Here is a 260,902-nt window from a genome sequence, read left to right as displayed (position 1 = left end):
CTTATATATTACTCATTTTATTCGATTTTATTGAATATGAGACTTTTTTATTTTATTTTAAAATTTATATTACATAAAACTAATTAATTTATATATTTTACTTAATTTTATTAAGATATGAGACTCTCTTTCTTTTTATTTGAGTCTCTAATATTTTCGTTCAAGTGTAACCACCATAAATTGTTAAACTTGGTCGTTTAGCTTAGCCAGTTTTTAACAATATACGCTATTAGACTCGCCATTTAACTTAATTGGTTTTTAGCTAGGTGTGTTGTCACTTGTATCTAAAAACACTTTAGGTTGTTAGGTCAGTCGTTTGACTCGGTTTTGGTTAAGTGTTTTGATATCATATCAAAAATATATTAAATTTATAAGTATAAAAATCGAAACCCAAATGACATAAAACTAATTAACTTGTATTAAAGTCTAATCCGTACATTTATATACCACTTAGTTTATTCAATTTTATTATATGAGAAACTCTCTTTCTTTTTATTTGAATCTTCAATAAATTTGAATTTGAGCTTTTTTTTTGTTTAATTCGACATAAATTCAATCATAATTATTATCATATTAGATTTTAACCAATATATTCAAAATTAGATTGGATGTTTTAATATAAAAATAAATTTAATTTGATAATATATATGATTAAAATTGATAATTTGACTCAATCTTTTAACTGTATGATTTAATCCAATCTTATATGGTATAATTTCAAAATTATGCTTTTTAACTTTGCACGGTGATTGAGTGATAAATTAGGAATTGAGTATAATTACGACTTTCTTTGGGCAATGATGGGCGAAGATCATGCACAATAATCAATCAAAGTTGATGGTAACAAGTAACCATAGTTGTCACTAATCACAATCATTGTCATAATGGTGAAAATCACAAGAGATGGATACAGGGCTAAAAAGGGAAATTGGGTAACGAAAGTGATGGAGGCTGGTAAGTTGGAAAGCTTAGGCTAGAGGTCGTAGTCAGTTGGTAAAGTGAAGGGTGGAGAATGCGTATTGTTTGGGTAAATAGCTTTGGAAGGACGTTCCTTAGACCTTACCGTTAAGATAAAGAATCCCAAGTCCCTGAAAAACTAACAAAAATAAAAGTGACAGGTGGTGGGTGGCTGTCTATCTAACGGCTATCTGTGTGTCAAATTGAACGGACCCATCACCTCATCTCACCTCACTTGACGTGGTCCATTTCTTCTTAGCTCAAATGGGCTGCGCCCACTGGGCCTTCCTCTTGTTCTACAAGTCAGGCCCACCTAAGCAATTATTCCACTCTGTATATTCAAATCAAAGCGATGCTGTCATAATTTTTTTTTTTTAACGTAAAATTTGTGTTTAATGCTTTTAGTTGAAAATAAATCACATCGCCCCAATATTTTTAGAACTGCATCATAAATCAATTATGTAAGAGAGTGGTTAGGTCTAACCGATAGTTAGACTAGTTAATATTTAAATAAATAATAAAAATAATTTTATATAATTAACTGTTAACGAACCATTTTTGATTCATTCTTCTACCGGTTGATGGTTCGGCTCGGGTTTTTAAGACCGTGCCTTAAACAGCTGCAATGTAGCTGGATTACAATGATCACTGTAAAAATTAATCATAGGAAATGTACACATTATTTGCCGTGTTCATAAATGTCTCACAACAACCGTACATAACGAATGGCTGAGTACTTGAAACGCCGAAGCAATTGTTTGCAAATTGCGACCGGCACTTGGGCCCTTGGAGTTTTATTAGAGACAGATTTCAATCCATCTGTCACTTCACATGCATGATAGTTATGGAGAATCCTGAAACCGCCAATGAATTCGCCCAAGTTGGGGTTCTGGAGATAAACTGAGCTCGAAGATATTATAAAACAGTGATGGAAGCTATGCCTCGAAAAGCTTTTAAATGGTCCAGATGAAATGCCGACACATTGACTTTACCCTTGTAAAGCCAAATAATTTAAAAGTTTCACCTTAGTCTGTCTGCCATTTCCAGCATTTGCATTATAATGCCAGCAGCAATTGCATTATAAAACTTTTGATGGTGTAATATTAATTGTAATTGTATTAGTTTTAAGTTTAAAAAAGTTAAAATTTATCCCTAAAAATTGTTTTAAGCTTAAAAAAGTTAAAATTTATCTTTAATAATTATTTTAATTCAAGTCTAATCTTAATTGATTCTATAATGAAGGATGTATTAGATAATATTGATAATAAAATTATTTTATAATACTTTTAAAAAATAAAATTATATTGATGATAATTATAAATATATTAATTAATGAATTTTTATTAAAACAAATATTTGTTTTTATTTTTATTATCTTAATATTTGACCATCAAAATTTTATTTCTGCGTGTGTTACTGCCTATATATCATTGATGGATTCGTTCTATCTAACTCAGACGCATAGCAGTGGTGACTGGTGACTGGTGACTGATATCATGGAGTTAACTCATGTTGCAATCTTGCCGAGCCCTGGTTTGGGCCACCTCATTCCTCTATTCGAGCTGGCTAAGCGTCTTGTTGTTCATCACAGCATCCATGTCAGCTTCCTCGTTATCAAAACCAACGAAGCAACAGCAGCCCAGGAGCAGCTTCTCCGGCTGCCCACTCTCCCTTCTGGTCTTGACGTTGTTGATCTCCCGCTTGTTGACGTCTCAGCCATCACTAGCGACGACATCACTATCCTCGCTCGCCTCAGTGTCATTGTAGAGGAGAGTCTCAAATCCTTGAAGTCAGTTTTAACTGGGTTAGCGTTCGGCAAACCCAGTGCTCTTGTTATTGATTTGTTTTGTACTCAGGCTTTCCAAATATGCAATGACCTCTCAATTCCAACCTACTCTTTATTTACTCCATCAGTTACTTTCCTCGCCTTCTCGTTGTATCTTCCTACACTTGATCGTGAGGTAGAAGGTGAATTTATTGATCTTCCTGAATCGATTTTGATCCCCGGTTGCTCGTCTGTACGACCCGAAGATCTTTTAGACCAGGTACGAAACAGGAAGATTGATGAATACAAATGGTTTTTCTTTCACATTAGCCGATTGCCTCTAGCAGCTGGTATCTTTCTCAACTCGTGGGAGGATCTTGAGCCAGTCTCGTTTAAAGCAATAAGAGAACATCAGTTCTACTTGCAAATACCAACACCGCCAATTTACCCTATTGGTCCACTGGTCAAGCAAGACGAACCGTTGACTGTTTCAGATGAAGAATATTTGACTTGGCTAGACAAACAACCCTCTGATTCAGTTCTGTTCGTGGCGCTTGGTAGTGGTGGCACTTTGAGCGCTGAACAGCTCGCTGAGATGGCATGGGGTCTAGAACTGAGTAAGCAAAGGTTTATATGGGTTGTACGCAAGCCAAGCGATGCTACTGCAGCTACATTCTTCAACGTGGGCAGCGATATTAACGATCCAAAAGCGTATTTACCAGAAGGGTTTTTGGAGAGGACGCAAGGAGTGGGGATAGTGGTATCATCGTGGGCTCAGCAAGTGACAGTGCTACGACATAAATCAACAGGTGGGTTTTTATCTCACTGTGGGTGGAACTCTTCGTTGGACAGCATATGTAACGGCGTGCCAATCATCGCATGGCCCATGTATGCAGAACAAAAAATGAATGCTTCATTGCTCACGGAGGAGATAGGGGTGGCCGTAAAACCAGTAATAGAAACTGGGAAGAAGGTGATCGGACAGGAAGAAATAAGCAGGGTTGTGAGGTTGGTAATGGAGAGTGAAGAAGGAAAGGTAATGAGACATAAGGTTAAGCAGCTGAGTCAAAGCGCTTCCAAAGTACTGGAAATTGGTGGATCTTCATTTGACATGCTTGCTCGCGTGGCCAAGAAATGGAAGGATGACAGCAAATCTATATGCTCATAAGATTAATCATTAAAATTATCTTATCCTTAAGAAGAAAATGGATGAAAGTCAAAGAAACAGACTGAGTTTGCAGAAAGGGGCGTAAATTACTTAATTGGCGATGAGGGAAGACTGGGGAAAAAGAAAACGGATATCATTCCATAAAAGTTTTACATTATTAAAATCTCTTTATAGCTTCCTTCTTAAGAAATAATAGACGTTTGTTACATGGTTTCTGTCAACTCAGCTGCATACTCTTTTGGCAAATCAAATGGGGCAGGACAATCTGCACTGTTGTATTTTTCATTATCCTTGATTTTACTTTTGGAAATATTTTGGGTTTGATTTATGAGAATAAATGGCGACATCTTTGGAACGTGACCATATATGACCAGGTACATGTGTAGAAATTCCTGCCATGCTTAGAAAAGTGATGAAAAATTATGAGATATAATGGGCAGAAGTCCAGGTGCATGCTTCTTCATTATTACGATCAACAATATTCAATGAGTCAAACTATGTGTTGTTGAGATTAATGTGTTGTTTTTTAAATATTTAGTTAGATATTTAAAATTAAATATTTATATATAAAAAAATTGATAAAATATTAAAATTACAAATTTAAATTTAAATTTGTATTATATTTGTGAAATTTTAAATTATTTAATATAATAATTATGAATATGATGATTATATTTTGAATTTACTCATAATATATATATATATATATATATATATATATATATATATATATATTACTCTTACTATAAAAATATATTATAGAGTTTTTTAATCTCACATAGATTTAGAATTAAATCTTTTAAATTAGAATATAACATACGCATATTTTTTATAGTACTTTTTATAATAATAAAATTATTTAAATATATTTTTAATATATAATTAGATATATATATATATTTATATATGATTTATTATTATTTAATTAAATAATTTTAAATAAATAATTAGATATACAGATGATTTACCACGTAATTTTGAATTAAAGATAAAATAATAATTATCTTAACCAAATGAATAGTGTCTTATTGTGCTATTCTTTGAAGAGTAATAATACATTTATAAATAAATTTTATTAAATTATCTACACAATTTAATACTATAATATTTGATTACATATTTTATTTTAAAGTAACCAAGTTTATACTTGCATAAATAATTTAATAAATTTTGCTTGTGCCCTTACCTTTTTTTAATGGCCAAAAGACTTATTCCCACGCAAAGTATAATGAAACTCTAAAGTTATATTCTCTAACTTTCAAAAATCTAAATATTCACTCATTAAACAATTTTTGATAAAAATCTTGGTTAAGGATAGAAGTAAAATCGTCATTTAATAAAAAAATTTAAAAAAACTAAATTTTTATCATATTTCCGCCTCTCAATTTGAAAATCTCACAATTTTTTCCTCAAAATTTTTTTCAAAGTTTGAAAAGTGTCAATTTTCTCCAAAAGTCTTTTTCTCTTTTATTTGGTGATGATCCGCCATCTCTAGCCATCAATTGTCTCTCCTATTTTATCTCTCTCTTTTCTCTCTAGCCACCAATTGATAGAAATCATCTAAAAATTCAGACGGTTAGTTTAGATGTATCATCCAAACAAAAATCTTCTAGATTTTCAAGCGATTTTTGTCTAGATTTTTATATGATTTTCATCAATCAATGGCTAGAAAAAAGAGGGAGAGACATCAAAAGAAAAATATAAGACAAGATAAAAGACAATGAATTATCTCCAGAGAAAAGGAAAAAAACCTTAAGAAATTTTTATTTTTTTAAACTTTAGATAGAAGTAAATTGTAAAATTTTTAAATCTAAGATAGAAAAATATAATAAAATTTTAATTTTTTAATAAATAGTAATGTTATTTTTATTTTTAACTAAAGTTTTTAACAAAAATTATTTCATAATTTAGAGTTTTGAAAATAGGAGGAGAAGTCCTTGGATTTTCACTTGACTTGGGTGGCGAAAAGTCTTTTTGGTCTTTTTAAATCTTCACAAGGAGGCTCTGCAGACTCTGGGCACCAACCAAATTGTAGGACAATCACATCCACCATCCACTTGTTAAACAGTGTTCTTTATCGTCTCCAACTGACTAATCTCCTAGTGGGTTATATAATACCATACCTAACCCAACCAGTTACACTTTCCTAATGGCATCTGAGACCATGAAATTACCTCATGTTGCAGTCACAGCAAGCCCAGGCCTCGGCCACGTTATTCCTTTACTAGAGTTCTCTAAGCGCCTGGTCATTGAACATGGCGTCCACGTCAGCTTTCTCGTTATGAACACCAACGAGCAGCCCTCTGCAGCACAAGCCCAGCTCCTCCAGTCGCCAAACCTCCCTCCTGGTCTCCAAGTCGTTGATCTCCCACCCGTTGATGTATCAGCTGTTGCTAGCGTGCGCTTCACCCGTTTATGTACCATCGCAGAAGAGAGTCTCAAGTCCTTAAGATCGGTTTTAATGGAGATAGGTAAGCCACAAGCTCTTATCATCGATTTATTTGCTTCTCAAGCCTTCGACATATTTAGTGAACTCTCAATTCCTATATACTCTTTTTTTACTACATCCGTTGCGTTTTTCACCTTCGCGTTGTATCTTCCTACCCTTGATCGTGAGGTGGAAGGCGAGTTTATTGATCTCCCTGAACCGATTGGGATTCCGGGTTGCTCGTCCGTCCGACCGGAAGATCTTTTAGACCACGTACGTAACAGGAAGAATGATGATTACAAATGGTTTTCGTTTCACATGAGGCGATTGCCTCTAGCAGCTGGTATCTTCCTCAATTCGTGGGAGGATCTTGAGCCAGTCTCTCTCAAAGCAATAAGAGAACATCGGTTCTACCTCCAAATACCAACACCACCTATTTACCCTATTGGTCCACTCATCAAGCAAGACGAACCATTGATTGTTTCAGATGAAGAGTATTTAGCTTGGCTAGACAAGCAACCCTCTGATTCAGTTCTCTTTGTGGCGCTTGGCAGTGGTGGCACTTTGAGTGCTGAACAGCTCGCTGAGATGGCGTGGGGTCTAGAGCTGAGTAAGCAAAGGTTTATATGGGTTGTACGCAAGCCTAGCGATGCAACTGCAGCTACATACTTCAACGTGGGAAGTGATGTTAACGATCCAAAAACATATTTACCAGAAGGATTTCTGGATAGGACTCAAGGTGTGGGCGTGGTGATACGATCGTGGGCTAAGCAAGCGGCAGTGCTGCGACATCCATCGACAGGGGGATTTTTATCGCACTGTGGGTGGAACTCTTCGTTGGAGAGCATTTACCACGGCGTGCCAATGATAGCGTGGCCACTTTATTCAGAACAAAGGATGAATGCGGCGTTGCTAACAGAGGAGATTGGGGTGGCCGTTAAGCCAGTGTTGGAGCATGGAAAGAAAGTAATCGAGCGGGAAGAGATTAAAAGGGTGGTGAGGTTGTTAATGGAGAGTGAAGAGGGGAAGGTTATAAGACACAGGGTTAAGAAGTTAAAAGAAAGTGGTGTGAGAGCATTGGGCAAAGGGGGGTCTTCCTATGAGTCGTTTGCTTGTGTTGTCGAGAAATGGAAGGAAGATGAAGCTACTAAGTAAAAGAAATGATCAGATTAATAAGGCCCATGGCCAAGGCGCAGTGATGTAAAAACATTGCCATAAGGTGGCGTCTCCTAGTCTTCTTGTGTTTTGCTTCTCGTAAGATCAAGAGGAAGAGAAGGCTTCCAACTTTAATTAACAATGAAATAATGTCATAATGTAAAACTCTCTTCATTAGAGCTTGCACATATGACTCTTGATGAGTGACAATCAGCAAATAGTTAGAGCAAAAAAGCTTTTTGATGAGTGTGTTTGTTCTTGTGGCTGCCTGTGGGTGCAGCTTAATGCATTCCTGTGGAAGAGTTTTGGTATTGGTTCCTGTTGGATGTTGCTTTCTCCTGTTAATTTGTGCTGTTGCCTGGCTATGATTGTGCTTAACCTGGATTTGTGCTTTGGAGATTTGAAATTTCATTTGATTTGGGACAGTTAAAAGTTTGGGCATGTCATTGAGTTGCATTCTTATATCTTAAAGTTTTCGTTATCCTCCTTAAAAAGAAATTGCCCAAAAGACGTATTCTTAATTAAAATATATTATTTTTTTGAATTTTTTATTGATAACCTTAAAAATTCTATTTATCTATTTATGATTATTTAAATATGTTAATTTTAAATATAAAATTATTATTTTATTAATAATATTAAAATAAATTTAAATTTCACTTCATTTTCATTCTAAACTTTAAAAATTAATAATTTTTTCAAACTTAAGTTTTTGAAAATTATATTATTTCTTTTAAATCTTAAAAATTATTAATATAACTCAGTTAATATTAACTGTTTATGTGTGGGTGAATAAAATTTTTAAAATTAATTAGAACAACTTTAGAAATCAGCGTTTTGGGGGGGGGGGGGGGGGGGGGCGGGGGTGCGGCGGTGGGGTGGTGGTGTGTTGCGGAGAATAAGTCCATTGGTCAAAGAAATAATGAAATATCAAGTATCAACCTTTCCAATGTCAGGCTCGCTGTCGCAGCTTGTCAAGATTGATAGTGGCACGCAAAAGAATGACCTTCAGGTTTTCTGTAAAAGCCAAAACGTCACCGCCTTTCTAAACAATCTTAGAACGGCCGTGACAAACTGTTAAAAGTCAAACTCCTATTGTAAAACGCTGCGTTTCATTGACAATGACGCTGAATGACTCATAGAAGTTTGTAATGACCTTGTCCTTCACCCACGGAAATCAGAATCTTTCGCTCTGCAAACTGCAATTCCATGGAATCTAAAGATCTAACAGCTCCCGCTACCACAGCTTCGCAAACCTCCAAAAGCCCAATTGAACCGAAATCTAATAACAGAGACTTCCTGAACCATCTAGAAGCGTACCTGGCAAAACGCGATGGTGTGGACAAGCTTCTCAAAATCTCCAGATATGCAAGCAAGATCATTTTAGCCTCTTCAGTGCTCCCTGAAACTCTTACTTTGACAGGAAGACTCAAGAGCTTCGAGGCCAGTGTGGGACTGAGTCGTAAAGCCTTTCGACTGGGTAAATTCATTCAAGATGTAAACGCTTTGCGGAATTCCCATATAGATTCCAGAGAAGACCTTTTTCTCTCTATTATTGCTTATGGAGGCGAAGGTTTGTATTATTTTGTTGAACAGTTCATTTGGTTGGCTAAGTCGGGATTAATCGATGCTAAACACTCGCGTAATTTACAAAAGATTAGCGCTTGGGCTGAATTTATTGGTTATATTGGTAGTGTTAGCATAAAATTCAAGGATTTGAAGAAGATTATAAATGAAGAAGCGTGTTTGGCATCGACTATAGAGATTGCGATTACGAGAGGAAATGGATATAGAGAAGAAGAGCAGAAGATGAAGAAATTGAGAGAAAAGAAGTTGATGAAGAAACTTTCAATTGTTCAAGATTTGGCTGATGGGTTGATGGCTGTAGCTGATATTCGTGATGGGAAGGGAATCCTTTCGGCTCCGCTTTTTGTGGCCTCTGCGGGTCTTTTATCGGCCATCATTAGTACTCATAAGAATTGGGTATCTTGCTGAGTTTCACAAGGTACGGTTGTTTCAGAATTTGGAATTTGTTTCTTTTGTTGAATTATGAACTTTATAAGCGATAATTTCATAATGCAGTTATTCGATTATAGCTGCCTTTGTGACAGTGATCAAGAGTGAGAGGATTCTTGTACTGTTAGTGTAGGATTATAAAATGTGATGTGAACCCATGTAAATTTTTGGGTTCTCTTTATGTCGTTTCATTTCTCTGGAATAAAACTACAGTTGCGCTGGGATCCATCTTAAGTTTGTTCAATATACCTTACAAGAACCAAAAAAAACCAGAGAACAGTTCAATAACCATTTATTTTGTTATATTTTATTTTCTTTTTAAAGGAAATCTTATGAGCTGGGTGCACTTTGCACTTGCTTTTAACAAAATCTACCCTGCTGAATGTCTACTTTGAATGAAAACAATAGTTTTCCTCTCTGTCATCGCCTATGCTGGTGAGGGTCTGTATTACTTTGTTAAACAGTTTATTTGGGTTTGCTCAATCCCAAACGCTGGCAAAACTTTGGGAAGTTTAGTGCTGAGGCTGAGTTTATTGGGTGTTTTGTAGTATTAGCCTTACAAATAGGGATGTCTGGAGAATAAAGGAGATAGCCACATATGAAATCAAGTATAAGAACAGCAATCTCAAGTGGAAATGGCATAAGGATGAAGAGGGGTGAAAGGGAAAGTTGATGAACACTATAACATTTTTAAACATCTGACTGACAGATTAATGGCATTGACAGATATTCAAGATGGAAAAGGCTATTGTTGCTGCTATTGGTGGCCTTTGCAGGAATTTTATCTGCAATTATTAGTTCTCGAAGGACTTGAATTTCTTGCTGATTGTGTGTCCATTAAGGCATGATTCTTTTGTGCACTAATCATTGGTGGTTCAGCTCTAGTTTAGGTTTTATGATGGTGAGAGAACTTTTTAACCATCACTGTGGGATACACTCGTACACAGAGTGAATTCATTGAAGGTTTTTGGGTTCATTTTTGTCAGAATTTTCCTTTAGGGCTTGTGCTCCAATGGCTGATGATTAGTTACTGGTGTTTAAATTTGGAGTTAGAACTTAAAAATAGTGCACAATCATGAATTTAACCTTTAGCTCTGCTTTCAGGATGTCAATTTTTTTCCTGAAATGTTGGTTAACATATGATGCATCCTTCATCTCAAGTTTTCTGTAGCATTGTGTAATTTAAACAATATTAGGTGAAAAAAAGATTAAAATGGCTGCTATCATCCGATCATCTCAAATTGATTAAATGAAAATGAATTAGTAGATTTCAAGTTATTTTCAGATATTCATAGCCTACTGATGACAGAAATGATATGAGTACAAGCAATTTGAATGGTTCTACTTCAAACAGAAAGACAATATGCCAGAGTTCTCTTTGGAGCTTGTTTTTGGTTCTTCATACTGGCTTTATTTTTACTCACAAGTTTTACACTACTGTGGGTCTGTAATATCAAAATTTGAGTACTCGGTTGCAGAGCAACTGTGGGAGTCAAATATTCTTAGAGATATAAATGCTTGCGTTGGTACTTCTTTCCTTGATTTTTAGTTCATTTTGATGCAATGTTTTTGACTCATGAAGGATCTTAATCCTTTGAGCTGTTAAATTTGTGGCACGGTATCTTTGTTACCACTCAAATTCCCAGCAATTCTTGCCATCTATTCCCCCATCGCTGCTTCCCCTAGTTTGGGTTTTGGCAACAATAAAAATCATGTTAATGATGTTTTGGCAACAATAAAAATCATGTTTATTATTTATAAGACTCTGTTGTATCTTCCTTGGAAAATCCTTGATGACCGTCGTGCTGTCATCACCCACCCACCATCACTTGTTATGTGAATAAGAAGAGTTATGGATCTGGCCATTGCACTAAGAAGGTGAAGAGGACTGTATCTTGTTGCCAAGCAAAAAAGGCGAAGAGGGTTGGATCTCATCGTCGTTTAAAACAGACGAAAAGGGATGGATCTCATTGTGTGTGAAAAATGTAAGGATTGAATCTTGCCTTCATGGGAGGAAGGTGAAAAGGTCACCTTAGCCACCATCGCACAATGATCGCTTTGAGCACTTGGCAACCACCAAATTCTTATTGAACTCTTACCTTTTGATTAAATGCAGTTTTCTTAAATTTTTATTTTTGAAGATATTTCATTGACATTTTTATTTTAATATTTTTATTATTACTATTAATCTATCATAATAATTATTGATAAACGTAATAATTTAATGATGGTAAATTTTTTTTTTCCTGTTAACCTTAAATGCATATTTTGGAATCTAATTCCCCCACCAGACTCTTCTTCAACAGAAATTCAAATAAGAAATTAACCTCTTGTGTTGCATTAAGGGATACTGCAGTTTGTCTTCAATTAATGTTTTACATAGATTGCTTTCTATTTAACCAACCAAGGTAAATAAAATGGTAAAAATAAGCTAGGCAGTTGTAATAGGCCCACTCAAATTTCATTATATTTTCAAATTGGTATATTTTAATTATTAAAAATTTAAATATTTATTCATAAATTATTAAAATTAACAAAATTAATTGAGTTTTCTGAGTAAAATTATTATTTAATATTAAAAATAATAAAATTTTATTCATTTATTTTTTAAGTTTAAAAAATTAATAATTTTTTTAAGATTTAATTTTAAAATATTATATTTTTTTATAGAGTTTGTATTTTTCTCTCTTTCTTTTTTCGACATCATCACTAGTCCATTCCCTCACCCTCTCTTTTTTTTATGTTCAATGAAGAAAATGAGAAAAAAACATCAAAAAAAAAAATGAGGGTAAAAGAAAACTGACCAATAACTACCCAGAACAAGGGAAAATAAAAAAAACTTTCGAAAAAAAAGAAATTTAAAATTTAATAAAAAAATTATTAATTTTTTAAATTAATTACTTATTAATTTATGTTTAGGTTTTTAATATTTAATAAATATTAATTGCAGGATACAACAAACTTTAAGTACCAATGAGTCGAATTTTAACAAGGCGGTCCAAGAAAGGGATAGGGTAGGATTTCGATTGGGTTTGTTTCAGAGATATTCCATGATTCCATCCATCCAACGGCTGTTGTGTAATCGCAGTTTAATCTGGTGGTGAAATTAGCAAGTTGCCAAGTGGCGTATTTTAATGGGTTTTTCACGCGCAGCCTTACCCGCAACCTCCACGAGAGATGCACAGAAGGAGATGACACTTTTCTCTATCTTAGATCTAAAATACAAGCTTTTCTCTTCTCTGCTCAAAACTTGGATAAAATAATAATGTCTAACGACAAAACTCTAAACCAAATAATTTCTCAATTATTTTGAAAAAAGAATAATTCTAGCAATGGAGTCTGAGATGAAAGACATGAATTCGAAGCCAGCTCACTCGACAACAGCCCTCGCTGATGGCTCAACCACAGACGACAGTCCTCTTCTTAAGGCTGAGTCCACTGAGAACATCGAGGAATTGGAGAAGAAATTTGCAGCTTTTGTGCGCAGAGACGTGTACGGCACTATGGGACGTGGCGAACTGCCGTTTACGGAGAAGGTTTTACTTGGTATCGCCCTGGTCACGCTAGTTCCAATACGAGTAATATTGGCGATGAGCGTATTGATATTGTATTATCTGATTTGTCGGATTTGTACGCTTTTCTCGGTTCCGAATCGGGACAAGGAGCAAGAAGATTACGCACACATGGGCGGGTGGAGAAGGAGCGCTATTGTGTGGAGTGGTAGATTCTTGTCTAGAGTTATCCTTTTTGTGCTTGGGTTTTATTGGATTAAGGAGACTTACAGGATTTCTGATACTCAAGATGAGTCATCATCATCTTCTCAGGTACTATACATATGTTTTTATGCAAATAATTTATTCCTTCATTATTCATTAACTAGTTAGAGACTGTAGTGACATTTAATTATTCTTCTCTCCGATTCATTAATTTTTGACAGAGTGGGGTCAATAATGAAGTTGAAGAACCTGAAAGACCCGGTGCCATTATATCTAATCATGTATCATATTTGGATATTTTGTATCATATGTCTTCTTCTTTCCCGAGTTTCGTCGCCAAGGTTTGTTAATTACTTATGTTGGCTTTTATTGGCGTTTCGTCACCTTTTGGTGTTGTCACTGACTTGTTTCTTTTCCCTATTTTGTCAAATTTGATTTTGTTGGTGAAGAGATCAGTCGCTAAACTTCCTCTAGTTGGTATCATCAGGTTAGTTCACTTCATACTAACATCCTTCAAATTTAGCTCTAGTCTGTCAATAAAACAAAATATGTGATAAAGTTTGGCTATTGTTTCTCAGAATTTTTCAGATCAAATCTATTTGTTACAGAAAGTATCTAATTCTGTTACTTATTCCAACTGATTGAAAATGCATATATTTGCATTTTCATGAGGAGTGAGATGGGGTGTTCTTAAGGATTACCTGTCTTTTCTTAAAATTGTTCAATTTAAGAAAAAACTTCTGTTGGTAGTTATCTTGCATTGTGCTGCTTTACCTATATTACTAGTTGCGCTTGTATGTTGTATTTTAAAAAAAAAAAAAAACTCGAGGAATAGTGTGTATTGGGTAAGAATTTCAATTCTAATAACTTGTTATTGACAGCAAGTGCCTCGGTTGTGTCTATGTTCAGCGGGAGTCTAAGTCATCTGATTTTAAGGGTGTTTCAGGTAAACATAAATCATTGGTGTTTATGTGTTTTTCGCATTATTTTTACTTTTTTTATTGTCAAATTGCATTTATTTTGAGATTTAACTAATTTTGTGCTGGGAAGGTTTTGGAAGCTTAATTACCTCATTTCATACAATGTTGCCATATCAGCACTCTAACAGTACCGTACTGTAGCAAAAACTTGTGTTTTATGATACACCCTGAATAGATAATAATTAAAAATTACAATACAGAAGTTAGATGTTTGTCATGTTGTATTTGCAGCAAGGTTTTAAGACCTGGACTTAAACGGTCAGTCAGATGGGTGGTGTCAGCATTACATAATAAAAATTTAAAATTTTAATAAATTTGCAAAATAATTCCATAGTGATTGAGCCATGTTTGGGACCGGATCCTAGTCGAATCAGTTGGTTCCTATCTGGGTTTTAAAACAATGATTTGCAACACCTTGGCAATATAACCACAAGTCAAGGGTTCCCAATTCGTCAATATAACATATGGCCCTCCTTCACGTATGTTTGTTATATGGCTCATTAGGCTAGGATCTTGTTGCCTTGGCTATTAAGAGTTGATTGGCTCCCCTGCTGTAGGGAGGAGACAAAGTCATCATATGACTTCTACTTTTGTTTGAAGTTCAACTGCTAAATCACTCACCTTTTCTGGCAGATGTTGTGACTAAAAGAGTTCAAGAAGCTCATCAAGATAAGTCTGCTCCAATGATGATGCTATTTCCGGGTAGGGTTCTAGGATCTTGTTTATACATTTTTCTCTGTTATTTCTCTTTAGTGTATGCTGCATATTACATTAATTGCTTTGGTATCATTTGATATTCTCTGCTTTCTTATTTTCCAAAGCACTCTATTGAAATCTTGGAGAAAATCCAGGTGATAAATAAATGAATAAATCATAATGAATAAGCATAAGGATTTTTTCTGTGGAACTGAGTATGTTTCCTATATCTATACAGTCAACCATGACACTAGTCGTCGTAACACTGACATATAGTTCAACACTTAATAATCTACTTTTTAGGTACTCATGACCTAATTGATAAAATTCATGAGTATTTGCACTTGACTTTCACGTATTTGCCTAGCTTCCTATCAGTTACTGGTGTTATCATCAATTTAACTGCAGAAGGTACTACTACAAATGGTGACTTTCTACTTCCTTTCAAGACTGGTGCATTTTTAGCTGGAGTTCCTGTGCTTCCTGTGATTCTCAGGTATCCTTACCAGAGATTCAGTCCTGCCTGGGATTCAATATCTGGGGTACGTGTTTTTCATCCAACTTGTACATTTATGGGCTACCACAATCTCAAATAATGAAAACTGATTTGTTCCCTGATTTCCAAATAGTGAGATAAAATAAATAGTGCCATATGTTTTTTGTAACCCTTTACAGACCCACGGTCTAAAGATTCTTAGGTTTTGGTCATTAAATGGTGACTTGGCATAAGATGAATCTTATATATCTAGTTGTTTGGATACTGACAATGAAATTCCTAGTTGCAGATATGATTGTAAATTTCACTTGAGTTTTATAAGTTTATTACAGCTAAGGAGACCCAATGCTTGCAGTTTAGAGTTTGACCAGTACCTCAAAATACTAAATGTTACATGATTTGTCTTGCGTTCAGCTAAAAAGGGGCAACTTGTTGGATCTGCAGATCATTGCAAGATTTAGAACAAAGGATGACTACTCTGTGTTGCTTAACTAACTCTTCTTTCCTTTGTCGACAAAGGCTTTGAGTAAAATATTCTCTCCAGAGCCTATATCTGTCTAATTGCTTATTATCACCGTTGGAATCTCCTTTTACTATATCCTATGTATTAATAAATATCAGTTGTGATATACTTTCTCAGTTTTTAAATTTTTTTTATTAATGCAAATGTGTGTTTCTATCTGTAGGTGCGTCATGTCCTTTTTCTTCTCTGCCAATTTGTAAATCATATAGAGGTGACCAGGTTACCTGTCTACTATCCCTCACAGCAAGAGAAGGATGATCCAAAATTCTATGCTGAAAACGTTCGAAGGATGATGGCTAGCAAGGTATGCATTTCCTTCAATTTTAACTATTAGAAGTTTGAAAATTTAAAGTATCATTATTTCAACTAGTATTCTTCACACCCTGAATAACATCACTTTTGACTTGAAACATATCTCAGGAGGCCATTAAGTATTAGTATAGCTTATAAGCCTGATGAAACTCTGATGGCCCGTCACGATACTACACTTGGAAGGCTAATGTATCAATGCTAATAGTCTTGATGTTTTGTAAAGCTTTAACCTTGATGCTATAGCATTATTTTGGGGAGTTAGGACCTCAGGTATGGTATAGGGAGTTAGTTATCCATTAAATAAAAATGTAAATTTACTTAAATAAGAGAAGATCAATAATATTTCTTGTAAAATTCACAAGATCATTAACATTCTTGTGAAAATCCAAAATGTATTAGAAAGAGGAACCGAATTTGAGCTTTGACAGGACAATTATAGATGGTAAAGCCATAACAACCGTGTGGTAGAAAGAATATAACTGAAGAGATGTTGGAGAATGTCTTTCTTAAGTGTTGCCTTCCATTGGATTTTGTATTCCAAAGCACTGGAATTCGTCTAAAGTTGCTTGTATTTTGGTCTGTACTGTGGTGTTGACTTTTTGTTTGAAACAGTGGTCTTTATGGTTATTAATACCAGCGCTGCTTGAATTGTCATTTGTGTCAACATGAATTTGTTTATGTTTCTGCTTTCCTTGCAGGGTAATTTGATAATGTCAGATATAGGACTTGCTGAGAAGCGAATATATCACGCTGCTCTCAATGGTAATAATAGCCTGCCTAGTGTTTTGCATCAGAAAGACGATTGATACGCTCCCAAATGTTATCTAGTATCAGTTGAGCTTCTTAGTTTCTATTGGCATTTTCTCATGGGTGCACAACTAAAATGGCAGTGGTTGCCTCTCCTCTTTTCACTCAAAAGAGAAACTGGTGTGGTATTATTGTCTTGTAATTTCTTATATGGAAAATGTGGTCATTGAATACCGTTTTAATTGTGGTGGTTGAATTCAACTTCTGAGATTTGGTTATATGTCCAATGTGGATTCTTGCTAACTCTTTGATGTCCTCAGACCCTTTAATCAGATGTATGCCCCTGTAAATCTGAATCATCTCTTTCATGTTCCTGCAGGTTTATTTTCACCAAGCTAATTCGGATTCGCCATCTGTAAATTCTTTGTATGATTCTATTATTTGTGCAAAAATATTAGAATTGATATTCAAAATCGGTGCCGAACAATTGTTTTAATTGTCATTTGTGATCAGTTGACAAACAAATTACCTCAATGTTGAAGTATAGTCGTGGAGCTAAACTAGCGTTTTCAAAGAAGGCCATCCAGGAAGTTGATGTGTTCGTTGTTGTGGCTTTAGGCCTTGTGATTGTTGCTCCTTGGTCTTCAGTGTCTGAGTTCAGTTCATAGAAACAGAGGCTGCCTTTGTATTGCCGTGACGCATTTCTTATGGTGGGCTCACATCCATTGGTTTTTTGAGCAAATGTTTGCTGCTAAGTGTCGGTATTTAACCTTGTAATCAGTGGGAGGGAGGCTCGGCATCTGCAATTTTGCTTGAATTTCCAAATTTTGACCTCTTAATAACTGCCACCACTCAAGGTCCTAAGCTTAGATATATTAGGGTTCAAATGTTATGTAATGTCGGTCCTTCAATTGTAATAAAATTATATTTATCTATTTTTTTAAATATAATCAAGTTTTTTAGAAAATATATTATCATGTAATTAAGATTCGATCACATCATCTGGTGTTTTGATATATTTTTGTTGAAAAAAAGATTAAAATCAATTCTTAGTATCAAATGATACAAATTTAAGAAAACATATTTATCATTATCAATAATTTCAATATATATTTACAGCTGAAACAACTGAATGCCAAAATCTATATTTGTAAGACTGATGTGTATAAAATTTAACAAAGTCATAAATTTTTTTCTGCACTAAGTTGTTAGTGTGAACCGTCACCTGTGTAAATTGTTTATCAACAAATTTTATGGTGAAATGATAATTGATGGCGAGAGTAGAAATTAAAAAGAAAAATTAAAGATTTTGGATTTTAAAAGAAGAGACACTCGTCTAACCACCATTTATATATCGATTTCTATATTTTATATAAAACGATATTATTTTGTATTTTATAAACAACGTTATTGTAAAAAATAATAATAATAATGACATATAAATTTGTTTGGTATGTTTTTGGTTCAAAAATACAACGAAAACACATATAATTAGTGTATAAAACAAGTATTTACTAAATAGGTGCGAACCCATAAAGAGAGCTCTGAAGCCTGTGAACAAGGCCAGTGCTCACAGGTCAGGTCTAGATAACAGGCGTTTAACTTGACAGTAATTACAAATTGATGAAAATAAATGACATGAAAAATAACACTTGAGTTATGAGCAATGTACATTTCAAAGATGGCAATGCCATTGATCCATCGAGATTCTTCGTTGATCTTGCCATCTTAATGATTTCTAACAGAGGCCAGACAAAGACAACCAACAATGGCGAAAACTTGCAAAACCAGAAGAATATAAGCTATGGCAGACTTCCCATGTTGGCATATATGTAAACAAATTTCTGTCATCAAGCTTAGGGATCTTGATCACCAATCATCATGAATGCTAATGAAACATCTTCAAGCAGTTATATCTCAACTCTCCTTCAGTGAACCATTTTTTGACCTTCTCAATTCCCATGTTGGTAGGCAGCCCTTTAAGGGTGATTGTAGAAACAATGAAGATGTTGACAGCTGCTTCTGCCGCATTGAGATTGAAGACAGACAACTAAACGCACCTCTCAGCCTCCTTTTGTCACTATCAAATTGTTGGTAATCAGGGTCATGCCGCACAGCGGAAACCTTAAGGGCTTCAGGAAGTATGCAATTGCAGATTGAACCTACCACCACAAATTAAAAAATAGAAATAGTCTACATTTAAAGTAGGCATATCTGATACAAATAACTACCACAATTTATTCAATGTGTTTGGCATAGCAATTTATCTCATAAACTTTTTTGATGGGCGGAATTCAGCTCATGAACTTAAAGGATAAACTATTATAGGATTCTACTATTATTTGGTACTGCCTCTTCTGACAGCTATTCACTTGTTCATGAAAATTGTAAACCTCAAGGAAAATATTCTTCAGCATTAGTTTATATTGCTGAAAGGCATGACCTGTCCTTACGGCCACTTATAACAGCTCAACCACAGGACGCTTAACAAAAAGACTGGTTCTTGTATTTAATGAGCTACTAACTTGATGTGGAAAAATGATGGAAGGAGAGAATACCTATGTTTGCTAGTCGATTTACCCATTTTGGAACTGGTTTCCCAGTCAGCTTAGAACAAATGTCCTTGCAGAAATGATTGCAGTTCTTAACAATCAAGTGATATGTATCGCCATTGTAGCTTGCAGACTGTCTCTCCATGAACTCTCTAACCTGAACAGGGTCCAAGCATGTGGTCCCAATGAATATTGACTTCCTGAACTTGAAGCCTGGGCACTGCCGTGGTTCAACCTCAAAAACACCACTTGTTGGATAGTCATGAGCTCCAAAAGCATATTCAACACCATGGACTGCACAAAGGAGATGCAGATGATCAGATATTACATAGATGGAGGAGATATAATAAGGAGCAGTTTTAATATTCTACTTCCTGTATAATTGATCCACCAGTCTCCTAACATGGTCAAGGAGTGTCTCAAATAAATCTAGCTTCCATGTCCCACCTGTTCATGGGAATCAGGTTTCATTGTTATTTACATATATGCTCATTTTAGTTATAGAAGCTGTAGTGGCACCCCAAAAATTAAGCTCTTTTCTCACATATTACTCAGTACAAGTAAATGAAAAAGAATGTGGCCTCTCCAACTCGCTCTCTCTCTCTCTCTCTCCATATACACCATTATGTATATTCCTTGAGAGGATAATATCTCCAATCTTTTTGCCCTCCCTCATCCATTCCCAACCACAGTTGCCTTATCATTAAAATCCCTAAATAACTATCGTTAATGCATTAGATTTGAAATAGCCAAATAGGCCAAACTAGATTAGAACAGCACAGATCAAATTTCATAGTTCTGAAATAGTTGCACCTCAACTAGAGACCAGAAAGAGATTGCATCCAAGGATTGTATTATAGCTCACCTTCTACACCAGAGTGATAGATACCAAGACCTGCCCAGTAGACATAGCCATTCATTGGTGTCAAGTCGTAAACATTTAGATAAACAGGTGCTCGACCTGGTCCATAGCTAGTTGGCTTCATCTTCATAAACAAAGAAAAACGTGTCGCTGATTTGCCTTTCAAGCGTAGAGGAACTATTGCTTTCCATCCTTTCTTGATTCCGAATTTCATGCTTGCTTATAATTTAAGAATTGAGTCAATGCTCATCTGTAACCTGTGGATACTTTCAAATGTAAAATATTATTCACTTTAAAAATAGATTTTCTATCGTTCATAACAGTAACAACCTTTCCATAGCATCATAAAAGTTCTTATAATTTAACTGTACTATCATTTTAATAGGCACATAAATCCATTAGTCTTTGTGTATTTAAAACTACAAACTGTGGTTCAACCACAATAATAAAAGCAGCATATGAAGAATCATCAAAGTAGTTAAGTTAGTGCAATATTAAAGTACTCTTTCGACCACCACCTGACCTGCATGGTTATGAATGAACATACCAATGCAATGAAAACCATCATGGTTATTATTCTAGTACAGATACATGGAGGGAAGTACAGCATAGGACAGCACAAACAAGCTGAATTCTGAGAATAACTAACGATTATAAGGATATCTAATCCCCCAATCCAATGACGTTCTCAAAGTGGAATGTGGAATACTTTCAACTAATTTGTCATAATAAAAAGATAACAAGGGAACAGAAGATGAAGTGGCAGACTCCACAAAAGCTAACAGGAGGAAAGGCATGCTATTTTATTCTCATTTTAAAATGTTCTCCATATTATCCCCCACAAAGTTGACTTTCAAGTCATATATCTAGTCAAATAAACAAGCAGATGCCATGCCGGCCAAGACTGCCTAAAGTCTTTATAAGGTATCGTTATATTAAGATGATTAACATCTTCTGAGATAAGATGAACATGCAGCACATAATTAGCATTCTCATTTATTTTTATATATTACTCAGGCCTACAATTTAGTCTCTACTATTGCTAAAATTCAAGCATGATAAGAAGTGAATTTCCACAGCTTCAACATTTGGCCAAGATAATGAACTAGTAGAAAATACAGCTGGATTTGACATGATTTTCAAGCTTTCTAGAATTGCTAGAACAGATCTTAACACCTCTATAGACTAAACTAATATTTCCACCTTGATATCTATTTGTTACAAAACTGGCGAAATTAAACTTCTCATAGCATCAGTTTCTTTTCCCTGATAAAATAATAAACAAACTCCAAAGACCATCAATTATCAGCCATTAAATCTCTCATGACCCTAGAGCTTTCTTAGCTGGTGTTTTGTCGGGAGGTATCCCTAGCAATGTAAGATATGTTTACTTGTAACCCCAAGTCAAAAAATTTTCATCATTTAATAAAAGGATATTCATCTATAAAGGAATTAAAAAAGATAATGATAATTATCTGTGGACTTGTCAACATGTTAGAGAACTATCTGCATCAGATGTTGACAAAAAATGGAAAATAAGTTTAATAAGGGGAAAAAAAAGGTGCAGCTAGGTGAGAATAGAAGTAAGAGTCAACTGCAAATCTCAGCAAACTTTTATATCCAACAACTTAGGGTGAGCTAGTAATACTTAATCCATAATATATACAAGAAAATTTTCTTTGAAAACTTACATTTTACCAGAAACTAAATAAATAAATAAATAAATATATATATATATATATATATATAAGAAGAACATACTAGGAATTCTAGTGAACATGAACTGAAGCATGAACATAAAGCAACTGCAGACAATCATGATCTAATCTTGAAACAACTTGGAAGTTTTACAGAAGAAACCAATATAGTCCTTAAAAGCTAGATAAAGTAGACTAATTGTAGTAATCTTCACCTCAAACTAGCAAATTGGCAGCAAAGACTCTACCTAATTTCATCATCAAATATCAGATGAAATAAAATTGCAGCATTCCCTCAGAACATGAAGAGAAAATGCCAAATGGGTGCTCAACTCAAAAGGACCACCTTTAAATTTTAGAGAAGAAGCCCTACATCAGATCTAGTTGACATCATATATGACACAAATAAAAAGGAAAATGTTAACAATGAAAGTTAGAAAGTAAAAAAATCGAAACCTTCTCCACATGCTAACATTGTATAAAAGGAAACTGAACTGTATCACCGAATTAATAGAAAAGGATAATGTATAAGCGTTGCTTGGGAAAATATAGGTCATACCATGCAAAATAACAGTTGTAATAAGTAAATCAGGAAAGTAAACACAATACAACTTTTTAAAAAAAAAAAAAATCCATATTTTCATTCTTATCCAGAAATTTACAGGCGACTATTCAAGCCAAGAAGAAAAAGAATCAAGCGAAAACACAAACTGGTAACATATTAACATCTATGCAAGCACAAATTCATAACACCAAAACTAGAGAAAATTAAGCGTAGAAAAGAACTCACAGATTTGGAAGGGATGGACATTGATTTAAAAGCGAGACAAACCAGAAGATTAAGGTAAAGAGAAGAGTCAACAAAGACGCTCTCTTCTCTTCTTGAACCACCCAAATCACATCACAGCCACAGGCAACCTTGGTTTTAACCTGATTTAGTTCTTTCTTTCTTTGTCATACAGAAGTAAAAACTATGAATTTATGAGTCAATGTCTCGGTGAGCACGTGCCAAGCTATTTTTATATAGTTTCTTTTAACCCCTTTCTTTCTCTGTCTCTCTCTTATCAGTCAATAGTAAGACCCTTCATTGAATCCGTGAGTATTAAAACAGTGAAAACAGAAACAAACTGGTCTGTCATAATGTGAGAGAGGATGAGGGGGGGGTGGTGTGCTCACTCACCTAATTTCAACTTGTACTTCAATTCAACTCACACGCCTTTTGTTCTAATCATCTTTGCTCATAATCAACCACATTTCACGTTGTTTAAAAATTAATTCTCTGAAATCGTTGGAGGTTCAGAAGGGGGTCTGACGTCGTTTTCTTTAGATTTTATACATGAAAACAAGCATTGCCATTTAGAAGTATTGAGAAATATGTGCATGAAACTTGCACGTTTCAATCTATGTTTAAAGGCAAGGCAATTGAACGGTGACCTGATCACAATACCAAGTTCATGTCAACCGCCTTCATCAATATCTTGTGTTATCACTTATTATCTTTTCTCTCCTACAATCACCACCTCTCATAATTTTGGTCAAACAGTATCAGAAAGAAACTCTTCAATACAAGGAAAAAAAAAAAAAAGAGTTGGGTTCTATTAATTTGTAAAATTTATATATATCCCCAAATGTGTTATAAGAAACGAATCGGGAATGTTCACATCCTTCCATTTAAATGATTGTCGAAGAAAATTAAACCTCGAATTCAAATATTAGGGCAACTTTTGGTGCGGGCTTTGGCCAAATTTGGGCGGCATCGGAATGTTAACAGTACTACGCAGCTCAGATGACCGGTACAGTTTTACCTCAAGAAAACGACAATAAAGCGTGTTATACGCATAAAGCTGCTGCCTGCCATGGTGGTTCAGCTGTTCTTCTGACTTCCACCCACGCGCTCTTTCATCCTCTTACAGCCATTGATCACATGGAGCCAAAAAACTTTTGCATGGGACCCTTTGTCTCTTCAGATTGATTGATATGTTTTTGGTTTTACTTGCTTTGATTTTACAGTCAAAAAAGCTTTTACATTCCTGTGGGCAGGCAGACCATAATCGCACCTAAAATTTTCTGCATGGTTTAGATACAAATGTCCTCTCTTTTTGAATGTGTGAGCAGCTTGAATATGAAATCCTGAAACTTGTACTCTGTTATCTTATTGAGAAAAGAGACACAGGGATAGTTTATCTGTTGTTTAATAGTAAACCAGCTCTAGTTTTAAGGATATTTTGAACAGTAACAAGAGCAAAGTTTCGATTTTTTTTGCTATAATTTTTATAAAATCGATCCTTAAACATGAATTTTCACTTATTTGATGATGTCGGGAGCACATATGAATTGTGAAACACAGGACAATTTCATTTCAAAATTAGAGAGAGAGGGAAATATTTTCAAGATTGAAATTTGAAACAGTATGTTCTGAAGTACAGTAGAGAAAGGCCCTTTCTTCAAACTTTTCATCATTATACAGGCTTGTAATTTGTGAACACATAAACATTGATCGCGAAAACAAACAAAAATTACTCGAATTTCATTCACCTTTATATTCTTTTGAGGTGACAAATTTAAATAACCAAAGCCAACAGGCATCTGGTATTTACCTGGTCGCTTAAGACCTTTTCATGTTAAATCGTCTTTTACTGGGCCGATTAAAGCCGGAGCTTGATACTGGGGCAAGAGCAGCCCATAAATTCATTTTCATTTCCACGTGTCATGATTGCTTGTTCATGGGTTAAGGCTGAACCTTGATATTAGGCCCGAACAAGTGAGACTTAAGCTAAAACTTCAGTTTAATAATTTAGATTTGCTCATTTGTCTTCCCAACAATACTAATTATCTATCTAATAATACTATTTATTCATCAGTAATACTGTTTATCTTGTCATGGGCAATATCATTCACCTTGTCAAGAACCATTTAGTGATATTATACACTAACTCGAACTGGATTATGACGTATAGATGCTGTGAAAGAAATGTACCTGAATATTTAACATCATACCCCCAAGCAATCCATGATTAATGCTATAAAGGTAAAAAATAAAAGAATGAATCAAATAGGCAGTGTGGCAACATAGTCCAGTTCGGATTAAAAAACAAAAAGCAACAGCAAACGGATAAAATGGTAACTTTATGTAAACAAAGGATTGTTGCATTGCATCTCACAATGCATATTAGAATAGTTTCATTGAAAAAAGGAGATGTGAAGGGACTAGAAGCCAGATCAGCTCATCCTGATTAATTTCTTTATAACTTATGTTAGGACGCTGGCTCCTGCAGTTCCAAACCTCCCAGTCCCAGATGATATGTACTAGTAGATTATCTTACAACTGCAGAAAATTAGAACTAACCAGTGCTTGAGCTATCCTTTAGTTGGGAAGAACCATTAGACATACGGTCGGTGTTCTTTATGGAAGAATGTTGTTTAACTGTTGGAGATATTCATCAGCCCGAATGATGAGAAGTAACCTTGACGCTGGTAAATTATTTGAAGTTTACCAGAATAGGTGCATCAGGCATTGATTTCTTCGTGTGCCCAATAGGCCTGTAAATTTTCTGATCTGCTCAAGTCTTGCTAAAAGTCACTTACCTCTCTGCTTTGGTTGTTCCTATCTCTTTCCATCTAGAGCTCTGACTGGGAGATTCCACAGTAGCTTCTGGTTTAGCTCATGATTCCTGGTTGAAAATTTAAATAAACTCTTTAACCTTTCCCTTAACTCTGATTTTGCCAGGACCCTCTGAGTTGCTCGTTGAAGCTTGCAAGCCGGCCTCACCAACTTCTGCATTGTCTAATGTAGGCTTCTTTCCGTCTCGCTCTTTCATGATTTTACTAGAATCAAAACGACAGGTGATCTTTTAGTAATTTTCATAGTGCTTTCTTTATTATTAGCCTTTTCTGATAACTCCTCATTGCCTGCATAGAACAGAAAAAAAACGAAGTGTTTTTATTTTTTAAGAAGATGAATGGAAATGAGTGAAAACTTATCACCACTAATACTCATGAAATGGAGCAAGACGCAGTTTGTTCAAAATCATTATCATAAAACAGAGAACACAGAAGTTTCAAACCAGGCTTGTGACCGTCTTCAGCAACCACAGATTTTTTTTTAAATTTAATTTATCAGACAAACCTAACCCAGATTGAGAATAGGACTGGGTTTCTTCACCTGCTTCTCGATGAAGCATAGGTAAAGCTAAGGGTACTCCCTCGCTAGCCCATTTGTATATTTACAAGTGAAACTGACTCTTATTTGTCAGAACTTCTGAACTATTTGATTCCTTTAATAAACCACTTCCTGTGTCTGTTTCATCATATTTGGTTAAATATGGTGACCGTTTGCTGATAAGAGATAACTCCCTGCATCGAAGACTTCGACGATGAAAAGATATAGCATAATGTTTTCCTCCTGATCCCTGTTTAGGCTTGATGATCTTGAAAGAGGAGATGGATATAAATTCATGCCATTTGAACCTCCATCCTTTGCTTTTATACGGGCAATGATGACAGGAACCATATGTTGGATGATCCATTCCTTTCGACAATTTAGCAGGGAGGCTGCAAATAAAAATGCAGTTGGAATTTGCCAAGAGGATCAGAAAGTAGAACACAGACCCGAATTTATACCCAGCACTCATATTAAAAAGTAAATAGGCGTTAATATGTATGTTGAATTGGAGATCAAGGGAAACCAGGGAACTCAGCGAAGCCTTAATTTGTTAATTAGTGACACTGTTCAGTACAATAAACAGTATCAGAAATCCCGGAACTCTTTTATGTGAAGCTATATGATTTGACCCTTACAACTTCAGCAGTTATTGAATCAGGAAAGAATGAGAAAGAAGAAACAAAACGTTAATAAAATCGAGAACCAGAGATAAGCAAGGCTCAAGAAGAAGACAATTAAATGTTTATCCACGCATCATTATTTTGTTTTAAATGAAGCCTAAATGTAAAGCCAGAACCTGAATTTTGCAGGAAGCGAAAAATATCAAGAAGGAAGTTCTCACTCTGATGCCGCCTCCAATTCACACCGTCTTCCCCCAAACACCGGCTTCTTACTGAGAGCATTCCATGAATTACGAGAACCAACTGTTTCATCGTGTCCTGTGGACGACGCAGAGTTATCTGTAGCTTAACTGAAACTGTCCCGCATCTCATGAACAAAAGCCCGTCTAGGTGGCCCACCAAACACATCGTTTAAATCAATATCTGAGTTTCTGTAAGGTGAACTGGGAGAAGAGGCGTCATCAATGAATGAACTTCCAGGACTAGAACACTTTCTTTCTGAAAATCTCTCCATTTCTAAACAAGGCAGATCTATCACATAAAATTAATCGAGCTCTTGAAGCATCTTGAAATTAAATTGGCGGGAAATGATATAAGCTGGAGCAACGCTTACAGAATATTGGATTAAATCAGAGAGCCTATGAAACTGAAGAATAATGTAGGTGATGAGGAAAATATTTTGATAGAGAAAACAAAGAAGATGATGAAGAAGAAGGCTTGAAGTTTAAAGGGTTTGGAGAATTTTGAAGCCACACAAGCATGGGAATGAAGCTCTTTATGTGTAAAAGTGCAGAAAAATACAAATGATAAGGGAAGGTAATAGTCCATTTTGTCATCCACTTCAATTATTTCTCCTCGAGTAAAGTGCCAATGATAATGCAATTTCTGCATGAAAAAACTACACCCTTGAATGCGCAAATCAGTGACTTTGTTTACCTGATGGCATCCAGAAACTTTGCAAAAGAACAGGCCTCCCTGTTGCTACTAAACTAGATTCAAATCAAGTTTATTCGAATTTGAAAACAAACTTAGTTAAAATAAACTTAAGCTGAAATCTAAGTATTCAATATTTTCAAGTTCAAACTCGAGATTTTGGAAATGTCTGGCTCACCAAACCTGTAAGTCTGAAATTTTTTTATACAAATCGTTAAAAAGCTTATAAACAAGACAATCATTCTAGAAAAGAGTTAGTCATTGTCAAAATATGGGAACAAAGAGCAAATAAATCATTTTAGAAACGAGTTGATGAGGCAAATAATGCCTCGGTTTACGGATAGGAACAAGTGCAAATAGCACCCTCTTCATGATGAAAGACAACAACATCCTCAATTAGAGAAAATAACCCAAGTCGAATACAAAAGAAAACTTCAGAGGAACAACCAGGGAAAGTGACCAAGAAAATATCTCAGATTGCTTACAGAAGTAAAATAAATTTGAACTAGCAGTATAATTCTTTAGCTGACAATAGCTGGATCTTAGCTCTAATTCTATCATTCAGAACCATCTGGAAAAGCGTCTAGTGCATCTTGCTTGCCATTCACATAGTATTCTACAATTGCTTGCATTCTTGGCAATTTATCAGGATGGTAATTTACATGAATGATTACTGGCTTCAACTTTTTCAGTTTATCATCTCTCCTCACTGTCTTGAAGAGGACCTTGCTATTCATGAATAGATAGTAATCCATAGTTCTCTTCGAAGCATGAAGCCCAGTATAACCGGGATGTGAAGGGAAAAAAAGCTCTTCATTAAAAACTGCTTGGTCCCATGCCTTTCCCTTAGACAGTCGTTCAGCTACACGATCCAAAAGCTCAATTGAAGGTATTGTAGGTCTTATATAAAAGAAACCAGAGTTGTAGACCCATATCCTCATTGTATGAGCATATCGTGCCCACCCCATGGATGGTTCATCAAAGACATCATTATAGCCATATGCTGTCATATTATTGTGACCATCAGACATAGACTCCACATCTGAGTCCCGATAAAGATAATCAAAAGGGTTCTGCAAGTAAACTATATCAACATCAGAGAGAAGAACACTGTAACCAAGCTGCAGAAACTCCCTCAAGATACGGAACTTCAGTCCAGAGACAGCATGGTTACCTCCTGTCCTAGCAACTGAATCAATACCCTCATCTGGATCTCTCTTATACACTGGAACGTCATTTGTTTTGCAGAATTCTGCAATATGCTCATCTAATGCTACAACTAGGTAATTAATAATACCTGCTTTCTTAATGTTGCTGAACCAGACTTCTAACATAGTCTTCACATTTGAATTTGCAAGTGCAACTATAAGTTCTTTTCCAACAGCAACTTCCTCCAAGATCTTTGTCAATCTTGGATTCACAGATTCATCAGGAATAACAGTCGGATTAGTTCTCAAAGCCCTAACTGTTCCAAAAGGCCCAGCTTTGTGTTGTTCACCCAATACCATTACCTGCTTTTGTGCATGATCTTTACCTTGTTCAGCCAACCGTAGCTTTTCAGTAAGCACCCTGACCTGCTTCTTCAACTCAACATTCCTATCAGTTAGTGATGCTATATCTGACTTCAGCATGTTAACCCGCTCTGGTGACTCACAAGAAGATCCGCTCTAGCAAACAACAGCAGAACTAGTAAGACGATGTAACTATTCTCTATCAAGCCACATTAGAATTAGTGGAATCCATAAATCCTTAACACCAAATAATATTTAGCAGTATAAAAGACAATACCAAACCATATACATTGAAAGATTAATAGTAAAATCACAGCCAGCTATCCAAGCCAACAACACCACAAGTACAACAAAAGCAATCTACTGATTAAGCCACATAAAGTAATTGGTATTAAGATCAGAGATCATGTAGCTGAAACTCCACTTAACTCAATACAACTATTCGGATTCCCATCAAAATAAAGCTAGCTAATAATCTCTTACGCACTCAGTTAATCTTCTAAGGCAAAATTTTTCAGTCAACGCCCTAGAAATTTTAGAAATTCGAAGAAAGTATATATAATAATAAATCAATTAAATCTACGTCAACAAATGATTGACGTTAGCAATCAACACTAACTAAAAAACGTAAGCAGTCAGAAAGACAAACAAATGAATTTTTGAAACCTGTAAATTGGATTTGACTGTTCGATGATTTTGGATGGGTGGATGGGAGCTGAAGAAACCTTGAGGAAACAAGAAAGCGAAGACGCATCCGAAAAGAACTCCGATCAAAATGGCTACGGCTATTCGAGATCCGCGAATTGATGGGACTTTATCTCTACGACCTGCCATTTCTTTACAAATCTCAGTTAATAGTTTTTACGAAAAAAACTTTCCCGTTCTTGGCATGAAATGAATGAATGAATGAAGGGTTTTGATAGATCTTTGAATTGAGCTCAACAGAAATATTTGGGGAGAATTAAGTGAACCAGTAGCTAAAACTCTAGTTTCTTATTTCTGCTTATGGCATTGGATGCAACAGAGATTTCTGAACCAAGAAAAGAGAGAGGAGCGGTGATTGCAGAGCAACTATTAAAGCATCATAAAAGAACTTTGAATTAGGTGGAATAATTGTGTGTACATAAATCGCTTGACTGACCCCTTCAGCGGAAATAAAATGTAAACCTTTAGATTATTAGACTTCTGTTGCTATTTGATAGAAGAAGGGATCTACGGTTGATGTCCGCCATTGACCCCTTAGATCATACAGTTAATGTAAGAGTAGGATTATATCCACAAAAATCAGCACAGATGTGAATAAAAATAATTATAAATAATTATATAATTAATTATTAATTTAAAATCATTTAATAATATATCATTTTATATATAAATTTGTGATAGTTTTATTGTCTATTAATAAGAGTAATATTATGTATATAATTTTATGTACAAAATAAGATATTATATCAAAGTTCTTAAGTTAAATTTCAAAATAAGATAATTAATTAATCTCAAACCCAATTAGACTTAAGTTAAATTTCAATTAGATCAAGTTTGGAGGCCCGCCAGTGTCATTATATCAAAGTTCTTCTATTTTTTTTTAATGGTTCTTTTTCTTTTTGATACCATTGTTCATCAAACTTGAATTGACAACTCCAAATTTGAATGAAACTCAAACTACTTAAATCCCTTCCCAATGTCAACGCATTTTAGGAGAGGAAAATTGAAAAAGAATTTAATCAGTTTTTCTTCCAGTATCATGCGTTGTAAACATGAAAAAGAGTTATGATCGTAGTTCGTAAAGACTCATGCATCGCCCTCGTGAAACAAAAGGTTCATATTTTCTTTCAATCCAAGGCTCATCACCAAACCACAGAAGAGTACCTTTTCGGTAAACACAATATCAACACTGTTGATAAAACACATTAAGTCAATTTGTATATAAATTACACTTTTATATTTACAAACATATCAAATAAAACAGTATAATTTCATTATTTTCTTCAGAAACACCTGTCCGTAATCTGGGCTATATCCTTCCCCGCTTCAAAATTTCGAAACATGTAAAGCAAATTATACACTAAAATTAAACTATTTACAAAAGGTTTGATCCTGAAAATCACCCAGATCACCGACCTCGCAGTTATATATCACCTAAATCAACATATTAACAAAAAGAGGCGGCTCCAATGAATCAAGAAGATGGGGAACTCAGATGTCCAAACAACGTTAACAACTACAAAACAATTGAGCTTTCCAAGAAAATGGTATGGCTGTCTAATCAACAAACCTGTTAATAAGGTTCGTCATGTCCTTATCACATGCTTAAGAGGAAGATCCGTTTTCCTGCATAACAAGGATAAACAAACATTAGAATCTTGTTGAAATGGTAGCTATTCACTTTATGTATGGTTATTCTGTGTCAAGACAACCTAAAACTAAACTCTTTGTACATCAGCGCCAAGAGGTTAATTGGTTAGAGTTTGATTTGCCAATGTAACAAAAAGAATGCAAAAGAATAATAATGTGAGATACACATACGTCGTTGGAACTGGTAATGTATGAGACAACAACAGTGATATCATCCAGCTTCCCACCATAATAGCGAAACCCAGCATCTTGAGCAGCAGTGGAAAAAGGTGTCTGTCTGTCTTTATCCTGAGCTCGTTGCCGAGCCAAGGCTGCTATCTTTTGAGCTGTCACCTGAGGCCCTAACCCGGCTCTCACAGCATGAACTACCACTGCAGTAATCTCATTGTTGTACAAGTTATCAAACAGTCCATCCGTCCCAGCAATTATAACATCTCCAGGAGCAACAGGAATTGTAAAAACCTGAATCAAATGGCATAGTTTGTGAAAGTGTTCACTTTCAATAGGCTAATAATAAAAATTGTTGACAGAGAAAAATGGCGCATTCTTCTGATTTAATGTCCCTGCTTTTTCTAGAACTAGATTACATGAAGTCCAAAAAAAATCGCAACCTTTCCCATCAAAGAGATTCCATTCAACATATATCAAACCATAACAGATATATAATATGGATAACCATTGGGTAAATATCATGTAGAGTACAGCAAAAAGAAATTAAGGATGCAATTGAAAAAGGGAAAGAAACCCAAAAAAAAAAAAAGATCAAGTGTGTTCGATTTATGCATTTGGCAAATAATGAACCCAGATTGATTAATTTATGTACCCTAAAATTATTAAGTCATAAGAAAGTGCTGCAACTACTTTATGAATGTCCGCTGAGGAAAATATTTAAGCCCTCCCTTTAAACATATTCAGAAGGACACCCCGTTATATTCAAAATCCTTAAAGATATCAATGCCTAAGCTAACATGAACAAATTAAAATGTAATGCCATGTATGCCAAAATCTACCGTCACAACCGTACATGTATATATTTCCATTGGTCAAAATAATATCCAATCATAAATTTCTATTAATAGATATAAGATAGATGGATGAGTTTTGCAAGAGGAGAGCATAAAAGGAACATGCTCGAACCAACCTGACCAGAGCTAGGTAAATCACCATTACTTCCACACTCGAGTTGATAGGTGAAGTTGAAATCATGCTGCTGTGCAGGAGATCGGAAGACAGTGCATCCATCTCGAACCACCATAAATCCACTGTCTCCTAAATTGATAGCACGAAGACCCTGTGATAAACAAAATCGCCAGAAAGTCAGAATAAAAAAAATAATACTTTCCCCTTCAAACAGGATGAAGCAGCACAAGCATCATATACAAGATCTGTCACAATGAGAAAATTATTCAATTCCAGCAAATCTCAGACAAAGTAGCAAGTACATTAAAAGATTTATAACTTGAACTCTCATTTCAATGCCAACCGAATTTAAAGCTGCTACTATAGCTGCTCAAAAGTAAGTGTAATATATATAATCAGAGCCACAAAATGCAGTATGGTAACATTTCAAAACAGCAAACCTGGTCCGTGAGTGCTATGATGCATGCTGTTGAGGACCCTTTTGCTTTTGTGCTAGAATGTGCTTTCTCCAAGACTCTAGCTGGGTCAATTGAACCATTAGGCTCCTCTTGAATTGCAGAAACAGAATGTAACATGAGTTCCCGGGAATACTGTCCTGCATCAACACCATGACTGGCCCAGCCACCCACCCCATCTGCTACACCCACTGCTTGTTCATCAGAAATAAAGTGAGCATCTTCCCCACCAGTTTCTTCTTTATCAGGATGAGGCAGGCAGCATGATCCAGAAAGTAGCTTCATGGATTTTCCAGCTGAAATCTTCCTGTAGCCAATAAGCAACACAAAGATTATAAATGCTAGTAAGTAAAATGCATAGCCAGCAATTAATAAACATGAAAAAATATTCTTCAAATTGTGTTAGTGACATGTTATGACTAGCAAATTATTCCTCAAACATAATGAGAAAATTTAAATAAATTAAACAAAATTGTATAACATACTGTTCTGAAGATGCAGAAGAACTTGCTAGCTGTTCCACACGGGAAGAATTATCAAAGGAAACGTTTGGAGCTATCCCAGCTGAGGAGCATGTAGCTGATGAGCTATGGAAGCCTCTTAGTCCTGCCTCTATGTTTGGACAAAAGTGGCACCATTGTTTGGCAACATTGTACAGGAAATATCCATGAATTGAATTATTGTTTGACTGCTCATTCTTTTTCAAACTCATGCTAGCCCTTCGGTAACTGTCAACACTCTTAATGCTATAAGATATGCCAGCATTATTAGGTGACAATGGCAGGTGCTTACATTTTGAAGTTAAAAAATCTACAAGAAGTTCACCAGATATTGCTTTGGAAGCAGAAGAAGCCATTGAATTGTTTCGACAGTTACTACTGACAGACAAATGATCAGGGTCAGAAAGTGCCAGATCAATGTGATATCCACAAACCTGAAATGAAGGGCCTGATACAGATGGAACAGAAAATGAGCGAGAAATTGCTCCAACAACAGAGAGATTCCTTTTACGGTTTGCTAACAGCAAATCAGATCTTGCAGCAAAAATTGTGCCGGGTTGGAGAAGTACATATAGGTCTGCAAGTGATGAAAATCGAAATGAATGAAACAACCTATAATTACACAACTGAAACTTCCCCTGCCCAATCAAAACCTCAGAACATAGACCACCTTCCTGGCCAATTATTGATCTCTGAACCCCATGTTGGACCACAGTTCTCAGTCTCGTTAAATAACCGGAAGACATTTTATCCTCCTAAATCAAACAGTCTTGCTTGAAACTCTTTACTATGGGGAAGAAGAATGCCACCACTGGGCATAAAAGAATATCTCATAATTCTCAATACATCTATCTCTACTATAAATTTGCTAAAACAATAATTTCACTGCTGCCTTCGGTATGTTAATACAGGAAACCTGGGAAAAAAAAAAAAAGTGTAACTCATAACATCATATAAAGATATTCAAGGCCATAGCAAAAATCACCTTATAAAATCAATTTAAATTTTAAACCAAAAAAAAAACCTAGCGTCAAGCTATCTAATCAATTAATCTAAACTCTGACAATAACGAAATCAATAGTAGAATAGAATAATCAAATCGGGTCAAGCAGAGTTTTCTCCCTATGAACTGAACAACATGAAAACAGACACAGCCGGATGATCTTCCTATTGATACTTCCAACATATAAGCATCGAATTGTAATATACGTTAAACGAGCAGATGCCATCAATTTCAAACAAAAAAAGGAATCATAACAATAAATACAGAAAATGAAGTCATCTACAAGAAGCGAAATCATGGCCTGTTTTCTGACCACTTACCTCGAGGATTAGAAGGCAGAACTAAATCAAATCCCAAGATTATCTTCTGTTTATAAAAACTGCAAGGCTATAACGGACAAATCTTGGAATTGTAGGTGCGACACACGAGCCCTCCGCCTAACCCCTTCGAGGATGTAGCGATGGCTTGAACGGACGAGAAAATAAAACAAAATCCAGTCGTTCTTTTTCAATGAAACCCTAAAGCTACAGAAAGTGACTCATTAGTTAAGGTTCAAAGGATTTTACTTTGGATGGTCACAAATTATTCACAGAAGTCATTTTGCATCCGTAGACTTTTTTGACATTGGAATTATCCAGCATTTTAAGTAGTTTTGGAGTCAACCGAGGGTACTTTGGTAACTGCGATTCCGTTACCACTAACGAGATGTTGTTGGGGACGGTCAGCTTTCCCTCTTTCGGTTACATGCTTCATCCAACTTTGTAGGAAAAATCACTTCATCTTCTAAATGCTCCAATCTACCCTGAATGTTTGGGTGTACGACAGTAATCCCCAAAGCTTTTTTAAATAATTGATAAACCCCACTATTATTAATTCAAACATATGGTACAAATATGAAATATCCAATAATAGAGAACTCGGGACGAAAGATAATTTAGACCATTATAATCATATTGCAGTTAGAAGTTAGTATAGGATTGGATTTAATTTGAATTATTTAAATTTAAATTTGAATTTAGATTCATTAAATTGAGTTCGAATCAATGTTTGATTTCGATTCGAATATTTAAATTTAAACAAGTTTAGATTGAATCAAAAAATAAAACTTTAAATCATTGATCTTAAGTAAATTTTAAATTGACCTTTTTATATTTAATTCAATCTGAAATTGGATTTTATTCAAAACTTGATTCAAATCGAATATAATCTTAGTTAATTGGATGAAGTGAAATTGTTGAATTTATCTTCTTACCTAGAAAAATTAATGCAAAACAAATCATTTTAAAAGGTGCCATTGGTAATTTCATTGTTTTGGAATAATTCATTAAAAGTGAGTAGTCTATATTATTGAACAAAAGAGAAAACTGGATTTTAAAAGGTGCATATTAAAATTTATTAAATTAGCGAGGCTGCTGGGAACAATATATTGTTTGTGGCGGGGCACTTTCAGATGCTACGAATATTTATTTTATCAATAAAATTATATATATTTATTTTAAATATATTTAAATATATTATTATATAATTAAATAATTTTAAATTAAAAATAAAATAATATTTAATTATATAATAATATATATATTTAAATACTTAAAATATATATATATAATCTCCTACCAAATATGTTCATTGGACTTATAAGCTTTCCTCGTCTTCTAAAAAAAGCACTGTTCCGTATGGACCGGACAAATTCAGGTTCATGCTTCTAAAATTCCCATTAAAAGCATGACCAATTAAGCAAGTTGGTGTGTCTGTCGGGTACAAAAATACACTAAAGTTATTTATATAATTTTTATATACAACTAATAATATATTATCATATAATTAAATAATTAAAATTTAAAAAATATTCAATTATATTATAATATATTATTATTTATATGTAAAATCATACATAAAAATTATATACATAATTTTGTTCAAAAAAATTACAACGACAATAACTATTTTCCACTTGAATCATGTTTTAAAGGGACGTTTGGTTTAGATAATGTTTTATTACCAAAATAAGAAGTTCTCTTAAAGATAGATTACTTAGAAGATTACTGGGTATAAATGATTATTATATTTGATAAATTTTAATAAATATAAATAATTATTGTGTTTGATTAAAGGTAATAAAAGAATATTAATAAATTATTTTACTTAAATGTCTTTCAATATAATTATTTTTAAATATTTTTATATTATTCATTATATTAATTAAAAAATTTATTTTTCTCAAAAAATTAATGAATTATAATATAACTATAATAAAATTACTATTATCTTGGTAATTTTTTAATGCCTAAAGTAAAAGTGATAATTAAATTACTTTTTATATTACATATAATGTCAGCATTGATAATAAAAGATTACAGTAATTTTTTATTATTGACAAACTAAATAAAGTAATGTAAGTAATAAAAGATAAATTATCAAGATAATCTTTAAATCTCTGAAACCAAACGACCTCTAAGGATATGTTAATTTCCAACCTTCGGTTAAAAATTCATTTTTTATACCATCCATCTTGGTTAGCAAAATTAGTCAATCTTTCTAATAAATATTAAAATAACAAAATTATTATGTATAAATTTTAATATTTATTAAAAATAAATAACATTTTGCCCAAATCTTTTTAAATACATTTCAATTTATTTTAAATTAAAATGTAAAACAGTTGTTGACAATAATTAAACTTGCACCCCGAAATAATGTTATTGCAACCAAAACAATATTAAAAGAGTACGATCCAACCAAAGTTGTAGTATCAATTCCAGGTGCAGCCACACCATTTTTGGTGGGCTGCATCAATTTAGTGTCATTTTGATAAAATTTTGATGGAATCGCATCAATTGGATGTGTTTCAAGCCTTAATTACGAATTTGAGATTAATCAAAGTTAGAATTAGGGTTTTGATTTTTTTTCAATTGGAGATAGGGGTTTAAATGATAATTTTTTAAGTTGACAGGAAAAAGGTAATTTGTTTGTACTTTAAGAGTATAAGTGATATTACTTATATAATAATTATATATTTTATATGATTAATGTTATGTGGACAAGTTTTACCTATTTTATTATATACTTAAATGGTATATTATTATATAATTATATATATTAATTTATTTTTAATTTAAATTTTAAAATTTATACTGATGAAATTATCCGCTATTAAAATCTATGTTTAACTTTTGTTCAAATATAAGAAAACATTATTAAAGTTAACTAAATTCGTTAGTTTTAAAATTTTATTTTATTTTTCCTTTATAAATATTAAAAAGTAACAATTTCTCCCTAGACCAAGGTTTAAAAAACAATATTTCTCCCCTTAGGGCTTACTCTTTCATCTCTAACTGCTCATCTAGTGGTTTCTCCTTCCTGACGCTTTCTCTCCTTTTGGCGATCTCTCTTTCTTTATCTCTCCCTTTTTTGGTCAGTGATTTAAGTTGGGAAGAGAAAACTCTTCATTTTTCTAGAAAAAGACAAGGAAGACCCTCGTTTTCATCTTTTTGACAAAGTTTTTTATCTTTCTGACTTAAATCATTGATAGAAGGAGAAAGAGTGAAAAACTGCCGGAGGGAGAGACCGTCAGTGATGATGCTAGAGGAGCTTTTGGAGATGAAAGAATAAACCCTAAGGGAAAAATATTATTTTTTAAATCTTGACCTAAGAAAAATTATTACTTTTTAAGATTTAAAAAGAGAAAGAAGATAAAATTTTAGTTTATTTTTAACATTATAAATAAAATAACGATTTTACTTTTAAAATTAATAAACTTAATATCTTATAAGTAAGTAAAAAGGTTATTCAAAATTAAATGATGAAAACTTGATAACAGAGCAATCTTTAGGAGGGAATATGTCCTTTGGCCTTCTAATAAAGGTGCTACAAACAATGACTATCTATTATGAACCAAAATGATCAAGACAAATGCTGGCTATAACACTGAAAGAAAATCCTCAGCATACCCCTTAAGTGGGCCGGGTCGAACAAATTTGGATCCATATGCTAAAATTACACCAAGTTTTATTCAGACATTACAACGGAGACAAATACTTATATTTCACTCATTAAAGAGTTCATTTGTTCTTCCAAGCCAAAAACATAGAAGTTTTCCCCGAAAACTTATCAATTTGGAAGCCTGCTAAAGATGATCGGTGCACCATATTGAGGCTGTGTGCTTACAAGCACCATTGGAGCGTGAACATAAGTCGGTGACAGCCTGAAAGTGTAACGCTTGATGATCATGGCTAGCATAAGTTTAGCCTCCGCCATTGCTAAGTTCTGACCAACGCAGATTCTGGGGCCTAAACCCCATGGGAAAAACGCAGCTATATGCTTTCTGGCTTCACTGAATCTCAGTGGGTTGAACTCATTAACATCTTCTCCCCATATATCAGGGTCATGGTGAATTGCAGTTAAGTTCAAATACACTTGCATCCCTTCAGGTATGTCCAAGTTCCCCAGCTTACATCTTTTAATTGCTTTCCTAATCAACATCACAGCAGGAGGGTAAAGTCGAAGTGTTTCATTCAGAATCATGTGTACCTGTTGACACAAACAGAGATTCATTTCCCATTGCAGTGTTTCAGAAATTAACAGTGAATAGAGATTCCTTTCGGTTGAAAGGATATCTCCCTCTACTTCAAGACCTGGTAACAGTGAATAAAATTTAGTGCGTTCTCAAAATCATACCTGCGAGATTTGAAAAACCAGAAATCTCTCCTATAGGCGAACTTCTATTAAAAGAGATAAAAGTAAAATTGTTATTTCATTAATAATATTAAAAAATATAGATTAATTATGTTTCCCTCTTATAGTTTTAAAAACTATCAACTTCACCTCTGTCTAAAGTTTTTTAACTTTCAAAAGTAACATTTTTTCGCTCAAAACCTGTGGATTATTTTTCAAACGTTTTCTTGCAACCGATGACAATGTTTTGACCCACTATCTTGTTGGCCACCAGATCTTCACTTTCTAATGCAAGAAAAGGTGACGAAGATGCATAGATTAGTTTGAATCGACGAAAATGAATCTTCGTCGATTCTTCTAAAATTGATAAAGGTACGTCTTCGGTGCATCATCTAGAAGTTTCAAAGAGATAAAGGGGTGGTCGGTGAGATGGTAGGTTGAAGCGCTTTTGTCGGTGGTCGGAGAGCCTTTGAAAAATAAATCATAGGTTTTTGGAGAAAAAATATTACTTTTGAAAACTGAAAAACTTTAGACAATGGTGAATTTGTTAGTTTTAAAAACTGTGGAGGGAAACATAATAAATTTTATTTTTTAATATTATTATTAAAATGACGATTTTATTTTTATCTATTTTAATAGAAGTTTTAAACCTTACGGATATGACTTTAAGAATATACTAAAACTTGGGGGAGGGGAGAATAGTCCTTTGGCTAAAATTTAAATTGGTCAGCCAAGCTCAAAGATCTATTTTGTAAAAGACCAAAAGACTTATTCCTACCCAAGGTCAAGCCAAACCCAAAACTCATATTTTTCAATTTATAAAATCTCGAATTTTCATTTATAAGTAAAATTTTAATTAATATTAATATTTAAATTATTATCTAATAAAATAATTTTAAAACTAAATTTTATTATATTTTGTTATAGTGTTTCAGAAATTAACTTGATCTTAGTGAAGAATTGAATGGTTACTTACAAGCTTAAGGTCACTTAAGTTGTCTGCAATTTGCTGCTCATTGTCTCCACAGACACGAAGAACTTCTTCTCGTGCCTTGATTTGCCATTCTTGATGCAAAGCGAGAAGCAAAAGGGTCCAAGATAAAAGATTGGCAGTTGTTTCCTTTCCTGCAAAGTAGAAGGTTTTGCATTCATCTATAATCTCGTCAACTCCTAGTCTCTCTTCTTGACCATCTTGGTTTTTATAAGATGACATCAAAAGACTCAGCAGATTTCTGGAGTTCTCTGTAACTTTCCCATTACTTTTTATCAGGGTCCTTATTGATTTACGAACTTCTGACTCCAGTGTCCACCTCTCGATATTTTTCTTCGTTGGCAAGAACCTGTATATAAATAGAACATTAATTGTTTATCCTTGTATTGTATGAATCCAAAACAAGAATAATAAAAGTTACCTGAATCCTGGAATATAGACGCTTCTCACAGCATGAGAAAAGAGGTACACTTGTTTCTCTTGCAGCATAAAAATACGCTTTCCTTCTTCAAAACTACTTCCAAAAGCCGTCCGGGATATGTTATCAGCTGAGAGATCATGAAGGTCTTTATGCACATCAACCTCAAATTCATCTTTTCCCTTTCCAGTTTCCTCCCATTTCTCAATCATTTTCAAGGTACTCGCCACAATTTCCGGCATCCAAGCCTGCTTGAAAAAATTTCATCAGATGACCCATCATTAAACATTATTATCAAGATCTATAATACATTACACAGTATGTAAGAAGCGACCGTGATCACCTTAATTCGTTCCATTTTGAAGGCCTGATTGGCGATCCTCCGGTGAACAGCCCATATGTCACCGGTGAGTCCAAAAAGTCCCTGCCCAAACAGCTGCTTCGACGAGGGGTTAAACTCGAACTTTTCATAAGACGAACCGGTGTTCGTAAGGACCTCCTTGATCATATCAGGGTTGGTTATTGAAAGCCTGGGCACTGTGCCGAACCAGTAAAGGAAATTCTTCCCGTATATGCGCGACCACTTGTGATAGAAAGGCGCTGTACGGTGAAGTATATCGTGGTTAAATGGAGAAATCGTCTTTGATCGAGATTCTGTGAACACACGACGCATCTCGGCTGTGTTACCAACTATCGGGCGGTAGCCGGGGCCAGTTATCCCTTGTTTTTTGAAGTGGTTTTGGATCCGATAGGGAACCCATATGACTGAGTGAACAAATTTCAGAAGGATCAGTAGCACAGCAATGAGAAGAAGAAGATGCATGGTGAAATGTATGGAGGAAGAGGGAGAAGAGAAACTGTAACAATTACTCAGAGAGCTCAGTTTACTTCTAAATCTATATATTAAATTGAAGGTGGCTTCAAAAGATGAATCCTTCTGGATTTATTGACCACCCAGTCATTTAGTCCATTGTGGCGTCTCTAAATATAATCTGATTAAGATGCTGAAATATGAAACGTGGCAGTTTTGATTTGGGTTACTATATACCGTCAATGTGGCCGGCTGGCCTAATTTTCAATGTATCACTAAACTTCCGCATTATAAAAGTTTCGAAAACGTAAATATTTGTGTATTTATTAAATTTTATGGTTAATATCAGTCTATTAAAAATAAAAATAGTATTTATTGATTTTATTTAATAAAAAAATTTCATCCCATTATTTTATTTTAGTTTTAAAATTTAATAATTTTTTCTTAATTTAATTTTAAAATAAAATAAAATTATTAATTATTAAATTTAAGATTAAAAAAAAGCTCTCCCTTCTTTAAATAAAATAAATAAATAACAAATTTGCCCAAATACTAATTGTCATGGATGTGTCTCACAAGCATCACATCACAACAAAGTGGCATGGCATCACAGTTGCAGCTTTATTATTAAATTATCACTTTGCCATGCCTTTAACGTAGTCAAATTATCGACTAATACGCCACCAGCTGAACATCATGATGCCATTCTTGACTGCTAAACTAATTAATAGTATAATTAGAATTCATATAAAGACAAAGACCACATGCATTTGTCGTATTTCTCCGCCTCTCCTGACTCTATATATAAATATATAAATATATATATATATATATATATATATATATATATATATATATATATACATCTTTATAATAAATATATAAATTAAGATATATTATATATTTATTCTTATATATTTAATAATTTTAAATTAAAAATAAAATAATAATTAATTATACAATAATATACATACACATTTATTTATATATTTAAAATAAATATATATAATTATTTTTATATATATTTCTTTATACTTTGACTGTTGATCAGTTTGAAGGATTTCAAAGTGAGTTAAGGCGACTATTCTCCAAGGTAAATCTTGACATACTGCCCGACTGACTGAAGTTTGACTAACATTAAATTTTTAGGTTAATATTTTGAAAAATCTTCCTTGCTTTGAATCTTGACCAATTTTGAGAAAAATTGCAGCATTACTTGTTTAGAATTTTGTAAATTTTTTTTTTTCTTATAAATAAGTTATTTTATTTCAAATGATAAGGAATACTGATGGAATATTGAAAGACTATTAAAAAGGTTTGGGATTTAATATTCAACACTAGTTTTGTTATTTGTCTCTTCTTAAAACTCATCCAGTTTTCTCTTTCAATTGAAGGGGTATCTCTCTGTACTTGAAGAACTGGTAATAGTGAATAGAAGTCTCTTTCGATTGAAAGGATATCTCTCTATACTTCAAGACCTGGTAACAGTGAATACAAATTTAAATTGGTCACTCATGCTCAAAGATCTATTTTGTAGAAGGCCAAAAGACTTACTCCTACGCAAGATTAAGTATAATCCAAAACTCATACCTTCTAATTTTTAAAAACTCAAACTTTCATTCATAAGTAAAATTCTATTAAAAATCTTAGTTGATATTAAAAGTAAAATTATTATTTAATAAAATAATTTAAAAAAATAAAGTTTTATTGCATTTTTTCTTCACTTAAAAATTAAAAATCTAACAATTTCTTTCCACCTAAAGCTTGAAAAGTGATAATTTTTTCTCTAAGATTTTGAAACCCTCGCCAGAGATGACAAAGTTTGTCGTCTCCGACCGTATTGGCTTTTCATCTTAGCTTATCTCTTTCTATTGACTTGTTCTCACCCACCAATGATAATTATTTCCTCTAACAAAGATAAAAATGTCTTCATCGGAGTGTCTTGGTCTTGGATGAAGACCATTTTGTCTTCGTCTGAGATGAAGATGGTCTTAGACAAAGATGTCATCTTCGTTTAGAGTCTTAGATGAAGATGACATCTTCGTTTGAGATCGTCTTACTATCGGAAGAAGACAAAATCATCTTCGTCCAAGACGAAAACAATTTCATCTTCGTTAAAAGTAATTGTTTTAATCGGAGACATGAAAAAAATTTATTAGATTTTTAAACTGGGGGGTGGGGGGAGGAGAGAAAAATGTGATAAAACTTTATTTTTAAAAATTTTTTTGTTAAATGATATTTTACTATTAATTTTAACATATAATTATAAAAGAATTATATTTATATGTAAGACTTTGAGTTTTTTAAAGTTGAATGATAGAAGTTTAAGATTACAAGTAAGAAATCTTTTGGTCTTTGTAGAATTTCTTATATACCCAAAAATTAGGGCCAAAAGACTTTGCCTATCCAACGGGTTTTTTAATATTATGTTATTAGGATCTCAAGTGTAAAATATAAGATTTAAATTTTACATTGAAAAGTATAGACCTCTAATATAGAGTTTAATAGTTAGTTTTTAAGATATAGTTTTCTCAAAATTAACATCATTTGGTATCAGAATTAATATCATGTTTTCAATCATAATTATACTGCACGAGTGATGACATTGGTATTATAGTTTTTGCTCAACGTTAATAAAGAGTTAACATATAATTAATCCACATAGATATTTGGGCTACGAAATGTAATAATAAATTAAGATTTGATATTTAACCATTCAAAAATAAAGTTATATTTTATCTTATAAATTATTTGATATCATATTATACGATAAAAAATTGATGCATATCACATCGGAGGTAAACTAATATTATACGATGTAAATTTACTTAACCAGGACAAAACTTACGGAGAATCATACTTACAAAAGAGTAAAATCTTTAGAGATGTCAATAATAATTTTATAATTTTTGAGATGCATGCAGAATCAAGACAAAATTAAGGGAGATAAAAAAAAAAAACCATTAATAAGATATAGACGTAAATTATATTTATGACAGCAAATAGATTAATGATTTTTCCTTCTTACTTAATTATTGTCAATAATTACTCTTTGAAAGTAAAATCTCATGAAACATGTGTTTACTCAAAACAAGTGCTATATACAATGTATTTATGAAAAATAAAATTAGGTATATTTTTTTAATATATAAATAAATAAATATTATTATATAATTAAATAATTTTAAATTAAAAATAAAATAATATTTATTTTATATAATAATATATATATTTATATATGTATTTAAAAATAAATACATATATTATTATTTATTTATAAAAGTGGTATGAAACCGTTTTATAATTTTCAAATACTTTTGTAAAATAAAAATAATCGAAAAGACCTTAAAATGTAATTTAAATGATAAAAAATAAGATTTAATGTATTAAAAATATAAATTTATATTTTTTATAATATATTAAAATTAAACTCTTAATTTATTTTATTAAATAATTATATAATAAATTATTAAACCCAAAATTTATATTATTTAGTATAATTAGTTTTGATGGAATATAATAATTTGGCTTAGACAGATTTTTTAAAAATTTAAAAAAAAAAAAGCACATAAAAAAATGAAGTTCTATTTTACATTAGTGCACCATTTGTGAAAGTGACAGGAGAGAATGCAGATTTCACACCTGTTTTACATTAGTGCACTATCTTTGTGAAAGTGACAAATGAATGGGCTAAAAGATGGGATTTTCATCTTTCAACTCCAATTGATATGGTTAGAAGCCTAAGTAAAAAGAGAGATAAGAAGTATTAGGAGAAAGATGTTATCGATGATGATATCAGAGTTTAAAAATTAAACTCTAAGAAAAAAATATTATTTTTTAAAATTAATTTATAAATAAAATAATTAATTTTTAATAAAAAATAAAATTAATTTTTATTTTTAATATTATATATAAAATAATAATTTTATTTTTAAAACTAATAGATTTAATTGTTTAGAAGTAAATAAATGAGATTTTGAAAGTTAAAATGTGAGAATTTAGAAAAAAAAAAACTTTGGGTGGGACTAAGTCCTTTTGCATTTTTAAAAACTTTGTAGACATGAATGCGAATGAACTAAACTTTGGGTGGCAACAAATTCTTGGCCCCTAAAAATTATTGTGCTAATAATTGTTTCTATCTGAGAGAATGCGATGGGTAAGGCTACAAGAGTAGCATTCATGATTGAATTGAGCACTCAGAGGGACAATTCAAGGAATTGATTAGCGGTAAATAATCTTTTTTTAGAAGGCCAAAGGACTGTTCCCACCCAAATTACCCCCTAATATTAAATTTTTATTTTTTTTCCTCTAAACCCTAAAAATTAATAATTTTTTTTATAAATCAAAATTTTAAAAATAACAATTTTCTTTTTAGAGTTCAGTTTTCAAATTCCAACATCATCTCTGGTGCTTCTCCGACAACATCTTTTTTCTTTTCCTCCGATGGTCACTCTCTCACCATCTTCTCCTTTGACTAACAGTTTTAAACCTAGCAAAAGATGATATTTCATGAGAAAAAACGAAACATCATTTCTCTGACAAAGACGAGATCTCTTGTCTTTCCCAAATATTGTCTTCATCTTCCTTGATAGATGAAATTTCTCATCTTCGTCGGAGAAGACAAAGTCAGTTTTGTCTTTTCGACAAAACTAAATTATTTTTTATGTCAATCAAGACTGTTCAAGTTTTTAAAAAAGAGAAGCTCAACTGTCGAAATGAGAGAAGGAGAGGAGGATTGAGAGATATTTGTCATTGATAATAGTATTAAATTTGATATCAGAGATCTGAAAATTAAACCCTAAAAAAAACTTATCATTTTTTTAAATTTAGGTTAAAGAGAAATTTTTAGTTTTTAAAATTTAAAGAAGAAAAAAGAGATTAAAATTTAATTTAATTTTAATATTAACTATTTATGAATGGATGTTTACATTTTTTAAGTTGAGGGTATTTTGGCCTTTATCAAAATATTGTATTTATATGGATCTCCATACCGTACGCCAGCATGTACATCATATCGCTAGAAATGACATATTTCTATTTAAGGGTAAATGACCATTCTCATCAAACTTTAAAAAATAATCTTTTTATTTTTTAAGTTTAAAAAATCCAATTTTTTAATCGTCCATTCAAGTTATACGTGTGTGTGGATATTATAAATAAATTATATTTTTATTAGGATAAATAGATAAAACTTATAAGAAGATTTAAGTTTACTTGATATTTTACTTATATACTATGATTTTTTTATTTTAAAATTTAATATTTTTAAAATTAAATTAATGATCAAACTAATTATTTTATTGATTCATAGTTTAACCGATTCAATTAATTCTCAAATTATTATTTATTTTCAGAATATTATCAAATATTTATAATATTTTTTAAACATAAATCATAACTCCTCTTAGAACATTTGTATAGCTAATTTACTTGTTTCAACCTATTAAAATCAATTCAATTTAATTATTATCTCTCTAATTAATATTTATTTACTTTAAATAACAGTTATTCTCTCTAATTAATATTTATTTATACAACTATATAACTTCCAATCTACTATTCAGTCAGTAATTTTTTTAATATTATTCACCACCACCACTTTGGTCTTCATGTCTTAATAAAAACACATGTACAAAATAAACAAATCAATTTTTATATGTAAATTGGATATCATAAACCAATTCATGATTAAACTAGTTGAATCGATCGATCAAATTTAATTTAAATAATACTGTAAAAATTTAATAAATAAGAATAAAATCATAATTAAATTAAATTTATTAGATAATATTTTAAAATCTTAAAATGGATCTGATAATCAGTTTCTAATGTCAATAATCTAATAATAAAAGACATCAATCCGTGCATGTGCACTGAGCGCCTCCAAATCCTCGACTCTTATCATGTTCACCCCCAAACGGCATTGAAACAAAGCCCAAAAATAGCGATCTCTGTCTCCAAGTCAATCTATTGAAGCGCAGAAAAGTCCTACGAGCAGACAAATTGTTTTATGCATAGCCAATGCAAGAGCTTAGTGATTGGTTAGAAAATACAAATCCACCTTCCCGTATTTAAGTGTGGCACAGCTTAAGGGTGCAATCAAGTCCAGAAAAATTTTATCTTGAATTCGAGTTTAAATTTACCGAAATCAAAAAGATTTTGACTCGAACTTAAAGTCAAAATAAAAATAACTGATTTAATTCAACCCAAATTATATTTAACCTTTTATTTTTTCAAATTATGTTTCAATTTGATAATTTATATATTTATAATTATATTTAAAAATTATTAATATTTCACTTCGAACGGTACGTTTGCAAAACTCGAGAAATAGGGCAAGTCAAGCCGCAAACTGTTCAACTCGTTTTCTGTGCTTGATGAGAAGAACAACGGCTCGACAAGGAGGGAGCCAGGGACCATGGGACCATTGGCCATAACCCTGCACAGCACAAAGCGAACTGACTCGCCAGTGTGCTGCCAACTCACAGTATTAATTACATTTGCAGTTTGACCCAACGTTCAGATTTGACCAGTGACCCACTTGACATCCATTCACAAAATTAAATTTCTCAGGAGGAGCTTTCAAATCATACACTTCAAGTCCCATATTGATGAAACTGAGTTTCAACTTCTTCCGAGTGCCTGGCCTTAATTTGGCATATTGCAAGTCAGAATTCTTGGAAAACTATTCCTATTACCAAACCCATTAACGCCAAGTTTTCAGATCGACCAAATATTTGTAAGCAATTAAACTACCAAACCGGCATCATATTCTGTGCTACAACTTGCTTCCTAGTGACCACTGAAAGTTCCTGTGAGAGCGCACAGCTCTTTTTCTAATTCATATGTATCTCACAGAATAATAAAAATTATCATTCAAAAAGAAAGAGCAGCTGACCCAAAATATGACTGCAACTACAAATGGGAAGCGAAATAGTCTTAACTGTGTGACCCTTCCTCCTCTGAGTTCTAGCTGTTTGTATTGTACAAAACCATGGTTGAATTTAGAAAATAAAAATACCAGCTGGGATGTGAAGTTCTATGGCAGTGCTGGTCCACTGGGCTTTCTCTCAGATGCGCCCTCCCATGGTTCGCTTGGTGAACTTGAACTGCCTCTTCCACCTCCATATGACGCAGTTGCTGCTCCAACATTATAGCCACCTCCAAACGAAGTGAGCAGAGCAGAGAGCCCACTCGTGGAAGCTCTGCCAGCATCTATGCCCAGTCCGAGAAGATCAAGTGTGGTAGGTTTGCTCCCGAACAAAGATGAAGGATCCATCATAACATCGGACAAACCAGAACTCAGCCCTAGCCCAAGTCCAGTTGCCGCAGAGTTGTTATCTTGCTTACCATGGGCATCTTTAACTGAGGAAGACGACGACATTGATAAACCAAAACCACGAAGCAGGGATTGATTTGAAGATGTTGCACCCATTTGAGCCGCTTTTTGAAGCAAGGCAGTCGCGGACATGGTGGGTTGTGAAGATTGAGCATAGTGGAGATGGCCTTGCTCAGGTTTGGAGAAGAGGGAACAGCTGTTGTTGGAGAGATATAGAGATGAAGAGAGGGACAGGGATGTGGGCTCTATGCCAGAGGCTGATGGGCAATCAGAGTGAGGCAAGGCAGAGATTTGATTGGAGAATGAAGAAGGTGGTGTTCGGGAAGTTTGCGAGACTGCTGAGGATGAAAATACACTTGCAAAGACACAAGCCGTATGAGTGGAAGTCGAGCTCGGGGTTGCAGCCACTGGTCTTGGCGGGGAAACACTCACGGGATTTTCAGGCATTTCTGTAAGCATATGAACAAAAAAGATTAATTAGAATCGAAAAAATAAACAAAAGAAGATGAAAACTTTAAAAAGATATGATGCTGCAATCAAAAACGCACGCAAGCACGCACAGAAAAGAAATTAAAAAGAGAAAACTTTTCTTTCAGTTAACTTTTCCAAGCCATGGCCACATTATTTAAAGCAGTAACAACGTGAACTGGAAAGGTCCTCCAGAAGTAAAAGCAAGAGCAATAATGGCAACCTTTCTCTCAAACTTCTATTTTTTATTTCGATCTTTGAGCTCTCGTAGTGCAACCATTTCACTATGTTTCAACTAATTAAGGACCTCACTTTCATCTACCACAATTACTTTCTCAAAGTTCTGATGATTACCCACAAGAGGACAACAAAAATGCGACAAAACAAGGTTAAAAAACAAAAGAAGTCGATTACATTAATAGTGATTTTCGTCTTTCTTCAACCACAAAGAAAACGATAAAAAAAGTCCCCGTTTTTAAAGATTCCATCGCTCTCCACTACCACTTCCTACGTATAAATCAAAACACAATAATATAACACTACATCATTACCTGAACTTTGAATTGACAGACCAGGAGAAACCACGCCAGTTGAGGGAGTGTGAGGAGGAGGAGGCGGAGAAGCAACAAGGGTCTTCGCATTCTGATTTCCTTCTTCTTCTGCACTTGCAACCTCTTTGGGTTTAGTCCTCGCACTCTCCTCCGCCAACGCGTCACAGAATGCTCTGTGCGTTATAAAACTATCCCTCCTTCACCAACAAAAACATCCGTCACCACCAGAACAAAATGTAAAAATAGGAAAAAGAATTTTGATTTTCGAGATGTCTATAAAGTGAACCTGGAAAAGACTGTGCCGCAATCGCATTTATACTCTTTGGTTCCACAAGTCTTCATATGGGCTTTCCAATCAGACCGTACGGCATATTTCTTAGAACACCTTTCACACTTGTATTTCTTCTCTCCATGTTTTCGACTGAAATGTTTCTTGATACCGGTGAGATCACCGAGAGCTCTAGCTGGGTTGTGGTGCACGCACGTGGGCTCCGGGCACACATAGACTTTCTTGCGGTTTTCTTTGGTGGTTCGCTGTTTGAGCTTCCACGGTAAATTGTGTCCTCGTCGGTGAAGCTGCAGGTTCTGGTCACGCTGAAACCCTTTGTTGCAGATCTCGCACAGGAATCGGTTCGTGGCTAGTAAAGTTGTGGGTGATAAAGCGATAACAATTGAATCTGGATCTGAATATCCAAAAAGATGAACACTTTAGTATCATTATCAAGTATAAAAAACTAGTAACTTTATATTAGATATTGGGTTTCAATAAAGTTACCTGGCATTCCTGGGAGATTACGCTTTTTCTTCTGTTGCTGTTGTTGTTCTTGTGGTTCTGGTAATGGAATCATTTGAATCTGATTAACAGGAGATGATATGCTATCTTCTGCCGGAGCTGTATTATCTGATTCAAATTCGGTCATCGTATTTCTTTCAAGCATCTAAAAGACTTGAATTTTCAAGTCTTGGCATACTTTCTGAGCTCGTATGTCTGATGAGTGAAAATCTAGTAACACTTGTCTGCCTGTTAAGCTTTCAAGTCTCAAGCTACCCAACAAAATCTATTGAAAGCTTCCTAGAACTCAAACGCAAATCTAAAATTTGTGAAATAAATGGTTAAATGCTATGGATTTTCAAAATTCTGTGGCTAATTTTTCGGTTCTCCGTTTCAGTGAAGCGAACTGAACCACCAAGTGGACTCAGTGGCTAGCCAAGACCGGAACACCACGGACTCATTCGGCGGCCGTTTCTTCTCAGGAGAGAGAAACAGTGAGTTAAAGACGATCGAAGAAGACAGACAAGAGAAAGTGAGAGATTTGAATTGTAGTGTAAAAAGTATTAAAAAAAGGTTAAAGCGGCGCCACTTAACCCTGGTTTGTAGTTTTAACTATGGTTAGAGATATAGCTGACTCATAAACCTTTCCACCTGCAGGCTGCGTATCCTAATCAGACCGTACACGTGTCAAAACAAGTGAGTTGCTGACATTTGTCGGAAGAAGTCACTGGGCGGTGCTTGTCGTTTAGCCTAAAATGCTTTCAGTATTTTTATCCACTATGTATATATTTTTCCGTGTTCTTACTTAACACGACGACCAAAAGACAAATATACCCTTCACACTCTAACAGGTAAAAACCTGGATGGTTTACTTCTAGATTTCGGCATGTGCCACAACCTACGAATATTCAATAAAGCTATGTAAGCATAAAATAACATTTAGGCCAAATGCAAGCTATCACCAAGTTTTAGTTATCTCAAAAGACTCCCATAAGAATTAAAAAACTTACACATCCATCTATGGTTCAACTGCAATTAAATCTTTTTGTTAAAAGTAATGTAAAATCGTCATTTTATTATTAATATAAAAATATATAATTTATTATATTTTTTTTTTCGATTTTAAAAACTAACAATTTTACTCGTATATAAAGTTTTCAAACTTTAAAAAGTAATATTTTTTTTTTCAAACCTAGGGATTCCATTTTTTTTTCCAATTTTAGCCACCCCTAAAACTTTCAAAAATAACAGTTTTCACCCCACTCTTGAACTTCACTTTCTAACGTCTTTTTTGACCTCCTCCTTCGCTTGAACAGATGTTAAATGTTAGTGCAATAAAGAAACAGAGATCTTTTCATTGCAAATTTCTTTGTTGCATGATGCAACAAAGAGATCTCTATCTCTTATCATATCATCTTTTCCCATTAACTCAAGTGATGGGAGACGCTGGAGAGGAAGTTGGAAGGGATGCCAAAAGCTAAAGTATAAGAGTGGAGGTGAAATTGTTGTTTTTGAAAGTTAAAAAAGATAGCTGCAATTTGAAAATGATGGAAACTCTAGGTTTGGGAGGATGTTACCTTTCAAAATTTGAAAACTTTAAGTTAAGGTGAAATTGTTAGTTTTTAAAATCAAAGAGGAAAAATATAATGAAATTTATATTTTTTAAATATTAACAATAAAATGACTATTATGCGCTTACCTTTGATAAAAAAATTTAACAATAGTTGGATCATAAGTAGGTATTTAAGTTTTTCAATTGTTACGAATATATTTTTTAAGATTAAGGTGAAACTTGGGTAGGAAATAATCATTTGTCCTAATATTTAATTATATAATAATATATTATTATTTGATATAAAATTATATTTATTATTTATGCATATTGTTACTTATGGGTATTTTTCTCCCTATCTATTTTACGGTCATGTATTTTGTTTTTATTATCATATTTTATATGTTAATAACTAATCATGTCAGCTAAGGTAGATTTAAATCAACCAAATCCAGATTTGAATTTATATTCAACTCAAGTGAATTAAATTTAAATTTAAATTTGATAATTTAATTCAAGTTTAAAAATTTATCGAAAATTCTTTATTAAAGCTCTTTTCTTTATCAAATCTTGAAAGTTTGAACCTAGTTTATATATTCTCCTACTTAGCTATGTCAGATCAAATTCAATGTGACTTGTTTTGTTTACAAGTCTTGTTGTGTTTACAAATCGTATCGTATCAAGGCACATCAAGCAGTGGACTTGCAAGTGTGCAAGCTTGTGACATGACAAGACCTTGGACACTGCTTAAACCTTAGGTCATGCCTCGTATGCCTTTGACATGCTAATTTATCATATTCTTAATTATTTAAAATTTTTATTTTCTTTATGTAGCGTTGTAGGCTCTTATATAGTTCATAGGTTTGACATGATCTACAAAATTATGAATCATATCCTTGTCTACCCTTATCTATCCATTGTTATAGAATAACTGATAAACAAAATACTTGAATTAGAACTAAAACTATAAGATACTTGGATTTCGGTTTTAGGTAGGAATCGAAATTGACCTACTTTGTGGATTCCAGTTCTAATTTTTTGGAATAGATAGGTTTTTGTTTCGATTCCAATTTCAATTCCAAGCACTTAAGAACCAAAACTGGAGATATGAACCAAGTCTAAAGCATAATAGCTCTTCCTTTATCATCAATCCTGACCTGTGCTTGTCTAGCTTATTAAGCCACAATAGGCTTATCTTATCTAACTCATTGAGCTACAACAAAGCCTCCCTTCTTCGTCCAAAATCTAAAAATAAAAAAATTAGAAGAAGCAGATAAAGGCTACAAGAAGCAGCACCATGACAAGACTGACCCTGATGTCGGGCCTCTATTTTTTTTAATAAAATACCCACCGCCGCTCACCCCTATAAACAAGGGAAGGCACAATTCAATTAAAAAAAATCTTGCTAAACATCAGTGTTACGATTGTAATTTTACTTAATTCCTTGTCTAATCTTCTTAGTGCTGTTACGTCTATTCTTCTTTTTTTTGGCATGTCCCTTTCCCCCCTCGTCAAACAAATAATTATACCTTTATGTTCTGTTTTCTTTTAATAATATTATGCACTCTATTGTCGATAAATTATATATAACATGGTAAGCTTCGTGTGCAAGTAACTTGAGAAGAGAAACATGATCAGCTCAGTGGCAATCTCGTGAATAAAATGGGTAAGGTGGGCCATTTCTAAAATGAGTGTTGACTGTCTTGATTTGGGCTGTACGTTGCAGTTCTCTACATTTGACAAATGGCCTTGGAGCATTACAATGCGTGCAGAGCTTTAAATTAGTATGTGATAGTTCATTACTGTTGGTGTGGTCGCGGCTTCAGTAACCGTTCACTTTTCTGAGAGATGATTTCTACCGTTGGATAAGTCAGTTGCAGTTTAAGATTCCACGTCATGCTTACGTCAAACATTTATAATTTAATTTTTAATTCCCATAAGGCAAACACACTCTTATCTTTTTTATGTGGATGCCCCCTCCCTCAGGCTACCCAAAGGTCAAAGCCTATAATTTTTTTCTTGGCCGAAAAGGCCATCTTTATTAATTTAATAATAAATTATTAATCTATCTTTATTAATATCTATGTGTGCATTCATGAAAAACCAAAATTTAACGGATGAAGATATTATTAAAAAAAGAGAAGATATTTTCCCCCGTCTTAGGGTTTATTATATTTCATATTTTTATTTTTAGTGGCCCTTTCATCTCCCGTTGCTTGATCTTGTTGACTAATAAAACCAACAACAAAGAAAGCTAGTGTTGCTGGTTAAAAATTGAGCAAAGGAATAATTGAAAAATGGAATAACCGAAACATTGAGCAATTGTCAATGTTCTTGAGCATGAATTAAAAAAGAAGAGGGTCTAGGAATTAGCCCTCTCCACCCTCCTTTGACGTGGTATCGTAGACATAACAGAAATGAGTAAGAGATCTAGATCTCTCATTTGTTTTTTTGTCAAAAAAATGATATAAGCATAAAAAAATACCATCGATGAGGGAAAAGGTGTCGACAAGATGATTATCAATGGGTTGAAGTGCATCATTTAAAAAAAAAAATGTATTTTGTGGGGTTATTATTGCAATTTTCTAAAATTTGAGAGAGATAACTATTATTAGAAAAATATGAAAACCTAAAATGAAGGAAAAAAATAATTTTTTAAAACTTAATTTTAAAAGAATTTATTAATTTTATAGCTAATGAGAAAAATATGATCAAATTTTATTATTTATAATTAAATAATAATTTCACCTTTATAACTAATTAATTGTGTTAATTTTAATACTTTACAAATAAGATTATGTTAAATTATCTAATACCAATTTAGAGATTATAGTTTTAATGTTTTAAAAATGATAACCAGTCACAGGGGTGTTTTTGACTGTTTACAGGTAATCAATGCCAAATTGTACTACTGGCCTCCACCATCTGCTCCTGACCGGACCGTCCACTGCTGTTGGACTTAAGGGCTGATGTGGACGGCCCAGATGAATTCTGCTCGATTATTATCAAAAAAATTTTACTTAGAAGATAATAATCCACAAATCATTACGAGCATTGCGTGTACACAAATAATTGCAAGTACGAAGTAGAACACAATCTCCCATAATATATCAGTTATAAAGCCTTCATAACTGAAAAGTCATATTTTTTTTTATATATTTACAATTTTACGTACATAATTTTTTGGATTGACTCGTAAAGAAAGAGCTTATGATGGACCCATTTTCACATGAGCTTTTATTATTATTTACGTGGGCAAGGAAAAAAAAGGCGGAGGAGGATGGAGAATTAGGTAGGTGAAAACACGAGAATGATAAAACAAATATATTTAGGCCCATGTAGATTCTAGACATGGCCTGGTCAAGTTACGGGAAATTCAATTGTGGCTTTATTATGTTCAAAGAAAGTCGGTTGTAAAATGGGAAAGTGACCTGGCATGAGGAAAATAATGTGTTGTTCAACAGGAACATTTCTGTTGGCCAATCAGAAATTTTTATTATCATTATACATACATGGGATGGGATCACTTGGGAGTTCATTGGATTGGATAACGTATGGTTTGTATCCAAGTTTTTGGAACATGACCAGATGCTAATTTAAAATTCAAATTGATAATTTAAAATTTGACTTGTTTGGATAAACTTGAGCCAAGCGAAGCCCGACTTGGTTAGCAAAATTTAGCCCCCTGAAAATAAGCTTTTTCCTATTCAAACTCGATTTAGTTTGGTTCGAATCTAACTTTAAGTTTGAGCAATTGAATCAAACCTAAATTTTTATCCAATCAACCATTTAAACAATTCAATTCAATTTAGTCTAACTTTCAAAACAATTTTCCAATAAACTATACCCATTTTTCTTAATAGATGACGAACCAATTGGTCTGATCAATTGATCCCCTTTTTTAAAGCCATGGTTTGTATTTTGTTTCTAATATTAAATTTTTCCTATTTTCAAGAGCTTTATGGATGCTTAAATTTCGGATTTCTTTCAATTAAATTTTGTTCTGACGCTGTAATGGATTGTGCTAAAACTAATATAAGTAGCCATCGAGCTTGATCAACTCGGCAGCAAACTAATTTTGACGATTTTGAAAGCAAAGAAATTTAATTTCAATTTCACACTCATGAGTCATGTCCAATTCTTGTGATGTTAAGTTGTTCTAATCTGCCGGTGCAGGCTAATGAGAAATGCTCAATAATGTCAAAAAGAATAAAAAGAGCGATAGGCATCAATGTAATGATAAGCAATTTGATATACATGTTGTAGCTGGCTTTTCCTTATCTGATCCCAATAACCAAAAAAGTCCACCATTGAATCTTGACAGGTACTTAACATACATGCATTCATCTGCCCATTTATATTTATTTCCCCTTCAACAACAGTATTCATTGAAGCCAAGCCAACCAATTGAATCCTGGAAAGTCCCACTATATTCTCTTCTCCATTTGTCACAGGATTGCAATGTCAACGTTATCGCCTACATCGCACCATTGCAAGTGAGAACCAATCAAGGGTCAGCAATCAGGAAAATTACCTCTGCACTAGGGACTGTTGCCTTCTCATAAAAGTTAGCACCCCAATATAAAGAATCCTGTTCCACCTTCTTTCCACACTCGCCACATTTAAGCACGCTGCTGGGTTCCTCGCATCCCAAGGTGCCAATTTGGATGAGGATCAGATGGTCCCATGCATATGTCCACCATTCCTGCATAAACAAAATGTTAGTTCCCTGAAGCTTAACCTTCAATATTTCTCATAAACCTCTACACATCAAGCATGCAGCTTTTCCAACAGATCAAATTAACAACATGCATCAATCTGTTACAGATAATACAGTAAATTAAAGAGAAACTCCTGAAACATGGAATTTAAATCAGATAAAGATTTAAAAAAAAAAAAAAGATGGTCAAAATAACAAAGTAGGTTTCAGAAATATAAAGGCACATGATGATCAAAGAGAGCAGATTTGGCACTTCGACCACAAATCCGAAAAGCTTATGGACACTGAAAATCTACTAAATTTTTCCATAGCAATGGCCAAAAGTCCTCAGTAAAGATTACCTCACCATTCTCGGGCTGCAATTCTGCAAGAATGTCCTTTACCAAATCCTTGCGGCAACCAAATACCCACTCACCGCAAAACAAAACAATCCATCTTTTAAAACACAATTCAACATAAGAGTTATGCCATCTATTTATAACACACTTCTGGCACTTGGCTCAAATAAATGCATGCAATTAAAGAAAAGTCAATTTAGAAATATAGAGTTGTTAACAAGAAAAAAGCTCAATTCTGCATCCTTATACTCAGTCAAATAAATTGTTGGAGAATAATAATTGAGGGGAATCCTAGGATGGGATGATAGTCATTCTGGCAAGGCTCATATAAAAATGACTCGAAGACTTCACAAATGTGACACAAGTCAGAATATCTTCCCAGACCAAAGACCCTTGTGATTCTATGAATTTGCAAACTTTCTAAATTTATAGCTAAGGTAGGAATATTCCTCTTCTTAGATGAATATGAACCAATTGGAGTTGAGAACCTGCAATGTTATCCTATACTCAGTCAAATAAATTTTATTTGAATGATTTTCTTGCACAAAAAAGTAATAATGCTACTGCTGCAAATAAAATTAGACTCTTTTTCCGATTGAAACTCAATGTAACACCATCCAAACAGAGAAGACAATCTCAGGCCTGAAATTTGCAGTTATGGACTAATTTATGAGCAATACCTTGTACAATAAATTTGAGTATGAGGCCTTAGAAACCTTGGAACCTTTATAAAAGACTCAAATGGTGTAGGTGCAAGAGGTGCATCACTTGGCCCAAAATAAAAGAAAACTGCGATTAATAGCATCAAACATCGAAACAAAGGTAAAACAATGGCGCAGAACAGTAACATATAACCCTCAAAAAGTAATTTGTAAAAACAACAATGTGTTGTGGCAACCAGAGAAGGACAACTTGCAAGCAAGAAAGAAAAATTATATCATATTAATAATTAAAACAACCTCTATAGCTACTCCCAAGTGATAACGAAAGGCCAAAGGATGAATCACTCAAATGAAGTGTACTGCAAAAACATGTAAAGAGGAATAAAAACATCTTATTGTAGCATCTTAGAGAATTGAAGTAATAAATCACACCACAATACTAAGTGGTTAAAACATGAGCACCAGAAGCATAAGCATGAATTTCACTGACCATAATTCGAACAGAATTATAGTGTTCCATGTTCAATGGCTGTGATTAAGTAACACATACACATATATATTAGAAAGATCATAACAAAATACATTGCACTAAGAGCCCTTTGCAGATGATGAAAATTGAGGGCAAAATATAACAACTTATGGTATACATTGCAGAAATAAAAAAGATAAAGAGAAAATTACATATAAGAGAGACCAAACCCGATAATTTTTTTTTTTTTTTTAAAAGCAAGTATCATCTCAAAATGCTGAATCCAGTTAACATGGATTACAGAAGTTCATTTTCTTGCCAATTGACTGTTGTTCATACCTCATCCCACAAGCGAAAATAAGGTTTCTTCCAGTGAGCTTTTGTCCTCAAGATCTCAACTTCTTTCTGCAAGTAACCTTTCGCTCCACTGTTACCATTTCACATTCACAAACCAGAAAAAACTTGAGCAGGTTTAACTGTTAATATACCTTACAGCAGTGAGAATGGACAGCCAAATCTATACCTAGAAATTGCTTTGTATGGTACAGCATATGCTGCTAGTCGTGAGTCTGAGAAGTATTTGTCAGATTTCGGATGATCAGCTGCAAAAATAATAGAGAAAACATTAAAGAAAATGAGGAAGACAAAGCAATTGGTCAACTTGTAAAAGTAGATTAGAACACTGCATTAAGCAGAACTGATCAGATTACCTGGCTATGGGCTTGTGTATGTCAAAACAGACATACTATCACCCCATCTGCAAAAATAAGGGCTGATTCTGTATTGAAGCAGCCACTTGAAATGCCGATCTGGTGCCTCATGCCACTCATCACTTCCATGTTGAACACCAAAATGATCCTCAATTACAGTATCGGATACCTGTTATATAGTTAATGTGGAGAGACAAAAAAAAGGTGCCTGTTATATGTCATCTAGCACACAATATGACTAACAGCAGAAGATATTGCAAAAGATTAGCACTAGAGGTTTTATAGCAAATATTGGGTAAAGCAGACTTTAAGTGACAGTCTCAATCACATGGCAGCAAGCATGCCATCTCAGTTTTCATTCTTTTCAAAGGTAATTACTCAAAAATTATACATGCTTTCAGCCACTTCCTGTAACTGCTGAAAACCACAAATGTACTTGTATAAATTGAAAGGTGTGCACCAAATCATAAGATAAAATGCTTTAGCCTTTGATTTTATATGTCCTCAATGCACGTGTCTCTTATTTAATATTTTGGTTTATTATATAACTACACCGTTTGAAGTACCTTTGCTTTTCTTTTCAGAGCCAGTAGCACTAGTATATTCACTTCGCAACATCTTTAGCTTCAGATTTTCAGTCTTCTCATTGATAGCTAGTCTGGACTATATTTTACCATACATATTCTTCATGACAAACATTAAGATAAAAGTGACAATCGGTCACCTAGATATATTAGAAATTTCAGAAATCACATAAATTAGACAAAATTTGAATACACCAAATACAGCAGGGAGTGATGAACTTGCAGGAAGAATGAAGTCTCAAACTGTCAAGCCTAACTTCACACGTATTGAAAGATTGGATATAGCATCTTCATCCATCATATCAACTGAAACATTATCTGAATTGAAGTTAGAAAATAGTGGAGACAGAAGAATTCTTCTTAAAGATGTAGTTGCAGACTTTACTCTTTCTACCAAAAAATTAATGGCTAGTATAAGACCACAGTAACAAATTCAAGCAAGCCCCAAAAGAGAGAGAGAGATAGAGAGGGAAGAAACGGGAGAGAAAAACAAAATAGATTCAGAAATTCACCACCTCGTCGAAATGCTTTCCCTCAACGGGCTCCACGATGTCAAGACAGTTCCTAATCTCCATAAATACTTGATGCTTCTCGTCTTTGCTCGAGCACTGTGATGAGGATCTGCAAGGTGGAATGAATTACTATTTTGCAGGTATAAAATAACAGAACTGTAATTTACGATTCTCAGTTTACACCAATAAAGACTCCTGATAGTGACAGTTCTAAAACTGAAATATGCGACTCAGAAATATAGTTAAAGATGTGTAAAGAGCAAAGAATGTACTCTGCATCAGTCATAGAAGTAATTATGATCTCTCCTTCATATAGACTGGGGGCCCTGTGCACTTGGAACATCTATAGAAACCCAAAATGTCAGCTCAATTTCGCCCAATAAGAAACCATCAAAGTTTTCTTCACACTGTAATGACATAAGCACTATCAAATCAATGAATGGACAGTACCCAGGACATAAGTTTATCTGACTAATTGGAAGGTCAAGGGGTACTGGATCATCGGGGACACCGAACATTGACACAACGCACCGTAACGATAGTGATTGGCCAACAACCAACCTGCCAGGAGCCAATATCAGCAAGATTATAAACCAGAGGAGTAATTCATCAAGCTGCATCAACAAGAATATGCTTTCAGGCAACTAATTGATCGCCAGATGTGGAGCATAAATCATTACACTGAATCTGCACAACCCCAGCAATACCAGAACCGCTCCAAGAAACTTTTGGACGAATAGCAATTTGAGCACTTTCTCTCTCATCTTTAGCCGCCAGAAGATTTATCATAAAGATAAGAAAAAAAATTTAGATTCATGAAAGCAAAAGGCCACTCCACATAGCCATTGCAGATAGAATTAAAACATATAAAAAATATGATTAAACATCTCCATTCTGAGTGAAAATGATGGCAGGGTACATACAATCATAAATCAAGGTTCCTTACGGTAAGTTCTTGACTTTATAGCTCACTTGCAAAAATATGGCTAGAAAACATATCCATTTTAGAAAGCCTAGACACCCCAACCTATGCAGGACTTACCAACTCTCTTATAAATTACACGGTCTGAAAGTTATTTCATAAGAAAGAGAAACAAGTCGGGTCACGCAGGCGTCAACGCATGTATATGATGTCCATTTAGGAAATCATGTTCTCATATGCTAAGTAGCACCATTAGCTATTAATCAACCAGATAACCACATTGCCTAAAAAGCATAACATCATCAAATTATTCAAAGAGAAAGGAAGGAAAATCAAACCATTCAAATAAAAAGGAAAGGAGATATAAATTCTGAGAAGAAAAATATTACTTTTTAAAATTTAAAATAGAAAAGATTATTAATTTTTTAAATTAAAAAAGAAATTTTTTTTAACTTTTTTATATATTTTTATAAATAACAATTTTATCTTTAATCTTATCTTAAAATAGGTATTTAAGTTTTGAAAAGTTTGTGGATGGGAACAAAATTAGACCAAAGTTTGGGTGGGATATGATCTTTGGCCTAGTGCATTTATAACAAGTGTACCTGAGACTCACCAGGATCACTGTTCAATCCACGGGAAGGCAAATTCTCGGTGTTGTGAGCAGCTCGGAGTTGCAACGTGCATCGAAAAACTAGGGTTAACGATTACAGACAAAGGTCAACAGAGAAGAATAGAAAAAATATGGAGAAAGCATTATTGACGGCCTCTGTGATCACAGACCAGAGGCAAAAGATCAAACAGTACAAGCACATTCTCTCTTCTGTAATTTCCGCAAATGACATCGTGCAGGCCAAGAAATTCATCGATCATAGTAACTCCTAACCTAGGGTTTTTGAAATTCTGCGGAATTTTTGGTTTACTTAGCCGATTATCGTTAGGATTGATTTTCTTTTTTTGTTACTTTGTTTTGGCAGTGTTGTCAGATGATGTACCGTTGGTGGTTTCGCGTCAGCTTTTGCAAACTCTTGCTCGAGAGTTAGGGAGATTACAGGCGGAAACGCAAAAGGAGATTGCCAATTATACCCTCGCTCAGATTCAGCCTCGTGTTGTCTCCTTTGAAGAACAGGTTCCTTTTGAACTTATAGGTTTGGCATTGTTCTGTTCGTTATTTGACTAGTGGTATTTTTTGCCGGATCTCAAAATTTCTGATTTTGTTTATTTCAATATTAGCATAACCGGAAGAAGTTGCCTGTCACACTACCTTTAATGGACTTTCCTTAATTTTCTGTATGGTTAACTTGCAACTGTTTATATCTTTGCAACTTAACCAGCAATAAGATTGCGTTAGCAATGAAGGTTGAAAGTTTTAGAAATAAATGGTTTTTAGCATTGCATCTTCTGAAGTTGTCATGCTATTTTTGTTTTAAGTTAAACTACCTTACACCACTTGTTGTTTCCCTTTTCCTTTTGGTTTCTTTATTTTTTTCTTTCCATGGTGGGGTTGTCTATTGATCTTGTACAGATGATAAGATAGCTGGTATATAACAAATTCATCAATTCGTGCATTTTTTTTTTCAGTTGTGGAAACTGCTTTCTTTTGTGTGAATGTAGGTGTTAATCATTAGGGAGAAACTTGCTGATTTATATGAGTCCGAGCAGCAGTGGTCAAAAGCAGCTCAGATGCTTGGTGGCATTGATCTGGACTCTGGAATGAGGTATTAGGTTAAGGTTCATTGCTCTTATTGCTTATAATATCGGGTATTTTTACGCTTTTTTCTGATATATTCTTTTGTGATACACATCAGAGTCATTGATGATACATTCAGGTTGTCAAAGTGTGTCCAAATTGCTCGCCTATACCTTGAGGTATTGATTACGTAGTGCAAGTGTAGTTTTATGCTGAAAACTTTTCATCTTTTGAAGTCAACATGTATGAGTCATGTTATGGAATTTGTTACAGCCCTGTTGTCATCTATGGTAAGTGTTGAATGCTAAGGCACAGCTCAATGTATACTTGTGTGTTCACGTGTGCATTTGCTCTTCCTTATTTTGGCTGGGATAATATTTCTGGTATATGTATAAAGTAACAGCAATAATATAGAAGAGGATGCATGTGTTGGCTGGTAATTGTTATTGGGTGCTTGCTTATCTATAGGTAATTATAGTCAACGAAGGTGAACCTTCAAGTTTAGTGGACATATTGTAATGCCCTGAAGTGTTTTTGTCTAACACTAATTACATCCTTTTCTAAAAAATTTAAGGGTAATGCTCTATCTCTGGTTTTTTTAATTAATGTCTTTAATTGGGATCTCATTGAAGGGTGATGTATCTTCAAATTGCCTTATTATGTATCTCTGCAGGATGATGATGCTGTTAACGCAGAAGCTTCATTAATAAAGCTTCGTTCTTGGTTAGCTGCAGTCAGCATGAAGTCCTGAATTTACAATACAAGGTCTGCATTTTTTGACATTAGGGATGATTGTTTCCTGAAAAAAGCTTGTATTTTCTGAAAAAAATGCATTTTCTTTTATTTTTTTCTTATTAGGTTTGTTATGCCCGGATTTTGGATTTAAAAAGGAAGTTCTTGGAAGCTGCATTACGGTATTATGACATTTCTCAAATTGAGAAGCGGCAAATAGGAGATGAGTATGTAAACTTATATATTGTTGACCATTGTAGCAATATTTTCCAGAGTAACTAGGTTTTCAGAAACATATTGGTGGTCGGCATGCATTGCATGCCATGAGTGTTACATTCTTCCTTAAAATTTTTTGATCAATGTGACTTCCTTAAAATCTCTAAATCATGCTTTATATTCAGTATCTTTTTCTTTAGTATTTACATAAAATACTCAGAATTGTGTGATAAATCTGAAAATTTATCCGAGTTTTAAGATTTTTTCTATTTGCTCATTCAGTATGATTCTGTCCTTGGTACCTTGATGATTAATGAAAAGATATTATCTCATTACATACTTTGCATACTTAGATCATTGACTTCTGTATGTCTTTCTCCTTATGAAAGATATTAACTTGTGACATACCTGATATACTTACCTAAAACTGCTATTGTTTAGAACAATTGATGAGGAAGCTCTGGAGCAAGCTCTATCTGCTGCTGTGACATGTACTATTTTGGCTGCAGCAGGTCCACAACGTTCTCGTGTTCTTGCCACTTTGTACAAGGTAGACTTTTTTTTTTATATAAGACACATTTGATAATTTAGTTTGCATTTTTTTGTTTATACTGTGCTGATGTATTCAGATAATATTTCAGGATGAACGGTGCTCAAAATTGAAAATTTATCCAATACTGCAAAAGGTTCTATTTCTATTTGTGTGTCTGTGTTTGGTGATGAATTCAATTGAATCTCAAATTTCCTCTATACTACTTTCAACATTAGTTTGCTCTTAATGGAGTCTTTCTTTGGAATTTACCAGGTGTATTTGGAGAGAATATTGAGAAAGCCTGAAATTGATGCATTTTCCGAAGAACTAAAGCCTCAGCAGGTTATTAATACTCTTGCTACTTCAAAATGTAGGATCTACAACATTTACTTGCTGTAAGCTGTATTGGCAATTCTCACTTTCCATTAAATTGTACAGAAAGCGCTTCTGCCTGACAACTTTACTGTGCTGGATCGTGCCATGATTGAGCATAATCTCTTGAGTGCAAGCAAGCTTTACACTAACATAAGTTTTGAGGAGTTGGGAACTTTACTAGGTATTGCTCCTCACAAGGTATGATAGCAACTTCTACATACCCTTTTCTAAACTGTTTTATTCTCTTCTCAAGTTATGATATTGTTAATTTCAGCAGGTGATAAGTATGCATCACTGCTTCCACCCAGTCATAGTTGCTGTTTTCATGTTTCAATTTAGGTGGAGTGCATTTATATAAGAAACAAAGTAATTATTATATTTCTATCAAAATATTCTAAAAACCCTCTCCTGCTTTTGAATTGCTGAAACGAGAACTTTATGCGAGAGTTGAAGCTCCAGTCTGTGGTAAGTGATTTACTAGTAGGGGATCAAAACATCTGTGTATTTCATATTCTATACATGTACCAGCCCTCAAAATTAGTAAATTACTCTAATACATCATTGCTGCCCTTTTAAGTTTTGGTGCATGTTAATTCTGCTGTTTCTTATATATGTTTTTATTTGATCTTAATATTTGGATTTCTATGTTGATTCTCTTGCTATGGAAAGCATTCGATTTTCTTTTACATTTATACTTCCGTGTGAAGAGTTTAATATGCCATTGATTCTTCTTTACAGGCTGAGAAGATAGCATCAAGAATGATTTATGAGGACAGAATGAGAGGATCCATCGATCAGGTTTGGCATACTAGCACACAACTTTCTTCCTAATCTAAACTGACACCAATAATGAATGGGAATGCAGAAATTTCTGTTCTTTGTATCTGATAAAATTTCTCACTGAGGCCATTTAAAGCAGAGTTGCCTTGTTTATATATTTTGTTTATTTTTGGTGGATTGTTTTATTATTTCACATGATATTTTTAATAGAGAAAGTTGACCGATTAATTGCCCAAGCAAATAGGTTCATATTCTTTGTTCACTGGTATATGATTAAATGCACAGGTGGAAGCTGTCATACATTTTGAGGATGTTACTGAAGAGCTGCAACAATGGGATCAACAGGTATTTCAGATCTTGATCGATATCATGTGCTTTCTATCTAAATTCAATTTTGTGGTTTGGATTGGGTCCATCTGTTCATGAGGCAGGATTATTTTTCTTTTGTGGTTTGTTGGTTGGATTTCGCAGATAGTTGGCTTGTGTCAAGCCCTCAATGATGTACTTGATAGCATGGCAAAGAAGGGATTGCCAATTCCTGTCTGAGCTGCTAATATGATTATGACCGTAACTGATTTTAATTATTCTTCACCTCTGTATGCATAAAGACCAAAATAGTTCAGCCTTTTGACCTAATTTGTTCAATTTTGTAGATGTCGCTCATCTTATAATTTTTCATTTTTGCATATCCGTTGGGCTCACTCTTAACAACCCTCAATCGCTTTCGCTCAAGCTTAAACAAGCTCATTTTTAGTTCAGTCAGACTGAACTATTGATCAAATTTGAGTTAATTTAACGCAAATCTACTCCTACTTTTGATGAGACACTCTGGCATTTCTTCATGGAAGTTTACATCTTTTTTTAATCTTTTATTTGCAAATTTTATTACAGATACTGTGTGTTTGCGCAATGGTCAGTGAATGAGACGCAAGTTCTGAGACCTGTATAAGATTATTAGTAATGAAATTTACATAAGTGACTAAAGAGCTCAGAGAAAAAAGTGCCCTATAAATATTGGACTTCTTCCTGAGCTATCCCACTCTCTCTCACAAAGGCACTAACGTATGTTTGGCTGCATCGTACAAAACTATGACCTAGATCCCGGCACCTTTGGAGAGCCCTTTGCTGAATCCTTCCCGTTTTGTATGAGGACGTCATGGTTAATGGCAGCCAACTGCGACAAATTCTGCAAACACAACTTTCATTCACTAAACTGAAACAATTTGTACTACAACCAAAATGCTTGCTTGGTATTATTCACCAGTGTTTCAAAAGCACTAGAATAGCAAATTATGATATCTGATGGTATGAATTCATAATGATTGTAACTGATTTGATTATCAACATTCCAATTTAACAATAGTTGGGAATTGGATGCAACATTTTTTTCTCTGGTGAAACACAATCCTGTGTATACTTATAAATTTATTATTTAATTCAATTCACAAACATGGCAGGCTAGAATCCGGATTTTTTCTCTGAAAATTTTAATATTCTATCAGTTTTGTTAACTTTTAATATTCTTGTATTTAGTGTGTTGTTCTTCACTAAAGCATTTCTTATTTAATGTATTTAGCATACTGTTAGATTTTATTATTATCAAGCTTACCTTGAAAGAGAAATTTATTAATGATAAATCCAGAGAGGAATCGAAGTCCGCCAGGTCAGCACATTCATCCATCTGAATAGAAGGAGAAACAGAATGTCAGATTTCAAGAACTTTCAGAACTTATATGAAATGGGTACAAATTCTTCACATCACTCTTGCTAATAAAAGTAAAAAAAAAAAAAAAAAGAGAACAAAATGTACAAGGAATAGAAGTCTAGCATATAAAAAATAAAAACCAGGTTTATATTAAGATCTACAACTTTTGACTCTGTATTCATAAAAGAAATTCAAGTTCATGAAGATCCTGTCTTACAAGTTACAATAAGCTAGAAAACCAGCTTCATTGCCAAATGCACGATCATATGCATTAGCTGATTAGCATACAAGTCAATTTGAAAGAGCATTCCTTATTTTGATATGCGTGTGATACAAAATTCAGAGAACTATTACAACAGGAAACTCGCTAATCAGGACAACGAAATGTAATTCGCTCAAAGACAAGCATAATTATGTACACCTCACATTCATGTCATTCGTGCAATCAAACATAGAACATCAATTCAAAACAGTCATCCCAGCCAAACAACATATACATATATGCGCACACGTGTGCATGTATTATATATATACACATCTTGCATTTTCTAACATATGGAACATAAGTAAGATCAATCACTGGCTTCACAAAATCCAAAAACAAAACCAGGAAAAAGGTCATTCATCTTTGGTCTGCATGTTGAAAACTTCAAGACGTCGACAACAAAGAATTTTCATACATACACACATTTTTGTGAAGCCAAAAAACTTGTTTTTATTGGAATCGTAAACATGTTTGTTGGGAGGTCAAATATCGCTTACCTCAATTCCAGAATTTGAGGAAAAGCCATCAGTGTCAATGTCAGAATTGCTACTATTCTGATCATCCGGAAATCCACTGGAAATTTGACCAAACCGTGATAAAAAATAGCTTGTGTCATCTATACTTTCAGGCTGTGGTACAAAGGCCGCCTGCAAACAGAAACGAATTGAGGCAGAGTTAACACTTATATAAAATTCCATTGATGAGGTGAAGTATTGGTATTTGCACAAAAATGCATCAGAATTCCGGTCTCTGTCAATACATACACAGATTCTTACACACAAATGAGAAGATCCACATAGTAGTATGCATACATGAAATAGATTTAAACTTATTTTCGTAAGAGCTCAGGAAAGAACTTATATCTTGAAAAGTGAAAGCATGCATGGTGTGCTAGGGTTTTGGTGTTTACTTACCGGAACAAGGGTAAAATGTGTTAGTCATATAATGAAAGCACAAATGAATCAATAGAATATAAGTAGTTATTTTTGGATATCTGAGTAGGGAAATTGTCATTAAGTGATACATTAGTTGGAGAATTGCAATTAACTCATTTGTAATTAGAAACAGAGTCATTAAGTATAAAATAGCATGAAATCATGTCCTATCAAAAATTCAAGATGTAGAATCACTGATAGGCACTTTCTTTCCTGGAAAGCCAGCATTTACATACCCATAAAAGGTATGCTATGCACCTTAAGTGATTACCAAAAATGAACATATATGCTTGTTGTGTATTGTTTTATTCACTTCTCCCAATTAATTCATAATTTCTCTACAATATGTTTTCATGGTTTTTAGGCATTGGGAGTCATTAAAATCTTAACATACTGAGGATTATCTAAGCAATAAGTAACTGAAACAAAACGTGTTCCAACATGATTTGAATTATTCAAGAATGCCAGAACAAAAATAATAAGCATCTAAAAGAACCAAGAGGGAATTCATTCGTACCTTTTGCAACGCAAGACTGTCCCAATTAACTCCATTGAAAAATGAATGAGCTTTTACCTATAACAAAATCCAAGTCATTTAAAGAAACCGATCTGAAATTACAGTAATCTTATCAAGTTTCTTAATGAATGTTTATAAAGTGAAAATAGCACCTCTGCTGCCCCATTTGCTCCTATGCGCTGGTTTGGATCATGAATAAGAAACCTAATAGAAAAGATTGTGACTCAATAAATTATTCTTCTAGAGAGAAAAGCCCCACTCTAGACCAAAAAATATCAAATATAATTATAAAATGGTTGATTTTAAAGTTAAACAGTCTAAATTGAACATGGTAATTATACAAATTTTATGATCTCATTGCTATTGCGGACTATGTTCCTTTTTCTTTTCCTCGTTATTTTACTCTTTTAGTGTTCACATTGTACCTCAGTCAAGAGTATGTTATGAGAAAAATTGTAAACTCAAGGTAAATTTCTTTACCATTGTTGAGTTTGACTGAAAAGTAAACCATAATTTATGTGAAATTAACTTTTAGTGCCCACATTATGTTTGAAAAAAGAGAATGTATAGAGAAGATCTGCAATAAAATTATAAATATCATCACTTGACCGAAATACAAACATGAACATTTGATGTCAAAATGTGTCACCAATCTTCTCTATTTGAAAATAAGTATAAACCTGGCTCTAAGATTTGCCAAAAGACTCCCTTAAGATCCATATAGTGCAACTAGGGTTGAATACGAGAAGAGCCAAGCGAGTTTGAGCTCCTAAGCTCTAACTCCACTTGATTTGAGAGGAACGAAGATCAATCTCTAACTACCGAGTATGTCTCAAAGTTGTTCAAGTTCAGCTCGAGTTCAAGCTGGAATTGAGTTTTAAGCTTAACTTGGTATTAAAACGACGTCCTTTTAATGTATATTGATCAAAACAACGTTGTTTTAATCGATTCATATCGAATTTTTTAGGCTTGTGAACTTAATGAGTCGAACTTGAAAATATTTAACTTTCATACTTGAACTCAAGTTCGAACGAGCTTGACTTAAATCTAGCCCTAAATGTAGTTAAAACCTTACTTACATGGTAGGTGATAAAAAAAATGCTAAACAATAGAATCCATGTATTTTTAGCCAAAACTCATCAAAAGTTTAAATTACCATGGAAAAAGAATACTGCATGTTTTATGACTTATGTTATCATGCATTGTAACATGATATTTCAAATACAAACAATTTCTAGTTCTTTCTAAAGCATAAAGGTTTATTTTCAATTCTTTTCTTGTCATTAACAATAATAAAAGGAAATCTGAAAGTTAGGAATGACAGAAAACAATATAAAGTCAAGCATATTCAAAATTCATTAACACCGTCTGACTCAATGTCAAATTCAAACCTGTTAATCAGATCTTGGGCCTCAAACGACATGTCGTCAGGAACATGAGGCCAAGGGATTTTTCTGTTAAGAATATTGTCGAATATGATCTGCAGGACCAAGATGAAAGAAAAAGAATTAATTTATAGAAAGGCACCTGGATCAAGAATGCTCATTTCTATAACTAAAGCTCAAAAGATATGACTCACAAAACTAGGAGTGATCCATGGATGAATGATGAAAAAGTTGAGATTATAAATGTAAAGAAAGAAAGTTCCAAAAGATAATGAGACTTTTATTGGGAAGAGAGAATACTCCAACATATAGTAGTCATCTTCAAATATCATAAATAGCGGTTATAAGCATGCAAGACATTATGTCATGTTCAGAAATAATTATATATCTTGAAAATACAGATAAGGAAATAACATTGCACAATTAAAATGGCAAAATTTATTCAACCCATTATTATCATTCACTTGAGTGGAACCATCAATTATACTAACAGAAAACAAGATGAACAAAATGCATCATTAAGTGAAGCCATTGCATGTACAGACCAACACCAACAATCAAAAAATGAAATAATATTCAAGCAGTGAGTTGTTCAACTGACAACTATAATCTCAATATACAATAATCTAAGGCATCCAATATGGTTTATTGAAACAATAATTCATACGATCAAAGTCTTCATTTCTTGTTTGTTAAGAAACAAGAAGAAGTTTTACTAAAACTATATATGAAAGAGGTTCACAAGGATCAACCAGAAGTCCAGCCCCAAGAAACAGAACTATCTATTAAATCTTATTACCAAAACACATGATTATGAAAAAAGCTAAAGCAAAATGAAACTGGAGTTCAGGGAAATGATTATCTCAATACCTAAATCATGATTAAATTTCAGTTCTTCAGCAATCACCATAGATCAAGAAAAGTAAAAGATACATGCCTCTGGACGTTCAGCAGTGAAAGGTGGAATTCCAGTTATAAATTCAAATAAGATTATTCCCACTGACCACCAATCGGCAGCATACCCTGCATCATGCCCGAAGTAATTTCAGCTGCCTGGTAAACTAAAAAGAAACTAACCTAAGGTTTGATTCAAACCATGCTCAGTTCCAAGAAGAATTTCAGGGGCTAGGTAGTCAGGTGTCCCAACAGCTGAGTGTTGATTCCTATCCTCTGTTTGTTGACCATCTGGATTATTAGAATCTAATGGCATGGTTCCATCTGTTTCAGGTCCGGATAAATCAATTGTGTTGTTTATAAGGCCAATTTTTGACAACCCAAAGTCTGTAAGCTGGTAAAAAAAAAAAAGCAAAGATTAACATATCACTGCTAACATAACAAAATGCTGATGCATGTCTAAGGCACAAAAACGCTTTGTCCACATGTGTGTCAATATACATCAAGAATCTAATTTAAAATGAATTACATATGCAGCTGGAGTTTGTCAAATCAGAAGCTACATGATGCATCATTTGTTTTGATCACTAAATTGCTATTCATATGGGCATCTGCCTGGTATACCTTTACCAACTACATCTACTTGTATATATAAAATCATCTGGATAGTTTTTTTTTTGTTTATACTCCAGACCTTAATGTGGCCATCATGTGCAATTAGAATGTTGTCCGGCTTCAAATCACGATGCACAATTCCAAGAGAATGAAGGTATTCCAGAGCAAGGACCTGAAATAACTTATGATTGGTCAGAATGGGAACAGCATGAATTTACAAACAAAGGTAAAATTCTTTAACAAACCAGTTCTGCAATATATATACGGGCCACATCCTCCTCGAGGCAACCGACTTTTCTGAGCAATGAGTATAGATCACCTCCATTGAGATATTCCATAACCAAATAGAGGTTATCTCTACTGGAGAATGAATAAAAAAACCGAACCTGCAGAAACAATACAACATTCATTTACAGTACATATAAAAACACAGCTTCAATTTTGTAGTGTTAAACCATAAACATTTTTCAAAAGAGAAATTAAAAAAATTCAGCAATTGAGAACTCAATTGCAAGCTATTAGTGCACAAAACTAAACATGCATAGAAGAAGTCAAAGCAAAAGGGTTTGTAGCTCTAAGAACTTTATGATTAGAATTACCACAAAAGGATTTCGAACTGTTATTAGTATATTTCGCTCTGCTAATATGCGCTCAATATCATTTTTCCGTATCATATCTAACTTCTTGAGTACCTGCATGAACAACATATTGTATTGAATTAAATCAAGAATCACAACAAACTAATATTTTGCTTTTATTTTTTTTTTTCTAAAATGCATATATTGATAAGAAAGAAGAAATTACGACTGTGGACCACATATACACCTACAGAAAAAAAGGCCTCCACCAAAGCCAGTTTCAATCTCAGAAAAATTAACATTTCTTTAATATATAGTTGTTAACAAGCACATATAGGAAAAAAAAGGCTTAAGTTATTACAGCTAAAAACTTGATACAAAGTGGTGTTAGTGGATACAAAATGACAAAGAAGAGTTCTTAAATCAACCCAACCAAAAAATTGTCAAAATATTCATGGAATTAGAAAAGAAACAAATTTATCCACAAATTTATATGTTTTCTATACAAACTTGGCTGGTACAGCAAAATCTCCTCCATGATATGTATTAAAGCAAATTTAAAACTTTGGTTCAGCAAACCTACAGGTTAATTTTCTTGTGATTGAATCATTTCTGTCATGCCTGATTAGAAATAATGAACATATAATTTTACCTTTATTGCAAATAAGTCCCCTGTTGTCCGTTTGCGTGCAAGGAAGACTTTACCAAAGGCGCCTCTGCTAATTGGTTTGATGATCTCAAAGTCATCAATGCTTGTCCGCTCCTTGTGTGATGAATGCAAAGGAGTAGAAGTGCTACTTTGAGATGCATTGTCCAACAGAAGTCTAGAATTTTCTTTATGTTTGTTAAAACTTGTAGGACTCTTTGTATCCACAATTTCACAAGCAAGTATATATTTTTCCCTGCATGTGTATTTGTAAAATGGCATTGATTTGGTCAGCTTTAAGAAGATTCAACACTGCAAATTAGTTAAATATATCAAAATTACCGCAGAAGTTTCTCTATTCGGCTTCCGAAAGTGTCTACCGCAAGAGCTTTGAGCTTGCTACGCTGTAAAACATCCCGCAAGTCTTGCATGCAAGCGCACAAAAACTCAATGGACCATTCTTTAGAAGGATCTGTATCCGCCACGCAGCGAGCAATGTCGGCAAGTTCAATCATCTGCCAGAAAATAAGGTAAACAATTATAGGCATAGGATAGAAAGGTTTATAAGAGATGTATAGCCAACGAGAAAACATACAAGACAACAAGGTTGAGCCAAGCAAGTGATAAATGACCCATCATGAAACATTGGGAGAATTCACATTGTAAATCTAGCCTCAAACAGTATGCAATCGACCTTAAATTCATGCAAGCAGTATAGAAAAAGAAAGACCATTTTGACAATAGGCAACAAGGTTATAATTGTTTGCAACCTCACCCTCATATATCTACCACTTCAACTTATGATTTTTATTTAATTGGAATATTATCTTGCATTTTCATCAAAGGACTAGTTCTTCACATTGAATTGATGATGCCAAATTGTCAGACCATTTTCCAATTGTCCAAAATTGATTATTCAAATGACTAATTGCATCTAACAACCTACCAAATTCGAAGATGACCCCAAAAATCAACTGAATGCTAAAGTAGATTTTTTAATTAAAAACTTGTTTTTCTAGGAAGTACTACTATCACAGTAGCAGATTATGGAGGGTATATTTATAACACAACCAGCTGGAAAACGTAGATTCTACCTAAGGACTAATTTGCCACAAAAGTAAACAAACCTGCTGCACATTTTCTATCTCAGAAGGATTGTTTTGCTCCAACCAAAAAGAGTTAAAATGACCTGTTCTGGGGGTATTCGTAGAGGACACAGATGTAATGCTTCCTGTTGAGGAGGATGCACCATAGTGGCTAAGCTTCATACCGACGTGGCACTTCATGTTTACAGAGCTTAGATGAGAATCATCAATAAAGGCTGTGTCCATCCCATGTATATCCTCAAACATTCCTTCAAAGCCCTTATTTCGCCACTCACTTATCTTGGGAGAATAACCTTCAAATTGGATTTCGGAATTTGTAGCTTGTACTTTCTCCGGGCTGCCAATTGTTGGATTAGCACTTGAACTACATGACTCTATAATCTGTTCCAGTTTCTCTGCTAGTTTTAACAGGTGATCATCAACATCAAAACAATTTAATTCGCACTTATCTGCATATGCGCATATATAAGAGTGGGACTCCAGGTGAGAAATAGGAACAATTTCCTCACATATCCGACAGATTACTGAATCACTTCCATCTACACTTTGTTCCTGCTCATAAAGTGAACCATAACTAGAAATATTTGCTGACTTTTCAGGAAATCTGTCATCAACTTGATTAAACCGCTGCTCTTGTGAAATAGAGTAAATTTGGGATTTCTGTGATGACAACTTGGGTTCAATAACCACAGGAATCTGATCTAGGGGCTCTAAAGAACTGTGCTGACCGGCCTCAGGAACTGCAGATACTTTATTTTGATCTGTTAGTTTGTGTTCAGTATCACCCTCTTGATACAAAGCATAACCTGAAGAGGCAGCAGTTGGCACCCAGCTTGTTTCAACAGTGGGAATACTTTCTAAACATTTCTTAAATTTATGAATAGATTTCTCAGCAATTGGCTCGCTCTCTTTCTGGAACAGTAACAGCCTGGTATATCGTGTTAATATAAAGAGCATACGGGTGAATAACCACTTAACTAGTCCTGCTTGACACTGCTGTCTTTTTTCAGTCAACTCTCGGACAATTGTTTCACACTTAATACGGAACAGAGAAGATGTCATCTCAATACACTGTTGAGCAAGAATAAGAAGATCATTCGCCATTCCCTGGCCTTCTGAAAATGTGGAGTCCATTTTCTCAAGCACATTCCTAACATCTGTGGCAAAAGTAGCTAGCTCCGTATTCACCACTTCTTTGGCCTCATCAAATTTTGAATGCAGTGTAATCAAAAGTTCCTGCAATTCAAACACAAAAATGAAAATAAAAAATGAAGAACAGGAAATTAGCCTATCAGGCATATATATAAAGGTAAAAAAGGAACATTTTTTTTTTAACTAAAATTTCCCTATGATCTTTTGATATAACAGTGTCTGATTAGTCATCAAAGGCAAATAAAACTATAGGCCATGTTTATATCTGACATCTGAATTCTGATTATTGCCTAGAATTGAGGAGTCAAACATGCCATCTTCATCAACTTCAACAATCCGTAACCTCCAAAAACATAAGATTTTGATCAAATATAAAGAAGCAAAAGTTATCAAATTAACAATCACCAAGTGCACAAAAAAGGCTAGTAATCTTTAGTGGATATGAAATATTTCAAAAACTACCATTCTCCAAAAATCAATTGAATGATACCTTCAAATCATTGTAGCTGTGGGCTCGAGGAGGAGTAGAAGGGATGCCACCCGTTGGCCCTAGCTCATGTGAAAAGCTTTTTAAACCTTTTGATACTTTACTGCTTACACGCTCAGCTGAAAATTGATTTTCACTCAAATGGTTTTCCTCGGGCAGTAATTTAGTTCTTGTAGTTGTAAATACTTCTTTGTCACTACCTCTAGCTTCTGAGTAATAGACCTGTCAGAATGTTAATACTAGTTTTAGAGCAATCCAAAGCAAAATCAATCCTCAGATGAATAACATACATAATATAACATGCTAAGCCAAACCTCACCTCAGTATTCTGAGAATCACGGTTTAACTTGGGCATATGTGATGAGAACCACCGAGCTATCTTCTTTCCTTTAGGGACTTCTGATACATATATGAAACAAAAAAACACGTCACGTTTCTTTCAAAGGAAAATCATTTAAAACACATTTCTCAGCAAGCAAACAAACCTGGTTTGGAATAATTAGAAAATTTTCCGTGTCCTTGAGCTTGGGCCACATTCTTCTGCTTCTGGTCTGGCTTTTGAGGAGGCCTAGAAACTCCATAACTCCTTGACTCTGTGAACTCGATAGGTTTTGAACTCGGTTGATGATCCTTTGAAAAACCTCTTTCCCGATTTTTTCGAGTTTTGATCCGATTTAATCCCGAAGGTATTCCAGTTCCATTTTCAGCTTCGCTCATTATATAAAGTTGTATTCGAATCAAAGCCCAGCAACAGAATCCTGTTTATCTGGTTTTCAGATTTTCATACCACAAAACATAATAAGAGCTGCCGAGATTATTAAAGACACAGTCAATATCAAATATAAAATAATTATAAAACATAGAAAATCAATTGGAAGGTGGAGTGAAAGTTACTACAGAGGTAGGTGCTGAGTTCGGCAGTTTACGCTAGAATGAGTCTCTCCTGTTTATGCTTGTCCCTGCCCAGGCCGTTGCGTTTTGAACTGGGAAGGAGCGCTACGCGGCACAGAATATTATAATATATATCTATAATGACAATTTCACACCCAAGTTTTACTTTAATCTCAAAATCATACTCATAACGGATGAAAAATTTAGACACTCATTCATTGATGAATTACTATTTAAATTTTCAGTTAGAAATATAGATAAAATTATTATTTTACTATCAACTTGAAACCTTAAAATTTAAATCATTTCCTACTTTAGTTTAGAAAACTAATATTTATCTTTATTATTAAACTTTAAAAAATTCACTTTTTATCTTTTTTAGGTTCATCTCCAATAGCTTAGGGTTGGTCGATGATTAGGAAGAAGTGACGATCTTCTCCAATAAAGGATAATTTTTCATCATCCAGATCGAGAAGAAATGACGAAGGATAATGTTATTGTCGTGGGTGATTGTCCTTTATGGTCAAATCTAGAAGATTGATGGAAAACATCAACTGAAATAGTAGTAATCGAAGAAGAAAAATAAACTCTAAGGTGAAATATAAATTTTTTAAACTTTGAAAGTAAAAGTAAAGTATTAGTATTTAAAACTTAAGAAAAATGATTTAAATTTTAAGGTTTTAAAGTTTACGGGTAAAAGAAAGTTTACATCTAACTAAAAATTTATATAACAGTTATCTATGGGTGAATGTGTAAATTTTTTACCTGTTCAGGTATAATTTTGATATTAGAGCAAAATTTGTAAAATATGCAATGACTTGCAGGATGGTCATGCTGATGCTGGCTGCGCAAGCCCAACTTGATTAGTCAAAATACACTATAAAAAGAGATTTAATTTGCTGGTAAACAATGGTGGATAATAAGTAACAACACACTTCTGTAGACTAGTCAAGGGGGCGGCGGCTCACATATTTTGTTCCCTCATATTGGTGACGACTCCACAGAGTTGTGGTTAAACCAATAAATTATTTAAATAAATATTAAAATTAATCTTATATTTAATTATTAAATATATATCCCCGTATACGTAAGAAAGAAGCATTTTTTAAAATCATCTCTCAAGTTTTGACACCCTCTCTTTCTCTCACTTTCCCATGATTTCATTTCTTTTTTTTCTTTTAAGGGTTTATGATGATGGATTTCATTCTGGATTATGTATGAGAATTTTCAAATTTAGTTGATGGAATGAAGTGTTTGTGCTTGTATAGTTATTATTTTGATCTGGGTTTTTTATTATAGCAATATTTGTGGGTATTTAATGTTTTAATTCGGATTCTTTAAGACATTTTTGTCTTTTATGGTTAAGAAAATTAAAAGGAAGCGAAGAGACATTCAAGTGAATAAAAGATTTGCTCATTTTAAGTTAGGTTGGTGGATTTCCTTTTCATCGAATATAATATATTAAGATCAATTGAATCAATGTCATTAGTTGTAGATTCAAACTTTTTGATTTTTTTTCTTTTTGTTTGTTCGAGTGATATGATGTTACGAACATTTGCTTCATTGGTTCGAATAATGGCAGCTGCGAAATCTGTTATTCCAAGGGATTAAATAAAATTTATAAACAATAGCATTCAAGATTAAATTAAAGGTAGGTGGGTAAATGAATGTGGTTTTAACAGTGTGATAAAGTAAACAAGTCAAAATAAGAGAGAGTGACATTGACAAGCTTATCGCAAAAAGAAAGTGCCATCGGTAGGTCAAGTTTTGGTAAGGAAGGACAGAATCTAGTATACATTAAAACATACAGTAATTTTGATTGAAAAATATAGTAATTTATTCATTAAACAAGTGGAAAATGTTTTCAAACCAAACCTAGAGTGGGAAAACCAATTCACTCCTTTTGTTTATTAATTTAATTTGGACCACAAAATGTGTCGAAATTCTCTGGATAATGCTTAGGCCACCGGCGACTTGGGCAACCGAATGTCAACAATTTTGTCTCAAACAAATAGGGCCAAAAGACTGTTTCGCACCCAAGTATAGTGAAATCACAACTTCTACCCTCTAACTTTTAAACATCTAAACACCAACCATAATCAAATTTCTATTAAAAATTTCAGTTAAAATTAGAAATAAAATCGTTATTTACTAAAAAATTAAAGTTTTATCATATTTTTCCCTCTCATATTTAAAAACTTATATTTCCCCCAATTCAAAGTTTGAAAAGTGACAAAAAACCCCCCTAAAGTTTGTTTCTCTTCTTCGTCGCCAATTTCTCCTTCCATGACTGTTGACCGTCCTCCCTTCTCTCTTTATCTCTCCTCCAGTCTCTCCCCCTGCCTCTTCGGTCGTCTTCAGTCAGAGACAAAGACAACCATTTGTCTTAGCTTGAGAGACGAAGATTTTGTCCTCGTCTCTAATCAAAGATGGACAAAGAGGCAGAAGAGAGAGATCGGAGAAGAGATAAAGGGGTAAGGGTGGACGGTCGATATTCAGGGAAGGAGAAATCGACATTGGAGAAAAGGGAACAAATTTTAGGAGGGTTTTGTTATTTTTCAAACTTTGGATTGGAGAAAAAATATAAGTTTTTAAATATGAGGGAGAAAAATATGATAAAACTTTAATTTTTTAGTAAGTAATGGTTTTACCCCTAATTTTAACTGAAATTTTTAATGGAAATTTGGTTATAGGTGGGTGTTTGAATTTTTAAAAGTTAAAGGGTGATAATTGAGATTTCACTATACCTTGGGTGGGAAAGAGTCTTTTGGTTGAGAAAAAATAATTAAGCCATTGCACCATAACTCGCCTGCCCGGTTCCGCTTACGCAAATTCATTCGTAAGCTTCTTAATTACATATGGAGACAATTTAAATGTGGGTCAGGCCATGATAACATGTATATTTATCTTTGATCGATATTAAATATCTAGACATCTCATTCATTCAATCAATGACTATAAATTTGGATCACAAATTTGTGGTACAATGCTTTAAATTTGGGATCCATTCGGTCCATATCAAACTCAAAAAAGAATTTAAGTCAAAATTAATTCAAATCCAATAGAGTTAGCTTGGAACTAACTTGAAAATGATAAGTTGACACTCAAACTCGACTCAAAATGAATCCGAATCAACTCAAATCGGAATATTCAAACCAACTTAAAACTGTTTTACGGGAAAGGTTTCCAATCCTTAAATTTTACCCCATCTAATGTTTTGGTAATCCAAGTGATAAAATGGACAGGCCGCTGCAGAAGTTTAAGCCTTAGTAGCCATGTAGAAGAAGCCCACTCCTCAACTGAATCAAACGCCACCTCAACTCTATTGTGGCCTAACAAAAATGCTATTCCAGATTAGTTTCAGACAAAGAGGTTGGGGCCTTGAGCCAGGGGTTGGTAAAGGTGTCCCATCTCCGGGTATTAGTAGTGCAAAAACAAACAGCAAAAGATTTTTCATATAACGGTCTGCTGATTCAAAATGCAATTTACAGTCACAAGCCATGACACAATTCAATTGTATCAAAGGAAAGAATGGTGATTAAGTGATTTGATTTTCACTAATGAAAAAAGAGGATAGGGAAGGAAAAGATGGATCCAATGGTTTCCAAGTAATCGAGGCGAATTTCGTCGATGAAACAATATGATGTTCTCATTGATTCGTATAATCTATTGCTGGAGGAAAATAGCAAAGAATGCAAAGGATATACTAGTAAAATTTTTCATTATTCCCTTTGAACTAGAAACTTAAGTTACAACATTGCAGTTCAAGAGGTTCAAAATGCCAAATGAACAATTTAAGAAAATCTAAAATGTACTCTTGATACATGCGGGTAAAAGTTAGAGAAATCTTACCCAAAAAAGGTTCAAAGCAATTTCACCAGTCATCAATTACTATCATTCACACCTTGATTGTTTACATATAGAGTCTCTCTTCTTTTAGGAAACCCTGCAGGTTCCAGTGTTGAGCCCCTGAACTTTAGATCTGAACCTGATCTATAAGTGGGATCGACAGGAGGCCTAGGGTTGGGATCAGCAGAATTCGGCCTATAGGAACTTGTTGATCCACCAGGATATCGTGACGGAGAGGGGTATCTCCTTGATGGCCCCCTCAGACTACCAGTCCTCAAATCCATTATATCAGCACTTCTTGAAGAAGAATCTACAAATGATCTGTCTCCAGAGCTTGAGCCTATTGAAGCTCCAGCTGTGGCAGACGCAGAGGTAAAAGGGTCATCTGGTCCCCATGAAGAAGTAAGCACTTCTTTCTTCTTAGCAAAAAAGTGCCATGCTCCAAACAAGAAAAGTATAAAGAATAACACAGGACTCGTCCACTGCATTGCATTGGATTCTCCTTTGAAAACTGGAAGTTTAGAGCGATAAACTCCCACATACCCTCCTCCAAGGCCGAGAACAAGAAGCTTCTCACGGTCACTAGCTATTAAGGGTATCACCCTTCTTTTCTCAGCATCCACATCCACATCCATTGATTGATAATTCAGAAATGATGATCTGATCTCATCCAAACCAGCTGAGAAAAGCAGTCGAGGCCCACCACTCCTCACATAATGCTGAGTTGAAACATTATACACAAAAACTTTTTCTTTATTAACAATAAGTAAATAACCCTTAATTGCTTGAAAAGCAACTGGCTCATCCATGTTAAACTTTCTCTTGGATCTAACCCTGCATTTGAAGTTCATCAGATCCCCCAAAAGCAATACATGAATCATATCCCCCTCTGATGTAAATCCATAAGCTTTTGACCTCTCTGTTGCATCAAAAACATAATTGCGTGCAAGAGAATGATTTGATCCTTCACATTCAGATTCCCTAACTTTCATGGATCTCAAATCCAAAGATCCTGCACCACTCTGTGTCAGAAATAGAAGTCTTTGCTTCAAGAACACAAGTGGCTTACTTGTTGGCATTGCAGAACCATGAATCATTCCATTTTCTTTGAAGACCACAATCTTTCCACCAAAATCTGTGGACAGTATATACCTCATTCTCCCAACATGATGCACTTCCAATATGGTTATAGACGAACGTTCCCCACCATTATCAGCCACCAAAAATTTACCAACATTTTCCATTACAAGTGAACTCCAATCTTCTCCATTTGACCTCTCATAAACCCTATGGATCAGGATCACACCATTTTGATGCCCTGTGACTACGACACTCTCATTCTTATAAACAGATAAATACGAGACCATGGCAGTAATGGGTGAATCACACATGGTATAAAACTCAACTGATATATCCCCATTTCTCAAAAACACATAAACCCTCCCTTTATGATCACCAACAGCTATATATTTGCTATGACCTTCGTAATCACGAAATGGCAAGATGTTAATACAAGTGGGATCAGATTCCAATTTCACAGCTGAAACAAACTGAAACCTCTCAGACCAAAATGGGCTATACTTTGTAACTGAAACCGCTTTGGCCCTACCTCCACCTCGAATCTTATCCTCTTCATTAACATCTTCATACGATCTTAGATTATCGTATTTTCTTTGATTAATAACATCTTTTTCTTGAAGAGCACATCGTAAATTCTCGAGACGCTGCTTCTCATCAAGAGATGAAACTTTAGAAGACTCCAATAGTTTAGATTCTAATTTAGCAACTATTTCACTAAGGTCTCTCACTACCTCTTCAAGTCTATGTAATAACAAATCTTGTTGACTTAAATTAAGTTCAGTTTGACTTGCAGTATTCTGGGGTTCATTTTGGTGTTGAATTGAGCTGACAAGAATTTTATTACAACGTGGAGAAGCGAAAATAAAGAGAAAACAGAGCAAAAACAACTTGCCTTTATCAGGAATTGCCATTTGAAAAAGAAGCTTCAGGAATTTGGATTCAGTGTTGCTCCATTGTGAGTTGTAGATCTTAGCAAATTATGGATCTGGATAAGGAATTTTAAGCTGGAATCTATGTTAGATTTGAAGAATCGGAGCAGAACTGTGAGGTTTTGACTCGGGTCTGTACGTTGAATTAGGGCAAGAGCCTCTGGTTTTTCGAGCGAAACTACTATTAAGTTATCAACAGTGTGCTTTTGGAAAGGGGAAACCATTTAGACAGTAGATTAATCACTGATTTATAACCAAGCCCATATTTAAGCGACACGTGGAGTTTTTGATAAATATTTCAAAAGTCAGCAAAATATTTCCGTCTTAACCAGCAACAAAACCTAAAATACTGAAATTGTTGCATCTGGCATATTATATTGGAAATTTAATTTTTTATACAATTTATTAAAAATAATATTAATAAAACAATACAAAATTATAGTTATTGCATTATTATTTTTAAAAAATCACAAATATCAATTCAAATAACTATTCAAAAGCAATATAATGGATTTTATAAATTTTTTGTTTTTTTAAAGGAAGAGGAAGATTCAACATAGTTTTAAACAGTTCAGCAGACGCATTACTTGACTATAAGATATCTAAATTAAACATAATATGAACACTTTTATGGGCAAAGAACCTTAAAGAGTTCTTATAGACAAATTAGGCTCTTTCTTTATCGGCTTCTGCAATCTGAACGTAGCCAATACTGATTCAGTGTGAGTAGCCACACTGTGCCGAGTGCACTGGCTGGACTGCAATGAAGAACGTTTCAATATCTCAAATAATGCAGTGCCTGAACTTGTTTGTTCTGCAGCATTTGTTTTTCGAGTACTAGATTTAATTTGTGAATTATAAAGTCTAGTTGCGGCAGTTTTTGTAGGTTGATTCCCCCCCTGAGTCTGCATTTCAGAAACCAAACAAATGATATTTAGACAAGGACATTTAGCATTTCAGCATTAAAACGTTTCTAAGTCAACACAACTACAACTGGAAGTAGAATAAAAGAAACTAGAAAATTTGTCAGCTTCCTGTGCTTTTTAACAGAGCCTACCGTTTCTGAAGAACCTTCTGAGACTGTAGTCTTGCTATTGCTATCATCTCGTTCAAAGATAAAAGAGCGCACCATGCTTGAGCCATGCTTCTTAGGTAATGGACAAGAATGTCTTGCTCCTCGACCCAGGAAAGATGGCTGAAACAATTTCCAATGGCAAAATTACTGTTAGTGGCATCAAATAACTCTAAATCCTTTGTTTCAAATGGCAGTGATATGACTCGAAAAAATTCCAATATTATAATGGTTTATATAGAGAAATGTATATTAAAAGAACCATGCGAGTAGGTCTTACCATATGATTAAACAGAATAAAGGCTTATTAATTTCTACTAAATGGGCAGTTAGCAAATGAAGGACAGCAAAGACAATAAGGAATTCAACTTGATGCCAACTGATAACTGTGTAACATAAAACAAAAGATTTCCACTGGACACAAAATTTGTATTATGGGGCTTATTGGAACAGGAAGATGATAAGGAACGAGCACACTATCATGGACGGGACAAACATGGAGAGTGCAAAGTGCTTGATGCACCTTGAGGCTAAAACCAGTTAAAAATGGTGTTATTTGAAAATTTGCACTCAACATACTGAGTCTTATTATAACTTTATTTGAGCCTAATAGTAGAAAGTAACCAAATTTTGTATGCTGCATCCATCTATTCAAACTAGTTACCTTTGACGACACTGCCTTGTGTCCTATAAGCCGCATATCAGAAAGGGCTGCAGGAAAATGAATAACAATGATTCAGAGAGCCATATGTTCTACAAAACAACTGAACTTGATGACATAAAGGTAACCAGTATGACTAAAAATGAGGTAAGGATATTACTGCTACTACCTGATGTTTTTACCCTTCTCCTTGAGTCAGGGACAACATTCAGCCTTTTTATGAGACCAAAAACTTCTTTGGAGTCTTTATCCTCTGCTGGTGACAAAAATGGAGCCTGCTCTCCCTGTTAGATATCATTCCAGTCAGATAGTCTTGTAAATGTAACATTCAAGTTGAGAATAAAAGCTTAAATTGTATTTAGTCATGTAAAAATATGGACAGCAGTATATTCAATTCAGTAAACAAAATATTCAAAAATAAAAATTAAAAAAAATAAAATTTCACAAATTGCTGAAAACTCACCAACTTCTCGGAGAGGGCCAGCTTAACTGCGCTTTTTTCAGTTTCTTCATCATCAGATATGTATAAATCATCCTTGTCTGTAAACATTTGAGGAATCATTTCCTTTATTTTTCTTAGATTCATTCGCACAACATTTGATGGAGTCACATCTTCACTACCTTCATCACCAAACTCCTCATTGTCTTCTTCACTTTCCTCTTCTTCTTCCACCAAAGATGTTTCAATTTCTTTTGAACCACATTTAAATCTCTGCAAAAGTTTTTCCGTTCCAGCTTCATCCCGTTGCTCAAGCCACTTTTGATGGAGTTCACTACGCCTTTCAGTGTCAATTGGTTTTTCTCTATATTCAGTTGCTATCATATCCTCAAGTTCTTCAACATCATCAATATCCTCATCTTCTTCATTATCTTCAAAACGCAATAGGTCATTGTCACTGTCATCTTCTTCCTCAGCTTCATCATCAACAAATGCTTTAACAGGGTCACCATTTGGAGACAAAGATAAATCATCCAATTTTTCTAGAGAAGGATCAATGTTCTCTTTGTAATTATCCTCTTCATCAGAACTGCAGAAGATAGTGAATCAGCTATGCCATTAATGATATCTAATAGTTCAAATTTCAGAATGGAACATTTGACTTCTTGAAGATACCAAGTAAATGTTTAAATGATTACATATTTCAACTAGATGAACATGAGATAACAGCATGTACCTCAATCCATGACCAACAATATCCTATTAGTGCTCAGATCTAACAATTTAAACTAGCCCCAAAATATGCCTACTTTCGTTCTCAAGGCTAAGAGTTGATAGTTGCAAGAAAAGATATTAGTTCTAGATACAAATAAAAATATACAGTTAAGGAAAATATTTTGATCATAACAGCTGTTGGTTCCAGAGAAACACAGTTATATCTGCAGAAGCACAAAACAATCAAGGTCCCACAAAGATATTCTATCAAAGATGGTGTAACAATTCTATAAATCATGAATCCACATAAAGTCAATGATGTTGCTTTGTGTAACTGCAAAAGCAATATAAAATTAAAGAAAAATTCAAGAACACTTACACGTCATCAGGGAGAACAGAATCAAGCTTCAAGTTCATAGCAAGTGACGATGGTGCCAGAACTTCTTCAAGAGGACTGTCAGGTTTCTCATCTGGGAGCTCATCTTTGGAGTTGCTTGTTTGGGAATCAGCAAAGAGGTGCTTCATTGTGCAATAAACAAGAAACTATATTTGACAAACAGTCCGGTGGAGGACTGGGAAGTCCCAAAATTAGGCATAAATTAATTATAGAAAAGAGATAAAGAAAATAAACCTGAGTATCATCGATAGGAGCTCGAAATGCTTGATTTGGTTCCTCATCTGCAGCCTGCAGTAAATGAATAACAGTAAATCTCAAGAATGGATTTTGTTTGACATTGAAATAAAAATAAAATGTAGCTATGGTGCCTAATTTAAGGGAGTTTGTGATTTATAATAGATATAGCATTTTTCCAGTTGCCAAAATGCTGCTAATTGACTTCCATAACAAAGTAAACAAGTATCACTAGTTTTATAACCCATAAGAACAAAGGGGTTATTATGGCCTTATGGGTGAGGCAACAGCATTTCTGAAGTACCAAAAGCCTTTAGCTTACACGGTCATCACAATATACTGCCCAGAATTCAATCCTCGCCAAGGTTGAAATGTAAATTGAGAAATTATCATCATATATATTTAGAATCTTCAGTAAAAGAGGAATCAAGACTACATGACAAAACGGAACTCACCATCTGAGTGGGGATAACTTCATGACTTGATGGATGTACAGTATTTTTAGATGCATCAGTAGAGAAGACACCTAAGCCACTCTCTACATCAGCAGGACAGCGAATAGCTGTCTTACTCGCAGCTCTTGGGACCCCATCTCCTCTACCATCTTTGTGAGCAATTTCAGAGCCAGCCTCAACCACAACCTCTCTTAAAATATCCTCATCATCATATATATCATCAATAAAAGAAGTTTTGCTGGATTTGACACATCTGCCACCAGAAATATAGCGGAAGAAAAGATCAATGCTTAATGTCAATAAACATCAAACAGAGAAATCCAAGTAAAAGCTACATTGACAGATCACTCACTTTTTTGAAACCTCTAACTTCCTTTGCCGAATTTTTTCTAACACTGAAGATATAGGCTTTTGAACAAGGGGAACAGATTTAAAAGCTGCATCCCTGGTTTCTAAACAGAAAGGACACAATTTTTTTATTGTGTAAGTTAAACCTTTCAAATAACTAAAACCGCTAATTAGTGAGTTCCGATGCTACCTCGCAACAGTCTCTGAGACTCGGCTCGGAGTTCCTTTAGCTGTTCTTTTCTCTTCTATCAAATTATAACAACCAAAAATTGAATCTCCAAGGCATATTTAGAAAAAAAAAAAAAATCAGTAAAAATAAAAATAAAATTACCTTAACAGTTCTTTTTGAGAAAACAGCTGACTTAGGTTTTCCATCATCATCAACAGTCTTGACTCTCTTTTTTTTATCCTTCTTGTTCCCAAAAGCATCCGAATGTAGCCGTTTCTTCTCCAAATCCTCCACCTTCAGATCCTCACTTTCCTTATCCTTTTCCATTTCCATGACATCAAATTGATCTTGACGTCTTCCATCATATTCCTCAGACACAGAATCAAAATCTAAAGTTCTCTTAGCACCAGATACGTCTTCCTGAATACCCAGACTATCAGCATCAGAATCCAAGCCATTCTCCTTTTCAAAACTCTCCGATCCGGAGTGAGAACCAGAATTGGATTCCTCCAAATCTTGGCTAGTTGACTTCTCATAATCTAGGGTTTCATGTTCCTCTTCCTGGACATCTTGGATAGTTGATTTCTTGGAATCTAAGGTTTCGATTGACTTCCCAAAATCTAGGGTTTCAAGTTTCTCTTGCTCGAAATCTAGGGTATTTGATCCATCGGGATCCAGGGTTTCAAACTTGGGTGAATTATGTAAGAGGGTCTTAGCTTTCTTCAGTCTTTTCAGCTTTCTCTCAGGGACGGGAGAGGAAGGAGCTTCGAGGGGCGGAAAACATTCAAAATCGTCGCTGTTCTCCATCACTGTTGTTGCTATTTGCCGATGCATAAATGAGTATGAATTTTACCGGATGCTGAGGTTTTAAGGATGGGGATCTTATTGTAGAAAATGGAATTTAGCGGCAAATCTTTTGAAAATTTTGTGGGAGGCCTATCGCTATTTGTTTTAGAAATGAAGATTCCCGCCATACTTTGATGTTTTGGTGGGGACCACTGAAGTTGTGATACATTAGTCACGGTTAACTAACAAAGGGAGTAAATTACATTTATCCTATTCAAAGTTAGGCCCAGAACACGTTGTGGCACACAAAATATTTTTTTGGGAAAAGGACTATTTCTCACTCAATTTTTAAGTCATTCTCAAACTTATACCCATGAGAGATGAAAAACCCTTTTTCTCATCCGCAAGCAAACTATCATCCAAATTTTCAGTTAGAGACAGGGGTAAAATCATCATTTTACCTATAAACTTTAAAACTTTAAAATTTCACCATTTCTCTCATTTAGGTTTTAAAAACTAATACCTCAACCCATTTTCAAAGTTTGAAAGGCTTAGATGTTACCCCTAGGGTTTGCTTCTTCTCCGACCACCACCGAGGGCCAACGTATTCCACCAGTCTACCATCTTCGACTACAAAAGACGACCCTTCATCGCCTAAATCTTGACAACAAAGTGTTGTTCAGATCTGAAAGAACAAATTAAGGACGACGCTTCATCGTCACGTCTAGATAACGCAACGAGCGATGAAGTGTCATCTTTCATCGTCTAGGTGGAACGACGAATAAAGACCTCTTTGTCGCACCGTACGACGAGGAGATGAAAATCTCTTCATTACACCACCGTTGTCACACTAGGAGAAGAAAGAGGCCGGAGACGACATTGAAAGATGTAGTTGAAGAATGGGGGTGAAATTGCTATTTTTGAAATATATAAAGGGCGACTGAGTTTTAAAAAATGTGAAAACCCTAGGTTTAGAGGTGAAAATGTTACTTTTCGAAATTTAAAAACTTTAAGTAAATGTGAAATGTTAATTTCTAAAACCTGGGGGACGGAGAGTAATAAACTCTATAATTTTTTAATATAAACAGTAAAATAATTATTTTACCCCTTCCTTTAACAGAAAAAATTAACAGAAGTTTGTCTATGAGTGGGAAAAATGGGTTTTTCATCTCCCGTGGGTATAGGTTTGAGAATGACCTAAAAATTGGATGGGAAATAGTCGTTCCCCCTATTTTTTTTAAGGCCAAATGATTTAATCCCACCCAAGATATAGTGAAAACATAAAGTAATTCTTATTAACTTTTAAAAATCTAAATATTTATTTATCTATTAGTTTTGACTGTTACAATTAAAAATAAAATTGTCATTTAGAATTTTTATATAAATAAAGAAAAAAATATTTTTTTCGCTTTAGTTTTAAAAACTTATCATTTTTCCCTAGCTTAATTTTAAAAAATTAATTTTTCACCTTCACCATATATGAATTTTAGGGTTTTATATTTTAGAATTAACAATCACCCCCTCAGACTTACAACCGAAAAACTTCATTCCATCTTTTCGACAATTGTTCTTCTTGATGGCATCTCCCCCTCTCCCTGGTGGTTTTCTGATGCGGGATCCATTGGAAATCTTGTCAAAATAGCCAGATTTTGTGTACAAATTTGTGTATCAATGAACATACAGATCAGTTTGATGATGTCGCACAAACGTAGCCGACGTTTGTGCGACACAGTTCAATTGGTCTATGTGTCTGCCAATGCATAGATTATCACGGATCTATGCAATTTTTTCACATATCTGTGCACAAAAATTCAGTTATTTTAATATGATTTTTGGTGGTTTCCACATTGGAAAACCACCAAAGAGGGGGGAGATGCCACCAAAGAGGAATGTCGGTAAGAATGATCATTAAAAAGATGAAACGAAGTTTTTGGGTGTAAATACAATGTTTTGAAGTTTGAGGGGTGATTGTATTTTAAAATATAAAACCCTAAAATTCATATATGGTGGGGGATTAATTTTTTAAAAATTACGCTAAGGGGGGAAAATTGTTAGTTTTTAAAACTAAGGGGCAAAAAAAGAAATAACATTTTCATTGTTCAAGTAAAAATTATAAATGACAATTTTACCCCTAACTATAATAACCAAAACTAACAGAAAATTAGCGGGAGTCACTTTGGGTTTTCATTATATCTTAGGTGGGAATAAGTATTTTAAAATAATTATTATTTTAAAATCAAATCTAATTAATAAAAGAATAATAAAAAAGAGTTTATCTTTTAAAATAATAATAAAATTATTTTAAATAAGATAAAATAATATTTAATTATATGATAACATATTAATATATATATATATATATATATATATATATATATATATATATATATATATATATATATATATATATATATTAAAAAAATAAACATATATAAAATTGCTAAAAAAAATGAAAGTGATAATGAAGGTGAAGTCCAGATTTGTGATCATTTTTGGAGGGAGAAAAAAAAGTGGAAGGCGAAGTGGAGATCACGACACAGACCAACAATGAGGATAACAGGGATTAGTGGGAAAATTTATAACATTGTTTGGAATGTGGTGGCTATCGTATAGTGGTTTTTTATTAAGAAAAAAGATTGGAAGAGAAAAGATGTCGACCAACCAAAGACGCAATTCCGGCCAGCAAAGGTATATGGGTTGATTTTGGTAATAGGGTGAAAACATTGCAATGGTTAAGTGATTCCATAAATTCTTGAAAAATAAAATAATTAAGAGTAATATGGTAATTACAATTCTTAAACATCTTTAAGATATCTTGTTAATTTGATTTTTGGTAAATAAGTATGATTTATATCATAAGACCATCAACCTGGAAAAAACAGCTGAGGCCTGAGGCTCATGACAATACAGTTCCTTTAAATTGGTTTCGCCACCGATTGAGTATAAGACAATCTGCAGCAGATGAAAATAAATAAAGTCACAATTGGCTTTGGCAGTATGTCCTGCTTTTGAGGGAGAGAAATCCCTGTTCAACTGGTGACCAAAGTTCACAATTAGCTTGGTCCACACCAAGAGTTCTAACCTCAAACCTTCAAGAGTTTTTAATGGTCTTTTTCCCAAGGTTCAAGTTCAGAAGATCAGAGGGGAGGCTTTGAAGGAAGGAGGTAACAAGAACAAAAACTAACCTAAGCTGAGTACAGTTTAAGATTGGAGGTTGACATAATCACACACAAATTCTTGACTTAAAAGATGACTCAGATTACATAAATCAGGCATTTCCAATCCTTTATATCCTTTACTGTCAGAAAAATCAAGAGAATAATTAATGAATCTATCTCCATACAGATTGTATACAATTGAAAATCAGCACTGCCAAGAAGTAATATTTGTATTTTGCAACAGAAGACTGCATTTATGATTCAAAACCAAGAAGCAGCCATTCAAGAATGGGTTCCATAAAGCTATCCCTATCAGGGTAGGCAGCTCAAACATAACTAGAGGATGTAATATCGTATAAAATCTCCAGGGGTAAATGAAACAATGGAGATTACTAAAGAATAGATTACATCTCAAAATTCCATGTACTCTGCTTAATTTTGGGATTTGTAATTCCTCAGCCAGATTGAGGGCTGCAGTTATCTGGAAGAAATATAAATCAAAGTCAGACAATACTTTATTGTAAATAATCGGTCAGGGAAATCAATCTTAGAACATACCAGGCCTCTAAACAACTGAAAGTAAAGTAGTGATAGCTCAATAGAGACACTAAAATGCAGTTTAGAAACATATATTTAGATTTAAGGCATGTGAATATTATAGTTCTTCATATCTGAGATTAATATTTACCACTTGAATTGCAAGTGGACTCAGAGGTGCTAAACATTTGATCAAACCCTACTCATCTCCAAGGATCCAACAGTCCAATCAGCCATGGCTAAACAACCTCCCTTTAATACCACAACTGACTGTTCCAACTAAATACCACCACCCAAAATGCCACCATGGCCTGTTGTCTTGCCACCAATTGTAACCTTGTCAAAATTCTGTACCACCAGTCCTCAGTGAAGGCACTGTCACTAGGCATCACTGACGTAATCAATATCATAAAAAATCCAGCGTACCAATTTCCAAAATTAGTCTAAGTAATGGCATCCCCCAACAGGATCCAAATCTAGTGCCTAATACAATTTTCATAAATCTACGTGTAATGCAAGAATAACAGTCTCCTTATCCCCAATGCTTCCTGATGTCCTCTGGAACATCGAAATTTGAACAGTACAGGAAGACCTTATTAAAACATTAACTCCCACACAAAAATAGGTGAAAGTACAAGTCATTTGCTTCAATGACATCAACTTTTATTACACATTAAAATGAAGTCAACTTAAACTCTACAATCAAGCTAATCTTCCATGGTAATAATATGCCCCCATGCAATGTGCCAAAGGAAATCTTATTACATGGGAAAGCTACCCAAACCAAATACCCTAAACCCTAAGTATGCAATAAATCATTAACCATGCAAGCATTGCACGCCAGAAACAAAATATGACCTATACTCTAAGCCAAGTGACATATTCATGCAATGCAGAATTGATTGTCATGTCAAATCCCAAAACTCAGTATATTCACCTGGTCAAATTAAGACTGGAATGTTTGATGTGAAAAATATATTTCAAAAGGTTCACCTCACTTGAAAAGGTTCACCTCACAATACATAAACACTCAATTTCCAATTAAAAACGCAAAAAGAATGACCCAAAAGACAGTTGGAGAAGCAGTAAAACAACGATGCATTTACCTTAAAATTTCCATTCAACTTTGAATTCCTTGACCACTCCAACGCCAAAGCCTTGCTTGATGTCTGATAAGAAGCTCTAAACACATCATCGTCAAAAACCTTTCGTGACAGAGCAAAATCCCACGAATTCTTTGCCAAATCATAACATGGCTCAAACGTAGTCACTCCTCCATGAACATAACTATACTTCAACTTGCAATTCCTTGAACCAAGCATGTGATTAGCTGATACCTTGTTGGCTGAATCAAACAGAAGAGATCCATCTACAATTGTCCGGTTGTCCCCTCTACTATGAATATAAGTGAGATTCAAGGGTTTGTCCGCAAGCTTAACTGTGTTCATAAACTGAAATCTAAAATCCTGCTCCACTCCACAATATGAAAAATTGATAATATTAAGAACATTGCTTTCCTCTAGTGAGTAAATAAACAGAAAATCCAACCGCAACTAGAACAGTCTGAAACATTTCAAAGTTTCATTTAATCTTTCTGCAATAAGTTGACTATCAAACAAAAGTATAACAGATTAAACTTAACATAAATTGTTGCCACGAAACCCTAAAGTTCCCCATAGTTACAGAGAAAATAATTAGAGAAATACTTGCACTCCTGCAGCAACCTATTCAAGTATATTGTAATTAAAAAATAAAGTAAAATCATTTTGCTACCAGTTCTAAGCAACCAAACTACCCGTCGCTACTTAAGTTTTCTTGTTATGGGTACCTTTTTGGGGACGTTGTAATCAATGATGAAGAAGCCAGGTTTTTCAACAGCTAAAACCAAGCCGTTAAAGCTTGGGCCTTTGACAACGGTGGCATCAGTCATAGAGGCTCGGAGCTTGATATCGCCGGCGTTAAGAGCAAGAGTAGCAGCGGCGCTGCTCTTGTCTGTTTCGTACCTGCCCTTCAAAGAGGCCTTCATTTTCGAGGGAAACTAAGAAAGACAGCGGCAGAGATTATAGGATAGTTGAAGCATATGTGTTTATGTGTGCGGGGTTGGCATGCTATGTTTTAAGCTGACTTTGCTTTCGGCTACCCGCTTTGCTGTTGAAAGGTCGTAGCGTGGCTGTAGAGCACGCTTTCGTTTTAATGGACCAGACCTCTGAACTTTGTGGGCTATGCTGCGCCTTGCAGGCCTATCAAACAATAGAAATAAACTTTTTACAAGGCCACAAGGCTGATTCCCATTTTTAAATTTTACTTCATTGTCAAACTCTTATTTTGGTGAGTTTTAAAAAATTTAAACATTTATTGATTTTTAAATTTTTATTAAATATAAAAATAAAATTATTATTTTAATAATATTATTAAAAATATATAATTTTATCTTTTTTTTTAAATTTTGAAAATTGATAATATCTTTTTTAGATTCATATTTTTCCGATTTTAAAAAATGACTCCCTCCTCTAGGGTTCATACAATTCAAAATCTCATTTTCATTTATCTCCCAAATTTTGCAAAAATTCTCCAACCCCCCATACATTTTTGGCTTGCTGTTTTTTTTTTTCTAGTGTCATATCTCTTCATCTCTGGTCACATTTTTCTCAAAATCTGAACCACCATCAATTTCTCTCTCTTCGGTGGTTTCTAGAGTGAAAACCATATCGAAATTGGTCAAAATTGACCAAAATCAAGCAAGAGATTCGGATTGATTTCTATAGATTTTGCATTATTGTTTATCTCTTTTTTGGTGGTTGTGATGGTGCAACCCTTTCCTCCCTCTGATTTGTCAACTAGAAGTAAGAGAGAGCATGAATCAAAGATGAATTGTGCAAACCAAACCCTAATCGTGTGCCACCCATCTCTGGGCCGAAAACCTTGACCCACATCGGCTTGGTCTTGGGCTAAACATTCAGCCAAAAACAAAGAAGACGACTGATCAACCAAATACGAAGAAGAAGGTCGATCCAGACTCTCCAAATTGTGAAGTATAAAAGGTGAAATGTACAATTCAAAACTTAAGGGGGTGACTACAAAGATAAAATATACAAAAAATGCAAACCCTAGGGTAGGGGTGAAATTATGAATTTTTAAATCTAAAAAATATGAGTTTAAGGGAAAATTATCAATTTTTAAAATATTAAAAAAAGATAAAATTATATATTTTTTAATATTATTATTAAAATTATGTGTTCACCCTTATATTTACTTAAAATTTTTAATAAAAATAAATAAATATTTAAGTTTTCAAAATAAAATATATTAAAATATGTGGTTGAACTAAAACTTAGGTGGGAATAAGACTTTTGGCATTTTATAATTACGTTTGTCATTTTTTCTTACTATCAACAGATTCAACACAGTGCTGGCAGTTGGCCGTGTTGGACTGGGTGCAGCATGGTCTGTTATCTTCAGAAGTCATGTCATATCATAACCCACTTACTGGTAGGGTTTGCAAGTCGTGTGGTCCGTAAACACGATAAAACCATGGCATGGTTCGAAAGACTTGTAACTGGTTTGTTCACTATATTATATCAAGTCGACCGTAAGACCCCTAACACTGTCCATAAAGTCCATGGATCTGACACGTTCTACAATTTTGTGAGTCCACCAGACTGAATAATTTATCCACAATAATTAGGGCCTGAAAAGGTGATTAGGCTTTTAAAGCCCATTAGGTATCTGTTAGCGAAAAATAAGATACATCCAGTGCCACTGGCGTCTACTTCGAACTTCAGCCTAATTGGCGCAGTGTGAATCCAACGAATCAGATTAGCTGAGGTCACTTCAAGATCAACGACAACGATGCGTTGACAAGTTTAGACACGTACATATGAATATCACTCAAAACTTTCCATTTACGATTTATAATTTATTCGGGCAACGCGAGAGTTCCCGCCAAATCCATTTGGCGCGGTCTTTACATTCCACTGCCTCTTATTTCACAGGCGAACCCTACTCTCTCTATATCCATTGATTGCTGAAGCTTCGAGTTGAAGCGCCAACTCCACATCTTCTTCTCTCTCTCTCTGTGGATCTAGCCCTCAATTCCAGGTACGTTTGAGTCAGCTATAATCAATTTTATTTACAATGATATACATTTAATTTCAAGAGTAGATCCATGTTGAATTTCATAGATTTTGTCTTCAGTTCAGATCTCAAGCAATGGGTTTAATTTTAATCTTACTTCGATATATGGGGTCTAGGGTTTTGCGGTGGAGATCTCAATATGAAGTGATTTTTTCTAATTTTGTCATCCGCTGCTTTCCTACCGTGGCACACTGCATTTGTAATTTTACTAGAATAATAATGTCCGTGAATTTATAAGTCCACGCCTTGAAATTAGATAGACAGTTAATAGCAACAGTTAAATATAAAATCTAGGTGTCGGGGTGTGTTGATTATTATATCCCTGATTTCTTATTCAATGTTTGATTCTTTGAAAGGCCGATTGGTCCTCTTAGCAACATTTTCTAAATTGAAAAGATTATGTTAGTGATGTCACGCTGAGATGTTACTTGAAATTTGGATGATATGGCACTTATAAGCCCTGTCCCTTGATACAATGCATTTGTGAATTTGCAACTTCTGACAGTGGTCAATTCAGTATCCGAGATGGTTTTATCTATTTTTCAAAATTTTATTAGTAGGTTTGAACATCCCTATCATCACATATATTTTCCTTTTTTCTTTCTTATCTTCTGATTTATTTTTTCACATATATGGAATCCTGAATGACTTGTTTATTTATTTTGAGTCTGCATTATTAATGTCACGGAAATTCATTTATGCTGTGATCAGTTCTTCACAAGTATTTTTTATTTACAGAAAAAAGCATTGCAATTCTGTATGCATTGACAAGGGCAAAAGTTTCACATTCATCTAATGGAGTTACGGAGTTACAGTCATTTGCATCTTATCCAGGCCATTAAAGGTGGTCAAGTGATAAAAACCTTGAATGTTAGGCCTGGGAGGCCTGCACTCACCTTTAAGGAAGTCAAAGAAATATACCAAACTGAAGTTGCTAAACATCATGATTCAATTCCACAAGAAGATGTATCTGAATGTTCTCAAGTCAACCCTAACATGGTCAAGTCTGAAAGTCCATGCCTACTTAGGTCAGAGAGAAGAACAATCAGAGTAGATGCTTCTGAGTTTAATCACAGCAGTGCCGATGAAGAAAGTGAAACTGACTTGGATGATCTTAGCTTTGTTAACATGACACTGAAAGAGTTTAAGGAGAGCTGCAAATCAAGGAAGAGGAAAGGTCCTAAACATGTAGATATAAGTGAAGGATTTTTTGAGAATTCTTTCCCTCTAAAACAAGAAGACACCAATGTCAATCTTGAAACTGATGAAGATGACCTCAAGGAGCTTCTCAGTAGTTGGAAATGTAAAGTTACAAAGAACAAGAAGCGAAAGAAGAAGCACATTGAAAGCCATATATTGACTTCATCTCAAAGTGCCATAGTTATAGTAAAACCCCAGAAGGTTCTCACTGATGGAAATTTCTGGCAGCCAAGTGGCTATAAATCTGTGCCTATTGACATTAAGATGGAGGTTGATGAGTCTGATAACTTAAATTGCCAAACCATGATCTGTGGTGCTGCTGATTCTTCTCACAATTGTAACAAGCAAGTGGATTATTGTGGAGTGGTAATCGATGAATTACATGAAACACCTGGTGAGTGTGTTCTTGAGACTAATGAGTCAACATCTTTAAGAAATGAACAGCCTTGTGTTTTAAATGAAGAATCCAATGAATATATAGAGTTCACTAATCCCACACCTTTTTCTGACATAAGGGTCTCTGGTTGGGAGATCATGGCTGTGGATATTCCACAAATAATCAGTTACCAGTGTCCAGGTTTTCCAGTGACAGAAAATGTGAATGAAGGATATATTATCCACTCACCTCTTGACAATGTCTCTCCAGAACCAATCTTGATGTTCAATGATCACAACTTCGATATATATCATGACTCTGAAAGTCATTCTTCAATCCATGCGCTATCATGGCCAAGTAGCAGTGATAGGCAGGTTCAAGTGCTTGATATGGCAATTGATAATAGACTTCAGTGTATGGAAAGCATTGATGTTGATGGTGCATTACTTTTTGAGGATTGTAGAAGAGATGGTTTGCCTTCTGACTTTGAAGCAAGCACTATTAGCCCTTCTAGTGACTGTACCTCATCTTGGAGTTCCAATTCATGTGTGGATCTTAGTAGCTGTTCGGTTCCTGTTGCTGATGATTCACCTTTGGAAGAGAGGAAGCAACTCTCTTTGTCTGCCTGTGATGTTGCAGCAAGAAATTGCTCCGGAGCACTACATCCCTTTGGTGCTTCTGATGAGCTTACAACACCATCAGGTTTAGGGGATTATCATCATCCAAAAGTGCATTGTCCTCCTGAAAGGCTCCTTTCAAACAGAAAGGTCTGTAACAATATACTGAATACTTGATTACTTTTGAGTTATGTGGAAATGGTTTCTTATTTAAGTGCTTTGACTTTCAGGCTATTTCTCCTACCTCTCAGGAGAGGCTATGCAAGGCTATGAATTCCATTGATTTAGAGGACGACAAACATTCTGGTAAGTACATAAACTCATTTATTTAAACTGGAACTCATTGCTTCACCCTATAGATGGCCTGCCTATGAAGTGGTTTGGATGAGATGACCTCGCTGTTTCTTAAAATTAAGCCCATTAGCAGGATAAAAAGGATTGACATAAATTGTTTATTCTGACATTTTCCTGTTTATATTGAATATTTCTTAAGCATTCATATATTCTGAATTCAGGATGATCTGTTCATCTTTTTTGACTTCAGACCCATAAGTTTTCTCATTCTCTATCCGATTTATATTCATTTGGTGGTGATAGTTTCAGAATGCAGAGGGAAATTGCTGTTTGAGAAGCAAGCTGATAATAATGTCATTAGAACTGAAGGATGCAATAAGACAACAAATGCTGGAATCACTATCAACACGAAGCAAGTCCGTAGAAAACCTAAATATGATAAGAAAGGGTCCCATCCTAAGGGCATTCTCAAAAGTCCTCATCTTTCTAATGCTGCATCTAGTTTTAGCACTGGCTGCACTTCCAAACAGAGTTTATCACAGAGTGCCATTGCATTCTCCCAGCGGCAGATGCAGGATATTGAATCTCTTGCAACTAAATTGATGTCAGAGTTGAGCTACATGCAGGATGTTGTGAAAGAAATATTGTCTTCTGAACCTTCTCCAGCTATGCCACTGAAATATAAAATGGATAAGGTACATCAATATATAAACCTTCTGGCATTTTAGCGAGTCTCTTTTCTTTGTAGAGATCCAGAAGGATCTAGGTTGATTTCTAAATTTAATTAGATATTCTGGGCCTTGGCAGGTGACAATGGCTGTTAAGAGTGCTAATAAAACTGAAGAAACAGCTAGAAGATGGCTTTCCATAATGAGCAGGGACTGCACTCGGTTCTGTAAAATCATGGTTAGTTTCCGATTTTCTCTTTATGAAAAACAAAGTGTTGGTTTACTTGGGTGATAATTTCTAACACTCTTCTGTTTATTTTAATTGATGAATGGCAGAAACTGAGCGAGGCAGGAAGTTGTGCTTCTGGAAATATAGTCAACAAGGAGAGGAAGATTACTTTTGCTGATGAGGCAGGTGGAAAGCTTTGCCATGTCAAGGTGTTTAAGGATGACATGACTTCTGAGATGGAGCATACTGATACAGAGAAATAGCTGCCTAATTGGATATTGACTCACTACTTGTACATAACTTCTTTCTATGACTTATGCCTCAGTTTGATGTGCTTACTACAAGTCGGGAAGTTGCTGAAGTCATGGAGGTATAACTTCTACAGTTTTAAACTTCTTCCCTGACTTGCAGACTGCAGAGAAGAACACAAAGTTCCTAAACCACATACCAACGGATTCCCGAGGTATTGCAATTATTTGTTATTGATCCTGCCACTATTTCCTCAATAAACTCAACTCGTTGGTTGGATGAAATTCGAGGCACCTTGTATTCTTTCTTCATCATAGTCAATGTCATTCTTTCAGCTTTTTGTTATTGTTTTGCCTCAGACGACCGAATCTAGTTAAGAAATGTAATTGTTTGTCTTATATCCCTATATTTTTGTGGACAATAGTAAAATTCTGTTAAAAGATGCAGTTAAGTTTACTAAGCAATAGTTGATGGATAAGATGCAAATAAGTTTACAAAGCAATAGTTGATGGATAAAGTCCACTAGATTGATTGAAGAGGTAGGATGATGGACATGAGTAAATTCAATAAAGGATGAGTTTGAAAAAAGTTTAATTTAGTTGAAGTTCGAATTCGATTTCAAAATAATTTTATTTTAGGTATTATTTTTATTTCATGTATTGGAGACGTTTAGGAATTTAATTAGCTTTCTGTTCCCTTTACCGTCCCCTCCATCAATCAACCGTATTCAATCTTTTTTTTTTTTTTCTAAAAAAAACATATGCTCACTTGACCATACAATATACAACACAAAATAATTATACAGTAGCTTTATTTTACAGTTTTATGTTGCTGAAAAAACAAGCACATATCATCTAATCCTACCCAACCTCAAGAAAAAAAATAAAATTAATTAATTAATAAAATCTCATTCACTTTCTTGATTAAGCTTTAAACCAGCTTGCTGACTCACTCGCCCTGCATAGAACAATCACTGAACAAAACCTCCCAAATTTCGGAAAATGCATCCACAATTGTTCCGTGATACTGCCTCGAATTCAAAGACAGAAAACACTGCAAAAGTTGCTCTAATTCATGAACCTCAAACATCTCCTTCTCCCATATCATTTCCAACATCGACCTCTTAAAATCTTCATACGGGTCCTGCGATTTCTTCACCACTGCCACGCTCTCTCTCACCTTCCCTTCCGCCGGCCACGGTATCATCCGCTTCAAAATCGATGACTTCTCCGGCGACAACGATCCTTTATAATGACTCTTTGAAGCGTAACGTCGCAGTCTTCGAATCTTCTTCATATTTGTATTTACTTTCTTCTTTGTACGTCTGGTAGTTTTTTCACTGTTGTAAAAATCATACGTTGTGCTCTCCAGAGAATTATCCCATTCAAAGGAATTCTCATTGGAAAAGCTTTTTGAAGTAAAAATAAGGGTGTCGGCTTGTTTATAATCCTCTTCTTCTTGGCTACTAAAAAAGCCACTATCACGAGATGAAACGCTTGGTTTTGCCTTTTTCTCTTTGTTTCTTTGTTTCTTCTTGTACTTTTCGTTCACCCAAACCGGAGACACGCCGCTGTCGCGTGACGCATAGTATATATTTGCAGGATGTTTTGGTTCATAGTGTTTAGAGTATGCGTTTAGATCCGGGGTGCCTGGGCCTGAAAGGCAGCCGCAACCGAGTGAAACGACCCTGGGTGACCGGTGGCGCTTGACGAAAGCGTGCTCCGGTGTTGGTGGCGGTGGTGCGGGGAGGTTTGGGTAAGCGATATCGACGGCTTTGGGGTTGAACGGAGATAGCCGGTACTGTGCGGGAGATGGAGCTTGCGCAGAAGTTGAAGGGCCTTTGGAACGACAGAATTGAAGTGCAGGAATGACTCGAGAAAGTTTTAGCTTGAGGCGTTTCGCCATTGATTTGTCTGCAACAACGCCCAGAAAGTGCAGTAAGGTTGTAAAGGTTCAAAGTTTGATTAATAAATATAAGAGAGGAGGGTTGGCCGGCCATGGCAAGGGTCCACACCGCTTAAAAACTGACCAAATCCAAGTGATGAAAGCGGTCATATTCCTGAAACAGACAGGTACAGGAAATTCCTTTGTGCGTGTTGCCTTCGAAAATGTCCAGCAGGTAGGTGATTGGGATTGAGTAAGTTGCTTTCAAGTGACATTTTCCTCCTTTAGACCCGATATTAATTGAAAACAAGGCGTACGAATGTTCATTAATTTGCCAATTTGTTTATCTTATCTGCATAATAAATTTGAAGATTATTAAAAGAAATCCTCCTCTGATGCAAATCTCGGGTAATCAAACATATTAATCTCCTTGTCGAGATAGAAAAACTCAAATCCATATAAAACTCACATCCAAATCTTACATATTTTGACATAAAATTTATGTCTGATGTCTTACACTTAAAATAATTATTCATACCGAATTAAGAAAAAATTACATTTATCACCTTATATTATTATATTATTTTTTCGACGTTGTTATAACTAATATACAAAAATATTCAATATTTTTTAACCCAATTTAATGTCAATCTAGTAGAGGAGACAGTTAATCTAATTGATAGGTAAATTATTCGATTAATGATAATTCTAGTTAACAATTTAAAAAATAATATTTAAAATAATTTTATATAATTTATTATTAAACATATTATTCAAATTATTTTAATATCAAAATAAATTTAATTTTGTTATATATGCTCAAAATTAATAGATAGAGTGTTGAATTTAAGTTACAATAATGATTTTTCTCCAATTTTTTACTTTATCCAACCATTTAAATCATTCAATTTAATTTGATCCAATCATGTTAAACCCTAAAAATGATTTTCAAACTGATTAAAACTATTTTTATTAATGGATAATTGTTCAATCAGTCAAACGACTAATCCAATTCTGTATTTAAAACCATGGAAGCGTCATCTCCAGGTTGAACTTCCCTTCCTCAAAAAAACTGTAACTGTCGCTCAGTGATACTCATCAATATTCAATCTATCATAGTTACCAGATCAAGAAAGCCGCCTAAGACCTAATCAAAATCTTGGATACAAGTACGGAAAAACGATCAATATATAAAAGGGGAAAAAAAAAAAAAGAAATCCGGAAATGCCGTTAGAAGCATAATTCTTTCTTACACAAAATAATAGAAAGAAGGTTGTCTCCAGACATGCATAGACCAATTCCACGCAAGTTCACAACTTTGTCGATGAACTAAACATTTTTCATTTTTCCTCCTAAATCTTAATATGATATATATATATATATCGTTTTCAATGAAGCTCTCAGGTGAAAAAAGAAGACAAATTCAGGTCAGAATCTAGCACTAGAAACATGACACGTGGACTAAACAACAATCACTTAAAAACGGAAGATTGAATTCTGTATGAACAAGCAAGCATTTGACTTTGACTAACAGCATCCTCATAGCTGGAATTTTGAGGTAACTTACCTATTGGACTTCAGGGCTTGCTTGATCTGTGGATAATGTTATAGTAAAATTATGATTAGAATAATCAATGACATTATATATATTTATTTTTGGTACATAAATAAAAATATATTTGATATATATTATTATATAATTAGATAATTTTAAATTAAAAAGAGGGAGTATTTCCCACCCAAGTGTTAATATAAAGACAAACACATACTTGCAGAGTTTCAAAAACTCAAACATCCACTCATAGATAAACTTTTGTTAGAATTTTCTGTTAGAGATAAGAGTAAAATTGTCATTTATCACTAAATCTCAAAACTCTAAAAATTTATATAATTTTTCCCCATTGATTTGGAAAACTAACAATTTTCCTTTAGGATTAAATTTTGAAAAATTTTATTTCTCCCATAGGGGTTTTTCAAATCTCTCAGGCAGATTTTTAACAAATGACGATTGCTTTCTCTCCCTCCTAGCAAAGTCTCCCTTTTTGGCACGTTCTCTCTCTCCAATGAAAGACAAAGAATTCATCGTTGAATCCAAAAAACCCTTTGAATCGTCATTCGTTTTGATGCGAGTCATCATCGTGCCAATGCATATAATTGACAACGCAGAACTCTTTGATGATGGGTATTTTGGATTCGTCAAATTAGAAAGTTAGGGTTTTTTGGATTCGATGATGAATTCTTCATTGTCTGTAAGAGGGAGAGAAAGGGCCAAAGTGAGAGACTTCCCTAGAAGGAAGAGAAAGCGGTCATCGTTTGTCAAAAATCTACCGGAGAGATTTAAAACCTTAGGAGGGAAATATAATTTTTCAAAATTTAATTTTGGGAGAAAATTGTTAGTTTTTCAAATCAATGAGGGAAAATGATATAAATTTTGAGGGTTTAGTGATAAAATGACGATTTTACCTTTGTCTCTAATAGAAATTAATGTATAGATGAGTATTTGAGTTTTTGAAATTTCGTAGGTGTGTGTTTGTTTTTACATTGAAACTTGGGTGGGAAATAGTCCTTTGACCTTTTAAATTAAGGATAAAGTAATACCTAATCACATAATAACACATATAAATATATATTTATTTGTATACTTAAAATTAATGCACATAATATTATTCTAGTATAAATTTGGGTATTCAGTAATAATGTGATTTTTTGAGTTTAGAATAAAAATAAAATAGCATTTAATCATATAGTGATATATTATTATCGGTATACATAATCTTAACCTTATTAACTTATAACTTCCCTAGAAAATAGGCTACCAATCTAATGCAATGGGTATAAGTTTTGTATCTTTCCAAATATGTACATTATTATGTGAGATACTATATATATTTATAACAGTTATAAATTTGGATATCAATGATAATATGTCACTATATAATTAGGTATTATTTAATCTTTAGATCAAAATTACTTTATATGATGACATTTTATTATTATCTTTAAATTAATACTCATTATTAGTGTATATAATTTTATTACATTATTTAATAGAAAAATTATTCCACTCTTGAGCACTTGATTTGTCATTAGTTTTACAAGAGAAGTGAACCCCGCAAAAGCATAAAATAATTAGGGTTCAATTGCCATAAACAAGGTCATTCTAATTGACCTTATAGGTGTTTTAGTAGTGGTAAATTTGAATAAAGTCAAAATAAAAAGTAGCTCAAGCTCAACGCAAATTCAAAATAACTGGTTTGAGTTCAATCTCTGACTCCTTTGGGCTAATCATTCAATGATGCCATTGAAAACAAAAGACGTCGAAGAAAAAAAAAATTTCAAAAAGGATAAATCATCAGCAAGATAATATGGAATGCGAAGACATTTTAGGCTTTTGATTCGTGATTCATCCATATAATTGTGAGGTCCAACGTTTCAGACATCAATTGGGCCAATTTGGGCTTTCTCCTGGGATAATGATCTTTGAGCCCACTTCATTGCCACTTAAAAAGATATGTGTAATAAAATATAATTCAATAAAATTATTTATATATATATATAAATAAAATTTAGATATATAAATAATATATTATTATATAATTAGATAATTTTAAATAACTAAAATTTTTATTTATGCTTAACGATAAGGACATAAGGTCTATTATCTTCATCACTCTATTTTTTAATAAATTAAATTTATTATTTTCGTCAATTTCGTTTAAATAAGTCTATCTGAGATCGTAATCGTTCACACAAACACAAAATATTAACATCATTCAATTAAAAAAATTGATACAAAGATAATAATATCAATATTCATAGAAATTTTAACATAATAAACTCAATTTAATTTTTTGATCCATGAATTATTTGAATTACAAGAATTCATATTTTTATATGCTTATTTTTATACATAACTTTTCATGGATCAGACTGACTTAGAAAGTAAAATAAAATTACTCTTTTAACCTTATTAGACTAAAAGGGATGAGGATTTAAAGCATAAACATATAATTTTTTAAGTGAAAATTCATGGCCGGCCAAAACTAGATTGAGTGGATAAGGATAAAAAGATAATTAGAAAAGAGCACAATAATCTTGACGGAAATTGGTTGGCAGTCAATCCAAAGTCCAAAAACCAAAGCACCTGTAATGTTTACTCCAATTGTAGTTTGCCACGTCGACGAAAGGAACTCAATGTCTAATTCTAAACAAAATATGACATGACGTGTCCTGCCACAATTGGCTACAGGTAAAACTAGAGATTATCGGAGGAGGCTGTGTTCTGAAATTAAGCTGATAAAATTATACCGCTAAAAAATCGTGCCCTCACGACACCTCCTCCACCTAAACCTACGCGCAAGGAGCGCCTCTGGAGACAAAAATCATCAGCTTTCCGTCGCATTGCCAATGCAGCATTGCCTCACAAAATCGTCACCGATTTACAGAAAGAGGAAGGTTTCCACTTTCTTTCCTGGAATCCGTTCCTCTTTTGCCTTTGTTTTTCTTTCATTGTTTTAAGCTTTCTTCGTTTGTTTTCAATCTATGAGGACGCTTTGTCCCAATTATGACAGGGAAGATGGACTCGAAACAGTCCTTGAGGTCCCTATACCGGAAGAAATGTTCGTCAAAATGGGCAGCACAGCCACTTTACGGTGGGCGAATTTGCGGAATTTGATGAAAGCTCAATCCCATTCTTCGGATAGGTCATCTTACCTCCAGGCTAAATCAAATAACGAGTTCATGGCATTACTCAAACTTGTTGGCTCTCCTCTCATCTCTTTTCAGGTTCAATTGGATAGCCCCTTCAGCCGCCCCATTAAAGATGCTAGCATCGTAAGTTTCCTTCTTTATCTTCCTCTCAAGAATTAAAGCATAAAGATAACAAAACTTGTCATTACACGCATAAACAGGAGGCTTCAACGGCGAAATATATTGTACAGCAATATGTAGCGGCAACAGGAGGACATGCAGCATATAACACGGTGAGTAGCATGTATGCGGTGGGGCAGGTGAAGATGCAAGGTTCAGAAATGCATCAGGGTGATGATAGTGTCCACGCAAGAGGCAATTGTGAGGCTGGCGGGTTCGTGCTGTGGCAAAAAAACCCTGACCTGTGGTGCCTTGAGCTTGTTGTTGCTGGTTTTAAGGTAAGTGCGGGAAGTAATGGCAAGGTTGCTTGGAACCAATCTTCTTCTCAACCAAATCACGCCCATCGAGGCCCTGCTCGACCTCTCCGTCGCTTCTTTCAGGTAACCCATCACCTATGTAGCGTGAAATCGGAAATGCATAAAAAGAATTTTTTTAAAAACATAAGAAATGGAAATACGAGACAACATATGAATATGAAAAATATAAATTTTTTTTATAAATATCAAATTTTATAAACAACAACCTGTATTTAATTAATTATCAAAGAGAAAAAGGGGACAAAACTAGAATTAGAGTTCGGAAAAATTAAAAAAAATGAAATATAAAATTGATATTTAATTGATTAAAAAATAAAGAAAAGAAATGCATATTCTTTTTCTTAAAATGCATTTTGAATTTTTTTATATTTCCAAAACACCCCAAAACATTTCTTACCAGTTTCGGAAAAGGCTCTGTGCTTCCTAGACCACCACTTATTTTACACTTTTTAGGATCAATTTCAAGGCTTAAAGCGTTGAAAATCATGTTGCGTTTAAACTAAATACCTTTTTATGTTCAGGGATTGGATCCCAGATGCACAGCCCACTTATTCTTAGATGCGGTCTGCATTGGCGAGGAGATGATCGACAATGAAGCTTGTTTCGTGCTCAAAATTGAGTCACCTGCGCACGTTCTCAAAGCGCAAAATTCAGCCAACACTGAGATTGTTCACCACACAGTTTGGGGTTACTTCAGCCAAAGAACTGGGCTGCTAATCAAATTCGAGGACACAAAGTTAGTGAGAATGAAGACTGTCAAAGGAAATGATCATGTATTCTGGGAGACGAGCATGGCATCCACCATTGATGATTACAGGTATGTTGAGTCTCTCAATATAGCACATGCGGGAAAGACTGTCACCACGCTTTACAGGTATGGAGGGGCACATAATCATAAGAGGAAGATTGAAGAGAGTTGGAAGATTGAAGATATGGATTTCAATATATGGGGATTGACCTCTGAAACCTTTCTTCCTCCTGCTGAAGTCAAAAGAGAACAACAGGCTGCCGAGCATTCTGTGACCTGAGTTTCTTCTTTCCTTATTTTTTTCTGTTAAAAAAAAAAAAAAAAACAATGATTAATATGTGTATATATAGGAATTACCCTGAAATTGTTTTAGCTTAATATTGGACTAATCTTTTTCCGGATGATAAATAAATCATTTATCCATTTGTCCAATAAATTTTTTTTATTATTTTATTTGTTTGTGGTTTATATGATATATAATCAATCTCATAAATATAAATATATATATATATATATATATATATATATATATATATATATATATATATATATATATATATATATATATATATATATATCCACCTTCACAAATAATTAATTATTTATATTAAAAGATATTAGAATATATTTCGAATATATATTTTCTTATATTAAAATATATCTTAAGTGTATAATTTTCAAGGTTAGCGGATATTTTAAATATTATTTCCCTTTTTACATTATTGTTTCTTATATAAAATCTATGATAGATATAAATTTTCGTACCATTCAAATAATTAAATATACTAGAAATATAAAGTTGTTCCTATTCTTTTATGGTATTAGAGTTAAATATTCCTATTTGTATTCATTAGTTTAGGTATACCAACGCTTTCATATATGTGAAATTGGAAAGATTAGTTTATCGTACACAATTATGTCATCACTTATTTGGAAAATGAAAAGATGAGTTTATCAGTTTGGTTCACTTATGTTTTCCCCTACTTGAAAAGTTTATTAGTTTGGTTTACCCATATCTTCACTTATTTGGAAAATAGAAAGATAAGTTTATCAGTTTGTCCTACTCACGTCTTTACTTATATGAAAAGTGGAAATATGAGTTTATTAGTTGCTCTGCTCACGCGTTCACTTATTTGGAAAGTGGAAAGATGAATTTTTAGTTTGACATGCTCACACTTTCACCTATTTAGAAAGTGGAAAGAGTTTTTAGTTTAACATGCTTATGCTTTCATCTCTCTGGAAAGATGAGTTCATCTCTCTGGAAAGATGAGTTTTTTGTTTAGCCTACTCACCCTTCACTTATTTAGAAAGTGAAAAGATGAGTTTTTAGTTTGATATACATTGTCATTTTGTCATTGGCACCATCACCTTTTGACCTGTATAATAAACTCGATTCGAATTTATATTTCAATTTTATTCCTACTTGAATTAGAAGAGATATTAGAATATATTTCAAATATATATTTTTCGAGGTTGTCAAATATTTTAAATATGTTTTCCCTATTTACATTATTGTTCTTTATATATGATCTATGATAGGTATAGATTCATATATCATTCAGATAATTAAATATACCAAAAATATAATTCATTCATATTTTAACAGTTTATTTTATTTATAATTCAAAATAATTTAATCGAAGTGCATATAAACCGAGTTGAGTATTACTTAACTCGAGCTTAGTTCGATTACATACATAAAAAACTTGAGATTGTTGAGCTAGTAAGATCAAATAACTGACTTGAGTTCAGTTTGAGTTTGGTTCAAAATATACATTTTGATCCTCTAATTTAAAAAAAAAATTTGAATCTTGTAACGTTTATATTTATCAATTAATTTAAAATTTAAGTGTAAGATTTAAAATCTTTAAGATTTTATTAGTATTTTATTCAAATCAATTTAGTTCAAGAGTCGAACTCGCACTTACTTAACTTCCGACTTGTTTCCTATCCAAACTTGAATAAAACGACAATTTTTCAACTTTTGAGTTTGAAAAATCTAAAATTTTACTTATTATTTACTTCTGTCAGTAAAAACTATCTTTCTAAAAAAATCATTTTGCTCTTTATATTTTTTCTTTTTACCCTTTTACTTTTTCTATTTTCTTTTTTCCTTTTTCTTTTTTCTTGTTTGACCTTTCTCTCTTCTTCTTCAACAACTTAAACACATTTGTATATATAAATATATCTATCATCTAACTAACTTGTTTTATTTACTTTCCCTCCGATAAGCTTCCACCATCTTCAGTCTTGCCCACTCCTTTCTACTTTTGCCTCTGCAAACTCGAACTTTATACAAAAAACCTACAAGTTCACCAAACAGTAGTCTAACAATGTCATTTGAACTCACAAACTCACTAAATCACAAAAACTTTTTCAAATACCACTCTTTTCTCCTTTCTCTAATGGTATTGTTTTACAAAATACACTCACCCACAAAAATCGCAATTGCTTTATCTAGCCTCTAGCACATAAACTCAGTCACGACAGGTCCTTCTCCTTCTTCTCACATGATTGTGTCTCATTTCCCTCATTTGCCAATGTTTCTTCATTGTCGTGACTATGCTCTCTCACTCAACTCCAACTCCTCCAACTTTGTTGATGAAGACCTTCTTCCTGTCCATGTGTAAACATAATTTGTATAAAATAATAGTTATACTTATGAAATTGTGTTGGAAATAAGTAGTCCTAAAAGGAGACTATTAAGATGGTGATATGTTGTTCAATAACAAATAAATATATATTAATAATTTATATTTGCATTAAATGTACAAATCTGATTTATAATTTTATTAAAAGGATAAAATAGTAATTTATAGCAAAATCAAATGGTTTTTGTCAACGAAAATAGATAATGGGTAAAACATTAGACTTTTAAAACTTAAAGGTGAAAAATGTTATTTCATCAGAGTTGGAGTGTGAAACGGAATCGGCCTATTCTTATTGCCCACTTCTTTTCCGGGCCCAGTTTTATTTTTAATGGGCTTAATGGCCCATGGTTAAGCATCAGCAACTTGACGGTATTGAGTTTTGAGCATCTAAAACCCTAATTCAGAAAACCCTATTTAATAGCCATCACAGCACTGATTCTCTACTCAACTTGTCGCCTCCTAGGGTTCTCAACTTCTGCTTAATTTAGTTTTCTTCCTTCTGTTGTTGTATGTATGATTGTTTACAGATCAAGTTTTTCTGATTTCGATGCAACAAAAGAGAAAGAGGAGATCTTTGCATCTGTTTACCCTCTCCTGTTTAGGCAAATCTCAATGCTATAGGGGATAAAACTGATGCAGATACTTAAAGGTTGGCTTACCAGCTCATTGCATATTTCTTAGTTGCTTTGGTGTCAAATGGACCTGCCGATATTCATTTAATTATTTTTTTAGCATACAATTATTTTTTTTTCTTCAGAAATATGGCAAGTGATGAGGATTTTTGATCGTATACTGATGAACCCTGTAGACTTACAACTCCGCTTATTATCTGATGCCATTTTTTTCCCACTTTTTTGTAAAATTTTTACCTTGATTTTCGTCTTGGAAGAAAAGTCTTCATCTCTGTAAGAGTGGAAGGCGAATGATGTGAATAAAAAAATCACTTATACTACACACTGATTTCAGTGTGAAGACAATAATTCTCTCAAATAATCTGATGCCTTCTTTATCTTAATCTTTATCTCAAATTATCTTGAATTTAATTTATTGTTGGTCAATGATGAGAATCAAGCAGACGGGCGGTCTGACACTGATGCCGTGTTGAATGTCTGCAATTTCCCACTTGTGGAATATCTCTGAGTCTGAATGTTTACAACAAATAGTAGTTTTCGAGTTATTTATTCTTATTGTTTTGTGCTATGATGAAGTTGCTTATATATGTCTGGACATATGAAACCTCATTTAATGATATGTTATGCATCTTCTGAGCAGAATTTTATGTGTATTTTCCTCTTTTCAACTTTTGTTTTGTGCAATATTAGCTAAGAGGACCTGACACTGGGCTTGTTGCCTGTTTACTGAACGCTTTGTATGTGGGGATGAGTCAAAAGGGCTTAGATTAGTAACTTTTCTTGTTTTCTTTGGATTTAGTTAATTGTTCTATGGTCTTCGTAGCAATTGGGAAATCTAGATACTATGTTTTGCAGTATATTGCTAATAATTTCCGTGCTCAAGGAATTCTTTTGGTGCATTGTGGTTTTGTGATTTCCTGGACATTGGCTTACAGAGCTCAGCTCATACTAACATATGTTTGTACAATGATTTTATCTGACTTTAATTGTTATCAGAAACTGAAAATATTTAGTGTAGGTTTTTGCCCTTTAGAATTACTATTCTAAACTAATTTCAAGGTCTTTAATGTCTAATGTTTGATGGTTTTAATTTGATTATTGTCAAGTTATTTCTTAGTGCTAATTTTTGTGTGTTAAGCCCTCCGGTAAGAAGACTTGAAAGGGCAGTTGCAAATTTTCGTTCTAGTTTCCAAGCTCAAAGGGAGATTAGGGCTGAGTCTGTTTCAACAAAACTCATCTCCGGCCTATGGTTGCCTTCGTTAGAATTTGGATACCAATAATGTATTATGCTTCATTAATTTTTAATCGATGGTATATAGTTTTTTATAAATAATTTAATTTTTTTATTTGATAGAGTATGATTCTATTTGACTTGCAATAGCCTCATTGGGTTTTAATGTAAATAAACTCAAATGTTAATAATTTGAATAGTGTAATTGTTTTCACTAAATCTATTGTTAAGAATGCACCTGAAATTGTTCAAAACAGGTACTCAACCGATGTGTTATTGACAAAGTTTTAAGACTGCGTATTGATATTGTTTGGGATCCGTGATAATTTGGTGAAGACTTGCGATAAATAAAGATTAGAATAAAATATAATCAATCAGAGGTCTTAAATTTAAAGAAGATACATTGGAACAATTTTCAGGGTAAGTATAGTGTATATTCTTTTTCAGAGTTAGTAGGCACATATATATGACCGTGTCCAGTTTTAATTTCGCCGGGTTTTGGGTTGAAGTCTCAGCAATTGTAGGACATAATCAAATATTGTTCAAATTTTCATTTAATACGTTTTATTTAATGGCTCTAGTATTGAATCTCGATCAATCTGATTGAACTGTGAACCAACTGGTTTAAATTTAAGAACATGGGGCTAAATTCGTACACAAATGTAGGAAAGAAACTCATATGCGTGGTAGAAGAGGTGATTACAGGGCGCATCCAGGTTTTCGTTTAAGGTTAACATTGCATGTTCGTTCGGAGATGATCGTTCGAGGCCATTATTTTCTGAGATTTATTTTGAGTTTGCCAAAAATGCGAGTTGATTGAATTTTCCTTGATTTATATGGCAAAACAGAGTTTAAGACAAACAGGAAATGGTGGGAAGGTAGCTGATGAAATCCAAGCCAATATGTGATTTCTGTAGCAAGAAACACGAACCGTAGTGGAAACCTCTACTTTTTTTACAACTTGAAGATGGTAGAGCCGTCAATTTTATGGTAATATCACAATACCATCAAAGAAGCTTATTGTAAGAACGTCAATTTGTAGATTTTGCTTTACAACTCAAAGAGGTTAAAAAATGTAATAGAAGATGCATTCTAAACGTCAAGTGATGGCTCAAACTCAATTCAAATCTTAAAGAAATCCCATAGAGCTCATGATGTAGATAGATCATAAAAAAGCCATCGAAAGAGCCTAAGAATACAGTAGAGCTCGTGATGTAGATAGATCATAATAAATCATGAAGAACATAAATCTACCGCTGCCTTTCATTCAAACTAGGGCTACTGCAGTTTAGTTCAGCCCATTTAAAGCCGAATACCGAGCCAAGACCAAGCCAACCCAGATCCAGACTTACTCATATCATTGGATATAAAATCTCACATAAAGATAAAGTCAATCAAAATTATTACAGTACAAAGGAGAACAACAGATTTACAGGAAAAAATAAAAAAAGACATTAAATTCAAGATGGCCCCACAACCTCAAGGCAGTTTCGAATTAAGCATATTAAGCACGGAATTAGAAAATCCCAAGTAGGATAGGAATAAATAAAGCTAAAAAAAAGTTCTGTTAATTTCATAGATATAAAACTCGCATGGTAGTTCTATGACCAAAATAACAGAGAACTATGCTGCGAGAATATAACTTAACAAAATTGCTTGAGCAGATCGATTTAGTCCTGCTGCTGCTCCGTAAGAAATAAAAAAACTACTAAATTGAAAAAAAATTTACAAAACAGTTAAGCCAAATGTATTTACATACCCTAATCCTCCACCGTCTGAATCTCCCCCATCATGATACGGTTACTGACAACATTGAATCCCAGAACTGATGGACTAACCTTCTTTCCTTTCTTCGCCTTTTTCTTTCCTCCTCCCTTGGATGAGCCATCAGGGCCACCTGTATTATCTCGATTATAGTCTCCAACACCAGCATTGTCTGAACTCATATCTCTGGCACCAAACCCGGTGACATTCCGATCAATCTGACTTTGAAAGGCAATTTCAAGCACATCCGCAGGTAACAGCTCCTTGTAGTTAAGAAACTTGTCAATGAATTCATGATCTGGATCAAATGATCCAAGGTTCTCTATCAGAAGCATCTCAGCCTCTGATCTGGACTGCTTCAAACAAAATTCCAAGAAATTTGTGTCTAGCAGGACAAAAAAATGACATTCATTAGGAACACAAAGACCCAAAAAAAAAAAAAACCAATTCGCTACTGAAACATCTAAAGCTCATGCACAACAATTTTAGATTTTCAAACTCAGCTTTTGAACCTTAAACTATATCCAAACAGCTGGAGGAACAAATATGCAGTATTTTTAAGGTCCTGAAACAAAACACCTAAGAAAACCTCCTATTTTACTCAGTTTCAACCTTCTGGCCTGTCAAAAATCCTAAACTTTATTTAATGGTAGTTCATTTATGAGGAAAATGTCAGAAATAGGCAACTGCAAAACACAACATAATCCCTCATATGTTGCTGCCTACACAATTTGTACTAAATCCACTAGCAATTGAATTTACGACAACCCAGAAAGAAGAAACATGATACCTTTTGTCCCAATAAGCCTAACACACTCACTCTCACACCAATCTCTGAAGCCTGTAGCCTCTGCAAAGCATTAAATCAACAGGAAATGTTAATTCATATCCTTGTTCAGCAAAAAAGATCCTCAGTGTCAACAATACATTTACCTGAATACTTGGCCATGCTATCTTTTCTCTCTTTAAGGGAAGACTGAGTAGAGGCAGGTGAAATGGAAAGAGTGCGCTCAGCAGCTCTGACACCAACAGACTTTTGTCGGATCAAGGACCCACCTGGAGTTGATTTTACAGGAGTGTTTTTGTTCCCCCAACTGCCCTGATTTGAAAGCATAGGAAAATCTACCCTGTTTACAAGAAGAGAAAAACAATTAGTTTTAATATCACTGTATACAATTGATTAACGTATGTCAATTATGACACTGCCAGTTTCAGTGCAAGAAAATAAATCAAAACAAAAACTAGTAATCATCTTGGTGTTAAAAGCATCATATAACCGTATTTTGGTTAGTTGAGGTTAAGGTTTCAAACCTTGACTGTGTAAAACCTCTGCCAATGTTATTAGTTTTATCCCCAAGGGAAACAGCATAACTAGTTAGATCTCTTGCAAAGGGACAAGAGGTCAAGTCTAAGGATCAAATCTTGTCATGTGAGATAGGTGAAATCTATAGTAAGGAAAAACAAAAGCACCAGAAAAATAATGTAGGTGAAGACAAAAATCATACTGTTTAGTTTCTTTTTTAGATTGTTCAATTGGACCCCAGAATAGATCATCATCTCCTTTATATTTTGACAGAGAGGAAGAATGAGAATTTATCTGGATCGGAGAAGCACCCCTAGATGGAGAAGCAGAGAGCGACCACGTCAGATTAACGCTATCAGCAGCCTGAGTTGGCTGAGATTTTTGAGGGGTTGACATTTGATTCTGGGACTGGAAAGAAGAAATCTTCTTCTCCTGCTCTTTTAGAATGTCCCGCAATGATGTGGGTTTAGGAATCTTCTTGGAGTCGGTAGACCAAGCAGGAGCAGAGGAAGGATTTGCAGACTCCCCCTTCCATAGAACGAAATCTCCCAAAGATGGTCCCATTGGTATGGCAGGCAATACTTCCTTCTCCGGCTGTACATAACGAGAGTTCTTACTTTTCTCAATAGGACTCATACCAGCAGGAACATCAGTAGGCGCTGCGACCTTAGCTCCAGCACCCTTGGCTTTGGCAGACTTTTTACGACTCTTCTTAGTTTCTTTAGCCTCAATAAAATTACCATCATCTACAGAGTCACTTTCTATTGCAGAATCCTGCAAGCTTGGCAAACTAGATTTATTGTCAGTAGGAGCATCCACAACTCCTTTGTTAGACTTTGCCAAAACTTCTTCGGCCAACAGATCATGTAACTGGCTCTTCTTACTCTTTGTATTTGGAGAAATTTCAGGATTCTCCACACTTAACACAGTAGTGCCTACATCTTTTTGAGTTTCCACAGAACCTTTTGGGTCTGAATTGGCAACAACTCCAGCCCATGGAGATGACAAATTGATAGAGTTGACAGAAGTAGTGATCTCAGACACCACCAATTCTGCCTGCGCTTTCCTCTGTTCTTCTTGTTGAATTTCTAATAATGACTTAGGCTTGAAACCAGGAGCAGGTTTCCAAGCCCTTTGCCCAGAATGTAATTGGCTGTTCTGCACCGAGACAGCCCGATTGGTTTCCACAATTTCAACATCATCCTTGAAAATCCTCTCAGGTAGTAAGGCCTCGGCATTTTGGGAATCCAGAATTTCTGCAGTAGGCAACCCAGGGTTGCTCTCTCTTGTCTTTTGTAGAGATGCTCCATACTGCATTTCTCTGGTGCCTTTATTCATTTCAAACTTTGTGTCAGAAAAAATAGTTCCCTCTATTTCAGATTGCTTAGGTTGCTGCAAAGATGAAGTTTTGGATACTCCCTTTGATTGGTCAGAAGAGTGTGACCTATTAGACTTCTGCTTTCTCGACTTCTTCTCAGAAGATTTCTTGACCTCACGAACTTCAACATTCTTTGATTCTGACACCATCAAGGGTCTGTCACTGCTTCTTTTGCTTTCAACCTGCAGTCCTTCAGGAGCAATATCTCCTGGAGCTTTAACATCTTTGGCATGCTCAGGCATGGATCGTTCACTGTTGCTGGTATCAATAGATGGTATATTAACAGACATTTCAGGGCCCTCTGAAGGTGAAGAGTGCACAGCTACCTCCGATGTAGCAACACTGACAGGTTCATCAGTCTTCCAAGTGTCTTCTGATGCCTTCTCAAGGGTAACAGGAGCATCGCATTTTGAAGCAAGAACAGGTTTCTTCACTACAGATGACTCCTGCAGGGACTTGTCCATGGCCTCTAATGAGGAAAAGCCTTCAGTGACTGTTGAAACTGCCAATGGTTCCTTCTGATGGATATCATCTATTTGTTCTGGAAGAGTTGCACTCCAGTTTTGATGATTAAACATCAGATGTGGCAAAGGTAAGACAGAGGCTTCGGACTCACCGGAGTGACTTACACCCTGTGAGACTTGTGGAGGAGAATTCGGGAAGTCTGTGGTACGGTCATCAGGGGTCTTCAGAACTGGTATCTGCAAAGCACTCTGAAATTGTGATGGTTGAAGTTGAGAAGAATCAACGGATGTATTTCCTGTTGCTACACCAGCCTGTAACTCTGCATATGACTGCTCACCATGAACTTGATGAGAATGATGCTCTGACAGAACCTGAGAGAGCAACTGTTGTTGCTGCAGTAATTGTTGCTGCTCTTCCTGTTTCTGTTGCTGCTTAAGAAATAATAACTTATCCAATAACAGCAGCTCCTGTGCTGGAACAGATGTCTGGGATTGTGCCTGCATCAAGTACTGCTGCCGCAACATACTTAATAGTTGAGGATCTTGTGATAAACCAGAGGAAAAAACATTTTCAGGTGCAGAGATGCCAGCAGGATTCTCCATAGTTTGACCTAATAAATTTATTAAGGGGGTTGGGTTCTGTGTTGGTTGCCTCTGTTTTTGGATAACAAAAGGGGATTGAGGAGGCAAGCTTTGAGCATTATGCAAATCAATTTTATTCTTAAGTTGATCCACACTACCTTGGACAGAAAAATTTGACCAACAAGGAACACCATTGCTTATGCTAGAGCCAGACCTGTCTGACAATCCTTGAAGGATGGACATCAACTCATTACTTTGAGAATATGGCTGGCGAGAACTATCAGTTACTGAAGATAAGAGTTTTACAGGAGTTGGTGATTCAGAAACCAGATCTGACTTCGAAACCATAGATGTAGCATCTCTCCCTGGCCAATACGGATAGTGACTGGGTAAAGATCTCTGCCGCTCAAGGGTCATTCTCTTGGCCAAGAGGTATGGGTCATTCAAACTATCTAATCCAGATGGGGGAACAACGCTGGAACTACTATTTCCAATGTAACCTTGAAAATCTACAAAACAATCATGACCATTAGTCATTCATATGAACTAGAACTTATTATCGTCAGATAAAGGGAAATTGATTTACTTTTCCAATATTTAAATTCAAAAAGATAAATAATTCCATTGTGAACAACAAGGTTATAAACCTTTTCACAAGAAAAGGACCTACCTTGAGGCAAATGGCTGACATTACCTCCCATCAGTGACTCGAGGAACCTATTTTCAGCTTCTGTAGTCAAACCATCTTTATGCTTTGTCCCATTTCTCATCACATCAAAGCCACTGTAGTTTGGTCTAATTGATGCATCTGTGATCTCATTCTGTTTTGGCACATTAAATCCAGGTGGTGGTCTGGCCTTAGCTCGTAAATGGGGCATAACATCACCCAGTAATAAAAAAGGTGAATCCTTTGATGCACTTGCAACACGAACTGGCAAATCTATACCAAAATACCCAGCTTCAAACCATCCAATAACATCAATCCCACTAAAAGGTCCTTGAATCTCACCCTGAGGATCTTTATAATACAGTATAAGTTCTTCCGGAGAGGGCTGTGGGAGTTTCCTGGCTTCATGGTCCCTGTCCATAACTATTGATGCCTGCCTTTTGATAACAGAATCTTCACTTGTCTGCCATTTAGCCAAATCACCATCCCAATGGCTAGTGGTATCCTTCTGTGGCTGAGACCAGGCCAAGTCAGAGGTTATTGACTTAACATCACTTGGAATTTCCTTTCGAACATGAGAAGCCATATGCGAATGATCTTCAAGTGATGAGGCTTTCCATACAGTACCAGAAGGGACAGAACTATTTTCATGCACGCTTGATTCCCTATTGATGGCATCAGCCACTCTGAAAGGACCACTGTCTTCTCTAAAAGCTGCACAGGAAAACATAAAATTTAAAATCATGTTGAAAAGTAAAATGCTAAATGCAAAGCACTTTGCTGTACCATCATAAAACTCTACACAGCAGAGGCAGGACACACCATCAACAAACGCCCAAACAGAAAATATAATATTTTTCTCTTTTCCATAAAGATTCAAACCTCAAGACAGGCTAGTCCCATAAAATAATCTGATAACAGTAAATTTTGACCTCCATGCAAAATGATATAACAAGGACAGCCCAGCATGAAATAAAATGACAGTATACAAAATCTATTTTCTAAGTCACTATACCTTCAGCTCTAAACTTACTATCAGGGTAAACCTCCCGATCTTGGATGGTTTCCATCTTTGAGTTGGAGCCATAATTGTGTGTCTGCTTGTCCTGTGATGAGCCATCTGAGTAATTCGCATAAACACCCTTTGAATTGTCAAAACTTTCATCTTTATAATCATCAACAGCAAGTGGTAAATCTTCTTTACTCTCTGCTCAGACAAACCATTTACAATGCATATTAACACCTAAATAGATACATATAAATACAGTAATATATCTTTCACAAAAGTGACTACCATGCTTTGTTCGCCTAGATGGAGTAAAATCAATTGAGCTTCGCCCAACAGATCCATCCTTAGATACCTGAGGTGCACCACTACTTATGATGTCCCCTTTGTCAATTCCTTTCAATATAACCTATTAACAAATTTGAGCAAGTCAAAACAACTTGAAAAAGTGTCAAATACTATTTACCAAACAAATTTGCAAACAAAAGTTACCACTTCTTCAGGATTTGGCGCACAGAACGCAAGAGGCTCTACTGGATCTTCCTGTGTGAGAGAAGGCACCTGAGCAAGCCGTTCTAAGAGTTTCTGATAGGATCTCATATCAGTCACTCTATACACATCAAGCAATTTTGTTCTACCATATCTTAATGTACGAAATTCTCCAAAGCTACTTTCACCCTTGTCAGGGAGGATTCCCAGAGGCTGAGAATGCGTAGAAACACTACTCGTATAGTTCCCACTGGAATTCAGCTTTCCACGACTAGAAGAAAAAATAGGAGTGCTTTCCCCACGTCCCCGGCTGTAAGAAAATGCAGGAACCTGTTTGTTAGGTGTTGGAGTATGGTGATGAACAGGGTCTCCCCTTCCTCGATTTTGTAATGAGCTAGATCTCCATGGTCGATTTCTATCTCCCTCCCTCTCATCCTTTCCATGACTAAAAGCATGAGACAATCCTTTATCAACAGGCATGTCACCATCTTTACCAGTGTCAATCCATCTGGCACGCAAACCATCTGTCTCTTTATCATCAGGCCCCCAGCGTGTGTTCCATTTGCTCTCACGCCGTTGGTCATAATTGGTGTCCCTGTTCCCTAAGTCAGTCCACCTTTCAGTGAGAGCCCGACGCACTTCACCATAGTGACGTATGGAAGAATTTTCTGTCCATCGATCCATCCTGCGGGCCTCACCATGCTCTTTATCTCCATCCCTCCAGCGATCTTTGCGCATTGAGGAATGAGTATCTCTTTCTTCATCACGCCAACGGTCGCGGCGACTGGTTTCCATATCAAGCAAGGAAGGCCGGAAGACATCCTTTTTTTTCTGAGTATCATTCAACTCTTCTCCGACTCCTGATAACTTTGCAATGTCCAAGCGATTGCCATGAGATGGATACTGGCTAAAGTGGCTTTCCTGCATATGGCCAAAAAACAGTAGCTCTGAAGAAATATCATGTAACATATCATTTCAGTACAATGAAAGAATCCTGAAAACTAAAAATTCCCCTAAAAAAAAAAAAAAAAATGATACATGAGATCATAGCAAGATGCTGTAAACATTCCAAAAGCACCAAAATAAATTTCGCAAGTGTTCAATAGCAAACAGGCTCTCAATAAAGAAAATTTATAACACACCCCAGTTCCTGTTCCAGGTTTACTCTCTCCTGGCTTTGGCAAAAGCCACTGTGGTGAAAGCGGAATAGGATTGTCAGCACCTTGAACATCTGCATTAATTAAACAGAGGCATCAACTAAATTTCTTTGATGACACCAAGAGTTGGAAATGATAGTCTTGGTATTAAATAAGTGATGATGCACAATCAGCACTTCCAATAATCTAAGCATTCAAGAAATAAGCACTGATTTGACGTAGACAAACATGAATAACAAAGAGCTAAATTTCAGCAAATCTGAAACAACTATAAAATTGTTCATAAAATCAAATAGGCAAACAAAGGAACTAAAACTGAACATGAACCATACTCCTTAATGTAGTATTCATACCAAAAATCAATCTAAACGCGTTCCCCATTTGCTTAGTCAACGGAAACTTTAAGTCACTAGATGCAGGATAACAACATCATTTAAGGTCCTCCTACAGAACTGCAGCCAACTCCCAAGGCAGAAAATATAACCCATCATTCATTTGAGATACTTTGCACCACTTTAAATATTTATCCTTTTTTCACTTCAGAGGCACTGAGAGCTATTTAACATAATTATCCCCAAAAGTTTTCTACCAACCAAATCTACATTAAACCCACAAATAAGAGCAAACCTAGCATACAAAATTTGGAGACTAAATTTTTCATGCAAAACTTAACTGTGATTCATACATTCTGTATCTGAATCGGTTATTTTCAGCTGGTTTATTATTCCTGAAAAGTTAATTCTTTTGGCAGTGGGTAATAACTTAGGAAAATGTAAATGAATCAAGCCACGAAATATAACAGTAAAACCATAACAATATTTAGTAAGTATTATGTTTCACTTCATTTCCACTTAGATTGACTACTATATGCAATAAAATCATAAGGAGAATGGCCCTCCCACATTTACTTTACATATCTATCTATGCACAAATATAGCTTCTCTGGTGACAACCCTACTCTCAAATACTGTAATTTTATTTCTGGCTCCTCTCCTGCATATTGATAGCAGGATGCTGTATTACGAAAACCATAAATTTAAAGAGCAGCAATTGGGCCAGATGATAAGACGGTAAAACTATTTTTAAATCACTCACATTTTGACTCAATCTGCAATTTTATAAGCTCACGTCAACCATTCAACAGTGCACCACTGAAGAAAGCTTTCCTTTGTTTTACTCAGCAAACTAATTTGAAAACACAATCTAACAATATCAAATTCCCAGTTTGCCTCAGCAAGTCTTCCCACTTGTAACTAGATTGTAAATAAAAAAAGTTCAAAAAGCATAAAAAAAGTTACATTGTAAAACTTATCAGAAGAAAGAATGACAAACAGCACGTAACTGATGCAACCAGTAAAAGCTATCAGACGAAGCAATGGCAAATTGTAATACTCATGCAGTCCAAGTATACAGTAAGAATTATAACCACATAATAAAATATTAAAAAAACAGAGAAATGACTAAAAACTGTCCCATCACAATCTATGACGCAGATAAAAGTTATTTTACTATGAAAATGGTACGAAAACACAAAATGCAAACTAATTTCAAAAGTCCAACCAAATCGAAAAATGCCGCCTATCCTAATCCCAAAACCACTAGCGGACACACAAAAAAAAAATATATGGTGGACAGGAAAGGAAACCAGAACCCTAGCCATTAAATTTACTAAAATCTCCGGAAGTCACAGTCATGCAAAAAAAAAAAGCTAAATTCAAAGAAATGGCGTTAAAACTATAAGGAGATAAGGTTTTGAAAGAGAGAAAGACGACGTAATTCATACGCAAAGAATGGATGAAAAAAAAAAGCAATTAAAAGGCGAAAAACCTTTGGAGATCTGGTGTAGAGGCGCCAGAGAGAGGCGGTGGCGAGTGTCGGAGCTGGAGGTATTGGCCATGGATGATCGGTGACAGTTACACAGAAAACCCTTGTTTGTAAGTGTTTTGGTTTTGCCTTTTGTGAGCGAGGCGAGAGTAAGCACAGGGGGTTATTTAGGTTAATGGGAAGACAATTACACGAAAGAAGGTGAGTAGGTTAAAATAATTTCACCACCCGGCTTACGTTAGCATAATTACTGATTTATTTTTGCAATCTATTTATATATATAGATTTTTTTAAGTGCTATTTTTGCAATCTTTATTACTTTTAGACGGGTTCCTATGATTACCCTAGATATATATTCACGCTCCAACAATGGCGCGTCCGTTATGTACTGCTCCGAAAGTTTTGAAGTTTCCTTTGTGTGTAGTGCACGTAACTTGGTTGTCGTGGGAGAAGTTGAAGGAGTAGGATCATTATCTGCTTTTCTTTCGGTTATTTTAAGGGTGCGCAGTGCGCCGCTATCTGCGCAGGTTTAAGTAAATTTCACTATACGACTTGAGAAGAAGACGTTTTAGGAATTGAGGACTGAACTAGAGGTGTAGCCACTTTGCGTGGGCTGAATCGGACAGCTTGAAGCCCGTTCGATTGATGACGTATCCAGTATGATAGTGCAACGTCATGCTCCGTTCTATGCTCCTCAATTGTAAGTACAGTTGTCTCCGGTAAATTGCCAATGGTAAAAGAAAGGGAAATTTTAAAAATTAGGCAAAATTAAAGGGGTCTAAGCGAAATTGCCCAAAAAATTAAGGTTTAAGCAAAAATACCCAGGTTTTGTGAAATGACGAAAATGCCCCCATATATAAACACAGCAATTTTTCACTGTGCAATTCAAAGAAAATTCGAATTTTTAACGCATCCCACGGGAATCCCACGGGGAACGTCATTTTCGCCGATTTGCTTGCTTTCCGGCAACCGAAAATGGAAAATAATGTTATCACATCTCCCGTAATCTTGTTTGGATCAAGTTATTGCTCATATTATTGAGATTTGATTGAGATTTTTAGGTTTGAAATTTTAGGGTTTACGGTTTGAACAATGCTTAAAATGTTTTGATTCTTGGTTGTTTTTGTTGAATTAATTGAGGGGTTTTGTGTTATACAACGTGTAGATTCGATTTATGTGAAAATCGGTGGCTAAAACGACCAAAATTTGGCCGGAAAAGACTGCAGAAGAGATCGGCAGTCCGACGTGGAAACAGTGTTTCCCACGTTAAAATCAATAAGCCCACGTTCAGCCTAATTTCGGGGGGGAAACATAGCTTTTTGAAACAATTGGGGTGACGTGGGAAATTCTTATCCCACGTGGGGTTTTTTTGAAATTTATCACGTCAACGCGAGTTTTGCAAAATTACGAAAATGTCCATATATATTACACAGAAAAAATTGCTATTTCCCACGTTAATATTACGAAATTACCCTAAAATTTCTCTCAAATTTCACGTACCCACGTTCATCCCACGGGCGATCCGATTTCCGTCGATTTCCGTCAATTTTCTTGATTTCCGGCACCCACAAATGGCAAAGAAGGTTAGTATATCTCCCTTAATCTTGTTTGGATCAAATTATTGCTCATATTATTGAGATTTGATTGAGATTTTTCGGTTTGAAATTTTAGGGTTTACGGTTTGAATAATGCTTAAAATGTTTTGATTCTTGGTTGTTTTTGTTAAATTGATTGAGGGGTTTTGTGTTAGACAAGGTGTAGATTTGATTTATGTGAAAATCGGAGGCTGAAACGACCAAAATTTGGCCGAAAATGACTGCCGAAGAGATCGGCAGTCCGACGTGGGAACAGTGTTTCCCACGTCAAAATCGTCCAGTCCACGTGCAGCCAAGATTGGCTGTTTTTGGGGGGAAAAGTAGCTTTTTTAAAATATTGGGAAGCTGGGGAAATTCCTTAGATTTTCAGTGGACCTTTAGATTTTCAGTTTTCATGAGGGGGTAAATTGAGATTTTTCTTATCTAGGGTTTTGATTGTGTACTTTTCGAATTTTATATCCGTTTTTTCTGTTCTAGGGTTTTTCAACTTTTAGAATTCGAATTTCAATTCCGTTTTTTCGAATTTCATCGTTTTACGCGATATGGACTCGTATTTTTAAGATTTCCGAAGGATTTTTTGATTGTTCCCATTCTAGGATTTTTCAACTTTTAGAATTCGAATTTCAATTCCGTTTTTTCGGATTTCATCGTTTTACGAGATATGGACTCGTATTTTTCAGATTTCCGAAGAATTTTTTGATTGTTTCCATTCTAGGGTTTTTCAACTTTTAGAATTCGAATTTTAATTCCGTTTTTTCGAATTTTATCGTTTTACGAGATATGGACTCGTATTTTTCAGATTTCCGAAGGATTTTTCGATTGTTTCCATTCTAGGGTTTTTCTATTTTTAGAATTCGAATTTCAATTCCGTTTTTTCGGATTTCATCGTTTTACGAGATATGGACTCGTATTTTTAAGATTTTCGAAGGATTTTTCGATTGTTCCCATTCTAGGGTTTTTCAACTTTTAGAATTCGAATTTCAATTCCGTTTTTCGGATTTCATCGTTTTACGCGATATGGACTCGTATTTTTCAGATTTCCGAAGGATTTTTTTATTGTTTCCATTCTAGGGTTTTTCAACTTTTAGAATTCGAATTTCAATTCCGTTTTTTCGTATTTCATCGTTTTACGAGATATGGACTCGTATTTTTAAGATTTCCGAAGGATTTTTCGATTGTTCCCGTTCTAGGATTTTTCAACTTTTAGAATTCGAATTTCAATTCCGTTTTTTCGGATTTCATCGTTTTACGAGATATGGACTCGTATTTTTCAGATTTTCGAAGGATTTTTTGATTGTTTCCATTCTAGGGTTTTTCAACTTTTAGAATTCGAATTTTAATTCCGTTTTTTCGTATTTCATCGTTTTACGAGATATGGACTCGTATTTTTAAGATTTCCGAAGGATTTTTCGATTGTTCCCGTTCTAGGATTTTTCAACTTTTAGAATTCAAATTTCAATTCCGTTTTTTCGGATTTCATCGTTTTACGAGATATGGACTCGTATTTTTCAGATTTCCGAAGGATTTTTCGATTGTTCCCATTCTAGGGTTTTTCAACTTTTAGAATTCGAATTTCAATTCCGTTTTTTCGTATTTCATCGTTTCACGAGATATGGACTCGTATTTTTCAGATTTCCGAAGGATTTTTCGATTGTTCCCATTCTAGGGTTTTTCAACTTTTAGAATTCGAATTTCAATTCCGTTTTTTCGTATTTCATCGTTTTACGAGATATGGACTCGTATTTTTAAGATTTTCGAAGGATTTTCGATTGTTCCCGTTCTAGGATTTTTCAACTTTTAGAATTCGAATTTCAATTCCGTTTTTTCGGATTTCATCGTTTTACGAGATATGGACTCGTATTTTTAAGATTTCCGAAGGATTTTCGATTGTTCCCGTTCTAGGATTTTTCAACTTTTAGAATTCGAATTTCAATTCCGTTTTTTCAAATTTCATCGTTTTACGTGATATAGACTCGTATTTTTCAGATTTCCGAAGGATTTTTTGAATGTTCCCATTCTAGGATTTTTCATATTTTTATGTTTTTTCCACGTATACATTTGTTTACATATTTGTTTTTACTCATGTCTAACGAATTTTTTACATTGTCTCAGGATATTTCTCGCAAAAGAAGACGGGTTGACAGCGAGCTGCGAATCCCTGACGAGACCAGACACTTCCGGGCAGAGGCGATATGTCGTGCACAGCGTGCCGCATTATCTCGGATTACTGCTACATTGACCCCAGATCAGCTACGACTATTTGAGAGGACATGTTTCGGGTATCTCCTTCGTTTACCCGAAACCAAATTCTCCGGGATGTTGGTTCATGCGTTTCTACTCCGACAGTTACATCGACCATCTACCAGAGACGAGTTTTGGTTCAGGGTTAGTGGGGTTGATGTCAGATTTAGTCCGTTCGAGTTTGCACTAGTCACAGGTCTATCGTTTAGTCGACGGACTGATGTCTCTTCATATATGCCTCGCTCTTCCGGACATCGGATCAGAGATACTTACTTTCGAGGTTTTTTGACGGTGCAGTATCATGACTTAGAGCGTATTTTCTTGTCGAGGCCATGGGGGGCTGACGATATTGACGCTGTCAAGATGGCCTTGTTGTATATTCTTCACATTGTTTTGTTGGGGAATGATCGACGAAAGAAGGTGTCCACGGATTACTTCCAGTTAGTTGATCATTTGGACGGGTTTAATTCCTACCCGTGGGGCGTTGTTGTGTGGCAGATGACATACGATTCTATGTCACAGGCGAGTGAGAGAGTCTGTTCTGGACGGATGCCGGAAATCCGTAAATACGACCTTTACGGATTTCCGTTCGCATTTCAGGTAAGTTTTATATTATCATTTATATATATTAATTGACAAAAATATAAATTGATTTATTTACATCGTAAATGATTATATTACAGTTTTGGATATACGAGACTCTAGAGACGTTACACGATTGGATTGACCTTGTCGATCTCTATTCGTCCCCCCGGATGTTGAGGTGGCGTACGCGAGACGTCCCTAGTTGGACTCATATAGGGCGTATTTTCAGTGGTGATCCGGTATGTACTAGTTAATTAATAAGTTGATTAATTCATTATATGTTACAATTATTTTGACTTATATATCTTCATCATTAGGAGGATGTTACATTCCCTCTTGAGCCATCATCGATCGAGGAGGGTTTACCGTGGTACGCTGAGATTCGTGAGTACACCGGTTTACCCGATGCTGATTCTTCCTCATCTTCTTCGGTTCCGATCGCTGCTACAGACGGGGCTTCTCCATCCTCAGGCCCTTCAGATGTACCCGTGGAGACTTCCGAGACACATGAGGAGCCCATTCAGCATCCTGTTCAGAGTCCACAGACAGACCATCCTGCAGTGGAGGACCACCCTGGACTACACGACGATTCCACCCATCATGCCACCGAGCAATGTCCCCCATTCGCATCACCCAGTTTTGCTACATTAGATGCTACATTAGCACACTGGAGTGCTACGATTTTACGTGAGATATCCAGTTTTCGTGACGATATCTCTTCCCAGATGACTCGATTAGAGGATCGTATGACTCGTTTGGAGGACATCATCACGCGTTCATATCCAGCCTCCGTCGCTCAGGTTGTAAAACCACTTTTAATTTATTACTTACATAAAATGTCTACAGTGTTATTATTCTGACAACTATTATTACATTCGCACAGGAGAGAGACGAGGATATCCCACCGACATCCCCTGTTGATACCGCAATACCATCCCGTCACCCACACGAGGTCCGTATGATATTTCAAATTTATATTTATTGTTAAATGTCATTATTATATTATGGTATTGTTATATATGAAATGTCACTAATTAAGTTATTATTACTAATATCTTAGGGTAGTGGCCCGAAGGACGCACCGGTTAGTCCTTCTGTTGCATCGATCGAGGGTTCTCCCCGAACACCTTCCCCGGAAGTTCAGGTTAACTTTATTTTTAAATTGTCATTGATTGATCTGTCTTTTCAATTATATTATTTATTTAATGATGTTTTGACTGTTTTTCAGGACGAGCGATTATGGTTACTTGCTGATATCCCGAGCTCGACAAAAAAAATTGTGGATATTGGTTCACAGGAGGAGGACTTCCAGGAGGACGATTTTGAGGCCATCCCTATTGAGGTATATCAATTATACTTAGTATATAAATAGTTGTATATACTGGTCATTGAGATGTTCAAAATTTGTATTTTCTAGTCTGCCGAGGGAGCACGCGTGGTGGACTTGACCGTGTTTCAAGATTCTCCAGCTAAACCTCCTCCCGCATACGTGGAGAAGGTAAGATAAATCGATTAATGTTAATTGTTGCGTAATATGAATGATGAATTAATTATTTTTTTGGGATCATGCAGATGATTCGTACAGCACGTGGCCGGATCGTCCGGAAGGGTCCGCTGGTTCGCACCCCGTATACGAATCCACTCAAAGGGAGGGCGAAACGGCAACGACCTACGGCCATTCCATCCTCTGCCTCTGAGCGTGAGGAATCTTTCCTCACGTGGTACACCAGCGCCGCGGCTTCCGACTCACATGATGTCTACTTCATCGGGTCGAAGTCAAAGGACAGCTTCTGGAGGCTTGTTGTAGAGTTGCGCGAATGGTTGACCGACGATGTGAGTTGTCTATACTATATAATTTGATAAAAAGCTAGATATATTTATTAATAACTAACACGCGAACTTGTTTATACCATTGTAGCATGTGGATTCCTTTTTGGCTTTATTACGTCGGCAGCAGGATGATCACCAGTCGACTATCTCACAGCGTTGGACGACTGCCCACACATTCTTCGGAGGCCATATTGAGATGGCCTGGAAGAGTTGGCAGACCACACCGATTGGAGAGTTTGAGTTTTCGGGGCTCTTCACGAGGATGGTTGATGCATCGTACACCCCGGGATTGATGTACAAACCATGGGGGATGGTCGATCAGGTAGAGTTTATATATATTTCTGTTATATTCAATTGGTTAACGACAACGATAAGTAACTAAAATGTCTCATTGTTTATAAGTTTTCATCCCTATAAACTTCGAGAACGCACATTGGGTCGCCGGAGTTATAGATTTCCGTGAGTGGTCGATTACGGTGTACGATTCAGATGTTTCATATTCGGGGAATATAGGGACTCTGGAGCAGCGCATGCGACCGTACATGACCTTTATTCCCGCGTTATTAGAGGCGACGACTTTTTGGACAGCTTCTAGGAGGACTCCACGACGTGATCCCCTCACTTTACATCGAGCGTCGGATGTCCCTCAGCAGGGTTTGGGCTCCGGTGACTGTGGCGTCTTTATGTTGCGATTTTTTGAGTGTTTGGCGTTGGCACGGAGCTACGTTTTTCCCCGAGAGTCGTCTACCTCTATGCGTCGACGATTAGCGACACAGTTATATTTTTATTGTATCGAGTAGCTCACGGATGTATATTTATCGTTATTCCTATGTTTAGATGTATATATTTATTGTATGTTCATATGTATATGATATACTTTATTTGTGGTTATATATGGATGTGTATCGTATTTGAGTTCATTTTTTAAATAATCTTGTCATAAAAAAACAATAAAAACGTATAATTACTCAAACATTTACACACTTGAAACAAATTAGAGAAAATATAGTAATAATGAAATAAATTAACACCAAATCCAACAATCCTTCGAAAATCTGGAAAATACAAGTCCATATCTCGTAAAATGATGAAATTCAAAAAAATAAAATTGAAATTCGAATTGTAAAAGTTGAAAAACCCTAGAATGGCAACAATCGAAAAATCCTTCAGAAATCTGAAAAATACGCGTCGATATATCGTAAAACGGTGAAATTCGAAAAAACGGAACTGAAATTTGAATTCTAAAAGTTGAAAAACCCTAGAATGGAAACAATCGAAAAATTCTTCAAAAATCTAAAAAATACGAGTCGATATCTCGTAAAACGGTGAAATCTGAAAAAACGGAACTGAAATTCCAATTCTAAAAGTTGAAAAACCCTAGAATGGAAACAATCGAAAAATTCTTCAGAAATCTGAAAAATACGAGTCGATATCTCGTAAAACGGTGAAATCTGAAAAAATGGAACTGAAATTCCAATTCTAAAAGTTGAAAAACCTTAGAATGGAAACAATCGAAAAATTCTTCAGAAATCTGAAAAATACGAGTCGATATCTTGTAAAACGGTGAAATCCGAAAAAACGGAACTAAAATTCAAATTCTAAAAGTTGAAAAACCCTAGAATGGCAACAATCGAAAAATCCTTCAGAAATCTGAAAATACGAGTCGATATCTCGTCGATCGGTGAAATTCGAAAAAACGGAACTGAAATTCTAATTCTAAAAATTGAAAAACCCTAGAATGGCAACAATCGAAAAATCCTTCAGAAATCTGAAAAATACGAGTCGATATCTCGTAAAACGGTGAAATCCGAAAAAATGAAACTGAAATTCGAATTCTAAAAGTTGAAAAACCCTAGAATGGCAACAAACGAAAAATCCTTCGGAAATCTGAAAAATATGAGTCCATATCTCGTCAAACAGTGAAATTCGAAAAAACTGAACTAAAATTCGAATTCTAAAAGTTGAAAAACCCTAGAATGGCAACAATCGAAAAATCCTTCAGAAATCTGAAAAATACGAGTCGATATCTCGTAAAACGGTGAAATCGGAAAAAACGAAACTGAAATTCGAATTCTAAAAGTTGAAAAACCCTAGAATGGCAACAAACGAAAAATTCTTCGGAAATCTGAAAAATATGAGTCGATATCTCGTAAAACGATGAAATCCGAAAAAACGGAACTGAAATTCGAATTGTAAAAGTTGAAAAACCCTAGAATGACAACAAACGGAAAATCCTTCAGAAATCTGAAAAATACGAATCGATATATCGTAAAACGGTGAAATTCCAAAAAACGGAACTGAAATTCGAATTCTAAAAATTGAAAAATTAAAATGCCTTTATAATGTAAAATATCCAAAAACCCCTCATATTTATCTAAAATTATTTTAACCCTATAATGAGTGAGGGGAGTTATATAAATGAAGGGAAGGGTAATTTTGGTATTTTAGAAAAAGTTTGAAATAAATAAATAAATATCAAAATGCCTTTATAATGTAAAATATCCAAAAACCCCTCATATTTATCTAAAATTACATTAAAACCCTATAGTAAGTGGGAGAGTTATATAAATATAAGGGAAAGGGTAGTTTTGGTATTAAAAAAAGGCATAGGCATTTTTTTTTTTTGGAACAGTGATTTTGGGCATTTTGGCTTGAAAATAGTGATCTTGGGTATTTTTGCTTAATGGGAGGGCATTTTGGCCATTTTTTAAAATTTCCCTAAAAGAAAAGTTTATGCAGAGAAGATACAAGTGCAAATCTCTTTAAATGGGATTTTAAAATTAAAATTTTAATTTAACTAATATAATAATTATGAGTTACTCATTATACATAAAATTTAATTACAAAAAAGTAATTAGTTTTGAAAATATTTTATTACTAAAATAAAAAAAATTATCTTGAAGATAAATAATCTGAAAAATTACTTTATGTTTGATAAAATTAGATAAATATAAATAATTATTGTATTTAATTATATTTTTTTATTTAAATACTTTTAATCATAATTATTCTAAAATATTTTTTAAAGTTATTTATTATATTAGTTAAAAATATTATTTTTTAAAAAAAATTAATAAATAAAAATATAATTATAATAAAATCAAGTATATCTTAATAATTTGTTAAATCTTAAGATAGAGGTTTCTTATATAACCTATCTTTATTTTCCCTTCCCAAACAGACCTAACTTATTAATGCTTATAGACATTTTTATTGTTACCTTTATATCAAAATTGCCTTATATTTTAGGTTGAGTTAGCTTTCCTGCCGCAGATTTAGTCCATGAAATTTCTAATCTTTGATTTCGAAAATTGTAAATTCTTCTAGAGAAATTATATTTAATGGTTTTTTATTCCATAAAATGAAATGAACAGAAATGATTTCATTAAAGGTTAAGTTTTATCAATTTTTAAATCATTTCATTCCCCGGTTAAATTTGCAGGAACAATACGGTTGCTCGTACTCCATCAGGGTCTTTCTTGTATAAGTTATTTGCAGTCCAAAATTTATTGCCAGCGGCTGTGCAAGGTGCGTACTGTAGTGTGTTCAGCGCACATAGAGGAGAAATGGCGGGAAGGTTTGGCGCCTTCAGTTTTGGAAAATCACGAGTCCGGGGTTTTTCTCTATATAATTATCCGCCGAGGTCCCTTTTCTCTCATTATCCAAATCCTTTGCGATCGCCAAAATTTGTTTTCAAGATGGCTCAACCAGAGGTACAAAACGGCAGTCCAGAAGTCAAAGAGCCATCTCAAAAGATCCCGAAACTCGATCAAAACGGTGTTCACGAAGCTTCGCAAAGCGGTGGTTCTCTTTTGAGGGTGAAAAAACTCTCCGAAAAGGCTGTTTTGCCTTCAAGAGGTTCTCCCCTCGCCGCAGGCTACGATCTTTCTAGGTAAGTACAAAAACCTTCTGATACTTTCTTTCGGTAAATATCTAGAATGATTAACTATTGAATTATGGATTTGTTTCATTTCCGTTTCTGCCTATAGCGCGACGGAGACGAAGGTGCCAGCCAGAGGAAAAGCTCTTGTACCAACAGATCTGAGCATCGCAATCCCGGAGGGAACCTACGCCCGTATTGGTATTTATCATGCTATAAATCCCGTTTACTTGTTTCTTTTTCTTCTTTAATAAACAATGACGGGATTGGGTTTTTTGTAGCGCCAAGATCGGGGCTAGCGTGGAAGCATTCGATAGACGTGGGAGCAGGAGTCATAGATGCGGATTACAGGGGTCCAGTTGGGGTGATTTTGTTTAATCATTCGGATGTTGATTTCGAAGTGAAAGTAGGCGATCGAATTGCCCAGCTGATTATTGAGGAAATCTTGACCCCTAATGTTCTAGAGGTTGAAGATTTGGACTCCACTGTCAGAGGTGAAGGGGGTTTTGGATCTACCGGCGTCTGAACATCTTTGTTGGTGGACAGCCATGTTAGACTTCTACGGTATCATAAACTCAATGTTTTGTGGTTGTTTTAATGAAGAGGTGGTGTGCAACCAAATGACTTGTTTTGCAATCTTCAGTTGTACGAAATAGAGGTTGATACTGCCCTTTAAATGCTTTTTTCTTCTGTAAAAGGCAGAGCCATCCATTGTTTAGGGTGGATTCGAGGAGTTGAACCACGATAAGTTTGGCATGAGCTTAGTTTAAGTCTATAATACCCACATCAAATTTAAACTTATTTGAATTGATGGACAGTATTGTCAAAGGTTTGTTGTGAAAGAAAACAAAAATTCACTGAATCCAGCCCTACTTAAGCTTCTACAAATTGAGAAATTTCGTTCTCAACTTGCAGTAACCAGGCTAACGGATTTGTGCACAATCAAACTTTCAAGATTTTGAATAGTTTTCCAACTGCTACGATACAAGCCATATAAAGAACACCACAAAGAACGTTGCATTTAGCTCTTCATATAGAAATCAAACACTGACATAACTTTACTAAAGTAGATGCATTGCATCTCTTATTTGAAAATTATGATTGTTTATGATCTTTTAGCATTGGGGCAATTGCATACGTTAAGTATCAGTAAAAACTTTGTTATGTCTATGAGATATGAATCCAGAACCATCAGTTCTTACAACATCTCCGAGCTATTTTTAGCAAAAGCCACTTATATCCGCGGCAGAAGAGTAGGCGGATCTGCTGGGATATCCTTACTTGCCTGTAAAGTAAAAGCAGAGGTTTGGACACCGTAGATAGAAAGACAAAGAAACTCATTCAAAAGGTGGATGCATCTAAAAAGCACTAAGAATAACAAGTCAAGATAACTTTTGTACTGGTAGACACTTCATACTGACACTATTCGATACTGTACCTCTAGGTATCTTGTTAGCAGTGTTTTGGTACTGAAATTAAAGCCCTCAACTGGTTCGCCTTCAGTACGAGAGGCATGAAGTTGCTTTCTGACTTGAGTAGCCAGCGACTGCATTCACAAATAAGAAGTGGGTATTTTAAGCTACACTTGTAACTACGGGAGAATGAGGCAAAGGGCAAAAGTGATAGCATGAAAACACTGAAAAGTGACACAAGTAGAAACAGGCAATACAGTCTTCATCTTAGAAAGTAAACAATCCGCATCATACAATTATTTTGTAGGGGACACATACCTTCCCTAGCTCAACTCCCCACTGATCAAAAGAATTAATGCCCCATATGAAACCTTCCACAGCAATTCTGTGTTCATAGATCGCCAACAACTGGAGAAAACAGATGGCAATTGTATTGCTCAGCAGATAGTTAGTTTACATTGACACTATAGGAAGGAAAAGGAACATGCACATATTTGTAGGATCTAGCATGCAACACTTTGGCTATAGTAAACAAAAATATATCCACTTTTGAAGTGACCATCACAGATGTCAACACATGTAGAATGTCAGTTCAGTTCATTGCAACAATCACACATACATATCAGGTTAGTAATATTGTAATTTCGAAAATCAACATATTAGCAAACTGGTAAAGATGTTTGTTGATCTACTAAAAAGCCAAAATTTAGAGAATTCAAACATATTTTTCTCAACTCAAAATACTAAAAAACACAAGAAGCACATGGATAAGAGTAATATATTTCAAATGATTTGAAGAATCCAACGAGTTAAAAGGATTAGAGACACAAATCAGCCTCAAAAAAGGAGTAAGAAACTATGCACCTGTCCAATATTGTAAGCACTTAATGTTGGAAGCAGAAGGCTGAGAGAAGGCCGATTGCCAGAGAAAGTCTATGATTTATGACACAATAGTTAGGACTTTCATTTAGTTCTAAACCAGAGCTCTTGTACAGAAGCAGAAAATTACCTTGTGAGGAATTAGATGTGGTGGAACATTCTCTTTTTGCAACTGTTCTGGTGTCTGCAAGAGAAAGATGTTTAATTAGATTCTGCACTTACAGGCAAGTGTCTCATATGTCTCATAAAGAATCACACGCAAGAGTTAAAAAAAAAAAATTACAGGGCATGATCATTTCTTAACTTACTGGGAATGGTAAAACACTACAACAAAGTACAAATTAAAACCAGATCAATGCAAACTAAAGAATACATAGCGAACCACAGGAATGTACAATAAGTGCGACCATGAGACAGAAATAAAATTTACCTTCCCATAAGCTAGAGCATCTGGCTGTGCAAAAAAGTTAGACATGAGTTCATCATGGTTACTAACCACTTCCCCTACAACAAGAATGCAGACTTATGTTCAATGACACTAAACAAATAGCCAAAGTATACCCCATCCAAACTGCCATCAACAATAAAATTCACTCAGAAGATCAAATAAAAACTTATAACCACCTTTCAGGTAAACAGGTTGCTGGCTCTTTACAACACCAATAAAATCACAAGGAATTACACGCCCCTGAATGTTTCAGGAAGATGAGTTAGTTTAAAATCTCACAAAGTTCTTTATTTCCTTAAAGATGACAAAACATTTGGATGCTATAACACATTATCAGCATCAAAATTATTAACTTAAGCTACGAGGATTCAGCTCATTAGACAGGGGTCACATGTTGATAAAAGAAAGCCAGATTAACAACAAAGAATATTAAAAGGTAGGGAACCTTTTCTTGCATGCACTTTCAGAATTTAAGGATTCATTTTAACTAATGATGAATATTTATACGTACAAATTTAAAGTTGTTAACATTGTTATTATTAACAATTCTTTTAGATGCATACCTGGTGAATTAGTTGATAAAAGCTGTGCTGACCGTTTGTTCCAGGTTCACCAAAATCAATTTCACCAGCTTCAAAGGGAAGAAGCACACCATCAATTGAAACCCCCTTGCCGTTACTCTCCATGCTAACCTAAATTCAAGCAAATTAGAAAGGTATAATCATCTTTTAAAGACAATCTGTTTTGTCTTTTCTGAAGAAAAGAGAGAGAAAAAAGAAGCTAGGGTAAACGTGCCTGTTGAATGTGTGGAGCCAACTTTTCCAGGGCTTGGGTGTAAGGCAAGATAGCCTGGAGAATTAACAGTGTGTTAGGAGATGAATATTTGACAAAAAGACTAGATAGTGCCCAAGAAGTGGCACTGGCAAGTCAAATTCATCTGAAGCAGAATATACTCACCCTGGCAGGATATCCGAGAAATGAAACATTCCATATGCTCAATAAACCCAGCAGTACCTGAACCACTGACAGAATATCACTAAACAGTCTATGCAGAATCTCTGAAGAGACCTATCAACAGCATTTTATGACCACCAAAGTCTTACCAGAGATAACCTCTATGGTTAGATTATTTATGTCTATTGGTTATGTATGTCGAGCTTAAAAACAAAATTCATGGCATTGAGCAATTAAGGCACTTACAGGTATATTTTTATCAAAAGGCGCTGAATAGAAATGTTGATCAATGCTTGAAGCTCCCTTCAAGAACCTTAAACAGAAAAATAGAATATCTTACCGAAGTATACACCAGCATCATATCAAAATTTAAAAAAAAAAGAGAGAGAGAGGAAAAAGTGTCAAAGAATCTATTTAAATTGAGGATGGGTTAAAACCTAGAACTTTATATTTAAAGGAACAAAGCAAATCACCTAGTTAAGGGGAAAAACAGAAAGGCTAATGTAGAAACACAAGTCTGAAAGACTGAAAAAAATTGGTAGCTTCATTTATTTTTCATGTAATCTTTTATGTGAAAAATTCTAATTCAATAGTCATCAAAGCTACTTTTTAAGATATAGTACTGACATTATGGTAATACAACTGAAAAGCAAGGGCAAAGGAAACAAATGGCATTTCTATAATTTATTTCTACTTTTTATAAAGTTACATTTGAAGCAGTATATATTTCCCTTCAAAATCAAGACTACTTTGGGAATTCCACTAAAAATTCACATAGCATGCAGTATAACAAGTCAGTGGTGGAACACATATCATATAGGAAACCCAGACTACTCAAATTAAATCAAAAGAGGTGGCATACTTCTCCACAACTGAGAAACCGTATTGAAGAGATAGAGGCAACATCCCAACAGCACTGCAAACTGCAACCAGCAATTCAATTAGCAATCAACCATTAATTAGCAAAAATTCCCAATAAAAGAAGTGAGAAAACAAACTTACCACTATACCGTCCACCAACCCAATCCCAGAATGCAAATGCATTATTAGGATCAATGCCAAACTTTTCTACAAGCTGCAATGTAAACAAGAATATATTGTCAACAAGGTATGTTTAATTAAATAATGGTTGGCACAGATTAGATTCATGTTACACCAGGCTGCATTATCACCAAAATGCAGAAAGGAAGAAAGAGTTTACCATAAGATTAGTGCTGACTGCTACCATGTGCTTTGCAACGGCAGAAGGCCTATAAACACATTCATTATCACATGAAATTCAAAAGTTAAACCAGAAAGATACAGAGAGTAATAACACATCAGAAATCAATTACTACAAAATATCTAACATTCCAAAATCTGAAGTATTTTTGATAAAGAGGAAAAATAATCTTTTGCATTTCATAAATTTCAGATTTCAAATAAAATCATAGCCAACATTATTTGAAGACTCAACATGAAAGAATTTTAGCCAGCATTATTCAGATTTTAGAGTACAACGTTTTGTCACTTCCAAATTTACGTGGCATAATTTATTTAAATTTTATTTCAGAATTTTCTAGATTAATACAAATCATTACACTAACTAATTCCAAAACCTGAAATGAACAAGACAGCCATATTATTGAAGAAAAGTAATATGATCACTGTACTAACCCAAGAGCAACTGAAATCCATTCCCTCAGGGTTCGAGCATTCAACATGGTTTCAGCTGTTGTAAAAGTCTTTGAAACCACTACAACTGCACAAATACATGAACCCCAACACAAAGGATCCCAGTGAGATAAGGCACTTAAAGTACCATAAATACAATATACAATTTGAGAAAAGAATAGGATAGAAAACAATACCAAGGGTAGTTTCAGGGTTTAGTCCCGCTATACTTTTAGCAACATCAACAGGATCAACATTTGCAAGACTGTGGCAGGTGCAAAAAAGAAGTTATGACAAATTTGGAAAAATGTATAGCATCTACTTCAAGACCTATTTGATACAGAAGACTCCATTAATAAACTAAAGGTGACATAAAACGACTCACAATCGTAATTGGCGTCCTCTAGAAGTTTGGACAGCCTCAGGATCTGCAAGTTGACATCACTCAGTATTCACTAATTTTGTCTTGGTTCAATGGTAATGAATTATGAATCTCAAATTTTTGTAAGGAAAAGGAAAACAACTGCATAGGAAAATTATAATGTGTCTAGCAATACCTGTCTGGAGAGCTGTGTGCACAAAGAGAGGACCTAAGAAACTGCCACCAATACCAACGGCTATAACATCCTTCAGTGATTTTCCAGTGGCTCCAACCTACCAAACAGTTTCCCATGACTGTATAATTCAGGCATTTGTAACTCAACTTTTTTTAATTTCAAAAAAGAAAATATATTACCCAGGAACCACTGCGGACTTTCTCAGAGAACTCTTGGATCTTGTCCAGAACCTTCCAAACCTCTGGAACAACATTCTTTCCATCACTGTTTATGACAGCATCTCTTGCAGCTCGTAAAGCTACATGAAGAACTGATCTATTCTCTGTGCTGTTTATCTGAAGGCATAAATGAAACGAAATGCAAAATCTTATGTGATCATAATATCCTTTTTTATGCCTAATCATAACATTAAACATGCTTACAAATAAAAGATAAAATCACCCATTGTAATGCAATTTTACAATAGATTAATAAATAAAAACCTACAAAGATAAACCTCGACTTACATGCTCTCCACTGTACATGCGGTTAATCTTCTCTTTGAGACGAGCAGCCTGGAACGAGAAAAAGTAGTACCATTAGAAAAACATGTTTATCTTATCCACAATTCAATTCCTGAAAATATAAATTTCTCAAATTCACCTCTGCCAATTGATAAAGTTTATTCAAGGTCTCAACAGTGGCATTTTGTCGTGAGTAATCCAACAACATCCCATCAAACTCCCTGCATACATAACGAAGACATCATAAAACCACTCATCTTTAAGTTACAACATAATCCTATATTCAGACTTATACATACACCATCATTGACTTGCACCGCTCTGTGTCGATCATCAAACCGCGTAGATGAGTCTTTTTGATTTCCTCAACATGATTCTGTAAATTGAAATAAACTCCACATCAAATTCATAAATATTACCACACTAACTCTTCACTTTCTTAAAAGTTGTGAGCTAAGAGTTACCTTCAACTCCTTCCATGGTTCAGTGTCACAGATTAGAGTTGGTAAAGCCATTTGAAATAACCTTTAAGCAAACAATTACAGTATCAGAAATAAAATCCAAATCCATTCAGAAGTTTTCTTACTTTTGCGGCATTGATGATCAAAGAGAATCTCGTCAAAAACAAATTTGAAATCTCTGGTTCTTTGATTTTATAGTTTTTTTTAAACAAAGTCAAACTTAGCTGAAGAAATAAGAAATAATGCGACATTAAATTTGATTTTATCACTGAACTCTCCGTCCAAATTCAAAAAAAGTAAAATCAAATGAAACCAAAAAAAAAATTATATCAAGACTAAAGTAAGAATTATAACGAACTTCAAAAATCAACATAAAAGGGAAGGAGACAGAAATGAAAAGCGTGATTAATTACCTGAACGAAGCAAAGATGAAGAGAAGAGAGAGGTTTATAGATGAAATGGATAGACAAGTATGATTAAAGTGGAGACTGGAGAGCTGATGAAGCTTGGCCAAAAAAGGGGAGGACTAAAGTTGTTGTCACGTGGCTAGTGCTGTAGGGCCAAGGAGCCCTAAGAAGATGGCATCTCGCACGTCTGATGCGGATCAGGTGCTTCATGGTTTCGGTTCGGTGGGCCTTTTACAGGTTATGTATTTGATGGATTGAGAATTTTGAGGGTGGCTTCAAAGTCTGTGGGTTATGTGGGGCGCAAGTGGTATCACTGGGATTGGAGTAATCTTAAGGCCGAGGACTATTTCCCACCTAAACTATACTGAATTCTCAAAAGTCCTATAGTTAATTTTGAAAATCTCATTTATTCACTCATAACTGTTTAAATTTATTAATTTTAAGGATAAAATCATTATTTTATATTTAATATTAAAAATAACCTTAAATATGATTTCATTTCTCTTTTTAAATTTAAAAAACTAACTTTTCTCTCTTAAATAAAGTTTAAAAAGATCACATTTCTCTCCCTTATGGTTTAGTTTCAAAACCCGTTCACTTTCTCTGGAGCTATCATCTACCGTCTCTCCCTCCCGATTGTTTTCCTTCCTCCGACGGCCTACCTCAACTCCATCCCAACCCACTGACTCAAGAGACATCGTTTGAAAAGAGAAATCGTCTTCCCAAACGATGTCTAGACGACTCGTCTCTCTCTGGGAAGACGAGTCGTCTTCATATTTTATTAGGTTTTAAACTTTTAGGGAGAAAAATGAGATTAAATTTTCAGAGGTTAGAATTATGTTAAATTTAACCTATCACATGTGGGTAAATGATATTTTCAAAATTAACCGAAAGAACTTTGAAAATTTAGCGTAGTTTAGATGGGAAATAGTCCATTGGCCTAATTTTAACGCTACTGCTAAGCTTGGATTCTTAATTTATTACAAAAAATTGTTATTTTTTTTTTTTATAAATTTGCCAAAAGACGAACATGTCCTTTATTTTAAATGCAGTTAAATGACAGTTTACGATTAAATTTTATAAATTTGGGGCGACTGATTGTTTGTGCATACGGCGGTGTGACTCGCCATCAGGCTATAGGGGCGGTGAGCTTTTAGGGCAACTCAAATCTCTAGTAGTCCTATTCTTCAATTTCACATGAACACTAAATCCTTCATTCTCTCGATTACACTGTGACGGTAGAACAGAGTCCCAATTATTGACCATTTTGATGTGGTGTTCCGTCAAGTCGTCTTGCCTGTTTTCCAGCAACCAATAAATGTGAAAGAATAATAAAAGGAAAAAAAAAAAAAAAAGGAAAGGAAAAATTTTAAGATGTCAGTATAAAATAAAGATGTGTCACCTAGTAGGAAATTGAAATTTGTTTCATTAGAGTTCCTGTGGAAAATGACCATTTAACCTTTGTAAAAATAGATAATCTAAATCAATAATGGAGAGACTGTGTCACTTAGTAGGAAATTTCCTAAATATATTCAACAATGACTTTAACCTATTGTCAAAAAGGAAGCTCGAACAGTCGTACAGAAAATTGAAGTGTGCCATCATAGCTTGTATGCAATATTGGTACTGTTACAAGTTGAAAAGTTACAATCTATTAAAAAAAAAAGCTTTGGCGCTGTTATCGTCTCTTATGCACACAGAGTAAGTGGAGTATTAAAAGGAATTAAACTGCCAAAGTACTATTTTATATCCAATTTTAATGTAAAGATATATATATATATATATATATATATATATATATATATATATATAATATTAAAAACTCAAATATTCTATTAAATTTAAAAATAAAATTTTCATTTTATCACTAATTCTTAAAACTTTATAAATTTATAAAACTAATAACTTTCTCTCATAATTAAATTTTAAAAAACTGTATTTATCCTCCAGATTTTTTCTTTCTTCTCCAACAATCGGATATCGTTCCCATCATCGATCGGCTTTTCTACTATTTTCTTCTTCTACCATTGACTTTCTCGCCAAACCAATTTCATTGGATGAAGATGAAGACGATTTGCTGTCTTTATCTTTTCAACTGAACGAAGATGATCAATTTCATCTAACAGATGAATCGACATCAAACAAATCTTCTGATGTCAATCTGCCTAGACCTGGATCATTCTCCAATCATGAACATGATAAAGATAGTGGGAAGGAACATGTTTGTGGCTAGAGAATGGTGGTTGCATTTTAATCCAAGATGCGAGAGAGAGTACTAACAGATGGGAGGTTTGTTGGAGAACGTCATTGAAAAAGGAAGGGAAATAATGAAACTTTAAAGAGAAAAATATAACTTTTCAAATTTTAGACGAGAGAAAATTATCAATTTTTTAAACTATAAAGGATGAATGAGATAAAATTTTAGTTTTTTAATATTATTGGTTAAATAATGGTTTTACTTTTATAATTAAAAACAAATTTTAATAAAAATAATATAACAGATAAATATTTGAGTTTTTAAAATTTTATAGATGTATATTTACTTTTATATTAAAACTTGAACAGGAAATAGTCCTTTGATGGAATTAAAATATGAGCAATATTATGTGTACCTATTTTAAGTATACAAATGTATACATACTCATATGTGTCATCATATGATTGGTTATTGTTTTATTTTTAATTTAAAATCATCCAATCACATGATGACAAATATAAATATGTACATATTTATGTATCCAAAGTGGGTACACATAGTTTTATTGTTATAATATATAATATATAAACAACTCATATATCAAACAACGGATTTGAGAAATAAGAGTGTATAAGAAATTGTAAAAATTTATTTGACCGAATTAAAATACATAATATATAAACAAATCACGTATCAAACAACGGATTTTAGAAATTGAGAGTCTAAGAAATTATAAAATTTTAAAAAATTCCGTTGCCGGGAATCGAACCCGGGTCTCCTGGGTGAAAGCCAGATATCCTAACCGCTGGACGACAACGGATCTGATTGTTATCCTATTATTTTAATTATTTATTTTCTTATCACCTATGGTTATGAACTTATGTTGCTTCCAGGATAGAAGTCACAGCGTCTCACCATTTTCTGATACGACAAAAAATTTTATAAACAGTAAAGGTTATAAAATTTTGGTGGTCGAACCAGACCCAAGGTCTCAGCACGACTTGTACAACCCGCAAGTTTGGCCCTGCCAACAAAATTATGGGCCAGCCCAGCGTGTTGGACATGTCTAATTGTTCCGAGCTGCGAGAATGTCACCAAAATGAGACAGCCGAGTACTGTAACATATGCAGCGTTGTTGAGACATATTTTTACCTTTTTAATAAAAAGAATCTAATTACTTTATTATATATTATCTATTGGACAATAAGCTGCAGAGTCTGGATACACAAACAGGCTAAACGGGCGATGGTATAAACCTACTACTGGTTTCGCTCTTATGCCATTGCTTGTTTATGTCTATGGCTTTATGCTCATAAATCGAGTATGGACTCGACCAAAACTCACACTTGCATATGCATAAAATCAATATTACTTCAGAGAGAAATTGGAAAATTTTAAAATCACCCATGACAATTTTCAGTTTACTTTACAAACGGCAATGCAAAACCAAACTATTTTCCCTGTTCTTCATCACATCAAAACACTGGAATTTGGAACTGTAAAAGATCTCTGGTAATTTCATCCACGAGTCCACTAAGAACAAATCTCTCCACGTCCCTTATAACATCGTCTTTTTCAATGAATGCAAACATCATGTCTTTCCAATTCAGATCCCACATACAATTAACGTCTGGGTCCTTGTCATACAAATCATTCTCAAGCAATTTAGGCAGAAGCTCTTCCAAGATGACTTCACCATTCACTTTCCCACAATGTAATTTTAACTTCTCAATGTCTTCATTTAACTGTCTGACCAAATCATCCAAGGATCTTATCTTCACCGCAGAGATGGATACTTTGACAAAAGGATGAACGCTTAGCTCTTGCCTTCTCCCTTTTCTTTTCATTAATTCATAGCCGCAGTCTAATATGAGCTTGCTGTCCTCATCTTGACAGTCAGGGCCACCAACATCTAGAATGCCAAAAGGGATGTTGAGTTTGAAGAGAGCTTCTGCAGTGTTAAGAAATATCTGGCTTTTAATCACTATCCGCTTCAGATGATTTTCATTTTCTTTGAGTGGTCTTGCTGTTTCTGTTCTAGAATCTTTCTGGTACACCAATTGCGAAGGATAAGCCATATCAGTTCTCCCTGCAAAATTTAAAACAATGAGCTTCGACTGTCAAAAGTTTTCGATTCCACACTTGTAATGCCGTTTCTGTTGTTTCATGAGATGACATTTCGTCCGGAAAGATAGACTACATGTCGTCTTATGACGAAACACATTCAACACTGACCTTCAAGGTTGTGTTGTACTTACCCTTTGGTGGATTGGATTCAGTAATGTTAGACTTCTGTTGTACACCACCATCAGGCAAAGGTTCTCCACCTTGCTGGTCACTCTTAACCATAGAGTCTATCTTCTGGCACTGCACATCAAATTAGAATTTGGAGACATAAGAAAATGATAAACTTCTCAAATGGTTTAAAGATGGACTCACATTGTCATTCCAAACTAGAGTCTGTGCTTCTTTTGGGCTTTGGCTTCCATTTTCAGCAGGAGTGTACAAAATGGGAGCCTCCAGAGCTTCTCTCTCCCGTTGTTGCGCAACAGCCATTGGTTCTACGATAGCAGCTGATTTCTTTTTAATGATGCTTAATTCAGGTTCTTTGGACTTGCCAATGCTTGTTAGATTTGCTTCTCTGGGGGCACCGAGTTTGTCGTTCTTTCTCTGTTTCACTTGTTGCAAAACGGAAATCTTATGTTTCTGTGCCCTGGCAGAGTTCTGCAGCGCATCTCCTCTTCTGACCATCACTTCGTTAATCATTCGAGGAGTCTCTCTTCTATGCACCTTAATACTTTCAGTGTTCCATGTGTCTGGATCATGAACAGGTTTCGTTTCCATAGTTGGTGGAACAGCAGCTTTCGTCTTGGCTAGTTTAGATTCCTGATCTCTTGAAGATGAATCCTGATTTAAATTCCCGCTCGCTGAACCTCTTATGTTGACATTTAAGCTAGCAGAACTCTTGTTACCATCTGAAAACCTTTCTGACTGCATTGTATCAGGAGCTTCTGTGAAACTTCTCTTACTAACTGCGGCATGATCTATATGTGACTGCTTCTTTTGCAAATTAATCTCAGCATCCGTGGATTTTGATAAAGCAGGGAACATTGATTGGCTTCCCTTTCGTTTCCTTGCTGGAAATTTCTGTTTTACACTCAGTTGCCCCCTCTCTCCGGCTAGCCCTTTTTCTTCTAGAGGCTCTGATTTCCGGAGAATGTGTGATTGTTGGTATTCAAGAATGGTTTGAGACTTCTGGCGAGTGCCCACTGCAAGCTTGTCTGTGTAAACGTTTTCTCTTCGAAGCGCACCTTCCTTCAACCCTGTCTTGTCTTGGGACGGGACTGTCGCTTCTGATCTTCTATGTGCTTGATGTGGTATTCCCTGCATCTCATCCTGGAAAACTGGTTCCTTCATTTTGCTCTTTTCTGCACCTTTAAATTCTCTTTGCTTTCCATGATCATCCTTTTGTTGGTTTCCAATGTTATTGTTCAACGGGGTGATATTTCCTTGCAGATTGTCTTTGTTACTGGCCCTTTTTAAGCCTCTCACCGGTTTTGTACCTTCAAAGTCCTTCCAGGGTGACTTTCCGCCATGAATAACCGCCTGTGCAGCCAGTTGAAATTCTGCTTGTGATGCAAGACTGTTCTGAACTGCTGGAATGTTGTTAGTTTCTATCATCTTTTTCTTTGACGGCAAGTGTGTCAGATTCTCAGCATCTTCTGTCCTCTTCTTAGTAATCTTGGTGCTTCCCTGCACAGTTTTCTTCAAAGGGTTTGACTCTTTCTGTATAGGGTTCTGTGAGTCTTCTTTTTCTGGCAGTTCTTCAAGCCCCATTAATTTAGCAATTACATTTGGAATTCTCGCCTTTTCCACTTTGGATTGAGAAGAGCTCGAATGGCTCTTCTGTTCTGAAAAACCAGCTTGAGTTTTGACACTGGAACTACTCTTAACTGATTGCTTGCGAGGTGCTGATTGTTTTTCATAGATGAAATTTATACCTCCGGAAGGGTAAGCAAGAGCTGCCAGCCTCAACTTGACATCATTCCTTGCAACATCTTGGGTGCCATGGCAGTTTCTTGAGGGCCTGTCAAATGAAAATTTTGGCCGAGCCAGCTGCTTCTGCTCAGCTAAATTGACAGCACTATCATCTTCATCTTCATCCTCCTCAAGCAAAGTGATCCGACTTTTTCTTTTGGGGGTGCCCATGTATTCCGAAGCACCCTGCAGGTTTATCAGCATCCGCAAAGATTCTTCCAAATCTATGGCCCCTTTCAGTAGTTCATTTCCAATTTCTATTGAACATCTATCAAAGTTCAGGCCATTGGAGCATGCTGTGAGGATCTGGTTCAACTTTTGAGCCCCCCTGGATATCTCTTTGAGGTGGAGATGGGAAAGAGTAGGGAAGTGGCTGGTCGAAGACTGATGCCTATCTATGCTATTTCTTCTTCCCATCTTCTGGTAGTCCACTGGTCTCCCACCAATTTGATTTAGGAATGCCAGAATTGAATTATTGCCTGAGGAATCCATCATGCTGAGTTTTCCTCCTTGCTCAAGGGCAAAAGCCAGAGTCAAAGACAAATCTCCAACTTTTCCTGTGCTCTGGCCTCTCCCAAAAGGAACAACCGCTTTTGAAGCTTCGCCGCTGCCGAATTTATTGCCTCCTTTATACCTGTTCTGCGGGGTCCCAGGCCTTAAACCAGTCTGTTGGAAACAATAAATTGTAACTTAACCAAGTTAATACCATCTTTTATTTCAGTCTCATATACATAAATTAACAAATTACACCACTCTCAGCTTTGAAAACTTACAGTATCAGTTGTTTTGAAATCTCTAGACCCTCTGTAGTTTTTCTTTGCATATGAATATGCATCTGATACACACAGCAGAACAAAATCAACATTTAATTTATACATTCAATAAAACTATGTAAACATAGTTTTGAGTATACAATTAAACACTCCGATGATGATGCTGCATAGTTTTTCTTTGCATAAAAATATGCATCTGTTACACGCAGCAGAACAATCCAACACTTAATTTATACATTCAATAAAACCATGTAAACATAGTTTTAATTTCATAATTAAGTATTTCGATGATGTATCATCATATGATTTAGTGATTTTGAATTAAAGATAAAATAAAAGTCAATTACATAATATCAAATCGTTTGAAAACCCAATTATATACTCAATTATGTGTGCATATAGGATTGCTCGCATACATTTACCTTTTTACTCTCACTTGCCAACCAAAAGTTGGCCTAGTTATCGAAAGAGTACTAATTGGTATAAACAACAAATTCTCATACTCACTCACTGACTCTGCATGTTGTATTGAAAACCGGTTTCGGGGTTTAATCAACAAATTCTCATAGCCACATTTGCAGTCTATTCTTTCTCTCGATTTTCATTTGTTAATTTGTTGGTAAACTAAAACACAATCTGAAATTTTGTTGCTTGACTAGTTAGCCTGATCTTTTGTTCAGTTAAAAGAAAAATAAATGTCGAAATGTAATTAAGAACTTGACTGATTGTTCTCGTTTCATGTTACATTTCTGACCCTCTGTCGAGACTGATAGTTTGAATGCAAAATGCAAAGAATTGCTTTCGCTTTTGAATTTCAATACGATCCGCTTAAACTACTAAAAGGGAAATGGTGCCGTCTACTTTTATACTTTGCTTGAAGCCATGAAAAAAGGATCATAATCCTGAGAAAAGCCAAGTTTAGATTCTTGTTCTATGTGGGACTTCAAAACGAAGTCGTCCTATGGATGCAAAGATTTGCAGAATTATTACTTACCTGCAACTGCTGTGTTATTAGGTGAGTTCGAACTCTGAGTTGTAGCCAGGCGTTCTTTTCTCAGGCGGAGATCATCTAACAGCTTCTGTGCAAAGTCTGATCTCTTCGCCATCTCGTACTCGGACCCGAAAGGCGAACTCAACTCAGTTCCAGCAAACTGTGTTTTAATGACATTGTTTTAGGGACATGACTTGTGCAGAGAATTGAAGAGGATGAGATTGTTTGAAATTCCTTTCGTAGTTGGGAGGGTTCTTTCAAAGTTGGGTGCGGTGGGAAGTCGAGTCCAAAGTGATAATAAAATGATGTTTGAAATTTTAACTTGGTAGAAGATTGACGTGAACGTCAGTTTAGGTCTATCTGTAAGTGGGGGTTTCTTTGTTACAGTTCTTCCACTGTCCTGACTTTGCCTAGAATCCAAGCAAGCAATTACTGATGTTCCAAAGAGCTTCCTCTTCAAGCCTGCATATTTCTTTTATCTCCTTGTTCCATTCCTTCTCTTTATATTTCCTTGATGATTCAGGTCGAATATATTGACGGCTAATGCACATGCAATAAAGGAGAGTATCTTTCTATTTGCCCCTCTGGGAAGCTTGTGAAGCAAAAATAGGGACACCATGCTAAAAGTTTGAAATTCTTTTCTTAAAAAAATCTCCAAAAACATTATCGAATTAAGAATGGATCTAATTTGAACTAGTTTAACTTAAATTGTTTGACTCATTACAAATAGTTTTATTGTTTGTTCATTATCCATCCAATGACATTGTAATATCTCATCTCCAGATTATACTTCTAAAAGTAATTTACCAAGATAACATGTTATATATACAATAACAATTCTAAAATATATTAAAAGAAAATAATTTCATGAAATACTTCGATAATTTATTAAATTAAAATATGAAATTCATAGTTTCTTGAAATTATATTATAAATAATAAAAGTAATGATCCCAAAACAGTTTAATTCAAAAATTAAAATAGAAAGTCTTCATTGGTGGTTGCACTGTCACTAAGCTAATCCACCAGCCTCTCCGTCTGCCTCGTTTTCATGTCTACCTGCAAGCCAAAGCAAAACACAAGTGATAATTCACCCAATAGGCACATACAATCACTAAGCATTACTAGAAATTCCTTGGATAATCTGACTATCCATTTATCCATATCATACAACATCCCAAACGTATATCAAGTGGACATCTCAAACACCTCTTACACCTTCCTGAGAATCGGGTTAGATGTCCCAAACGCCTCATGTATCAATGAGACGAACATCTCAGACTCCTCTTACATCCCTTAATCATCAAATAGAGGGCAAAACATATTTTCCCTAACCCTCAGTATGAGATCCCTCTGTATTTTTTTTTTAATCGTGAGAAACGGGCATCCTCTCTTTTATGAGGGATGACCATCCTAGAACAGGAAAGGACGATCATTCTCCTTTGACCTCACTCCTACATGCCAAATTATCAATTTACCCTTATGCATCATCTCCTACCTCATGATGGGACGATCGTCCCTCTCTTGTTAAGATCAATGTCCCCAACCTTTGCAACTTTCAAAAAAATGCATCGATTTTGATGATGATTTAGTAACCTAACCACCCAGACTCATTATAACACTTTGTTACTTTTCCCACTAATCAGACCATCCCTCAATAATCATCATCAAACGAAAATCATATGAAGTCAAAGAATAAGTATATAACTCATCAACCTAATCATCACATTTTCAAGATTCTATGCCATTATACTACATTACGCATATTCACATGCAACAACAAGACAAATCTACATATACAGAGTATATATATAAAAAACCGTAAACATGCCAAAAATAACAAGGGAAAAGGGAAAGTGCGCCTAACTCTCCTGGTGCTTAGTCTTTGAGTGGCAAGAATCTGACGGCGTTCCTCTAAGCCAACGACTCTCCAAGACTCTCAATCCTTAGTGTTCCCTTTGTGAAACATGAGTTTAGGGTTAGAACGTATAACCCTAAATGCGATACAAGGAGAAGTTTTATAACAATTGGAAAACGAACCTGGGAAGAGTGTCCCCCAAGACGTGCATCTCAAAAATCGCATGAGCACGACTTGAAATTGTCGACTCATAGGGATAGACATCTCAAAGATAGGGACGAACATCCCATAGGTTTTACTTTTGCATTGGCTTTGAAAATTCAATGTTATCGAACCTTCCGAAAAATAGGGATCATGCCAAAAGTCCAACCTACCCCTGAATATACTTGAGGTTGGTATATTGACCTTGTCAATGACTTTATTCATTTTGTTGATAGTATTCTAATGATACAATAGATTAACTCAAATAAGTCCGAACTCAAACTGAAAGCGGATATTTTGGATTTGATCCGAATTTGAACTAGTCTCATACTTGATTTGGATCGAATTCACATCTAAATCAAATCATGATATATGGTGTGCACACACACAAAAACAGTAACCTAAATTAGAATCACTTTTATAGAGTAAGATAGTTTGGTATAAGGTCGGATAAAATTAAGGTTAAAAAAAAGGTGTTCAATACTTGGCAAGTAGGTGGGATGAGTTGGACTGAATGCCTTACAAAGAACAAAATCAATTGAAATGGAGTAAAGAGTTTGTCTGCCTCCACAGCCACACACAAACAGATGGAATCTATAGTATGAAGCAAGCAACCATCAAGTTTTCACGGGCTTTCTCAGCATGAAACAACAGGGAAGCAGAGCCTCGCAGCCCAAGACAAAAGCAGTGGGTGAAGAGGCTGTATCAAGAAATCAAATCAATCAAAATATGGATAAGACCATAAAACAACATTAGCAAATACCATTTTTGTCCTCCTCCACCTAAATCTTATCTAAATCAACTCTTATTTTCTTAATAAAAACCAAAGTTGCGTGGCTATTGTGTCAAATATTCATGTTTTCTACTAAATATTTCAAAAATTTTTTATAAAATTTTGAATAAAAAAGTGTTTATGAGAGCTTTTAAGATTAGTGAAGAATAAAACATATATTAAATTGAGATTTTGACTATTTTATATCATTTATAAATTATTAACTAATATTATTTAATTTTAATAAAATTAGTTTATTTTAATTAAGAAGCCCCAAATTCTGTAAACCTACCTTAAATACCTTAAAACATGTATGGATTACACAAGGCCAAGTAGCCAAACGAGGTGTTAGCTTTGAATTTTCGTCGAATTGACCACCATCGTAATTGACGTGCCAAATAAAAAAATCACTTTCATCGCGAACCTTCCTCGAAATCATAGCCGTCCAGACCTTGTCCATTACAGCACGCTACTGACAACCAGATAACTACTAATATCACCCAAAAATCCAACCGTCCACCTCAAAGCTGGTCAAATCATCAAAGCCGTTGGATCATCTAGGGTTCCCCTTTAAGTCGGTTTTCATGTCTTTAAAGCCACAACAACCATGATTGTTGTCATTGAGGTGTTGGGGCGCGCCTTCTAATTCTCAGATCTGTTTCGTTTGCTTTTGCTTCTCTTTAATCTCTTTATGGATCTAAATAGATCGTTTTACGATCTATACGTTGGTCAGGGCTTTTCTGGGATCTGTGCGATCCTCTCGGTACTTGAGTACAGGCTCTATATACCGCCTACGGCAGAGTTTGCGAGGTCATGATAATGGATAGATCTATCTCCAGTCGAGTAAATCGAGGTATTTAGGCTATTCTAGTTTATATCTATTCAGCAATTTTGAATTGAATTTGGTTTTTTCCATTGCTTGTAAGTATTCGATCGATTTATACATCATTCAAGCGATTAACTTATTTTTTTGTTTTGAATAGGTTCGGGTTTCTGCTGTTTTTGGGACGGTCGTTGGATCTGGAATAAGGATGGACGGAAGTTTGTGTTTGCTTTACTTAATTCTTATAGATCGGTTCTGCTGGAGCTGGCTTATTGGAGGATATCCAGACCGCTGCGGTGTCAGAGATCATAGAAGCTGTTGATAGTTGGCAGAAATTACAGTAAGCTGGATAAAGGTTTTCGTTATACTGAGTAATTTGTTCACAGGTTGTTTTATTATTCTTGTATCGTTTGAAGAAGGTCTATCTTGTGAGGAAGAAAAATTGTGAGTTTGAAAAAATTGTTGTGAAAAAAAATTATGTTTGAGAGAACAAAAGATGAGAGGTAAGATTTGTAAGGTGAAGATTTTAGAGATGGATTATGCTGTGTGTTCGTGTTCGACCTTTGCCATGACAGGTGCGCTTGCATGGCAGGTCAAAAACCCTAATAAAATTATTATTTTTTGTTTTCGGGGGAGATGGTACGGGGATTCGTTTTTTCTTAAATCCCTGGCTCTCCTCCTGGCTGGTGTGTCTGCCTTTTTTTTCCCTCTCTTCAGTCTCTTGCTGGTTGAGTGAATTGTTTGGTTTGATGCCAAACCCGCAACAACCATCTGTAAAGGCAATATATATTTCCGCGCACAGTTTGAAATTCATCAGCACACCGTGCAGGCTACCCAATTGCTAATGGTCTACGCGATGGAACACAGGTACAAATAAGTGAAGCACACAAGTTTAATTCATTTACTCTTTATTGGACTTATTTTACGACATAAATATACTATATAAACAGCCATAGCAGGTACCAGGTAGTATGACAACCTTTCAATTTATCTATCCTGTATAACAACATTAATCACTTGCATGTTCATTTTAATGATCTTTAAATGTTTCTTTAACATAGCTTTTTCTGCTATGGATATACTATTAAATTTCATATATTTAAGATTTTCGAGAATATTATTATCATTTTAAACTAACCTGGTAATCTACTTATGAAATAATTCTAAAAAAGCTTTTTCAAGTTGACTCAGTCTATATTATTTACAAGGGATCATTTCATATGTTATATACAGAGTTATTCTATAGAAGATAGATAGTGGTTGATACTTGAACTTGCAATTTCTTGTCTTAAAAGTAATGTTTGCCAAATTTTAGTCCTTTAAGTTATTTATACATCCAATTTTTATCAATCAAATTGAATATACCAAATTATATATGCTTAAAAAAACTATTGTATATTTACTTATAATTAACCATTGTTGTGATATTGGATAATAAGTGGCTAAATAATGTACAACTATCTGCATTATTTGTGGTCTTTAAAGTGTGTCCGCATTATTATTTCAGTACTAATTCATTGCTGCTGTTAAATATGTTGCCTTTTTATTCTGTAAGATTTGGTCCTGTTATTTGTTGTTGGACCATTTTTGAGTTTGGCTGTCAGTTGATTGGTGGGGGTTACCACTGTTGTAAATTTGAAGGTATTGTATCTTTGTATCATATTGTAAGGGGGAGAAGCTTGTGTACGAAGCATTTGGGTTCTTTATTTTGTGAAGATTCTTTTTTGTTGTGGAATGTTACCAGCTGAATCAGCATGGATGAAGAATATTGTTCCTTGTGATGCTTGTCAAGGCCTTCTCTTGGAGCTGCTTTCGGACATGGTTGAAGGGATTTTTTAAATTAGGTAAATTTTATGAATGTTATGTCAGGTTTTTGAGACTAATTAATTATTTATGCATAATATTTTGTTTGATAATTTTTGTTTTTTTTGCAGGAATATGAGGTTAAATATTCCCATGTGATCGCGGGGTTTTGGCATTTTTGTCACCGTAGTAACCGTCATCCTGTCATTGTGAACTGTGTTGCTTTCAAAGAAATTAGTTTTGCTGTCATTGGAGATTCTATTGCTTTCATCAGGCTTGCGTTCAATTTCTGGAGTTTTGTGGCTTGTTAAGTCGAGCTGCCCTGACTATGGTATTTTTGGCTTGCTCAACCTCTCGGTCCCCATTGAAGATGGTGGAGTTTAACTTGTGACATGTCTCTTATTTCCTTGTTAAGGGCTTGCGTTTCCTCCTCGTGCTGGTAGCTCAGTTTAATTATCCTCTCGTTTAGTATATATTGCTGATTATTTAATCTATTGCTTGAGTACAGAGTTGTTCAAGGCAATTTTAATATTTTATCTTCAATCTGTTTCTTATTTTTGGATCTTGTTTATTTACCTATAGCTCTTTATTTGTAACCAGGCTGATTTTGTCTGATGTATTCATTGGAAGTTACTTTCAGAAATGTGCTTTTTATTAGGTAGTAGCGGCTCTATTTTTGTTTGTGTCTCTGGATGACGCAAACTGAGGTTTTGGTTGCTGATTTTTGTGATGAACTGCTGAGGTTTGTCAACCCGTGTTAAGGCTATCAGATGTCTCTTTTTTAAATTAAACCTGTAAGGTAACTATTCGTTTGATATTCATTTGTCTACAATTTATTCAACTGTTAAAATGATGGGCCTTATTAGTTTATCACTGAAATGTGCTTTTGGATCACGTTTTTAGCTCGTCGGCAAATATGTTGTTTGTCTACAGCGTTGTTGGGTTTTATGTCAAAATACGGCTGACCCAACTAATTCTATTTTGAAGTTTCCCAGCAGGTAAATAATTTACCGCATTGGAGTTCGCGGTTATGGAATTTGAATGAATTTCAGTTTTGAGTGTTATTAAATTCATCATATAAAAAGGTCGACTATAATTCATTGTTCTGCATGCCTTATTAATTCAACAACTAAGTCGAATTTGTTTACACGTCATTTTTTGTGCTTTGAAAATTGAATTAATAAACAGTGGAACATCTGAGACAGCCTGGCAAAAAATTGAGTAAATATGGCTGTCGTTGTAGCGAAAATAGGAAGATAACTTAGCGGGGAAAAAAAAAGTAAAGAAAACATTGGAAGATAAATTTGCAGAGTCGTCGTGGTATTTTCGACTGGATAGGCCCATAAGCTCAAATAGGGTAGAGCGCTCAAACTTCGTTTGGGAGGATGGTGGTTCGAATCCACCTGGGTCTTTGTTGTAAATGTTCGTTGTGTCTCTGTGAAGTTACTTGATTATTTTGCTCTTTGAAGGCTGAAAGCCAAGATAGAAGACTTTTGTACTGTCGCATAATGTTGGAAACATAATGGGACCCTGTAATTTCTAGAATCAATGAACGGGAGTCATTTCGATTTTATTATTAGCATCCTGTTTTGAGAACGGTGATATGTTATTTTTTATTTGTGGTAGAATGGTTTAGGATTAAAAATAAATTATAATTAAATAAATTATTTAAGTATTTAATTAAATATTTAAAATTTGGGGTATTTCATTTTATAACAGGGCTGGGTTAATCTGGTTCAGATGGATTCCGCCATTTATGCCTTGTTTATTTTAAATTTTAAATTAATAAATAATATTTATTATTGATGTAAATTATATTTATTTTTTATTATTTAATTTATTAATAATAAAAAGTTATAAAAAATTTTTTATTACCAATATTATATAATAAGTAATATAAATAATAATATAATTATTATTTTTATTTTAAATATTATCAAAGTAATTTTAATTTTATTATAATTATATTATTTTTTAATTTTTTTTTGTAAAATTAAATTTATTTTTAATTAATATTATAAATAAAACAAAAAATATTTAAAAATAATTATATTATATATATTGAGATAAAATAATTTATTACTTTTAATTAAATATTAAATTGTATTAAATATAATATTTATTTATATTTAATAATTTTTTAATTAATTTATTTTTAAAATAATTTTTTTTATTTTTTAATAATAAAACATTATCAAAAGTAAATGAAATAATAAAGAAAATGTCATTTTGTTTTTACCACTGAAACATATTTACCTCTCTATTTAAAAATAATTATATTATATATATTGAGATAAAATAATTTATTACTTTTAATTAAATATTAAATTGTATTAAATATAATATTTATTTATATTTAATAATTTTTTAATTAATTTATTTTTAAAATAATTTTTTTTATTTTTTAATAATAAAACATTATCAAAAGTAAATGAAATAATAAAGAAAATGTCATTTTGTTTTTACCACTGAAACATATTTACCTCTCTTTTTATATTTTTGGTAGCTTGTTGGAGTTGTTAAATGATCTACTGTTGCTATTTAGTTTTATGTTCATTATCTCAGTCTGACGTGATGCATGTGTCATTAATTCATGTTGGTCTTTCAGGATGTGGTGTTATTCTTTTCAGACTTTTTATCGTATAAGAAAAACAAAATTTTATCCAAATTATTGTCAAATTGATCAAATTTGAGTATAAAATATAAAATATTTTAAAATCGAGAATGTTTAAATAAATATTAATATAAACAAAATAACAAAGATTATTATGTAACACTCCCTCCCTGGCGGTAAGTAGAAACTGAGCCTTTATCTGGTGTAAAGTTTTATCCCGAGGGTAGAAAAATAATTTCTCCTCAGGAGAGCGTTAATTTTGTTTAAAATCTTTTAAATATTTAGAATGTTTTAAATTAATTCTGTTTGACATAAGGAGAAAAAGCTGATGAACATGCCTAGGTATTGAACGGAATTTTCATGTTGGCCACGCTAATTGTGTGACCAGAAAATTTCCACGTTTAAAGGATTTGGTACGTTCGATTTCAACGGTAATAACGTGACAATCCATAAGTCACACATCGTCTGAACTTGTCACATTCTCAGACATCATCTATCCATCTCTTTACGCTCTTCTTGATGTTATTAAAGCAGAGTTTTGAAGCTTTATATCGGAGACGTGCTCACATCATAATATATTCTCCACCATCTACCACCTTTACATTAAAGCAGAGTTATGCCCCCTGTTCCTTTCAGTGGGATTTGATTCTCTTTCTTGTTGATGCTGCTACCTTTACATTATGAGCTTGTTTTGCTTATTTATTTATCATCCCTGTAGCTCCAATTTTATTTGTTAAAAAAACTATAAAGATTTGCATAAATTACTGGGAATTGAATGAGGTCACAATCAATAACAAAAATCTGATAATTCTTTTTATCAGTTAAGAGAGTTCTCAATATTTTTGAAAATAGATTCGAGATTGATTTATTACTGTTTAAAAATTATAAAAAAATATATATTTAATTATTAATACAACTTTTACAATCAGACGTAGGTTTTACGAGTTTGTAATTATGTTATTCAGATTAACTAATTCTCTTATAATATATTTATAGATATAATGAATCGGGTATTTTAAAATTATTTAAACAAATTCTTTAGTATATATTAGAAATTGAAAATAGTATAAAGAGTATTCACGGTTTATCTTTTAAAAATTAATAGTATAGGGAGTATTTACAGTTTGTTCTTTAAAAAGTGAGAAAAGACAACTTTCTACAAACGTTAGCTCTAATTGAATTGAATTGCTATTTATAGGACATGTTGCATCTTCTTGCAGTTCTCACAAAGAAAATACTTTGTTTCAATGTACCGACTCCTTATGAGAGAGTTTTGAGGAGCTTTAAATCTCTCTTAACCATTGTTAAAAGTCATGAAGGCATCATCGTCACTCTGGATGAGATCAAATTATTTGGCATGAGAAGGGATAGCGTCTCAATGTAGAGCCATAAATTTCCCCAAGTCATAATATGGAAATTAGTCTTTGTTGCCTTGTGTTCTGGTCTTTTTCATGGACTTGCAAATTAGGTAATTACAAGTCTTTGTGACAAAGAAAGTAGAAGATGAATGAAATGTCAAATTACCTTTGGCAGAGTTTGCACATTAGTGCCTCCCTCTCTTTTTTACCCTGAATGCACCCGCTTGAATTTGGTCAATGAGTATTATAAAATTTAGGAGTGAGTGGTCTAAAACTACATTTAAGACATGGTTTTAAAAACTGGTTCCAAGCCGGGGAAAATTTTCACCTTTTTTTTTTTATATCGAGACGTAAACTTGAGTTTCAAATTTTGTACAAGGTGAGAAGACACGATACCCTACTCATTAATTTAAATAATGTATATTATTCAGCTAAATTTATTTTTACGTTAAATAGTTTAAATTAGATATTTAACGATTAATTATACAAAATTATTTTAAATATTATTTTTAATAGTTATTTAAATAGTTTATCATCCTCACCATTAGTTGGATTGAACTACCCTCTAATTGAATTAATGTCTGATTCGACCTTGATAATATTGATTTAAGGTTTCTGATTAGATTTTCTATTGGTGTGAGTCAATAATATTATACGGGTGAAATCTTGAATCCAATAATCAGTCTAACCATTGGTTAGATTGAATTGCCTACTCATTAGGTTGACTTTCGATTTGACTCTGAAAAAGTTCTTGATTAGATACTTGATTGACTTGAACTAATTATACTAAACATGTGAAACCTTGAATCAAGTAATCGACCTTATAATCACAATAATAGATAGTCAATGTTTGATCTTAGGTATTTATATTTTTGTTATTTAAGCTATCTTTTGAGATATATACATATATTTGTAAATTTTTACTGCAACAAAAATACGTCTTTTTGTTTAAAACCTAAGATAGATATAATTGCACCAAAATCATAAGAGATTGAAGGGAGTTTCTTTGACAATTAATTGCATAGCATATTCAAATAGAAGTTGGGAAAATTTTATAAGACGAGAGAGCAAAATGATCGATAGATTGAGTCGGGAGAGGCACACTAATTAAAAGAATGAGTTAAAAGTGGAAGATATAAGATGAAAACTTTAGAGGTTTGGTTGTTGAAGACTCTAATTACCATATTATAATCTTGAAAAAAGATACAAAAACTATAAAAATTTAAAATTTTTAATTACCCTCCATCAAATGCAATCATTATAGGTTGTTGGAGCAACCGTTTGATTAAATACATTACTATTTGATATCCGAGATTAAGTTTGACTGTTAAAGCCACTTATTTGGTTTTTTGGCCGGAATACCAAGATCACTCAACCCATTTGGTTTTTTAGACTATTTGGGCCACTCATTGAGTTATTCGGTGGTTAGGTTTTTTTGGCTAGTATACTAGAATTACTTAACCCATTTTGGTTTTTTTTACTGAGATACCATGTATAAATATATTAAAATTATAAGTATAAAAATTAAAACTTATATTACACAAAATTAATTGATTTATATTAAAATCTAAAACAATATTATACATACTTACTTTATGTATATAAATATACATACTGATGTGTATTATTACAAAATTGAGTATTATTTTATTATTAATTTAAAAATTAATTATTTATATAATAATTTATATAAAATATATTTAAAATAAATACATATAATTTTATTATAAAATTTAATCGACCGAATTTATGTATTAACTATTTATATTATTTTTATTTGAGAAAGTTAAGTCTCCAACGCATACCGAATCTCCTATGGTAAGAACATGTAACCATGTTCTAGAAAAGTAAACGTACAGCTTTACTTTTTACACGTAAGGACTTACCACAACTACATGTGCCCTGTGACCGTACGGTCCCTCCAGCAGGATCTCAATGACTGGACCAGTAAATAAACAATAATATAAAATCTCCGCCAATGACTAAACAAAAGCCAACATCTTTGTGAGCCTTTTGTGTATTAGCTCATTTCTATTTTCTCTTCACACATTTCTCCTTGTTCTTTTTTGTACTCGTTTTCCTTTCATGTCTTTTTGTTGAACCACTTTCTCTCTGGCGAAGAGGAGGAGGAGGAGATTCGCTGCACAGTAATGTTTTTTCTTTCCTTTATCTATTTTCTTCTCTTTAGTGATTTCGTTTATCATTTGATTTCTTTGTTTGTTTGGGTTTTGAATTCTTTTTGTATATTTTGATCTTGGATATTTTCGTTTCCAGGTATCCCCATATTAAAAAAAAATTGAAACATCCATCTCGGTTGGTCTAGTTTGTTAATTTGCTGAGTCAATAACGATTTTTTTTTTGGGATTTTCTATGTGAACTGAACTTTAATTTTCTCTTTTCAAGTCAATTAATCTACAGCTTTAATCTCCGTAGTCAATTAATCTGCAGATGTAGTTTCCATAGTTTGTTAATTTGCTGAGCGAATAGTGAATTTTTTTGGGGATTTTCTATTTGAAGTGAACTATAATATTCTCTTTTCAAGTCAATTAATCTGCAGATGTAATCTCCGTAGTTTTTAGCTTCTGTTAGTTGCTTGTTTAACTGGGTTTCGATTGGATCAGCTTATGCTTTTAAAAAAATTGAAAGGGCTGGTGGATGTTTGCTTAAATCATGACGTTTCATCTACTGATATTATTATTTTTTCTCTTATGAAACTATCTGGAGGTAACTACTCTATTATTGGAATTGCTTATGCGGGCTGTTGATAATTTTTTTTAAATCATTTCGTAGATCTGTTACAAATCCAATGATATGAAATCAAACCCTGAATATGGCCCACTAATTGCAAGCTGCAAATAAAATACAGTCAATGAGTTTGATCTATAGCTTGAACATTAAAGCTTTTCTTTGAGTACATACACATTTCTGCTAATCTTGTGTCTGTAATTATTTTGACTACTAGTATTCTTACCTAATCTAGGTGGGCTTGAGTTTCGGCCAAGCATAAAATTTCAACATTTTGACTTTGATATTTTTTATATTTGATAGAATTTGGTGTTTCCTGATCATGCCTTTGTCCCCGCTATGATACTTGAGTTAGTTTTGTGTATAGGCATCAAACCATGTGATCTCCCTTTTTCTTGAGTTACATGCATGTGAATTTTATCAAAAGCAGTAACCCTGTCTTTAAGTAAGAGTATAAGAAGTCTATTAATGTATTTCTTTGCCAACTCTTGATCTTATAGGTTGATTCGGTTGACAAATTGAGCAATCAATCAGTATGTTTCGCCGTAGGAATAATTCTCATCAGGACCAGCCAGAGAATGATACCTTGCATCGTGAGTCAAAGGTGATAAATCAATTGATTTGACTGCTTCATTTGTTCATAATAATCATATATTTGGGTTTCTGGTATTTGATTGATGGTCCAGTTAAACAAACAATGTTTAATATTCCTATATTCGGGATACATTAAGGCAGATGTTTCTTATGAGGCCATAAGTTTGTAAATTACACTTGGTAAATATAGTTCTGTACTTCACAGATTTATAATGTATGTAATTTGGTTTTCAAAGACGACCTTAATTTTAAAGAAGATATCTACAAGCAGGTCAAGGAGTTTAAGGTTGCAATTGGACCACTATCTGGACGTAGCTTGCAGTACTGCACCGATGCATGTTTCATGAGATATCTTGAAGCTCGGAACTGGAATGTGGACAAAGCAAAGAAAATGTTGGAAGATTCACTGAAATGGAGATCAACCTATAAACCTGAGGAAATTCGTTGGGTTAGTTGGTTTGAAGTTTCCTGCATGAACTAATAATATTAGAAATGATAATGATAGGTCGTTCCTTCTTCAAGGCTGTATGGTTGATCTTTTGCTAATCATTTTAAGGGATTTGTTAACAGGGTGAAGTTGCTGTTGAAGGTGAAACTGGAAAATTGTTCAGAGCTAGTTTCCATGACCGCCATGGCAGGAGTGTTCTTATATTGAGACCAGGATTACAAGTAAGTTCTTTTGGTAGTTGTCATCATATTTTTTGAGGATTTAACTGTCTTAAAACTGTTTGCTACCATTACTGTTGCAGAACACAGCATCAATAGACAATCAGATGCGGCATCTAGTCTATCTCATAGAGAATGCAATACTGAACCTTCCAGAGGGTCAAGAACAAATGTCATGGTTGATAGACTTCACAGGGTGGTCTCTAAGTAACAGTGTTCCCGTCAAAACAGCTCGAGAAACTATCCATATATTACAAAGCCACTACCCTGAGAGGCTAGCTTTAGCATTTCTTTACAACCCCCCACGCATTTTTGAAGCATTTTGGAAGGTTTGGATTCAGCTTTTCTCTACTGCATTATAATCTTGTTAGATTTATACTGACTAATTTTTTTCTAATGAGTGAAAATTTCGAACCATGCTCTAAATCCTGTGCATGCATTTTACAGTTCTAAATCCTGAACTACTTGTTAGAATGAGAGAGAGGAAAGATGTATAAAGGAAAGGAATGTTGTATCCGTGCTGTTTGAATGTGATCACTTTCCTGGCAATTGAATTTAACGTGTTTCTCTTAGTTTTGGTCGCATCTGTTAATTCCTTGTTGAGTTATTTGTACTTCTTCATCAGCTTTTGATGAATGACGTTTCAGCAAAATTAACATGCTATGCCTCTACGTCGGCAGGTTGTCAAGTACTTTTTGGATCCAAAAACATTTCAGAAGGTGAAATTTGTGTATCCCAAGAATAAAGAAAGCGTTGATCTCATGAGCTCATATTTTGATGAGGAAAATCTCCCGACTGATTTCGGAGGGAAAGCTACACTCAACTATGATCATGAAGAGTTCTCCAAAATGATGGTTCAAGATGATGCAAAATCTGCAACTTTGTGGGGATTTGATGACAAACTCCAACTTGTTAGTAAGGGGCATGCTGGAGCTGAGGTGGTGCCTGAGCCAGTCTGTGTTGCACCATCCGCCAGCTGAGCTGCCATCAATGCAGTGAACTATAGACACAGTGAATCAGAGAACAGGTAAAAGGATCACTTGCTTATGAGACAGGATGGAAAATGTTGTCTCTTTTTCCTTCCGCTTTTAACACAGACGCTAAATTGGTACGACGAAATAAAGCATAAGATAATGGTTCTCGTTCTGTTGTTATCCCTAAATTTGCAGCTGAGCTTTAGCACATTGTAGTTAAATTTTCGAAATCAGCCATGCTTAGTTTTCTTTCTGGTACAACGAAATAAAGCATAAGATAATTGCAGCGCAAGAGCTACAGTTTTCTTTTTTTTCCCTGCATGTCTTCATGAACTGAATCTAGGGTCCAGAAAATTTGGCAAGGTATTATTCAGATCTTAAATAGTCACAATAATTCACCTCTTCCATGACAGCAAAATCAAATGCAACCTGAGCTTCACAGAATCAGATTTATTTACACGGAAATTCAAGTCATACAAGCTTAATTATATGTATAACCTTCATATCAACATCTGTGGTTAAAAGGACACGGTTACAGCTTTTGGATTACGTGGGAAGGAGCTGAAGATTATAGCAGCTCAGATTAAAGGGATCGCGAAAGCCTCCTTTTTAAGTTCCCAGTAGTAGCTTGGTAAGAACGAACCAGCAAGCCAACTCCTATACTGAGTCCTATACAAGTACCGAGCCCAATCCCTACTCCAACCCTCACGCCAGCATTGAACCACGAAAGTTCCCCGTTTTCACTGTCAATGTATTCCATTCGTCGCCACCACATGTTGTCGTAATCTTCATCGTTTCCTGGTTTGTAGTTACCAAAGTCAGCTACCTGTTGATCCAAATCAAAGTTTCACGGGTAAAAAGAAAGACATCATAGGAATGGTATGGCAGCCTGATAATGGTGAAAAAAATAAAAAATATAGAAGTTTGTTTGTAATAATTCTTTTTTTTTTAAAGAATTGTAGAAATGTTCTAGCTAAGCACATTTTCTTAAAGTTGTCAATAGAGAGGAACAGTCATGATCAAGGAACAAATGCTGCTGAATAGAAACTGTATGTCAAGCAGCCTATGGATAAATTCTGCTGCGAATAGAAACTGCTTTGCAAGCAGAAATCTGTAAGAAGAATTTGTTCATAAGACGGAAGAAAAACGCTGATTGAAGGTCCTCCATTGAATTATGAGCAGTTTGAAGGGGCTGTGGAAATGAAAGTAGTCTAGATGAAGTGATAAGAAAACCTAACTCTCAACATGTAATCCACCCACATAGAATGAAAAAAAGCATCACATATTTCCCATTGAAATTAAGGTCATATGGTGAGACATATAAGAAACAAAGCAATTCAATACATGTAGTTTTCAAGGCAGGTTCATAGATAGTCATTAATAAGACCTCAAATTGGATGTGTTTCATAAACAATAATTGACTTGATGTGAGCTTTGTGAACCTATAATGCAAGAAAGTAGATAAAATAATTCACATTCAAAACATTCTCAGTGATACAAAAGCCGACATGATAATGCCCAGGAGAGGCTTGAGACATATTGGGCCTCACAAATCGAGACCAATCTCCATATGACCTGGGCTACCGCGGGTCAGGTTTGGCAAAACAGAAATATTCAAAATTGTGCACTGCCCATTCCTCTGTGTCACACACATTTTGGATAAGATTTTATTTTTCAGCCTATACACCAGTGCCAAATGGGATTTCTTACTATATCGCGTTTCAAGACAGGAAGCATACAGAGAGCCATAAAAAAAGACTAGTAAGACGGAATCCTCTGCATTACCAAAGTTTTGATTTCAATGTCTCATGTCTATATGTTGCTGACTTTATCTCTAATGAACGTGCCTAATGCAAGCAATTATGGAGCAGCACTATAGTATATCTCTCGTCCGAAGAATAACAGAACATTATGTATAAAAGTTTTGATTAAGGTTACCTGTGCAGCAAGTCCAGTTGATAGATTTTTCTCACTTTCAGTTGTCTCATACTCCGGGATTGCATCCAAGGTGCCTTCCCTGTTATGCTTCTTCCGAAAACAAAGCTGCAAAGTCTTTGTTAAGATGATCGGTGTCCCCGAGTAGCAACCAGCAACATAAACCTCAATGGTAGGCAATGGTGATTCGGGACCTGTGACATGTTTTCCCTTCAAAAAGCCAGTGCCAGCAGTGATCTCAGATTCACAATCCATGCTCCAACACTTGACATTGCTTTTTGCTTCCCCTATGAAGCCATTACTACTAGACATCTCAAGAACCCCTGATAAAATGACATCCTCCTTGTCAAAGACCTCAAATTTCACACTTCCCATCAACCGAATACTATCTGTGCTAACAAATGTGACTTCTTCCGACTTCTTGTCGACCCTATCTCCCCTAAGAAGTGAAGAGATGCCATCAGAGCAAATGGTACTTCTAGCACCATTAACTTCTAGGAGAGTGTCAGGGCCTAAAGGGATATGACTGAGAGTGAGAAATTCAGGGGTTAAATCATCAACCTGAAAATTGCTGATCCTCACATAAAAAACTCTCAAATCAAACCAAGATGATGATAATCTGGTAGAGGGTTGATATGGAGAGTATTTGATAATTTGAAGGCTGGGATCAGTTCCTTCACCATTGCTTGGTGTTTCATAATGATTCTCCATGATTCAGGAGCCTATTCCTCACTGAAATTCTCTCATATGTTAAAATCAGCTGACCCAGAAAAACCTGTGCCAAAATGAAACAAAGATTTGGTATTCAGGAACAGAAATCCTGTAAAAATGGGGTAAAAATCAAAACAGAACATAGCTCACACTCAAACTTCAGAAATATTCAGAGTAAACAATGAAAAAAGAAGAACAAAACAGGCAAGTAATGATTCAGTTTCTCTTTACAAATAGAGCCGAAAACAATCTTTGTTTAAGACTATTATAAACCTTCCTCAGAATTCAAGTAAAAATGAAAATAAAAAACTTTCAGAGACCATCAAGGAAGAACAGAAGTTCAACTACTACAAAACCCACCAACAGTTTTCATATCTTCATTAATCTTTCCGTTCAGAGCAAGAAAAACGTCGACATGAAATCTTTAATAATGTTTTCTTCTTCAAAAAAGAAACGCAACGCTTACAGGCGAACCAGCCGGCTATAAACAAATAGAAAACACGTCACACATACAAACAAAAACCCTCCTTCCCTCTAGAAAAATACAGAACAGAAACACAAATAAAAATAAAATCAAAATTATACAAGGCTTATACTTACTTACCAGGAAAATCTTCCATCCACAACCTTTTCTTTGTACTAGTATAATCATCAATCTGCCACTTTCTAGCTTCAAGCTCAACGACTTTTGATCTTAATTACCACTTTTCATATGATGTGTAATCTGAAAATCTCCAAAAAGAATGATATTGAGTGATGGGACATTGCCGGTCTTTAAATTGTGAAATGATATGGAGGTGTGTATGGGGCCAATGGGCCTTGCTGACTGACGTTGTTCATTTCATATGATGATCTTATCGGATCACGAGCCGAGAATTCACAATAACGAGGCTGCTATGCTGTCTCTTTGAAAGGGATGTGCGTGAAATTTTCAGGCTCCATTCATGGTGTCATTATTTTTACTCATCAAGCCCACTGGACCTAAAAAATTTGCCCAATTATTAAAGCAAATCACTTACAGAAACGTAAGAAATTACTTGTCAAGTCATCCGCTGCTGGTCCATTGCCATTGAAGTGCTGTCGGCAGTTTTCTAAAGATTATTTTTCCTGGTGATCATCAGTCAGAAATTCTACAAACTCCATAGATATCTCAGAGCCCCTTTGTTATAACCCAGTTTTTCGAATTTAACATAAAGAGGCTCAAGTACCAAGTAGTTCTGATTGAAATTCTGTCTGGGAGGAAAAGGTAAAAATTTTAGGGCCATTACCGATCAAATTTAGCACCCCCTCTACCGAAGGTTAGATTTGAATCGAGTTTATTTAAATTCAAATTTAATTTAAATGAGTTCAAAATAAGATACTCTTGTTCGAGTTCGAACTCGAGTTATTCGTTAAAATTTTTAATTAAAAATTTTGATATAAAATAACGTCGTTTTATTAATATATATTAAAACAACATTGTTTTAATAACGAAATAGTTAAAAACTTAATATCGAAATGACGCAAGCCAAATTTAAATCGAATTTGAACTTAGCTTTCACGAACTCAAACTCTGTTATATACAAATCAAATTGAACTTAAATTTGATTCAGTTTGAATCTAACCTTATCTTCTTCGTGTATATATATATACATACATATAGAAACAGTTCAAACAATCACATCAGGAGAGTTAATGTTAATAAATAAGAATGAGATAGTTTTCTTCACAATCATGAACCCTCGTCGGATATGAAGACGAAAAATAGTGCTGAGGTTTCCATATCTAATCAAGTAGCTAAACATAATAAAGCATTTATTGCAGCTAAACACGTCAATGGACCGGGCTCGTTCTGGCTCGGTCTATCAGATTTATGAACTGGATTAAGCTTTAAACTCACACAATGATAGACCTTCAGAGTCAACCAGTTTATAAATTTTTAAAGGTATATATAGAATTGGATAGGATTGGATCTTAATTAGATTGACCTATTTAAATATTTTTAAAAATTTTTAAATATAAATTATTTTTTAATTATTAAAATTGAGTACAGTATTTAAATATTTTATTTATAATATCTCATTTATAACGAAAGAATATCATGATTACATGATTAAAAATATTATAAGTTTATAATATAGTACAAATAAATTAATTTATATATGGTATAATTATAAATATAAATAAAATATATATCTCATATCATTTATCTATTCGTCATCAACATTCAAATTTTTAAATTCATTTGACATTGAATCTATTTATAATATTTTGTAATGATAAAATTGAAATAAAAATGAAATTATAAATACAAAGAATTATTATTTACAAATTTAGACAGTTTTTTCTGAAAGATAGTTTATAAAAGAAAATGTGATTAAAAAAATAATAAAAAATTGAGATAAAGAGGTTTGTAAATAAAATTGGAAATATAAAAGATTTAGAGTAGTTTATATAGAAAAAATTAAAAAATTAAAAATTAAAACAAAAAACAGATCAGCTAGAGGATGGCTTCTGCCACAAGCAGAAGCAACTGAAAGCTTCTTCGCAAAAGCCTTGCTTTGGCCTTTTTTTTTTTTTCATAACAATATTAGGTCAGGTTAATCTATGTGTCTAATATTAAAATTTATAATTCAGTCCAAAAAGATCTATGAGCAGGGCTTGACATGTTACAATGCTAAATTGAACACTTCTGAGTAAGGGCCAAATTTTCAAACTTCAGATTGAGCCTCTATTTAGATTAACCTAATTGACATGTCTAATCACAATTATATCATCTACACACAGTTTTGTAATTTGCTCAGATATGATGTGGACATTGACTAATCTTTTTGTGAGTTCAAATGTTTAGGTAGGCAATCTCTATTTTTACCATTTTAATCTTGAAATGAATTCAATTTAAACCAATTTAAGCTCAAATCTATACTCAATACCCAAATTGAATATGTTAGATTGAATTAAAACTTTAGTTTAACTCAAATTCAAAGGCTTATAAATGTTATTGTATTAATTTTTTTTTTTTATTATTATTCTTCTTCTTCACTAATTTTTCTTCTTTCTAATGTCACTGCTCAAATTCGAATTGATGGTTTGAGGTTTAAATTAAACTAGAACTCGGCTTTGTTGGAGCTTAAATCCACCCCTAGTGGCTAAAAAACCCAATATACACCTATTCTGAGACAGGGCGTGTCAGGAAACTGCGAGAAAAGCCCATAAAAATTATAAAATTTAGATAATTTTAAAAATATAAATTTTTTAATAGATTGACCGAAAAAAAAAAACCATAGAGATATAACTTAGAAGGTTATGACCCATAACCCGAACCTTAATTTTGTAATGAAAGACCACACTAAAACAAATATGTCCTGACCCAATCGACCGATGGATAGATAGTGAGGATATTTGTAAGCTTGTTATTAGCCTTGTAGATGTTGATCATTACTAAATCTTCTATGAAAACGAATTTTAAAATAAATATATTTTTTATTATTAATTTAAAAAAAATAAATATAATTTTATTATTTTATAATGAATGGGTATAAGATTAGTTTAAAAGTAAAACTGCATTGACGTTAACACGCGTATCCTTTAATCCTTAAAAGTTAGGGAACAGTAAAAAGTAAAAAATTGGAGCAATTAATTACAATATTATAAAAAAAAAAACTTACCAACAGTAATATTCGACTGGATGGGATGGAATGGAATGGAACCCACAAAGACAATCATAAACGCGCGCTGTAATAAGTAACAAGTCGTTTCCAGGACACGCATGGATGTTACAGCCAGCCACAACAACACAAGACGCCTCAGCTTTGACTATATTATTATTATTATTAATTTCTTTAACTTTTTCCCGCCGGTCAAACATTTTCTTTTTTAACAAAATCAATTACTTTCGGCTAACACATTCTACTTTCATTTTTATTTCTCACTGGTTTTTTTCTTCAACTAACTTCTATCATTTCATTGTACGGACTGTGAATCAGATCAATTTAAATAAATACTAACGCAATCAAGATTATAAAAAACAAATATATATTTATTTAAAATTATTATTTTCTCTTCTCTCTCCTTCTTTCTTACTAACTAAATCAAATTATTAAATATTTTTATTTCTTAAAAATCTATTTTGTATTCACTATACATGAATTATGATATAAAACGAATTACAAAAAGTTAAATATTGCTCGGTGATTGTGGAACTCCACCCTTGTACCCTTATTTTTAAGGTTGAATTTAAAATAAATTTAATTCAAACCGGAAATAAATTTATTTCAAATACATATTAGAGAATAAAATTAGAAATAAACTCAAATTTGAATCTGAATTAAAGTTGTGTTTAATTCATGAGTCAAACACGACTCGTTTAAACTCTTAGTAAACAATATCATTTTCGGCCCTACTAATAAAACAAGATTCAAAGTAAACTTGTTCAGACTCAAAACGAGTTTAGTTTGAATGAGTCTGAAACAATAAACATAAATCCAATCATGAATATGTGATTGGACAAGCTCAATAAATCTAAACTGAACCTAATTCAAAATAAATTAAATCTTATTTGAGCTCAGCTTAACTTATTTTTAACACTATTTACTCACTCATTGTATAATGGGTCCTTTGCCCATTGTTGGATAACAAGGTCTCATATGAATTAACATAACACCTTGGAGATTAAATAGTTGTCAACATCACCATATATATAAGCATGATATACATATATATATAAACAAAGGCACGTAGCTAAAGCTAAGGGGGTAAACTCTCTCCTTTCACAAGTTTTGGAGAAATGATTTTTGTAATAATTTTGATCTAATAGTTCGATCCAAAATTAATATAAAAAAAGAAATTTTAATATAAAAATACAAAGGGTAATATCAACATTTAAAAAAATAAAATATATAAATTAACTAGGTATAAGTAAGGAAAATTGTTGAAACATTAAGATTGATTCCATAATTTCGTTCATCCTTTCCTATAATCATTTGTCTCCAAAACTCTTAAATTATGGTTATTTTAATTAATTACAATAATAAAAATCTAATCATTATTATATTAAAAAGTAAATCTATGAGGCAGGTTGTCCTGAGATGAGCTTATTTGGACTTTGGAAGAGGACCCAGGGCAGGGCCGCCAGGCACAAGTGGGGAGGGCGGTCGACTGTGACACTTGAGTCTGAGTCACCTGAAAAAAAAAAAAACGCCCACTATTCACATTTACGAATAAGTCATCCAGTCTGTACAATACAAACCCTAAAAAAGTTAACCATGGTTAGATTTGGGCTTGTTAATTCAGCTTTCAACCTTATTTCCTCTCCAACTTGTCAATTCTTCGGCAATAAAAGAAATAGATAATAATACACAAAGAAAAGTAAAGATAATATTAGTGGCTAATGGCTTTTAAACATTGTTTATTCTATTCAATAGATAGGAGGTCCCTCTTGGTATTATTATAGCTAAGGTCATATCGAGTAAGAATAAGCGCCTACATATGCTTATTACAAACACTGCTATTAATTGGGTTCCAGAATCTGGACTTTTGTTGAAGATATTAGTCCAGTTACTTTAGGATCTTAGAGAGACAGAAAGAGAGGAAGGGAGAGCAAGAGGGTTGTTCAGTGGTATCTGAAAAAGAATGAAAATAATCCGTGTTTGTGGAATGGATGTAGGGCTTGAAAAATTGTAGAAGTTTTGATTTGGATTATGAGTTGGAGGTTTTTAAGATAATCAAGGTGTTGGGGGGATAGTTATTGATAGAGAAAGAAGCAATTTTGATGGGTAAAAAGAAGCCAAGGAAAACCAAAGAGATTTCAGTTGCAATAGCTGAAGCTTCATCAGCAGGAGATGAAACCCAGCAGCAGGCTCAGCCTCAGACGCCTAGAAAGAGAGGAAGGCCTCGGAAGATCGTTGAGAAGACTGAAAGTGAAGAGATTAATATTGAAGAACAAACTGGAACAGAAGCAGAAGCAGCACCGGAAGAGAGTCGATCAAAGAAAGTTAAAAAGAGTGAAGAAGAACAAAAACAACAGGTTACGACGGAAACATCATCGGCTTCTATGAAGAAAGGAGAGGGCCAGTCTTCGGAGAGTCAACCATCAAGACAACCTCCAACTTCAAGAAGCAGCAGAGCTAGGAGAAAAAGCAAACCCAGAAAGAGCAGCTAAACTTACTAGGTTTTAATCATTAAATCTTTCTGGGTCGATCTTTTTTTTTTTAATTCATATTGTGATGGCAACACAAATCATTAATAATATAAAATAGAAAGCCAATTGATTTTGTGTTCAAAATCTTTACATCGTTCTTTTTTTGAGTTCTCATGATTAGCAATCATGGTGAAGGTAGCTTATATCATTCCTTGACATCTCCATGAAATCATAAACAGAAAGAAGAATAAAAGAAGTTCATTTTTGTGTTCGATTTCAATGAATGATTGTGTTTTCCAACTTGTTTACAGGCTTCTAAATATAGATCAGAAGGTTTCTGTTTTGTTTTCCATGGTAATTTCTAACATTTCAGAAAATAAAATAGGGAGAAAATCGAAGAAGAAAACGATGAAAGAGTTGGAGAAGACGAAAGTGAATGCTAATTGGTGTTGCCAGTTTAGTCCAGTCCAGTCCACTGCTGCCGCCAGCTCTGTGCTATTCAGCTGACGCTGTTTTAGAATTACTTTACATTTATCCACGCCAACTCATCTCACAAACACGTGATTGTCACGCTCAATTATTGTCTACCCAAAGCACGCTCCCAGCCCGCCTCACTCACAACCAACCACCTTCTGAAATTGATATTTTGACCATTGCTATTAATACTAATAGGAGTTGCATGGGGGCGTGAGAAGCACGTGGTTTGTGAGAGGTTGAAGGAAGAGATAGTGCCAACTGGAGAACATAAGGGGGAGCCAATGAAGAAAAATGGGGACAGATATGTAATAATAAATAATAATAACAATAATGGACAAAGTCAAAAATTATAAAGGGAGGAAGGCAACAGCAAAGCTGAGCAGAGTTCTGCTAAACCAAAGGACAGTGAGACCGACGTTTGTGTGGAAGGACGCTTGAGTACAACTCTTCCTACTCTTTTCAATTCAATCCCCACACGCTGTCTCTCACCACGCGCGTCACTGTTTTATTGGGCTTCCCTTACGTGTTACGTAAATAAACCATAATTCAGAAGAACCAGAACCACGTCAACGGCTAAAAGTCGTGGCCCGCTATTTAATTTTTTATATATAATTTATTTCAAAAATAAATTTTCCACTATGCATTTAAATACGTGCGTAATTGATAAATATTTTTATTATAATATTTAATTTTAATTTATTAAATAAAATTCAAGTTAATTATTGTTATTTTAGGCTTAAACTTGAACTAATTAATAGTTACCTTTATAGCTCGAATTGAGTTCAAGTAAATCAAAATTAATCTAAACTTGATAAGGGTTTCGATTTTTTTTTTTGGTAAAATGAGTCCATTTGAAATTAAGCCTAACTTAACTAGACTAGGGTTGCAAGGCCAACCCACATAATTTAGCTAATATTTATATATAAAACAAAACAATATTGATTAGAAATATACTCTAAATAAAAAACCAACCTCTAGCTGTCCATTCTTTATCAAATCAGATGGAATACAATTGGGAAATTTTAGTAAATGGCTTTGTATTTTTTCCCACTAGGACCTGGCAAGCCCAGAAACCAAGTAAAGGATTCCACAACATTTCTCCTTGTGTAATTTGACCAAACATGTTATGGTTGTCGGCATTTGCGCTGTTTGTCTGAATGTGTGGTGGCTCAATCTTCCATGAAAACTTTGGCTGGTTGCAGGCAAGAGTTAGCAAATAGAAAGTTGGACATTCCCTTTAGTTAGGTAACATGTTATAAGACAAGATAAAGGGACAAATGATAAAAGATGAAATCCAAATAAAATGAAACACTGAAGAAGAGAAAAATAAAAACACAAGCCAAAATGGTGAAAGGCAGAGACGTATCAAATTTTAAGTATGGAAGTGAAGGTGATATGGAAGATAAAGACATTTCTACATAAAGAATCAGCTATCTAATAAGTCGAGGTTTGGGGGACAAAATTGCGGTGAATATGAGCTCCGGTTGCCATTGGAATAAGATGGCCATCTGATGAGCTTTCCCACTAACATTTTTTGCCCAGTAAAAGCTGAAATAGTAGCACAATTTCATGAAAAGACATATCATAATCTTCAAACACAAAAAGTAGGAGAAGATTCCAGCCTAAAAGAACTCAAAAAAGAGCCAGCTTGAGTTCAGTATAAATCCAAATCGTCCAGTTTGAGTGACATGCTCAAACTGATAAATTATAGGATCTTGAGTTAATGAATAATAATACTGACAAGATCAACAGTAACACAGAATCTGTGAATCACCTGTGAACCCCCAAGCTCAGGCAGAATGTGACGGTCCGGCTCAAATCCATCCCTACTCTTAATGTGAGAAACTCCAACAAATAAGCAAAACTCATGAGAAAAGAAAAAGAAATTCTGAAGTTCCATCCCACTAGAGGCTGACATGGCTAAATCAGCTAAAAACCCAATAAAAAATTTCCCACATTTAGTTAACCAGAGAGGCATAATTGAGTGAATGTAGAAGAGTACAGACATTAAATCAAGGACATAATTGAGTGTGTGTTAAAGAGAGATGCATAAACAGTGCTACCAAAAATAACTATTTGTACCCAAATTGCTCAGCAACCTTTTTTTTTTTTTTATTTAAATATAAACGGAACACAGATGTAGCAATACAAAAAATCAAAAGTAAAGTATTACAAAATTCATCTCTGTAAGAGATGGAACGGCTAAATGCTAATACAGGTGCATCAAAAAATCATTGCAAACCAATAATTGATGCCCTTGAGTATATCCAGGTACCACGAAACCATTCATAATCATAAGAGGAAAAAGAGAAAAAAACAAAATATAAGAAAGGGTTGAAATTTTGACAACTAAAAGACTATTCCTGATCCTCAACCCTGTGGTTCCACGGCTTTGATTTGTGATGGCGCTCCTTCCTATACCGAGACATATCTGGATCAAATCCACCTTCCTCAGCTCCATAGACAGCCCATGATGGTGTTGCAGCCATGTAATCCTTGCTGCCGAAATGTCTTCCAGAAGCCACCTACATTTGCATCCCAGATATAAAAAAATTATAATAATAATATAAAATTATAGAGAGACTAAAGATTTGAAACCAATGCTGTTACCAACCAGGTCATGGAATTTTTCATAGTCAATCCATGTGAACCATTGGCCATTGACCTTGAACTTCTCAGTTTTTGCCAAGAGAACACAACATGAGTGAACATGCTCACAAGCAACCTCATACTCCCCTTCGCTTTTTGAAGCCAAAGCCTCTGAAAAGGCTTTCACGTCAGAATGCCAAGGAACATTATCCATTGTCAACTTTGACGTAACAGACCTGTAAGAAATTCCTCAAGGTTATACAAGAACAGCACTGCTAATATAAAACATGACAGGATTAAAAAGCTTACGATCCACAGTATGTAACGCCTTTAATTTCAACAAAATCAGGATTTCCAAGGCTAAAGAGTTTAGAATAAGCATCTATGTCTTCTGTGTTCCACCCTTTCACTAGTGTCAAGCGATATACCGTTCGCTGTTGTTTATCTCTCAAAGCCTTCAAGGAATCCTGGCAATATAAACAAATGTCATAAGTATTCCCTCAAGTACAAAATTCAATTTCATACCAACATCACATTAACCGTTTGCCATGTTGGTTTTCTAAGATATCCATACACAGACAAGACTCATGATGATCTGGAAAACTTTGATGAAAAAGTAAGCCATATGATATTCTATGATTGTTTTACCAGCAATAGACTATTTACTGTTAAAATTATCATATACTTTGCTTTCCAATTCCACAGTGGTCTATTTTTCCAAGATATACACAAATTTATACTCTCTCAGAACAAACTAAAATAAAGAAAACATATCAATATATTTTACTTACAATAAATCTCTCCCAGAAGTCCCCAAAGAGTGGTCTGTCAATTGCCTTTAGGCTTTCCTTTGTTGCAGCATCTACACTAACATATAACTGCATGTTTCAAAAAAATCAAATAGGTTCACCATCAAGCAATTTTTCACGCACAGGTTTTAGTTTTCTTCCAGGAATTTAAATTCCACATACCTGTGTGACAGGCCTCAGTTCTTTAATCTTGTCAGGGAACTGTGCATTTGTGACAAGAAATGTAGAAATCCGCCTTTGGTGCAGCTCATCCACAAGAGAGTTGATCTCCGGATACATAATTGGTTCACCAACAAGTGATAAGGCACAATGCCTAGGAGTAAGGCCTTCAGTTATCCGCTCCATCGTAACACCTACATGCATAAAATTTTCTAATTATTGCAATGGAGAGGCCAATGATGTGAATTGTCCCTTCAAGAATCTCCAATAACCCTAAACATATACAAACCACCTTGCAGACATAAACAGTTAAAATAAAAGAATAACTTTGATTTCTTTCCACATGAATGTTATATGAAGACATAAAGCATGATTCTTTTGCAACTCAAACAAATGAAAGTAATGGTAGCTTGAGTGTCCATGTTAAGCATATTAGTAAACTATATGCTAACACAGACACCACCAAAATCGGAAAAAACATGGGCAAGACAGGCAATATCATAACTTGACCCCTGTAAGAAGTTAAATCCAGCACATTCAAAAGTCACTTTGGTTACAACATTTAAAGTCACATTGATGTTATGATTGGACATTATTCGTCAAGAAATTACTAGGACATCATTAAAAGTTAAATTATCTCAATGTTTAGGTTAGCCATCTATTGACCTGTAGAAAAATATTCAGAATTGCTATTTAAAGCCCAATAATTGCACCGTCCTTTTTCTTTACCTTCAAAACCAATGGTTTGAGTTATTGATTCACACATACCTAATCACACTAATTCATGGTGTTCAATGGAAATGAGAGACTGCAAGATGCAAATAGCATTACGAACAAAATATGACAGTTCCTTCTAATTTACCATTTTTTTAAGCAATTCTGTCTTTCCATGTAAGACTCACTATTACATATGAATAATTAAGTAGAATCAAGCATATTGGACTTATAAGAAAAAGGTGCAGACACATAATAATTACCAGGAACTCCTTTCATCTGCTTAATCATCTTTGTATGAAGGTCTATTGCTGAATTTACAATCTCTAGTGGGTCATCCATCTTCCACTGCCAACTCTTCCCAACAGGATTTGTATGATGCCTCCAGCAGAAAACACATTTGTTGGCACATGCTAAACTAGGGGTAGCCTCCATGCATCTGTTTCAATTGATAATTGATATATCTTAAATAAACCAAAAGTTGTGGCAAAATGAAGATTACAAGTAAGAGAAAACTCAGAAGAAGAAGGAATACGTCTATCCAAGCTTCTTCCTCTTGATGCAGCTGAGAGAGGATATGCTTTCAACAACATACACAGAGTTTCCCAAAAAATATCCATCCCTCCATGACATAGTTCCTCATTTCTAATGTATGTGTTTGTGAGAGTGAGAGTCTGTGGACTTGTGGACAGATTCCAACTTTTCTATTAACTCCTGAGCGTCCACCCACCCAAAGAAAAAGAACTCCGATACCACCAAGTGTCAAACTTCTAATCCCTATAGGTGTCAAACAACCATATCCACGAAAACAAAGGGGTGGAAGACAAGGTATTTGTTTTATAAATTCAGACTACGTTAATACAGCCAAGAATTACCAAATTAATTGACATTTTGAAAGAAAATGAAATAATCACAAATAAATACAGCATTGAACAGAAACAGAGCTAAATAAAAGCATAAAAATTTCATAATCACCTATGGCTCTCTATGCCATAAAATGAGTGCTTGTAGCAACCTCCACGGCCTCTCAGTTGTGACTTGGTCCATCTGCAGATTTTTACGCCGCTGTGTGAACCAATAATTTTATATCCCTGTGATTGCATCGAAAATAAATAGTCGTACCAAAAGCCATAATCATTAACAGAAAGTGATAAACAGAGCCCAAATTTTTATCCAACCAAAAACAGAGTTGAAATTAATGCTGTTAACCATTTTATCAGAAGCAAAATAGACCTTCATTGCGTAGAAATTCTCGGGGACATAGCAACTAATCATTACATTTATCTATTTTATACAGACAGTCGGGAGTTCACAGGACTAGTGTCTAACTCTTTTGTAACTCATCAGCTATCAGTACTATTTGGTTACCGGCTGCTGAACCTAAAGAGCGTATGATTTTTCTTTACATGAAAGAATGTTCTTATCAAAGAAAATTCAAAATCAAAATGCAATGAAGTATATAAAGTCCATTTCAAATCTTCATAACAACAGAACAAGGAATACCTGCTTCTCTAAACTGGCTCTAATAACTGGAGTGACCATATCTCTCTTGCCGTTCTTGACTGTTCCATTAGTTTCAGCAATATTTACCGACCTCCTAGAGGGTGCTTTACCCGCAATATCCTCAAGATCAACCACCTCTGATTGAACTTCTTCCTCCTCTTCATCGTCCTCATCAACATCATAATGATTATCATCCTCACTTTCCATTTTCACAACACTCTCAATGTTGCCAATCCCCGCTTGATCACCCCCCTTCAAAACCCCAACTAATCTTCTACTCCAATGCTCAAAAACAACATCCAATTCACCACCATCCACGTCACCCTCAACAACCGGTAAAATCTCAACCGCACCCAATTCTCTCATTTTCTTAGATAAATCTTTCGCCACCAAATTGAAAGTTTTTTCGTAAACTTTACTTCCAACGCCAAAAACCGCAAACCTACACTGCGACAGCAGCAAAGAACCCACTCTAAAGTCATTTGCACTTTCAGCCAACCAATTGGTAAAAAATTTAGCTGCTTCAGGAGGCTTTCCGTCTTCCCATGTTGAAGCAATAATTATGATCAGGGTTTCTTTGGGTAGGTCTTCGGGCTCGTAGTTCTGTGGATCGATGAGATCGAACGGGAAGTTCTGAGAGGTCAGGAGAGAGTGCAGACGGCGAGCTAGCGTTTTTGAAGTGCCAGTTTGTGAGATAAAAAAGAGCTTTCCCTTCTCAGGGCTAGTTTTTTTGAGGTTTAAAGAGAGACTGAGAAGTTTGTTGATGCGGCGAGATTTGTAGACGAAATAGAAGGTGGTGGCAGAAAGGAGAGCCAAGAGTGTGAGGCGATTTCGTATTGAGGAAGATGACATGTTGCGGGCTTTGCCGTTTTGATCTTGGGGTTTAAGGGAATGTTATTTCGGAGCAGTTCATAGTGTAGCATAATAGAAGAGCAGATATTGGCCGCGCCCGGTTGGCTCGCAAGTGGAGGAGGAAGTCGACGAGTGGTTTAGTCTGTATAGATATTGGGCTCAATTCAAATAATGGGTCTGTATCCTTAGAGTGTTGGGCTGGGGCCTCAAATCAATTTTGGATCTCCCTTCAAGCAGGGGTGGAATCAATGCCAATCCAACTAAGTTTGGGAGCTCGAAGTAACATCGAAACTAAAATAACCAGCTTGAATCTTTGCTCGCTCAAATTGATATATAGTATTATCAAAAGGTTACGTGTGAATGAATAATATCATTAAAAAGATAAAAAATATGATTAACAAAATGAACATTGTCATTAGATAAACAAACAAGTTAATATTGATCCATTCGAATGAACGTGCTTAAATCAGATCCATAACTACCTTCAAGTCCTGAATTATCAGCTGAAAATCATTATAGAACACTCTCCAAAAAAATGATATCAGTTCTTGATTTGCCCACACTTTACAGATCAAATTTTATATAATTTAAACCCTTCATCAGCAGCTCAAGCAGTTCATAAAAATAAGAATGAAGGTTGAAAATCATTACTAGTTGTCATGTTACAAATGGTTAATATTTTGACATGTCACAAAATTTTGAAGAATCAGTGTTGTTTGCTATGCTACACAGAGAACAACTATGCTGGCCTTCTGTAAAAGTGGGAAAGGGAAGTATCTCTGCCTAATTTGCAGTCATTCTATTTACAGGTAAACCCGGGAGCATAATTCAAGGCCGCCACAATGTTTTTTGTGCACATAAGATACCTTCCTTGTTCTGAGCGTAAGTCAACCGAATCTCCCAGTGCATGCTTCTCAATATGCCCTCTAGTGGATCCAGTATCTCAACCTTATCACGTACGATCACCCAACCTCCAGGTCGTAATAATCGATCCATCTCGACAACAATTGACACAGGTTTCTTACACCTGCAAAAGTAATATACATGGTTAGAACTTAGAAAAGGCGGCAAGGATCAGCAAACTTCTAATGCCAGGAGAAAAAGCAAGTTACAATGCTTAGGCAGAGAAATCAAGGGAGGACTAAGAGCTCATTATCACAAAGCCAGAACTAGCAAAAGAACTTTAACCTGTTTTTAAGCCGGGAGAACAAATGATCAGCGTGCAAAAGGTCATAAGATCTTGGATAAGACCCAAAAGACTCGCACCAATCATGGTAGACACCGATGAGACCACGATCATAAATAACAGGAAGTGTGTCTGGAGCATGGACAGGGACCACATTCATCACCCAAACTTTTTGTTGTCTAAGAGCTGCAGCAAACCTGCATTTCATCATGAACACAAGAATTCCTTTCTTAACATCTTTTAGTGCATTTGCAATGAAAACAGATGGTGATAATTAGAAGGGGGAGAGAGAGAGAGAGAGAAAGAGAGCAAGACTACTAAATTTAATCAAAGAGATAGCATGTATTGTTCATCCTGCTCTTGGACACTACTACTAAAGTAATGGATTATGTAAGTAACACTATGCGGTTTCAAAGAAAATATAAATTACTCAGTTGTAAGTTTGCCTACCCTCCATTGATGGCTTTCATGTCCATCACATTCCGGATTTTTGACCAATCAATACCCATTCCTGTGAGATATGACTTTTCAATAATAGCTTTCCAGTGATTTGTATCAGCAATCAATTTTTCTTTATCATTCAACCAGTCAGGATATGTTTCAAGTCTCTTGGGCCATTCTTCGGGCCATTCTGCTCCATGTTGTTCAATTGAAGATGGAATTGTGTGCAAACAAGTCTTCATATGCACATACCTGTTAAGAGAAAAAAGTTCTAGTCGTTACGTCAAGTGGCACAAAATAAATATAACAACCGTCTCACACCTGACTAATCTAAGGATCAACATACTTGTATGGTGACACTAAAAATTGAAGGAAAAACTAATTTCTTTAGTTTGATGAAAATTTGAGTGTTTGAAAGTTGATCTTCAAGTTATTCCTTACAGATCAAAGCAAAGTTACATTGTCAATAATTTCTTGAAGTTCAAACTCATATTGACCTGCACCAGCAGAGGGTACAGCTTTGTTGAAAAAAAAGGCAGCCTGTTTCAAACTTACAGAAAATGTATTTACACCTAATTGATTCCACCACTAGATTATTGTTCACTTTGGCTACCAGAGGCTAGATATTAATTCACTTATTTATCAAGTGGAAGTGTTGCGTAAAATCTCATTAATCAACCTCTTATCAGAGTTGATTCTAGTTCCTATCTAGTAAAAAAAACAATTAAGATTAATGCACTGACAGTGGACTTATTTTAAACCATATGTGCACCATTACCAATAAAAAAAAGATGACAAATTCATAGACAGGAAATTAATTTTGTAAAACAAGCTCATCTTCACCTACCATGCAGCATCTGGGTTTTCATTTTCCTTGCATAGAGGAGGATTTTTCTTTCTTCTCAGCTCGTATATATCATTTGATTCAGGTTTCTGGTATATTTTAACTCCCACTTCACTCACTTCATCAGTTTTATGCGCCAGAATATTCCAACAGATAGATGAGGTTAATGTGGTCATGGCTGAAAAAAAAAAAATTGCATATCAAACAAGATAGAATAAGAGAGTTTTCTTCTAGTACAGCTGCAGCACCAGCAAAAAGACAAGACAGGTGTTCTGTACATATAGTCAGAAGAAACTTCATTGTACTTTAGCATGTGAGATCAGATGATATAGCTAAATGAAAACAGCAATTCAAGACTCTTAAAGGTTACCCTTATATTCACACAGCAAGATATTAAAAATAGTTCTCTGCCATTGCTACAAGAAGTATTTAGTCATCTTTTCTCTAACTTAACAAACACTATCAACTGCTTTACTCACAGATGTGATCCTAGAGCATCGAAAGCCACCATATCTTCATAGGTTGAGATAGTTAAAAGGTGCACATCAGGGGATGCTAATCTTAGTGCTTCTTATGAGTGAATAGTCAAGAGTTGAAAACTAATTCAGCATTCAACTCTTTAAGAACATATATTTTGAATTCACATCTATGAAGGTCTAAAGGAAATTTTATAGATTATAGATGTCAATGCATCAGCATGTCAGATGCCCACAGTAATAATAGCCATCCAATCAATACAGATGACTGAGAGAGAATAGAAATAAACCTTCCAAGTATTTTTGCAGAGCTAGGGAGAAATAACAATATAATAAAGTGAATAGCTTCAGCTGCACTATGGAAATCAATCACAACACAAGAAAGAGGAAGATGGTGCATTTCAGGTCTAGTTTATGAATTTTCAGGTTTTACCATTCAACATCATTAGCTTCAATACTAAATGATATACAGGGGCCAAACCTTCTTCTTCTTCAATGCTATCATGCATAGTTGACAAAATAAAGTATCCACCGGGCCTTAAAATCCTATTCATCTCTAGAAGAAGCTTTCCACCTGAAAGTGAAAGAAAACAATTATACTGATCTTACTGAAATGTGAATTAGTATAGATATTATTTTAATAATAACATAAAAAGAAGAAAAGAGGATTGGAAGCACAAACCATTAGAGTGCCAAAGTATGCTACATCCACCACAGTGAATAGCATCAAAAGCACCACTGGGGAAAGGAAGTCTTCTACTCCCAAAAGGGCTAACAACTGTAGGAAATCCACGCTCAAGAGAAACTTGTGCTAGGTCAACTAGATCATCCTTCAAACCAAGAGACAATGTTAGCACTTCCTTATCAAGGAGAGATGCCACAAAGCTTTCATCTCCACACCCCATGTCCAGAACCACACGGATATTCTTTCCCCACTCAATATCTGGTACCATCTATCAAATCCAATCAAAATTCAAGATGCTAAATAAGGTGAGGACTTACAGTCTTAACAATCAATAAGAAAAATTTGTAGTTACAGTTAAATGGTAGTTAGCTGGGAGCGAATGGTTATAAACAGTTAAAAGTGAAGAGAGAATGATATCTACAAATGTAGGCAGCTGCAAATACAGTATCAACAGCATTTTTTATATAGGCAAACCAAATTAAAGAAAGAACTGAAATATTGATTAAGCAACTATCACAAACAAAATGAAAGAATATGTTGTATCCTAAAAAATTTAACATACTTACATATATTATTAGAAGTATTCGCATCTACTCCCATTTTTTAATTTTTTCCTCTTAAGTTAATTCAGACACAAAGCTCATTTGCAACTACCCTGACTGTTCCTTATACAGGTACCAATCTTACACAGAGGGGATTATGGTTGTTATGGTGCTACAAATAGGCATGGTGGGTTGACACTAAATAGTGAAGGTGCAGTGATAAGCTATCCTGCATACTTAGAGTGGCAGGAATGGTGAGTTTTAGAATTAGTAATCTTCATCATGGGTCATCAGTTCCTCTCACATCTGAGGCACATGATTTAGAACAATGAGGTTAAATTAAAAGAAGGAAAGAAGGAAAGAAAACTTGAGAAACATAATGCATTAGAACATTTATATTGAACTGAGAAAGATTGACAGGGTCACCTCTGGCAGAGTTAAAATGGAATATTATCATATTGAAGAGGGAAAAACTTGTTTATTCAAATTCTATTTGTTAGTTTTAAGCTTTTATATCATTTTCCCTGTATAGCAGCTCAAACAGGAAATTTATTGATTCAACTTTGGGTTCATGAATAAGAAAAACGCACCTCTTCAATGGACTCTAGATAATGAAGCACTCCACCCTTGAATTCAGATTGGTTTTGGGGAAAAGTAAGATACTCTCCATCCTCCACCAACCAATTATGTTTCTTAATATATGCAACAAGTTTTGGATGCACCACGTTCATATACAAAATCTGCAGTAAGAGTAACACACTACCAGATCAGAATATCAATCAAACTCCATCTGAAATTCAACAAAAAAGACTAAACCGTTTCATACACCTTCGATTTGCTGTCAGGCCAGGGAACTGGAGGTCCATAACCCGTATGAGGAAGTGGCACAAGGCACATAGGAGGAGATCTGGGGCAACTCCTCTCTCTATGCCGATAGTTCAGAAACCTTGCAGTACCACTTTCAATGTCAATACAAGGAATGTAATTCTGCTTGCTCCTTGTGCTACATAATTTCCAACTATAATGTGCTTTGGGATAAAAAACAGGACCCTTTATCTTCCTCTTTTCTCCAGTACTTCTTGATCCACCGCTCTCACCTTCAACCTTCTCCCCAGATTCTCCATTCTCTTGCTGAATTAAATCATCATTACCTTCTGAATCCACAATCACTTCACCTTCACTATCAAATTCTTCTTCCTTACCATCCACTACTAGCCCTTCTTCTTCCTCATCATTTTCCTTTTCTACATCATCATTCTCAGTTTTTTCATTTGGTGACTTTACATTATGTTTGTCTTTTTTTACATCTTTTTCGTTCCTTTTCTTAGATTCATGCTTACGAACAGATACAGAAACAGATCCATTAACCTTTTTCTCATCTTTCTTTCCCAAATCAGATTCAAGCTTCGCCTTTTTATCTTCTTGATTATGCTTTTCAAGGCTCTTTTCTTGAGATTGAGTCTGAGAACCGTTTACCTTTGTATTAGCTGCAACGGGTTGAGAGACGTCGTCAAAGCTTTCTCTTTGAGTGGTGACTGAATTTGCAGGAGAAGAAAACATAGACCAAATGAATACGAAGCATAGTCCCAAGATTGCAACTGCACTCATCTTTAAGCACAACCCGTGCGGCCGTTTTGCTTGGCGGCCCAGTCGAGCTAACCGAGCTATAGCCATTTCTCAGCAATCAATCTCCTTTTTCGAAAATACGATATAAAGCACTAAAAATTTCAAAAACAAGCAGCGAGGAGATACATAGATCTACGAAAAATGAATAATAATTTAAATACAACAAAATAATGCAGAATTCATAACCGGGAAAAAAGCGAAGAAGAAAATCTCAATCTCATGAAGACAATCTCACTTCAAAAGCAAGAAATTCTGAGTACCCAGATTAGTTAACACGCTAAAGATGATTTGAGCTATCAATAATTGTAAAGGCTGGTGGCTGTCACCTACCGAATTCAACTTATTTTTCAAAAAAAAAATCCCGTCAATCTTGAAGTAAAAGGCAGAGAAAATTATATAATGTAACTGAAAAAATAAATTCAAATTTTAAAAAGTGATAAAGAGAAGGAGCGCTGAGAATAGAGAAGGGTTAAGTGGAAGTTGAGTTGACATGAGTGAGTGGGCATGTGTGAGCGAAATACGACAAGAGATTTTATGGGAAGTTAGGCGCTTTGAGGAGAAAGGACCAGCTGGCCGTATACGGCGGTTTTGAACATTGACATATTATATTTGTACTGTTTGTTTCCCGAATGTCTGCTAGACGGCGCGCACGGCTGAGTGCTCACTCAACAGAACGGCCGTCTGATGTATAGATATGCATATGACTGCGCATAATGCGCCAGTGGTATTAGCAATACAAGTGCAACGGGAAAAAGATTTTGGCATGCCCGAATGATCATATTATATTATCTGTCCCACTTGTTTCTCAGCAAATTACTCTTTACTTTTTCTTCTTCTCACGAGTGAGCCAACATGTGTTACGGTATGGTTGCTAATGCTTGATTAATAGTTTGTTTTTTTACTCCTAATAAAAAATTACTCAATTAATCGATGATATATCAGTTTTATTAATATCTATAGTGTTTAGTGGTGGATTAAAATTAAATTGGCTTAATTTCAACTTGTTATTCAATTTAAACAAATCCAATTTGAGTTGAAGCATTCGTCACATGCAAACTTGACTCACTTATGACATCGATAATAAAACTTTTTTCACCGATGATTCTTTATTTTTTTTATGATTTTTTTCTTATTTTAGTATTTTGTTTATTTTTTTCTCGTACTATTTATTAATTCAAATTTAAACTAATTTTGAAATTGTTTCAAATCAATTCTTACAGGGGATGATAGTCCACGAGTTATTAATATTGGCTTATTAGTTCAACCATACTAATGATTATCTATAATTATGATTATTATATGTTCCAAGGAACATGCCTTTTCCGGGTAATGTTTTACTGGAAACCCGGAGTCTTGGAGTCGCCTACTCGCCTTACTTCCTTTAGCCTTGGTCTTCTGTAACTTTATTTTCTTTAAGTTGGGGATTGTCATGTTTTAGCAAAACTTATAAGAAGACAGAACATTACAAGTTTAACATTGTTTGAGTCATTCATTGAGGGAGGATCTTGCCATGTCTATTGGAGAAAACAAATTGGGGTCTAAAATCTATTAATATCCTTGCACATCAGACAGTAGTCTCCAGTTTTCCGGTACCTTGTGCAGCTATTTTTGTGCTATTCCATTTTTCAATCTGCTCGTGTCTAAATGAGTTCTCATCAGTGTCTCATTGGCTCCTCATTGTTGGGGTGTATTGCTAGGTGTATTTGAATCCGTATAACTCCAATCAAATCTATCTTTCAACCTGAATAAACCGAATTTAATTTGAAACTCCAAATCAACATCTCAACTTAAGTTTAATTAGTTTATCTTTCCAATAATACTATTTACCCCTTTTATAACATTATTCATCCCTAGTACAATAATTTTAATTTCCCTAATAGTATTATTCATCTCATTAATTGTCTTCCAATGATACTATACACCAACTTAAACAAACTTAAACTCGAACTAACCCTAAGCTTAGCTCAACTGAATCCACCACTACCGTATTGCATTGTTATAATGCTTTTACACCCCTTCCTACTTGTGCAAATTGCTAATCACCACTACCTTCTTTCCTTTCGGTGACATCATTAGCCCTTTTGGACTGTGAATTCTTCTGCAACAAATGAACTGAAATTTTCATTTCATACAACAGTTGAACATCAATCTACAGCCAATGCCGTGGAAATTTTATTTTCATACAACATTTTCATTTTCATCATCACTGACTACAAAAGCACCCCTTTCTATCTAAGAAAAACCATCTCCTTTTGCTGCCTTTCACCTAGTTTTGAAGCTATATTGAGGCCCAAGTAACTACATTATAGAGTATTGTATCTTTCTTATCATATCAAGACTAAGCATCCCCAAATTCTACTGTTCCTTTAATGACTCTCCTGAAAGATAATGTGCCGGGGTAGGTGAACCTGTGACTGAAGTATTGCCGGAGATTGAGAGAGGTGGAGTGGGACCAGGGACCGCCAAGGATGGAGAGGCTGGGGAGTTCTGAGTGACGGTGTGTGTTGACGATTTTGGATTGGAGTTACATATGGCAGAGGAGCCATTGAGAGATGCTTGTGAAGTATCTGAATTAGGAGCCTTTTCTTGAGATGCATGCATATTGACTTTTATCCTGCATTCACAAGAACCAGTAGGTTAGTGACATTCATTAGACACTTTCCTGAATGGTTCAACAGCTGTTCCATACAACATGGTGAATCGATATGTCTAAGCATGTTTAATTTGTTTAAAAATATAGCAAGAAATCAGCAGTTCAAGCATCCTGTTTAGCACTAGGATGGATGAAGCCTTGCCATGTCATGCCAGCAAGATTAGCGAGTGAAACAAATAGGATGATCCCAAACAACCATGGCTTTCCATCTTTCATGGAACAAACTAAACTTGTAACAGAAAAAAGCACCTTGTTTATCCAGCACCGGCACACTCCACATACAACAATACAGAGAAGTCGAATCAGAAGAATATTGGAGAATAAAATTTTACCTGTTGTGGATATTGACATACTCATCAGTTTCATCCAGTATCTCCTCCTGGCATATGCAAACATTTGAAATATAGATCAGCACAGACAAAATAAAACTAAAAGAAAAGAGCAACTACAATAAGTAAGAATTTCAACTGCAGTTATGGTCATTATTCCTACATTTTCAGACAAACTACTTTTTCGAAACATCATTCATAAAAGTTTAGAACTCAATTGCACTGTCTAAGCATGTTTCTTGTAGTCAATAAGAAGAAACAGCTCCATTCTGGACCCATTAGTAAAGGAAGACTCCCTAGCTCGATTTTTGAAAAGCAAGTCCCTCATCTCAGGGACGAGGTGGAATATCATCATTATTAACACATTAAATAGATGTTCAGAAAGCCGTATTAATGTCTATCAAATGGTCTGTTCATACACTCTCACTTGAACACATGGCCATGATGTATTTCAGTCTCAGATTTACCTTAAGAAGTTCTTCAATGACATCTTCCATGGTAATAACACCAACAACCTCCTCATTGGATGGGAACTCTGGAATAGGTGCATTCACAATGTCCAGAATACAAAAAGAACAACCTCTATGTCGCTTCTTAAAGGCAGGAGTTGCTGGTGGACTTTTATGCATTGATTCCAATTTATTCCCCGAGTTTTCAGTAGAAGCACTACCCTTATTGTCAACTGAGAATTTGACTAAAGACCAGTTATATTTAATTTGAAGAAAAATATCAAGCAACCTAGAAAACCAAGAATGGTAAAGCAGTACTAGCAATCAATGGAAACTCATAATGAAAGAAACAATAGCAGAACAGGCTTTTTCCTCAGTCTCAGTGGAATGAACAAGCAATCACAGACACCAGGCATGCCACGTGTACAAATAATAGAACATTCTAGATGGAGTAAATTATGATAGCAATACAACGGAAACTTTCAGGAACTGATAGGAATGTTCACAAAATGAGGTCCAGGCGACAGCTGTGGCATAAAGATTTCCCAGAAATTTGAAATCATTTGGGAATCTTCTTTAATGTAACTTTCAATAATGAATTAGAAGGTATAAAAAACGAAACATGAACGCATATTGACTCATTGCAAAATAAGTGCATTGCTACAAGTAGAACATACAATGTGAAACTTCAAGGAAAGAAGCTTAGGTCAGGATCCTGCAAAAACATAGTCATAATATATTATTATTACAACGTGCTGCAGCATACACCCTCACCTTTTTTCATTGAGTTTTCGGTTTGTCCTCTTGGCTTGTTACAACTGTCTTTAAACTGTTCGCCCTCTTTTTTCTCATTTAAATCCTTATACACAACAGCAATGTGGCTATGACCCTTCTGAAATTCATTTAGGATATCATACAGAGGCATATCTTCTGAGACCCTGTAGGTTGAATGAGAGAGAGGAACAATATCACTTAACTATACACATATAGTTCTCCTCAGGAAAAAATACAAATTTTCATACCTAGGTATTTTTCTGATGATCATTGTTCTCAGAGAAACTCCATCTCTGTGATCTACTGTTAAGAGATTTTTAACCTGCCCACATTAGACATGAAACTAGTACGTTCATCTAAATATCAGGAAGAAAGAAACTGTATGATCTACATCATTTGTATTACATATGCAAAACGTAAATGAAAGGTTTGAGATTTGGTTAGGGTCACAAAGAATTGTGTTCAATAACAAACTTGAAAAACATGAAGAAATTAATAGCTATGAATCACGTAGCAGGTCTGATATAATGATCAATAGCACAGTGTAACCATGAAAATAACTTGAGCTTTTAAGTTGTAGAACAAAAAGGCCAAGGAAGAAAACAGAAAAAGAAAAAGGTTGGAACAAAGGAAAAGTCTAGGCATCCAATCCTCTGATAATAAATTAAATTATTCAATTTCAATATTTATTTATTTAAAATAATAATTCTGAAAGTTCATAGGCTAAATTCATAAATCATCCACTCTCACATAAAATGAAATGTGCATCTTCTAGAATATGAAAAAAAAAAAATCTTATGGTAACATTTTCTCCCAGTCAATTATGAATAACAGGAAATGACGCCATGATAATCAAAATGAAAGTAGTTGTAAAAAGAATGTGAAGTATTGGCAATATCAACAATCCACAAAAGTACTGACTCATGTACAAGAAGAAAGGGAATTACCAGAATAAGGCCTATAATATTTGTTGGACTTCCAAAGTAAACTGGCACTCTACTGTGACCCATGGCCATTACTGCATTCAGTGTATCCCTAAATTACAATGGTGGAGAATTAGAACGTGTGAAGAACACATAAAACGTTCAGAGAGAATGCACAAGAATCCAAAAACCCACAAATTAAGAGTTGCATCCAGATCAAGAGAAAATGCCTTCGATATGGGAGTCATGGCATCTTTTGCAGTCTTCTCAGTCAATTCAAGCGCTCCAGCAATGATAGTAGTCTCATCATGAGTTAGATCCCCACCTTTCCCAGCCTAAAAACAAAGTGTACATTTACAAAGATTCATCACAAAATTGAGAATTTGGCCAAGATAGTTTAATCTGAATATGCCTAATGTAAACTAATTCAGCAATTAACCGAAAATCAGAAGTGTTAAACTTGATACCTCATTGCCATGAAAATTCACAAAAGTTTTTAGTTCTGCCCTCCGTAAAAGGACTGCATGCCCTTTACCCAACATCCAATCCAAAACCTGCAAATTATACAACCTCTCAAAAACCAAAATTTGGTGGAAAAGGTAATTTCCCAAACAACTTAATAAAAAACAAAACTTGCACCAAAAAAAAAAAAAAATCCAAACATTGATTTTAAGAGTCGATCGTACCTTACTAATTGGATAAGATACAGGGAAGAACAGCCAAACAAGTAAACGGACCATGGGTGCCATTGTTGCTCCAACAGTCAAGCCATAACGAGTGCAAGCTGCTTGTGGTATTATCTATACCCAGACATACAGGCTTAGATAGATTTGAGCACTTGAGATAAGACAAAACTTCTCACAGAAAAAATGCTTAATCAGTTTAGAAATTAATAACCTCTCCAAACATGAGAATCAGAGTCACAGATATCAAAATTGCAGCCCATGGAGGCACAAGCTTGTCCAAGAATATGGGAAGAGCCTATTTGAAGAGAGAGAAAACAAGAGTGAGGAAAACTAGCAACATTTTTCTCATAAAAATCCATATAGAACCATGTAATTTACTTCCATGGCAACAGAGTTTCCAATCAAAAGAGTACATAGCAGAAGATGCTGATTCTTCACCACAGGAAATATTTTGGCTGCAAAAAGCAGAAAATAAACAACAGATCACTGTCAAAACCAAATCACACACAAGACAATTCACTCACTAGTAATCACGTGTGCCAATTTAGTGCCCTGCTTTAAAACCCCACATCAAAACCAAGTAAAAAAATCGAATAAATTTACATCAACTAGAAGCCGTAGATAGTAAAGAAACGGTGATTCACTAACAAAAGGGATAAAGTTTAAGTTTCGTCAACAGGATACAAAGAGAGTACCAGCATGGCTACTATCCTGAGGAAGACCGGACTTGATGAGAACTTCAAGGTCGACGAGGCCTAAAGACATTAAACCCAGAGTTAAGCCAGCCATCAAGCCAGCGAAGCAAACCAACCCGATTATAACCACCACATAAACCCAAAACATCGTCCCGCAGCACGGCAAGTCCGACGCCATAACTCTTCACCCTTGAGACTGCTATACCTCTTTGTCAGTAATATTCCACAATTAGTCCTTGGTTTGATCAGCAACCATTTGGCGTTTCAAAATGTTCTACTGGTAAGATTCTTCTTGCGTGTGAGGATTCGCATCTCTTCAGTGGCCCAACATTTTCAAGGTGGGCCCACTGTTATTTAATCCTTTTTTGCCACTTGGTTGATCTGGTATTAGGTACATCAATATAAATCTCTAACCCTTGATTTTGATTACTTCGAACCGTTAAATTTTTCCTATGTCTCAATCTCATACCGACATTCTGAACCGTTCGATTTTTTTAAGTTTCAATCGGATCCTCTGATGATTTGGTTTTTATCTTTTTCAAGGTCACGTGTGCACGTGCATGATGCTAAAGCTTCATAGGTTGTCCCATTTACTTCATTGTGTTCCTTTATCCAATCACGCTTATATGACGTCAGTTCATTCGTGAAACGTTTTGGACATTCAAAGTGAATTAAAGGCAACCAAACTCTGCGAAATAAGCTGCGGATAAGGCTTGGGTTGGGTATGCGTGTCCCATTAGGGCTGCAAAAGAGCGTAGCTCCTCACCAGCAGTTTGAGCCACTAGAATTAACCTCTCATATTTAAATATAAATTATAATGGAAAATATATATAAATTATAGAGGCTTAACTGTAATTGTTTAAAATTCAAGGCTTAAAAATATTTTTTAAGTTAAAATGGAATAGAACTCAAGTGAACCATTTTTATCCCTAACTTGAATTTGAGTCAAGATTTTGTTAATCAAACAAACTTAAACTTGAGCTTTATACACCAAAGCACTATTTGGCTTGTATAAACCATTTATGCCCGAGGTTCCAATTGGTTAATATTATTTGTAATTTACAATTTAGGTTAAATTTAATTGGGACTGAATCTAAATAAGATTGAGTTCAAAATTAGTTTGAATCAACTAAAAATTGATTCAATATTAATAAATTAAAATTAAAATTTGATTTAAAAATAATTTAATTTTAAATTTTATCCAAATTTGATGGAAGCATGTTGGCTGCCTAGTTGATGATTAGTGGCAGTATTCGTGTGAGTCACCATGTTCTGCTAGTCAGTGACCCAAAACCTAACTATGAACTATGAGCTGGCGAGGCCCCAGTAAGTTCAGAAAACTGGACTGGACTTCGAAGCAGTTCCATTTTTAATTGAATTTGGCGAATCTCACAACTCCAGCCAAAAAAAATCTCAGCGTACAGCTGGCTTTTCAATACCCAAAAATATATTTTCTGAAAAGGTATTTAATTTAAATAATATTTTATTATTGAAAAATTATTAAATATAAATAATTATTATGTTTAATAAAATTTTATTTTAAAAAAATTTAAAAATATAAATGATATAAATAATTAATATATTTGATTAACGATAATAAAATAATATTAATAAATTATTTTATTTAAATAATTTTAAGTATAATTATTTTTAAATATTTTTATATTAATTAAAAATATTTTTTAAAAAAATTAATAAATAATAATATAATTATAATAAAATTAAGATTATTTTAATAATTTTTTAATATTTAAGATAAAAATGATAATTAAATAATTATTTATATTATCTTCATATTAATAATTATAATAAAATATTATGTAATATTTTATTATTGATAAACTAAATAAAATAATATAAAAAATAAAAAATATATTTAAAATACAGTATTTACAGTTAAATTACCAAACAAACCGTATAATATCTTTTTTCTGATCGACCAATTATTCGTATCGAACCTACTGATTACGTGTTTGTCGTGTCTACCACCAGTCCTAGGCAAAATAATGGCTTCTCTTCAATATGGCAACAAATAGGCGTCGGCCCAAGATCAAAGGCAAAGGTAGCAATTTGTTTCTGGCGAAGGCTTTTTCCCTTGCTATTTATTTATTAATTTTTAAAAATTTAAATATTTATTTATCAATTATTAAAATTAATAAAATCTATTTATTTTTAAAAAATAATTATTATTTAATTAATAATATTTAAAAAACTAAAATTTTATATATTTTTTTACTTTAAACTTTAAATAACTAATAATATTTTCTCACTTAAAAGTTTAAAAAATTATATTTTTTTTTTACTAGAGTTTATAATTTTTTCCCTTGCTTCTTCAATGATTGAAGCCAATCGAGACGCTCTTCAACCTATCCTCTTTATTTTTTTGCCAATAACCCTAATCGAAGAAAGTCGAATTATGGCCAAATTGACAGAACGGTCAAACACAACCACAAAGGCCATCAACAACCAAATCAACCATGATTCAATCAGATTAAGAGGTAAGATCCAAATCGGCAATTGTTTGACTATTCAACCATGATTTGTCTTTCTTCAGTCAAGGTCATTGACGACAAATGAAGAAAATTGGCTGAAGAGAGTCTCAATCAACTTCAACCGTCAGAGAAGTAAGAGAAGAAATTGCAAACCCTAGTAAGGGGTAATATAACTTTTTAAACTTTTGAATGAAGAGAAATCATTAATTTTTAAGGTTTAAAGGGGAAAAAGAGATAAAATTTTAAAACGGATAGATTTTGTTAACCTTAACAACTGATTGATGAGTATTTAAGCTTTTAAAAATTATCAGATGAAAGTTTGGAAAAGGAGTAAACTTTGGTTGGGAATAAACCCTTTGGCCTTTATTTGTCTTTCATTTTATTACTATTTTTTTACCCATGTAAAAAAATACATATATAAAAAATTTTGTTAGTCACAAATTAGAAACACACCAAGTAAGAATATGAAAAGGCACATAAAAGAAAGTGAAAAATTAATTGTTAATAGTGTTCGATTGAAAATACTAAAAAGATTACATCCATGATATTGTTACTATCTAGATAATAAAATTAAAAACAATATTACAATGTTGTAACATGAAATCAGTAATTAAACGTAAAAAGGGTTTTTCTTTTAACCTTTTCATTGTTTAAAATTTACATCAGTGAAGGTTAAGGTTGCATGCACAATTTGTTTTATAAAGTATAGAAGTTGGTGGCAGGAGTATTAATAAACGTTGCCAACTCCATGTAAATAGAAAAGTTGTTATACTTTAATTATGATCACCAAAATTAAATAGAGTAAATGAGTGATTTGAAAACAATATGAAACTATTGTTTAATATTAAATGGATTATTGATGAATTTGAGCTCATGTTTCCTATTTGTGGTTTTAAAAAATTTGCACCTTGTTTGAGCTAAGGGTTAAAGCATTGCTACTTGTCTATGCAAATATCGTATCCGTAAGTTTGACTGAAGATGAGTTTTCATCACGTAACAAATTTATAAAATAAAATAATAATAATTGAAGCTCCTTGTGTAACCACTCAATTGTTCAAATGCCAAATGTAATCTCCTAATTTGGGGATTGGAAATTCTACAACTACCGGCCTGGTCATTGAAATAGCACGGCGCCGGCTACCATGTGCTAGAAGTGGTATGTACACAAGTCAAGCCGGCTTGCCATAAGCCACCAAAAGACAAGTACATAGTCAAGCAGTGGTTGAGTGGCTTGGCTAGCTCTTAAAAATGGAACTTGATAGCCACGCAGATATATCCAGTGGGAACCATTCATTGTTACTTTTTAAAAAAAATTAATAATGGACAGGTTAGAAAGTGAAGTTTCGGGCATAGGCATGGGACGCGTTGATACTCGTGGACTATTTTGTAACATATCTTTCATCAAGGCAGAGAAGCTGGATACGATTGAAAAGTTTTCCCTAACGTTGGTTATGTGTGGTTCTCTTTTCTTATCCCCAACTACAACATCTACAACTTCTTTCATAAGCCTTTCCTATTATATACTGCATGCATTATCTCCCTATTCCCTTCTAATTCTATCACTCCTTATATATATGTAAATATATTTTTTATGTTCAAAGATATGTCAGAGCACGGAAATGGCTTACCTGAAAACCTGCAGTGGCATGAGCTGAAGCTCCCACAATTGCTATTTACTCAGACAGTTCGAGAAATCCATGCAACGATTGATAGTGAATGGGACTCCCTCCGGCGATCGGCATGCCAAACGGCAGCAGGAAGAGCCTTGTGGAAGCATTTGATCCACGACCCACTTGCAGACTTGCTCGCTGGAGAGACATATCTAAGAAACATTCATGAGAAGATAAAGAAAGATTACCTCAATAATGCCAGAGAAATTTCCGGTGTAATTCTTGCAGTTCGAACCCTGTGGTTTGATTCACAAATTGAAGCTGCGCTCGGTTCTTTCAGTGACAGGAACGCCCAGGTTGTTCTCCTCGGTGCAGGTTTGTGATCACCGTACCCCATTTGAAATCTTTTATAATAGGAATACTAGAAGTCTAGAAGTAATGCAGCTTAAACCAGTGTTAATGAGGTCACCGAATTGCATGTTTCATCTCCAATTCATGTTTTGGACCTAAAAGATTCATAATTACTCAAGGCCATGTTGGATTACCTCTGTCATTGACGTATGCCTGGTGTACAGGCATTTTCTCAAGTTGCTGGCCCAGCCCAATTGCCTTGCTTTTGAGCAAAATTACTACCACCCATATGCCCCGCTCTTCACTTACTCTGGAGTCTGAAATTTTTCCGACCCAGACAGCACGACTGTAACAAACCCAAATGTTCGTCAACACAGAATGATTCAGAGACACCACAGAAAATGGATATTTTGATATTGATAGTAAATTATGACCCATGATTTGTATAATATAAGCTCTAAGGAATGGTTAAAATTTTAAGAAAGATATGTTGAAAATGATGGCTACAAAATAATTTGTGGATAGCTTGCATACTAAATGTATGGTATAATGGTGCGTTCAAGCAGGAAAAACATGCCCCTGATTTGAAAAAATAAGAATCGCATTTATGATCAATCAAATGTTCATTACGGTTGCCAATTACAGGAATGGACACAAGGGCATATCGTTTAGGCTGCCTGAAGGAAAGTGATATCTTTGAAGTAGATTTTCCAGAAGTCTTGAAAATGAAAACCACTCTCATACAAGAAGCAATGGACTCCAAAGAGGAACAACAGCAGCTAAGGATGACAGCAAAATCTCTAACCAGAGTAGCAGCTGACATTAGAGAAAACGACTGGCTTGAAAAGCTTCAGATATCAGGGTTTAAGCCAGAAAAGAATACGGTGTGGGTTCTAGAAGGCATTATCTATTACCTTACCCACAATGATGCCATGCAAGTTTTGAAGATCATAGCAGACATGTGCACCATTGTCCACACTGTTCTATTAGCTGACTTCATGAATAAACCGTCAACCACACTATGCAATTCTGTCTTCCACTTCTACAGCGATTGGCCTGATCATCTCCTACCATCTCTGGGATTTTCCCATGTTAAGCTTTCACAAATTGGTGACCCAGATGCTCATTTTGGGCTCATGCATGATCCATTAAACCTGTTTAACAGGCTCCGCAGTTTGCCCAGGTCTGTAGAAACCCATCCAGATGACGGAACACCATGTTGTCGCTTGTATTTGGTGCAGGCTTCTGGTTCTCCAATTCAAACAACTCCATGAACCATGTAGTACAATGTAGAACCTAGAAATCAACTCTCAAATATAGCATTAGCTGTACTATCATTGTTTGTAGCTTGGTCTAAGGAACAGAAAATGTTACAGATAACAAAGTCATAACACAACATTTACATTGTGTGATGATGCTTTAAGCAGGTCATAGGCATGCATTTTATCATACTATGCACTGATCACTCTTGTCATAAGCGAAAAGAGAGAATTCGCCAACTTCTGTCTGCAACAAAATTTTACAAAGATTGTGCAGCTCTGTTTTGGAAAATAAGATTGGTACAATAACTTCTTCACTAGTATAATAAATCTATATAATATGATGAATATTATAAAGCAAAGGGATAGCAGCTTACAGAGATAAATATGATGAAGTAACATTTATCTTATTTTCCACAATAATACTACAGTAGCTTGCAGTAATAAACCAAAGGATATAAAACCAAAAACAAGATAAAAGGAATAAAATGGAAATGAAAACAAACAGAGACATCAAAGACCAAGTGGAAATAGATAGACTTTCACAGTTGCAAAACCTAGAAGGGTAAAGAACACTCCAGAAAACAAAAGCATTGCAAAACCTTGAAACAGAATATAGAACATAGGTTTTAACTGCAGGAAAAAACCAGAATGGCTAGACTTCGAGGCAGTCCTTAATGCCTTGCTCAAGTTTGTCAAGGGAAGCAACAGTATCCATGAGAGCATCCGCCAACTTCTGTCTGCAGTAGAATTTTACAATAATTATAGAAGGAAAGGAGAGCAAAAAATGCACTGTTATTTCTTTTTCCTTTTAATTAATAACAATTGTTGAGAAACAACTTTAGTTACAGTGAAGCAGCTACAAGAAACAAGCTTCATTGCTCTTTTCTTTATAACTTCAATCTAGGTAACTTAAGATTTTCATTATGTCATGCAATATTTATTTCAAACAAGGCTGACATGCTTGCACAGAAAAATTCAGAATTAAGACCAAGTGTTTCTACAAGAAAATTAGAAAACCTTGTAAGCTTGACATAAAAGACATACCTTCTTGACGAAGGGAGTTTGGTATCAACATCACCAGCCACACTGTTGAGCAAAGCAAAAGATCTACAGCATCAAAAACATATAGGGAAAAAAGAAAAAAAACACTGTTAATATATTAGTTATCAATATATTTCAAATAAAAAATGGGCAAAAGGGCAAACCAATTGCGTTCAATTGGAGCAAAGATCAAGTAAGCAATCTCAATTTAATCCATGGAGGACTACCTTATAAGATCATCCAAAATAGCTTCAGCTTCCAATTTTTTAGGATCCTTATCATCAAGCAATGATGCAGCATTTTTCACTATCAAACGGAATGTGCAAACCTGTTAATTATGATGCTCGCGTTAAGGTTGTTTAAGCTAGTTTTAGACAAAGCCTTAATCATTAAAAAGATGAGGGTAAAAAGTCAAACCTCTACACCTGTATTGGCTTGAAATGCAACAAAAGCGTTCCTCTCTTGAGGAATGCAGTCTCTAGCTGCAGATTTCAACATGGTTTGGACCTCCTTTAATTCTTTCTCCGTATAGTCCGATTCTCTAGCCACTATTCAAAACCAACCAATTGAATTCATCAAAACGACAAACAATGAAAAGTAGTAAGCAGAGAGCGAATTTTACTGAGTGATAGATAGGCGGTGTTTAGGATTTTTCGTGAGGCATCGATTGGGGCCAAAAGAAACTTGGAGGACTTCTTCTTTTGTTCTTTAAGCCAATCCTTCGGTCCTGCTGCGCAGCAAACAATCAATCAGGTTTTTTAAAAAGGAGAACAATCGATAATATGACAGTGACGTGTGTAAGGAATGGTATTCCGTACAAATTCCAATGGAGAAAGCATTGGCTAGGTCAGGTTGAGAGAGAGAAGGCATGAGACTGAGAAATGAAAGCAAGGCGCAATCTCTACGGCGGAATTTAATTCCATAATTTTGTTGAAGAAGTTCATTTTGATGATTCAAAAATGGCGGTTTTGGACGGAACGACGAGAGGGAAATGAGAATGGAGGAAGGGCTTAAGATAAGGCGCGTAAGTGTTGGTGCCATGATTGATTGATGCTTCCACTAGCCGAGGAGAGGTTTTATCCGATTTATTCGAAGGGTAATTTTGTCTGAAAATAATTTGAATTACAGGGTCTACAACCTAAGTTCGCGCATCCAATTTTGATAATAAAATTGAGTATTGAAATGTGATATTAATTATTTAATTTTAAATTAAATATAAAATAATATTTAAATATGAGATAACATTATCATAAAACATTTTTTTTATAATTTATGTTATCAGAGATGCTATTTTCTCTTCAATTGATAATATAAAATAATTATCATATTTTTAAATATTAAAAAATTAACAAATTTATTTGATTTTATATTATTAAAAAATTAATAAAAAGTTTAAATTTTATTATAATTTTATTTAAACGTCTTTAATTAAAATAATATCTTTATTTTTTTATTACAATAAATTAAATATAATAATTATTTACACGTAATCTTTTTTTATAACCTTAAATTTTGTCAATAAAAAATTTTCTTAATTAAATGCATTATTAAAGTTGAAAAATAACGAATTATACTATTTTTTCAAGTTTTGTTAAATAATTATAAAAGCAAATAAAAGACGGAGATACCTCTAATTATTCGCTTTTGAAGTTTTGAATTTTGATATTGATATGATAAATATAATTAATTTTATACTTTTATAGTAAAATTAAAATGTCTTTAATTACTTTGTTACCTTAAAGTAATAATATTTTTCCTTTTAATCTCCTTTCTCTTAATCTCTTAGTGGTTAGCCTTTGAACTTTCGCTTGCATATTTAGATGATGGTCATAGAAGGTTTTAGGATCATACCTTCTTGTGACTATGGTCACTAAGTTTATACCGTGCTTGCACGAATCCAACACTCAATCGTAACACCTTTGACTTAACGTAAATCATTGTTATCAACCATTGTGACATATTTTGACGGTTGTTTGTTTATTCATTTATCATTCATTCATTTTTTTACTTGGTGTTGAATTTTACTTGGTCGTAAAAGAAAATATTTAAAATCAAAAACTAGACTAAGACGATTTGAATCCAAAGACCTTTGAAGATGAATGAATGAAAAAAAACTAAAAGCAAAATATTAAATTGGATTCCAGAGCTTTATTGAGAAAGTATAAACAAAATATCACAACTAATAGCATTTTGGTCGACCAACAATAAAATTGTGAAGACACAATTTCATCCTACTCGTTTACTATTGATTCATCAAAACACATCTTTGTTTGGAATTAGAAGCATAAATACGTTATCTATAAGTTAAATGCTAGTGTGATGGTGCAAAACTGATTAAGGTGACATCATGTAAATGATAAGGATAATTAGTACTATTTGATAGTTATCAACCATGACGGTGGTAAATTGATTTAAGAAACTTAAATATAAGTGTTTTTAATAAAACGTTCTTCCTCACTCAAGATAAAACCTTTGTTTTTGTTGGAGTGACTCCATTGACGACATTTACTTGAGTTTACAAATTACAACTCTTTACACATTTGATTGATTTTATCTTTTTTTTTCTTCGTTCATATATCAATACAAAAACTTATAAGTTTGTTATAATCTCTTGTTTGATGGCTTTTAGTGGTGGTGTAAGGTTGGTTAGATAGTAATTTTTATTAATTGCAATTTACATTTATTTTAAAAATTAAATTTAATATTAAAAATTAAGTAAATATAATTACTTACAAGATATTTAACCAAATATAATATTAATTTATATTTAATAATTTTTAATGAGATTCAAGTGAAAAAAATCTTAATATTAATTTATTACTATAAATCATAAATAATAATTACTTATTTGTGCTAATTTTAACTTTTATTAAATATAATAATAATTTATAATTAATAATCTTTCAAATACACTGTATTTGTTTTAATTTTATTATAAAAAATAAACATACCAGCCCGCCAGACCCCTGACAGGGCCCTAACTAGAGACTAGTTTGGGCCCTGTATATAGAGGCAGGGCCTGGGTCAATCCCTATCTCCAAAGGCTTGGCCCTAGCTCTGAGGTCCAAATTCCAAAGTCCAGAAAGACCGGGTCAAGGAATTAAGGCCTGCATATTCTTTAGAGCAATACTATGTGAATCTATTTTGGATATACAAATATATATACACTTATATGTGTCATCATATAATTGATTATTATTTTATTCTTAATTTAAAATCATTCAATCATATGATGACACATATAAATATGTATATATTTGTGTACCCAAAATGGGTACACATAGTTTTATAGTATTCTTTATCACACTTGTGTTCCACGTGAAAATCACATGCAATACTAATTTTCCAATTTGCACTGAAAAAGACAACGAGTTTCACATTTAGGTGTTGACGTTGATGTCATTAATAGGTCACAGCGTGAAACGCCACTGCTCTTAATGGCTGAATGACTATTTTCCAATCGGCCAAACGACTATTTCCCACCCAAGGTATGCTGTAATGACAAGTTTCCCCCCTTTAACTATGGAAATACCAAACACCCACCCATGGCCAGTTAAATTTAACAGAACCCTAACGCCTGAAAATTTTATCTCCTTTTGCCCCCCTAAAGTTTGAAAACAAAAATTTCCCCCCAGCCTAAGTTTAAGAAAATGGCAGTTTCACCCTAGGGTTTGGTTTTGAAATCTCCGGCGACCTCTCCGGCTCCGTTGCCGACGGCTTCTCCCTCCCGAAGAATCTTCTCCTTCCGGTGATCGGTTTCCTCCCATTTGGAGGCCCGATCGTCGTCGGAAAAGCGATGGGAGACGAAGAACTTCGTCGGGGAAGACAAAGTTCTTCGTCTTCCCAGACGAAGACGAAGCCGTCGTCTTCGTCTAAGAAGACGATCGTCTTCCCAGAAGAAGACGGTTGTCTTCCCTGCGAAGCCGATCGTCTTCCCAGACGAAGACGACGGCTTCGTCTTCGTCTGGGAAGACGAAGAACTTCGTCTTCCCCGACGAAGTTCTTCGTCTCCCACCGCTTTTCCGACGACGATCGGGCCTCCAAATGGGAGGAAACCGATCACCGGAAGGAGAGGATTCTTCGGGAGGGAGAAGCCGTCGGCAACGGAGCCGGAGAGGTCGCCGGAGATTTCAAAACCAAACCCTAGGGTGAAACTGCCATTTTCTTAAACTTAGGCTGGGGGGAAATTTTTGTTTTCAAACTTTAGGGGGGCAAAAGGAAATTATATTTTAGTTTATTTTTTAATATTATAGAGAAAATGACAATTTTACCCTTAACCCCGTTACTTTTAACTGGCCATGGGTGGGTGTTTGGTATTTCCATAGTTAAAGGGGGGAAACTTGTCATTACAGCATACCTTGGGTGGGAAATAGTCGTTTGGCCTTTCCAATCAAACGATACTGCTGTTTAAGTTTGATAAGTCTGCCATCAAATCAAATAATGGATGAAAATTCCAAAATATTTTTCAATAATGGTTGAAAAATTAAAAAAAAAATCCAAATTCTTTTCTCTTTATTTTCTTAATAACCCAACCACATGATTTTATATTCGTCAAAGGATTAGTTAAAATCCCACATGTTTCATATGTTTCAAGAATCATTCATTGCCGTTGCTACCACCCACCCAACTCATTAACTGCCTTATCTCTACAAAATCAACAAATATTGCTACCTTACTTTCAAAATCAAGTAACAAAAGTAGTGACGATAATAGCTAGACAATAATAGTAATATAAGATGACTATGGTGGTGGGAGGATAATCGATGATGGTGACAATAGCGGACAAGTGCATGTTGGTGGTGGTGGTCAAAGTTTCAGCTATTTAAGTTTCATACTAGATTGATGGATTTGGTGGTAATGGTGTCCACTGAGTTGCGAAACCTATAAAAAGAAGATCTCAAGGAATAAGTTGTTCCTTGGAGGCAATAGTTGATATTATCGTTGATTCAATGTTGACATGGTTATTGGCTGCCTGCTTTTCAAATGCACGTGTGTTCGGTCACAAAATACTGACCGTTAAAATGAAAAATAAAACATAAAATATAAATAAATAGAGAGAGAGAGAAAAGGGTCCACGGCAATTCTCACACACACGCTCAAAATCCAACGTGGCACGGCATCTTGATTTCTGATCTTCAACACATCCCTCACGCTCTTAACGTTTCCCTTCCCTCCGGTTCGGTGGCACTGTTTATTATTTTTCTTTTGGAACTGGAAGTTGAAACAAGCCGCATCAGGCATTAAATTCCAATCTTATCTTTGGATATGGATATGCTTATGGATATGGATAGTCCGATTGAAGCAACCGGCTCATTAAGTTTATATAATTGTTGTTATTAGATGTCTCCTCCTCTTCCAACTACATTGCCAAGTTGTTATCGCACCTTTGCTCCGGTATCCGATTCTTGTCTTTTATCTTCTCCGCTTACTAATCCCCAGAGATGCCTGTTTAATCTCACGATGCGAATTCCTAAGAGGCCTGTTCATTTTTGCCTTTCTCTCTTCTATCCGCCTCCTTTCTTATCGAGATTTCCCTTTCATCGCGCTTTTTCCGGCTCTAAATTATCTTTTCATAACGCTGGTTAGTGTTTTTCTTTTTTTGAATTTCTTTTGTTTTTTTAGCTTAAATTTACTGCTCTGTAAACGTGCATTTTGTTTTACTGTTTGTTTACTCTGGAGTTCTCTTTTATTGATTATATTGTGTGCATATTTTTGTGAAAGCTTATATCCGTGCTAGGAAAGAAGTTGTCAGGGGTTTGATTTGGTGAAATATTGTGCGGGTTAGGCTAGTAGGTAATAGGATATAGGTTGTTTTGGGAGCGAGAAGCTGTGGTTTAATTGAGAAATTGAATTTTTAGGTGTTTCCTGGAGCATATCTTGGAAGATTCTTAGGCTCGGAACCTAGCGTGGTGTACTCTGTGCCCTTTGGTTGATACGTCAGGTAAGATGTTCCGTTCCTAGGTATAATTTTTTTCCTTTTTTTATATCTGTAATTTCATTAACAAGAAAAGATTAAGCGTCTTGACATTTTGGGACTGTTAGATGAACCGTAAGAAGAAAGACGTTACAATGAATACTGGTCTCTTCACCTTATGTATTACTTGATCAAGCTCAAATTTAACTTCACCTATCTTGGTTAGGTGCCATTTTTGCTGCTTGTTTGTGAAATGAGTGGAGGAAATTGTTGATCTTGTAAATCTATTGCACTAGTTAATTGCATGCACTTTGCAGAGCATGTAACAATTGTTACATGTGAAATCTTCACGTTTGCATGGGCGTGAGCCGAGAGTGGTTGCTGGAAATGAAATCACTCTGTTTTGTTTGTTTGTATTGGCTGGAGTGAGAAAGTTATAAACTAACCTATCTGGAATTTATGTAGTTTTGTCCATTCCGTGCGTAGTAATAGGAATTATATTTGTATCTTGTGGAATTAGCTTTAACTTGGTTTTTTCGTGACGTTGTACCTGACTTTTTGGAAAATTAAGCCTTTGAATTCATGAATTTATGGTTAATCAAAATCTGTTGTATGCATATATGGACTTTATGCTGTCTTAATTAATTGTTTTTTTATCTACAATTTGCCACTTAAGCCAATAGTTTTCATTGCTGAATGAATCAGGAACCCATCAGTTGCACACTTGCAATTCAATGGATAAGGATCACGGGACTGGTTTAGGTGACCGAATATCACATTTTCATACCATGACCAAAACTGATGGTGGTCAAGAACCATGTATATGGTCATCTCCTGGAGGAGGATGTAAGATTGATGTAGGGAAACAAATCTTTTGCAACAGATCATTGAATATGAAGAACATTGTTGCTGTTGGCTTTGATATGGATTACACTCTGGCACAATACAGGCCCGAAACTTTTGAAACCCTTTCATACAATGGAACAATCAGGAAGTTGGTTTATGATTTGGGATATCCTGAGGAGGTTTGTCTGTTTCATACTGAATGCATGTATTGTGAATAATGTAAATCATGGCACAAATATGTGTGTTAGTTCATAGAAAAATTTTCTCTCAGGTTAATGTAGCAAAAGTCAGTTAGATCTTTTCTATCATATGATATGATTGCCATGAAATATTCTCCCTTTTTATTCAGTGATTAAAATTGGATTTTGATTTTAGTGGTTGGGTAAGCATGTTGATGTTTATGCAGCTGTTGGAGTGGTCATTTGATTGGAAATACATGGTCAGGGGCTTGGTTCTTGATAAAAAGAGAGGCAACATCTTGAAGGTCATTCCTCAAATCATTCATTTTTACTTAGCTTATTTCACACATGTTTTGCTCCTTTGTCTGGCCAACTTGATGTTCATTGGTTATGTGACTTCTTAGTTTTTTTTAGTAATTGGTTTGAGTTAGTGGTTGTCTCCTATACAGATGGATCGGCACAAATATGTGAAAGTAGCGTATCATGGCTTTAGAGAGATGTCCAAGGAGGATAAAGTCGATGCATATGGACTTACTCTAATACGAGATGCTTTTGATGAGCCAGACTATGCTGTCATTGACACTCTTTTTTCCCTGGCTGAAGCCTTCTTGTTTGCTCAACTTGTTGACTTTATGGATAATAATCCTGACAAAGTCCCAAAGTTAACTGAGTAAGAAAAAATATTGTGATTTTTAGTCTTCCATAATCCTTGATTGTAATGCTTTTTAAAGACCATTTTTTTTGGGAAATATGGTAACCATCTTTAGATAACATAAATGATTATAAGGTGAAATTCTTAGCTATCCTTGAAGGCATATTTTGGTCAACATTTGTATCCTGGTCAATTTACTACCTTTTTTTCTTGTTTTTATTTTCACAATTTATTAACACACAGGGAAGGAAGTTTCCAACACTGAATTAAATAAATGATTTTTTGTTGTGTATTATTGGTTTTTTTCTTATAATTTTTCTTTGAATTATTTTCTTAGTTACGCTCGTATGTACAAAGATGTCCGTGCTGCAGTTGATTTGTGTCATCGAGATGGGACCTTAAAGCAAATGGTTGCCAGGGATCCAAAATTGTAAGGATTAAGTATGGTGTCAAGTTCAAAGAGATGATAACCATTTCTAAGAAGTTGTTATTCATGAGCTTTCATTTCTTTGAAAACTATTTATTAAATTCTTGACTTTTTTTTTTTAATATTTAAAAGAGACATAAAATATTGATATATTATACTAGTCAGCAGCCAAGTTGATAATTGACATAGTCGTTGCATGTTTCAAACTAGATTATGCACATATTTACTAAGGTATATATAGTGTTGGTAAATTTTTTCTCATTTAGATCTTATGTTGTCATCTGGTAGGTATATCAATGAGGATACCTCAATTGTGCCAATGCTGGAAATGCTCAGAGAATCTGGTCGTTCAACATTCCTAGTGACAAATAGGTTTGATGTCTGTTTGTTCTGTTTTCCAAATATCATGTTTATGGATGGTCTGAGCTGCACCATGAATGGTTTGTATTATTGTTATCCTGTATTAATTTGTCAAATTCTATAAATTTTTACACTAGATGCTTAGTGTAAGTTTGGAAAATAATAATATTTTTTCTAAGTAGTTTTACTTTGTATCAAGTAATTGTATTCTGTCCTCTTTGTCTTTCCCATGCCATTTCAAATTGATGTAAGTTATCTGCTTGCATTTTTTGCTAATTAGAAAACAGTAACTTATCGTAACCTTTTGACTAATATTTTGCAGTTTATGGGACTACACAAATATTGTGATGAATTTTCTCTGTGGAACCCATAAACTGGATGGTAGTAGTACTGGCAACTTTGATTGGCTTAAGTACTTTGATGTGGTCATCACTGGCAGGTCATCTTCTTTTGTTGGACATCATCAACTTCGTTGTACTTTAATTTAGTATCTTTTTTCCCATTTTATTTAAGCATGTGTTAAGTAGATTTGTTTTATATATTGCTTCACATAATGAAGGATTTCAAATTTTTAATCATTTAAGACATATCTGAAGTTCAGTTTACTTTGTGTTTTATTTCCCCCTCTTGCTTTATACTAAACTGAATTTAGTGTTATATAGTGCTCCAGCTTTAATGATTTATTGTCAAGTTCTCTTTGACCAAATCCCTTTTTTTTTATAGATGACTGCCATTTTATGATAACATTAGTAGTAGGGTTCATGCATTCAGTCCTTCTGTCCTTAGATGTCTGACATTGAAGAAGTATCTCTTATTTCAGTGCCAAACCAGGCTTCTTCCATGAAGATAGTCGTGCCAATCTTTTTGAGGTTGAACCTGAGAGTGGAATGCTACTTAATACTGATAATGGCACACCTATGCCTCAGGTTAGTAGGTATATATCCTTTTTCCCTTCTATTTCATCCATTTTACTAAATAGTGCTTATGCTTTATGAAACAGGTGGGAAGTTTTTCACCGAAGTTATTGCTGAAGGGGGAAAATAAAACATGTAGAGTTTTCCAGGTATTTTTCAGCAATATCTAAGACACAAGTTAATCTAATATGATAAATCCAAGGCAACCAGGAAAGAAACAATGAAAGAAAAGATAATATATTGACAATCAACTGTTAGATAACTTTGTAATGGAAATGGGAATAATTTAATGATTCATATCATTTGTCTTTTTAGGGGGGTACTGTTGGTCATCTACATAAATTGCTCTCAATTGAGTCAAGTTCACAGGTGATGCTTTACCTGATAACCAAGTCAATAGTTACCAAATTACAATTCATCTTTGGCCTATTTCTGTTGTTATTGATTTATTGCTGACTTGAAATGGTAATAGAAATTTATTGTACCATTTTAGTAGGTTCTGTATGTTGGAGATCATATCTATGGAGATATATTACGCAGCAAAAAGGTTCTTGGTATGACATTTTAATCTTATTCTTTTCTTGTAGCAACAGCTTTTGAATTTTTACTATATTGTCTCATTTGAGTGAAATTAGATGTGATTCACACTATCATAATTTATCTCGATAGATTTGACTTGACGATATTGATATTTTAATTCTGCTTAATAAAAGTATACTGGCTGTTGTGAGAATGTGAAGGGCATATCCAGGATGCAATGCAATAAGGGGTTATATTTCTATTTTGGCTGCATAATAGAGGTTTCCTCGCATTCTTGTTTTGTGAGCAGGTTGGAGAACAATGCTTGTTGTTCCTGAGCTTGAGAGTGAAGTTAAGTTGCTTTGGGAATTGAGGGGTATGCGTAAGGTACTAAGGATGAGTTTGCAAGTTCTTGCAATGATAAGATGATATCTTATTACACTTTGTTGCAACAGTAATTTACCATTGTCTAATTCAATGATATCTTATTTCACTTTGTTGCAACAGTAATTTACCATTGTCTAATTCAATGACAAAGTTCATGTGCTGTATAACTGTTTATAGTAATATTATCACTGAAATCACACTTCCAAAATATTATAGAATTCATGGTAAGATAACAACATAACATCTCTAAGTGAATCTCACATCAGTCAAGCATGAAAGAGATGTTGGATATATATAGACATCTTAAATTATTTGAGAATGCTAAAACAAGACTAGTTTAATAGTTTGTGAACTCTAAGTTGTTAAGATGTGTTTTGGATCATCAAACCTAAAAACAAAATTGTGATAAATTGTATGTTTAAAATAAACAATATTTTGACAATAAATCGAGCTATTGGATTAGGATATTGCAAACATAATAGTTTACTTTGTAAGATACTAGATGCTACCTTATGTCATTGTACTTTAGCAGTATTGTGGTCCAAATTGTTAAAGTAGTTTTAAGGAAAACATCATGAGATATTTTTAAATACTTGAGGACTATTTCTCTAACTTAGGTTTCCGTAAACTCTTTGTTGTATGGTTTGCATTTAAGGGGTAAGGCTTACTGTGTCCCAACTTTTTTCTGTTATCCAAAATTCTTTAAAAAAAAATAAAATTCCTTCTGTACTGTCAATGTTTAAACCAATAAAAAGAAAAAAATATCATAGGTTGATTAACGGTTAAATAGTTTGCCATGGTTAATCAGTTGATTTTCATTTTTCCATTCAACTTACATGATGTTTTTGCACAGCAACTTCGCTTGCTAAGGAATGAGCGCGATCTTATTGAAGATCAAATACATCACTTAAAATGGTCTTTAAAGTAAGCAATTTTCTGGCAATCCATTTTATTTTTCCCACTCTGAGTGAAAACATATTGTTATAGTGTTTGATGCATTTAAATATTAAATGTTCAATTCAGGTTTGATGCTATTAGTGATGACGAAAAGCAGAACATATCTTCTAAAATAGATGAATTAGAGGTCAGAGCTGTCATGTTAATTTTGTAATAACCAAAAAATTCTGCCAGATGAACGGTATAAATTTAAATCAAATTTATCTGTTGATGTTATAGTCTCAAAGGAATCAAGTGCGACTCACTCATCAAGAGGCTCAGCGGAAATGTCACCAGAAGGTAAAATTACTTGATTTTACCTTGTGATATGTGTTTCATATATTTAGATACTTATCTTAGCAGCCGTTGGATTAAAACAACCAACATACGAACCACAATGATCTGTTTGTTTACAAGTACAGTTTCACAAGATCTGGGGGCAACTACTGAAGACTGGTTATCAAAACTCTCGCTTTGCTCATCAGGTGAGATTTGATATTTTCAAAATTATCATTGTATTGCAGACTGTCAAAATTGTCTGTAAGATGAGTTTGTGTGTTATTTTGAAACATTTTGGTCATTTGTTGAAGTGTTTATGCTAAAGACATGAATGCGAAAATTGCAAATAATAATTATTGTATTTTTCTCTAGTTATATGCCCATCATCTGGATATTCAAAACTGCATACACATAATATTACTCTTGGAAAAAAGTGCCATAACATTGCAATTTCGTGGGTTTTGGTGATTGTAGGTTGAGAGATTTGCTTGCCTTTATACTAGCCAAGTGTCCAACTTAAGCTTGTACTCTCCTGACAAATATTATAGACCCGGTGAAGACTTCATGCCTCATGAATTCGATATTCTGCCCATTTGAAAGCGGTTATCATCATGACAAGGGGAGCTTGGAGGAGTTATCGGTTGTCTATATCGAGGAAGCACGAAAATGAAGATTTACCGAAAAAAGAAACTGGCTTTTAAATATGCCTTTGTGTAGTTTGAACCGTGATGATATCCTGGATATATACAGAGCTCTCAATTTACAACTCTGCTTCAATTAGACGGTGGGGAATTTGATTATGCACCGTTTTTCTTTTTTGTAAGACCAAAGTCGAGTCAATTTTTGGACTGTTTAAAGGAAATCGTATTACTATTTTTTACTACTTAAATAAATAGGGAAAATTATACATGATCCCAAGGACCAAATAAATATTGGATGAAGCGAAAACAAACCAGTTATCGTCCAAATGACTATTCCCTCTCCTTCTTATGTTTTCCCATCTGTAAAAAATTCTGTTAATGTAAAAAACTGACTCAGTATTAATAAGGTAGATGATGGATTTTTGGCTCCCCTTGAAATCTAACAGAAATTAGGTTGAATCTGCCCTGCGAATTTTCAGAAATAACCTATTTGTCAATCGTAAAGACTGAAATAGCCTCTAGAGAGACGCAAGATTTCCGTAGGCAATTTAGTCTTTTACTCAAGAATAATCCCAAATGTCAAGATTTTGGGAAATTTTTCATTGGGCCCTTTGTTTGGGATGACCGATAGGCCAACAATCAGCTTTTCACGTCAATTGGTCCTTGGCAAGTAAAACCCTAGAGGGATTCAAATAATTAAATAAATTAAAGGAGAAACGCAGAAACATCTTCCCATCCCATCGATTAACGATCACTTGATCCTGTAACTCCAATCGCAGATAGATAGGTACGCAATTTTACTATCTCTCCAATATATTACAGGCAAGACCCTAAGAGCTTGTCTCTGTAAACTTGTTTTATATGGAGTGCAACTGTGCTTGTGCAGATATGTTATTACGAATTGATAGGGCGAAAACCTTACACATGATGAAATTTATGTAACATTTGCTGCTTGTAAATATTTCTGATAGGTTTAGCTCTTAGAGGAAAATGAGCATGTTTAATGTTGCATCAACATTCTGCAAGCGATTGAATGTGAAAGAGTTGATTACCAGTGCGCCGTTGTATGGCAATCTTGCTGGTAATTTACACTTCATTTTGACACGTCATTCATGCCGGTGTCATTATTTAATAATACTACTAAATAAATCCGGGTGATGATTATATTGTTACTCTTAGATGGTTCCGCTGGTGGATTAAGTTTGATGTTTAGGCGTTGGGCTACAAAAAAGACGGCTGGATCCACCAAGAATGGACGAGACTCAAAACCCAAGAATCTTGGTGTGAAGAAATTTGGTGGTGAGGTGAGTGAATGATTTATATGGATTTGGATATTTCATTGTACGAATAACTGTGTTGTTTGTAGAGTCTTCATTGCTGCATTGCTGTTTGTGGCTGTTGATTCTGCTATGCAGAGAGTGATACCTGGAAACATTATAGTTCGGCAACGAGGAACTCGATTTCATCCAGGAGACTATGTTGGAATGGGAAAGGATCACACCCTCTATGCCCTCAAGGAAGGACGTGTGAAATTTGAGACACACAAGCTGAGTGGCCGCAAGTGGGTGCATGTTGAACCCAAGGAAGGGCATGTCCTTCACCCAGTATATGCAAACTCCTCCATACCACAGCTGGAGACTGCCACATAAAGCCCCCATCTTCTGCTGATTCAATCAAGTTAAGTCTTTATCATTCAGTTTTTGGAGTCAGATTTAGGAATTGAGGACAAAATTGAATTAACCATGGGTCTATTGACAATATATACTGTTTCTCTTTACAAGATTTGCATGCTGTTTCAGTTGGTAATTTGAGGTTTCTGTATTTACAGCATGTGTTAATTCAGAAAGTATCCATGTTTGGACTCAGTATAAAATTTACAATAAAATTATGTGCATTCAATTTAGAGTATCCAAATACCATACGACTGAATGATTTTGAATTAACATACCCAATTGGGTACTTAGAACTGAGTGCGCACTGCTGTAAAATTATATCTGAATTTGGTAAAGTAGGTTGAATGTGATGTTCACTAAAGCTGAATCACGAATTAAATTATAGGTACATTTGCTTTGGGCGCTTGATTACTGAATAACTTGGAAATTGAATATGTTGAAGAAGAAAACCTAAGCTTTTACAATTTTACCAGGGACCTATAAGAGAGTATCAATTACACGAAATTTCTACAGCTTGCTTTAACAATCAGCAAGCTCTGAAACCCAAAAAAGAAAAAAAAATGGTTGAAAAAATAGATTCTTTGGTTGTCTCATTTACACCAGCAGACTCTTCAGCCATTTCCTCGCTAAACTTAGTAGCATCTGGCTGCAGTGCTGGTCTTCTGAAAGCTTATTAAGGACATTCACTCTTCGATGAGATGGTCTTTCAATCGGATTATGCAAAATCAATAAAATATAATCCCAATCACTCTTTCAGCTAATGCACCTCTTGCCTCTCCATTTCCTGCATATCTACTGGTTCAGGGAAAATCTCATTTGATAACCTTTTATTTGAAGACGAGTGCTCAATTCCACCGCTGCCATGAGAGCCTAATCTCCCCAGCTGTTTCAGACCACCGATACCTTCTCTAGTTGGTTGACCAGAAATGGTTGCACTCTCTGATGAACTCTGTCGCCAACTACCAAAGAAAGTGGTACTCCATGACTGTCTAGATGAAGTTGTTCTGAGCCTTGCGGAGCTGAAACTCTCCACTCTCACCACTTTAAAAGGGTTTTCCAATGCTTTTAGAATGTATTTCATCGGTGGTCGTTTTGAGGGCTTGGGGTTTAGGCATGATCTCGCCACAATTGCCGTGGCCCATACTTCTTCCAATAAATCTTCATCTACAATCAGAGATGGATCAACAATCTTTGTCACCATTTCTTTGTCATTTATACTGATGTAAGGTAGCGTATGTTCCAACCACTCTCTCGTAGTAGCCTCATCCGATTTGCTAATGCCAAGCTTGCCCGTTACAAGCTCAAGTAAGACTTTACCGAAGCAGTAGATATCATAAGCACATGTTGCAGTGGATGAACCTGTTCATCATTGAGGAAAATTATTATAATCGATCTCATTTCAATCTTAGTACAATGGGACGATGAAAAACCTAAGAAAACGGCATATACTGAACACAAAGCTGAACAGTGACACTGGATAATAATGCAGAATTTATCATTGGAGAATATGGCTGCTGATTCAGCCAAGGATGTCTTACGTATGAACCTATGCTAACATATTAGCAGTAGGACATCTAATTACCAAAAAGGACCATTCAATGGTTCTTTTGTAGAACAAGAATATTTTTCACTGAAGAAAAAAGGTACAGTTTACAGTTGAATTCAGTTAAGAATAACCGGGTTGGGTTTACTAACGACAATGAACCTCAGTAAAACACAAACTGTGTCTGCATTGACCAAAAAAAATCGAAATCAATATGTATAACAGAATTACATACCAGAAGCAGTTGGGTCAGAGGCTCTGCATATCAACAAATAAAAAAATTGTTATTATGGCTATATACAAAACAACTACAAATATGAAAAAGAGCAGGTATCGTAGCACAAATGAAAAGGAAGAAATTATTAGCAGTGAATATTTTTCAAAATATTGCAGGTTTAAAGGAATAACACAATCAGTACTCAGAAGAGAATTTCAACTCAAATTCAAGGTCGCAATGAGTGGTATTCAGCTGTGAGAGAAAGGGACTCCAAAGCAACTAAAACTTGTATGAACATTACATTAACAAGAAACCAGGACATCCATGTCCAGTTATATTGTGTTAGTTTGGGCATGGCTTGTTTACACCATAATTGACCAGCTAGGAAGCAGCACAGAGTACAGCATGGATCTGTTCAAGAAACTCTTGTGCATCTAAAGAAAGGAACAATATATGAAGTCATGCAGAAAACTAATTACTGACCAAGCCACAACAAGGATCAATTAACAAAGAAAAAATCTTGCACCAAATTGTTTAATGCCAAAGAATGTAGCAAATTAAAGCCATGTGTAACTCAACATATAGTGAGGCCACAAGGCTGCACAGGCTACTATTTTTTGCACAAATAAAAAAGGCTGACAAAGCTAGTGGCTGAATGGTACTTACTGTTTCCGTAACAATCTTGTTATCACATTCTGGTGAGAATCCCCTTCCTGAGCACGAACCTCACTCAAGCTTCCAAGCCGAACTTCAAATTTATCATCAAGAAGGATACTGCTTGCTTGAACATCTCTATATCAAACAAAAACATGATTGCATTTAAGATTTACAATACCAAGCATACATTCAACAAAAGCTAGTAACAAGTTATTCAAAGTTCCATGTGTACATTATGAAATAAAGCAAAAAATGGCAGGAACTGGCCTAAATATGATTGCATATGGAAGCTTTGAAATACCATATAAAGCTTGCTAGTGTAATTCTAAATTTGGATATATCCACTATTTGATATTTAGATATAAATTATAATCGAATTTGAATGTAAAAATATCCTGTTGCTGCAGCAGAAGTTCTGCCATATTGTAAGTTAAACCTTTATAATAGCTTTTAATGATCATAATCAACAAAAAGCCATCCGTCAAAACCAAAGAGAAGAATGGTATCAAAAACAAGTTTCTTTATACCTGTGAACCAGGGGAGGGTTGCACTCATGATGTAGGTAGGATAGGCCTTCTGCAGCTCCTATAGCAATTTTCAATCTTGTGATCCAATCAAGGGACTGTAAACCGTCATCCTCCAAATCAGTAACCCTGTACAAGGAACTAGCCAAATCTCCACATACCATATATTTGTAGACCAAAAGTTTATCAGTCTCATGCTCCAAGCATTGGCCCAAAAGTGGAACCAGTCTTGCATGTGAAACCTTGTTGAACAAATCTAATTCCATCTTGTATGAATCCTTCTTGAAAGAATGTAGACTGACCTTTTTTACTACAACAGTAGTTCCACCTTCCAAAGTTCCTTTGAAAAGGTCTCCAGAGTGCCCATGTTTGATGAGACTTGCAGCACTAAAACTGCCGGTTGCACGGAGCAACTGCTCATATGTAAATGAATCACCAACACTGGATTGAATATTTGGATCCTTGGGAGGCAGTGGGCTGTCTCCTTCTGGAACAGGACCCACATTTGCACTGCCTCTTTGATTTGCAATACCCTTATCAAACCTTCTTAGGATCAGTACCAGTACTGTGACCAAAATCACAATGAAAACAAGCCCGCCAAGTACTCCCACTAAGATGAATATCCATCTCTTACTGCTCTTTGCCTGTTTTGATAATGGTGGCTGTGTAGGTCCTATAACTTCAAAACTATCAAAACTCAACCCTCTCCGAGTGTAAAAAAGTCTACAATCCAGAGGACTCCTCTGATTTGCTACATCTTGAAGGCAATTTCCATCCAGAGTAACATTTCTTCCACTAAAAGATGCTGCACTGCCTTGAAAATAGTTCCTTGACAAATCAATAGAACTAAACTTCACCAATGAAGAATTCAATTTTCCATATAACATATTGTTTGAGAAGTTAAACACAGCACCGAAGGAATTACCATCTGCACTCAAACTCAGAAAAACACCTGTAAAGTTATTATCAGACAAATCAAGAAGCTGCAAGTTATGCATTGACAACAATGCAACCGGAAGTGCACCATCAAATTTATTCCCACTCAAATCAGCAACTTGCAACTGATCAAGACCTGAAAACATGTCGTCTGACAAGTGCCCTTCTAGTTCATTTCTATCAACAAACAACTTTTCCAAACTCTTCAATGCTCTGAATTCCGCAGGGAGTGATCCAGACAAGAAATTCTTACTAAGATCAAGCTCAACCAATTTACCAAGATTCTTCAACTCATCAGGAATAAATCCCGTCAAACTATTATCAGATAAATTCAAGAATTGAATGCCAGAAAGTGAACCTAAACTAACTGGAATTTGCCCAGATAAATAATTCGAGGAAAGGTCAAGCGTTGTAAGTTTTCCAAGAGAGGGAAAATCTGGTATAGAGCCAGTAAGTGAATTATGCGAAAGATCCAGAACTGACAGTTCTTTTAATTGTCCCAATGTAGAGGGTAATCTACCAGCAAGATTGTTACCTGATAAATAAACAAAATTCACACTACTCAAATTACCCAGCGAACCTGGAATCGAACCGGAGATTGAACAAGAGCGGAGATCGAGAACGCGAAGCACCGGAAACCGAAACCCGAACCAGTCGGGTATTGACCCGGGAAGAGAAAACCCGGACGCATTGAAAGAACGTAACTGGGTCAAGTTACCTAAAGAGTCAACACTGAAACGGGGATTTAGCCGACCAATTCTGGTTCTTTTTAAACCCGAAATATTGATTCCGATAACGCGGCCGTTTTCACATTGGACTCCGTTCCAGAACTTGCACTGCTCCGCTTTTAACGGCCAGTCCCTACTTCTGAGCCCCAACGACGACCGGAGATCGAGCAATGCATGGCGTTCGACGGCGGAGTTTAAAAAAATTTGCTGCGCTTCGACGCACTGGATCAAGAACACAAGTAAAACAGCAACCTTTAATCGAAGTGGGTTGGCTTCCATGGTTGATATTAACAATAAAGTGAAGAGTGTGTTCTTCACGAAAACTTCTGTTGGCTCATCTTGCCTTTCTTCTTGTTCTTGTTCTTGGTCCTTGCAAAAACAAAAATATTCAAAAGTGTTAGTACGTATTATGTTGACCATGTGCTTGTAAAATTGCTTTAACATTTAATATTCTCTTTTTCTACTCTGTTAATCTCCATTTATGCACAACTAGTCTGTTCTTAAAATTGCAGTAAATGAAATTTCAGACAACTTACCACCCAAAGATAAATACAAATAATAACAATAAATAAAGATTAATTCTCCCTTAAAATTCTTACTTCAATGACGAGATTTGATTCTGTAATCGATGTATATTGTTCCTCATTTAACGCAGATCCAAATAACATAATGTACCCATGAATTTTCTAATGACACAGAGAGAGGGTCAAAGTTGATCGAGTTGTAAGAGGTGGTTCTAGAGATTACAGTGCCCAGTGAGTGCCTCGCACACATTAATGAAATCAACCTCTATCAGTTTCACTTTCACCGGAAGCTTTTAATGAGACTTAATTTTAAGATGGTCAAGCCTTGGCTCGACCCACTTCAGCTTCTTGATTGGGTTTGTGTCAGATATGGCAGAACCCAGAAGCCCCAGCGTATCTGTATGCAGGTGGCTAGCATATTGGTCAACCAGATCCTATTCTCAGAGTCTATCCCTAATTTGATCTCTCCATAAAATTAGCACGCTTTGATAATGGTTTTTGATTTAATATATATTTATTTTCACCTTTGCTTCTACATGACCCGTAAAACTTTAGGTCAACGAAAGTTAGAACAGGAAATGTCTCCCAGGGATCAGTGATCTATCATGTGCATAGTGGAAAAGGTGGATGAGTTTAAATTCCTTTCATGTTATTTTAAAGGCCAAAGGACTATTTCCCACCCAAGTATGCTGCATTCTCAAGTTTTCTTTCATTAACTTTGAAAATCTCAAATACCCACTTATAAGTAGTTAAAATTACCAGTAGTAAAAATAAAATCGTTATTTTATTTATAATATTAAAAATAAATTAAAATATAATCTCTTTTTGCCCTCTTAAACTTTAAAGACCAAAAATTTTCTCTACACTAAGTTTTAAAAAATAACAGTTTCCTCTTAGAGTTTCATTTCCAGATCTCCGACGCCATCTTCAGTGTCATTGCCAATGGGCTCTCTCTCCCAAAGCCTCTTCTCCCTCTGACAGTCGCTCTTCTCCCATTTGGAGGCCCAATCGACGTCGGAGGAGCCATGAAACCAATAATAGAATCAAGTACAATCAAAATTGAGGAAATTTTTTGAAAATTTAATTATTTTTTATTAGATCAGATGAATTTCTAAAGGTTTATAAGGAAAAATAAATTTAAAAATAAAAAAATATCGTATATCTATTAAAATGTCTTTTATAGATAATAACTTACAAAATTATGTTTTTTTTTCTGTATCATGAGATTGAAATATTTTTTTATTTTAATTGTTTTATTAAAATCAAATAAATAATTGTTACTCTTTAAAAATAATATGTTCTAATCTCTGTAAGTATACATATCCTAATTGATTTTATTTTTTACAAAATTTTAAGTAAAAATTATTTATTATAATTTGATAATAAGTTAAACCGGTAGATTCCCGATTGAATTGATCGACCCATGAACTAATAAGACAAACAATCCAATCATCAGTTCAGTGTTAAAACATTGACCATACATCAATTTTATTAGTAGTGAAATACAATTGAACATTTTTTTTATAATCAAGATTTTATTCATATTTATTAGATGAATAAACTTGAAGTATAATGATCTGACTCTTAATGATTATATTAGATAAATTAATATTTAATAAATATATAAAAGACTTGAATTTAAATTTTCACCTAAAAATTTTTAATACTTTAGTGATTTTATTTACTTTTTTAGGCCTATAATTGATCGTTTCATCTAACAATATATTATTATTTTTTATTATATTTATTGGTGGGTGGTCATAATCAATTTTATTCCTCTAAATCCCTCGGTCACTCACTCACCTTTCTAACACCACTTTTTCTTTTTATTTAATGTGGGGTTTAATATTATTATTATAAATTATAACAAACTCTAACCTTGGATCCACACTACATAATTGAGGAGAGTCAATTATGCCACAATAATAATTATATAAAAGGACAGAAACGACGTCGTGTCGTGGAGTGATTGAAAGGAATTGATTACGACTGACGTGGCAATTTCCAATGTGTGAGCCGACGAGTACGCGTCTATCATTGTTTACTTTTTCTATTTTGGTTTTGGCTAATTACCAAGATGCCACCCATCATTAGCCCTCCGATATTGACCAAGACAAATCCTAAATCATACGTCCTTATAGTTTAGTACCAACCGCATAAATCGACTGTACACATCCTTCAACAAAACTCGTATTTTGCTCGTATTATTCGTAATTAAAAAAAAAAAGGATAAAAATTTGTAAAGCCAATAGTTCGTATAAATGGGTTAGATTAGTATCATTATTTTGTATTAAAGTAATATTATATATATAATTTTATATATAAATAATAATATATCATCATATAATTAAATATTATAACTTAGTCTCCTCTATCCATCTACATCTCCTTTCTCACACCCTTTTTATTTTAATTCGATCAATCATCAACAAACTCCTTATTAAGTGTAAACTTTATAAAAAAATATTTAATTACACTTTTATTAAAATTAGTAAGAATATTCAAATTTAACTCTTTTTATTTTGGTTCAATGCAAACGAGATCATTTTATTACTCTTCATTTATCCACCATCAACGAGCTCCTCACAAAGTACAAACTTTTACAAGAAATAACTCAATTACACTTTCATTACCATCGTCAAGGGTATTCAAGTTCAACTTTTTTTATTTTGGTTTGATGCTAACAAGATCAATTTATAATTCTTTGACTAAATTTATTTTCAGATCGTTAGGGTGATCAATGTCTTTTGTTCATTCAATCTAAATAACCTTTTTGAGACCGAACAGATTAAATCTCAATTTACAACCACTAAATCGAATAAATCAATCAGAAGGGACTTAAATTTATATTATTTTAAATATAAAATCTCTTATTTTATTACTCAAATTATCTCTTGAGGATCGTAAATTTTTATATTATAAATGATCATGTTTAATGAATAATTAACTTAAACATAATATATCTAATAAACAGGTTTCCACAAAGATAATTCGTTTTATATTTATGTTAAAATTATTCAGTTCGAATCCTCTTTTAAGTTTTGTGTGGTATCAAATTAAGTAGTTTTATCTAATTTGTTAATTTTAAAAATTACCAAAAAAACCCAATACGTGAGGGGCTTGTTCTGATGTTTAGCATCTTTCATTCTTTATTAGTTAGATTTCCACGCTATAATTCTTATCCCCGAAAGAGAGAAAGCAGGCGTCATAAAAGGCAAAAAAAAAAACAGTGGAGTCAATGAAAGAAACAGATTCCACATAGAAATCCAAATCCAACTTGACATTTGATGAAAATGAAAGGCTATGATTTAATGTAGGAATCGGATAGGTTTGTTAGCCAGTCAATTGCAATCACTCTAAGTTCATTGAATAATAATAACAAACAAAAATAACAAAGGAAAATACGTGTCAAACTTGACGGTACTACATGTCGTTTGGTGTTGATGATGAAATCTTGATTACAACCTGAGTCACGAGCCTCACCAGCCACCACCTTGACTCGACTCAGTCCATCCTACGTATGCAATCTTAAACATGATTCATACACGACTCACCGCCTATCACATTTTATTTATCTAAATTATTTTGCATCTAATTTCCAGATTTTCATTGATTAAAACGCGGCGTCGTGGACTGCAGAGCCTTAAAATACACAAAAGGCTGAACCGTTCTTTTATGGAAATATTTCTTTAATGGAGTGATTGGATTGACAAATCGTTAAGTTTTGTTGAGAGAATTCTTTGAATATTTTTTATGGGGTTGGAGTTTCAGAGGCCCAGAAATGTAAGCATTTCCAATGGGGCCAAAATCAGAAGGACTTTCTGTAACTCATGGGTCTCAATCAGGCTACATGTAAGCCTAGTCAAGCCCAAAACAAAAATCTCAATTCATAAAACCTCACTAGAGATGGAAAATCGACAGTCAAATCGGATCTCAACCCATTTTTTTCCAGATGAAAAGGGAATTTTTGATAGTAACAAAGATAAAGATAACTAAAATTCTTGTAATTAAATAGGAGGATAGATAAATCCTTAACTTATCAGTTTCTTAATCTGTTCTCTTCTCTACATATTTGTTAAATCATTAAATATTAAAATACCATAAAAAATTTTGAATTAATGTAAATACATTATAATATATAATAAATATTTTATTATTTCTATAGTGAGAATAGAGAGGGTAAGGAGAGAAAGTTTTATCAAGAGGGGATAAAATATTTTTTATCATTCCTTTATTGAGGGTGAGGATAGGAAAAAGTTTATTATGGGGATGAGAATAGGGATTAGGGTATCTAATGACCCTCCCCCCGTCTCATTGTCATCCCTAAATATTACTATATAAGTTATTGTCTTTATTTTATAGTCTTATTTTTTTAGAAATAAAAATAATATTTAAGTTACTGTTTTAAATATTCGAGTTTAAATTGATTTAGATTAAGTTAAATATTAAATTATTTTAAAATATACAAGAATCCATGTCCCAATGAAATTGTTCGAGATGACATTGACTGAAAACGCATAAAGTATACAAGAATCCCATGTCCCAATGATATTGCGTACAAGGTCCTACTGAATCTTCCCACAGTGTTCATTTTATCAACATAAATTCCTTCCTTCCTTCAAAGTAACTTCAACGGATCTACACAGCCTGGCAGAATTTACTACTTTTCTTGTAGATTCAATACATCGCTATCCCAAAATGCTATCTTGTTTGATCTTAACAACACTGACCAATGATTTTCATTCGCTCAGCCAAAGTGCATGTCAATTTCATTGATGCCCTTCGTCGTCTTCTTCTTCTTCTTCTTTTTGGTCTCTATTCACTGTATCTTCATCATAATCCCCTCACCAAAGCATTAATATGATTGCCTTTCTGCATATATATATGGCCTCTTCGATCGTTGAAACTTGATTTCACTTCTTTCTGTGAATGGGTAAAAGCGCCATCACTGTAGTGTTTACTTTGTCCGGAAAAAGGCTGGTCATGGTTCTCTAGCGTAAATAGGTATAATTTAGTAGCAACCAACATAACTCCAAGTTGCAGGGAGGGGACCTCACAGAATAAAATTTTGTTTTCATAACAATTGAAATGAAACAAATGGGGATCCAAAAGAATAACTTTTTATTTTTTATAGATAGAAATAGCATACATGGATGATAAGGATTCGAAATATCAGTAGCTTTGTGTATCTCTGGGTACCTGCTTGTACACCCAGCCGTCATTATCAGCAAATGATCAACCCTTGTCCACCAATGGCTACGCAAACTTTTTCTTTCATTTGTTAAAAAGGCCAAAACAAAGTTCATGTTAAGATATGTCTAGATCAGAGATTTTCACTTTTGAAATCAATAAAGTAAACCGATTCCCTGGTACCATCTGCCATAGTTCCAGGGTACGCATTCAGTATCTGGTCTTGGTAAAGAAGAATCCAGTGGCTGCATTGCCGTCCAGCTTGGCCACCAAGATAAAAAGAAAATATGATCTTGCGTACGTAGCTTCTAATGAGAAAGAAAAAGAATCTTGGAAGATATATAAATTCTTTCTACTTAAAATGGACGTGGATGATAAGGATTCTATATACCAAATCATCTACCTGAAAGGATGGCTTCTTTATAAAATGTTCTGCAGAAAGTTAAGCTTACTATGAACGACGTCAACCACACGAACTATATTTAACCTTTCCTGCAACCCTGATAACTTTTAACCACATATTTAAAAATGATCGAATCTTCGCACTTACCCAGGCGCGAATCTGTTCCATGATTTGACAATTACAAACAATTTTCCAATCTGTATTCTGTATGGTTTATCCAACTTTTCAGGGAGAAAAAAAATATACAAATCCATGCATGCAGCATTGCCTCCTGTATGATGATCTGATGCTATACTTTCTCTAGTATTTCAGAGATGAAACATACTAAACCTCCCACAACATTACTTATTATAATAAGTGTAACTGGATACTCAAATAATATATCATTATTTTTGAGTAAGTGGTTAGTATAAGAATATGTAAGGTAAGACTCATATGTGACCTTCACATGGGATAATTAATGTGAAAATGTTCTTTGAGACTCATGAGATATTAAAAGATTTTTCTGGCTATGACTTTAAGTTTTTAGTTCTTATGGTAATATGTGGACATGTAGTATCAAGCCACTAGGGTTCGAATCTCATCGAAAATGGGAGTCAACAATGTGCAAATATGCAAATTACGATCCATTATTAGATGAAGCAATAATATCTTGTTGTATTTGAACTAGCTCCGACTTTCCTATTGCACATCCTGCAGGTTCCTGTAGACTCTTAATCACGTTTAAAGACTCTCCAGTGACCCAAATTAAAACCAGCAATGGCATCATTCGTATTTCTGGAACAAAAAGGTTCATACTCATTTTAATTTAAAGCACACTGCTACATTTTAATCAGAACAGTTAAAGAGATGTCTCCTAAGATAAGAGCTAACCCGTTTCTCTGAATAAAAAAATATTTGAAGTACAAATATTGTACGTGAAGATCTTTCATTCCAGCTACTCGAGTTTTGGAATTTTGTTGAGAAGTGACTTAAGTAACAAGCGAAAGTGTAGAATCTTTGATGTTCGGGACTAAACCAAAAATGCAGAAAATGCCCGCTAATCCTGAAGCCATAGCGTGGCACCTGTTGAGCCCGTGAGCACCAAGCCGTACAACCATTACTGGGAAATTTTTATCCAAAATACAAACTGATTTATACTAAAAAAGACTGATCAACTTAACAGGTTAAGAAGATTAATTATTTGCTGTCGTCAATCCCATCAAGCTCAAGCTATATGGCGACCATGTCAAAATGCAACTTTCTCATGTACAGTGCTGCATCTTACAAGAAAAGAGAAGCCATCAAACGATAAATTTGTCTTTCTCACAAAAGTACAGCCATAGCTTCACTTAAAAGCAACTTTTCTTACTTGGAATTACATGTGAGTAAATTAATTATTCAGGAAATTCCCCTGGTTTTAATTTGTGGATGATTTGAGTTTGCCTTCAGATTAAATTAGCTGGCAAAATAATTCCCATTGGATTGTCACATGTAAGTAACAGCGGATGCATAAAAAGAAGATCAAGTAACATCAAATGCATAGAGCTTGCGGTAGTGGAACCGGCAGGCCAAGGCCAACTTTTCTTGGATACATAAAAACCGGCCTGAAATGATGTTGCTTCGGGTTTAAGCATATAATTAGCAAACTCATGAAAAACCTGGAATTAAAAGTGAAAAAAAAAAAAAACAAGTAGTTTTTTTACCTATTGTCTGCTGTTTTGCTATGAAAGCAACGGCTGAGAAAAAGAAACAATAGCCGACATGCCCACCGTCCCATTTTTCTCTCTCATCTCTGGCCACCACCTCCCTTGCTATATAAGGAATGGCAACCACACTCTCTTTGCCCACACCCATATCCTAAACTTGATTTTTATATATCCTTCTCTTTGTATTTACTGCTTGATTCTCGTTTTCTCAATTAGCCTATTGAAGTTTGTGCAATGGCCTCAGGCTCAACATGGACTACCAAGCAAAACAAGCAGTTTGAGAATGCTTTGGCCATTTATGACAAGGACACTCCCGACCGCTGGCAAAATCTTGCCAGGGCCGTGGGTGGCAAAACTGTGGATGAAGTGAAGAGGCATTATGAGATGCTTGTCGAAGATGTTAAGCAGATTGAAGCTGGACAAATACCTTTGCCCAATTATAAGAAAGCTGGAGGGAGCAACAAAGGATATAATTTCCTGGATGAAGAACAAAGGTACTGTCTATCTATCTATCTATCCATCTATAATGCTTCCACTGCCACACGAACAAAAATATAATGATCATTTTGTTATCATGCAGCAGGCTGAAGGGTCTTAGGCTCGGTGAAGCATGAAGCTATAGCAGAATCCATGGAGTAAAGATCCGTTAATTACAAAAATCATATGTGATTTGCTATCTATATCTCCTTCCTGCCTTCTCTTTCGTTCGTGGTGATAATTATAATGTAACATATATTTCCTTTGTGCAACTTCATTTGTACGGTCAAGGAGGAGTCACTTACTAATGACTTCAACTCCCTCCTTCGCCATTTATGTGCTCTTTAATCATCTGTTCAATAGCTTATTATAATAGTTTGTACTGTTTATATTATTCAATGGACTTACTATTATTTATAATATTCATATAAATAACACAAGACTGGGGAGACTGGGGCCTCATATACATAGATTAAAAGAAACAGAAGATCTCAGATGTAAATTCACAAAGGGGAAAGAAAACATCTTTGGATAAAAGTCATGAGGAGTTCATAAAAAGGATGACAGATGCCATAATTACACAGAGGCTTTGGATCTCTCTGTGATCTACTGGATTTGTTAATATTATCATAACATGAATATGAAGTAAAAGGGTTTCTAGTGAACCAGTTAATCATCAGGAATCATTGTTGGGGACAAGAGTTCCAAGGTCCAAAGCAGACAAAACAAACTGAGCGACTTTTTGGGAAGAGAAAGAAGGCAGATGATGGGCGTGCAGCATTCCTTTACTAGACAAAAAGATGAAACAAAATCATTTTCAATTGACTTATTTTACGTGATATGATTTCATTAGGACAAGAAAGAAACCAAGCTGTATATCTTTAATTTGTCGGATGAGTTGGGATCATATATTGAAAAATAATCCATAGATTTCTTGAGTTGGGATGCAAATAAGCATGCATAAATTAAGAACCATAATCAATATGCCTTTTGCTTTGTCTCAGTTGCCAGTTCATGCTATACAAGCAGATGTAAGTAACAGTTAATATTCCTGCAAGCTCCTCTTCCAGTTCCTCGCTTGCTGGCCTGCCAGTTTGATTTTTTCCGACCCATATGCAATTAAATAGTTAGTTTGGACTAAGTTTGAATTACCCAATGGATATCAGATATCAAATGATATATTATTATCCGATTAAATAAAACTCAAAACTAAAAGTGTGAGGAGAATAAATTATAGGCACCACAAATTTTCCTTCTGGTCTGGCAGTCCGGAGAGAGTAGACTCCTATTCAACTTTACCATTTAGTGGAAAGGGAATTTGCTAAAGAGAGACAATATAACCCTAAATTGAATCAATAAGTTGAATTGGTTTAATCATGATTTAATAGTGAGTTCAATCTAAATCAATATTTAAATCAATATTAATTATTAAATCAAATCAATTTATGATTAAACTGATTTATGTCAATCCAATCAAACACTCATATTAAGGATAATATATTATTTTAAAAAATATTGTAATTTAGTTCATTTTGTTAAAAACAAAATTACACCAAATAATACCCTTGTAATAGTTAAATATTATTATAATATTTATTTAGTTTATGACCAATCAATTATTGCTCAAACTAGTCAAGTCTTACATCCCTTTCTTAATTGGACTAATACTTAAGTTGGGTAAAACATTGAACTTAAGTAAACTTGTAATGAGAACTAACATCGAACTACAAAAAAAGAAGGCCAAAAGACTTATTCTATCTAAGGTATAGTAAAATCTCAAATTTTCACCCATTAACTTTCAAAAACTCAAACATTAACATATAATTTGAAAAACTAACACCTATCCTCCAAAATAAAAATAAAAATTAATGGCAAAATCATCATTTAACAATAACATTTAATATTTCTTTCATTTTACCTTCTTAATTTGAAAAACTAATAATTTCGTCCAAAATTAAGTTTTAAAAAGTGACATTTCCCCCCTAGCTAGGGTTTCCAATTTCGTCGAAGAATTTCCGACCAACAATGACCGATCTCTTTCCCTCCTAATGTTGTCTCTCCCTCCAGTGTTCAATATTAGGTAGACGAAGTCTGGATTCAATGAAATCCAGATGAAGAGTCGAAAATCTTCGTCGTCCAAATGAAGTCAACTTTGTCTAGATGACGACGATGGTCCAGATGAGGAGATCGGTCTCTTCTGAATAGTCATCGTCGTCTAGACGAAGCCAACTTCCTTTGGATGATGAAGATCCAGATGAAAAGTTTCGACTTTTTGTCTGGATTCCATCGAATCCAAAAGTCGTAGGCCCCATATTAAACACCGAGGGAAGAGAGATCGACCATTGTTGGTCGAAAATTCACTGGCGAAATTGGAAACCCTAGGTAGGGGGAAAATGTCACTTTTTAAAACTTAATTTTGGGTAAAATTGTTAGTTTTTCAAATTAATAGGGTAAAATGATATAAATGTTAAATATTATTATTAAATGATGATTTTGCCTTTAATCTTATCTTAATTTTAGAAGGTAAGTGTTAGTTTTCTAAACCATAGGTGAATGTTTAGGTTTTTGAAAATTGATAGGTGAGAATTTGGAAATTTACTGTACCTTTGGTGGGAATAAGTCTTCTAGCCAAAAAAGAAAATTATATTAACAACCAAAAACAAAGAGGGGCAAAACCATTTTAAGGGAACAAAATTATGGTAATCTTTTTTTTAATAAGGAGAAACTTTGAGTTATTGAGTTAAATTAACTTTTCATGTCTAATTGAAAGTTGTTTTCTTAATTTAGTTGGGTTATACTAAATAATTTAAAATTTTGATATTAATATATTATTAATATTTGGCCAAACGACTATTTCCCACCCAAGGTTTGATGTTTTCTCAAATGTCCCCTCTTTAACTATGAAAACACCAAACACCCACCCATAAACAGTTAAAATTAACGGGGGTAAGGGTAAAATTGTCATTTTCTCTATAATATTAAAAAATAAACTAAAATATAATTTCTTTTTGCCCCTCTAAAGTTTGAAAACAAAAATTTTCCCCCAGCTTAAGTTTTAAAAAATGATAGTTTCACCCTAGGGTTTGGTTTTGAAATCTCTGGCAATCTCTCCAGCTCCGTTGCTGACGGCCTCTCCCTCCCGAAGAATCCTCTCCTTCCGACGATCTCTTTCCTCCCATTTAGAGGTCCGATCGACGTTGGAGACGCCTTGGAAGACGAAGAACTTTGTCGGGTCGTCTTCCCAGATGAAGATGAAGCCGTCGTCTTCGTCTGGGAAGAAGAAGAACCCAAGGCGTCTCTGACGTCGATCGGACCTCCAAATGGGAGGAAAGGGATCGTCGGAAGGAGAGGATTCTTCGGGAGGGAGAGGCCGTCGACAACGGAGGCGGAGAGGTCGCCGGAGATTTCAAAACCAAACCTTAGGGTGAAACTGCCATTTTTTAAAACTTAGGCTGAGCCAAAATTTTAGTTTTGAAAGTTAAGGGAGGGCAAAAAGAGATTAAATTTTCAGACGTTAGGATTCTGTTAAATTTAACAGGCCATGGGTAGATGTTTGGTGTTTCCATAGTTAAATGGTAGAAACTTGTCATTACAACATATCTTGGGTGGGAAATAGTCGTTTGGCCTTAATATTTTTCAAATTCATGTCCTCTCGTGGTCTTGACAACCTTTACTTTGCCACCATAGTCTATACCCCTGAGGGTGAATTACCATATTATTCTCCGAGGTTCTTTAAAAACCTATAATTTTATCAAAAATAGTGTTATATACATAATTTTATATATAAATAATAAAATATTATTATTTAATTAGACAATTAAAAATTGTAAATAAAATATTATTTAATTATATAATAATATATAATTATTTATACATAAAATTATATACAAGAATTGTATATATAATTTGATTGTTTTATCAAATATTATTAGAGTGAAAAGAACAAATTTATTTATGTCAAGCATGAACTAGGGCTTGACACGCACCCTGTTCCTACTCGCCACTCACACATTCACTCACTCACTCACTTGCGCGCCCAAGAATCGTGAAAGACATGGAAGAAGCCAGTGCGTCTTCCTTCAAGGTATGCAAAACCCCTTTCCAAGTCTCTTCTTTTATTTTCTAAAATCTTAGATTTGTCTTTGTTGTTTTTAACTCTTGTTCTGCTTTAGATAATTTTGGGGTCGTCCTCAATGCCCCGTCGAAAAATCCTGGCTGAAATGGGATATGAATTCACCATCATGGTACCTTTTATTCATTTTTAAACCTTTCTTGTTGGATGTTTAGTTGAGTTACTCACTGTTGATACTTGAAAGTTGACTTCAATTTTTGTTACCTAGGCTGCTGATATTGATGAGAAAGTCATTCGAAAGGAGAAGCCCGAAGAGTTAGTGATGGCTATTGCTGAGGCAAAGGTGACTCTGTTTTTTTTCTTTTTTTTTAATTTTGTGAATATTTTAACACTGAGATATTAATGTCAAATTCTACTTTTACCTTCAACACGAATACAAAAAATGGTTGATTGAGAAATATTATTGGAGGTTTAATGTTCTCTTGTGATGTTTAATTACAATTGGGTTTTGAACTAATTTGACAGCCTATATTAGACACTTTTTCTCATTAATTTAAGGTTATGAATTCAAGTTTATATTTTTGTTGTTGGGTGATCTATTTGTGACATGAGTTGAAGACGGAATTTAGTTATACCCCTTGTCATTGATTTGAGTGTGAATTGCATATCAGGCTGATTCCATTGTATCAAAACTGCAAACCACAGACAGTGAACCCATGAATGCTGAACCTACGATTTTGATTACAGCAGACACAGTATGTTTTTTTTTTTTAAAATTATAGATGATTGCCTATATAAACCATTTTTGGTATATCAGGTGTTCTATCACCAAGTGCCATTTATGGATCAAGGACACGTTGTCTTTTGACAAGGGAAAGCTGTGTCGTCTGTGTTGCTTAACTAAGTTAATGGAGCCATTTTGATTGAAGTTTCCTTTTTTTTTTTCCCCCTATTGAGTTCAACTAATAATTTAGACTGTTTGGTGTTTGGGACTTTTGGTTGTAAGCAATGATGCATGTTGGAGAAATTGTAAACCTTGCCCTGCGATTAAATCATCTTGCTAATTGATGAAATGATTGTTCAGCCATGCAAGTTAACTGTGTCTTTACTTATTGTGAAATGTATGTGCAATGTCTTTAAAAATAGGCTATATCACTATGGTGATAGAAGCTAAATTTGGGCTCAATGTAAAATACATGTACGGTTTCCTTATCTGGGATGGACTAATGTGCATTGGTTCTATCAGTGTTTCTAATATCTGGTATTGTTGTTATGGCTGTTCTTGTCTTTGTTAATGCTATTCGCTACTAGCTGTGGTAAAAAAATTACTCAGGTACTTATCTTAGCTGGCAAAAACTTCTCCACAGGCAGAAGCCATCCTAAACAAGCTCCCCATTGGTGACTACATTAAGGAAGCTGATCCAACGTTATTAATTACTGCTGATCAAGTATAAATCAATTCTGCTTGTATATTTCTGTTTAAAATTCTTCGATTACTTCTATCTTAGATGTGTGAAGTTTTTCAAAGTTTTAGACTACAGACTTTGCAACTTCTTCTAACCCTTAATAAAAAGTAAAAGAAAGACAGAAAGAAAGGAGAGAAAGAAACCCATAAGAGCAGAGAAGTTAAAATCAAAGCATATGGGATTTCAGTGGCAATTTGAAAATTTTGCACAAATTTAATACAACAGTTTCTATGGTTAGATAAGCTTGTGTTGGAAGATGCTGTTGTTTCAGTTAAATGAAATTTTTACTGTTGCTAAATACTTGTTTTGAAGAGTCAATTTTTCCTTTCAATTTTAACCAAAAATCCTTTGTGTCACCCATGTTGTGTGGTTGTCTAACATAATTCTAGGCCACTTGTCAGAAATCAGCAGTTATTCGACTGTTACAAGCAGTTCTTATCATTTTTGGTGCTGTCTCATGGCATCATAAGAGAACTGCTTCTTGTGTTTTCTTGCTCAATTGGTAAAGTGCTCTTTGTATCCTGGAACATAAATGGACTCCTGGTGATAGGATATGCTTTTAAAAATTTAAAATTGCTCAGTTTGTTTTTTCTTTTACTGGAAAAAACTCAGTCACTGTTATTTCTTACTGTTATTATTAAATGATCTGGAGGTGGTGGTCTATGAAGGTGCGATCAGAGAAAAACCATCCAGCAGTGAAGAAGCAAGACAATTCATAAAAGGTCTGCTTATTATTCTTTGCTCCTGTAATTCTTGTTTGCATGGTGATTGGTGATATATAAACCTATATTGCAGGTTATTCTGGAGGGCAATGTGCAACAGTGGGATCTGTTCTTGTTACTAACCTTAAAACAGGATTCAGAAAAGGAGAATGGGACAGAGTGGAGGTACCATCTTTTATTTCATCTGTTTATTTACTCATTTTCTATTTTGCAAATTTATAGTGAGTATTGATTTCATTTATTCAGCGAACGAGAAGCTTTTAGAAATGATTCAAATCATATGTTGTTAAGTACCTTAACAATGAATGTACAATTTACTGATGTTTAAACCAAAGGAAGTTTCTTCTTCCACATGAATGTAAAGTAAAAAGTGTTCCTGAAATTGTCATGAGAATGTAGTTTGTTTGGCTGCAGGCCCAACCTTTGGAGTCATAGTAGTTTATACATGATTTACAGGGAATACTGTGGAAAGAGCCCTAGGAAGTGATGAAGTTATCTTGGGTGTCTTCCCATGAAAAATGTGTTGGTCTTCATTCCATAACCTTAACTTTGTATGTTTTGTTGCCTGTACTTAAACTGTGCCAATGACTAGAATTAGTTTTTAAAAATATATGGCTATTTATGCCCACAATCGTGTTTTTCAGTAAAAGAAAAAGTTGCTTTTCCTGTGGGAGGCAAAGAATTGTATTGATTTCTCCTACAATCTATTTTATTGTAGTGAAGATATTAAGTAATTTGGTTATGCCTTGCAGATCCATTTCTATGAGATACCAGATGAAACAATTGAGAAGCTGGTAAAAATCATTTTTATTGCAAACAGTAGTTTCCTTTCTGTCAGTTATAGTCTCTAACTTTTCCTTCATTCTTCTTTAGATTGAGGAGGGGGTTGTGCTTAACGTTGCCGGGGGACTTATAATTGAACATCCATTGATACTGCCCTATGTGAAACAAGTGGTTGGTTTCTTAATCTCTACCTTATAATAGTATATCCCCATAAGCTTACACAAGCTTTTTTAATAGCTTGCTAAGTCGGATAATTTCAGTTTGCCATTGAACTATATTTTCAACCTCTGATAGATGAATGGCATTGGTATTCTTTGCAGGTAGGGACAATGGATAGTGTGATGGGACTACCGAAAGCCCCCACCGAGAAACTCATAAAGGAAGCTCTCTAACTGTGCCCAGGTGCAAATTTTTATGTCGCGAAATTTACCCAATACCCCTTATTTTCCTGCACAGCTGTGCAGGTGTTACATAATGAACTAGTCATCTCCATTGGAAAAACAGCAATTATGTTAACCATCTGTGACATTCTAAAACTAGTTAAATGAAATTGGTGTATAAACCCACCAGTCATTACCAGTCATTTTTCATTTTCAGCATGTTGATCGGGCTGAGGGATTTTGGAGAAGTTTTGTTTGCTATTACTTTGTTCTTTGTAGAATATGTACGGGGGATTGACTGTTAGCCAGCGGTCAGCAAACTCTCTATTTTCTTTTATTAGACCCCAGCTGGTCCGTCTTTTATTATAAGTCTTATCTGTTATGTGGGGAACATCGTACGATTTATTCTAGACATTGAATACATGGGGTCAACTCAAAATATGGGTATGAGTCTTTTTATTCAGAAGTAGCAAGAATAGTAAAATCTGATCCTAAGATCTCTCAGTCGGGCCACACTAATCTTTTAAAATCTTGGGAGTTTCATTTTGTCTCAGTCTTGTACCTTTACAGACTTCCTACAAGATTGGGATAATGTATCAGTTTTCATATAAAATGAATTGCATGCTTTTTTTTTGTATACTATAATCTACAGTGATTTTGTCAAATCATGGTCAGAATATGCCGTAACATAATATTGGATGTAAACTTTTGAGTAACAGACCATACCACGTCAAGAATATCGTCATGTTCGTCTTACTCATCCAATTTCATTATCCCTTGCGTGTGACCACACCTTTAATCTTACGTATTTTCCATTGATATAAATTTTTGCATCGGTTTCATTGATCTTATGAATATATATTTCTTTAAAAAATAAAAATAAAAGAAGCTATGTATTTTGTATTAGTTTAACGAAAACAGAAAAATTCACTTGAAGAAAATCCTAATTTGCATGGTGAGAATCATCCTTGTCTCTCATCAAACTCACTGGTAAAAAACTAAATGTGAGAAGAACAGCAGGGCAGAAACGTTGACTTGTAGTTGTAAAGAAGAAAGCCTAGTTGATTGCTTTCCTATAATTTGCACTAAAGTTTGTAGGTGAAGGTAGTTCAGATTCAATATTTAACTGTATTATGGGTCAATTTTATCATTTCCTTGAAGTTTCATTTTAAAAAGGTAGCCTAAATTACTAATCAAGATAATCCTTTATCACTATCCTAGTCTGTACATGATTTCAATTATCCCAATTGGTACACTTTTAGTCTTACAAGACAGTCTTGAATTATTGATCATAAGATTGTGACTGATATTAGAGACATTGTTGAAACAGTATATATGGAAGAACAATATCATGTGCATCCAATTTTGAATATCCAGATAATGTGATAGTAAATAATTATATATTATTTTATTCTTAATTAAAAATTATTTAATCAGATGATAATATATTATCTGAGTATCTAATGGATACTCAAGACTAGGTATATATAGTTTTATTGTATATTGAATCAAGAAAAGAACTAAGTTGGCCGTTGTTGAGCACAAAATATAGCATGCCTTCATTTATACTGACTAGGAAATCTGTTACAATTTTGCATCATCCAGTTCTTAGGGATAAATTTCAAAAGGGGAATTGCCAGAATTCCCTCCTTTGAGAAAAAAAAAAAATTTTAAAAATGAATAATAATAATAATATAATACAAATGAAGAAGAAGAGAATTCATCTGAAGGACCTCTGAATTTCCTCCAGACCTTTCCCCTTTGTCTCAGGGACCAAAAAGCTCACAAATGCCACAGCAACAGCACTAAGGATCATGTATATGGTAAAGGTTCCTGTCAAAGGCAATCCCAGTTAGTAATAATAAAATAACAGCAATGAAAGGTGCTTATTCCACCAGCCAAATTTTTGTTGTGTTATAGCATTGTTAATCAGAGGCAGACAGAAAGGCAAACCTCCAGGGCTCCAAGTCAGTAGAAGGTTTGCACTCATTGTAACCACCCAGGCAGAGAGCCAGTTGAAAAGGGTAGCAACGCTTCCGGCAAGGCCCTTGATATTGATTGGAAAAATCTGCATTGACATAACAAGAGAATTTTCAGTACTAACATAAGCAGAAACCTTTCACAGGTAATTTATATTCTGAAGTAGAAAATTTTGTGACTGCTGCTGCGCAGGCAAGATTTGTCCTAATAAGTTCTGACTACAACTTGCCAAAGAAAGTATCATGAAGTTTTTGAGGCAGAAAATTGACATTCAAAAACATTTAGCTTCTTTCTATACATTGAAGTTACAAAAAATGATACTGGAAATTTTTAAATGAGTGAAGGTTGTGCAGCTCAAATTCTTATGGATTTTGTCATATAATGTAACGAAGTGACTGAGTACCTCAGACATTATAACCCAAGGAATAGGGCCCATCCCAAGAGAGAAGAAAATTATCATGGCCTGAATGAGAAAACCAGGTTAGGCAAATGGTTAAAACATTATCAAACAAAGATAAACAAGAATCAGAATATAATGTCCTGTAGAAGTAAGCATACCACAACTCCAACTACTGAAAATATGCCCAGTACACTATAAATACCAGAATCTTCTGATATGAAATCCTGGCAACAATTAACAACAAAAAATCAAATCCAAGATCTCAACTAGAAACGAACACAAACTTTTCTAAGGGGAAATTGATCTTCTGAGATTTGTGGTGAAAGTGAAGAATCATTTGTGAACAAGATCTAACCATGTACCTTTGCATAGAATGAAGCCGCAACAATTAGGAGGCTCACTGTCATTCCAATAGAGGAAATCTGTGGACAAGAAAAAATTTGAATGTTGACAAACTTTCAGCCTCCAAGTAGATACATAATAATGACTGATAAAAGAATATTGCTTAAACTCACAATAAGAAGAAGCCGACGGCCTGCTTTGTCGGCCAACCATGTAGCTACTGCAGTAGCAATTACCTAGATAGTATAGAAATTTTGTTGTGATTTATGAATAAAAAGAAGTCCAATGCCATTTTAGAAAGCAGATTGAATAAAATAGCTTTATATAACAAGAAAAAAGTTTCATCAAGCTGTACCTGAATAGCTCCTATCCCTAAGGTAGCTACATTACTTGATGTGATCCCTGTTTAAAATTAAGACAACTCTTTAAGCCATTTGAAATTAGTATAAAAGTAACCCAACTGCTTATTTTAGGAAAAAAAGAATTGTAGGTTTATACATTTCTTTCTGAAAAATAAAAATGACGACACAAACACAACACTCCTATGTCTCTTGTGTATCAGTTTTATAGAAATCCTATATTTTGCTTACCGGCAGATTCAAAAATGCTACTGGAATAGAATACAACAGCGTTTGCTCCACTAAGCTGCTGAAATATAAGTAGTCCAATTCCAATCTGCAGGATCAATTAGTTACAAACAATTACATTCAATTATTAAATGTTGAAGGTGAGGCAAAATCAACAAAGAAAGAAAATTAAAATTTCTAGCAATAAATAATACCGTCAAAGGTAAATAATATTTTTTCTGTTTGAGTTCTGCCATTCGGATAGTTGTTCTTCTGGTTGATGATGCTACAGCCCTCTGCAAGAAGCAAATTCAAGACATATGAGTTAGTATTTTGGAGATATGAAAAGACTCACCCAAGGAATATCATTACAAGATTGCATCAGTAAAAGCAATGATCAGTTTGTCCATCTTACAATGTAAAAAAAAGCTTAATTCAGTTATTGTTACCTTTATTTCATTCACTTCAATTGATATATCAGTATCAAATCCCCGCAAAACTTGCAAAGAAGATTCAAAGTCGTCTGTCATACCCATTTTTGCCTAAATTATCGGGAGAAATTTGAACTTGCATCATGCAACAATAATAATATTTGCAATTATAATCAATAGAACAACCTCTTTTATGAAGCATACCAGCCAACGTGGAGACTCGGGAATGAAAAACAGGCCAGGTATCAATATTAAACATGGCAGTATTCCTGAAAAATAAAGAAAAAGATGGTAACGTTCTCTCATCTGAAGCACTAACAAATGACAGCGAGTATACTAGAATCACAAATGATGGCAAAAGAATTTATTCATGCAAGAAATTAAGACATTTCCAGACTAGAGTTGATGTACTTAAAGTTATACCTAGTACTGCAAGTATTCTCCATTGAACAAAAAGTCCCAGTAAATAAGCCAGCAATATTCCAATGGTGACAGAGAGCTACACAACAAAATGTACAGAAGTTCAAGTAGTTAGCAGCGATTTGAGTATATTTATTATAAAACCAAATCAGATTTGCCATGGCAAGCAAAAACAGCCAACCTGATTCACTGAACCCAAGGCTCCTCTCAAGTTCTGAGGCGCTATCTCGGCTATGTATACTGGCACCTGGAAAAGGCCAATAAAACATATACTCTCAACTTGGTTTTGTACAGATGTTTGACTGAAAAACACTAAATCAAAGTGCAGGAATTACCGTATAAGAGAAAATTCCTACACCAAAACCTTCCAACAGTCGGCCCAAGTAAAGAAATGATGAATCCTTCACAAAGCAGCAGTACAAATTTTAGTTTATGCTCATGCTAATAAAAATGGCAAATGGTCAAAAAACTCACTTTGGCAAAAGATATTGCAAGCCATCCAAGGATATTAGGGATCGAACCAATCATTAAAGACTGCAGAGAATAAAAAAGAAAAGGGGATATGGGGGGGAGGTGGGGGGTGGTGAATTCAGCTGTCAAATAGTTGAGAGAAGCAAGACAGAAAGAATAGTTTAGAAGCAATTATGTGTTACCCCTTTTCGCCCAATATACTCAGCAATCTGACCACTAGCTATTGCCCCAACCATAGCACCCACATTAGATAAAGAACCGAACCAAGAAAACTGTAACAAGAAACTACATCAGGGACCAGATGTCCATAAATAAAGAAAGAAAGAACCGACTGAAATCTGAAGCCAATGAAATTTCTCACCTCCGAAACAGTGAGTCCAAGATCCTCAGTGATTGCGTCTTGTGTTGGTGATGAATAACCAGACTACAACAAAACCCAAATCAACCACAAGCAAGATCGATCAAAAACTTCATTTCTCAGTAAAAGGGTGAAGAATAATTCTATATTTTGAGCTATAGATAAAGATGCCTACGGTGAAACCGAATTGAATAGGACCCAAAGCCACAATAAGAACGCAAGCCAAAACAGAGACGGAGCTGTCACGAATGACCTGAGAAGATCCCATCATACTGGATTGCCTTGAACCCATACGGTACCAGCTCCCAGTATGCAAGAATGGCTTCCGTAAATTTCCATCTTCTGCTTCTTCTCTGAAACTCATTTTCTCTGTTATTGACTAGTAACAGAGATTTCAATTTTGAGCAGCTCTCCACCAGACGCCTATTAGAGATTGTGTATTAATATTACAAAGCTAAAGCACTTGGAGTTTGGCTGGAACCGAACACAGTAAGCAAACAAGAGAGAGTTTACGGGCAGATAAACGTGAATGTCTTATGTCGTGTCTGGGTCATCTGATTATAGAGTTGCGCCTTGTTGGCAACTGGCAACTCACGACTGGTAAGAAACTGTTTACTGAAACCCAACTCAGCTTTCAGGAAAATTTTTTGTCTTGTGCTTTTGCTGGGTTGGTAGATTGGTCGATATTTCTACCGAGTTTTTTAATACAATTTCCATTTCATTTTTTTGCTGTTTTCTTCTGATTGCCAACAGTATTCCTGGTCATCATCAGCCTATAAATTATTGACACCAATGAATCCAGCTTTAAATGACTGTTCAACAAATCCCAAACCATTCATCGGATTCTTCTTCAAAACTCCTTCAGAGTAATACAAATTACAAGGGTCTGTCATAAAAAAAGGTTATTTGTGTCCTTTCAGTTTTCCCCATATTAAAACTGCTTACCTATCAGTCAAACCAAATCTTCTCTCTTTCTTCACCGTAGCCACCGGTTACCATTACCAAATTAAGCTTTCGTCTTTGCTGATTGGGAACAAATGTTAATGCTACATATTGAGAAATCGATTTCAAACTGGGAATGGCCGAAATATTCCTGCTACGAGTTAAAAAAATGAACGTTTGAAGAATAGATAATAGAAACGAATTGAAGAAAAATCATCTGAAGGAGCGCTGAATTTCTTCCAGAGTTTTCACTGTAAGTTTGAAAAGTCCATTGATGAATTCTATTTAGTTCCCCTCTAAACTTGCAAAAAAAATTCAAACTCTTCTGACATGCCTATTTTTGCCTGACGGGAGAAAATAAAAGCTGGTATCATGGGGCAATTATATATAATGCCTGCAATCATCATCAATGTAACTACAGTCTCCCTTTCGAAGCTTACCAGCCAACGTGGAGACTCTGGAATGAATAACAGAGCAGGTATCAATATGTTATACCTGGCAATATTCCTTGAAAAAGAAGAAAAATATAGCAAAGTTCTGTTAGCTGAAGTCAATAAATTAGGGATAAAAACATTTTCAGACTGGAGTTGATATACTTAAAGATTACCTAGACCTGCGAGTATTCTCCATTGAACAAAAAAGTCCCGGCAAATAAGCCAGCATTATTCCAATCGTCACAGTACACAAATGTTTATCAGAGACTAGATAATAAAAATTAATAAAGAAGCAGTTGAAATGTAAAGCCAAGGAAAATCCTTCCCTCCGAAACAGAGAGTCAAAGATGTTCAGTGATTGCATCTTGTGTAGGTGATGAATAACCAACCTTCAACAGATATGGAAACAGATACTAAATAAGTCATAAACTTCCATTTCTCAGTAAAACAGAGAAAAAAAATTTGGAGGTGCAGATGAAGTTGCCTACAGTGAAACCGAACTGGGCAGGACCCAAAGCCACAATAAGAACGCAAGCCACAACAGAGATGGAGCTTTCACGAATGACCTTGGAAGATCCCATAATACTGTTTTGCCTTTAACCCATTCGGAACCAGTTTCCATTATGCAAGATTCCGTAATTTCCATCTTCAGTTTCTTCCCTGAAGCTCATATTGAGCAGCGTTCGACCTGAGGCCTATGGGAGAATGTCTATCAATATTTAGTTAAAAAAGGGTCTGTGACTAGTACTGAACAGTACACAAACAAGTCGAAATAAGGATGAGAGAGACGGAGAAAAATCAGTTTATGATTAGTAAAGGACTTCTAGTTCTGTACTTCAAACGCGGATCAGCTCTTCAAAATTTTGTTCGTCTCATTAACATCACAAAAAGCCAACAAGTTAGAGAAGCTCTTCTAATGTTCTTGTTTCGCAGATTGGTTGGTTGGTCGGCCTGTAGTTCTCTCGTCTTTGATAATTGGCTTCTGATTGTGATGCAGAAAGTCGGATGGTTGTCGCAGTCAACAACAGTAAATCTTCAAACAATTGACAAGGGCATAACATTCTACTGGTAAACTGTGAAGACGTTTAGGCTGAGCTGAATGCTGTGACAGTGAGGAGCCAAGCCCCCCAAGATTTTGCAAATCTATGTGTCGGGACAAAGCTTGCTTATCGATTAATCATAATTCAAAAGGGTGGCTATGAACTTTTGATCCATTTTTTAGATTATAATATATTTTATAATATATTGTAATTTTTTAATTAGTTTGTATTTTAATTATATTATTTATATATATATTCATAACATAAATTTTAGAGTTATATTATATATATATTTATTTTTCATATATAATTATATATATATATTTATATGTGTCATCAAATAATTATATAATATTTTATTTTTAATTTAAAATTATTTAATTATATAATAATACATATAAATATATACAAATTTATATAATCAAATTATTTTACTATATATAATATTATTATAGATTTTATTATTAGATGTAACGAAAACTCTTGCTCAATGGCCCACCACAAGCTCTAGAGACCTCCATTGAATTTTTGCCAAAGGGATTAGTTTTAGTGAAATGATAATTCCTTCCTCTTAATTTTAGAAAACTTAAATATCTATAATTATATTAAATTTACTATTAGAATTAAGAACACAAATTTTATTTAGTTAAAAATATTAAAAAATAAAAATTTATCACATTTTCTTCTTTTAGTTTAAAAATCTAACAATTTTTTTCTACTCAATATTTAAAATATAATCATTTCTTTTTAGGGTTTTATTTCTTCTCTTTGACGAATATCTCCTTCTCACCTGTCGGTATTTTCCCTCTCGGTCTCTCTGTCACTCGCCCTTGGCTATTTTCGTCTATTCATTAGAGAGGAGAAATAAAATCTTAGAGAAAAATTATCATTTTTCAAACTTTGAATAAAATGGGAGAATTGTTAGTTTTTAAACTAAGAGAGGGGAAATATAATAAATTTTTAGTTAAATAATAATTTTACTCGTAATTCTAACAGTAAATTTTAATAAAATAATAGGTATTTAGGTTTTTAAAAATTAATAAGTTAGAATTTGTCATTTCACTAAATCTTGGGTGGAACATAGTCCTTTGGCCTTGAATTTTTAATATTATTTGCCGGTTCAACTTTGCATTACACAGAATAATTAATTGCCATAAACAATCATAGAAAGGGATAATTAAAGGCATGCCTTCCATCACCATCCTTCTTTCAACAATTAACAGTTTGACACGTCATTTTCATAATTTTTTAAAGATGAATATGCACCGATGATATCATATATTTCATTTTCTCTACTGTATTTTTGAAAATTAAAGGCTTTTAGATGAACAAAATATGGACTAGGGAGACAGAAAGTGTGTGTTTGAGATAGGTCCTCAGTAACCCTTAATTTGGCATGACCCGTGGCTCAGTATACCTGGCCATTTTAGGCCTGGTCCGGCCCGGCACTGGCCCACTTCCGGCCCTACCTTATTTTGGTTGGCTTAAAGTTGCAGGCCTACTGGCCCAAGATACGGGAACTTTACAGTCACGTGAGTTGAGTCTTGTTTCGGGAAGAACCTTAATCTGAATGTTGTAGTTAGCTATACTTCACTCCGCTTTAGCCATCTCTGCCACTTCCACCCTCGGTTTCAGCCCCACTGGTTGCACACATGGTCGACCAAGACCAACCCCAAAGTCAGCCGCAGCTGCAGTCACAGTCGCAACCGCTGCCCCAAATTCAAGCACAATCTCACCATGAAAACGCACTCGCCATCATTCCCTCCGAAACCCCAATCTCCACCGACGTAGCCATTGTTCCCCCGCATACGATTTCGCCTCCTTCAAAAATCCCGTTCCGTCCTCGAAAAATCCGCAAATTGTCTCCTGATAACGGCACGGACCCCACCTGTTCCTCTCAACAAATCGTAACGGCCAAAACAGAGCCGACCAAAACCACTTCATCGAAATCTTCGAAATCCCGAACCGCTCAACACCAATCAGGCATAATGGTTCCGGGGATTATTGCGCGGCCGTTATCCTCAGAAGGCGAGGTCGACATCGCAATTCGACATCTCCGAAACGCCGATCCACTCTTATCTGCATTAATCGACCTACATCCGCCTCCAACTTTTGATACGTTTAATACTCCGTTTTTAGCCCTAGCTCGAAGTATCCTTTATCAGCAGCTGGCTTTCAAGGCTGGCACGTCGATCTACACGCGCTTTATCTCACTTTGTGGTGGCGAGGCTGGAGTGGTTCCTGAGACAATTCTTGCTTTAACCCCGCAACAGCTCCGACAAATCGGAGTTTCGGGACGAAAGGCGAGTTACCTTCACGATCTAGCTAGAAAGTATCAAAATGGGATATTATCTGACTCAGCGATTGTAAATATGGATGATAAATCGCTTTTCACTATGCTTACAATGGTTAATGGAATCGGGTCGTGGTCTGTTCACATGTTCATGATTTTCTCGCTTCACAGACCGGACGTTCTCCCTATCAATGATCTTGGGGTGAGAAAGGGAGTTCAGTTGTTGCATAATTTGGAGGAGTTGCCAAGGCCGTCCCAGATGGACCAGCTTTGTGAGAAATGGAGGCCGTATAGATCGGTGGCTTCGTATTATCTTTGGAGGTTTGTGGAAGCTAAAGGGACACCTTCTAGTGCCGCGGCAGTGGCAGCAGGAGTGGCACTGCCTCAACCACAGCAAGAGGAGCAACAGCATCAGCAGCAGCCGCAGCTTATGGATCAGATAAATAGCCTTATCAACATCGGGTACCCTTATTTTCACACCAGTTTGTCTTCGGAGATTTATTTGTCTATGTTTAGACTTTTAATAGTGTAAAACTATTGCTTTTTTCTTTGTTTTATTTTTACTATATATCTTTTTGCTTTGTGATAGTGATCAAGTGGTTTTAGGTTCAAATCTCTTAATTCTGATGCCTAATGCGAAATTATTTTTTAAGAGCTGAACTTATGGTCTCTGAGGTTTCGAGTTTCTGGGAAGTTCTGGTGTTTTTTTTCCTTTTCCTGGTGTTTTATTTCTTTTACCAGTAAGAGTTTGGTGTTTCTATTTCATTTAGTTGTATATTCTTTATATATCTGAAAGTAGGTCCTTCAAAATTGATTGAGGTCCAATGGGTGCTCTATAGGGAGTTTATCTAGGAGTATAGGGGCTTCAATGTTTAAACATTAGGATTGATGGTGTTTTAGTAATATTTTGAAGATTTCTTTTTAAGTGTTTTTCCTTTATGTCTCTTTATTTCTTCGAAGTTGGGCTCTGTTTGTTATAAGCACCCAACTAACCACAATTCATGCTATCCGTCTTGTTAAATTTACTTTCCAATCTGAATCTTTTCCAAGGGAGCTTATTGACTTGTTATATGATAGAATTTATTCACTTCTTATATTTTATATATACTTCAATTTTATGGATTACTGCATAACGTTTGTAAAACCCTATAATTTAGGTTTAGAGTTGGTACTATCCCTTAGAAACTTGACATATTAATCTCTCAAGGTATTGAGTCATTCATATGTATTTCATGTTTTGCTTCATATTATATATGAAAAATGACTCTTTCTATAAGAGGGCCTAGTGTTTGGCTGGGTGAATATGGTGCTTGAGTTGCAGTCTGTTGGCATATTCTGTTATTTTGTTAGAAATGATATCTGGGAAAAAAAATGCAGCTTGTTTCTCATTTAAAGAATATTAGTGTGGATCAACGTACAAAAAATGTTGTGGCACAAGCTGTCGTTTTAATGTAATTTTGAATGGTAGGCATGGCTGTGAAGCCCTTTTTTGGTTTGTTTGCCCTTTTTTCACCAATATATGTGCTTACTTTGTTAATATGCAAATAATCTAAAAATGCACATTTATTTTTTCCCAAATGAGAAGGATAAGAGTGGGCTAGAAACCTGATAACACAAGTAACCTGACCAACTCAAACCAACTTGTTCCAATTTCGTCTGACTGTTGGGAGACCATTCCGTAAACTTTTCTTTTATAGTAATATATCTAGACTCTTGTCCAATTCAGGATTGATGCATGTACGGTCCTGTATCTGTGTCTAGTTACTAAGAATGTCAAGCATCTGTGGATGTAATAGTAATTTTGCATTAACCTCAGACATAATAAGGGAAAGGGAAAACAAGACTCAAGCTCCCACATGGAAAGAATGTAGTTTTAGGTTTCTTTGGTTTGAATTAGGTACTTATTTCATTTTGTTTCTTGGATGGGTGTACCTTAATGGAAATCTCTATAAATTTGCCCATGCTAAAAAAGAAAAGAAATAAGTTTTAGAATCAAGAGAGTAAAATTGGTTACACTACAGTATAACAATTCTATGAAAATGCTATTATCTCTAAGATTGTATAGCTATCGCACATACATATACATTTCTCTTCTGCTGGTTGGCTGGGTTAAACAATCAGAAAACTAACTAGTGGCTTTGCAAGCATATTCCTTTCCTACTTATCCTTTATTAAGCTATATTTCAATTTGAGCTTCATTAATTTTTCCTTGTATCTGACATTCAAATCTGGTCCTTTGAAGATAGTATTACATGGAGCACTTGGTTTGGTAGAATGGTTTTCAGATCATTTACTTAAAATTTTCATTAGATTGTGTGCTATTGAGTCTGTTATTATATTATGGATGAAATCTGTGAATATCACTTTCTTAGAATCCAACCATGATGCATCAGTCCTGTTGATGTTCCTCACCACAATGTATATTAAAATTGGTCCATATGTAACCCAGTGATTATGATGGATATTTTTTGTATTCTAAATTAATGCGCTTTCTTCTTGTTCATCTTTTTCCTAAGGTTCTTAAACCTTCTAAATCAGTTTGGACCATATTCTACTGCTATTTGTGGTTAAGACAATGCTAGTTTATGATATAGAAGAGGTTTATGTAATATCCTTAGACAAATCCCACATCAACAAAACACATAAGAGATATTGAGTCTGTTTGTACTTTGTCTGTGTATCCTACATCGGTTAGAGATGGAAGGATTTGATTGGTTAAATAATTTGTGAGTTTTTTAAATTGTTAAAATGCGTTTTGAGTTGTAAAGCTCAAACGCAAAACCATGATTGATTGTGTGTTTAAAGTGGACAATAACTTGATAGTGGGCTGGATTATTGAACCAGAAATATTACAATTTAATTCACCTGTTTTATTTATCATTGGCTTCATACTTGTTAACTGTATTTCAATCTCTCCATCTGATTAGGGCTTGTGCTTGGGGACAATAGCAAGTGGAATGCAGAGGAGAGGTTTCTTAATCAACTCTGTCCATTTTTCAGTTTGAAGTGAAGCGCTTCAAAGCAATGCTGATATACTGGTGGGAAATTTAGCTGCTGGAAGTTAGGACATTCAAGGCCTTGGGTGTTTTGAGTTGGTATCTGGTAGTACTTCTCTGAGAATAAATAAAGATCATGTGTGCTCAAGTTCTTTTACGGTAAGACACAATCTCCAGCCGCCAAGTGTTCTCTTGTAGGATATTATAGAATCAAATGCCTACATGCTTTTGACCTTGAATTGTGATTAGCCCCTTTGTTGAACTTCATTATATCTCCATTGCATCTTTGTAAATCTTGACTACATTACTCGTGTTTGAACATTTAACTAGACTCAGAGCTTTTTATCTAAAATATGCACTTTATTGAATGAATATATGCGTGGTAGCAGCCGAAGTTTACACAAGTTATGGTTGTGGGGAAGAGAGGTTTATGATGGCAACAATAGCTAAGGATTAAACAGGAACAAAATTGATGTTATTGCCCAAAGAGTTAACAAAACTGGTAAAACATGAACGTCTAAGGTAAAAGCTTGGGTTTAAGCTTTCGACATATTTGTAAACTCTTGACTTACTTAATACAGGGGTTATAGGTCCGGTTACCCTAAAAAAAAATTGATGCTGTTGAGTGGAATGGAGGTTAAAACTGTGTTAATCAAGACATGGTAGGATGGTTTTGTGCCTGGAAAAAAAAATCATCATCCATGATTGGCTTCTCGCACTTGATACAGGTTAAAAAAAGGGATGTCATTCAAGGGCTTTGGTATTAGTTCAAGAAAAGGGTGAATAAGGGAATAGAGAAAGATGGGGGTCATAAAATAGAATTTTTTTTTTTGTTACAAAAAAATAAAAGATTAAATTATATTTTGCCCAAGATTTGGCTAAAATCACATTTTCACCCCTGAAGTTAAATTATCATATATTTCTTCACAATTCAACTTTTGAAAAATCATTATATCATTTCAAATGAACAAAAAATTTAAAAAACCCTTAAATATAAAACTTACATTATAACTCTTTGCTTCGCATTGTCTTTTACTCTTAACTTACTCAAATTCTAATTGTTATTCTCAATTTTTTGTGACTCACCTCACCTCCAACGTTGATTTGATTTCTTCGCCCATTCTTGGTGTTGACCTCTTTCACCTCCGGCTCAGTGCATTTGACATTGAAAAAAACTTTCGGTGGACAATCCCACATATTGACCTCCCTTTTTCTTTATCTCCATATAGTCAGAATCATAACTTTTAAAAACTCATTCCATTGCTGTCACCCTTTCATATCCCGGCCAATGTCTATTTCACCCATGGTTATATCTCATCTAGTCCTCCATGACATGACTTGATCTCTTTCTAGTCTTTGTCGTATCTCATCATTTTGCCATACAACAACAACAACCTATGTCACGGTGAGATCGGTGATGGTCGGTTATTTTATAAAATTTTGCATGTAAAAATATTATTTTGCTTATATGCAGGATGATTTTGGGTTAAAAAAAATTATGCTAGATATTTGGACTGTACCAGAGTGGCAAAATGTTAATTACTCTTAAAAAATAGTGCATGGCTCCACCTCGACGTTTCAGAAGCCAACCTGTTTTTAAAAGTTACAATCAACAAAAAATAAAATAAAATAAAATAAAATAAAACCTACGTAATATTGCTGAAGCAGACTTGAAGAACGATGTTTTTTCATAATCAACCAATAACATCTGAGCTTGCAGCAGAAAATGGCCTCACGAAAATGAGGTCGAAGTTATTTGTCCATAACTTCCTTATCCAGTTATTTCGAACTGCTCCACCTCGTCTCTTGTAATTGCCGTCGTATCTTTGTATTCTTGCCCAGAATTAGTTTCCTGGGGGAACATTCTGTTAGCATCAACGAAGAGCCGCATCTAAATCTGGGGCATTTATATTTATTTTACAAAACACCGGGAAGTACCAAGGACGGCAAGCTGGAAGAACTCATTACATTTTCAGAAGACTGCGACATTCTTGTAAAACAATTCCTTCGAATCAGAATCAAAGAGGTATATTCTTGTCGAATATCTCTTTATTCTTTTCTCCATTTTTGTTTTTGCACTTGTATTTATATGAACTGGGCTAAACTGACGTGATTGTATAGCAATAGTGCAAAATAAACAAAATGAACTACGAAAATTATGATCCTTCTTTCCCTGATCAGCCTGTTGTGGATCTCTACCTCCCTCTTTGGGCTAAGCTGCCAGCCTTCCGCTCCAAGCCAGCTTTCATTTGGGCTACTGGTGACTCCGCCAATGAAGGCAAGGTTTCACTGACACTCACCTATGCTCAACTCAATGAGTCAGTGCAGACTATTTCTTCTCAACTGTTGCTTCCATTGCAGAGAGGTGATACTGTTGTTGTTTTGTGCCCACCGGGGCTTCAGCTTGTTGAGGTCATCTTTGGTTGCCAAAGAGCGGGCCTTTTGAGCATACCAATATTTCCGCCTCACCCTTCTTTTGCTGATGAAAATTATCACCATCTTGTCAGAGTTCTGTCGCAGACAAAGCCTAAAGCTGCAATAGCTCACCCGGGTTACATTGCAAGTGTTGGAGAATACATTTCTTCGTCCTCTAACAATAAGAATCTTGCACTTATGTTGCGAAACATAAGGTGGATTTCTACAGATGATATCACAGCTAAAAGGGCTGATTCAAATGTGGGCTCTTTGCTGTATGCTGGGTGCGAACCAGATGAAGTGTATTTGATTCAATACACTTCAGGCTCAACTGGGATCCCAAAGCCGGTGCTTGTGACCGCAGGCTCTGCTGCTCACAATGTTAGAACAGCTAGAAAGGCTTATGATCTTCACCCCAATAGTGTTATTGTCTCTTGGTTGCCTCAGTACCATGATTGTGGCCTCATGTTTCTGCTACTGACTATTGTATCAGGTGCAACATGTGTGCTAACATCACCTAATGCATTTCTTAGGCAGCCAAGGCTATGGCTGGAGCTTATTACGGAGTTCAAAGCTACTTGCACTCCTGTTCCATCATTTACATTGCCACTAGTTGTGAAGCGAGGTGGCGTTGATAAAGGGTCTTCACGAATAAACCTATGGAGTATGAAGAACCTGATCATCATTAATGAGCCTATTTACAAGAAATCGGTAGAAGAATTCGTTCATTCGTTCAAAGACTTTGGACTTAATCCATCGTCTATCTCTCCATCTTACGGCTTAGCAGAGAACTGCACTTTTGTTTCAACTGCCTGGAAGAACAACAACAACTCAGATAATACTTTCCAAAACCTCCCCACTCATAAACAACTCTTACCTACTGCAAGACTTGCTTCGAGCCATGAAGAAGACGAGGACATAACAATTGTAGTGGTAAATGAAAACACACATGAGCCTGTTGAGGATGGAGTTGAAGGTGAGATTTGGGTTTCATCTCCAAGCAATGCCTCCGGCTATCTCGGCCATCCCTTCTTAACTCGCGAGATATTTCAAGCAAGGCTGGGCAACATGGCGAGCAAGTGCTTTGTTCGCACTGGAGATAGAGGAATCGTCAAGGGAGAAGAAAGATTCCTCTTTGTGACAGGTCGATGTTCAGATGTTATAAAGCTTGCAAACAGCGAAGAAATTCACCCTCATTACATCGAGACAGCTGCTTATACTGCTTGCCCAAAGTACCTCAGAGGAGGCTGCCTTGCTGCATTCAAGATTTCAAGAACAATAGCTCTGGTTGCTGAGATGCATAGAAGTGAGAAAGATATCAGGGTGTTGAGGATGATCTGCGAGAAGATGAAGCTGAGTGTTTTCAAAGAAGAGGGGCTTGAAGTAGGGATGGTGTTTCTGGTAAAGAGTGGAGACGTTCCAAAGACAACTTCAGGTAAAATACAAAGATGGGCAGCCAAGAATAAGCTTATGAAAGGTCAAATGAGTATAGTAATGGAGATGGGACTGGACAATGTGTCAGCCACAACTGAAGCAAGTCAAAGGAAAGGAAGAGGCCTGATAGGTAACGGTGAAGATGAAGAGGTTTTTGTTTCCTCCGTAAACTATCAAACGCGTCCCTTCTTGCTCTCTCAATTGTGAGATTTGTGCTTGAAATATTGTAATTATTTGTGTTGTTTTGCTGTTTAATATATACGTACTCATAAATCACATGTATGGTAGGATTGGATTTCAATCGAATTCAAATAAAACCTAACTCAAGGTTCTTGAGTCGGAGTTCAAACTTGCTTAATTACAATTATATTTTAGTTTCAATTTAAATCGGTTCAAAATCTAGTGTTTGAATTCTCGGTTTGTTTTATAAAATAGAGTTTAGTTCTTCACTTGAATTTGATTTATCTGATTTTAGCTCGAATTCAATCCTATTAACATGGCAGCAACATTACAGCACAAATTATTTTTATTTTCTTTCAAGAGTTATGAATCTCTTATAATTTCAAGTGTTTTTGAAAAATTTTGGAATGTATTTGAAGATATATGTATTCAATACGGTAAAAACAAAGGAAATTTGAGAAATCCTGGAAACATTATGGGGCTTGCTTGGCCGTACCTCAAGCAAAGCAGGAAGGCTATTGGTAAGCTTCATGTTGGCCCAATGTATCGGCAATTTTCTGCCCGCTTACTCCTTGCTAGTGTCACTTCTCTTAGTAACTATGAATCAAACTGGATTCAAATCGAATCAGTTCAGACTAAGTTTGTTATTAGGTTGGAATGAGCCAAACTCGATCAGAAGCAATATCAGTTCGTTGAGCTCAATCTTATCTCGAGAGTAACATTAACACCAGTTTCAAGTCTAAAAATCACTATATGATGAAGAAATTTTAAATGGGTAAGAGCTTAATCACATTATTTCATGTAGGCAATTACTGGGTTATTTGAAAGAGGGATACTTTCTCATCTTTTATCTAATTTTTTTGTCACTTAGAATATTTAAATAATTTTTCCTATTTAATTCTTAATTCTTAATTATAATATTTAAAATATTAATTTTTTTCGTAATTCTTCCTTATCTAACAACAAAAAAGATATTCATCATTTCTTACAAACAAAACCAACTCACATCTAATTTCAACGACCTAACCAACCTTAACACTTTACATCACCACTTTGGTCAATCATCGAGTCACCCAACTCAGTCAATTCCGCAAGCTTCAATCCTCCGACCCTTACGAATCCAACTATTTTTCCTTCATTCTTAACCATTTCACTAGATCCAATTCTACATAAATCTTCAATAACTTTATTCAGATCTTTCAAAATCTTCAATAACTTTCAAAATCTTTAAACAAAAGGTATTTTCCTTTTTTTTTTATGTTTTACTATAAAATATAGCAAAATTTTTAAAAAGGGTAAAAATATAGTTCTTTTAAAGTTTAAAGGTGAGAAAGTACTTTGATGAAAAATACAAAATAGTAATTAGAAAAAAAAAAGCAAATATTTTAAAAGCTAGGGCTCAAAATGGGTAGCAGGTAAAAGAGGATTCTGAATGCAAGTTGGGAATTTGGTCTAAGTGTTTTGTCTGAAGTGAAGGTGACAATTCATTACAACTTGATCTGCCACATTATAGGATCCATTAAACATTTCTATTATATAATATTGAGGATTTAAAAAAAAAAAAGGCCAAAAGACTTATTCTCACTCGAGGTTTAATCTATTTTCTGATTTTTATTTGTTAAATTTTAAAAATTTAAACATCCACCTATTAGTATTTAAGTTTTTGAAATTTAATGGATTAAAGTTTAAGAATAGATTAAACCTTAGGTGGGAATAAGACTTTTAGCCTAAAAAAATATTCCACTTTTTAATTAATACTTAACATAATATCTTATATGGCCAAAAGACTTGTTCCCACCTAAGGTTGGTTGAATTTTCAAACTGGTACCTACTAAGTATTGAAAACTTAAATTCTCACATGTGATTGGTTAAAATTAACAAAATTAGTTTTAGGCATAAAATTATTATTTAAATAGTAATATATTAAAAATAATAAAATTTTATCCATTTCTCTCTTTAGTTTAGAAAACTAACAGTTTCCCCTCAAGATTAAACTTTAAAATGTTACATTTTCCTCTGCTAAGTTTTCGTTTCTTTGGCACTCTCTCCCTTTGGCATAGTTAGCCTCCGACGATCTTCTCCCCCTTCTCTAGAGGAAGGGAAACCTAGAGGAGGAAAAATATAATATTTCAAAGTTTAATCTAAGAGAAACTGTTATTTTTCTAAATTAAAAGAAGAAATAGATAAACTTTTATTATTTTTAATATATTATTAGTTAAATGATTCTCTAGGGGAAAGGAAACCTAAAAGAGGAAAAATATAATATTTCAAAGTTTAATATAGGAGAAACTGTTATTTTTCTAAATTAAAAGAGAAAATTGATAAACTTTTATTATTTTTAATATATTATTAATTAAATGATAATTTTACCTCGGAAACTAACTAATTCTGTCAATTTTAACCATCTACATGTAAGAATTTAAGTTTTCAATATTTAGTAAATACTAAATTGGATATTAACAAACCTTGAGTGGAAATAAGTCTTAAGAGGTACCCTTAACTATTAAAAACACAAACATCTATTTATAAGTGATTAAAATTAACGGTACCAATTAACATTATTTATTTCTCTTCAAAATTTAAAAAATTAACAATTTTCTCTTAAGATTAAACTTTAAAATATTATATTTTTCTCTTCTCCCTCCCTTTTTTCACTATTATCATCAGTCAATTCTCTTTCCATCCCTTTTATTGTAATTTTCGATGTCTTCTTCTCGTCTTCATCATCAAACAAAGGCATTGTTTTTGTTTTCTTCCAATGATAAAGATATTGTTTTATCATTAGATACCTTCATCTAATATCAAAAATAAAGAGAAAGTGTCAAAAATTACAATAAAATTGGAGGGAGGGAGAATTCTCGAGTATACTTAATGGATAGAATTATTTTAAATTTTAATATAAATATTTGTTTAAATAACTCAAACCTGATTGTACACGAAGCCATTATGGTGCCCCATGGCGGAACACTATCATCCATTCAGAGACCAAGACTGCAGCAGCAGTAGCATGACATCATCGAATTTACAGCGCAGGAGGATTTAATTAGAATGGCTAATTAGGTATTAAATGACATGAATAATTTTAAAAAATAAAATAATATCTAATTAAATACTTAAATATTTTGAAATAATCCAGTGAGGAGGACTGCATGTTTGTTGGTATGGAATTTGTCGAGGATGAAGCTGTAGTGCACCAAACATTAACAGTGAACAAATAAGTACCAAAGCGAAAAACGTGGAGAGGGAGAAACAAATAAAGCCATCGATTGCATCAAGGAAAGACTCTAAAGACATTGCTTTGCTTGGGGCAAGCGTGGCTTGCCAGAGAGTTTCAGAACTGCGCACAATAGCATTACTCCAACAACAGGACAAGAACTACTACAGTGCATGGACCATCCCTCCCTCTTCCCTTTCTTTCACTTTTCACCTCTTCTGTTTTTTTAACTGTATTCTTTACCCTTGGCTTTTCTAATAAGCAATAAACCTTCCTCTAAGTTTTAAAATCTATTTTTCAACCCAAATAGTCGACAGATATTATTTTTTACTTTTTTATAATATAATTAATATTATTAAATCTTTAATAATATAATTAAATCATATATAATCCTAATTATTTTATCTTTTCATTTTTTTTATTACTAGTGATCTTATTGACAGTATTGTTATCATTAATTTATCTCGTTTGGATCTTTATTATTCACAATTTAGTTTGAATTGTTTTTTTTTTTTAATCTAATGCTCCGAGAGAGACAAGAAGTTGAAGGAACCTGGATCAAAAAACTTCTTTTTGTGTCAACGACAAGGTGAATTGGAGAACGAAACAACAACGTTGTTTTTAACATGTTTAAAAGAGGTAGAAAATGTTAGCAAAACAAGGATTCTGTGACTAGTTGGTTTGTGGTATAAAAAAGGTTAGAAACTAGAATCCTATGACAACTTTTCATGATTTAGGGATAAAAAAATTTATAAATTTTCAGAGGACAAATTATTTTTTAGTTTCACTAAAAAAGTGGGAGACATTTTTGTTTTATTTACAAATTTTATATAAAATTTAATTAATAAATTTTAATTTAAAGGTTGAGAAATGTCACTTGATCAAAATTTGGGTAGGAGTAACGCGGCCTTTCCTTTCTTTCCTTATCAATCTGTTTTGTGTGGAGACTTGGCTTCTAATAAGCATGGTTTAACCAGTTTAATGATCATTGAAGTAAAATCAAGATTTGAAGAAAGTAACAGTGTGAATGATTCAATTTGATGTAGTTTGATAGTTTTTTAAATTAAATTAAAAATAATTTAAAAAATTTTAAATTAAACTAAAAATATGATTTAATTGCTCGAGCTTATTAAAATAATTTATTTTTAAATATATATTATTTAATAAAATTAAAAATATAATATAATATATGAAATATATATACATTATACATGTAAAAAAATATAAAAAAAAATTAAACACCTAATTAATTATTAAAAAATTATGTTTAATATATACATATTTTTTAAAATATAATTTATAATTTAATTGAATCTAAAAATGATCTAAATTATAATTTAAATTAAAAACCGAGATCAAACTATATATATATATATAAAGTAAAATACTAAAGATTTGATTTGATTTTATAGGATGAATTAAATTCAACATTCCTGATGAGAAAGCAAGGAAAAGAGGAGAAAGCGAAAGGTCGCTTCATGGAAGCTAGGTAGCTGGCCTCTGAGTGGGCATATATGTGTAAATTAGGTTGGTTCAGAAGGCTGGTGAAGTGGGTTAAGTTTGAGATAAGAGAAAAATGGAAGGAGCAATAATGAAGGAGGAGAGTGGGACCCCAAATGGCAGGGCGTGGGGGAGAGATGAACATGACGCTGTCGGACATTTTTGTAAAGACTAAAGAGAAAATGCTTGTGAATCACCTCATCAATATCTCTCCAAAAGGTTGACCCTTATCTCCCCGGCTTCTCCACAAGCAACCAAACTGTCTCTTGTTCTTGGAAATGTAGTTGGCTGGCTTTCTTGCTGGGAAGCACAGAAGACAGCAGACGGCAGAAGCACTAGCTATCATCTTTCTCAACCTAAACCTTATCTCTTAACTCTTATTTTCTCCTCTAACGCTGTGAGTTTGATCTGTTTCTGTCCCTTCATCTTTAATTTCTTGTTTGTTATCTCAGAGGGTACTTTTATCTTTTATTGTTGCAAGCTATAACATTTCTCTCTCATCTTCTTCTTCTTTGAGCTTAACTTGTATGCATGGTTGATTTAAAGGCATTAATTGTTCTGGGTGTAGGAGAGGAGCATAATGAAGAAATTTGAAAGTTTCATTAATGGCACATAATAGATCGAGAAATTAAAGGGTTTTCTTTTTTGTTTTTCGTCTAGCTAGGCTGAGAGGTTCACTGCATGATAATGGAATTAAGAGAAGAGAATGAAGGAAGAACGCCAGGCTTAGAAAGAAGAAGAGAAGGGAACACTAATGGAACTGTTGTGAACAGTTTGAGTCAAACCCTAGATCAGTTACAACGACAGCCATCGCTTGGCTCAGGAGGAAGATCTCCAAACCCAGATCGAGTTACTGTTAGCAGTTCAACAATTGCACCGATCTCCAAAATAGGTAGTGTAAGGTATCGAGAATGCCTTAAGAACCACGCAGCCAGTGTTGGTGGCAGCATTTTCGATGGGTGCGGTGAGTTCATGCCCAGTGGCGAAGAAGGGACCCTAGAAGCCTTGAAATGTGTGGCTTGTGACTGCCACCGAAACTTTCACCGGAAAGAGGTGGACGGAGAGACCCAATTCAGTGGCAATTGTAGTAGAAGAACCATAATGCTTAACCCACTTCAACTGCCCCCGCCATTGCCATCTCCATCGATGCTGCATCCTCAGAAATATTCAATAGGCATGCATACTAGTCCACCGAGTGTAATTGTTGCACCGATGAATGTGGCTTATGGAGGTCTTAGTGGGGGCACTGAATCTTCCAGTGAAGATCTTCATGTGTTTCAGTCAAATGCCCACGAAGGAGTTCAACCACCGCCACCTCCTCCTTTTGTTTTGTCCAAGAAGAGGCACCGGACAAAATTTACGCAGGAGCAGAAAGATAAGATGCTGGAATTCGCTGAGAAAGTTGGATGGAGGTTCCAGAGGCAAGACGATGAGGAAGTTCAGAAATTTTGCGCTGAGGTTGGTGTGAAGAGGCAGGTTTTCAAGGTCTGGATGCACAATAACAAGAATAATGTGAAGAAGCAACAACCAGAACCAGTGTAACGCAGGAGATTAAATAATGTGGTGAGTATTAAGGGGATTAATTAATGGATATCATCAGTGATTTGTATAATTATTATTCATTTTAATCCTCGTTTATCTTTCTAAAACGCCATTGTCGACCTTAATTCTTCTATTAAACAATATCTTGTGCTGGTTTATTTCCCTTTTGAGCTATGTTGTTGTGTCTCTCTCTCATCCTTGCAGCTGCCTAAAATTTCTCAAATACTAACAGGGCTGGAAAATGAAAGAACATATCATATGGGTTGTCTTTCACATTCAATGAGGGTTTAAATGATGAGCTGATGGAAAAGCATGGCTGTCGTCTTAATTGTTTTCATGATTGTTTCTTTGGGTCTCTGGTTGAATGCTGCAAAATATTGTGTTTTATGGTATGTATCCTCAACTGAATCAGCCAGGCCTCAGGTCTTGGCCTGTTCGATCAAAAATTGTACAGTCCGGTGTGGTCCTGCTCAGGAAAATTTTCAACCTAAACTGAAAAGAACAGTTTGGATAAATCTCAAACCTAATGATTTCATTTTTCAAACCAAATTAAACTTAATTGAAATATTTTAGTTTAGATTTAGATTTAGGAATACAGAATGTAAAAGATAATGACATATGGAATTATCAAACCATGGATCTTTCAATTGAAAGGATAATATTATATTATATTTTTTATTAGGGAAACCAAAATTTCACTTTTTCTTATTTGAAAAGATCAAAATTTTAATTAAAAAAGATAAAATATTTTTCTTATCAGTTCTTTTTTATTGGAGATGTTGAATTAGCATAATTAGAATTATTGTTTTATTTTGTTTTGAAAGTAAAATGATTATTACTATGCTTTTAATAGTAGGAAATGGTGAATCTTTAGTTTATTTAATAAAAAATTTTGAAATTTTATTGTATTTAATATAATTGTTTTAAAAAAATAAAAAGTTTAATATTCAATACCTCTTCATGTATTGTTATCTCTTTATAAGGTGTTTAGTTTGGGTGATGTTAATGTTTTATTATTAAAATTAAAAGATTATATTAAAACAAATTACTGGATATAAATGATTACTTATAAATAATTATTATGTTTTGTTAGAGATAATAAAATAATTAATATATTATTTTACTTAAATATTTTTAAAAATAATTATTTTAAAATATTTTTTATATCAATTAAAAATGAGGTTATTTTTATCCCAAAAAAATAATAAATAAGAATATAATTATAATAAAATTAAAATTACTTTAGTAATATTTTAATATATGGTATTCAAATTACCAATAAAAAATTACTGTAATTTTTACTGACAAACTAAATAAATTAAAATAAGTAATAAAAGATAAATTACTAAAATAATTTTTGTTTATTAAGAATCAAAGGACCGTAAAATGCAATTTACATTCCGTTCCATTTGTAACCAAATGCCATCCAAGAATCATAGTTGAATATACCAATAAAACTTAGAGACTCTCGACAACAGTTCTCAATCGAACAATTTCCGATACTTAAATGAAATGAGAACAAACAATAAAACAAAACTGGTGTTCGATCATAGCATGTTTTTGTTTAAATTTCAAGGTAAAGAGATGTTAGAGAAATGGAAAAATAAAGCAATAATAATAATAATAATAATAATAATAATAATAATAATAATTTCTTGCTTTGTACGGGATTGTTTGGAAGATGTTGCTCCTCTTCTGCAACTTTATTGATTTTTTCTAATTTTATGTCTTTGTAATTTTGTAATTTATTTTTATTTTGATGTGAGAATCCAAAAGAAAACCTAGGGTTGGACTTGGATCAAGTTGGATTGGTTTCGAAAGTCGGCTCAATTTGTATAATCAATTATCATTTTTATATCCTTCAAACTTGGTCCAAATCTTGTATAAACTATTGTACAAGTGAGAAAAACCCCAAATCAATTAGTGTAAAAGAGTGGAATTGCAAGTAATTTGGGTGTCATCTCGTAAGAAACTAATATATCAGTTCGAAACGGTGATAGTATAACTTCAAAGGGTTTCTTTGAAAAAGTGGCACAATAAGTTTTGGATAGAAGCATTAGACTACCATAATATAATCTCAGTTTGGTATCAGACGATTGTTTTCGTTGAATAGAATACCATGTGAAGTTTTTCCAACGGTCTTCTACTTGCATTCGTGGATGATTGGCGAATAAGAGCTCAATCGTTGCTCCTGTGCTGAACTATAATTATTACCAATTAAAATAAGATTCATCCATCCATCCATTTTCCCTTTGACATACTTGCACTGTTGCGTCGACCACCACGGTTCAGGAGGAAACAGTCTTTCTTTATCTTGGACTTTACTAAGCTGTTCCCTGGGCAGCTTGACCCCATTTACCGACAATCATTCCACTGATAAAATTAACATACAATTAGAATATTATAAAATCTCATTTATATACCGTGATATTCATATCAAATTCAGTGAAAATTTTACATATGTTTAAAAATTTTTGTTAATCAGTTAGGTGTTTCAAGCCTTTTTTTTTTCAACTGTACTATTCAATCTCAATTGAGTCAAATTAACAATCGGATTTGAACTAATTAGGGATGAATCCAGGGCTATATTGGATATTTTACATATTCTTTTGATTTTCTACTTTTTCTTTTGATCTGATGATGAAGCTGATTTAGTGCTTGACTCTGGAAATTTCTTAGGAGTACAACTGTGCAGCTTAAGGCTAAAATAAAACAGTTCACCTGGAAAATTTATTACGAAGAGAAAATCATGAAAGATAAACTTTAGAAAATTTATTACAAAATTAAGGTGGGGGGGTCGGGCCCAAAAACACATGCAGCGGCTCGTAAATATTAGCTTAGTATCAACAACAGTAAAACCACGAGCATTAATTCAGATATTTTTTACAAGTGAGCGCATATGCTTTTGTGCACATCTTCTGGCAAACATTTCTCCTACTTCCGTCTCTTTAAAGCTTCAGATTCTTCATCAGCCTGATCTCATAAACAAAAGCACCATGAGTCTCATGATAATCTTACAAATTGCAGATCTTCAATGTCATCTTTAGAAATCCTTGGGATTAATGCATGAGGCTTTACATGGAATGTGATAACTAGAAGTATCTGTTTGTTTATAATACTTTACAAGTTATGGTGGGCTGATGACTCCATTATAGGGCCATGTGCTTGTGATCTAAAGCAAGATTGATTAGATTTCATGTGGGATTTTGCTCAATATCAATATAAACAGGAAGCCATATAAAGTAATAAAAAAAGCCAAGAGGATGAGGGCCGGTGTTTGATTTGAAGCTGTCGCTAACCGAAAGGAAAATCAGAGTGGATGACATGTCAGAGGAAACGTGGACAAGTTCCGAGCTCTGAAAGTGTTAGTCGATAATGGATTTGAAAAAGTTTAATATTTTATGGCGTTATTGTACTTTTCAAGAATATGCAAATTGCTGACCCTGAAGAACATAATGTGTGTGCCACTGTGATTCTCTAAGATAGAACTTTGAATTCAAACAAAAGAGAGGCAAAGTTGAAGATGTTTGTAGTAGCAGGCAAATTTGTTGGAAAATTTACAGACGGAAATTAACGTTAATTTATGGTTTTAGTTTAATATAATTCAATTCAAATGGATGAAATAACCAATAAAAAATAAGTCTAATATACTTCATTTAAGTAGATAATATTATTTATTTAAGTTTTAATTAGATCAATTAATCTACTATATATATTGATTAGAGACGAAGTTTTAAAAGTAAATATAAAACTAATCACTTTAATAGGAATAATTTCAAGAGTTTTTATATGGCAAATATTTTTATAATCCAAAAGTTTTGATTCAATATTTAATACTCTATTCATACGACATAGAATGAGTTTTGTTTGTTTGTATAAGTGAAATCTTACAAAATTTAAGAGAAAGGAGAAAGGAAAAATGTTGGTAAAAATGAAAGAATTATTTGTGGTATGCATATATTACCTTCGTCCATCAGTGATTCCTATGCAGTTGGTTCCAGTGGTGGGCTTGTAATTGGGCAGTGGGAACTGGCCAGATTCTATATACATGAGATCCTGCACCAGGCGATCGTAGTGTCTCTTGACTTCCTCGGGGGACTTTCCATCTACAGCCCTGGCCACATTTATCCATCGGTCTGGAGCGTCCGTGTCATAAACAGCCAGCGCCCTCTCAAATTGCTTGTTTTGCTCAGGGGTCCATGTCGAGTCAGAACGACGCGAAGAAGAGAAAGAGGTTGATGACATTGATCTTATAGGAATGTGGACTGAGTCTGCGTGCCAAAGAACTTACAAAAACGAAATGAAGTATCTCAGTTTAAGGGAGACTGCCATGGCTGCTTCTTATAAGAGGTAAAGTGGTGGCTTTTGCAAGTTGGCGAATCTTTTTAAGGGTAAATGAAGATATGACTGGCTTGCTTAAGCAAGGCAAGGCTAAGCTAGTGAAGGAGTAGGATAGAATGAGAGAATAAAATGTCAAAATCTTAGCTCTTTATAAAGTCTTTGCCTTGTCTTTCATTATTAAAATGTCATTAGCCGGTGGATATCTCTGAGAATTTACCAGCGGGGTATCAGATGCCTCAGCAAGATGAAATTCTGTCGCCCACCTTTTGTGTTCTCCAAAATCCACAGTAAGATATGCTCAGGCTTATTTGATCAACTCGGTGTAATATTCCTTTCATAAGCCGTATATGTTTTATAATTTTATATTCCCGACTCCTTTCTTTTCTTTTTCTAATATCAAATTTTATTCGCATCAAATTATTATTTCAAAAATTAAATAAAATAAATTTTAAATTTAATCATTATTAAATCATATAAATTAAAATTTTAATTTTGATATATCAAAAAAGAAGATTTAGACCTATATTTTTTTATAAATAAACCTTTTTATTTTACTATTTAAATTATTCTTTAAAAATATTTCCAACTTATTTTAAAAGAATTGATTTAACCACTCTAATTATTTACTATAAATCTTAAATTTAATTATTAATCTAATAATTATTGGACCAAATAAATAAAAAATTTACTTTTGATATATGAAAAATAATACTTAAATTTACACTATCATATGTATAAAACCTCTTTTTTGACCGTATTCTTGGCAACGTAGTACAGACCTACCCATGCAGAGGGTGGGGGTCGGCTATCAAGATGTAAATTTACCTTTTTCTTGTACATTTTATCCGAGCTTATCCTCCAATTTAGTACGTCACTGATTATTGGAACTCGGAAACTGTGTTTTTATCCCCTTCCGAAGACTGCTCTTGAGCAACATAACATTCCAAAGATTTCTTGCCTGGCGACTTGGTGGGGTATTCGGTGATAATATATATATATATATATATATATATATATATATATTCTCTTCTTCGATGTTCTTGGGGGCTGTATCATCAGTCAACAGATGTTGCTCTTGTAGAAGATCCTGTGCCAGCTTAGTTCCTGTCCTGCTAGGAGCAAGCCTTCAGTTTCTCTATTTTTTTGTGGACTTCAGAGGATCTAAAAATAATAAACTACTCCCAATTGCTTGTTTTCAGCCATGAGAATTTTCTCCTTTGCATCTACCAACTTTATGCATCCACCATTTTTGCTTTGAAGGTGGACTTTCATCCAATAATCATCAAAATTATTTGTTTACATTTTTTCAATAGCATTAAATTTGTGTTTACATGGTCTAGGTTTAGCCAAGTTGATACTTTTTTCCGCACGGTTTTAATTTATTGTTTTTTTCAGCTAAATCCATAATTTCTAATTATTAATACAGTTTTATCTTCAAAAGACTCCACCCTTGATAAGTCATTAAAAGTCTCTAAACTCTTACAATACTTCAGATGCGAGAAAGAGGGAGACAATGAGTCATATAAACCCAAAGACTCTAAACTCTTACTTGATACAAGATTTTTGGCATCAACCATTGCTGGTATAGCTTAATTGCAGGCAAGTTAAAGAAGCGTTTAATATCCCTATTATGAATCTTCAATAAATAGTACGTAACCAGATTCCATGGAGACATTTTTACTAGTTTTGGTAAAAGATATCGACCACAAGATAAAGTAAATGCGTGAGGAATCTTTCAAAAATAAGGCCAAATCTTGATATTTAAAAGGAATCCTTATCATCTCAAGTCCACTCCAGGAAGTTGCGTCAATGTGCTCACCCTGTAATCAACTCCTGCCGAAATGTGGCCCTCATTCACTGGAAAAGTACGTTTAGTTTAGACCAATATCATGTGTTGATTTTGAAGTTTATTGGTTTGTACATGGTCCATTCATCTTCTGGCAAAATCATGAGGACCACCCTTTGAGGGAATCTTTGAACCTATGGAAAATTATTTGCAGAGATATTAAATACTTTTTCACGTTGACTCGTCTCTTATACACGAAATTGTCACGAGATGTTATTTTCATTGATCTTATAATTTTGTCTTTAAAAGATGTCTTTAATAAAAAAAAGATAACAAATTTATATTGATCTAAAGCCTCATATTTGAAGAGGTTCATTAGCCTAATGGCGAGAGAGGAAGCACGATTTTTATTGAAAAGAGACCCTCAGGAAACCAAAAAACAAAGCAGTATAAAATCCTGATGAAATGTTCCAAATGATAAGGAGTGGATGCTTGAGGTCAAATCGCAGCCAATAAGGATCCAATTGAACTGTCTAACATGCTGGCGTATATTCTAAGAAAATATGTATAACCCCTCAACGAATACCCACCTCTGCTTTTATTCTGATTGAGTAGAAACGTACGCTTCAGCTCATTTCAGAGTGGAAAGAAGGCATAAATTAAATACTTGCGTGTACCAATATCAGGAGCCTGAATCTTATTCTTTAATTGGTCAATGCTTTTCAAGTTTAAA

The 260,902-nt window shown here is 34.5% G+C and overlaps 39 protein-coding genes, 3 long non-coding RNA genes, 3 other non-coding genes and 1 pseudogene across 80 annotated transcripts; 23 read left to right on the top strand and 23 right to left on the bottom strand.

The window, feature by feature from the left end:
* Positions 1-2,377: 2,377 nt before the first annotated feature.
* Positions 2,378-4,255, top strand: LOC123229250 (anthocyanidin 3-O-glucosyltransferase 5-like). Its single transcript, XM_044654911.1, has one exon. The coding sequence runs from the start codon at positions 2,454-2,456 to the stop codon at positions 3,888-3,890; it is 1,437 nt and encodes a 478-aa protein (XP_044510846.1). The 5' UTR covers positions 2,378-2,453; the 3' UTR covers positions 3,891-4,255.
* Positions 4,256-5,918: 1,663 nt separating this feature from the next.
* LOC123229019 (anthocyanidin 3-O-glucosyltransferase 5-like) lies at positions 5,919-7,784 on the top strand. Its single transcript, XM_044654576.1, has one exon. The coding sequence runs from the start codon at positions 6,040-6,042 to the stop codon at positions 7,471-7,473; it is 1,434 nt and encodes a 477-aa protein (XP_044510511.1). The 5' UTR covers positions 5,919-6,039; the 3' UTR covers positions 7,474-7,784.
* A 582-nt stretch (positions 7,785-8,366) lies between these two features.
* On the top strand, positions 8,367-9,717 carry LOC123228655 (peroxisomal membrane protein 11A-like). The gene has a single exon (XM_044654112.1). The coding sequence runs from the start codon at positions 8,683-8,685 to the stop codon at positions 9,466-9,468; it is 786 nt and encodes a 261-aa protein (XP_044510047.1). The 5' UTR covers positions 8,367-8,682; the 3' UTR covers positions 9,469-9,717.
* A 2,923-nt stretch (positions 9,718-12,640) lies between these two features.
* Positions 12,641-17,928, top strand: LOC123229584 (lysophospholipid acyltransferase LPEAT1-like). Of its 6 annotated transcripts, none has more exons than XM_044655501.1 (10): positions 12,643-13,313; positions 13,427-13,546; positions 13,655-13,692; positions 14,087-14,151; positions 14,819-14,887; positions 15,290-15,423; positions 16,064-16,204; positions 16,911-16,974; positions 17,339-17,385; positions 17,473-17,928. In XM_044655501.1, the coding sequence occupies exons 1-9, from the start codon at positions 12,822-12,824 to the stop codon at positions 17,356-17,358; spliced, it is 1,143 nt and encodes a 380-aa protein (XP_044511436.1). In that variant the 5' UTR covers positions 12,643-12,821; the 3' UTR covers positions 17,359-17,385; positions 17,473-17,928. The 6 variants fall into 6 exon arrangements, 4 of the variants coding, with proteins under 4 accessions (XP_044511438.1, XP_044511436.1, XP_044511435.1 ...); XR_006504924.1 differs by having other exon boundaries at positions 12,644-13,313; positions 16,911-17,139; XM_044655500.1 differs by having other exon boundaries at positions 17,339-17,928.
* A 522-nt stretch (positions 17,929-18,450) lies between these two features.
* Positions 18,451-23,180, bottom strand: LOC123230107 (deSI-like protein At4g17486). 3 transcript variants are annotated; one of them, XM_044656229.1, is made up of 4 exons: positions 22,861-23,180; positions 20,377-20,639; positions 19,518-19,805; positions 18,451-19,121 (listed from the first exon to the last, which is right to left on the bottom strand). In XM_044656229.1, exons 2-4 carry the CDS (start codon positions 20,585-20,587, stop codon positions 18,877-18,879), a joined length of 744 nt encoding a protein of 247 aa, XP_044512164.1. In that variant the 5' UTR covers positions 20,588-20,639; positions 22,861-23,180; the 3' UTR covers positions 18,451-18,876. The 3 variants fall into 3 exon arrangements, with proteins under 3 accessions (XP_044512164.1, XP_044512163.1, XP_044512165.1); XM_044656228.1 differs by having other exon boundaries at positions 20,377-20,630; positions 22,861-23,175; XM_044656230.1 differs by lacking the exon at positions 22,861-23,180 and adding an exon at positions 22,286-22,491 and having other exon boundaries at positions 20,377-20,630.
* Positions 23,181-28,156: 4,976 nt separating this feature from the next.
* LOC123228918 (arabinosyltransferase RRA3-like) lies at positions 28,157-30,421 on the bottom strand. The gene is made up of 2 exons (XM_044654420.1): positions 29,963-30,421; positions 28,157-29,452 (listed from the first exon to the last, which is right to left on the bottom strand). The coding sequence occupies exons 1-2, from the start codon at positions 30,128-30,130 to the stop codon at positions 28,343-28,345; spliced, it is 1,278 nt and encodes a 425-aa protein (XP_044510355.1). The 5' UTR covers positions 30,131-30,421; the 3' UTR covers positions 28,157-28,342.
* Positions 30,422-31,252: 831 nt separating this feature from the next.
* LOC123228917 (probable protein phosphatase 2C 55) lies at positions 31,253-35,329 on the bottom strand. Its single transcript, XM_044654419.1, has 6 exons — positions 35,070-35,329; positions 33,732-34,662; positions 33,232-33,553; positions 32,793-32,942; positions 31,823-32,113; positions 31,253-31,627 (listed from the first exon to the last, which is right to left on the bottom strand). The coding sequence occupies exons 2-6, from the start codon at positions 34,490-34,492 to the stop codon at positions 31,607-31,609; spliced, it is 1,545 nt and encodes a 514-aa protein (XP_044510354.1). The 5' UTR covers positions 34,493-34,662; positions 35,070-35,329; the 3' UTR covers positions 31,253-31,606.
* Positions 35,330-38,576: 3,247 nt separating this feature from the next.
* LOC123228681 (cytochrome P450 734A1) lies at positions 38,577-41,763 on the bottom strand. The gene is made up of 4 exons (XM_044654147.1): positions 41,176-41,763; positions 40,836-41,080; positions 40,400-40,763; positions 38,577-39,279 (listed from the first exon to the last, which is right to left on the bottom strand). Exons 1-4 carry the CDS (start codon positions 41,653-41,655, stop codon positions 38,860-38,862), a joined length of 1,509 nt encoding a protein of 502 aa, XP_044510082.1. The 5' UTR covers positions 41,656-41,763; the 3' UTR covers positions 38,577-38,859.
* A 6,732-nt stretch (positions 41,764-48,495) lies between these two features.
* Positions 48,496-51,303, bottom strand: LOC123229522 (zinc finger protein GAI-ASSOCIATED FACTOR 1-like). The gene is made up of 4 exons (XM_044655386.1): positions 50,777-51,303; positions 50,288-50,684; positions 50,002-50,198; positions 48,496-49,431 (listed from the first exon to the last, which is right to left on the bottom strand). Exons 1-4 carry the CDS (start codon positions 50,937-50,939, stop codon positions 48,683-48,685), a joined length of 1,506 nt encoding a protein of 501 aa, XP_044511321.1. The 5' UTR covers positions 50,940-51,303; the 3' UTR covers positions 48,496-48,682.
* LOC123229523 lies at positions 51,226-51,655 on the top strand. Its single transcript, XR_006504903.1, has 2 exons — positions 51,226-51,346; positions 51,431-51,655. It is a non-coding gene; the product is annotated as an uncharacterized LOC123229523 (long non-coding RNA).
* A 4,811-nt stretch (positions 51,656-56,466) lies between these two features.
* On the bottom strand, positions 56,467-61,233 carry LOC123229521 (annotated as a pseudogene).
* Positions 61,234-61,811: 578 nt separating this feature from the next.
* Positions 61,812-66,221, top strand: LOC123229519 (COP9 signalosome complex subunit 4-like). Its single transcript, XM_044655385.1, is given in 14 exon segments — positions 61,812-62,116; positions 62,220-62,371; positions 62,857-62,960; positions 63,051-63,111; positions 63,606-63,627; positions 63,630-63,697; positions 63,791-63,891; positions 64,322-64,430; positions 64,522-64,566; positions 64,686-64,754; positions 64,851-64,985; positions 65,526-65,585; positions 65,853-65,912; positions 66,039-66,221. Coding segments are annotated over 14 exon segments (1,191 nt in total). The 5' UTR covers positions 61,812-61,986; the 3' UTR covers positions 66,114-66,221.
* A 267-nt stretch (positions 66,222-66,488) lies between these two features.
* On the bottom strand, positions 66,489-76,840 carry LOC123229518 (probable serine/threonine protein kinase IRE4). 5 transcript variants are annotated; one of them, XM_044655382.1, is made up of 18 exons: positions 76,750-76,840; positions 76,338-76,657; positions 76,172-76,251; positions 75,856-76,074; positions 74,235-75,449; positions 73,450-73,622; positions 73,114-73,363; positions 72,483-72,575; positions 72,129-72,269; positions 71,963-72,055; positions 71,470-71,662; positions 71,312-71,397; positions 70,381-70,469; positions 69,142-69,193; positions 68,990-69,046; positions 68,035-68,184; positions 67,177-67,248; positions 66,489-66,753 (listed from the first exon to the last, which is right to left on the bottom strand). In XM_044655382.1, exons 2-18 carry the CDS (start codon positions 76,567-76,569, stop codon positions 66,655-66,657), a joined length of 3,294 nt encoding a protein of 1,097 aa, XP_044511317.1. In that variant the 5' UTR covers positions 76,570-76,657; positions 76,750-76,840; the 3' UTR covers positions 66,489-66,654. The 5 variants fall into 5 exon arrangements, 4 of the variants coding, with proteins under 4 accessions (XP_044511317.1, XP_044511318.1, XP_044511316.1 ...); XM_044655383.1 differs by having other exon boundaries at positions 76,338-76,618; XM_044655381.1 differs by having other exon boundaries at positions 76,747-76,829.
* A 3,607-nt stretch (positions 76,841-80,447) lies between these two features.
* Positions 80,448-82,831, bottom strand: LOC123230050 (uncharacterized membrane protein At1g75140). The gene has a single exon (XM_044656153.1). It carries the CDS (start codon positions 82,581-82,583, stop codon positions 80,628-80,630), a length of 1,956 nt encoding a protein of 651 aa, XP_044512088.1. The 5' UTR covers positions 82,584-82,831; the 3' UTR covers positions 80,448-80,627.
* Positions 82,832-83,087: 256 nt separating this feature from the next.
* Positions 83,088-88,020, bottom strand: LOC123229034. Its single transcript, XM_044654592.1, has 11 exons — positions 87,253-88,020; positions 87,112-87,166; positions 86,926-87,025; positions 86,574-86,826; positions 86,119-86,172; positions 85,867-86,006; positions 84,798-85,362; positions 84,504-84,618; positions 84,338-84,384; positions 83,659-83,796; positions 83,088-83,506 (listed from the first exon to the last, which is right to left on the bottom strand). Exons 1-11 carry the CDS (start codon positions 87,922-87,924, stop codon positions 83,246-83,248), a joined length of 2,400 nt encoding a protein of 799 aa, XP_044510527.1. The 5' UTR covers positions 87,925-88,020; the 3' UTR covers positions 83,088-83,245.
* A 3,295-nt stretch (positions 88,021-91,315) lies between these two features.
* On the bottom strand, positions 91,316-93,717 carry LOC123228654 (outer envelope pore protein 24B, chloroplastic-like). The gene is given in 4 exon segments (XM_044654111.1): positions 91,316-91,467; positions 91,470-91,515; positions 92,678-93,037; positions 93,400-93,717. Coding segments are annotated over 4 exon segments (633 nt in total). The 5' UTR covers positions 93,598-93,717; the 3' UTR covers positions 91,316-91,438.
* A 1,789-nt stretch (positions 93,718-95,506) lies between these two features.
* LOC123229062 lies at positions 95,507-99,816 on the top strand. Of its 2 annotated transcripts, none has more exons than XM_044654632.1 (6): positions 95,507-95,669; positions 96,444-98,048; positions 98,129-98,204; positions 98,502-98,887; positions 99,000-99,098; positions 99,197-99,816. In XM_044654632.1, exons 2-6 carry the CDS (start codon positions 96,501-96,503, stop codon positions 99,350-99,352), a joined length of 2,265 nt encoding a protein of 754 aa, XP_044510567.1. In that variant the 5' UTR covers positions 95,507-95,669; positions 96,444-96,500; the 3' UTR covers positions 99,353-99,816. The 2 variants fall into 2 exon arrangements, with proteins under 2 accessions (XP_044510567.1, XP_044510566.1); XM_044654631.1 differs by having other exon boundaries at positions 98,496-98,887.
* A 304-nt stretch (positions 99,817-100,120) lies between these two features.
* LOC123230016 (transcription repressor OFP8-like) lies at positions 100,121-101,453 on the bottom strand. The gene has a single exon (XM_044656109.1). The coding sequence runs from the start codon at positions 101,241-101,243 to the stop codon at positions 100,287-100,289; it is 957 nt and encodes a 318-aa protein (XP_044512044.1). The 5' UTR covers positions 101,244-101,453; the 3' UTR covers positions 100,121-100,286.
* Positions 101,454-105,690: 4,237 nt separating this feature from the next.
* On the top strand, positions 105,691-107,436 carry LOC123229617. Its single transcript, XM_044655541.1, has 3 exons — positions 105,691-106,055; positions 106,133-106,471; positions 106,930-107,436. Exons 1-3 carry the CDS (start codon positions 105,765-105,767, stop codon positions 107,434-107,436), a joined length of 1,137 nt encoding a protein of 378 aa, XP_044511476.1. The 5' UTR covers positions 105,691-105,764.
* A 2,784-nt stretch (positions 107,437-110,220) lies between these two features.
* On the top strand, positions 110,221-111,325 carry LOC123228936. Its single transcript, XR_006504768.1, has 2 exons — positions 110,221-110,456; positions 110,565-111,325. It is a non-coding gene; the product is annotated as an uncharacterized LOC123228936 (long non-coding RNA).
* Positions 110,568-110,647, top strand: LOC123230233. Its single transcript, XR_006505045.1, has one exon. It is a non-coding gene; the product is annotated as a small nucleolar RNA R16 (small nucleolar RNA).
* LOC123230235 lies at positions 110,722-110,812 on the top strand. The gene has a single exon (XR_006505047.1). It is a non-coding gene; the product is annotated as a small nucleolar RNA R16 (small nucleolar RNA).
* A 1,897-nt stretch (positions 111,326-113,222) lies between the features above and the next one.
* Positions 113,223-122,484, bottom strand: LOC123229183 (protein ESSENTIAL FOR POTEXVIRUS ACCUMULATION 1-like). Of its 4 annotated transcripts, XM_044654823.1 has the most exons (11): positions 122,308-122,439; positions 121,576-121,733; positions 120,466-120,554; positions 119,327-120,244; positions 119,123-119,243; positions 118,844-119,035; positions 117,832-118,542; positions 114,940-117,670; positions 114,368-114,561; positions 114,225-114,284; positions 113,223-113,819 (listed from the first exon to the last, which is right to left on the bottom strand). In XM_044654823.1, exons 4-11 carry the CDS (start codon positions 120,116-120,118, stop codon positions 113,431-113,433), a joined length of 5,190 nt encoding a protein of 1,729 aa, XP_044510758.1. In that variant the 5' UTR covers positions 120,119-120,244; positions 120,466-120,554; positions 121,576-121,733; positions 122,308-122,439; the 3' UTR covers positions 113,223-113,430. The 4 variants fall into 4 exon arrangements, with proteins under 4 accessions (XP_044510758.1, XP_044510756.1, XP_044510757.1 ...); XM_044654821.1 differs by lacking the exon at positions 121,576-121,733 and having other exon boundaries at positions 122,308-122,480; XM_044654822.1 differs by lacking the exon at positions 121,576-121,733 and having other exon boundaries at positions 118,862-119,035; positions 122,308-122,480.
* A 9,497-nt stretch (positions 122,485-131,981) lies between these two features.
* Positions 131,982-133,263, top strand: LOC123229457 (deoxyuridine 5'-triphosphate nucleotidohydrolase). Its single transcript, XM_044655271.1, has 3 exons — positions 131,982-132,447; positions 132,545-132,636; positions 132,717-133,263. Exons 1-3 carry the CDS (start codon positions 132,122-132,124, stop codon positions 132,959-132,961), a joined length of 663 nt encoding a protein of 220 aa, XP_044511206.1. The 5' UTR covers positions 131,982-132,121; the 3' UTR covers positions 132,962-133,263.
* A 166-nt stretch (positions 133,264-133,429) lies between these two features.
* On the bottom strand, positions 133,430-139,883 carry LOC123229456 (glucose-6-phosphate isomerase, cytosolic 2B). Its single transcript, XM_044655270.1, has 24 exons — positions 139,716-139,883; positions 139,306-139,366; positions 139,141-139,217; positions 138,981-139,062; positions 138,845-138,892; positions 138,518-138,673; positions 138,339-138,435; positions 138,167-138,209; positions 137,979-138,046; positions 137,785-137,869; positions 137,330-137,378; positions 137,131-137,203; positions 136,991-137,051; positions 136,375-136,441; positions 136,132-136,188; positions 135,970-136,023; positions 135,738-135,866; positions 135,351-135,414; positions 135,157-135,230; positions 134,857-134,910; positions 134,712-134,780; positions 134,166-134,255; positions 133,874-133,981; positions 133,430-133,720 (listed from the first exon to the last, which is right to left on the bottom strand). Exons 2-24 carry the CDS (start codon positions 139,354-139,356, stop codon positions 133,670-133,672), a joined length of 1,707 nt encoding a protein of 568 aa, XP_044511205.1. The 5' UTR covers positions 139,357-139,366; positions 139,716-139,883; the 3' UTR covers positions 133,430-133,669.
* Positions 139,884-142,654: 2,771 nt separating this feature from the next.
* TRNAE-UUC lies at positions 142,655-142,726 on the bottom strand. The gene has a single exon. It is a non-coding gene; the product is annotated as a tRNA-Glu (tRNA).
* Positions 142,727-143,259: 533 nt separating this feature from the next.
* Positions 143,260-148,161, bottom strand: LOC123228941. The gene is made up of 5 exons (XM_044654452.1): positions 147,712-148,161; positions 146,718-146,779; positions 144,346-146,610; positions 144,165-144,273; positions 143,260-143,995 (listed from the first exon to the last, which is right to left on the bottom strand). The coding sequence occupies exons 1-5, from the start codon at positions 147,821-147,823 to the stop codon at positions 143,382-143,384; spliced, it is 3,162 nt and encodes a 1,053-aa protein (XP_044510387.1). The 5' UTR covers positions 147,824-148,161; the 3' UTR covers positions 143,260-143,381.
* Positions 148,162-151,128: 2,967 nt separating this feature from the next.
* On the top strand, positions 151,129-153,807 carry LOC123228839. The gene is made up of 3 exons (XR_006504756.1): positions 151,129-151,391; positions 151,522-153,205; positions 153,296-153,807. It is a non-coding gene; the product is annotated as an uncharacterized LOC123228839 (long non-coding RNA).
* Positions 153,808-159,124: 5,317 nt separating this feature from the next.
* On the top strand, positions 159,125-162,430 carry LOC123229372 (phosphatidylinositol transfer protein 3). 2 transcript variants are annotated; one of them, XM_044655146.1, is made up of 7 exons: positions 159,129-159,283; positions 159,411-159,449; positions 160,382-160,485; positions 160,747-160,923; positions 161,046-161,144; positions 161,225-161,470; positions 161,822-162,430. In XM_044655146.1, the coding sequence occupies exons 3-7, from the start codon at positions 160,417-160,419 to the stop codon at positions 162,119-162,121; spliced, it is 891 nt and encodes a 296-aa protein (XP_044511081.1). In that variant the 5' UTR covers positions 159,129-159,283; positions 159,411-159,449; positions 160,382-160,416; the 3' UTR covers positions 162,122-162,430. The 2 variants fall into 2 exon arrangements, with proteins under 2 accessions (XP_044511080.1, XP_044511081.1); XM_044655145.1 differs by lacking the exon at positions 159,411-159,449 and having other exon boundaries at positions 159,125-159,283.
* A 62-nt stretch (positions 162,431-162,492) lies between these two features.
* On the bottom strand, positions 162,493-165,753 carry LOC123229371 (uncharacterized protein At1g01500-like). Of its 5 annotated transcripts, none has more exons than XM_044655139.1 (4): positions 165,366-165,595; positions 165,122-165,242; positions 164,054-164,825; positions 162,493-162,941 (listed from the first exon to the last, which is right to left on the bottom strand). In XM_044655139.1, the coding sequence occupies exons 3-4, from the start codon at positions 164,759-164,761 to the stop codon at positions 162,699-162,701; spliced, it is 951 nt and encodes a 316-aa protein (XP_044511074.1). In that variant the 5' UTR covers positions 164,762-164,825; positions 165,122-165,242; positions 165,366-165,595; the 3' UTR covers positions 162,493-162,698. The 5 variants fall into 5 exon arrangements, with proteins under 5 accessions (XP_044511074.1, XP_044511076.1, XP_044511075.1 ...); XM_044655143.1 differs by having other exon boundaries at positions 162,687-162,913; positions 165,366-165,735; XM_044655142.1 differs by having other exon boundaries at positions 162,858-163,307; positions 165,366-165,753.
* Positions 165,754-170,109: 4,356 nt separating this feature from the next.
* Positions 170,110-171,159, top strand: LOC123229043 (UPF0329 protein ECU05_1680/ECU11_0050-like). Its single transcript, XM_044654602.1, has one exon. The coding sequence runs from the start codon at positions 170,511-170,513 to the stop codon at positions 170,898-170,900; it is 390 nt and encodes a 129-aa protein (XP_044510537.1). The 5' UTR covers positions 170,110-170,510; the 3' UTR covers positions 170,901-171,159.
* Positions 171,160-173,443: 2,284 nt separating this feature from the next.
* On the bottom strand, positions 173,444-178,104 carry LOC123230044 (S-adenosyl-L-methionine-dependent tRNA 4-demethylwyosine synthase). Its single transcript, XM_044656144.1, has 8 exons — positions 177,131-178,104; positions 176,603-176,718; positions 175,891-176,066; positions 174,917-175,107; positions 174,737-174,823; positions 174,255-174,412; positions 173,971-174,181; positions 173,444-173,881 (listed from the first exon to the last, which is right to left on the bottom strand). Exons 1-8 carry the CDS (start codon positions 177,980-177,982, stop codon positions 173,714-173,716), a joined length of 1,959 nt encoding a protein of 652 aa, XP_044512079.1. The 5' UTR covers positions 177,983-178,104; the 3' UTR covers positions 173,444-173,713.
* A 509-nt stretch (positions 178,105-178,613) lies between these two features.
* LOC123229115 (probable methyltransferase PMT28) lies at positions 178,614-184,548 on the bottom strand. Of its 2 annotated transcripts, none has more exons than XM_044654704.1 (8): positions 182,985-184,548; positions 182,747-182,896; positions 181,612-181,759; positions 181,411-181,503; positions 180,457-180,631; positions 179,619-179,861; positions 179,171-179,365; positions 178,614-179,009 (listed from the first exon to the last, which is right to left on the bottom strand). In XM_044654704.1, the coding sequence occupies exons 1-8, from the start codon at positions 183,828-183,830 to the stop codon at positions 178,811-178,813; spliced, it is 2,049 nt and encodes a 682-aa protein (XP_044510639.1). In that variant the 5' UTR covers positions 183,831-184,548; the 3' UTR covers positions 178,614-178,810. The 2 variants fall into 2 exon arrangements, with proteins under 2 accessions (XP_044510639.1, XP_044510637.1); XM_044654702.1 differs by having other exon boundaries at positions 181,612-181,882; positions 182,985-184,547.
* A 1,327-nt stretch (positions 184,549-185,875) lies between these two features.
* LOC123229116 (DUF21 domain-containing protein At1g47330) lies at positions 185,876-190,622 on the bottom strand. Of its 2 annotated transcripts, none has more exons than XM_044654705.1 (12): positions 190,292-190,622; positions 189,975-190,051; positions 189,808-189,891; positions 189,597-189,710; positions 189,378-189,464; positions 189,106-189,245; positions 188,935-189,022; positions 188,236-188,309; positions 187,988-188,151; positions 187,232-187,458; positions 186,768-186,814; positions 185,876-186,396 (listed from the first exon to the last, which is right to left on the bottom strand). In XM_044654705.1, the coding sequence occupies exons 1-12, from the start codon at positions 190,467-190,469 to the stop codon at positions 186,138-186,140; spliced, it is 1,539 nt and encodes a 512-aa protein (XP_044510640.1). In that variant the 5' UTR covers positions 190,470-190,622; the 3' UTR covers positions 185,876-186,137. The 2 variants fall into 2 exon arrangements, with proteins under 2 accessions (XP_044510640.1, XP_044510641.1); XM_044654706.1 differs by having other exon boundaries at positions 187,232-187,446; positions 190,292-190,619.
* Positions 190,623-194,164: 3,542 nt separating this feature from the next.
* LOC123229756 (putative S-adenosyl-L-methionine-dependent methyltransferase MAB_3787) lies at positions 194,165-196,156 on the top strand. Its single transcript, XM_044655689.1, has 2 exons — positions 194,165-194,768; positions 195,390-196,156. Exons 1-2 carry the CDS (start codon positions 194,375-194,377, stop codon positions 196,016-196,018), a joined length of 1,023 nt encoding a protein of 340 aa, XP_044511624.1. The 5' UTR covers positions 194,165-194,374; the 3' UTR covers positions 196,019-196,156.
* Positions 196,157-196,391: 235 nt separating this feature from the next.
* LOC123229758 lies at positions 196,392-198,124 on the bottom strand. 3 transcript variants are annotated; one of them, XM_044655692.1, is made up of 6 exons: positions 197,866-198,124; positions 197,670-197,777; positions 197,465-197,595; positions 197,275-197,375; positions 197,051-197,092; positions 196,392-196,743 (listed from the first exon to the last, which is right to left on the bottom strand). In XM_044655692.1, the coding sequence occupies exons 1-6, from the start codon at positions 198,086-198,088 to the stop codon at positions 196,659-196,661; spliced, it is 690 nt and encodes a 229-aa protein (XP_044511627.1). In that variant the 5' UTR covers positions 198,089-198,124; the 3' UTR covers positions 196,392-196,658. The 3 variants fall into 3 exon arrangements, with proteins under 3 accessions (XP_044511627.1, XP_044511626.1, XP_044511628.1); XM_044655691.1 differs by having other exon boundaries at positions 197,051-197,113; positions 197,866-198,122; XM_044655693.1 differs by having other exon boundaries at positions 197,051-197,113; positions 197,670-197,774; positions 197,866-198,002.
* A 3,996-nt stretch (positions 198,125-202,120) lies between these two features.
* LOC123229964 (5'-nucleotidase domain-containing protein 4) lies at positions 202,121-209,372 on the top strand. 2 transcript variants are annotated; one of them, XM_044656026.1, is made up of 18 exons: positions 202,122-202,628; positions 202,906-202,988; positions 203,667-203,986; positions 204,214-204,291; positions 204,436-204,656; positions 204,976-205,068; positions 205,354-205,437; positions 205,748-205,864; positions 206,246-206,351; positions 206,426-206,488; positions 206,655-206,708; positions 206,836-206,893; positions 207,169-207,245; positions 208,099-208,169; positions 208,269-208,329; positions 208,422-208,481; positions 208,604-208,666; positions 208,935-209,372. In XM_044656026.1, exons 3-18 carry the CDS (start codon positions 203,696-203,698, stop codon positions 209,055-209,057), a joined length of 1,620 nt encoding a protein of 539 aa, XP_044511961.1. In that variant the 5' UTR covers positions 202,122-202,628; positions 202,906-202,988; positions 203,667-203,695; the 3' UTR covers positions 209,058-209,372. The 2 variants fall into 2 exon arrangements, with proteins under 2 accessions (XP_044511960.1, XP_044511961.1); XM_044656025.1 differs by lacking the exon at positions 202,906-202,988 and having other exon boundaries at positions 202,121-202,628.
* A 161-nt stretch (positions 209,373-209,533) lies between these two features.
* On the top strand, positions 209,534-211,009 carry LOC123229965 (50S ribosomal protein L27-like). The gene is made up of 4 exons (XM_044656027.1): positions 209,534-209,888; positions 210,073-210,182; positions 210,281-210,405; positions 210,517-211,009. Exons 2-4 carry the CDS (start codon positions 210,092-210,094, stop codon positions 210,748-210,750), a joined length of 450 nt encoding a protein of 149 aa, XP_044511962.1. The 5' UTR covers positions 209,534-209,888; positions 210,073-210,091; the 3' UTR covers positions 210,751-211,009.
* Positions 211,010-211,182: 173 nt separating this feature from the next.
* LOC123229963 (probable LRR receptor-like serine/threonine-protein kinase At2g16250) lies at positions 211,183-216,384 on the bottom strand. Of its 2 annotated transcripts, XM_044656024.1 has the most exons (5): positions 215,979-216,384; positions 213,719-215,748; positions 213,201-213,326; positions 212,553-212,575; positions 211,183-212,133 (listed from the first exon to the last, which is right to left on the bottom strand). In XM_044656024.1, the coding sequence occupies exons 1-5, from the start codon at positions 216,045-216,047 to the stop codon at positions 211,532-211,534; spliced, it is 2,850 nt and encodes a 949-aa protein (XP_044511959.1). In that variant the 5' UTR covers positions 216,048-216,384; the 3' UTR covers positions 211,183-211,531. The 2 variants fall into 2 exon arrangements, with proteins under 2 accessions (XP_044511959.1, XP_044511958.1); XM_044656023.1 differs by lacking the exon at positions 215,979-216,384 and having other exon boundaries at positions 213,719-215,881.
* Positions 216,385-223,326: 6,942 nt separating this feature from the next.
* Positions 223,327-224,083, top strand: LOC123230081 (protein RADIALIS-like 3). 2 transcript variants are annotated; one of them, XM_044656192.1, is made up of 2 exons: positions 223,327-223,678; positions 223,768-224,083. In XM_044656192.1, exons 1-2 carry the CDS (start codon positions 223,419-223,421, stop codon positions 223,796-223,798), a joined length of 291 nt encoding a protein of 96 aa, XP_044512127.1. In that variant the 5' UTR covers positions 223,327-223,418; the 3' UTR covers positions 223,799-224,083. The 2 variants fall into 2 exon arrangements, with proteins under 2 accessions (XP_044512127.1, XP_044512126.1); XM_044656191.1 differs by having other exon boundaries at positions 223,765-224,083.
* Positions 224,084-227,589: 3,506 nt separating this feature from the next.
* On the top strand, positions 227,590-231,525 carry LOC123228642 (7-methyl-GTP pyrophosphatase). Of its 4 annotated transcripts, none has more exons than XM_044654093.1 (10): positions 227,590-227,745; positions 227,834-227,905; positions 228,002-228,076; positions 228,405-228,488; positions 229,852-229,921; positions 229,995-230,086; positions 230,674-230,715; positions 230,795-230,875; positions 231,025-231,106; positions 231,302-231,525. In XM_044654093.1, exons 1-9 carry the CDS (start codon positions 227,716-227,718, stop codon positions 231,094-231,096), a joined length of 618 nt encoding a protein of 205 aa, XP_044510028.1. In that variant the 5' UTR covers positions 227,590-227,715; the 3' UTR covers positions 231,097-231,106; positions 231,302-231,525. The 4 variants fall into 4 exon arrangements, with proteins under 4 accessions (XP_044510028.1, XP_044510030.1, XP_044510029.1 ...); XM_044654095.1 differs by lacking the exon at positions 231,302-231,525 and adding an exon at positions 229,101-229,181 and having other exon boundaries at positions 231,025-231,287; XM_044654094.1 differs by lacking the exons at positions 228,405-228,488; positions 231,302-231,525 and adding an exon at positions 229,101-229,181 and having other exon boundaries at positions 231,025-231,287.
* Positions 231,526-232,619: 1,094 nt separating this feature from the next.
* Positions 232,620-238,065, bottom strand: LOC123230100 (sugar transporter ERD6-like 6). Of its 2 annotated transcripts, XM_044656220.1 has the most exons (18): positions 236,228-236,890; positions 236,056-236,118; positions 235,877-235,966; positions 235,698-235,757; positions 235,559-235,624; positions 235,405-235,470; positions 235,227-235,302; positions 235,008-235,072; positions 234,822-234,914; positions 234,588-234,668; positions 234,397-234,481; positions 234,162-234,208; positions 233,980-234,042; positions 233,827-233,886; positions 233,623-233,688; positions 233,468-233,527; positions 233,038-233,152; positions 232,620-232,917 (listed from the first exon to the last, which is right to left on the bottom strand). In XM_044656220.1, the coding sequence occupies exons 1-18, from the start codon at positions 236,414-236,416 to the stop codon at positions 232,805-232,807; spliced, it is 1,458 nt and encodes a 485-aa protein (XP_044512155.1). In that variant the 5' UTR covers positions 236,417-236,890; the 3' UTR covers positions 232,620-232,804. The 2 variants fall into 2 exon arrangements, with proteins under 2 accessions (XP_044512155.1, XP_044512156.1); XM_044656221.1 differs by lacking the exons at positions 235,008-235,072; positions 235,227-235,302; positions 235,405-235,470; ... (3 more) ...; positions 236,056-236,118; positions 236,228-236,890 and adding exons at positions 237,435-237,501; positions 237,602-237,817; positions 237,917-238,065.
* Positions 238,066-240,010: 1,945 nt separating this feature from the next.
* Positions 240,011-244,129, top strand: LOC123229955 (alkylbase DNA glycosidase-like protein mag2). Its single transcript, XM_044656012.1, has 2 exons — positions 240,011-241,223; positions 243,689-244,129. Exons 1-2 carry the CDS (start codon positions 240,121-240,123, stop codon positions 243,708-243,710), a joined length of 1,125 nt encoding a protein of 374 aa, XP_044511947.1. The 5' UTR covers positions 240,011-240,120; the 3' UTR covers positions 243,711-244,129.
* A 1,218-nt stretch (positions 244,130-245,347) lies between these two features.
* Positions 245,348-247,941, top strand: LOC123230059 (long-chain-fatty-acid--AMP ligase FadD26-like). Its single transcript, XM_044656159.1, has one exon. The coding sequence runs from the start codon at positions 245,900-245,902 to the stop codon at positions 247,811-247,813; it is 1,914 nt and encodes a 637-aa protein (XP_044512094.1). The 5' UTR covers positions 245,348-245,899; the 3' UTR covers positions 247,814-247,941.
* A 4,746-nt stretch (positions 247,942-252,687) lies between these two features.
* LOC123228634 (zinc-finger homeodomain protein 5-like) lies at positions 252,688-254,616 on the top strand. Of its 5 annotated transcripts, none has more exons than XM_044654074.1 (3): positions 252,690-252,897; positions 253,161-254,063; positions 254,275-254,616. In XM_044654074.1, the coding sequence occupies exon 2, from the start codon at positions 253,182-253,184 to the stop codon at positions 254,040-254,042; it is 861 nt and encodes a 286-aa protein (XP_044510009.1). In that variant the 5' UTR covers positions 252,690-252,897; positions 253,161-253,181; the 3' UTR covers positions 254,043-254,063; positions 254,275-254,616. The 5 variants fall into 5 exon arrangements, with proteins under 5 accessions (XP_044510011.1, XP_044510008.1, XP_044510009.1 ...); XM_044654075.1 differs by having other exon boundaries at positions 254,247-254,616; XM_044654076.1 differs by lacking the exon at positions 254,275-254,616 and having other exon boundaries at positions 252,688-252,897; positions 253,069-254,216.
* A 2,142-nt stretch (positions 254,617-256,758) lies between these two features.
* On the bottom strand, positions 256,759-258,380 carry LOC123228636 (transcription factor RADIALIS-like). Its single transcript, XM_044654077.1, has 2 exons — positions 258,007-258,380; positions 256,759-257,015 (listed from the first exon to the last, which is right to left on the bottom strand). The coding sequence occupies exons 1-2, from the start codon at positions 258,285-258,287 to the stop codon at positions 256,991-256,993; spliced, it is 306 nt and encodes a 101-aa protein (XP_044510012.1). The 5' UTR covers positions 258,288-258,380; the 3' UTR covers positions 256,759-256,990.
* Positions 258,381-260,902: the final 2,522 nt, after the last annotated feature.

Source organism: Mangifera indica, chromosome 11 (assembly GCF_011075055.1).
Source record: "Mangifera indica cultivar Alphonso chromosome 11, CATAS_Mindica_2.1, whole genome shotgun sequence".
Classification (NCBI taxonomy): Eukaryota; Viridiplantae; Streptophyta; class Magnoliopsida; order Sapindales; family Anacardiaceae; genus Mangifera; species Mangifera indica.
This window is presented reverse-complemented; position numbering and strand designations above follow the sequence as displayed.

What these genes read in the sequence shown, in the direction of transcription:
- LOC123229617 (XM_044655541.1), top strand. Translation starts at nt 105,765, where the DNA reads ATGAGGACGCTTTGTCCCAATTATGACAGGGAAGATGGACTCGAAACA. An exon ending in CCATTAAAGATGCTAGCATC is followed by an intron (nt 106,056 to 106,132) that starts GTAAGTTTCCTT and finishes ACGCATAAACAG; the next exon opens with GAGGCTTCAACGGCGAAATA. An exon ending in CTCTCCGTCGCTTCTTTCAG is followed by an intron (nt 106,472 to 106,929) that starts GTAACCCATCAC and finishes TTTTATGTTCAG; the next exon opens with GGATTGGATCCCAGATGCAC.
- LOC123229457 (XM_044655271.1), top strand. Translation starts at nt 132,122, where the DNA reads ATGGCGGGAAGGTTTGGCGCCTTCAGTTTTGGAAAATCACGAGTCCGG. An exon ending in GCAGGCTACGATCTTTCTAG is followed by an intron (nt 132,448 to 132,544) that starts GTAAGTACAAAA and finishes TTCTGCCTATAG; the next exon opens with CGCGACGGAGACGAAGGTGC. An exon ending in GGGAACCTACGCCCGTATTG is followed by an intron (nt 132,637 to 132,716) that starts GTATTTATCATG and finishes GGTTTTTTGTAG; the next exon opens with CGCCAAGATCGGGGCTAGCG.
- LOC123229758 (XM_044655691.1), bottom strand. Translation starts at nt 198,088, where the DNA reads ATGGCACCAACACTTACGCGCCTTATCTTAAGCCCTTCCTCCATTCTC. An exon ending in CACCGCCTATCTATCACTCA is followed by an intron (nt 197,596 to 197,669) that starts GTAAAATTCGCT and finishes GGTTTTGAATAG; the next exon opens with TGGCTAGAGAATCGGACTAT. An exon ending in AAGCCAATACAGGTGTAGAG is followed by an intron (nt 197,376 to 197,464) that starts GTTTGACTTTTT and finishes CATAATTAACAG; the next exon opens with GTTTGCACATTCCGTTTGAT.
- LOC123228681 (XM_044654147.1), bottom strand. Translation starts at nt 41,655, where the DNA reads ATGCATCTTCTTCTTCTCATTGCTGTGCTACTGATCCTTCTGAAATTT. An exon ending in TCAAAATGGAACGAATTAAG is followed by an intron (nt 41,081 to 41,175) that starts GTGATCACGGTC and finishes TTTTTCAAGCAG; the next exon opens with GCTTGGATGCCGGAAATTGT. An exon ending in GTCTATATTCCAGGATTCAG is followed by an intron (nt 40,764 to 40,835) that starts GTAACTTTTATT and finishes ATTTATATACAG; the next exon opens with GTTCTTGCCAACGAAGAAAA.
- LOC123230050 (XM_044656153.1), bottom strand. Translation starts at nt 82,583, where the DNA reads ATGGCAATTCCTGATAAAGGCAAGTTGTTTTTGCTCTGTTTTCTCTTT.
- LOC123229964 (XM_044656025.1), top strand. Translation starts at nt 202,388, where the DNA reads ATGTCTCCTCCTCTTCCAACTACATTGCCAAGTTGTTATCGCACCTTT. An exon ending in GTTGCCAGGGATCCAAAATT is followed by an intron (nt 205,069 to 205,353) that starts GTAAGGATTAAG and finishes GTCATCTGGTAG; the next exon opens with GTATATCAATGAGGATACCT. An exon ending in GATGTGGTCATCACTGGCAG is followed by an intron (nt 205,865 to 206,245) that starts GTCATCTTCTTT and finishes CTCTTATTTCAG; the next exon opens with TGCCAAACCAGGCTTCTTCC.
- LOC123229043 (XM_044654602.1), top strand. Translation starts at nt 170,511, where the DNA reads ATGGGTAAAAAGAAGCCAAGGAAAACCAAAGAGATTTCAGTTGCAATA.
- LOC123230107 (XM_044656229.1), bottom strand. Translation starts at nt 20,587, where the DNA reads ATGAAATTCGGAATCAAGAAAGGATGGAAAGCAATAGTTCCTCTACGC. An exon ending in CTATCACTCTGGTGTAGAAG is followed by an intron (nt 19,806 to 20,376) that starts GTGAGCTATAAT and finishes TCCTTTGTGCAG; the next exon opens with TCCATGGTGTTGAATATGCT. An exon ending in AAATCGACTAGCAAACATAG is followed by an intron (nt 19,122 to 19,517) that starts GTATTCTCTCCT and finishes TTGTGGTGGTAG; the next exon opens with GTTCAATCTGCAATTGCATA.
- LOC123230044 (XM_044656144.1), bottom strand. Translation starts at nt 177,982, where the DNA reads ATGTCATCTTCCTCAATACGAAATCGCCTCACACTCTTGGCTCTCCTT. An exon ending in AACTGAGGCCTGTCACACAG is followed by an intron (nt 174,824 to 174,916) that starts GTATGTGGAATT and finishes TGAAACATGCAG; the next exon opens with TTATATGTTAGTGTAGATGC. An exon ending in ATGAAAAATTCCATGACCTG is followed by an intron (nt 173,882 to 173,970) that starts GTTGGTAACAGC and finishes ATGCAAATGTAG; the next exon opens with GTGGCTTCTGGAAGACATTT.
- LOC123230059 (XM_044656159.1), top strand. Translation starts at nt 245,900, where the DNA reads ATGAACTACGAAAATTATGATCCTTCTTTCCCTGATCAGCCTGTTGTG.
- LOC123228917 (XM_044654419.1), bottom strand. Translation starts at nt 34,492, where the DNA reads ATGTCTTCCGGTTATTTAACGAGACTGAGAACTGTGGTCCAACATGGG. An exon ending in TCATAGCACTCACGGACCAG is followed by an intron (nt 32,943 to 33,231) that starts GTTTGCTGTTTT and finishes TGTTTATCACAG; the next exon opens with GGTCTTCGTGCTATCAATTT. An exon ending in ACATTACCAGTTCCAACGAC is followed by an intron (nt 31,628 to 31,822) that starts GTATGTGTATCT and finishes CTTGTTATGCAG; the next exon opens with GAAAACGGATCTTCCTCTTA.
- LOC123228642 (XM_044654095.1), top strand. Translation starts at nt 227,716, where the DNA reads ATGGAAGAAGCCAGTGCGTCTTCCTTCAAG. An exon ending in GATATGAATTCACCATCATG is followed by an intron (nt 227,906 to 228,001) that starts GTACCTTTTATT and finishes TTTGTTACCTAG; the next exon opens with GCTGCTGATATTGATGAGAA. An exon ending in TGGCTATTGCTGAGGCAAAG is followed by an intron (nt 228,077 to 228,404) that starts GTGACTCTGTTT and finishes ATTGCATATCAG; the next exon opens with GCTGATTCCATTGTATCAAA.
- LOC123230100 (XM_044656220.1), bottom strand. Translation starts at nt 236,416, where the DNA reads ATGAGTTTCAGAGAAGAAGCAGAAGATGGAAATTTACGGAAGCCATTC. An exon ending in CCTTGGGTTCAGTGAATCAG is followed by an intron (nt 235,303 to 235,404) that starts GTTGGCTGTTTT and finishes TTTGTTGTGTAG; the next exon opens with CTCTCTGTCACCATTGGAAT. An exon ending in ACTGACTTGGAGCCCTGGAG is followed by an intron (nt 232,918 to 233,037) that starts GTTTGCCTTTCT and finishes TGCCTTTGACAG; the next exon opens with GAACCTTTACCATATACATG.
- LOC123228636 (XM_044654077.1), bottom strand. Translation starts at nt 258,287, where the DNA reads ATGTCATCAACCTCTTTCTCTTCTTCGCGTCGTTCTGACTCGACATGG. An exon ending in GGAATCACTGATGGACGAAG is followed by an intron (nt 257,016 to 258,006) that starts GTAATATATGCA and finishes TTATGAGATCAG; the next exon opens with GCTGATGAAGAATCTGAAGC.
- LOC123229963 (XM_044656023.1), bottom strand. Translation starts at nt 215,823, where the DNA reads ATGTTAAAGCAATTTTACAAGCACATGGTCAACATAATACGTACTAAC. An exon ending in ACAAGATTGTTACGGAAACA is followed by an intron (nt 212,576 to 213,200) that starts GTAAGTACCATT and finishes GTTGATATGCAG; the next exon opens with AGCCTCTGACCCAACTGCTT. An exon ending in CTCTGACCCAACTGCTTCTG is followed by an intron (nt 212,134 to 212,552) that starts GTATGTAATTCT and finishes AATGATGAACAG; the next exon opens with GTTCATCCACTGCAACATGT.
- LOC123228634 (XM_044654074.1), top strand. Translation starts at nt 253,182, where the DNA reads ATGATAATGGAATTAAGAGAAGAGAATGAAGGAAGAACGCCAGGCTTA.
- LOC123229250 (XM_044654911.1), top strand. Translation starts at nt 2,454, where the DNA reads ATGGAGTTAACTCATGTTGCAATCTTGCCGAGCCCTGGTTTGGGCCAC.
- LOC123229456 (XM_044655270.1), bottom strand. Translation starts at nt 139,356, where the DNA reads ATGGCTTTACCAACTCTAATCTGTGACACTGAACCATGGAAGGAGTTG. An exon ending in GCATGTACAGTGGAGAGCAT is followed by an intron (nt 138,674 to 138,844) that starts GTAAGTCGAGGT and finishes TTATGCCTTCAG; the next exon opens with ATAAACAGCACAGAGAATAG. An exon ending in AGAGGACGCCAATTACGATT is followed by an intron (nt 138,047 to 138,166) that starts GTGAGTCGTTTT and finishes CACCTGCCACAG; the next exon opens with TCTTGCAAATGTTGATCCTG.
- LOC123229518 (XM_044655382.1), bottom strand. Translation starts at nt 76,569, where the DNA reads ATGAGCGAAGCTGAAAATGGAACTGGAATACCTTCGGGATTAAATCGG. An exon ending in GGGACTTATTTGCAATAAAG is followed by an intron (nt 72,576 to 73,113) that starts GTAAAATTATAT and finishes TTGTTCATGCAG; the next exon opens with GTACTCAAGAAGTTAGATAT. An exon ending in GAGCAAATGGGGCAGCAGAG is followed by an intron (nt 69,047 to 69,141) that starts GTGCTATTTTCA and finishes ATTTTGTTATAG; the next exon opens with GTAAAAGCTCATTCATTTTT.
- LOC123229965 (XM_044656027.1), top strand. Translation starts at nt 210,092, where the DNA reads ATGAGCATGTTTAATGTTGCATCAACATTCTGCAAGCGATTGAATGTG. An exon ending in GTTGTATGGCAATCTTGCTG is followed by an intron (nt 210,183 to 210,280) that starts GTAATTTACACT and finishes TGTTACTCTTAG; the next exon opens with ATGGTTCCGCTGGTGGATTA. An exon ending in TGAAGAAATTTGGTGGTGAG is followed by an intron (nt 210,406 to 210,516) that starts GTGAGTGAATGA and finishes TCTGCTATGCAG; the next exon opens with AGAGTGATACCTGGAAACAT.
- LOC123229756 (XM_044655689.1), top strand. Translation starts at nt 194,375, where the DNA reads ATGTTCAAAGATATGTCAGAGCACGGAAATGGCTTACCTGAAAACCTG. An exon ending in GGTTGTTCTCCTCGGTGCAG is followed by an intron (nt 194,769 to 195,389) that starts GTTTGTGATCAC and finishes TGCCAATTACAG; the next exon opens with GAATGGACACAAGGGCATAT.
- LOC123229183 (XM_044654821.1), bottom strand. Translation starts at nt 122,377, where the DNA reads ATGGCCAATACCTCCAGCTCCGACACTCGCCACCGCCTCTCTCTGGCG. An exon ending in CGCCAAATCCTGAAGAAGTG is followed by an intron (nt 119,244 to 119,326) that starts GTAACTTTTGTT and finishes ATTTGTTAATAG; the next exon opens with GTTATATTGAAAGGAATTGA. An exon ending in TCTAAAAAAGAAACTAAACA is followed by an intron (nt 114,562 to 114,939) that starts GTATGATTTTTG and finishes TCTTGTAAACAG; the next exon opens with GGTAGATTTTCCTATGCTTT.
- LOC123229062 (XM_044654631.1), top strand. Translation starts at nt 96,501, where the DNA reads ATGGAGTTACGGAGTTACAGTCATTTGCATCTTATCCAGGCCATTAAA. An exon ending in AGAGGACGACAAACATTCTG is followed by an intron (nt 98,205 to 98,495) that starts GTAAGTACATAA and finishes TGGTGGTGATAG; the next exon opens with TTTCAGAATGCAGAGGGAAA. An exon ending in TGAAATATAAAATGGATAAG is followed by an intron (nt 98,888 to 98,999) that starts GTACATCAATAT and finishes GGGCCTTGGCAG; the next exon opens with GTGACAATGGCTGTTAAGAG.
- LOC123228941 (XM_044654452.1), bottom strand. Translation starts at nt 147,823, where the DNA reads ATGGCGAAGAGATCAGACTTTGCACAGAAGCTGTTAGATGATCTCCGC. An exon ending in CTCTAGTTTGGAATGACAAT is followed by an intron (nt 144,274 to 144,345) that starts GTGAGTCCATCT and finishes TTTGATGTGCAG; the next exon opens with TGCCAGAAGATAGACTCTAT. An exon ending in TGAATCCAATCCACCAAAGG is followed by an intron (nt 143,996 to 144,164) that starts GTAAGTACAACA and finishes TAAATTTTGCAG; the next exon opens with GGAGAACTGATATGGCTTAT.
- LOC123230016 (XM_044656109.1), bottom strand. Translation starts at nt 101,243, where the DNA reads ATGGCGAAACGCCTCAAGCTAAAACTTTCTCGAGTCATTCCTGCACTT.
- LOC123229371 (XM_044655141.1), bottom strand. Translation starts at nt 164,761, where the DNA reads ATGGAGAATCATTATGAAACACCAAGCAATGGTGAAGGAACTGATCCC. An exon ending in CAACTGGACTTGCTGCACAG is followed by an intron (nt 162,942 to 164,053) that starts GTAACCTTAATC and finishes TTGGATCAACAG; the next exon opens with GTAGCTGACTTTGGTAACTA.
- LOC123228655 (XM_044654112.1), top strand. Translation starts at nt 8,683, where the DNA reads ATGGAATCTAAAGATCTAACAGCTCCCGCTACCACAGCTTCGCAAACC.
- LOC123229019 (XM_044654576.1), top strand. Translation starts at nt 6,040, where the DNA reads ATGGCATCTGAGACCATGAAATTACCTCATGTTGCAGTCACAGCAAGC.
- LOC123229116 (XM_044654705.1), bottom strand. Translation starts at nt 190,469, where the DNA reads ATGGCGTCGGACTTGCCGTGCTGCGGGACGATGTTTTGGGTTTATGTG. An exon ending in GAAACTCTGTTGCCATGGAA is followed by an intron (nt 189,892 to 189,974) that starts GTAAATTACATG and finishes CTCTTCAAATAG; the next exon opens with GCTCTTCCCATATTCTTGGA. An exon ending in CTGGATGCAACTCTTAATTT is followed by an intron (nt 189,023 to 189,105) that starts GTGGGTTTTTGG and finishes ATTGTAATTTAG; the next exon opens with GGATACACTGAATGCAGTAA.
- LOC123230081 (XM_044656191.1), top strand. Translation starts at nt 223,419, where the DNA reads ATGGCCTCAGGCTCAACATGGACTACCAAGCAAAACAAGCAGTTTGAG. An exon ending in TTCCTGGATGAAGAACAAAG is followed by an intron (nt 223,679 to 223,764) that starts GTACTGTCTATC and finishes GTTATCATGCAG; the next exon opens with CAGGCTGAAGGGTCTTAGGC.
- LOC123229372 (XM_044655145.1), top strand. Translation starts at nt 160,417, where the DNA reads ATGTTTCGCCGTAGGAATAATTCTCATCAGGACCAGCCAGAGAATGAT. An exon ending in CCTTGCATCGTGAGTCAAAG is followed by an intron (nt 160,486 to 160,746) that starts GTGATAAATCAA and finishes ATCTACAAGCAG; the next exon opens with GTCAAGGAGTTTAAGGTTGC. An exon ending in TTTTTGAAGCATTTTGGAAG is followed by an intron (nt 161,471 to 161,821) that starts GTTTGGATTCAG and finishes CTACGTCGGCAG; the next exon opens with GTTGTCAAGTACTTTTTGGA.
- LOC123229034 (XM_044654592.1), bottom strand. Translation starts at nt 87,924, where the DNA reads ATGCATCGGCAAATAGCAACAACAGTGATGGAGAACAGCGACGATTTT. An exon ending in CTCCTATCGATGATACTCAG is followed by an intron (nt 86,007 to 86,118) that starts GTTTATTTTCTT and finishes TGCACAATGAAG; the next exon opens with CACCTCTTTGCTGATTCCCA. An exon ending in TGGCCCTCTCCGAGAAGTTG is followed by an intron (nt 84,619 to 84,797) that starts GTGAGTTTTCAG and finishes GATATCTAACAG; the next exon opens with GGAGAGCAGGCTCCATTTTT.
- LOC123229584 (XM_044655499.1), top strand. Translation starts at nt 12,822, where the DNA reads ATGGAGTCTGAGATGAAAGACATGAATTCGAAGCCAGCTCACTCGACA. An exon ending in AGTCATCATCATCTTCTCAG is followed by an intron (nt 13,314 to 13,426) that starts GTACTATACATA and finishes AATTTTTGACAG; the next exon opens with AGTGGGGTCAATAATGAAGT. An exon ending in TGATTTTAAGGGTGTTTCAG is followed by an intron (nt 14,152 to 14,818) that starts GTAAACATAAAT and finishes CTTTTCTGGCAG; the next exon opens with ATGTTGTGACTAAAAGAGTT.
- LOC123229522 (XM_044655386.1), bottom strand. Translation starts at nt 50,939, where the DNA reads ATGCTTGAAAGAAATACGATGACCGAATTTGAATCAGATAATACAGCT. An exon ending in TAATCTCCCAGGAATGCCAG is followed by an intron (nt 50,685 to 50,776) that starts GTAACTTTATTG and finishes TTGGATATTCAG; the next exon opens with ATCCAGATTCAATTGTTATC. An exon ending in TCTGTCAATTCAAAGTTCAG is followed by an intron (nt 49,432 to 50,001) that starts GTAATGATGTAG and finishes ATATGCTTACAG; the next exon opens with AAATGCCTGAAAATCCCGTG.
- LOC123229955 (XM_044656012.1), top strand. Translation starts at nt 240,121, where the DNA reads ATGGTCGACCAAGACCAACCCCAAAGTCAGCCGCAGCTGCAGTCACAG. An exon ending in AATAGCCTTATCAACATCGG is followed by an intron (nt 241,224 to 243,688) that starts GTACCCTTATTT and finishes CCATCTGATTAG; the next exon opens with GGCTTGTGCTTGGGGACAAT.
- LOC123228918 (XM_044654420.1), bottom strand. Translation starts at nt 30,130, where the DNA reads ATGGCAGGTCGTAGAGATAAAGTCCCATCAATTCGCGGATCTCGAATA. An exon ending in CAGTCAAATCCAATTTACAG is followed by an intron (nt 29,453 to 29,962) that starts GTTTCAAAAATT and finishes GTTGTTTGCTAG; the next exon opens with AGCGGATCTTCTTGTGAGTC.
- LOC123229115 (XM_044654702.1), bottom strand. Translation starts at nt 183,830, where the DNA reads ATGGCTATAGCTCGGTTAGCTCGACTGGGCCGCCAAGCAAAACGGCCG. An exon ending in GAAAACCCAGATGCTGCATG is followed by an intron (nt 179,862 to 180,456) that starts GTAGGTGAAGAT and finishes TTCTCTTAACAG; the next exon opens with GTATGTGCATATGAAGACTT. An exon ending in TTCTCCCGGCTTAAAAACAG is followed by an intron (nt 179,010 to 179,170) that starts GTTAAAGTTCTT and finishes TTACTTTTGCAG; the next exon opens with GTGTAAGAAACCTGTGTCAA.